Here is a 288,358-nt window from a genome sequence, read left to right on the forward strand (position 1 = left end):
TATCCACTACTTGGCCAACCTTTGTGTCATCTGCAAATTTCCCAATCATGCCCCCCACGTTCACGTCCAAATAGTTAATATATAAACACAAACAGCAAATGTCTCAACACCGAGCCCTGTGGAACACCACTTGAAACAACTTTCCATTTGCAAGGGCATCCATCGACCATTACCCTTTGTTTCCTGTTACAAAGCTAACCTTTTATCCGGTTTGCCACATTACCCTGAATCCCATGGGCTTTTACTTTCCTGACCAATCTGCCATGTGGAACCTTGTCAAATACCTTGTATTCATGTACACAATTCATGTACACAACATCCACTGCACTACCTTCATCAACTCTTGTTACTTCCTCAAAGAATTCAATAAAATTTGTGAGGCAAGACCTTCCTTAAACAAATCCATGCTGACCATCCCTGACTAGTCCATGTCTTTCGACATGACAGTTAATCCTTTCTCTCAGGATTGATTCTACTAATTTGCTCACCACCGGTGTAAGACTAATTGGCCTACAATTGTTTGGCATTTCCTTTGACCCCTTTTTAAACAATAGAACTACGTTTGCATTTCTCCAGCCCTCTGGTACCTCCCCTGTATCAATGAAGATTGGAAAATCATCCTCAGAGCATCTGCTATCTTCTCCCTGACTTCCTTCAGCAGCCTCGGAAATAATCCATCTGGCCCTGGTGACTTATCAACTTTCAAGGATTTCAGCCCTTCGAGTACTTCCTCTCTCTTTATGACTATTCCGTCCAATATCTCACAGTGTTCCTCCTGGACTACATCCTCCCTTTCCTTTGTAAAAATGGAGACAAAATATTCATTCAAAACCCTTCCCACAGCCTCTACACCTACACAGAAGTTTCCATCTTTATCTCTGATAGGTCCCACTTTTTCCTTAACTAACCTTTTAGCATTAATGTATTGGGAAAACATCTTTGGGTTATCTTTAACTTTACTTGCTAATCGTTTTTCATGCCCTCTCTTTGATTTCCTTATTTCCTTTTTTACTTCGTCCCTGCACTTCCTATATTCTAGGCTATCTGCAATGCTTAGTTCTTTGTGCCTATCGTACGCTTTCTTTTTCTGTTTGATCTTCCCCTGTCTTCCTCTAGACAACCAGGGAGGTCTAGATTTGGCAGTACCACTCTTATTTTCATAGGGGACATGACTACTTTGTACAATTAGGATCTCGCTTTTTAGTGCTTCCCACTGGTTTTCCACTGTTTTATCCTCCAGCAGTGCTGTCCAGTCCACCTGAGCCAAGTCCCTTCTCATTTCTGCAAAATTTACCTTCCCCCAGTTTCAGACTTTTACTCCTGCCTTATCTCTGTCCTTTTCCATGGTAATGCTAAATCTAACTGAATTGTGATCACTGTCCCCGATATGGTCACCAACTGTCACTTCAACCACTTGCCCTTCTTTGGTCCCCAAGACTAGGTCTAGAATTGCATCTCCTTTTGTTGGGTTTGTCACTAATTGGTTGAAAAGATTTTCCTGGACACACCGCATGAATTTTTCTCCCTTAGCGCCCCTTATATTGTTTGAATCCCAGTTGATATTAGGATAGTTGAAGTCTCCTTCTATTATTGTCCTCTTGTTCTTACAAGCAGAAATTTACCTACATATTTGTTCTTCTATCTCCCTTTCACTATTTGGGGGTCTGTAGTGTGACTGCCCCTTTTTTATTTCTAAGCTCAGTCCATAAAGCCTCGTTTGTTGACCCATTTAGTATATCATCCCTTCTCACAACTGGAATTGATTCTTTAACCATTAGTGCTACCCCCCCCTCCTTTTTTATCTCCTACATAGAGTAGTGGAGAGCTTTAGGGAAATAATTCCAGAGCTCAGGGCCTAGGCAGCTGAAGACACAGCTGCCAAGTTTAGAGTGATTAAAACTGGGATGTGTAAAAGGCCAGAATTGGAGGACCACTGAGGTCTCAACAACAACAACCAGCATTTAAGCATAGTTCTTAGTATATTTTTTTAAATCATGCAAAGAGCATAAGAAATCAGAGCAGGAATCAGCCATTTAGCTCCTAGAGGCTTCTCTGTCATTCAATATGATCATGGCTGATTTTCTAACTCAATTCCATCACTCCACACAATCCCTTAATCCTCTAATTTCCCAAAAATTGGGATCGGGCCACAGTCAGGAACACCACCTCCTGCAGTTGGCCCAATCGGCATAAGTGGCGAGATGAGCTGGTTGGAATGCCTGCCTCGGTACAGCATCCCAGTTTGGTACGTGGTTGTTAAGCACCCTAGCTCTACCCACCCTCCTACCTATTCCTTTATATCTCCAATGTCCCCTTGTATCACAGAATCACAGAGTGAGGAAGAGGCCCTTCGGCCCATTGAGTCTGCACTGACATGTGAGAAACATCTGACCTACCTACCTAATCCCATTTACCAGCACTTGGCCCAGTGCCTTGAATGTTATGAAAAGCCAAGTGCTCATCCAGGTACTTATAAAACATGTGAGGCAACAGACCTCCACCACCCTGTCAGGTAGTGCATTCCAGACCGTCACTACCCTCTGGGTAAAAATGTTTTTCCTCACATCCCTGCTAAACCTCCTGCCCCTCACCTTGAACTTAGTCCCCTCGTGACTGACCCTCAACTAAGGGGAACAGCTGCTCCTTATCCACCCTGTCCATGCCCCTCATAATCTTCTACACCTTGATCAGGTCGACCCTCAGTCTTCTCTGCTCCAACGAAAACAACCCAAGTCTATCCAACCTCTCTTCATAACTTAAATGTTTCATCCCAGGCAACATCCTGGTGAATCTCCTCTGCACCCGCTCCAGTGCAATCACATCCTTCCTATAATATGGCGACCAGAACTGCACACAGTACTCCAGCTGTGGCCTCAACAAGGTTCTATACAACTCCAACATGACTTCACTACTTTTGTAATCTATGCCTCGATTGATAAGGGCAAGTGTCCCATATGCTTTCTTCACTAACCCACTAACACGCCCCTCCGCCTCAGAGATCTATGGGCACACACGCCAAGGTCCCTTTCTTCCTCAGAACTTCCTAGTGTCATGCCGTTCATTGAATACTTCCTTGTCAAATTACTCCTTCCAAAATGTATCACCTCACACTTTAGGGTTAAGTTCCATCTGCCACTTATCTGCCCATTTGACCATCCCGTCTATATCTTTCTGTAGCCCAAGACACTCAACCTCACTTAACCACCCGGCCAATCTTTGTGTCATCTGCAAACTTACTAATCCTATCCCCCAACATTGTCATCTATGTTGTTTACATAAATGACAAATAATAGGGGACCCAGCATGGATCCCTGTGGTATGCCACTGGACACTGGCTTCCAGTCACTAAAGCATCCTTCTGTCATCACCCTCTGTCTCCTAAAACTAAGCCAATTTTGAATCCACCTTATCAAATTATTCTGTATCCTATGTGCATTTGCCTTCTTTGTAAGCCTCCCATGTGGGACCTTGTCAAATGCTTTGCTGAAATCCATATAAACTATATCCCCTTTGTCCCCTCCATGACCCCTATGTCCACCATACCTCCTCATTTCCCCCATACCCCATCATAACCACTCTGTACCCCCCATTCCCTATGCCCCTTCCATTGCTTCCATGTGTCTTCCATATCCCCATGTATCCTCCATATCCATTTTTCCAGAGTCCATAATGTACAAAACTAATGATTCATGGGCAAGTCTTTGAAATGTCTGAAACCGACACAATAAGCAAAGAGGTTTTGAAGTCTCTGTTGAAAAAACTGCTCATGTTGCAACTTCATAAAAGTGTCAATCAACCATAACCAATCATAGGGCCTGAACTTCCTCAGTGTGGCAATCAGTATCGGATTGCCACTCCGTGCCCAATTACTTAGCTCAATTTTTTTTGATGCTATCTCGCCTGACTTTCTGACTCAGGCCAGGTGAGATCCAGGGGCCAGCGAGGAAGTCCAGGAGAGTCAAAGTAAAGGAGGCTCTGCCCCCTTTTTTACAGCACTAGTTGCTGTAAACCAGGTAAGTTTAAAGGTGCATTGAAATTTAAAGACCAGGGAGCAGGTAAGTGGATAGGATTTGGGAGGTGGAGTGGGGGGGTTTGCGGAAATGGGAGGTGAGCGGGGGGCGGAGGTCAGGGGAGCTAGGGGGCACAATGTTGGGCCTCTGGGTGGGGAGGGGTTCTGGTCTTGGGTTGGGGGTAGGGCCTTGGGTCGGGCTTTGGGAGGGACATGGGGGAGTGGGAATGGTGTTGCGCTTGGGGGCGGCAGTGCTGGGTCTCAGGGTGGCAGGGGCTGGATCTTGGGTTGCCCCTGCCAGGGGGAGGGAAGGAGGAAGGTGTCGGGCCTCGGGTGTCAGACCTCGTGGGGTCTGGGGCTGTTGGGCCTCAAGTGGGTGGTTGGACCTCAGGAGGGGTCAGGTCTCAGGCTGGGTCTCATTGGGCTGGGGGAGAGGAGACCTGCACAGGTGGGGGGAATCCCATGGTGGGGTGGGGCGTGGTGGATGTACACTGGGGTGGGGAGGGGGAGGGGGGGATCGAGGGTTTGGGGGCAGTCCTGTGGGGCGGGTTGTGTACAATAGTTACCCTGAAGTTAGAAGTCATTTTAATCCTTCTAACTTTTTCTGGGGTAACTATTGGTGGAACCCAGTCGGAACCATCCAAAGTTTGCAATTTAAATTGCATTTTTGGATGGTTCTCAGTGCAAGGCAATTTCCCAGGGGAAGTTAGCACTTCTGGGCAATTTCCATACAAACTTTATCTCTGAACTTCCAAAGGGGATTCCCCAGCATATCTTTAGGCTATACCCTCATACAGTGCTGGGGAGCTCAGAGTTATGGCCCACAGTTTCAACAAAGAAAGCTTTAAACCTCTTAACACCTCTTAATTTTTGTCTAAGTAAATAAATAGACATTGAGGATCTACGAAAATAAATGACTTATAGCCTCAAAATGCTCTCACCAAACAAAGCTAACACTCCCTTCAAGCTGTGTGAACAGACCCAGATGAGCTGAGCTCTTTAACTATTCTTGTGTTACAACCCACCCACAGGTGAGGTTCCCCAAAGTTGTTAATACAGGCGAGACCCCTTAGTTTGTCACAGTGTGGCTGAGACACCCCCGGGTGAGGAGGGATGAACTGGCTCCCTGTCTTTATTCAGCGCACCCCCTTCTGCTGGTCGCAACAAGATTTAATCTGAAAAGGACCCCTTTTGCAGATACCTTTTTCTCAAACCCAATCGTTCTGATTTTCTAGGGGCCAATTTGATCAGACTTTCTTGAGGTAAAGTTAAGAATAAGTATTTTAACTACTAAAGGCAAAAAAAGTTAAAACACATACATAAAAGGTCATTCAGGTTATAAGTAAGAATTTAGATTGAAGTAAGTGAATATGTGCATAAAAAAAGCTATATGGAACAGTCCTTGACTTGTGGGGAGTAGGTGATTGAGTGTTGAGGTCTTTGCGATTCGAAATTCCAGCAGAATTGACTCTGGTAGATGAATAGTCAGTTTCGAGGTCCAGTAGTGTTGAATTTGGTAGAGATCGGAATACCTGCAAAATGTCAATTCGCATGGGGACTATGTGCCGCTGTTACTTCTGAGTCAAACTTCCAGCACTTGCTCTCTCTCAGAACACCCACCAACAGACAGACACTGGAGCAGCTTTTCAGCTCGCTTTTAACCCCTCTGTATATTCCAACTGGGGAGCTAATTCACAAATCTGTCTGGGCATTGCTCACAGGATCTCTTATGATACTCATCTCCCATTATGTCCCATTGTCTCTACCGGAGGGAACAATTAATTTCTGGATGTCTTTAGAAGTACCTTGTCTGGCAACAGGGTGGGGTTCCATTACCTCTTAGGGAGTCACCCTGCAGCATTCCAGCCAGTAGTTTGTTTGCATTTTTAAAACTCGGGCCTTATTTTTAAAGTCCAATATTTCTGGATGCAATTCGGTGTTTTTCCTTCATTATCATGACGCTTGGAGCTCAGTCAATAATGAGGTCACCTGCTTAAACAATGTTTGACCACCTGTTCAAACTGCTTCTGTTGACACAGTTGCCAAATGGCCTTATGCTTGGCTGTGCTCCAAGGCTGACTAATGGGTGGCTGTGGGTGATTGATATTTTATGAGGTTGTAACAGCAGCAGTTTTTTGCCAAGCAGATTTTCAAAGCCTGTTTCCTATTCTGTCAGTATTAGGAGAATTTCAAAGACATGCCACTATTAATGAATGGCTTATTGTTTCTGTACATAATGAATACAGGAAGAGTGGGTATGGAGGATTCATAGAAGTGATGGCATGGAAGTGATGGAATCATTATGGAAGGGTCCTGGGGTATAGAGGGGCCATGGGGGGTATGATGGAGCCTAGAGGATATGGGGAACAAGGGAGATATGAGGGGGCATTAGCAATACCTTTAAACTTACCATTCAAAAGGTTCCTGACTCCTCAGTAAGCATCCTCCAATGCTCAGGACTTGACTTACCAAATGATGTTCCTATAGGCTTCCGAATCCCCTGACGTGATAAAAATAGCCTTGGGGATTGCTTCACAATGGCAACCTTGACATCACAGGAGGTGCATGTGGGGTTGCGACCCAACTTGGGAAAAATGGCATATGGCAGGAATAGAGGACCAAGTTTGAAATTCTGGCCCTGTGGGCCTCATTTTACTCATTCCTGACTCAATTCTGAGTAGCTGGAATCCAGTCCTGGACCTCATCTCTTCAAAGAACTCACCCTTGACTCCACTCTGGAATATTGCTATACATTAAACAGGGAGAGATGGACAAAGGAAGACAGGTTCAAGCTGATACAAGGCAAATTTTAGACTGATACTGGCAGGTTTTCTTCACATGAAGGGTGATTAATTGGAATGGACGTCTGCACATAGTGAAGGCAAACATCATTAAATCATTTAACAAAGAATTAGATCCAGCAATCGGGAGAGCGGGGTATGGGATATTTCTGAATGGATAAATTAAAATAAGCAAGTGGTCTTCCTCATTTGTAAATGTTTTGTGATCTTCCATTAAATGCATCTGCCTATTCTTCCTATCAAAATACGTTACGTTTTTGCATTAAATTCCATTTGCCACCTGTTTGCCCATACTGTTAACCCTTCTATATCCTCCTGAAGTCTTTAACAGACCCCTTTTTTTTATCAAACTCTCCAATTTTACATCATCATGAAAGTTCAATGTAATGCAACTATACCAAAGTCCAAATTGATTATATGCATAAAGCATAAAAGTGGATCCCCGGAGAACACCACTTCCAACCCGTCTCCAATTTGAATAACATCTATTGACCAACTTCCTATCTTGTGCTAAATTTTCTTTTATACTACTACATTTTAATAAAGAAGTCTCCTGCGAGAGACCTTATCAAACATTTTCTGATACATTACATGTATCCTTCTCTAAAATATCTATGTGTTTTGGTCATCAAAAAACTAAAGTTCATTAGAAATACAATGACTGTCACTGTATCTGCTTTTATTACATTAACTTATTATTTCCTATTCATCCCAGTGTGACTCCATACAATTTAGGTGTTATCCTTCAGGGGTAAGGAGACATATAATTCCATTAATGTGTGCCAAAATACTACACTACCATTTAATTGGCAGTGAAATATTAGATGATAAACAGTAAGATACTTGCAGACATATCCTTAATGAGCTTAACAGGTGGTTGATGTTAATAAACTGAGAGATTTTCCACCAACCTAATGTGCATGGAAAAGAATCTACAAATAGTATCCTGAAATTTCAATGAGCACCGGTCAGTCACAGCATTATGATAATGTTAAGTTAATTATCATAAAATGCATATTTTGAGCACTGACTCTATTATGTGGGTTGACAAAAATACAGATTCATGTTTAAAATCTTTAAACTTTTATCTTATATCCTAGACAGCAGACAAGTGATTATAGAGCTGGGAAGCTTCACACTAAATTTGTGAGATTAATTGTGTGTCGTGACTTAATCCCATTTTCAACCCAATCTTTCAACTGAGAGATTAAGAATTTGTGTTGCTGTTTTATATTTTGAGAACTTTACCAGTCAAACTGTTGTTTTTATTTTGCAGGCTATAATATAACAAGTTATGACATAAAGCTTTCCACCCAAATATATAATAATGCATAAACCACATTTAATTTAAATCCAAAACAAAAGCAGAATTACCTGGAAAAACTCAGCAGGTCTGGCAGCATCGGCAGAGAAGAAAAGAGTTGATGTTTCGAGTCCTCATAACCCTTCAACAGAACTGAGTGAATATAAGGAGAGGGATGAAAATAAGTTGGTTTAAGGTGGGGGAGGGGGGTGGGGTGGCGGGAGAGAAGTTGCCGGTGGGGGGGGGGGGGCGGTTGGTGTGGTTGTAGGGACAAGCAAGCGGTGATAGGAGCAGATAATCAAAAGATGTCACAGACAAAAGAACAAAAGAACACAGAGGTGTTGAAGGTGGTGATATTATCTAAACAAATTTGCTAATTAAGAATGGATGGTAGGGCACTCAAAGTACAGCTCTAGTGGGGGTGGGGTGGAAAGACAAGCAGGGCATAAAAGATTTACAAATAATGGAAATAGGTGGGAAAAGAAAAATCTATATAAATTATTAGAAAAAAACAAAAGGAAGGGGGAAGAAACAGAAAGGGGGTGGGGATGGAGGAGGGAGTTCAAGATCTAAATTTGTTCAATTCAATATTCAGTCCAGAAGGCTGTAAAGTGCCTAGTCGGAAGATGAGGTGCTGTTCCTCCAGTTTGCGTTGGGCTTCACTGGAACAATGCAGCAAGCCAAGAACAGACATGTGGGCAAGAGAGCAGGGTGGAGTGTTAAAATGGCAAGTGACAGGGAGGTTTGGGTCATTCTTGCGGACAGACCGCGAGTGTTCTGCAAAGCGGTCACCCAATTTACGTTTGGTCTCTCCAATGTAGAGCAGACCGCCTTGGGAGCAACAAATGCAGTAGACTAAGTTGAGGGAAATGCAAGTGAAATGCTGCTTCACTTGAAAGGAGAGTTTGGGCCCTTGGACGGTGAGGAGAGAGGAAGTGAAGGTGCAGGTGTTGCATCTTTTGTGTGGGCATGGGGAGGTGCCATAGGTGGGGGTTGAGGAGTAGTGGGTGATGGAGGAGTGGACCAGGGTGTCCCGGAGGGAATGATCCCTACGGAATGCCGCCGGCGGGGGGGGGGTGAAAGGAAGATGTGTTTGGTGGTGACATCATGCTGGAATTGGCGGAGGATGATCCTTTGAATGCAGAGGCTGGTGGGGTCATAAGTGAGGACAAGGGGGATCCTATCATGTTTCTGGGAGGGAGGAGAAGGCGTGAGGGCAGATGAGTGGGAGATGGGCCGGACACGGTTGAGGGCCCTGTCATCGACCGTGGGTGGAAAACCTTGGTTAAGGAAGAAGGAGGACATGTCAGAGGAACTGTTTTTGAAGGTAGCATCATCAGAACAGATGCGATGGAGGCGAAGGAACTGAGAGAATGGGATGGAGTCCTTACAGGAAGCAAGGTGTGAGGAGCTGTAGTTGAGGTAGCTGTGGGAGTTGGTAGGCTTGTAATGGATATTGGTGGACAGTCTATCACCAGAGATTGAGACAAAGAAGTCAAGGAAGGGAAGGGAAGTGTCAGAGATGGACCATGTGAAAATGATGGAGGGGTGGAGATTGGAAGCAAAATTAATAAATTTTTCCAATTACGGCCAGAGCATGAAGCAGCATCGAAGTAATCATCAATGTACCGGAGAAAGAGTTGTGGAAGGGGGCCGGAGTAGGACTGGAACAAGGAATGTTGCACATGGCATAGCTGGGGTCCATGCGGGTACCCATAGCCACACCTTTTATTTGGAGGAAGTGAGAGGAGTTAAAGGAGAAATTGTTCAGTGTGAGAACAGGTTCAGCCAGACGGAGGAGAGTAGTGGTGGATGGGGATTGTTCGGGCCTCTGTTCAAGGAAGAAGCTAAGAGCCCTCAGACCATCCTGGTGGGAGGTGGAGGTGTAGAGGGATTGGACGTCCATGGTGAAGAGGAAGCGGTTGGGGCCAGGGAACTGGAAATTATTGATGTGACGTGAGGTGTCAGAGGAATCACGGATGTAGGTGGGAAGGGACTGGACAAGGGGAGAGAGAAGGGAATCAAGATAACGAGAAATGAGTTCCATGGGGCAGGAGCAGGCTGACACGATCGGTCTACAGAGAAAATTCTGTTTGTTGGTTTTGGGTAGGAAGTAGAAGCGGGTTGTCCGAGGTTGGGCGATTATCAGGTTGGAAGCTGTGGGAGGAAGATCTCCAGAGGAGATGAGGTCATTGAAAGTCCTGGAAACAATGGCTTGATGTTCAGTGGTGGGGTCATGGTCTAGGGAGAGGTAGGAGGAAGTGTCTGTGAGTTGACGCTCAGCCTCTGCGAGGTAGAGGTCAGTGCGCCAGACAACAACAGCACCATACTTGTCAGTGGGTTTGATGACAATGTTGGGGTTGGACCTGAGAGAATGGAGTGCAGTAAGTTCAGAGAGAGACAGTTTAGAATGGGTGAGAGGAGCTGAGAAATTGAGATGACTAATGTCATGCCGACAGTTCTCAATGAAGAGATCAAGAGAAGGTAAGAATCCAGAGGGAGGGGTCCAGCTGGAGGGAGAATATTGGAGGTGGGTGAAAGGATCCGTTGAATGGGGAGAAGACTCCTGCCCAAAGAAATGAGCACAGAGACGTAGATGGCGGAAGATGAGTTCAGCATCGTGCCGAGTCCAAAATTCATTGAGATGAGGGCGTAAGGGTATGAAACTAAGTCCTTTGCTGAGCACTGAAAGTTCAGCGTCGGAGAGGGGAAGATCAGGGGGTATAGTGAATACACAGCCAGGGCTGGGATTGGAAGATAGGGTGGGGACGGAGGGACAGGCAGGGGTGGAGGGTCCTAGGTGGGTGTTGGTGTCGATGAGTTGTTGGAGCTTGCGGTCCTTAGCACTTGAGAGAAAGAGAAAAAGTTTCTTGTTGAGGCGTCAGATGAGACGAAGAATAAAATGAAACTGAGGGCACGCGCAGCTTTGAAAAAGGGTGTGGCGGTGCTGCTGGAGGGAGAGGTCGAGTGTGTTCATATGGCAGCGCATGGCACTGAGTGTGGATCCCAGAACGTGATGGGAACAGCAGTCCGAGAAACGTTTTATGACCCGGAGATACCTGTAATCCTGGGTGGGTTCGAAACAAGAGGGATGGAATTTCAGTTGAAATCCACGTGGGATAAGCCGGAGATGGAGACAGTCACTGAGAAAGGAGATATGGCCGTGAAAGCGGGTTTTAGTAAATACCTTTTCAAACACCAGGAGAGAAATGGAAAGCAATGAAGGTGAACAAGGCAAAAGAGAGATACGGAAATCTTGTCGCAGAGAGGAGCAAAACTTCTTCAAGGTGGACATTTTTTGAAGAGGAGTGGCAGTCAATTACACACAGAGATAAAACAAAAAATTGCGGATGCTGGAAATCCAAAACAAAAACAGAATTACCTGGAAAAACTCAGCAGGTCTGGCAGCATCAGTGGAGAAGAAAACAGTTGACATCTCGAGACCTCATGACCCTTCAACAGAACTGAGTGAATATAAGGGCTAACTGCAAGAATGACCCAAACCTTCCTGTCGCTTGCCATTTTAACACTCCACCCTGCTCTCTTGCCCACATGTCTGTCCTTGGCTTGCTACATTGTTCCAGTGAAACCCAACGCAAACCGGAGGAACAGCAGCTCATCTTCTGACTAGGCACTTTACAGCCTTCTGGACTGAATATTGAATTGAACAACTTTAGATCTTGAATTCCCTCCTCCATCCCCACCCCCTTTCTGTTTCTTCCCCCTTCCTTTTGTTTTTTCTAATAATAATCTAAAAATATAGATTTTTCTTTTCCCACCTATTTCCATTATTTTTAAATCTTTTATGCCCTGTTTGTCTTTCCACTCCAACCCCACTAGAGCTGTACTTTGAGTGCCCTACCATCCATTCTTAATTAGCACATTCGTTTAGATAATATCACCACCTTCAACACATCTGTGTTCTTTTGTTCTTTTGTCTGTGACATCTTTTCATTATCTGCTCCTATCACTGCTTGCTTGTCCCTACAACCACACCAACCCCCCCCACTTCTCTCCCCCCACACCCCTCCCACCTTAAACCAGCTTATATTTCACTCCTCTCCTTATATTCACTCAGTTCTGTTGAAGGGTCATGAGGACTCGAAACGTCAACTCTTTTCTTCTCCGCTGTGCTGCCAGACCTGCTGATTTTTCCAGGTAATTCTGTTTTTGTTTTGGATTTCCAGCATCCGCAGTTTTTTGTTTTTATCTCTGTGCTTAATTGACTGCCACTCCTCTTCAAGAAATGCCTACCTTGAAGAAGGTTTGATCCTCTCTGCGACAAGATTTCCGTATCTCTCTTTTGCCTTGTTCACCTTCATTGCTTTCCATTTCTCTCCTGGTGTTTGACAAGGTGTTTACTAAAACCAGCTTTCACAGCCATATCTCCTTTTTCAGTGACTGTCCCCATCTCCGACTTACCCCACGTGGATTTCAACTGAAATTCCATCCCTCTTGTTTCGAACCCACCCAGGATTACAGGTATCTCCGGGACATAAAACGTTTCTTGGACTGCTGTTCCTGTCACATTCTGAGATCCACACACAGTGCCATGCGCCGCCATATGAACACACTCGACCTCTCCCTCCAGCAACACCGCTGCACCCTTTTTCAAAGCTGTGTGTGCCCCCAGTTTCATTTTATTCTTCATCTCATCCGACGCCTCAACAAGAAACTTTTTCTCTTTCTCTCAAGTGCTAAGGAACGCAAGCTCCAACAACTCATTGACACCAACACCCATCTAGGACCCTCCACCCCCGTCTGTCCCTCCATCCACACCCCATCTTCCAATCCCAGCCCCGACGGTGTATTCACTATACCCCCTGACCTTCCCCTCTCCGACGCTGAATGTTCAGTGCTCAGCAAAGGACTTAGTTTCATACCCTTACATCCTCACCTCAATGAATTTCGGGCTTGACATGTTGCTGAACATTTCTTCCGCCGTCTTCGTCTCCATGCTCATTTCTTTGGGCAGGAGTCCTCTCCCCGTTCAATGGATCCTTTTACCCACCTCCAATATTCTCCCTCCAGCTAGACCCTGCCCTGTGGATTCTTACCTTCTCTTGATCTCTTCATTGAGAACTGTTGGCGTGACATTAGTCGTCCCAATTTCTCTGCTCCTCTCACCCATTCTAATCTGTCTCTCTCTGAACTTACTGCACTCCATTCTCTCAGGTCCAACCCCAACATTGTCATCAAACCCACTGACAAGTGTGGTGCTGTTGTTGTCTGGCGCACTGAACTCTACCTCACAGAGGCTGAGCGTCAACTCACAGACACTTCCTCCTACCTCTCCCCCTAGACCGTGACCCCACCACTGAACATCAAGCCTTTGTTTCCAGGACTGTCACTGACCTCATCTCCTCTGGAGATCTTCCTCCCACAGCTTCCAAACTGATAGTCGCCCAACCTTGGACAGCCCACTTCTACCTCCCACCCAAAATCCACAAACAGAACTTTCCCTGTAGACTGATCGTGTCAGCCTACTCCTGCCCTACGGAACTCATTTCTCGTTATCTTGATTCCCTTCTCTCTCCCCTTGTCCAGTCCCTTCCTACCTACATCTGTGATTCCTCTGACACCTCACGTCACATCAACAATTTCCAGTTCCCTGGCCCCAACCGCTTCCTCTTCACCATGGACGTCCAATCCTTCTACACCTCCACCCCCCACCATGATGGTCTGAGGGCCCTTATCTTCTTCCTCGAACAGAGGCCCGAACAATCCCCATCCACCACTACTCTCCTTCGTCTGGCTGAACCTGTTCTCACACTGAACAATTTCTTCTTTAACACCTCTCACTTCCTCCAAATAAGAGGTGTGGCTATGGGTACGTGCATGGGCCCCAGCTATGCCTGTCTCTTTATGGGCTATGTGGAACATTCCTTGTTCCAGTCCTACTCCGGCCCCCTTCCACAACTCTTTCTCCAGTACATTGATGATTACTTCGGTGCTGCTTCATGCTCTCGTCGGGAATTGGAAAAATTTATTAATTTTGCTTCCAATCTCCACCTGTCCATCATTTTCACATGGTCCATCTCTGACACTTCCCTTCCCTTCCTTGACCTTTCTGTCTCAATCTCTGGTGATAGACTGTCCACCAATATCCATTACAAGCCTACCGACTCCCACAGTTACCTCGACTACAGCTCCTCACACCCCGCTTCCTGTAAGGACTCCATCCCATTCCCTCAGTTCCTTCGCCTCCATCGCATCTGTTCTGATGAGGCTACCTTCAAAAACAGTTCCTCTGACATGTCCTCCTTCTTCCTTAACCAAGGTTTTCCACCCACGGTCGTTGACAGGGCCCTCAACCGTGTCCGGCCCATCTCCCGTGCATCCGCCCTCACGCCTTCTCCTCCCTCCCAGAAACATGATAGGGTCCCCCTTGTCCTCACCTATGACCCCACCAGCGTCCGCATTCAAAGGATCATCCTCCACCATTTCCGCCAACTCCAGCATGATGTCACCAACAAACACATCTTCCCTTCCCCGCCCCAGCAGCATTCCGTAGGGATCGTTCCCTCTGGGGCATCTTGGTCCATTCCTCCATCACCCCCTACTCCTCAACCCCCACCTATGGCACCACCCCATGCCCACGCAAACGATGTAACACCTGCCCCTTCACTTCCTCTCTCCTCACCGTCCAAGGGCCCAAACACTCCTTTCAAATGAAGCAGCATTTCATTTGCATTTCCCTCAACTTAGTCTACTGCATTTGTTGCTCCCAATGCGGTCTCCTCTACATTGGAGAGACCAAACGTAAATTGGGTGAGCGCCTTGCAGAACACTTGTGGTCTGTTCGGAAGAATGACCCAAACCTTCCTGTCGCTTGCCATTTTAACACTCCACCCTGTTCTCTTGCCCACATGTCTGTCCTTGGCTTGCTGCATTGTTCCAGTGAAGCCCAACGCAAACTGGAGGAACAGCAGCTCATCTTCCGACTAGGCACTTTACAGCCTTCTGGACTGAATATTGAATTGAACAACTTTAGTTCTTGAACTCCCTCCTCCATCCCCACCCCCCTTCTGTTTCTTCCCCCTTCCTTTTGTTTTTTCCAATAGTTCATATAGATTTTTCTTTTCCTACCTATTTCCATTATTTTTAAATCTTTTATGCCCTGCTAGTCTTTCCACCCCACCCCACTATTGCTGTACTTTGAGTGCCCTACCATCTATTCTTAATTAGCACATTCATTTAGATAATATCACCACATTCAACACCTCTGTGTTCTTTTGTCTGTGATATCTTTTCATTATTTGCTCCTATCACTGCTTGCTTGCCTCTACAACCACACCAACCATCCTCCCCACTTCTCTCCCCCCATCCCCCCCCCCACCTTAAACCAGCTTATATTTCACTCCTCTCCTTATATGCACTTAGTTCTTTTGAAGGGTCATGAGGACTCGAAACGTCAACTCTTTTCTTCTCCGCCAATGCTGCCAGACCTGCTGAGTTTTTCCAGGTAATTTTGTTTTTGTTTTTAATTTTAAATGATACTTTGGGCTATTTTAGTGAAACCATCAAAGCATCCCAGACATTAGTGACACTGAACAAAGCTATATTTTTAAGTGTAACTAGATTTAGATCTTTTTTTCCCTTCTGGCTTGTTCCTTTAACAAAACCAGCCTATGGAATTCAAAGAATAAAAAGGAAACAAAAAGTTTAACAACTGCACATCTCATGTTGGCAGTTCTTGATTCAATAGTATCTAACCATAAAAGTATCTAATTCAATTACTTGTTGTCCAACGGTTCTCTGGATCTGTATTACAACCCATTAAGGTCAAAATTCACCTAAGGTGGAGGCACAAAATGGTAGTATTGGTCCCGCCAATATGCAGCACATTATGTTTAATTGCATTGACTGAAATGGAACTGAACAACAGGTGCTGTGTAAACCAGGCAACTGATCAGATACTATGCCTTGTAGCACCACCTGTGGCAAATTTCTACCCGATCTTGTCCCAATACTCAGTGCAAGTTAAAGCAACAGCACCTTATTTTTTCCTTAGGCACTTTGCAGCCCTTTAGTCTTCATTTTCACTTTACTAACTTAAAAACGGAACTCGATTTCTCACTTTCTTTTAGGGATGGTGTTTTGCAGCTTTTCCAGGGGAATGGCTTGGTTCCTTGGATAAGGATTGGAACACTATGCCGTCCCTGCACCCGTGGTATTGATCTGTTTCTTTGTTCTCTCAGTCTCCTGGAGTTTGTAATGCATACTGTTTTTCATTCTTCCATTTTTACTTACCTCAGTTCCTATTTCCTTCAGTTATTGATACATCTGTGACTTGTAAATATCTTTAATTTCTTTAATTCTCTTATTATGCATTGTATTAGAAAAAAAAGAGAATGTTGCATTTATATAGCTCTTCCCACAGCCACCAGACATCTCAAAATGCTTTACAGTCAATGAAGTAATTTTTGAAGTGTAGTCACAGTTGTAATGTAGTAAAGACAGACGTCAATATGCACATATTTGAACCCAAAACATTGTTTATTTCTCTCTCCACCGATGAGTTTCTCCAGCACTTTCTGTCTTTATTCATTTAACATCTAGCTATGCTGCCTGCCTCCTTGTGTAAATCCTCTTTTTGGTCCCTAATTGTCCCTATTCCTCCTCTTACCACCCTTGTACTATTTATATGCCTATAGAAGACTGTGGCATTCCCTTTTATGTTTGCTGCCAGCATCTTTTCATACTCTCTCTTTGCTTCTCTTATCTGCATTTTCACTTCCCTTCTGAACTTTTTATATTCAGCTTGGTCAGCCTGACATCTGTCATAAGCATACTTTATCTGCTTCATCTTTAACTTCTATCTCTTTTGTCATCCAGGGAGCTCTGGATTTGTTTGCCCTACCTTTCCTTTTCGAGGGAATATACCTTGATTGTACCCAAACTATCTCTTCTTCGAAGGTAGCCCATTGTTCAGCCGCTGTTTTTCTTGCCAATCTTTTACTCCAATTTATTTGTCCCAGATCCACTATTATCCCATTAATGTTGGCTTTCCCCTAGTTAATCTTACTCCAGATTGTCTTTGTCCTTTTCCATTGGCAACCCAAACCTTACAATACAATGATCAATGTTCCCTAAATGTTCTCCGACTGACATTTGATCTATTTGGCCTACCGCATTCCTTCCTTTCTCGTTTGACTGGAAACATACTGTAAAAAATTTTCCCGAACATGCTCTTGGAATTCTTGTCCCTGTCTGCCCTTTGCATTACTACTATCCCAGTCTATATTTGGATCCTATTATAACTAATCTATAATTTTGTATCTCTTGTGTAATTTCCTTGCAAGTTTGTTCATCTACATCCTTCCCACTGGTTGGTGGCCTTTAGACTACACTGAGCAATGTAATTGCACCTCTTTTGTTCCTTAGCTCTAGCCAAATAGATACTGTCTTTGACTGCTCTGGGGCATCCTCTCTCTTCAGCGCTGCAATGCTCTCCTTAATCAGTACTGCCACTCCTCCCAATTTTTCTTCCTTTCCTATCTTTCCTGAACACTTTGTATCCAGGAATATTTAACAACTAGTCCTGCCCTTCTTTGAACTGGGTCTCTGTTTTAATCACATCATATTTTCTACATGTCAATCTACGCATGTAACTCACCAATCTTACTTACCACACTCAATGTACTTGCAGATTAACCCTGATTTAAGCTCTATTACTCTCCCTTTTTCTGACACCATCTAATAATTTACTAATCCCTACACTAATGCTATCTATCTCTCCCAGTCTTCTGTGCACCTTGGTATCCATCTCTGATGTTTCCTCCTGGTTCTCTGACCCCTGCCAAGTTAGAATAAACCCTTCCCAATAACACTGGCAAATTGATCCACAAGGCTAATATCACTCCTGCCATTTAACCATTGCTTTTTCCACTCAAGTACTTTACAGGGCACTCTTTCTTTTCTTGTGCACCAGTGGCACTGCCTCCTTTATGTGGGCCCTGTTCTCTGGGATTTGGCTGTCTCTCCCTCTCTCTCCTCCATTAAGTATTTCATTAAAGCTATGTTCTTTAACAAAGCTCCAGGTCACCCATCTAATGATGTTCTCCTTTGGCTTGGCTTCACTATTTTGAAGGCCTCTCTGTAGAGAGCCTTAAAATGTTTTTCCAAATTGAAGATGCATTCCTCCCTAGACCCTCCAGTTCCTTGCGTAACATCTTTCATTTTTAAGAAGGCTACACCTGAAACATAAACTCCTTTGTCCTCACCAGATGCTTTCCCAATTCCTGCTTTTGTTCCTGATTTTTTAAACATCTGCAGTTTTTTTCTGTTGCGCCAGCCATTGCTATGTAAGAAAGATAGTATTTTAGGAGTTTTAAGCACCAATGTAATACATCACCAATTAACAATACATTCCTAGGGTTGCCAACTGTGATTAAATGTATTCTTGGAGATTTCATCACATGACTTGCCTCCATGCCTCAGTCAGTTGTTGGCCAACACAGCCATCATTGTGACACATTGCCTTCCTACGTCATTTAACCGGAAAGCAAAAAGACTCATTACTTAATTAGATGATACTTGACAGTCAGCAAAAAGCCTTTTTTCTCATTTTCAATATTTTTATAACTGATAAAGGGAAATGTTCATAGAAAATTTCAAATAGGCTATCTTTTTAATGTCCCTATTAATTTTCTCCAGAGTTGCATGCAGGTCTGTCCCCACTGAATCATAGAAACTTTATGGCACAGAAAGAGGCCGCTTGTGTGCCGAAGAAAGAGCCACCCAGCTCAATCCCACTTTCCAGCATTTGGTCTGTAACTGTGCAGATTACAGCACTTGAGGTGCATATCCAGACAGGTTTTAAATGACCTGAGGGATTCTGCCTCTACCACCCTTCCAGAAAGTGAGTTCCAGACCCCAGCAAATGCTGGGTGAAAGAAATTTTCCTCACCTCTCCTCTAATCTTTCTACCAATCACCTTAAATCTATGCCCCCTAGTCGCTGACTTCCCTGCTAAAGTAAATCCACTCTATCCAGGCCCCTCACAATTTTGTACATCTCAATCAAATCTCCCCAAGCCTCCTCTGTTCCAAGGAGAACCCCAGCCTATCCAATCGTTCCTGATAGCTGCATTTTTCCAGTCCTGGCAACATCCTCATAAATCTCCTCTGAACCCTCTCTAGTACAATTACATCCCTTCTGTGTCCAGAACTGCACAGTATTCAAGCTGTGGTTTAATCCATAATCTATAGAGTTCCGGCATAACCTCCCTCCTGTTATATTCCATACCTCGGCCAATAAAGACAGGGATTCCATATTCCTTCTTAACCACCATATTGACCTATCTTGCTATCTTGAGGGATCTGTGGACATTATTCCAAGGTCCCTCAATTCCTCTACTGTCTCAGTAATCTCCCATTTATTGTGTTTTCCTTTGCCTTGCTTGACCTCCCCAAATGCATCACCTCACATTTCTCCGGGTTGAATTCCAATGGCCACTTTTCTGCCCACTTGACCAGTCCATTGATATCTTCCTGCAGTCTACAGCAATCTTCCTCGTTGTCAACCACGTGCCAATTTGTGTGTGACCTGCAAACTTCTTGATCATGCCCCCTACGTTTATATTCAAATCGTTAATATATGCCACAAAAAGCAGGGGATCTAGAATTAACCGCTGCAGGATCCCACTGGAAACAGCCTTCCAGTCTCAAAAACATCTGTCAACAATTATCCTTTGTTTCTTGCCACTTGAGCCAATTTTGTATCCAGCTTGCTACATTCCCTTGGATCCTATGGCCTTTTATTATTTTTATTTCCTGGGGATTGATCTTCAATTCCTGAAGATTCCAAGCCTAGCGTGTTAGCAACCCTATGCATTCCTCCTGCACCTATTTCAATCAATGGCCCCTCCTAATTTTCCTTTAGACCTGAGAGAGGGACGCCATCTTCAGCGGGTCAATGACGTCACGGGCGAGTGTGACGTCAGAGCGGCGGTGACGTCGGACGAGTGTGACGCCGGGCGAGAGTGTGTGTGACTCGTGGGGAGGGCAGGCCTGGTGGGCGCGCATGCGCATGGCCTGCGAGAGGGGGAACCGTGCGGTTGAAGCGGACGCCATCGGAACGAGGTAGCGACAATGTTGAAGGGGTAGGCCTCGGCCTCGAGTTACACGTCACAGCGCACCCGTACACAGCAAGCTGAGCGGGGGCCCCTCACCGACAGCCGGCCCGGCGGCACTTCAAAGAGACAAGAGAGAGAAAAGAGAGACCCAGTAAGAGAGAAGCGATGGATGTGGATATGGACTTAGATCAGGACCTGATGCAGAAATTTAGCTGCATGGGAACCACCGACAAGGATGTGCTCATCTCCGAGTTTCAGAGGCTGCTGGGCTTCCAGCTCAACCCGGCCGGCTGTGCGTTCTTCCTGGACATGACCAATTGGTAAGTCCCAGGCCTTCCCAGGCCCTCCCTTCCTTCCTCTCAGTCCCTTTGATAGGCCGAGAGCGCTCACTCCGGGCCTTGTTGTGCGTCTCGCCGCGGATTACATAAGCGGCTTCAGTGGGAGGGGGGACGCTACCATCCGCCTCCCTCCTCCGTTACCGAAGGGGTGATTGCTGGAGATTCGGGGAGGGGCTTCTGTCCCGGCCCTCTGCCACAAATGTACTTTTAACACCGCCGCGCCTTGGTGAACTGGCAGCCCGCTCCTTTTTCTGTCGAGTCATTTTGCAGCGTAGCTGAAAAGTTGTGCGATCTGATGATGCCGTCAACCATCTATTTATTGACTCTGGGCTGGTGTTCAAGCTGACTAACTTGGCTCTGGTTGCACACTTGTGGCTAGTAAAAGTTGATGAGAATTGACTTTTTTATTATCTTAAATAGGATAATATTGAAAAGTAATAAATATACTAATTTCTCAATGGTCTTCTAGAAAGTTCCACGTAGCTTGCAATATTTCTCCAGTTTTGTTTGAACACAGTAATGTCCCAAGAATTTTCCAACTAATTTCGAGTGGATTTTCAATCCTGTAGAATTTTAGAAATCTGTTTATGGAAGATTAGGTTTAAAAGCTGACAAAACTTAACCACATTTTCTTCCCTTTGCCTTCTAAAGATTTTTACAGATGCTAAAGGGAATGTTTACTTGTTTGGTTTACTTGTTATATTCTGTACTGTTTTTGTCAGTTTTTAAAATATTTTGTGGAAGATGTTTTGTACTTAGAAATGCTGAATGTTCAAGCACACTAAATGCAGCTTATAACTTTGAAACATTGGTTTTTGAATTCAGGTTTTGGATTTCCTCAGGGATGAGATGTAACACAGTTGGCTCTTTGTGTTGGGGCCTTTATTTTCTGATGAGCTCCATAAAACACCTTAAATGCATTTATATTTCCATGTTTTGTATGATGTAATCAAATCTCTTCACATCTGTAGCATTTTTATGCAAATTAGAATAATGGTATTAATTTTTCTGTTTAATGCACCTTTGCGGTGCTTTGGGATGTTTTATTACATTAAAGGTGCTACATAAATGCAGTTATTCACTATTTTACAAGACAAAGAACTTGCAATTGACAGTGCCTTTCAGTCTTTTAAGACTTCTCAAAATGCTTCACTGCCAATAAATTACTTTTAGAAGTGTAATTTTTATCGTGTAGGTAAATGCCATGGCCAACTTTTGCACAACAGGATTCCATAAACAACATTGAGATAAATTGGCAGTTGGTTTTTTAATATATGTGATGTTGATTTAGTGATACATTTTGGCCAGAACTGGTAGAGGCAAATTTCCTTGCCCCTCAAATTAAAAGTAGAAATATTTAGAAATTCAGGAATTTACTTAAAGTATAACAAGTTGCCAATTGCTGAGGAACTGCAATAGTTGTGATGAACCAGGAATTAGAATCATAGGCCATTCAGCAAATCATGCCTGAGGCAATATCCTTACCCTGAATCCCACTCGCATCACCTAAAGTACGCTGGATACCACACCAGAAGAAACATCTATATCCTTCAGTCATCTACACATTCCCTGAACAAGAAATTTTAATAAACTGAATCAAGTTACCTTTCTCATTAAATCCTTGAATGGTGTGTACTACAATACAGTATATCATGATGGTATGGTTGCAGTTTCTCACCTTGCATATTAATTTCTAAAAGGTGTAGTCATGACAAGTGAACCAATATGCCACTACAACAACAACTTGCTTTATATAGTGCCTGTAATGTAGTAAAAGGCCCAAGGAGCTTATTAGGAGCATAACCAAACAAAAAGTGAGACTGGCTACTTGAGATAGTAGAACAGATGACCAAAAGCTTGATAAAAGAAGTACCATAGATACTGGCGTTTAAGTTGACCTTTGAAGCCTTGAAAAATCCCACCAAGAGTGGGGGTTGACTTCCATATAAGTGAACCGTCGGTGTGGGAGAATGGCATATTTGTCATCTGCCGCATGGGGTGCTCTGTGTGGCCCTGTCTTAAATATCAACACATCTTCATAATACAGCCCATACTCCTTGCTTGATCCCTTACACCCAGTTGTAAGGCACTGTAAGTAAAAGATTGATTTGTGGGGTGAAAAATTGAAGCTGATTGCTAATGTGAGTATGGCATTTTGTGGCTGAAAAGGGTGGTCAATGTATATGCAAAAACATGATTTTGAGGTCAAAATATGGAGTTGTCTTATAGCTGGGTTGCCTTATATTGCGCGATTAACAGTAGCTATTAAGGAGCATCTTAAAGGAAGAGCGAGAGAGGTAGAGAGCCAATAAGGCTGAAGGATAGAATTCCAGAACTTAGAGTCTGTATTGCCAAATGCACAGCTGCCAATAGCAGAGTGATCAGGGATATGCAAGAGGCCAGAATTGGAGGACTGCAGAGATCTTATATAGCTGAAGGAGATGGTGAGTGGTGAGACCTTGGAGTGATTTGAAAATAAGGATGAGAATTGTAAATTTGAGTCAATGCTGGACTGGAAACCAATATATTTTAGTGAGCAGAGGTGGAAGTAGGAGGTCTTGGTGTTGTCGTGGGTATGTGGTCTGAAGCCCATTTCAAGGTCAGACAGGACTTGAAAGTTGTGAATGGTCTGGTTCAGGAGGGTTGGAATCTGTGGCAGGGACCAAAGGCTTTGATTTCAATATTTGCTTTCCAATATTTAAGCTCACCATTGCCGGATGTTGAACTAGCAATCTTGACAAAAAAGAGAGGTGGTGAGGTCAAGCTGGGTATCATTGTATATGTGGAGCCTGGAGTAGTGGTATGGAAACGGGAAAAGAAGCCATTGCATGTGATTTTGTGGATAGCTGAAGAATTGAGCAAGACGCATGCAGTCGCACCAACTGAACAATGGAGGAGAGGTATCAGAGGGGCGTGGTCAACTGTGTCAAATACTGTAGCTAAGTAGGGAAGGATGAGGGTGAATATTTTACCACAGTGGATGCTATTTGTGACTTTGAACTATTTTATACTTTTGCAAGGGAAAACCTGATTGGAGGAATTCAAACATGTGAGTTGTTGGAAAGGTAGGCATGGATTTTGGCAATGACAACATGTTCAAGAACTTTGGAAGAGAAAGAGAAGTTGGCGATGGGATGGTAGTTTGCAAGGACAGGAATTGAGGGGTTTTGTTGAGGAGATGGTTGATGACGATAGATTTGAAAGGGAGGGGGACGTTACCTGAGGAGTCTGAACTCCTAATTTTCAACTAATTGAAAAGACTGGTGAGCTGAGATTGAACATTGCTTTCCTGGACCTCCCTCATTCGGATAACGTGTCTGCAGGTTCCTTCACAAGGATTGTACTTTAATTCTGTCTTTATTTTGATAATATTCTTTGCAGTGATTACTGGGCTGGGGTCTTTGGCATTATACTTAGCATGACTTGCATTATAAAGTTCCTGAAAGTGAGGGAAGTTTGGGTGTTTTATATAATGATCCTGGTTTCACAGGCAATGGCAAAACAAGGGTCTTCGCTGCTGACTTCGAAGAAAGCTGTACTGAGAAATCTATCAATCTCTGGCGATAACTTTTTGATTGTTAATGGGAATTCCCAGAGTTGAGCTGCATTAATGTCATCAAGCAGCCAATCGCATTCAAGAATTCCCACAGACAGCCAACCAGGGGATGAAAAGCACTAATAATTAAATCACGTTTTAAAAATTTTTAGCGAAATTAAAATTGGGTCATGTACCTGAGGCATGCTCTTGAGGTGAAATCTCATGAACAAACTCTGGAAAAAGATTAATTATCTTAAAAAATAGATTAAAATTTTTTTTGGAAAGTTAAATGATTTAATGGAGACCTTTAACAAAATTCCACAAATACTTTTCAGGGCCAGATCAGTGTTTGACTGTAGTTATTACTCAAATCCCTTTGAAAAAACGTAATAACACCTCATTGAACTAGGCTTAACTTTTTGTGGGATTTTCTAACATGAGATATACCAGCCTAAAAGGGAGGTTCTTATCAGCTCAATCGACTTTGCTGATTGCTGGTTCTGGAGGTGTGGAATTGTCTATAGTGCAGCCTGTGGCAGAACAGTGAATGACAGACTGAGACTTGAGAATTTTGGCATTAACCTGTACTTGTCCTAACTCCTGACTTGGGAGTCAGATTCAGAGGACAGTTCGCTGTGGAAAAACTCTACAAATTGCAGACTATTGTCCCATTCCTCCCAACAATAGAAAACACCCAGATAAAAACAAAAAACTGTGGATGCTGGAAATCCAAAACAAAAACAGAATTACCTGGAAAAACTCAGCAGGTCTGGCAGCATCGGTGGAGAAGAAAAGAGTTGACGTTTTGAGTCCTCATGACCCTTCAACAGAACTGAGTGAATCCTAGGAAAGATTCACTCAGTTCTGTTGAAGGGTCATGAGGACTCGAAACGTCAACTCTTTTCTTCTCCACCGATGCTGCCAGACCTGCTGAGTTTTTCCAGGTAATCCTGTTTTTGTAATAGAAAACACCCACTGTGGAGGTTGGAAATGTGATGTATTAACTTAACCATAGATTAATAATGTGAAGTTAACTCCACTGCTATACCAGCTCTCATTGCCAACATACCAAAGATCAATATGTTTTGCTTTATAGAAGTATCTCACTGCTACATGGCTCTATATCTGTTCTTGACAAGTGATTTCCTTCTCCAGCTGCTTTATGCCAATACAAGTGATTGAAATTGTGGGTGGGAGGAGAACAAAAATCACTTTTTCCTGCTATTGAATCGGAGAAGTAGCCAAGGTCAAGAACAAATCAAGGTAAAATATCTCCTATTGAGAATGGATTTAAAGAATGTTTGTATATGAGCAAATAGGCTATTGTGGTTCACATTTTATAGAGGCTTGAGAATTCAGGCTGACATTTCACCACAGTCCTGAAAGTGAGATGCACTGTTGAAGATGTTATCTTTTGGATGAGACATTAATTTGAGGCCCTATCTGTCCCCTCAAGTGAACATAAAAGATTCCCTTTAAAGAAAGACTTGCATTCATAAGTGCATTTTGTGACCACCAGGTGTCCAAAGCGCTTAAGTCTATGATGTTCTTTTGAAGTACAGTCACTGTTGTAATATAGGAAACTTTGGAGAAAAGCAGAGAGTTCTCAACGATCTGGTCTGTATTTATCCCTTGACTACAGTACTAAAACAGGTTAACTGGTTGTTACCAAATTGCTGCTTGTGGGATATTGTGCACAGATTGGTTGCTGCATTTCATGTATTGACTATCAACATTCCCTTGACCAACTTGTAAGTCATGCAGTGTGCTAATTCCATCAGTATATACTGAATTCTAAGTCAATGACATCTGCACTGGCTCAACCACGTTTATCAGTTGGATGATGGCTGTATACCCGGAGACCTCCTGGACGTCCATACCTTAGCTACAAGGACCCCTGAAAGCAAAATGTGAAGATGGTGGACTTTGACACTTAAAACTAGGAGATAGTTGCTGATGGTCATGTCCTCTGGAGGCTTACTGTTTGGAGGGGGCATTGTGAGAAGTGAGCAGAAATGAATAACTCAACTGGCTGAGAGGAGGGCCGGGAGGAAACGGAGACCAGAGAATCCTGTACCTTCTCAGCCCGTTGCCTTTCTCCCATGCCAGAGTGGTGTTGCTGAGCCAAGAGTTGAGCAAACCATTCTCTCACCAGACAGCTGCCAATGAATGCATGATTACCAACATTCCCCCTCCCCAGCTGCACAGCAGTCCAGAACTTTCCGTGCAGGGGCCAACAAACCATGCATGAGAATTGGTCCCTTTTGGATGTACGTATTTGCGGTTCTGTGGCAGCCTTCAAGGGACCATGCGTGCAAGAAATAGGTCATGCACAGCGAAGGCGTATTAGATGGAACATTGATAACTGCTCATAGAAAGTTGGTTGTAAATTGCTTTGGTTTGTCCTAAAGTCATGATAGGTGCTAAAAATTCTTTGCAACCATGAACGTATGCTACTTTGCAGCCTCAGTCCCTCTCCTTTGCCTGTTTAAGTTTAATGTGGTACTGTAAAAGGAGCAACTGTACCAGGCCATTGCCCTTATCACCCTGTTGTATGGTGCAGAATCCTGTGGTTGCTTTTGGTGCCACATCAAAGCTCTGAAACGTTTCCACCAAAGACACCCTCATGAGAGTTTGTTGGCAGGACAAGTTAACTAACAAAGAGTTCTTTCATTTTGTTGGGCTCAACAACATGGAGACCACCTGCCAGAAAATTCAACTTAGAAGGCTGGCAAGCCTCCTGCATGGATGACCACAGAATCCCCAAGCAACTTTCTGGGGGGACTGTCTCGGGGCAAACATTATCAAAGAGGTCAATTTAAAAGATACAAGGACACCTGAGAAAAGTGCCTTCAAACTTGTACATTGCAGCCCACCTCTCTTGGGAAAACATTGCAGCAGACTGGCCTATGTGGAGGCAAGCACTGAAACTTGGTCTGTCAGTTCTGGCATGTATGAATGCAAGGTTTAGATCCAAAGCATTTTGCATCATAAACATGTATAGTTCAGAAGGAACCCATTGGTCCGTTGCAGGAGCTGAACACTTAATGTCAGTCCCTGACCTTTCCCCTTGTAACTTTTTAAGGTCAGTCAGACAACAATGATAATCTAAAATCTGAAAAAAAAAACAAATTTAGAATTCTAAGAAACACATGGAGGAGAAAATTCAGTGCTCAGAGCCTGCCCAACTTTCACTTGAAAGCACTTGGTGCCCTGGTCTATGGTTAGAAGAGATCAACTCAGCTAATAATGCTGAATTAGCGATGTGTTCTGCAGATAATTGGTGTATGAGCAATGGAGTAAAGTGAGCAGCCTGCTTACATGTGAAAATAAATGTGCCATTTGGTTCTTTGCCCCTCACATGAGATACCTTTTTATTCATTCATTCATAGGATGTGGGTGCCTCTGGCGAGGCCAGCATTTATTACCCATCCCTAATTGCCCTTGAGAAGGTGGTGGTGAGCTGCCTTCTTGACCGCTGCAATCCATGTGGTGTAGGTAAACTGGGCATAAAATGAAATCCAGCATTATAATGTTTAATTTGCAGAACTATGCAATTTCTTGCATTATAAGTGATTACTTAATAAATTGCAATTACTCTTCAATGAATGAGTATAGCTCATTTGCTGGAAAACTCATCAGCCTGAGGAGGGAGGGTGGCAGGTATGCAAGCTGTGAGTAAGAGATCAAAGCCTTTGGTTTTAATAAAAGGCTGTTGTTATATTCCAGTTATCATAGAATGGTAACTGCCTCTTGGGATATGCAGTTTGTATGCCTTTGTTTCCCTTTATTTATTCTTTCTGGGAATGTGTGTCACTGGAAAGACCAGCATTTATTGCCCATTACTAATTGCCTTTGAAAAGATGGTGGCAGCTGCTGCCTTGGATCGCTGCAGTCTGTTGTAAAGGTACTCCCACAGTGCTGTTACGTAGCAAGTTGCAGGATTTTGACCTAGTGTCGGTGAAGGAATGATATATTTTCAAGTTAGAATAGTGTGTGATTTGGAGGGGAACTTTGAGGTGGTATTGTTTTCATTTGCTTGCTGCCCTTGTCCATCTAGGTGCTAGAGATTGCGAATTTGGAAGGTGCTGTTGAAACTTTGTTATGATGTGTTTTGTAGATGGTGCACACTGCAGCCATTTTGCACTGGTGCTGATTAAGGTGGTGGAATGGATGCTAGTCAGACAGGCTGCTTTGCTTGTTACTAATTACTAGCTCATCACTAAGACTGCCTGCAAACACCTTCTTAACATCTCCTAACTTCATCTCTGTCTCAGCTAGTCTACTGCTGAAGCCCTCTTTCATGCCTTTGTTACATGTTGGCTTGACGCAACGCCCTCCTGGCTGGCCTTCCTCTCTAAACATGAGGTCTGTAAATTTGAGGTCATCCAAAACTGCTGCCCGTGTCTTAGCTTGCACCAAATTGCGTTCCCTCATCACCCTTGTACTTGCTGACCTACTTTGGCTAATGGTCAAGCAATATCTTGATTTTAAAATTCTCATCCTTGTTTTCAAATCCATCATGGCCTCTCCCTCCCTCTGTTATCCTCTCAAGCCCCACGACCCTCAGATATTTGTTCTCCTCAAATTTTGGCCTCTTGTGCATCCCCAATTTTAATTGCCCCTCCATTAGCGGTTTTGCTTTGGTTGCCTGGGTCCAAGCTCTGGAATATCCTCCCTCACCTCTCTGCTTTTCTACCCCGTGTGAGGTGACTACGACCTCACACTGTATATTTTTAGAAAATATACGTAGGTATCCTTGTGGCTATTGCTAAAAATTTAAAAAACTGGACAAAAACCTTTTAAAATGGCTGAAGTTATGCTTGTCTGTGACCCTCAAAGAAAAGGAGCTTTCTGGCAGTATCTAGATTGCACCTTGTCATCTTTGACGAGACACTGACGACAGACACCCCTGTGGGCTGCACAGACCAAATTCAAAGAGAACTTTACAAAGCCCAACTGCATTTCCTAACCCAGGTTGGCCAACTGGAGTCTACTCATCTGCTCTGACAAAGGACCCCGCAATCTTCCTTTCAATTCTTAATGGTTGAGACATTTAACCATTCAGACACCCAGCTGAGGAATACACATCCCTTGTCAAAGACAGTGTGGAGAGGTGGGAGTCATGTGACATGAACTTCTAGCTGGTGGAACCAGTTATATTGCCTTGCTGTACTGCAAACTCAGTCTGCCATTTTACCATCTAACTAGCAGCATCACAGAAAAGGGGCTCTGCCCAGATTGAATAGGTGGCCCCACGTCCACTATTTCTACTGGAACGTCTGTACCATTGCCTACAGGACTCTTCATCTTTATGTGCCTGCCTCATTGTGTGAAGTTGATATCACTGGTTTTCAGCCTGCTGACCTCCGTGAAGGAGTACCTCATTGGACTTTGATTCTGGGCTTGGGACCCACGTGAAGCAATATTTCTTTTCTATGTGGTCTCTGCACATTAAATCTCTTTTTTCTCTATGCTTCTACAAAGGAGGCAACGTTGCTACCCTTCCTCCTGCGTTTGAGTGTTTTCAAATAAACTAACCTTTTGAGTTCTTGCTATTTCGAGTTTGTTGTGGGGTTATTAATAGAAAATTGGATCACACCGAAACTGAGGGGTTGGGAAATAAGCCATAAGCTTATAAAGGGGGAAGCAAATCAAAAACACCTTTCTGTTTACAGATGGGTGGTGAGGGGAGAAAACACTACTTCTTACATTTACAGTGTCTCAAATCTGGCTATCTGAAAAATAACACTGCCCGAAGACCATTTTTTTTTTAAAGCTGCCATGCATAAATTTTAATTATCATTAGATGAGTAAAATAACTTACTGGTTTGTTTGGCTAAGTGCTGTGGTGGCGCGCCAACTTGTTATTGGCTTTGTGCCTGTTTTTTCTCGCACTCCGAGCGGCCTGAACAACTCTTGACCCCACCCGACTCAAGCCAAAAAGCGGCATAGACTGGGTTCCATGGTTGCCTGTTTTGAGTCACTGATCCTGTATTGTAATGTCTAAATGCAACAAATTGACAATTTGCTTTTAAATGCAGTTTAATGCTAATGTGCCATGGCAAAAATGTTCTTAAAATCTGGAAGCCATGTTTTGTTTGCTTCCCTGCATTTCTTTTAGTTCTGAATGCTGAGGTCAGTCATAGAGCCCTACTGCCATCTTGACTGAGATGAGATAACTTGGCACAGGCGGGTGATCAAACCTGGGACCTTCTAATTTGTATGGCACAGTTCCACATTGGATAATGTATTTAAGGCTGAGCTACTAAGAGCCTAATATAAATGTTCTTATATATTTTCTGAGGCAGAATTTTCTTTTGTTATGCTATGCCAAGCCTGTTAACACTGTTTAGGGTTTGGTATTACGTGTATCTCTGATTCCTTGTTCCAGATGTAATGTTGTATTTAAATTGGCTCAGATAATTCATTCAGTGGTGCCATGTGAATAGATTTCGAATATAATTTTCCTACCTTTAACGTCTTTATGAAAGATTTGCATTTTCTGCATGACTCTTCTGCTATAAAGATCATTGCCAATAAATATAAAGCAGTGCATAATACCACCAGTACTGTACATTTAGTATTTCAGTCATAGCTGAGGTTCCATGTTGAAAACAGTAGAAAAGGAAAAGCCAGTTAATAGTATTTCCCAAAATTTTCAGACACTGAGAGTTGAATCTGTTCCTTTTTACTCACGTTAGTCTGAAGCTGCACATTTCTCACCTGTACTTCCAACACAGGCTTGCTGAAAAATGTGTAGCACAGCTGCCCCTGGAGCCCTTCAGTGCAGTGCCGGATCTAGGAGGGGAAGCCACACCCCCTTTTTACAGTGCTAGCTCTGCATTCTGCTAAGTTTAAATGACCCAGCCATTTTGATAGGAGAGCAAGTAAGTGTGTAAGGTGGGTGTGTGTGGGTGGGTTGGCTGGTGGATGTGGAACCATCCAAAGTCTCCAACTTTAAATCCGAGTTTGAGGGTTCCAGAAGGAGGGTAATTGCCCCATGGAAGTTGAAACTTGCTGAGCAATTCTTGTGTGGTCCTTGCCTGGGGACTCCTGAGGGGTCCCCTGGCATATCATCTAGGGTACCCATGGGGAACGGAAAATCTGGGCCTCTGTTTTTGGGCAGTAGATTGCCCCAAAATTCTTCTATCCTTGACAGATTTTGCCTTAAATCAGCACTTGCCTCACATCTGCCCGGTTATTTTGCATTTTATTACAAAGCTATCCATTAAAGACAAAAATAAAATTCCTTAAATTTAGGAAAAGTAAGTTGGGCACAAGGCAAATTGGATTAAAGAATTAAAGTAATTTATATAAGCCCTAAAATCCATTGTGGAAGTGGTTGTGTTTAGATGAGGGAAATAAAAAAAATGCTGCCATTAAATCGTGTGCAACCAAGATTAACCTAACAACAATTTATATGGTGCCTTTAACCTAACGAAAAGTCGCAAGGTGCTTCATAGAAGCATTATAAAACAAAGTATGATACCGAGCCACATAAGGCGACATGAGGTCAGATGACCAAAAGCTTGGACAAAGAGGTCGGTTTATTGGAATGTCTTAAAGGAGGGAAGCGAAGAAGAGAAGTGTAGGGCTGGTATTCCAGGGCCAGGGGCCGAGGCAGCAGCAGGCATACCCACCAATGGTGGAGCAATTAAAACTGGGGATACACAAGAAGCCACAATTTGAGGAATAGATATCTCTGATATGGAGGAGATTATGGGATAAGGGGAGGTTGAGGCCAGGGCTGGATTTGAAAACCAGGTTGCGAATTTTAAAATCTAGAAGTTGCTTGACTGAGAGCCAATGTAGGTCAGCAACACAGGTGAGAGAGGCATGGGATTTTGTGCAAGTTAAGACATGGGCAGCAGAATTTTGGATGACTTCAAATTTGCCGATGGTAGAATGTGACCAGCCAGGAGTTCATTGGAATAGTGAAGTCTGGAGGTAGCGAAGGCATGAATGAGCATTTCAGCAGCAAATGAGCTGAGGCAGGGCGAAGACAGGCAATGTTACGGTGGTGGAACTAGGCGGTCTCAGTGATGTAATGAAAATGAGGTTTGAAGCTCATCTTGGGATCAAGTGTGACACCAAGGCTGCAAACAGACCATTGCAAGGAGAGGGGTGGAATCAGTAGGTAGAGAATAGAGTTTGTAGCCATGGCTTTCTGTCCAGCTCCAATTTTCCCCCATATTTAATTGGAGGACAACTTCAGTATTAGATGTCAGATAAGCAATCTGATTGTTTAGCAGCAGCAGTGGAGTCGAGAGAGGTTGTGGTGAGGTGGAGCTAGGTGTTGTCAGCATACATGTGAGAACTAATGCTGTTCCTTCAGATGATGTCGCCGAGGGCCAGCATATAGCTGAGAAATAGGAAGGGGCCAAGGATCGATCCTTGGGGGATCCAAAAGGGAACATACGAATTAGGAGCAGAGTAGGCCACTCAGCCTCTCGAGCCTGCTCCGCCATTCAATAAGATCATGGCTGATCTGAATGTAACCTCAACTGCACATTCCTGCCTACCCCGATAACCTTTCACCCTCTTGTTAATCAAGAATCTATCTAGCTCTGCCTTAAAAATATTCAAAAGACTCTGCTTTCATTGTCTTTTGAGGAAGAGAGTTCCAAAGACAACCCTTAGAAAAGAAATTCCTCCTTATCTCTGTCTTAAATGAGTAACCCCTTATTTTTAAACAGTGGGCCCTAGTTCTGCATTCTCCCAGAAGAGAATCCACCCTGTCAAGACCCCTTAGGATCTTAAAGGTTTCAGTTAAGTCACTTTTTACTCTTTGAAATTACAGTGGACACAAGCCTAACCTGTCCAGCCTTTCCTTATAAGACAGCCCATTCCTGCATTTAGTCTAGTAAACTTTCTCTGAACTGCTTTTAACACATCTTTCTTTAAATAAGGAGACCAGTACTGTACACCATACTCCAGACGTGGAGCTACCAATGCCCTGTACAACTGAAGCATGACCTCCCTACTTTTGTAATCAATTCCCCTCATAATAAATGATAACGTTTTATTAGCTTTCTTAATTTACTTGTTGTACCTGCATACTAACCTTTTGTGATTCATGCACTAGGACACCTAGATCCCTCTGAATCTCAGAGCTCTGCAATTTCTCACCATTTAGATTATGAGCTTTTTTATTCTTCCTGCCAAAATCAATGATTTCACATTTGCCCCCATTATACTCCATTTGCCAGATCTTTGCCCACTCATTTAATCTATCTATGTCACATTGTAGCCTCCTTACATCCTCTTCACAATTTACTTTCCTATCTATCTTTGTGTCGTCAACAAATTTAGCTACTATTCCTTTGGTCCCTTCATCTAAGTCATTTATATAAATTGTAAAAAGTTGAGGCCTCAGCACTGATCCCTGTGGCACACCACTCGTCACATTCTGCCAACCAGAAAAAGACCCATTTATGTCTGCTTCCTATTAGCTAACCAATCTTCTCTCCATGCCAATATGTTACCCCCTTACACCATGAGCTTTAATTTTCTGCAATAACCTTTGATGTGACACTTTATCAAATGCCTTCTGGAAATCTACGTACAGTACATCCACTAGATCCCCTTTATACAGAGCACATGTGACTCCTTCAAACAATTCCAATAAATTGGTTAAACCTGATTTCCCCTTTACAAAACCATGTTGACTCTGCCTAATTGCCTGAATTTTTCTAAGTGCTCTGCTATAACATCTTTAATAATAGCTTCTAACATTTTCCCTATGACTGATGTTAGGCTAACTGGCCTATAGTTTCCTGCTTTCTGTCTCCCTTTTTGAATAAAAATGGAGGCAGGGAGAGAAGCCATTGAAGTGATTTTCTGGCAACAATTAGGTGAGAATAGAACCATGTGAAAACAGTCTCTCCCAGCTGGACAACAGTGGAGAGGCATTGGAGGAGAATGGTGTGGTCAGCCATGTCAAAGGCTGCAGGCAGATTGAGAAAGATGAGGAGGGAAAGTTTACCTTTGTCATCGTCACATAGGATGTCATTTGTCACTTTAAGAGCTTTTTTGGTACTGTGGTAGGGGTGGAAACCTGATTGGAGAGATTCAAACGTGGAGTTTTGGAAAAGGTGGGAACGGATTTGGGAGGTGACAGTGCATTTAATGAGTTGAGAGGCAAGGTCGGTTGGGGATGCGATAGTAGTTTTCAAGGATGTTGGGGTCAAGGGTTTTATGAGGACAGAAGTGATGACGGCACGTTTAAAAGGACAGAGGGACGCCTGAAAAGTGAGGTCTGTTTACAATATCGGCTAATGTGAGGGCCAGTAGGTGAAGTAGGGTGATTTGTTTAGTAGGAATACGTTCAAGGGAACAGGAAGTAAGTCTCATAGATGAGATGAATTCAGATAGAATAACGGGTCTGGAACAACTAGCGAGTTCAGGTCGAGGGTAGTTGGGGGGTCATTAAAGGTAGTTTGGCCAGGTAGGTCAGTGGAATAGTGGAAGGGGGCAACCGATTGGAATCTCTCGATCTTAGTGTCAAAGAAGTCCATTTATTATTTGAGGTGAGGGAAGGGGTAAAAGGGAAGATGGGTTTGATTGTTGGCAGGACAGAAAATAAACTGGGTGTTATCTTTATTTTATTAATGAACAGATGGGAGCAGAATTTCCTAATCTTTGAATTGGTCCAAGTCTGGCAATGGATAACTAAACCTGTTGTCTGCCATATCCTTTTAAGTCTTAACTTGAGAGAATGGAGATGAGGATCATAATAGGAAACGGGAGGTGAGAGAGAGTAATGATTTCACATTGGACTAGGGTGTCAAGGTTGGAGGTGAGGTGTGGTTGAGTAAATCAGTAGCTGTAAAAATGCTGTGATGAAAGGGGGCTAAAGGCTTGACAGTTGGGCTATTGAAAGTGCAGTTGGGGGACAGTTATTTTTCCAAGTACAGAAAGGAAGGAGGCCGGTTTGGAGCATGGAAGGAGAATGTAGGTGGTGAGTGATACATGGAAGTGATCAGAGATGGCTTTGTCTGCAGTTGATATGATGGGACTAGAAAGACCATGTAAGATTGCTAACTTAAAGGGGTGGCAATGAATATGGGTTAGGGAACTTACATGGAGGGCCAGGTTTAGGAAGGAAAGGAGGGGTGTGAACCCGAAGAAAGAGAACATGATGGCTTGAGATGGAGATTGAAACCACTGAGGATGAGAAGTTGTTCAGTACAGAGGCTGAGGGAGAAAAACAGTGAAGACATCTGGTAAAAATTTTTATTGTACTTGGGAGGGCACAAGGATGATTTCCCACTAAATTGCTGATGACCCAACTTTCCCTCCTTGACCCCATGTTAATCAATATTGTAAATGGTTCTTTCTCTTCAGGTGTTGTCCCCTCCTTTAAATCTGCTGTCTTCACGTCTCTCAAGCAACCAGCCCTTGATCCCAACACCTTGCAAACTATTGCTCGATCTCCAACCTCCTTTTCCTTTCCAAAATCCTTGAATGTGTTGTTGCTTCCCAAATCCATTCCCACCTTTGCTGGAACTCCATGTTTGAATCACTCTGAAGGGTAATTTTGAAAGAGAGGTAAGAGGGGTGGAACAAGGTGAGATGCTGAAAGGAAATGCAAGTGCCAGAGGATTAAAGAATCATGTCCAGGTGTGATCTGGTGATGAGCATCACGATGGTCTTGACTTGGCAAGTGGTAGAAGACGTAGACAGGTAGGGAGGCTTCTTTAAGGGGGAAGGTGTCATCACCACTCAACGGGATTTCTGTTAAGGCCATGATGTTGATGCCATCATTCACAATGATTTAATGGATGGCAAGGGCATTGTTCATAAATGAACAAACATTCAGGAGGGAGATGCATAGAGGGGTAGTGAGAGCTGATCAGCTGGCAGAGTCCACGGGGTCAGCAGTGGGATGGATAAGTTGGGCAGGAAATGGATTGGCAAGGTTAGGCCCCAACAGGTGGGAAAGTAGGCAAGAGAATGGGATGAGGCAGTTAGGATTGTTGCTCACAATGAGCTAGAGCTGGGTGCCTTGATGAGCTCTTCGGAGGATGCCTTAGAAAGGCACAGAGGGAAGCTGTAGGCTTAATTAACAGCGACTCAAGCCTGGAATAGTGGAAAAGAGCAGGAAAGTCGGAGTACTGATGGATTGAGTTAGGGAATTGGGAGGGTAGAGTACCTGAGTTTGGAGAAATGAAAGGACGCATGACAATAGAACAGAGTTTAGGCAGGATAAAGAAAGTAGTTTAAAAACAGGGTAAAGGTGGAAGTAGTAATGGCTTTGAGTCCTGAGTGGCAACCAAAATGTGCATGCAAATGGACATGTGAAGAGCTTGTGTTAAATAGGTCGTTACATAAAAGTTAGGGTACATAAGAACATGGTAATAAATAGTGATAAAAATGAACCCAGAGTCCAAGCCGGAGGTCCCGTGGTGCAGTACAGATACTTGGTTAGGGTGGGGTCGGCGTGGAGCATCAATGAGCTGTAATGAGTTTGGAGACAGTGAAGTTCAGAAGCTGTTTGAAGGCAGACTATCAGAGAACGCACTGCTAGGGTATTTTTGTAGGAATAAAGGTGCAGTGGGTGCACAGAGTTTCTTGCAGGACAGAAAGTTGAAGCCACGTTATCTGACTAAAAATGATCACCAAACCATGTAAAATGGGGACTAAGATTTTGGTTAAAGGGGCGGGTGCTAAGGAGCACCTGAAAGGAGGGAGTGGTGGAGAGGCATAAAGGCTTAAGGAGGGAATTGTGGAGCTTCAGACCTCTGAAGGTATGGCGACCTATGGTGTGACAACGTAATCAGGACTATCCAAGAGACTAGACTGGAGAATCAGGGATATTCAATGTGAAGCAGGCTGGGTGCAGTGGTTACAGGACTGAAGGAGTTTATGGGGACTTCAGGTCTAATTTTGCATGTTGTTACGATCCGATTAGGGACCAGTGACTTGTTGTTTGAAATAGACAAAATTACAGGTATTTACTAAGAGAATAAAGCCATATGATTTAAACAAACAAGTTTTTTTTTACCATACAAGAGTCAGCAAAGCAAACAGTCAACACCATCTATCTTGTCATTTCTTCATTTTAAGGAGTAAATGAGGTAAACATGAATTAACAGGCTAACTGTGGCCAAACACTCCACATACTGCATACTAAATGGCAGGCACAACCAAGACAGACCCTACAATTTTCTTAGCAACCCACCCAGACGTCAGCGATCACTGAGTCTCAAAAATCCTTTAAAACTCTGTCTTGCTCATGAAGGATTGCAGCTCATCTCCTTAGTCTTTGAGTTCACTAACAGTAGCTCTAATTCAGCCTGGAGGCCCTCTTGTTTCTTCTGCTTGCAATGAGACTCCAGCTCAGATTCGCCCAGTGCCTGCTCACCTCCCAGCTGCTCAACCACTTTGTCCGAACTGCTTCCTGTTGGGTTGGCCATGTTGCATCCCAGCATGTAACCATCTGTACGATTCTAGCTATCTAGCTGCACAGGCAACCACTGCCCTACTGCCAGCTTCATGGAGCAGACAGCTTCACTGAACTGACAACTGCTTCTGGGCATCTCTGAGCCCCAAATCTCCATGAGCACAGAACTACTACTGCTCAAGGGGTTTTATGGGCCCCAATTTTCCATTGGCTTCTTTGAGCGCCTGCCGCTGGGAGCTAAAAACAGCAGTTCAGCTGCTGCCCTTACGGCCCTGGGCTAATCTCAACACGTGGGCTTGTTTTTATGCTGCTGTGTGCCCCCCCACAGGTCCTGTGGTTGGGTTTAAACGCTGCACACCTGATCACAGGCCAATTTTTTTCGCACCATCTCCCTAGCTGTCAAAGGGAACCCGGAACTGACCATGCATGGTCTGTCCCCCTGCTGTGTTTGCACCAGAGCTCCGGGCATACCGCGAGTTGTAGTCCTTAGCTTCCATCCCGAAAACACTGGAAAAAAAATCCATTAAATTAGATTCCCTCACAATGTACTAAATTGCTGTCTTAAATCCTGACTCACCCCTCAATTCAAAGCTGGAGAGGATAAAACTCTTCTGATTACCAAGAGATGTTCCAACAAACAGGACTGACTAGTTTCTTTTAATGAGAATAATCAACTACACAAATTATACATTTACCTCCTTGAATCCATTTATTATCAAGTTCAATCTCCAACACTTATACTTAAAGCTGCCACTGGTTCCAGTGGTACATTGCAGAGGTAACATGGATGTCTGTAAAAGAATATCAACTTGCCAAGATTCAGCATCTGAAACTGAAGTATTGACATTTCAGAAACTCATGAATTTGAGATCTGCTTTCCATCCCATGTCATGCACAACTCCTCAACTCACGAAGCAGCAGTTGATTTCAACGTAAAGTCTTTTCTAATGCTATTTCTGAGTCAGCTTCCAGTGTACAATTTGGTAGAATATTGGTGTGCAAGTTAGCTTTATTGTACCAACTGTACTGTGACGTTTACGCAGCACCCTGTTTTTGTGATCCAGCCTAGGTCAAGATCTCTGGCATGCAGAAAGAGCAGGCATCATTCAGCCAATCTACACTACCATCAAAAGTGCTGGTGCCGTCAGACTTTTTAAATAGAATAATTTTAGAATATATTTGTTGAAAGCTCTATTTGCACATTCTTTAGCACAAATCTACAATGAATTGTTTCTTTAAATGGTCCAAATTGTTAACCAGTGCAAAATTTAAATCTCTCATAAGCAATACTGTGCAGTGAGTTCGATGCAAATATGTCTCAGTACATTTGTGCAGTTCACATTACAGAAAAACAGTTGTGGCATTGCACTTGTTTTATGGTCCAAATGCCAGTGAATATTTGGCACAGTTTAAGAAGTAACAATTTGGATCTATTGTCATCTTGCTAAAAATGCTTGCGATTGGACACAAGTGTTTTTATCTACTTTTATTGGAAGATGTGTCTTTATTCCAAAGACCTCTAACTCAGTTGTGACTTCTCAATGTTGCGTGGATGCTTGGCATTCCAGCTCAGGTAGTGACAAACCTGTTAAGTAACCAATTAACCGTAAGCTTCAAGTTCCTTCAGGAGTGAGGTTAGTGTACAGGGATAATTTAATGTTTGTATAGTTTATTATTTTTAAGAGTTTGCGTCTTCCTATGTATTGAAAGTTAGCATGGACGTAATAAAATTTTCTTCTCCAGCTTTAAATTGGGGATGTTCAGGGCAGCTGCATTGAACATGAAAAATTACAGGTCAAGTCCTATATGGTAAGATTCAGGATTGGACACTTAATTTGTACAGTAAGCATTAAAGGAGGATGGCTGGTGGAATATTGTTGATTGCCAATCAATGATCTCAGTATAGCGTTGAAAGCAATATGAGCAGGCACAAAAATAGGATTCAGCAGCTTGGGTTCATCCATTCCAACTCCTGGTTCACTGATACTTTGGCAATGTATCTTGATGCATGTTTAATTTTTGAAGGCATTTTCAAAGGTTTGACCTGAGTTTAAAAACTGCAGAATTCTCATGTTTACTTAAAGATGTTAAAGATGCTTTGAATGCCTGATTATGGAAAATATCATTTTAAAGTCTTGAATAAAATGAAACCTAATCATGGTAGGACTTTGTGCCTTTTGCTGGTAAAGTGAATCCATGGAAATTTTGGCTATTTTTTCTCATGTGTGAATTATCCATTGAGCTCGAGTCCTCCTATGAGCATCCTACAAATGAACAAGCACTATTACCAATATTTGGTGCTGGTAAGCTGTGCGGTTTTAGCAGGTTATGTTCCAGTGCACGCTTCAGCAGTCCCTTGGAACTTGGCTTTTATCAATGTTCATATAAATTGTCAGGACTTGGTTGTGGTGTGTTCTGGGTAGAGATAAAAGGAGAGTCATCAAAAAATGACAAGCTGCACAATTTCAATAGATCCAAAGATCACTAAGAAGCTTTGCTGATGGTGATGGATATGTTCAGAGAAACTGAATAAAACAGGCCCTAAATAATCAGATTCCTGGACCCTTATCAGGGCAGTTGATACATAGAGAGGAGCAATGTGATTAAAATGATGACATTAAGACTAATGTTAGAGAATTTGCACACCCTGAGCGATTGTAACTAAATTTTTGAGTGCCATGTAATTAAACTCCCCACCTCAAGCTTGTGTTATTTGAAATTTACTTCATGAAATATACTAAAAATATATCATTTGTGTTTTTTAATTAAAATGTTTAATTACAGCAAGCGGCACCCTGGTCCTGCTATAACAGCAGTCCTGCCGTTTTAAATATGGATGGATTGAGCAGGTGGAAGCTTTCAGGCCATCTGCAGCCCACCTGGTTTCCCAAGTAGGATCTTGCAGGGTGACTGATAAGAGGCTCACTCTCAGATCTTCTTCCAACTGATTTGGGAGATAGTTAGTAGGGTATTAGACCAGCAATAGAAAATTCTCATTTTTATTAGGGAATTTTTAAATTGTTAAATCCAGAGATCAGTTTTGATGTCAAAATACTGTTAAGATGCTAAGAGAATAGATAACATTTCCTTTTGAAATGGCCCTGAAGGGGAAAATGAATTGTCACCTGTAGTGTTGATTCACGATCTTTATATCCTTTGATCCAAAAGTTAGTAGAAATATAATCGAAGGAAGAGAAGTAGTGTTGCTGTCTAACTTTTCAAAGGTTAACTGACATTTATGTTGCTGTTAGGAATCTGAGGTTATGGACAGTGCGCATTCTGTCACTTTGTCTTCATGCTTATATTGTTTGATATTTAACTTTTATTGTCATGCTTGTTGGACCTCAAGAGCCTTTATACAAATGGGACTTTTCAATAAATTGGCACATAGTGTAACTACATTGGAGTGCACAGATTCTAGGAATAATTAGGATGGTCTTGGCTTTCAAAAAATATTTGCTAGCTTCAAACTTTAATGTATGTAACATATAAAGTTGTACTTCATTCTGCATGGAATGATTTCCTGTATGGGTTTTCCATTTCCATACTTTGATCTTCCCAGACATGTTCTGATGTTTCATCTTGTGTCTGCCAGAGGTGGGCCTTTAATGAAAGGCTGCCTATGCTTGGATGCTTCCCTGCCATTAGGGATCTGGAGTGGAGAGTATTATGTGGAGCAGAGGTGTTAAATGTGGTGGTGAGCCAATTGCAGATATCCAGACTGCATGTAATTTCTATAGCTTGGAGGAAACCATGTTTCTTGACTCAGAGGTTGTAGTCTCTATTACTTTTAAGTTGCTGCTGCTCAATTTGTTTTAACGTCAGTCCCAATCTTGGGTCACCTGTTTTGGAGGAGGCAGGCAGCTCAGAGTGCTTACTTGTGGATCTGCTCCGGACCTGGTCCAAGATGAATGCAACCCAACAAGGAGAGTTGCTCTGGTGGACCAACTTTCTTTTGCAGTCTTCTGTGGTGTGCAATGGCATGCTCAAGTCTTTTGGGTAGATGATATTTCAAAGTTTTGTCATTGTGAGATTTGAACTCTTGATACTCTTTTTGAGTAAACCTGTTTCCATCTGTTTCAGATGAAGTTACATTGTTTCATAGTTTGCCATTGTGAGATTTGAACTCTTGATCTTGGGGTTACAAACCCAGTACCATAACCACTTGGCTATTTAGGCCAAGCAAAGCCTACTGCACCTGGTATTCCCAGGCAGTCACCCATCCAAGTAACTAACCAGGCCTGAGTCTGCTTAGCTTCCGAGATCAGACGAGATCGGGTGTTTTCAGACTAGTGTGGCCGGAGGCTCTTTTGGGTGGATACTGCAGGATATTGATTGCATAATTGATTAAATACTGATTTATGATAAGTCTTAATTAGAGATGATGTGCCCTCTTAAATTGGGCAGTTGTGGAACTGATTATTTGTCCATTGACGCTGGTGAATTTGGATCTATCTTTACTGGTGTACTTAAAAAAAACACAATTAGCAGTGTAAATGTTCGGTTTGATTGTGATTTGTTTACACCTAATCAGGGAGCTGTGCATCATTATTTATATACCATGTGTATTCAGTAATTAGTTGAATCCGAGTTGATCCAAATGGTTTATGATTTCATCTCTGGTTTGAGCTGTTTCCTGATCCCAGCAGTGGGATGGCGTCATGGTAGAGGCTATAAAATTAGCTTCCACATCCTGATTTAAGATGGGAGAGACAGGTGGAAAATGATTTTTGCTTCAGATTATTATTCAGTAATATATACTGAACTGGTGAGGACAGGATCAGTCCTGGTTGTGACAGGATAGCAACCTGATGTCTACCGTCAAGCCTCTCACATGTACAATGGCCATTTAGGTGCAACACTGAACAGTGATTTGTGTCTGTGTCAGTTGGTCTCTGGAAGGAATTAACTTTTTGATGAACAATGGGAGGAAAATTGGTGTGAAGAAAACAACTGAAAGTATGAGATTCAGTAAATGGCTTTTTATGTGCTGTTCAGTTTTTCTCCAGACTTCCATATAATCCAAAACAATTTATAGAATAATCAACGTGGCTAACTTAGATATCTTAGAGGACTGATAAGGTGGCTGCAACCAAAGTGCTTGCTGCTTTTGTTATTTGTATGCAAACTTGAATGTTTGCATGAGCAGTATGATGAATCCTTTCCTTAATGGCAAGATTCAGCTTGGTGGCTTCCTCAAAGCATAGTCATATTTGGGAACTCTAGCTGCCACTATATGAACCTTGATTCAATTTGGTTGATCAGACATGTTGAACATTTTACTTTTACTGCTTCTGTTCTTTGATCCATCTCAGGGAGACTGCTCTTGCATCATTCTAATCCTAATCCCAATATAGTTATTACACTTCCAGTTTCTGCATGGTCCCATTCCAAGTTCCCCAAGGATCCATCCCAGGCTCCCTTCAATTCCTCATCTATATATTATCCCTCTCTAACAACTATGCTATCTGTTTTCACAGGATAAGCTCTCCGTTTGCTGAAGGCACTTTCCTTTAAAAACCCATCCCTTCCCTTGACCCCATAACCATGTATGCTTACGCTGTCATGCAATTGTCTGACAGATTGTTCAGGAGACAGAAAGACAGGATAAAGGGAATGTACACTGATTAGCAGAATATAACAAGTCATGTTCCCCAGGGATCTGCACTTAGGACTCAGGGTTTTGCCATCTATGTCACAGACTTAGATATGCACTATTCCTTTATCCAAGTTTGCAGGTAAACTTAAATTAGGAAGCACTAGATGGGAGCAGGAAGTTCAAAAGTACAATGAAGAGCTGAGTGAGTGGTCAAAGCTGTAGCTGATCGAGTTTATTGTGTGTTGGGGGGTGAGAGTTATCCACTTTGAATCCAAGAAGAACTAATTGGAATATTTTCTTCACTGTGAGTGAATAGTGACTATGGAGAAGCAAAGGGATTGGGTGTCCAGACGCACAATAAAAATACTACTTATGCACAAGCACAAAAAGTAATTAAAATGGCTGATGGATTGTTGGCTTTTATCTCAGGGAGGATGGAAACAAAAGGGAAGAACTTATGCTTTGATTCTACAGAACCTAGTCAAATATCACCTGGAGCACTCTGTTCAGTTATGCGAACCGCACCTGAGGAAGGACGTATTAGCTTTGTAGAAGGTACAGTGTAGATTCACCAGGAAGTGATGGCATAGTAGTATTGTCGCTGGACCAGTAATTCTGAGATCAAGGTTCGAATCCCGCCACGGCAGATGGTGGAATTTGAATTCAATAAAAATCTGGAATTAAAAGCCTGATGACCGTGAAACCATTGTCGATGGTGTTTCACTAATGTTAGGCAAGGAAATCTTCTACCTGGCCTGACAGCAATGTGGTTGACTCTTAAATGCCGAGCAAACCACTCAGTTGTAACAAGCCGTTACAAAGTCATAAAAGGGAATGATATTGACCCAGGCACCAGAAACAACAACGGCAATCTCAGCTGCCAAGTCCTCCTTACTAACATCTGGTGGCTAGAGCCAAAATTGGGAGACCTGTCTCACAGACTAGTCAAGCAACAGCTGACATAGTCATCCTCACGGAATCATACCTTACAGATAATGTCCCAGACATACCACCGGCACAGTGGTATACAGTCAGGACGGAGTTTCCCTGGGAGTCCTCTACATTGAATCCGGACCCCATGAAATCATGGCAAGGAAACCTCCAACTGATTACCAAGTACTACCCTTCCTCAGCTGATGAATCCATGCTCCTTCGTGTTGAACACCACTTGGAGGAAGCATTGAAGATGGCATGGCAAGGGCTCAGAATGTACTCTGAGTGATGTCAGTGTCCGTCGCCAAGAGTGGCTCAGTAGCATCAGTACTGACTGAGCTGATCGAGTCCTAAATGACATTGCTGCTAGACTGGGTCTGAGGCAGGTGGTGAGGGAACCAACAAGAAAGGAAAACATACTTGACCTCATCCTCACCAATCTGCCTGCCGCAGATGCATCTGTCCATGATAGTATCAGTAGGAGTGAGTATCAGTAGGAGTGACCGCCGCATAGTCATTGTGGAGATGAAGCCCCACCTTCACATTGAGGATACCCTCCATTGTGTTGTGTGGCATTACCACTGCACTAAATGGGATAGATTTCGAATGGATCGAGCAACTCAAAGACTGGGCATCCATGAGGTGTTGCGGGCAGCAGCTGCAGAATTGTACTTAAACACAATCTGAAATCTCATGGCCTGGCATATTCCTCATTCTACCATTACCATCAAGCCAGGGGATCAACCCTGGTTCAATGGAGAATGCAGGAGGACATGCCAGGAACAGCAAAAGGCATACCTAAAAATGAGGTGACAACCTGATGAAGCTATAACACAGGACTACTTGCATGCCAAACAGCATAAGCACCAAGTGATAGACAGAGCTAAACGACCCCACAACCAACGAATCCGATCTAAACTCTGCAGCCCTGCCACATTCAGTCGTGAATGGTGGTGGACAATTAACTCACTGGAGGAGGAGGCTCCACAAATATCCCCATCCTCAAAGATGGAGTAGCCCAGCACATCAGTGCAAAAGATAAGGCTGAAGCATTTGCTACGATCTTCAGCCAGAAATGCCAAGTGGATGATCCATCTCAGTGTCCTCTGGAGGTCTTCAGCATCACAGATGCTAGTCTTCAGCCGATTTGATTCACTCCACATGACATCAAGAAACGGCTGAAGGCACTGGATACCGCAAAGGCTACGGGTCCTGACAATATCCCGGCATTGGCGTTGAAGACTTGTTCTCAGAACTTGCCGTTCCAGTACATTTACAACACTGGCATTTACCCAGCTATGTGTAAAATTGCTCAAGTATGTCCTGTGCACAAAGGACAAATCCAACCCGGCCAATTACCGCCCCATCAGTCTACTCTTGATCATCAGTAAAGTAATGGAAGTGGCCATCAACAATGCTTTCAAGCAGCTCTTGCTTAGCAATAATCTGCTCACTAATGCCCAGTTTGGGTTCCGCCAGGGTCACTCAGCTCCTGACCTCATTATAGCCTTGGTTCCAACATGGACAAAAGAGCTGAGCTTCCGAGGTGAGGTGAGAGTGACTGCCCTTGACATCAAGGCCATTTGACTGAGTGTGGCATTAAAGAGCCCTAGCAAAACTGGAGTCAGTGGGAATCAGGGGGAAAACTTTCTGCTGGTTGAAGTCATAACTAGCACAAAGGAAGAAGGTTGTGGTTGTTGGAGGTCAATCATCTCAGGCCCAGGACATCACCCCAGGAGTTCCTCAGAGTAGTGCCCTCGGCCCAACCATCTTCAGCTGTTTCATCAATGACCTTCCTTCCATCATAAGGTCAGAGGTGGGGATGTTCGCTGATGATTGCATGATGTTCAGCACCATTCGCAACTCTTCAGATACTGAAGCAGTCCATGTCCAAATGCAGCATGACCTGGACAATTTCCAGGCTTGGGCTGATTAGTGGCAAGTAACATTCGCACCACACGAGTGTCAGGCAATGACCATCCCCAGCAAGAGAGAATCCAACCTCGCCCTTTGATATTCAATGGCATTACCATCACTGAATCCCCCACTACCAACATCCAGGAGGTTACCATTGACCAGAAACTGAACTGGACTAGCCATATAAATACTGTGGCTACAAGATCAGGTCAGAGGCTAGGAATCGTGCAATGAGTAGCCCACTTCCTGACTCCCCAAAGGCTGTCCACCATCTAAAAGGCACAAGTCTTGAGTGTGATGGAATACTCCCCACTTGCCTGGATGAGTGCAGCTCCAACAGCACTCAAGGAGCTTGTCACCATCCAGGGCAAAGCAGCCCGCTTGATTGGCACTGCATCCACAGACATTCACTGCCTCCACCACCGACGCGCAGTTACAGAAGTGTGTACCATCTACAAGATGCATAGCAGGAATTCACCAAGGCTCCTTCGACAGCACCTTCCAAACCCACAGCCACTGCCATCTAGAAAGATAAGGACAGCAGATAGATGGGAACACCACCATCTAGAAGTTCCCTTCCCAAGTCACTCACTATCCTGACTTGGAAATATATCGCAGTTCCTTCACTGCCACTGCGTCAAAATCCTGGAACTTCCTAACAGCACTGGAGTGCACTTAAACCACATGGACTGCAGTGGTTCAAGAAGGCAGCTCATCACCACCTTCTCGAGAGCAATTAGAGATGGGCAATAAGTGCTGGCCAAGCCAGAGAAGCCCACATCCCATGAATGAATAAAAATAAGAATTATATTTGAACATAAAGGCTTAAAGTATGAGGACAGGTTGCATAAACTTGGCTCATATTCCCATGAGTTTAGAAAGTTAAACAGCGATCAGTTAAGGGTATCGGGGAATATGGATCAAAGGTAAATGTAATTGAGGTATAGATTATTAATGATTGAATTAAATGGTGAAATGGGCTTGAGGGGCTGAATGGGCGACTCCTGATCCTATCTTCTTATGTTGTGGATGAGCCAGGATTTCCTACAATTGAAAATCAGGATGTTCGAAGCCATTGACTCCATCTCCTTCCCTGGTTGGTTGTTCATGTTGAACCAGACTGCTCGCATCCATGGCGTCCAGGTAAACCCAAAGTTGAGCTTCAAACTTCATATCCACTACAAAGACTGTTTGCTCACACCTATGCCCCTGTCTTACCTTCACTGCTGCCAAAACCTTTATGCACACCTTTATCATCTTGAGACCCAACTTTCTCCTTGTCGGTGTCCCCATATCTACCCTCAGTAAAAGCTGAATTAAAACACATCTCTTTGACCAACTTTCAGTAATCTATCCTAAACCACTCATAAAGGCTCACTCCTGCTCATTGAAACACCATGGAGCATTTTTCTATGTTAAATGCAATATATAAATGAATTTTCGTCTTTTTTCTGTGTTGTGCTTTGTTTGCTGTGTGTTTGCTATTAGCTCTTTGTTACGAGTAAAATAAATTTCGTGCCCTTGAATGGGCAAACTTTTTTTCCAGTGACACTTGTTGAATTCAATTTTCTGGGGATTTATGTGCAGGTCTGTTACAGCATGTATCCAATATGTTATCTCAAAAAACTTCAAATATTTGATTTCAGATAATTGATCAAGAAACTTTTTATTTTGTTTTTCAGGAATTTGCAGGCTGCCATTGGTGCTTACTATGACTTTGAGAGCCCAAATATAAATGCACCTTCTATGTCATTTGTAGAAGATGTTACAATAGGAGAGGGGGAGTCTGTTCCACCTGACACCCAGTTCACCAAAACATGGAGGATACAGAACACAGGTAATTATCTGCCTTGACTGAGATTTTAAAAGGTTAAATATTACTATAAAGCCAACAAATACATGAGTTTATTGAATCACAGACAAATGGAAGGATGTCTATCTTGGCCAACACATTTAATTGTTATTGCTTCCATGCCATGTGCTGTGATGTTGATCACCTTGGCTTTTTCCTTTTGGGGAAAAGGAGAAGAAACCACAGACAAGATTCCAGGTATCAATAATTGTTGAGCTTAGATTTACATGAAAAAAAACTTCTACAAATTACACCATTGATTCTTTCTTGGGAATCCACAGATCAAGGACACTCTGTGACTTAAGCTGTTGAAGGTAATCTGCAACACCAAGTGAAGGAACAATATATTTATTTTAAAATTCATGATGTAAGTAGCTTATCATTTGACTGACCGTGAGCAATGCCTTTGGAGATTTTTTTTTACTGTAAAGCTGATAAGCATCCCAACATATTCTATATAACTTTCCTATCAAAGGGACAGTGTTTGCAGAAAATAATACAGAAAGGTTTGCGGTTAACTGTATGGTTGTTCCACTGCCCTTCTTTGCCATTTGCTTTAAGATGACTTATGCAACATTCCCTTGGTAGGACACCTGTTGCCAAAGCCAGTATGAATATTGCTTTGTCACTGTTCACTAGGAGGAAGTTTGGGAGTAGGATGAGGTGGGGTAAGATTAACTTGGGCCAGATGTTCATTATTGTTTTTGGGGAGGTCAAACCATTATTATGTGCCACTTTACCCCAAAATCATTTAACTGCGATTGCAGTTCACGAGAGATTAGAGATTTGAATTGGTGTTCTGATTGGGCACTTTGTTGGTTGAGAAATTAATTGTATCACTAGCCTGTGATGTATTGGCATATTTTGCAAGGAGTGAGATCAGTTAGAGATGTGAAGTGGATTTATGGTGTTTTTCTAATTCATATTGGTTTTAGAAGGTGAGGCGGTTAAATTTTAGTGAGTGCTTAGGATTGTGGATTAGGCTGGTTGCACGTTAGCAATTGGTTATAGCCTCATATTTGAAGCAGAAGTAAAATTATTTTTATTTGGGGGGGCACAATTCTAAAAAGATTGGTTTGAGTTGACGTTTTGGCATGCAGCTAGCCATAAAAGCCCAGTTTGAATGAAAGTTGTGAAAAAGGTTTATAAAATGGAATTAATTGACTAATTGTTCACAATGTTATTTGGTGGTCTTGGATGATAAAACCTATATTGTTGATTTGATTTTTGTACCTGGAATCTGAATCTATTCTGAGAATGCTTCTTGGGCTTTATCCTTGTGTCAGAATAGGGAGATATTGGAGATAACTTTGAGTGAATTTCAGATCTCCTTGTACATGTAATGAAGATGCTGAACGGACTCTGTTACAATGATGTGAGTGAAAAGTTTTGCAGACAAGACCTATGTTAACAAATAGATTAAGAGGAGAGGTCATAAATATGGGAATAGGATACAATGGGGCAACTCAGAATTACACAGCACATACCATTTGCCACACAGACTTTTTCAGCCTTTCTGTCAGCAGAATGTATGCATAAACATGTAGTGCTTTGCATGGTTTGCTGATACCATCAAGTTCAACCCTTTGGGTGCTAATTAATAAAAGGCTACAAGTCCCCACATCTTGCCTTTTTTTTCCACTCTTTCCAAAATTCTTTGTAAGGGACATATCCTAAGTTTCCTGAAGATTATTAAGGTTTGGCAGTTAGGAAAGCAACACAAAACTCATTTTAAAAAATGCTTACGTTTATGTAAATAAGAGGCGATCTCATTGAAAATGCAAGAGTCTGCAGTGGCTTGATAGATAGGGTAGATGCTGAGAGATTGTTTCCACTGGTCGAGGAATCTAAGACACAGGCACACTTCCAGGAAGTTATGACCGCAGTCGGCTATTTACTGAGCAAGCCAAATCCCAGAGAGAAACTTGGCTTACTGATCATAACTTTTTTTTTTGTATTTTGAAAACAAGGAGGACAACTATTGATCCCAGAAGCATAGAATCCCAGTAATACTTTGAAGATTTTAAAATTAAAAGATTTATTAACGAAAAGAAAAAAATCTTTAGCGCACAAGATTAAAATTGCACAGTTAAAATAGTCTTACAAAACATTCTCCAAAAAAGCCCACTTGGTCAGAACACACAAGTAAACTACTTGGCAACAGTCCCCTTAAAGACTTTTAACCATAAAAATCCAGTAATATTACCCAAGGCAAAAACTGCTGCCACTTCAGTAAAGGTATACCACACAACATCTCATTCTCTTCCACTCTGTTGTGGTAATCTGAAGGAAGTTGAGAAGAAGACTGCTTTCTGAAAGCAAAGACTTTTCTGGCTTGAAACTGGATGGCTGCTTCAAATTCATAACTTTCCTCAGTACAGAGCAGGTCTCAGGACATCCCCACACAGCCAACACAACTCAACTAAACATCTTTACTTTATCTTTTTTTCCTTTCATTTTAGACTCCATTGCTCTAAGGATGTCTTTGAACTCAACATTTCCAAAATATAAAAATCTTTCATGTTTTTCTATTACTTCCACTTTTTGGTTAAATTAAAATTAATAACCCCATCTCGTTTAGTTATGAAACCTTTTTAAGTTGCATAAGTCCTTTGTCACTTCTATACTACCCATTGAAATTTAACAGCTGAGAAGTCACATCCCTACCTATCACATAATGCAAATTTTAAAATCCAGCCTATTAATTCGTACATTCAACCTCACCATAGCCTCTCATTACAAATGCGTGCACCTAGCACCTTTACCCTTCACCTCTCAGTTCCCACAGATAAGTTATCTTTACTAACCCTCCCCCAGTTTTATTAATCATGGATACACATACATCCTTCTTTACAGATTGCCACCATATTCCCAAAAAGATAGGTGAAGGCAAAGGAGAGATTGCGAAAGATATCATAATCAAAAGGTCAAAGGGTTGTTAATAGTGGTGGTTCTTGCTAAAGGAGGTGCTAATGGTGACATTAAGAGTGGAAAGCAAAATGTGATAATGGTCGAACCAGGGTAAGCACTCTGGAAAGTGACAGATGGCCCTAGTAGGGATGGGGTCGGGGGAGGGGATGGTGATGGGAAAGAAGATTGAAAAGGCAAAAAGCTGGGTATAAAACAATGAATAAAATTTTAAAATAATAATGAAAATAAGTGGGGGAAAAATAAACTAAGTAAATAAATAGAAATTTAAAAATAAAAATTAATAAGAAAAAAGGTGGGGGGATCAGAAAGGGGTGGGGATGGAGGAGAGAGCTCATGGTCTGAAATTGTTGAATTGTTCATGTTAAGTCCGGAAGGCTGTAAATTGGAAGATGAGGTGCTGTTCCTCCAGTTTGCATTGAGCTTCACTGGAACATTGCAGCAGGCCAAGGACGGACATGTGGGCGTGAGAGAAGGATGGTGTGTTGAAATGGCAAGCTACAGGAGGGTCTGGGTTATGCTTGCGGACAGAAGCATTCCTCAAAGCGGTCACCAAGTCTATGTTTGGTGTCTCCAATGTAGAGGAGACCACATTGGGAGCAGTGAATGCAGTAGACCAAATTGAGGGAAGTGCAAGTGAAGTGCTGCTTCACTTGAAAGGAGTATTTGGGCCTGTATCTGCAGTATTTTGCTTTTATCTTAGTAGTTTGGGTAACTGGTTGTTGCTTGATTGAAGAAGAGTATGGAGTGATGTATCCCCAAGCCAATCTTTTGTGTTCTTAGTGTGTCAATGATTCGGACTAGGACATCGGGAGCATAGTCCCAAAATTTGTCAATAATGCATTTGCATGGGGTTTATCAGTGAGATGGACTGTAAATAAACTTTAAGAAGGTATAGAATATCTTCAGTGGAATAGACATGCTGGAAGCAGATAAAATTTAACATGAATCAGTGTAAGTTAATGCATTTTGAGGGGAAAAAGCAAAATGTAGGTATACACTTGATGGAAAAGGGCTGAAGAAGTGGATGAATAAAGATCTGAAAATTCAAATATATAACTTATTGAATGTGCGAGTATAAGTGATGAAGCAATTAAAAAAATAACGCCAGAAGAATTTCCAGTTTCTAAACTGGATCATAGAGACCAGACTAAAGAAGTGAAAATAAGTTTTATAGAACCATACAGCACAAAAATAGGCTATTTGACCCCCATGTGCCTGTGTCAGTGGCTCTCTGAAAAAAAGCTGTCAATTTGTCATACTCCCCTTCGCCCTGTATATTTTTCAATTACCCATTGAATTCCCTTGCACTCCCCTTTCAGGCAATTAATTTCAGATCATCATAACTTGTTTTTTTTAAATTCTCCTCATACCTCCCCCCCCGGATGTTTTGCCAATTATTTAAAATGTGTTCTCTATTAACTGACCCTCCTGCCAGTGCAAGCACAGGAGATCAGGAGAAACTGTCAACACCTATATTGAATGTTACTTTAACCTTCTGTGTTCCAAGAAGAACAATTCTAGTTTCTCTAGTGTTCCTGGACAACTGAAAGCCTTCATCCTTGCTACCATTCTTATGAATGCCCTCTTGATGGCCTTTTTAAAGTATGATGCCCAGAATTGGACTCATTACACCAATTGACGTTTCACCTCGTGATTTATAAAGGTTCAGCATAACTTCCTTGCCTTCGTGCGTGTTTATAAAGTCAAGGATTGCATTTGGCTTTTTTTTTAAAACAGCCTGATCATCTTGTCCTGCCACCTTCAAAGATTTTTGCTCATGTATCACCGGGTATCTCTGTTTTGGTGCCTCCTTTAAAATTGCATCATTTAGATTATATTTTTTCTTGTAATTTTTACTCCCAAAATGCATTGCTTCACACTAAATTTAATCTGCCTATTTCACGAGTCAGAGTTCTGAACGTATCTTCCTCACTTTTTATTACATTTTCAAACTTTGAAATTATTCCCTGTCTCCCCAAATCCAAGTCATTAACATATATATCAAAATATATATGCAGTGGTCCTGATACTGACCCCAGGGAACACTGCTGAATACTTTCCTACTAGTACAAAAAGTTGTTACTCTACTTTTTCAACATGGAAATAAAATTGGCTGAGGCACTGTCCCTTCAATCTCATGGGCTTCAAGTTTACAATTTTTCTGTTGCATTGCACTGCCAACTGCCTTAACTTTATCAATCTTTGCTATTTCATTGAACTTAATCTAGTTAGTCAGACATGATTTGCCTTTAACAAATCCATATTAGCTATTATTTATTTACCCATGCACTTCCAAGTGACAATTTTGCTCCTGATGATGGCCTTTCAAAGTTTCTCCAACACTGATGTTATACTGACTGTCCTGTAGTTGCCTTGTTTATCTCTCACACCTGTTCCAAAAAGGGAAGAAACATTTGCAATGTCCTAGTTCTCTGGCACCACTCCCATATCCAAGAATCATAGAAACCTTACTTTGGTCAAAGTTGAAGCACTGAAGGACTTGAGGTATTGGGGCTATTGGCCACTAGAACAGAGAAGGCTATAATGAGTTTTTAAAAAACTTATGGACTGTTTTGATCAACTGGATAAGGAAAGACTTCAATCTGTTAGTGCAGAATGACCATTAATTTAAAAATAAAAGAACGGGAAGGCGATCCTTTATGCATTGAAAAAAGAAGAAATGCTTTACCACAGGAAATGGTTGACACAGAAACAATTGTACCCTTTAAATAAAAGATGTTGAAAACAGCATTAAATAATGTGCTTAAGGAGGCCTTTAATTGTGGGACATTTTTTTCAGTTACTGTAACAAAATGGTAGCCTCCTTTTTATGCTGTAAACACTTACGGCTGAAGTCCAGACAAAGTTGGCTGCAGTTGCCTTCACAATTACTTGGGAAAATGCAATGGAATGGCTAAGAAGTTAATTGTTTAAAAATCCAAGGCAAGATGTTTAATCACATTGTTGATCCTGTCAGATTCTAACCATTCAGGACTGATAAGTGCAGTTAACCTTTTGTGTTTGGTTGACATAGTAGCCCATTTCTTTTTGAACTACAAAACTAAGGGATTGAAATATTCTCATGGTGAAACCTTGTTTCACTGAGGAGAGACAACTTCAGCATTCCAATCAGCAGCAGGATAGTTCTCTTTTTAAACTGGGACACATTAAAGTTACAGCAAGTAAACTTCTGTTTTTAAAATCTATTAAGATGAAATGATTGGCATCCGTATTATTTCTTACATCCCGGAGAATAATTGTGATTCACATTTTCATTGCATACTGTTCACTTATCAAAATAATCAGCTGTTGGTTTGGAACCTGAGTTTCGCTCTGGCTTAGCCTGCATTCTGAAGAGAGGAGAATCATAAGATAAACTCCAACCAGTGCACAGAGTAAGGGTTCTCTGTGATGATCCCTGGGTCTCCTGATCATTCATACATATGTTGAGTAGGCTTAAAGTGCTCTCTGGGTCATGGGATGTAGGATTCACTAATGGGAATGATCAGTGACATCAAGCACAAGAAGCTTGCAGAAGAACACAAATATTTGATAATTCCTATATGAACCTGAAGAGAACCTGTCGCATCAAATCACCACTATGCAATCTTTGTAGATCAGTGAACTTGTCCTAAGATGTATAGAGGAAAATTAATATATACAATTGCATTAACTTCAGTATACATTTTGACTCCTTTGGATATATTTTTCTCCATGTAATTTTGTCATGCTCCTTTTCCTCACTGAAACGAACTCTGACCTGGAATATTTTAGCTAGTTAGTATCAGACAAATTATCTTTGTGATTTTAAACTGTAGAGTTGGCTGCCTCCTTTTATAAAACTGAAAGTTAGCTTGTGGGTGGTCACTCTGTTCTGCTTGGAGGGAAGGGGCAAGATTTAATTAGTATCTTAGCATAATACCCCAAAAGAAACCAGTCCCAATGATTGTCCTGAATGGATGATGGACTTGTTCCAACTTGTGTGGAGATTCGGCTTCTACTTAAATGAGCAATTGCAGTCATTTTGCAGAAGACCAATATGTGAATCACTGTACCTCTTAAGCAGTGCTTCCCAAACTTTTTCCCATTGGGATCCCATTTTGACTTATCAAAGTTGGTGCACAGTGAGAGCTGTGGGGAGGTGGGGGGAAAGAGTTGAGAGCACGGCAGAACATTTTTGCATGTTTTCAAAAATATTAATATGTAATTCTGGCTGCACTTTCAGTTAAACTCAATGCACTGAGGAGTTAGCTTCCAAAGTTGCAGCAACTGCTATATTTATAAGTTGTATCCTTTCAAAAGAGCTACTTCATTAACAATGGAATAGCATTACTATTTCGGCATGGGTAATTAACTTGCAGCAGCTGTCCTCAACTATGATCTTTCAGTCAATGTGATACTCCCAGAAATTTGATTTGCAGGGAAAAATCAGGGTGGGTTAGAAAGGAAAGGCATAAGAGGGAGAAACTGGGACATACTCATCTAAGCAGACAGATTCTACAATAGAGAGAGTGTAAGGGACAGCAATTTGGTAATGTTCAAGTGCAACCATTTCCACAACTCGAGTTCATGCTCCAGGTCCGTTTTACACAGGAATAGGTCAGCAGGGGTCATGGACATGTCCCCAGTTACAGTCCGCAAACTTGGCGAGTGTTGGAGAGTTTACAAATTGAAATTTTAAAACAGGCTTAAGGGAAACATGAATCAAACTGGAATGAGCACTTTAGCAGTCTGTTCTTCCATGCGTGACCCCAGTCGCTCTTTTGACATGGTTTACAAACCGCTGCTCTTTAAAGTCCATTGGGAGCTTTATGCTTGGGTGGGCAACCATACTGAGGCAGACATTTACCTTTTTGGTTGCAAGAGGCTGCAGTCAAATACAAGTAATCATGGAAAAATAGGCAAAGATTACACAGAATTTGGTGAACTGGGAATTCAACAGTAAAACAGTTAGATAAGCATGCTCAATTTGGATAGAAAATAAGCCAAGTATTGAGGAGTGTACATGTGGGAAAATGTGACTTGTGGAAGGCTAGTAATTGTGCCAGATATCCATACTTCCAGAATACCATGATGGAACTCAAAATATTTGTTCTTTTAATGCTCAGAAATAATCTCAAGCCTTCCACTGATGACTTCTTCGTATATCTCAGTGTTCACGTTATAGACAGGGCATCTGAACTTGTAGTGGTTTGATAGCTCCATCCTCTAACACAACCAAGCCAAAGACCCAGGAGGCCTTCTTTGTACCTGATGTGTCTGCAACTGGGAGAGCAATAGTGGACACAAGCCAGAACACGGGGCAACCTGGATTTGAAAATAGATGGAGTCAGATGGAGTCAGTAACTTAATGTTCAAAAACTTCAAAGAAAATACCACCACAGTATGGTGTGAAATTTATAGCAGTATCATCTTTTCAGTTCTGTAGTACCAATTAAAGACATACTGTGGGGCTATTGTTTAGAGTTTCACTTGTAAGCGGTTTCCACTTACATGTTCATGTTTTGTTGACTAGTTTATTTTGGTAGAGGAAATAAGAATGTGTCTATTAGAACATAAGTGGTTAATTTAGAGTAATTTGCTAGTTTTTACTGGCTATTGGAATACTTGATTTTGACCAGTAATTGAACTTATCTTCTGAGCTTCAACATCTATAACTTCTCAGTAATTTGCTCCAACAAAATTGTATGACTTGCAGAGTTGATGTTGTTCCTCCCCAGAAGTTATCTGAATGCTGAATTAAATGTAGTTGTGTACTATTATACTTTTGAAATGATGCAGGTTACACAGCCGGACTACAGCAACTAATTTATTTGTGAATTGCCTGGTTAGTACAGGAGAGAACAAACAAAAGCAGAAGTATTGGGTTAATTACTGTCTTTGTTAGAATTTGTGTGTGAAGCAGCAAACCTTTGAATTATTTTGTTTGTCTCATTATAGTTGTTAGACAAGTGCTTGATAATCCAATTGGTGGTTAAAAACTTGGGAGGGTTTTTTTCCCTCTGTGCCATCTTTTTAAGCACTTGATTCATGATTCAAGTTGGGCAAAACTTCAGAAATGATTAAAGTTCACAATATAAAAGCTTCAGTTCAAATATGTAGATTTGGGGCTTCACAGAAGTTGCATTAACACAGCAGCTGATTAAACAGTGCTTCTGCATGTTGAACAGCACCTGGAGGAAGCACTGAGGGTTACAAGGTGTGCAGAACGTACTCTGGGTGGGGGACTTCATTGTCCACCACCAAGAGTAGCTTGGTAGCACTAGTACTGACCAGCTGGCTGAGTCCTAAAGGACATGGCTGCTAGACTGCGCCTGCGGCAAGTGGTGAGGGAACCAACAAGAGGGAAAAATCCACTTGATCTCATCATCACCAACCTATCTGCTGCAGATGCATTTGTATTGGTAGGAGTGACCACCATGCAGTCCTTGTGGAGACGTGCCCATCTTCACATTGAAGATACCCTCCATTGTGTTGTGTGGCACTACCGCTGTTCAAAATGGGATAGATTTCGAACAGATCTATCAACTCAAGACTGGGCATCCATGAGGCCCTGTGGGCCATCAGCAGCAGCAGAATTGTACTTGAACACAATCTGTAACCTCATGGCCCAGTATATCCCCAACTCTACCACTGCCATCAAGCCAGGGGATCAACCCTGGTTCAGTGAAGAATGCAGGAGGGCATGCCAGGAGCAGCACCAGGCATACCTAAAAATGAGATGTCACCCTGGTGAAGTTATAACACAGGACTACTTGCATGCCAAACAGCACAAGCAGCAAGTGATAGACAGGGCTAAGCGACCCCACAACCAATGGATCAGACCTAAGCTCTGTAATCCTGCCACATCCAGTCATGAATGGTGGTGGACAATTAAACTACTCACTGGAGGAGGAGGCTCCACAAATATCCCCATCCTCAATGCTGGAGGAGCCCAGTACATCAGTGCAAAAGATGAGGCTAAAGATTTGCGACAATCTTCAGCCAGAAGTGCTGAGTGGATCATTCAACTCTGCTCCCTCCGGAGGTCCCCAGTATCACACATGGCAGTTTTCAGCCAATTCGATTCACTCCAGATGATATCAAGAAACGGCTGAAGGCACTGGACACTGCAAAGGCTGTGGGCCCTGACAATATCCCAGCAATAGTACTGAAGACTTGTTCTCCAGAACTTGCTGCGCCCCTAGCCAAGCTGTTCCAGTATAGCTACAACACTAGCATCTACCCGGCTAAGTGGAAAATTGCCCAGGTCTGTCCTGTACACAAAAAGCAGGACAAATCCAACTTGGTTGATTACCGTCCCATCTGCCTACTCTCGATTATCAGTAAAGTAATGGAAAAGCGGATCAACAGTGCTATCAACTGGCAGTTGCTTAGCAATAACCTGCCCACTGATGCCCAGGGCCACTCAGCTCGTGATCTGATTACAGCCTTGGTTCAAACATGGACAAAAGAGCTGAACTCATGAGGTGAGGTGAAAGTCACTGCTCTTGACATCAAGGCAACATTTGACTGAGTGTGGCATCATGGAGCCCTAGCAAAACTGGAGTCAGTGGGAATCAGGGGTAAACCCTCCACTGGTTGGAATCATACCTAGCACAAAGGAAGATGGTTGTGGTTGTTGGAGGTCAGTCATCTCAGCTACAGGACATCACTACAGGAGTTCCTCAGGGTAGTGTCCTCGGCCCAACCATCTTCAGCTGCTTCATCGGTGACCTTCCTTCCATCATAAGGTCAGAACTGGGGATGTTTGCTGGTGATTGAACAATGTTCAGCACCATTCGCGATTCCTCAGATACTGAAGCAGCCTATGTCCAAATGCAGAAAGACCTGGACAATACCCAGGCTTGGGCTGACAAGTGGCAAGTAACATTCGCATCACACAAGTGGCAGGCAATGACCTTCTCCAACAAGGTAGAATCTAACCTTGTCTCTTGATGTTCAATGGCTTTACTGTCTCTGAATTCTCGACTATCAACATTCTGGGGGGTCCCATTGACCAGAAACTGAACTGGACTAGCCATATAAATACTATGGCTATAAGATCAGGTCAAAAGCTATGAATCATGTGACGAGTAACCCACCCCCTGACTCCCCAAAGCTTCTCCACCATCTACAAGGCATAAGTCAGGAATGTGGTGGAATACTCCCCACTTGCCTGGATGAGTGCAGCTCCCACAACACTCAAGAAGAAGTTTGACACCATCCAAGACAAAGCCGCCTGCTTGATTGGCACCACATCCACAAACACACACTCCCTCCACCATTGATGCACAGTAGCAGCAGTGTGTGCCATCTACAAGATGCACAGCAGGAATTCACCAAGGCTCGTTCGACAGTACCTTCCAAACTCATGACCACTGCCATCTAGAAGGACAAGGGCAACAGATAGATGGGAACACCACCAACTAGATGTTCCCCTCCAAGTCACTCACCATGCTGACTTGGAAATATATTGCGTTCCTTCACTGTCGCTGGGTCAAAATCCTGGAATTCCCTCCCTAACAGCACCTTGGGTATACCTACACCACATGGACTGCAGCGGTTCAAGAAGGCAGCTTGCCACCACCTTCTCAAGAGCAACTAGGGATGGGCAATAAAATGGTGGCCCAGCCAGCGAAACCCGCACCCCATGAGTGAATTAAAAAAAGCATTATATCATGTTTGTTTATGCTGCTCAAATGCAGTTCATTTAGTCTCGATTTCTACTTACTGCATCCTATAAATTAGACCTTCTAGTTGTGCGATCGAAGTCCCTTATTATTTCTTCGCTCAATTGAGTGAAGGGAGCTATTTATCTTTCAGAAAAATCTCCTGTTGTCTTAATCCAATTTAAAACCATTACTCTCTCTCACCCTGGCTGTACCCCCTAATGTGGTCCTCGTCCCATAAATCCAAGGGACTTGAATGGACATGATAGTTAATGCTTTAATCGTAGACCACCAGATTTGACTGGCATGTATAAAACAGTCACGTTCTACTGTTGTCAGTTAGAAATATACACTGTTCCAGGATCATCCTGGAATGCTAAGATAGCAGCTGGCTTTTATGCTCTACTGCATACTGTTGCCTTAAGTACCTCTTCCTGTCTCTCCCACCCTCATTTTCAACAATTGTGAGTAGCTCTTCAACACTAAGAATGGTATTCATCTGATCAGCTGCCCATGCTGCTTTCCCCTCTTCCCTCCAGCCCACTGGGCCAGCACTAAGGTTCCCCCTGCCCGAACCCAAACTTATAACTTGCTAGAGCTCATCCTGTCCATGGGATGGACCTCCTCTCTCAACCCTATTCTCACTGAGCTCCTAACCACCTAACGTTCCTACCTGGCTCCCATATTGTTAATGGTTCGTTCTCTCTCTCTCTCTTTATTTCTCAAGATACTAACTTTGTCTCCTTCAAATCTGGCATCATCAGCCCTCAGAAGAAAATTCATCCTTGTGAATTTCCCATCTCCAGCCTCCCTTGCATGTCACCTACTAAATTTGTGTCCATCTTTCCCTCCAATCAAGTTCCCACTCTGTCACAGGACTGAAATGGTTGTTATCAAGACCACAAATGACATTCTTTGTGTCTGTGCTGAAGGTGAACTATCCCTCCTCATTCTCCTGGACATGGCTGTAATCTTGCTACGGTTGATCACACCATCCTCCTCCATTTCCTCTCCACTGTTGTCCACATCCTGAGTTGCCATTCGCCTAGTCCCATACTTTAGTAATTGCAGCAAGAAAATCATTTGTGATGGCGTCTCTTCCCACTTCCACACTTGCCCTGGTTTTCCTCCAAAAATCTATCCTTGACTCTTTCCTATTTCTCATCTGCATAACTTCATTTGAATATAATGCATCAGTTTCCACAAGTACGTTGACAGCACCCAGCTCTATCTAACCACCTTTCTGTTTCCAAATTGTTAGACTATTAGACATTTGATACTGGATAAGCATAAATTCCCTCCTGCTGGACATTGGAAAGACTGAAGCCGCTCTTCGGTTCCTGCCAAAAATTCTGTTCCCTAGTCACCAACTCCACCATTCTCCCTGCTATTAGTTTGAGGCTGAACCAGATTGCTTGCAACTTAGAATCATATTTGGCCCCGAATTAACTTATACCCGTGCTGTCACTTAAACCCCTTATTTCAGCCTTTAACTGCGTGAGACTCAGCCCTTGCCTCAGTTCATCTGTTGCTGAAATCCTTGTCCATCCCTTTGTTACCCCCAGACTTGTCTATTCTAATGCATTCCTGGCCAGCTTGCCACATTCCATCCTTTGTATAATCGAGGCCATCCAAAACTCTGCTCCCTGTGTCCTAGTTCACACCAAGTCCCATTCACGCATTACATCTGTGCTTGCTGACTGACGCTGGCCCACTATTGAGCAACATCTTGATTTTAAAATTCTCATCCTTGTTTTCAAATTCCTGTATGGCTCACCCCTCTCTTTGATATCTCCTTCAGCCCTGCAATCCTCTTGAGATCTCTGTGTTCCCCTAATTTTGGCCCCTTGAGCATCCCTGATTTCATTCAGTCCACCACTGATGGCGGTATCTTCAGCTGCCCGGTATCTTCAGATGCCTGGACTTTAAGCTCTGTAATCCCTAAATGTCTGCTCCCACCCCTCCCTCTCTTCTCATTCAACATGTTCCTTTTAAACTTAACTTTTTTTTTGCAAGCTTTTGGTCATCTGCCCTAATATTTCCTTATTTGACTTGGTGTCAAGTTTTGTTCATTTTTCTGTGAAGAGTTTTGGAATATTTTGAGGTCCCAAAGTTGAAGGTGTGATTATAAATACAAGTTGCTGTTATTGTGAAAGGCAAACTAAGCCATTTAAAATTTACAACAGACATCAAATTTGTTTCATAATCTGATAGATGTGTATATTAGTTTGTAGTTGATGGAAACCTATGTTATTTCACCTAGGAATAATTTTTCAGTGATTGAGCTGGAATAGTGGTATAGTTTTGAGTGAGCGTTGAGGAGATGGCCGGTGGAGGGGGGAGGCATGTAAAATCGAGTGGAATGATGGGGTTGCCATTCCCATAATCTTCCTGTTTCTGCTAGTATTCCACTAGTGACTCAGGAGATGGTGGACAGTCCACTCACCCTTGGACCAATTAATGTCACTTATGGACCCCTTCCTGCCACCGTCCATATGTTACCAGTGGTGGATAGGCATCTTGTTACCTGGGGAGGCTGCCCAGTAAAACTGAGAGGCCCCCCTGCAGCTTGGGGGTGAGGTGGGGGTTTTCCTGATTGGGTACCATTTGGATGAAGGAGGGCCTCCTGAGTTGCAAGGGCTGCTCTCACTGCAAGACTTCTCCCTCCCCTTCCCCCTTCTTGCCCCTTCATCGGGCTCTGGTGATCTCTGCCGCAATCTTTACCCCCGGCCTCTTCAGTGGTAGCTGGCATGGGGCCTGCTACAGCCCCAGCAGTGATTACTGCTCCTCGTGACACTGCCGGGACTTGAACTGCCAGTCATGTGATTGGCCAGTGTTTCTTGGAGCTGCAACATCCTGCTTCTGAGGGGCTGAAGCCATGACTGCAGGCAACTAATTGCCCGAAGAGCATAAAGTTCAGTCATGGTTCGCAGAATCAACAGGCATGCTTGCCCTCACCTTCCAACTGGTGGGTGGGGCAAGAAATCCTTGTCGATATATGCACTTTGTTGTCTAATGTTGGGGAAGAAGGCTCTGGTGATGGGAGCCTTGGTTTAGTGAAACCTTGTCATGTTTCCACATTAGTCATGGGAACCGTACGATGGTGGCATTGATCAGGGAAGTCACTTTGGTGTATTTAGGAAATTTTTAAGCCCTAAGATCATTTGTTGAATACATTAGGATGAGGCCATAGTTGTGCCTTGTTCTGTAGCTCTCTATTTTATATTCACACTGAAGGATGAAAATTATGATACAATTGCTGGGTGTTATGGAAGTAATTGATATTTGGGTTGTAGTATCCTAAATGATATAATAACTATAAATTGCAAAATTGTGACACAACTTTAAAAATATTTCAGTATTTGAATACAATACAAATATAGTAATAACACTGCAGCATTTAATAATTGAAATAAATCAAATTACATCCAATTTGAGAAGTAATCAATTGCAAAGCAATTGTCAACATGTGGCATAAAACTATTGCTGAAAATCTTACTGGCACTTGCTTTTTTTTCTCTTTCTACCCTTGTGAAAAGTATAGCCGGTAAAGTGCACTTAACCCTCTCCTTTAACAGATGGTCAGAAAGTGGCTTTTTTCCTCCACTCTTCATATTTCCAGAAATACTGGCTGTCGTTTGGCATTTTCTTACAACTATGTGGCTGTGATGGGCACTTGAACCGTCTCAAATTAATAAATTCAATTTATCAGTTTGTTTCATCACCTCAAGTTGTCACTGCCACTGCCGGTACTTGGCCCTTTATAGCTAAAATGCCCTCTTAAGGATTCAGAAGGACAAATCTGTACATTACAAATCTGCAGTGCAAGTCCATGCCTTGTACTCTGTTTCAACATGTTGTGTCTTGAGAATTGCACCATCTCTCAAAAGGTAATACATTCCCATCCATCGAAATGTTCCTCCACCTGTAGCTGGTAATCTCAAATTCAGTTTCTTAAATGCCCATGAGATCTCAATATGGAGTGATGGGCATGTGAAATTTTTGACACTATGTTCCTTTGAACTTTCAAAAAACACATGATTTACAGATTTGCCCTTCTTGGTTTGGGGTGTTTTGGAGAGCATTTTTGGTTGACAAAAATAAGACTCCATGAAAGAGGGTCATGTTTCCATGTTGGTCATGAGCAAAGCACAATGTATTTATTATTTTATATCCTAAACATATCTATCGAATATAATCGGATAAGTTGGATTCAGGTCTCCTTTTGAATCAGGGTGAATTACTGGCAGTAATAGATGTTTGCCGTCGTGGTTTGGAATAAGAGACAATTAAATAAATTAGTACATGGAAGTTTATTGATTTAAGTGCAGTTTAATCGATAATGTAAAATAAGCCCAGTGATATGTCTGAATGAGAATCTTTTCTGACTAACTCCTGTCAGTGATGCTTCTCTTGTTTATTGAGGGACATTTAGGGAAGAAAAAGTATGAATAAATGTTTTTAGTTCATGCTGGAGTTGAAATCCATGTTTTACCTTTTGTGAATCAAATGATTTATTTTGTGTTAATTAAAGCTTATTCTTTACTCTGTACTTATGCATTTTCTATTTTAGTGTTGCATTTCAGAATTAGTTTGTGGAATAAATCAATTAATCATTTTTCCCCCTAATTTGGAGTGTTACATTTACTTCAGTGGACTGAGTTAGTAATTTTTCCACAGAGATAAAAACAAAAAAAAAAACTGCGGATGCTGGAAATCCAAAACAAAAACAGAATTACCTGGAAAAACTCAGCAGGTCTGGCAGCATCGGCGGAGAAGAAAAGAGTTGACGTTTCGAGTCCTCATGACCCTTCGACAGAACTTGAGTTCGAGTCAAAAAAAAGTTGAAATATATTTCAACTCTTTCTTGGACTCGAACTCAGAACTTGAAGTTCGAGTCAAAAAAAAGTTGAAATATATTTCAACTCTTTCTTGAACTCGAACTCAAGTTCTGTCGAAGGGTCATGAGGACTCGAAACGTCAACTCTTTTCTTCTCCGCCGATGCTGCCAGACCTGCTGAGTTTTTCCAGGTAATTCTGTTTTTGTTTAGTAATTTTTCCAGTTTGAAGTATTAACTTTTGACAAATAACAGCAAAATACTGCAGATGCTGGAGATCTGAAATAAAAACAAAGTGCTGGAAAACTCAGCAGTTAGAAACAGAGTTAATACTTTGAGTCTAATATGACTCTTCTTCGGAACCCTGCTCGGAGTTGTATTGGACCCAAAATGTTAACTCTGTTTCTCGGTCCACAGATGCTGCTAGAACTACTGAGTTTTTCCAGTGTTTTTGTTCTTATAATAGTTTTTGACCACTTGAATTGCTATGTTTGAACAGACAATACTGGTCTCTTTGTTTTTCCCTCTCCTTCCTAGGCACAGAACAGTGGCCTCCGGGTGTGTCTTTAAAATACGTGGGAGGTGACCAATTTGGGCATGTTAACATGGTGATGGTCCGGTCACTGGAACCTCAGGAAGTTACCGATGTCAGTGTTCAGATGCGAAGTCCAACTACGCCAGCAATGTACCAGGGACAGTGGCGCATGTGTACAGCTACTGGGCTTTACTTTGGAGGTAATGAGATAAATGAGCCACCTACCCTAGTATTTTCTTATCCAAGTAATAAACAATAATTTGATTATCTCTTCTGTGGGTGAAAATTCCATAAGTCTGAGTGTGTAGAATCAGCTTTTTGGGGATCTGGGCTTTCAAAAAATGGCTATTATTGTACAAGGCCAATGAACCTGTGATAAATGAGCAAGTAATTGCATTGCATTTGTACATACTTTCTGTTGTTAGAGGGTATTCTTGCATTTCTGTGGCTTTAACATCACTGGAACTGGGGTGTCCAAACTATAATCTGTCAGAAATACCTATGAATCCTGATAATCTGGCCCATGAAGCTGAGGTACCTCTTGTTGCAATTCTGATGGTTACACTGTTATGACCTGGCAGATGTGGTGTGCTAGGTAGACCAAATCCACAAGGGAAACTTGGTTGTGCTTTCACAATGGTTTTGCAATTTGTATTTATTACGAGATGTGTGCATTGAATTCCGAAGTAATGCATCCGCTGAGACCTTTAGTGATTTAAAAAAAATTAATTAAAATGTTTATTAACAAAATAAAAGATTTCAAGTACATGTAAATGACTGCAATTACTACTATACCAAATGCTAAAATTCCTAATTGACCTGACTCCCAGATACACCCCCCTTTAAGGCAACAGTCCAAAATAGATTTTAGATTTAAAACAAAACCAGCAAGTTAACACAATACCCACTTGACAGTGGAATTTCTAATGGTTTCCTCAACTTAAGTCACTTTACACAGCAGACTTATGCACAACTGGCTGGAGTCTTGAAGGCTGTTTCTCACACTCCTGTTAGATCTTATGTGCCCTCTCCTCACATAGCCTTTCATTCTCCTTTATATATGTTTCTCACTCTTTTATTGTAAATTCTGTTGTTCCATATGTCTTTGAAACTGTATCTCCCTCATAATATAAAAACTTTCATGTTGCCAAGATTGTCAGTAGCCTTTGGGAAAAATAAATACATTCCTTAGCCTTGCTTATCTGGCTAGTTGTAAACAGACTAACATCCCTTTGAAAAAACAATGGAAATTCCCTTCACACCTTACATGCTAAGCCAGCATCCATGTTCACTCATTAGCATCTCGAGCACATTTCTACACCTAGCTTCTTTTGATGATTTCAAGCTTGCAATCTGCTTGACTCCAAATGTAATTAAATTAACCAGACAGAACCGCCTATGCCTACACCTATAAACCTACTTCACAATAAACCAGAAAAAAATTATGAGAATTATTATACTTTCGTAACAACACAGTTGGTCTTTTTTTTAACTTTGTTTGCCTGGAAGTTTTGCAGAAGGTCTTTCTTGACAATGTTGTCTAATGAGTGGATAGATCCTCAATCAGAACAGTAAGATCTGTTTGTATCTGCAACTTGAGATATAAATACATTAATGGGACATTTATATTTAGCTTTATAGCTAACCCCTAAGGCTCCATAGTATGCACCTATGCTGCCACAAAGAGAAAAAGCTTTGATATGCTTCTAGAAAAATTCTGATCCTTCATCATTCTACAATTTTGCGTCCTTTTGATTTTAATAGGGTAAATATTTCAGCTTTAAAATGTTTGTACACTATTTTAAACTTGGAAGGTTATTCTTCTGTTTTACCTGCCCCTCACCACTCCCCTCTACTACTTAATCCTTTCTCTTCTACTTAATCCTCTTAAATAAAGTCGTCTTTTTTTGTTCATAACATTTTTTGATAAAGATCACCATTTGGTAAGATGATAGCCTGGTAGGAAAGCTTGTATCTTCCCAATGCTTTTGTGTAAGAAACTGTGATGTTCGTGCATTTCAGCTAGGTTCACCCTTGAGTCCTTTCTTTGTTCCTGCTTACTTCTTTCATGCCCTTGCTCCCTCCCCACTTAGCAAGATGTTAAATACACAAAATGTAACAGGTTTAGACAGATTCTTGAATATAGAGGATAGCATGTTTTCTTCTGCATTATGCTCAAAGAGCTTTCACCACTCTTTATTCGGAATTTGTCAAATTGTAGAAAATTACATTTTAACTTTTTGTGAACCAGCATAGAAAGAGAGCACTGCTGCTGTAATTAATGCCAACATTTATTTCAGTTTCCCAGAGAAGCTACTTTGGACTTGAAATGAACGCAAAATTTAAGAGAATAAATCTGGCAAATATCACTATTAGATTGTGTTATTAAGCAACTGATGCAACAGCTTTGTTAATATAGCTGTTCTTGCCCCTTTAGTTCCCAATATAGTCGAGGTGGACAATTTTGCAAATGGCTAAATAAGCATCACTCCAAAAAGAATGTTGGCAGGATGATGAGTTATATCTATGATTTTATAATGAGATAAATTCATTCCCTTAACAGTATTGCTTTTGAAGTAGCACAGAGTGGGCTACGCACTGTAAGGAAACACTGGGATGAGAGTCATCTCTTGACTGTGCTTGTGTGTCTCCTCAGTGATTATAGAATGATATTTGAGACTTGGGAAAAGGTTCCCTTGTGCGTTTTTAGTTGGGCCCCGTGCGTGGCATGGAATGATGAAAAAATCCTTCTCGAGGAAGTCTTTCCTGCTTAATTCCTCAGTGGGTACTAAACAGGAAGGAAACTGGTTTAATCTCAGGTCTGTTGTGGTAAGATGCCATAGTTGATGTAAATCCTTCTGAGTAGAGCAGTGAAGGGGGAGAGGATGTGGCTAAGGCCCTGATTGCAGTTTAATGACTGTGTCCCTCCCTTTGTTGAAAGTAGATGTATCACTATGAAAATAAAAGACTATGTTTGGCTGTGGTGCTCCTTCATAATTAAACAGTGTTGCCATCATTAAAGATAAGCTCCTTGGAAAGGCCACATGTTGTGAGTCGAAGTCTGCTCTTAAGGAAACGGCAGAAAATTGGCAGCAAAGGGAATCATATTGAATTATCCTTCCTCTTAAAGCAATACAATATAAAATTTGGAAATCTAATGTAAAAAACTTGCCATTTCAAGCACTGCCCTTTAGAAACATTTTTCCTTTCTTTACCGATGCTACCTGACTTTGAGCATTTGCACTACTAGCTGTCTTTATTCCTCGTTTTTCCTGTCCCTTTCCAAACAGGCTTTTCCCCAGGGCAACAAATAAGTCAGAGAAGGAAAGATAGTTTGCAATTCTTATGCATACAATATTTATAATCTTAACTGGAAGCTCATCTTTATATATTTTCAAAAAAACGTTTGCATGGGGTGGAAAATATTTAAATGTAAGTTGTACTGAGTTCTGTGGGTTATTAGTGTTTTAAAAAAACAATTTTAACTCAGTCATAATTGCCATGCTTATCATAATTCCATGCTTTTGTGTCACTCTCAGATGTGATTTGGGTGATTCTGAGTGTTGAAATCGGAGGCCTTTTAGGAGTTACGCAGCAGCTTTCTTCATTTGAAACAGAATTTTCTTCACAACCCTGTCGCAAGATTGAAGGCAATTTTAACCCTTTCGCTTCACCACAGAAAAACAGGCAATCTGAAGACAACAATGTGAAGGACCCCGGGGGCCAAAGTACAAATCCCATTAGTAAAAATTCATGGGGTCCAACTGAAGACCAAAATGAACAAGATCAAAATGGACTGTCGCAGAACTCTGTAAATATCTCCCCTAACAGTCACTCTAGCAACTTATCAGTGGTGACTTACAGTCAGGTAAATACAGAATGATTTATTTTGTTTGTCCTTTTTTCTATTTTTTATATGCATGTGTGAGTGAGCTTATGAAGTTGAGGGATGATAGTGTTGGGAGAGAACTGTTTCCCATTTTATACCTTGAAGCACCATTTGAAGATCCTTAGCTCAGGTCATTCTGCAGGCCAGATGTCATAGGAGCTTGACTCTGTTTTTATTCTTGATGCAAGTGAACCTTAACTTCAGAAGCGATTGCTGGATTAGTGAGATTGTGTTAACATTTGAAAGTGGCCTTTCTCATCTTATACTGTAAAATTGGAGCTGAACTACCCAATTTGAAGTACTCTTGCCATTTTATCTTGGATTGTAATGATGCATTGTATTGGTAAGCTTTTTCTCTTATTTTACCCCCTGGATAACAACAAATATCGATGGCTGCATTTTCTGTGACCTGCAATTTGACATAAAATCCCTTTGAGTGCTATTTTCTTGACACGGGAGGTGTACCACATTTTGCATCCTTAGCTTCATAAGAGTATTTGAATGCTTACAGAGGCTGAAGAACACAAATGTATGTTAATAGTGTTCTGTAAATAAAATGAAAAATCTCAACTTTGTTTTATAATTCATTTTAAGTTTCACTGTTTTGATTCTTAACTGTCTTTTTCTAGTTTGGTATTTTACCTGTTTTCTTCCTTAATCTGCCCAGTTCAAACTGCTTTATCTCAGTCACGAGTGTGATACACTGCCTGTAGCTGAATCCTTTGCATCTGATATTCATACTAATCCCGTTTCAGACAATCTTGGTCTTTTCCTTGCCTTAAGCATAGTGCAATGTGTGGTCCAAAATTGGTGCAAGTGAGTTGGCTTGTCTGTTACTTGTGGCCCTTCAGCTGAGGATCCAACTTCCCTTGTTGGCTACACTATAATATACTGAATTTTATTTTTGAAATTTGAAAATCTGCTTCCTTGTGTGAAACCCAGAACTGGTATAATCCTGAAATGCCAGTTTTATAAACTGGGTAAACACATATACTTAGCATGCTCTTTATTAAGTGTGGATAATATTTGGAAACTTCATGTGCATTACCTTTAATTAGGGATATTTTTCCCTTCTCCAAGACTCTTAATGCCTCATCGTTACTTTGGACAGAAGGGAGGCTGTAGGAAACAGTTTTTAAACAGTAGGGAGATCCCAGATTGAAATGCTGGTTTGTGCTGCTCGCCAGGTTTCACCAGGGCAATGATGAGTCAAAAGGAACATTATTATTAGCTGTGTTCTCAGCACAAGGAAGGAAGAAGTTTCTTGGGGTTTATGTCCTTAAGCATGAATTAATAACCCAATCTGGATGTAAAGGGGAAGACTGGAGAAGGATTTGGTCCCCTTCTGCTGATTCTGCCCTCAGATAAACAGGTTTCTACATGGTGTTATTGTCTAGGTACCAAGGTCAGCTGGTGCTCGGGGAGCCATATTCCACTGTAATTCATAGCTAATCAGGGCAGGAGTGTTAAGAAGGGATGTTTAGGAAGAAAGCTCTTCACAAGATTGTTCTTTTTGATTCTAATTTTGAAAAAAAATGCAGAATAAGGTAACAGAAAATCCAGTTTCAGTTCTGCCCCTTTCATCAAAATGATTCAAATAAAAGTCTGAACAGGCAGTGCACTTGATATTTTACAGAGACAACTTGAGTACATTTTTCATTGAAAGAAATACTCCACATGGTGGAAATATGTATTGTATCAGCAGCAGTAAGATGACCTATGAGCTGACTGGCCCCAAACAGGGGAGGACAGGGAAACCTCTGCAGAGCTGCCTGAGTGAAATAAAAACTATCTTCATATGAGGCCCTTCCTGTAAAGATTATCTTTGTCCTTCTTTCAAATAACAGGATCATAATGATATAATGTTCAAGGTAGTACGGTATAGGGATGTGATGGGAATAGCTTAACGCAATATTAGCATGATCAGTGTATACTGCAACTTGAAATATCCTTTGATTTAATTGTGAAAAATTGTAAGGATTGTGCCTTGTTTTTGTATGCTGATCTACCAGTGCTGTCGGCAACTGAAATCACTTTAAATGCTCAGTTGCTAAAAGGTGTTATGTTTCCCAAGTACTACTGTATTGGATGGAGTACTGTAGTTTTTGATTTACTGTAGATGGCATACTGGCATGGGACAGTGAAATGCATACGTTTCCAGTGTGAGTTTTTGATCATATCTATTTGGTGTTAAATGTCTATTTTGAATGTGAAAACTGCCAATGTGAATGCACTGCAAAGAAAGTCTGTGGCCTAGCCAGCGATGTCCACATCCCATGAATTAAAAAAAACCTAAGTGGTTTCCTTTGCTCATGGGCCAAATCATTTTGATGATAACAGTTCTGAGTAAGTTTCTTGATTCGCCCAACTGAATCATTAAATTGACTTCACACCCAATTTTGTTTCTCCATTACAATATATCCCTTCATTTTTTTGCTGTAATGTGGTATTTGGAAGCTAATTGGCAAAGCAACAGCGAAATCTTTTCAAATTTACAAAGTAGCATTTCAATCTCTAGGAGAATGTCTGATGACTAAACCCCCACTTCTCACTCGTAGTGTTTATCAGCTCTAGCTTTGACTTCAGACTAGTTTTCCAGGTCAAGAATATTCCTGATATAACTGTGTTTAAATCTCGCAAATATTTTCCTGATGTTGTCATATGTTGCAGTTATAACTTGGATTGGACGTTGCAAGTGGAATTTTCTTAACAGCTGTAGTGTAAATAATACCATTGGGTGTTTTGACAAACAGTTTTATTTATTTAATAAGGGAGCTTGCATTAGTGTGAATGTGATAAACTTCTACCTCTATAATTGCAGGACCAAATCCTGTCAGAGGCTGGGTTCAACACACCTGAAGTCACAAGTTTGTAAGAATTCATAATTAATTGAACACAATCCTATTGATGATAAACAACCAGCCTTATTAAGGCAAGAAATTCTCCATGAAGGTCTCGTTTTAATCAGCATGAAAGACGTAAGGGATTCTCCAAATGCTTGCAGGGCAGGGGAGAAGAGAAGAAGAATAACATTAGTTTAACAGCTTGGGTTTCAACATTGATGTTGATAGTAGCTACAGTATAACCCTTTAAGGTCATATCTTACTATTTTTCTCTCTGCTCAGAAGGCTTACTTTGTGAGTCTTGGGTCATTTTCACAAACTACAAAGCCAAACAGATAAAAGCCCTTGGTGCTTAGAATGGCTTAATTGTAGATCAGTTAATAAAGAGGTCACTGAAATACAAAAAAAAAGTTGTACGTGAAAACTTGCGAGAATCCACTTATGGCATACATTGCATTTTTAATTCTGAGTTCAACCACAATCTTGATCTGACCTAAGTAATTCTGAGCTGCTAATTGCTTCCCCTCAATACTATATTATGCTACAGGAGGTGATATTGTATATTGTTTTGTGTGCTGTACCATAGTGTAATATATAAGGTTATGCCTGTAATCTTCACTTGCTCAGTTCCCAGTTGGAAATGGAAGTGCATGGGAGAGAAGTTGGTTTGTAGCAAAACATCTGGGATCTTTGGAATAAGCCGTGGTAAATTAGAGAGCAATTGGTTATTTTAAAATTCTACTTAAAAGCTCTTAGTGTGTATTGTGACCAATCCCTTGAGGAATTGATTTGAGACTAGAATCCTTCAAAAGGCAGAAAGGATTGAAGGAATTTACTGGTGTCCCGGGTCTTAGAAAATGATTATTGTGTTATTTTGGTGAATTTTTGATTACTCTGTCCAGTACAAGCTCAATTTGTATTGGGCAGGCTAAAAACTACTGAGGACAGCTTTTTTCCATGGATGACTTAGACTTTTATGAAGTTATGAGCAGCCTCTTTATTTCAGTGCTGTGCAGTTGAATCTGTCCACATGTGAGCATTTTAATTACTCCTCAGGTCTAAGCCCATTGTTCCCTCCCTCATTTATTTCCCCCTTCCTCTTTACACCTCTTTGGTTTACCTTCTCTTGCCTCCCTTCTGTCTCTCATCTAGTCATATCGCCTTTCATTTCTCCCCAGTCTAACAATTTGACCTCGCCCCTCAACTACTACCCTACCTCATGACTATTCCTTCTCACTCTCCTTGCATCCATCCCAGGCTTGAATGCCTCTTGAATAACCCACAGCTTCCCTTTGTCAGGATTCTCCAAAGGTCCCACCGAGGCACTTGTTGCTGCCTCCTTAAAAGTAGCAGTTGCAACTCCTGCATTCTCTTGGGGCCTAATCTCATCAACCTTTCTGTCTCACTCACCCCACCCACCACCAAGCTCTTGTCCTGCACCAGCAGATCAACAATCACCGCCCCTCACTGTATCTTCCTCCAGAATGTTTGTTCATTGGAAACAATATCCTTATCGTCCACAACCTTATTGTGGGTGATTGCATTGAAATCATCTCATTGACAAAAACTCTTACGCTCCTCCTGATTCCACCTTTTTTTTGAGCACTTGCCTTTATCCAACCCTCTTCTTTTTAACAATAAAATCTTGTTCTCCCCACCCACCTAAGTATGTCATCAAGATAGCCCCATTCCTTTCCTCCCATAGACTTCTGCACTGAGTGCCTCCTTATCCTCGGTGATTTTAACCTCCATCTCAACTTGGCCCCTCTCTTGTGTGCGCTGTCTTTTTCTCCTCTGTTAATATTTCCGTCCGTATAAACTCTCTTAACTGTATTCAGTTACGCCACTTTCTCCTTCCCCGAGCTCTGAACCTTGATCTTTCTCTCCTATCTCCCTTGCCTCACTGAGCTCATATTGGCAGTCTCCTGCTCTCTCAACTGTATTGCAACCAAATTGCTGATCACTCGATCATCCTTCCCAGAAACTGTGTTAGCTGACATTGCAAATGTTTCCTTCTCCTTTGGTCCTGTGTCCTCACTTTCAAGACTGCCATCATCATCTCCTTCCTTGACCTCACTGATTTTGCCAACTGTTATTCCATCTTCAATCTTTTATTCCTAGTCACAGTAATTGATCATGGTCATTGCTTTTCAAATACACTCCCAACTTTCCCACAAATCCCTGTTTGAATCTCTCAAGTCAGATTCACACCTTACTACTAGACTGAAATGACCATAATCAAGGTCACAGATGATATCCTTTGTAATTGATTGTGGTGCACCTCATGTCCTTTTGATCATTGTACAGCCTTTGACATGGTTGAACTTGCCTCCCCACCATTGTTCAGTTGAATCAGTTTGCCATCACCCAATTCCATTTTATCTATCCAGTCGTAGCCAGAGAATCCCTGGCAATCGCTTTTTTCCCCATCTCTGCACCATTGCTTCTATGTTTGGTTCCCTCATGTTTTTCATCTATGTGCTACCCTCAGTGACATGATCAGAAACACTGACTTCTGACACTGACTTGAAAGCCTTATTTGCTTGCACATGTGCAGCGAAGGCAGTGAAGTCATCAGACTGGAGTCAGGAGTTAGAAGCTATGCGAAAATCCTTCATCTAAAGATTTGCCCCAATAATTTTTTTGCAACAAATGCTAAAGCAAAAGTGACTTAAGAATGGAAGGGATATGTAAATTTATTTTTTATTCTTTTGAAATCAAGGCATATTTGGAGATTAGGGGGATGTGCAGTGAATCAAATTTATGCTCTGAAGCTCGCAGATGTTTGTTATTTACTTGTTGGATATGCAAAATGTAATTAGCAGGCCTGTTGAATGTCATAAGGGGTGATTTTAGGATCTTGTGCGCTCAGTGGGGAAGGCATGCTCAAAGTGAATGTGAGTATGAGATAAAAGCCTAGATTTTCCACTCAGACAAAACTCTGACAACTATGCCTTGTTATAATTTCAATCACATATTGCCTACCTCTATTGCAGTTTCCAGGGTTAATCAGTGGAGGAAATACTCCCCCTGGTGTTGCAGTGCCAATAGATGGAGCACATCCAAAAATATGTTGTGTCATCAGCTTGAAATTTTCTTCAGTTAAACATTTGGAAGTCAGAACCATTGCTTTCAAGCTTCACCTTGCCCACAGCCCAGCATAAACTTCATTTCCTTGCCATCAATTCCAACCTCTCCACATCCACTATCACAGCTGAGCCAGATTGTTTGCAGATTAGGGCTCAGAACTTTGAACTTCTCCAACTCTGGCCTTTTGTGCAACTTCCACTCCTTCACCCCATTATTGGCAAGGTTGCGATGAGCCATTCAGGTCCTAAGCTCCCAAATTCTCTCCATAAACATCTCCATCACTTCACTGTAATTTCCCCCTTTAAGATGTTGCTTAAAATCCACTTCTTTGACCAAGTTTGTGGTCTGCCTCAGAGTATCTCCTTCTTAATGTCAATTTTTGGCTGATTGTTTCTGTAAAGTATCTTGGGATTTTTTTCTCTGTTAAAGCTGCTATATAAATGCAAGTTGTCACAATTGAGGGTAAGAAAAGCACCAAGCATTCATAATGTTGAATACAGTTTTGATTTTAAATTTAATCTTTGATGTGAAGTACTGTATTAGTTCCAATCTAAATATGCTGGAGAGATTTTATTCAGTACTTATTGGATACTTACCATTGCACAAAAGTTCTCTATATATTAAATATTATCACTCGTTACTGGTGTCTAAGCCCTGAAGTTGACAACAAAGGAGAAGTGTAATAGGAGTGTTCTTAATTTCGAATTAAGGCACACGATCGGTGAAAGTTGGTCACCATTGTTTCTTGTATCTGATATATGCTACACTTGCTCTGGAGTATTTGTTCTGGGCAGTGGGAGCATGGATATGTTCAAGTCCCCAGTACTGACTCTTTGCAAATTAATTGGCCAGATTTTACCAGAGTTGGACACCTCATGTGTTTGTCATTAAACACCCCTGCACCTTACAGCTTGAGAAGAAACTATGATAGTGTTAACAGCGCAGTGAGGGAAATAACATCTGGTAACTGACTGCGTATCTCCTTGACCGATTGGATTGAAGGATTAAGAAATAAACTATGGAAAGACTGAGAAGAATTTTGTCAAATCAAGTACAGAAAGATAAAGTAAGAGGGAATGAAAGGTTGGCGTGGGATAGAAAAAAGTGACACAAAGGAAATTATTTTAATTTTGACATTAAAAAGATCTTGAACAATAATTAAGCAATGAAACTGCACACTTTTTATTGTTAATCTTCCATGCCTGAGAGTTGATTGACAGTAGTTAACAAGTATCACATTGAGAGTGCTTGCTTTTGAAATGACGAGTTAACTTTTTGTGGTGAATTTAGTTTTGTATTTAATGCATGCCAATGGTAGGGCAGACAGCAATGCTTTTTTTTGCAAAACTAATGGCAGAGCGACACAACTCAGACAATTAGTTTTAGACATTGGCATTTAACAATGCATCTGCTTTTCCTCTGAAGTGACTACAACATTTACAGATAAATAACAGTATGCACTGTTAGCCTCTCTGGTATAATTTTGGGATAATGAACCAAAGCTTTTGTGATCTATAAGCTTGTAAAGGGAAGGAAAAAAGTTTATTCATTCATTTTTCTTAGCACTAGTCAGTAACATCTTTCAATAAATGGAAGGCTTTGAGCAGTGATTTTTCACATTACTTTGACCAGCCAGTTGTGCTGAGAGACTGATGTAATTACATCAGTTTCAAAGTTTGAAATGTTTTATTTCCTACAAGAAGATAAAATGGCAAAATGCTTGGTCCTAGTTCACTTTAAAAAAAGTGCAACATTTCTCCTCTTTTGTCCTGAAAATGGTGACACGTGGGTATCTCGTTCAGTGGTGGCTCATAAATGGCAATTTTTGTGTGTAAATATATACTCTAAAGTTTGTTTAGCCTGATGATGTCACTGATAGGGGGAGTGCACCATGGCTGAACAGCAGTCTGTCCTTTATCCATATGGCTATATTTGCCAACAGGGGTAACTGGATAGCAACTGCGAATAGGAACGCAGGGTGATCTATTTCTTCCCTTGCTTCTCTTCTCCCACCCCCTGGCTCCCCACCACCCACCCCAAAACATGTCTTGGAGTGCTGAGACCTACTCCTTGCCTTAGATCAGCTGATCTCAGTAGACCGAAACTACAAAATAGGAATTGAAGCTGGAACTTTTCTGACCTGTGGCTCAGTGGTAAATTACATGCTTACAGAGTGAGCCATTGCCCTTGGGTTCAAAATTTGAATACTAAAGTTCTGTTTCCCAACCTGTAGTTTGAGTTTCATCAAATTCAGGTCCCCACAAAGCTTCATACCTTTGCCAGTTTTGAAATTTATAAAGGGCTTATGCTATAATAAACAGCTTTTCAGTTTTCTGAGCATCATACTGAATTATTTACCAGTTTGTCTTTAATGAAAGAACTTTCACCTTTTTAATGTTTTTAGGATGCCCCAATGGATTGCTTCTGAAATGTGGTTGTTATTATTTGGGCAATTGCAGCAGCCAATTTGTTTGCAGCAAGATCCCAAATATCGCAAATAAGTAAAGTGACCAGTTAGTCAAAATTGGTAGCATTGGTTGAGTTGGTTACAAGGAAACCCCAGCTTTCTTATGACCATAGGACCTTTTATATATATATCTGAATAGCTAGGGCCTCAATCTGACATCTCATTAGGCACTTCTGACAACGTAACATTCCCTTCAATATTGTACTAAAGTATCAGCCTAGATTGGGTGCTGAAGTCATAGAATGGGGCTTCAACTTAATATTTTTTTGAGTCCCTTTTGTCTGCCATCCAATTTTGTCAGAAGGCATTGTACTAAAAATAAGATTTGTAGTGTAAACACAAAAATACACAAACACAATCCTTTTCAACTTGCCAACAATATTGTCTCTTTTGTGTTAGATATGTCTTTGTTCTTCTTGCTCAGAAGCCTGGGTCTTGAGTTCTGCAATATCTTTCAAATCTGCAAGTGAAGTCATTCATGCAAGTAGCAAATTCCCAGCATGCATCATTGTATACATATCCTTTTATTGCCCATAACTTCAAGAATGCACCATGGTCAATGTGCTTGTCACTAATTAATTAGAATTCCTAGATGTGAATTAAAGCTGCAGATTTCTCCTTCTATAATACAATGATAGGGCTTACAAATGGAAAGCATTGCTTACTCTGGAAATGGTCAGTCTTTTTTAATATCTGGTTTGTTAAAGGCATATCTGATTTTCTGATAGGATAAGCAACTTTTTCTCTCTTTTCTCTCTCACACCCTTCTGATAAGAAATCAGATAGAAATAGAATTCTCAGTTCCTGCCAAGTCATCTGAGGAAAGAAGGTAAAGCAAATAGTTTGAGGCTGTTGATTTGACTCCGGCATACCTGTTGATACACCAATACACCTTGCAGGTGCCAGTAAGCCATCACTATTGCCACTATTATTTCAAATGCATCTGTATTGATGAAATTCTGCAATGTCGCAAATGTGATAGCATAAACTTTCAACCCAAAGCCCCATCTGCCTGTTCAGATATAAAAATCCCATGATATATTCTTCCAGGGTCCTGGCCAACATTTCTCTGTTAACCAATGACATCCAGAATAGGTTATCTGATTGTTCATTCACTTGGTATTTGTGGAACATTGCTAAGTGTAAATTAGCTGCTATGTTTGCCCACATAATAGTGACTATACTTCAAAAATAATCCACTGGTTGTGGTATACATTGTGAAATGCAAATATATATATATTGAGTACAAGTAAAATGGTGTATAAATACATTTTTCCTCATCTTAGTACAGTGAGCCTTTTTCATATTTTTATTCAACTTAAAGCCGTAATTCTGTTAATTTCGTACGTAAACTGACATATTTTGTTGGTAGTTTGCCACAGCTGTAATGATATCATTGAAATGTATTCAAGAGCATGAATGAGAGTTGGAACCTTTGAAAATGGAGGAGTAGTATAAATAGGGCACCTGGGTAGAGACCTCTCTTTGAGTTGGTATTAGACTAGTTTGTTGAAATTTATCAGCATGTTATTTGTGTGCTTTAGCTAGGTAGACAATTGAATGTTTACAGCAACTCTGCAGATAACTATAAAAGCATTGAAAATGCATATGCTATTCAATTATTTTCTGAACTTTTGAAGGAAAAGAACCTGTTCCGGTAATGTGGTTCATTTTATAATGACAAATGAAGGTCAGAATTCTGAAAAATTTAAAAATCTGGCCTGTTCTATTGTTGAATTAACTATCTTTTATTATATGCTTAAACCTGGCCCACATGAGCTGGAGTTTTATGACTTAACCTGACTAGAGATGCAATTAAATTTGTACTGGGATGCTGGGAAAATACTTACTCCTTCCCATATTTTATAATTAGTAATTTTTACAATTTAAAAAAAAATTGCCCTGGATCATATCAAGGAAATTTTTCTTCTCCCATATTGGTCAAGTTTTTTGAAAAGTACAAGACATCCTAGGAGTGGCTTCCAACATATTTTGACTGTATCATACGGTTGTCCTATACTTCTGGCATTAACAATCAGTAAACATGACTAGAATAAGACTAATTGCAATCTTGACCTACAATTATCTTTTAAGTAAACACTGAAAACCCACTCCTTTTGTGTTTTAAATTCTCTTCTGGCCTCACTTTCCTCTTCTGCCCTAAGAGGGAAAAAGGGGGAAAGGTTTCCTGCCTAAAAAGGGCATTCTTATAGCCATTAGTCTAGACAGTTCTGGCAGGCATATCTTTAGCATTGGGATTTTTGTGAATTTTGTTGATACTTTCATTTTTTGCCCAGGATTTCTGCCAAATCTTTCCCCCTTCTAAAGGAATTGTCTGCCGTTGAACCACAATTTCATGGGTGATAGTCTTGCTCCTGTACTCCACCCAAGGGGCTATTCCTCATGTGTCAATCCCCTGACCATTATTATTGGCAGCAAGGGCCAAAATAATTTCTTTTTCTCGAGGGCTCCTTTTGAGATTTTCTCCAGGGCTCCTTTTTCATTCTCACTAACTTCATTATTAGGTGTTGCAATCATATTGTAACATTATCGTATGTATTTGTGCTGAATTTTTTCAGGTTTTCCTTCTTTAGATAGACAGCACAAATATCAAGTGGAAATATAGACAACACAAATATCAAACTGAAATACTCTTTAATATATAGCAACTTATCCAATCTCAAGCCAAGGATTAATCAGATCAAAATAGTATGCTAGCCATGTGTCAGTGCTAGATTAAAACCTGTTTTGCAAAGTAACGCCTTTATTTGGTAACACATGGCTTGCGTAATAATGATCCAAACAAAACCAGAACAGGGAAAACATATGGAAAGTGAGTAACAGCAGTTTTAATTGGAATGAAAGTTGTCATTATAACCAAAAATGTTCATTGCCCAAATAAAATTCCCAATTTACAATAATAAACTAGGATCAGATTCTTGTAAAATTCCAACCATTTTCAATGAAGCAAAACAGACAGGCCCAAGCAGTTTAGGTAAGTTAGTAAAAGATCAAACGAAACTGCATAGTTCTAACTTCTCATTTGCCTCCCCAGCCCCACCACCACCTCACGCAAAATTAAAATGTATTGGGCCTTCTCTCCCCTGGCTGCTATCGATACAGGTAGGGGCTCTGGGCCTGCTGCTGGCTTGCTTTCAGGGTTTCCTGGTTGCCTCCATCCTTTTTCTTTTGTTTTTCTCCCCCCTAGAATTTGTCCCGGTCCCGGAGGATGTCGATAGTTTGACTGAAACTGGTCATTTTTTTTGTGTTTTTTTTATGGCTGAAACTGGTCATAGTGGACTTGGAGAATGTGGAATGTTTGAGACGAGTGGGTCATTGTCTAAGATAATTGCTCCGGCTTCTCCATGATTGGCTCCCTACCTCCCAGTGTTGCTGCTCCTCCAATCATAGCTTCTGTCTTTGGAGGAGCAGCAAGGGTGGGAGGGAGGAGCCTGTCATTTGAGGAGCTGGAGCAGCAGCATGGGAGAGACAGAATCTGAGATTGGAGAAGCAGTTCCTCCATAGATTCTGTCTCCCATGTTCGCTCGTTGCTCCTCCAATTAAACTACATGTTGTTATCCTGCTACCTGTACTTGCGCTATTAATTCTTCATACCTAAACAGGAGGAGCCATGATGTACGGAACGAGGGCGACCTTTCTTGAATTTGTTTCCCCAGTCTTTACTACATTGCGGGCAATTGGTGCTGTTTTGATGGCGAACCTGCTTGCCACCCCCATTTATTTTTAACCCTGGTTTGCAGGCTATTGAACTATAGCGACATCATTGCTCAACCAAATCCTGTCCCCACATGTGCAATTTGCAGAAGGAGCCTTTGGGTACTGATAGGAGTTGAACCTTTTGGCTTCCTCCTTTCCAGCTAAGGCCTTCTCTTACCCAGGCTAAAGTTGGCTAATTCTGCACAGACTAGAAATCAAACTCTCCTCTTCTGTCTGGTTTGCATGGCTGAATTGCACACATCTCTATTAACTAATTTATGGGGAACCTTTTCTTTAAAAAAACACCTGATTGAAATATTGATTCTGTGGTAATGTTGTAATCTCTGCTAAGTGACTGGTTATTTGCTGATAACATAAGGAGTTGGACATATTAGTATTTGATCTTCACCTGAATGATACCAAATTTGTGGTTTCATGGTAGGGGGACATGGATCCTGTATCTTGCAAGGTGCAAAGCTCTATTATCATCTGTCGTTGTTGCAGTTATCTATGATGATGTTGACCTAAGAAATGCTGGATTGAGTGAACAATTGCAAGAATTTCTTTTAAGTGCATCCTGTGGACAGTAGGAACTGTGAGACTTTAGAAATAAGGTCATAAAGTTAGAATTATCTGAAATCTATTTTCTATGTGTAACAGATTCAGTTGTCTGCTTTTCCAAGAGCTTGTATTTATTGCTAGAAGCATGGCACTTATTTTATTGAATTGCTTTACAAAGGGGGTCTGAGATAAATATAGAGGGTATAACACTACATATTTTGAGAACACTATTTATTGACTACTTCTCTCTATACTCCTACATAATTGTAAACTGTGAAAGCATACTAACAAAGCTGAGGGAATGGTAAGCTTAATGCTTAGCTTGTTGCACATTGTTGGGCATTGCAGCTCATTATTGTTGCTTTTCCTTCTGTTTTCAGAATATGTGACATGAAGCACATATTCTGTGGTGATGGGAGGCAATAGCATTTTTGAGCTTTTTGTGGCAATGGAGGCCTCCAAAGACACTTAATCTTGGGTAAGATGGGAGTCCGATTATTCTATTTTGAGGACTTTTTTCATTCAGGCAACAAAGATTATAATTTTGTCTCAAATATTTTACTTGTGTTCACTGCTATTCACTTCTTAGGTTATTGACTTTCCCCACACCATGTCTTCTAATTCAGTACAAAATACCAATACCTACAGATGGAAATAGTCGTCATTCATTGTGTTCTACTCAGACATCAGATTCTTTAATGACCTCCGAAAAAACTACCAACCATTTGGTTAAAAATCTTGCAGTTGAGTTTGGTGAAGGATAAATATGGCTGGGTAATTTGCAGTGTTGTTGATGGTTTTAGCTGCAGGATCAATTAATAAATCTAAAATTAGTAAGCATCTGTAAGATTCAGCGATATATGATAAAATATTTTAAACCTGGCTGCTGGGATTTTGAAATTCCTAGTCCAGCACTCATTTCTGTGAATTTTTTAAGGTGACATTGTTAGTAGAATCTTAAGTTTTTCTTTTGTGTCTTTGAATCATCATGTTGTGTATGCTTGACTTTACAGAATGCCACAAAGAAATGCTGATTACACAAATGCCACCACATCCAAATAGGAAGTTGGAATGGCCTCAGTTCTATGGGGTGATGGATGACTGGCAGCAAGATACAAGGCAGAAATCAAATGGAGGGTTTCTAATGTCATAAACCTGAGAGTGAAGCTTCAGAAGTTTTCAGAGTAACTCATAAGTTGCTGCCTTGTATCTCTGCCAGCCATATTTCCTTCATAGTAAATATAAAGCACCTTTTTAATAGATAAATCTTCTTTGAGTTGCTAGTGGTGTGTATTATTTGGCCATTGAGCAGTGAATGTTGTAAAGTGTACTTTAGGATATGTATAGGAATGTGAATTTGGGCCAGAAAAATTCTACATCTTGTGGCTGGTGTAGCATCTTTAGCTTTTTCTGGTCCAGAGTAGATGGTTGAGTTAGGATTATAATTTCCAACTGGAACGTGATGTTAACTATTTTTCCTCTTTCACACCCCTGCGCCCCACCCCTCCCAATCTCCTTAAAGTCTTTTCCATTGCATGGAGGATGGATTGGGGACCTTCTCCCTGGCCTTCGAACCATGCTGTATAGTTGTTTACTGGATGACATGTCAAAGTGGCATAAGTCAATTGACACTGATTTTTGTTTGACTCACTCTGAGGAAATCACAGTGTCTACTTGATGATGATGGCATGGTTGAGAATAGGGCTTCACCTAATGGCAGCATGACTCTGGCTTGCTGTGCTTTGAAGCTCCAACAAGCTTATATCACTGTGCCGCTTACAACCTCCTTTACATTTCTTTTCCTTTCAGCCGGGGAGGCTGTTCTAACTTCCTGTTGTGATGATGGATATAAAGTGGTTGACCTTTATGTCGTTCAAAACCTTATTTGTTTGACTGTATGGGTTAGTAGTACAGAAGGTTGCATGGATAAACAGTAATTGTTCCAGGTTAGAGCAGTAACGAAGCCTTTTAAAACATTTTTGAGCATCATCAGTTTTTGAATTAATGATTAAGAATTTTGAGACTGTTTTATACAATGAATTCATTTCTCTTCTACCCAGATGCTGCTTATTAGGATTTTCAACTCGGCAGACAATGGAAGAATTCTCCATACCACTCAAGTCATGTGACTGAGCCTGCCAAAATTGCCCTAGAAAAAAAATAGATTCAGGTCACTTGAACCTGGGACTTGAACTGAAGCCACCTAGCTAAGATTTCAACATTTTTTCACTTGGTTTCTTCTGTCTTCTGTTCAATTATGAATGGAGGTGGAGGGAGAAAGAGAGAGGTTGAAAGAACAAGAAGGGCAGAAATGGAAGTTGAAATAAGAGCTTGGTAGATTGGTTTAAAAGCAAAATATCAATGTGTAAAATCATATCAGTACTTGAGGCTTCGTTACAGCCCTACTTTAAGTGGAAATAGATACTAACTCACTACTCCCATGAAAGTCTGTTTCTGTTGCTAAGGAAAACATTTTCACTCTTCTTTTTTTTCTTTTCAGGGTTTCCATGGCCCTTATCCTTTTGGTCAGTCTTAAAACGGGTATTGCCATTGTCCAGCAGCCTCTGTGGGTCTTGGTGTCACTCTGCAATTTTGCTATGGCCCCATCCCCCCTTTGACCCAACACTGAAAAATGATGGCTGGTTGTTTCAAAACAATGTATGCATGTGTGAATGCTAAATTAAAGAGTGCTGTAATTGTTTTAAAAAACAATGGATTTTTTAGATGACATTGTCAGAATAATTATGTAGTTAAACACAAAGCCATGTTCAAATTATTTTGCCTACTGAGCGACTGTAGTTTAAGCAAAAGGTAAAAAAAAATATTTTGTATTCGTTTGTTCAAAGCATCTTAATTGTTGGAATTTTTCCTGTGCGAGTGAGAGTTTGTTCTGTAACCTGCGGAGTACCACATGGAGCGCGCATGAGTGGAGTAGGATTGGGTGCAAGATGAGTGTAACTCACTATAGAATGGGAGCAGTCTATGACAGCACAATCAATTGGAGACTTTTCCATACTGTACAAATGAAGTTTATTAAATTAACACTGAAAAGTCTCTAATCAAGCTTGTGTCTAATTTTAGAAGTCACATTCACAATTACAGTTGATGCCAACTGATGGCAAACTTACAATTTGTTGGGAATGTTTTATTCCAGGCTCCAGTTGATTGTAAAAATATTGAGCACTAATGGGTTATGCTGTGTGGATGATCTGTTAAATGGATGATTTCATGTTCACCAAAGCATCCAAAATCACATGTCAACTACTCATTTATATGTGCTGAAACAACTGATGTCTCCTACATCCAAAATTAGTTTGTTAGATATCCAAAACCATCTAATCAACTACATTGTCTAACCTGAATAAGTCTCTCCTGTTCTCAAATCTATTTTTCCAAAAGTTGGCATTTTTTTGCCAGTAGTTCAATGTATTCATAGGAAATGTTCCCTTCCCTACATGAGCAATACTATTTTTAATATTGTCCTAGAACTGCCACCCTTGTGCTGTTTTGGAGCTAATTTGTGTCATTGGTCTGGCTAAGCAGTAATATTCACCTGCAAATGGTACTTTGCCAGTAATTCCATTGATGCTTAGTAAGGAGACAGGATGGTGTGATTTTTTAAAAAATCTGTTGCAGATGCCATGTTCATGATCAGTTAGACGAGCATACTGATTGTACAGTGGTTTTGGTTCAGACATTTTCTGCCTCAAGGAGTAGTGGGACATGTTTGTGCTTGGAATTCCTAACATTGTGTGTTCCTGATCCTATCTGCACCATGAATGGTACAAAGTGAAAGTAAGGGTTCCCCCACAGGGAAAAAAAGGAAAACCAGGTTGTTTCTGTATGCTTGCTACAATTGTTGAGACCTAGGAACAGGCCACCTTTGTAATAATTTTGCGGTGTTTGGGAGAAACCTAGTGAGGTGGAAATTGTAAAATAATCGGACAACACCAAAGTCTGATTGTAGCGAGCTGATATTACACAGTACATTATATTACTTGGGATTTAGAAAACCCTGTGTTTTCCTCCTAAAATTCTCAAGACGTGTGTAACATAGACATTTGATACCATAGTTCTCAAAGTTGAAAGCACAGTACACAATTCCTCATACTTGCAAAATGCATTTCATTTTGAAAGTTTGTTCACCATATTTCTAAGCACTTTTAAATTCTTATACCTTTTGGTGAGATAAAACATTGAAGTTAGAAGAAGGGGAAGTTAGAACAGGAATGGCTGTAGATGTGGAACAAGGACACTGAACTGAGTAGGAAGAGGTAAGAATGTGAACAGAAAGTGGAGCTGAAATGGTTTCTGCAGCCTTAAGGTTAATTACTGTTCCTGAGTTTCTTTTTATTCTGTTTCTATCCAATGCAAATGCTTGTGATTGAGGTCCCATTTCCTACTTTGTAAAGTATTCACCAAAAGCACTGTATTGAGGAACATCAAAGTGGAGGAAGCACTAGTGGTATTTTCCTAATTGGTACTGGAACACTGCATCAAACTGATTTCCACATGGTGTGAATATCTGCAGCTGGAGGATGAGGGCAGCTGTTAATGAAGATGCATGCTGTGGTCAAATACACCTTGAAGACTTCTACGCTAATCTGGTCTGTAAACCTATTAGGAGCAAAGCCATTTGGACTTTCCAAAATACTGAATCAATAAAATTGGTGGTGACTAAATGCTTATTTTTTAAAAATGTGATAGAATACTCGGTGTTAGTTGTGAATGGTGACAAATGGAGGTCTGAGCCTTTGCATATTTGAAGAGACTGTTTTAAATAAAGATCCTGAATTATGCACTTGCAAGTTCTAATGAGTGAAACCATAATGTTTTGCACCAACTTGTCAGATGCTGTGTTTTCCCTTCTCTTCATATGCTGCTCAACTTTCACGCAGTTCTCTTTTTTTTTTGTAGTCTTTTTGTAGTCATGGACTTTTTCATGGCTTAGCATTTAATATTTCTATGAGTTTCCTGAGTAACTTGCACATTTCAGCAGAAAATGGCAAAAACTGCAGATTAGTAAATTGTTTGATGCACTGGCCATTGCACCATTTGCATTTTAATACTTCAATATTGCAGTTCAGTCTACCAAATACAAAGGGCTGTACAGACCCCCAGATGTTATTCTGCAACAGTGTAGGATATGCATGACAAATAAGTTGCAAATTTAGTCTCCCTATCCTACAGTGGTTAACAGTTGAACAAAATTGGACAATACAGTACATACCTGAGAATAGACTCCTAAGTTGTCATTAAAACTGCACAATAACTCAAGTAAATGTTGAAATTGGTTTTAATATTTGTGCACTCTTTAAACTGCTTGATATTCTTGAGTCACCATCAATAAAAGAAATTGTAATTCACTGAAATGTATGTATTGGTGGACTTTTGAAAATGGAAGTATGTATGTACATGGCTAATTGCTGCACTGAACTGATCCAAACTTAAACACTTGGAAATGGTTTAAATTAAAGAAATGACAATTTATTTAACTTGTGTGAATAATTTTACATACAGCTTAAGGTTGTTTACTTGTACGAAATATTTTAGGTATCTTTTTCTCAGTGTTGTAAAGACTAAAGGATTATAAAATGTAATTGAGTGTTTTAAGTAATTTTATAGTCTTATCAAGGTTTAAGTTCAGAGTGGGCCACATGTTTGCAATTGTATTGTAAAGTAAGTGTGTACAGAAACGTTTTTAATGCAAAATCTATTTTTTTGTGATGAAACTGTATCCATGATGGTTGACCTTGAGTCACGTGAATCCATGGGATGTTAGTTCTTTTATTCCCTGCTCATTATTAACTGAATAATCATGAATATTTATCATTGTATGTGTTATTATGCTGCATCATTAACAATGTTGCTGTTACAAGACTCTCCCCATGCTGAACAAAAATGCTATTGACATTTCAAAAGGCTAGTTATTTTGAAGTATTTCATTGACTAAGCCCTGTTAATTTAACTTAATCTTAGAAAAGGGGAATAAAAACAGAATGCTAGAAATGCTCAGGCTTGGTAGCATCTCTGGGGAGAGAAACAGCATTAATATCTCAGGTCAATAATCCTGCATTGGAAATGGGAAAAGTTAGAAATGTAATACGTTTTAAGTAGGTCAAATGCGGAGGGTGGAGAAAGAACTAAAAGGGTAGGTCTGTGATAGAGTGGAAGATGGGAGGCATTAAATGAGATAAGGTATGGTAATGGGTAAGTAAAGTAATAAAAGATGTACCCAGATGTGGCAAAGCATTCCACACTCTGGCAACCCATTGTGTCAAGAAATTTCTCTTGAACTCTCTCCTCATTCTCTGATTTTTTAGCTTTTTAATTGGTAGCACTGCTCCCTGTCGTTTCCCCACATTTGTTAAATCTTCCCTCAGTGGAAATAATCCTATCATCTCCAGCCCACTACTCTTGGGCATTCTATGCAGTATGCTATCAAGACTTTAATGTTTTTTTCCCCATAATTGAGCGCTTAGAACCCCACAAAGTACTCCAGTTGTGACTTAAATCAATGTTCTGTGCAAATATACCATTGCTGTTTTAATATACCATTGCTGTTTTACTCTTGTACTTAACAGCCCTTTTCATGAACTGAAACCTGCATATATTTTGGGCCAAGGAAACCTTTTCTGGATTTACTCCCTGAAGCATTAATAAGTAAATCCAATCTCTGTAAAACCTTAAATCCATTCCCTGAAGTATTGCCAGAATCGAGAGAGGCTGATATAATTTTTGATGTGACAATTTTTAATGTCTCACCTTCACGTGTTTGTGATTAATGTTAGGAACTACTGTTAAGCTTGGCTTAATTGATTGGAGAGTAGTTCCTCCAACAGTGTAAGCATTGTAATAAATAAACTAAAATTTGTCAGTAAAGTCATCTTTAAACCAAAATTTTTGTTTAAAATGTTCAGGACAAAGACAGTTTTCCAGTCCGTGGATTCTCATGATATCAAGCTTATAGCATTTAGAATTTATTGTTTCCAGCTATATCAGAAGCATTAATGTCGCAACCTTAAAAAACCTGACCCTTCAACCTTAGGACTTGGCTATAACCAGTGTTTAGACATATGACCCGAACAGGTTTATTTCAAGAATGATGCTGTTTTTCATTAAGAAAATAATTTGAAATCATAAAATTTATCAAAATTATTAACCGTTGATGCCCACAGGGAAACCTTCTAGTTCATTGAGTTGACATTCACTAATGTCAAGATTTATTTTCATGAAAATGACAACTGGCCGATAAAAGTTGGGAGCCGCAAATGAATGTGAAGAAGCTACATGTGGCTCTGGAGCCACATATTGCCGACCCATGCCCTATATCACATCGTCTACCTGCTACAATAAGCAGAGAACCAGTTTTCACATTTCAGAGCATGCAGACCTTAAAACAATTTTTGGAATAAATGTTTGAGTAAAGCAGGCTGATGAGCCTTCAGATTTGACTCTTTCTCATTAAGGAACTTGACATTCATTTAAAAATCACATCCTCTTTACCTGTGCCAAGGACCTGGGAGGTGGAAAAAAAGTACTGGATTTCACCATTAAATCCATTAAAATCTTCTTATGGTGCGAAATCTACTTTAAAAAAAAATTAGGACTCCTAATTGTGTTTTAAGTGTATTCCAGCAGAGCTTTTATTATCCATGCTCCGATTAACTATTGGATTTCTTGCGAGATGAAACTTTGCATGTGGTCGTTGACTCATTGCACAGCTGCTCACACCAGGATCCACCTGCCTGACATAAATCAAGAAATATTAAATTGAATGTTACTTCAGTCCCATATCTAGGATATTGCACCATCATATGTTGAAGACCAACATTTGGAGACCCTTGGTTATCACACAATTTCCGTCATCTACTGGGAAGGCTGAACAGTTAGGGCTGGGGGGTTGTGGTGATGATGAGGAGGAGCAGACAAAATGTCTACATTATGCTGGATAATAGAGATTCCACTTGAATTTCAATATTTGAAGCTTTTAGTGAAGGTCCATCATACATATAATGGTAAGTGATTGAGAGCAAATACTTCTGACTTTTATAAGTTTTTTTTGCTATAGTTGCTATAACTGCCCAATTTAAGATTTCACTGTCTGACTCGACTACAGCTAGTGTCCGATCACTATAAAAGTGTGTGTGTGTATGGGAAGGGGATAACACAGATCCTCTGTACACTGTTATTCATGAGCCAACAATGGTTCCCCTGATGTTCTCATTTTTATACCACTAACTCCATTTATTTTTTTAACTCTGCCAATCCTTGTCTCCTCCTTTGCCTATCTAATGTTGGATAATTGGAAATTTTTGACTAGAGATATGTATTTCACATTGAGCTGTAGGCGTTTCAACATAACGCTGGCCTTCTTAGCTCCTGGGTGGGACAGCAGATGTTTTCTATGTGATAAAAACAAAAAACTGTGGATGCCGGAAATCCAAAACAAAAACATGTTGAAGGCTCATGAGGACTCAAAACGTCAACTCTTTTTTTCTCCGCCGATGCTGCCAGACCTGCTGAGTTTTTCCAGGTAATTCTGCTTTTGTTTTTGATGTTTTCCATGTCTTCATTTTGGTTTCGTTCTTAAGTATGGTCTTCCATGTAATGTGAAGTGTTTTACTGAACTCCAAAATGGCATTTTGAGGATGACTAAAGCACTGGAGTGTGATATGTTAAACCATGAAAGCTTTTACATGACACATTTCCATTTTCTGGCAATTGATTTTTGGAATTAGGTCTGCAGTTGAAATATTAAAGCAGGCAAGGTGCCTCCTCTAGCTTAGTAGTATTACTAGTTTGTTTCAAGATAATTTGTGGTTGTTAGGGCAGAGGCGATTACAGAGAATTGAAGCACTGGAGGGATTTTCAAGCAAGGATGTAAACTTGAGGCAAAAACAGAAAATGCTGGAAAATCTCAACGGGTCCATCAGCATCTGTGGAGAGAAAAACAGAGTTAACGTTTCGAGTCTGTATGACTTCTTCAGAGCTCTTCAGCTCTGAAGAAGAGTTATACGGATTCAATGTTAACTCGGTTTTTCTCTCCACAGATGCTGTTAGACCTGAGTTTTTACAACATTTTCTGTTTTTGTTTCAGATTTCCAGCATCTGCAGTATTTTACTTTTAAAATTGAGCTGTTGCTTAAAGTGAGCACGTTGGGTGAATTGGGTTTTGGTGCAAGTTAGGACAAAGGCAGCAGATTTTTGAATAAGTTTATTGAGTGTGGAAGATGGGAGGGTGGTGAGAAGTGTATTGGAATAATAAACTTGAGAGGCAACAAAGGCATGGAGGAAGGTTTTAGCATCAGATGATTCCTCAGATGGAGGGGATTGTTCTATGAGAAGAGATTTAGTAGACTGAGTCTATATTTCCTGGAAATTAGAAGAATGAGAGGTGATCTGATTGAAACATAAGATTCTTAAAAGAGCTTGATAAGGTAGATGGAGGGCAGATGTTCCTTCTGGCTCGGGAAATTAGAATGAGAGGTCACAGTCTCAGAATAAAGGGTTGACCATTTCAGAGATGAGGAGAAATTACTTTGCTGATTGGGTTATAGCTTTGGAATTATTTTCTCCAGAGGTTTTTGGATGCTCTGTCATTAAATATGTTCAACACAGATCTTGAATTTTATATACTAGGGGGATAAAGAATGTTGGGATAGTGCAAGAAGGTGGATTTGAGGTACAAGATCAGCTATTAAATGGCAGAGCAGACTCAAATGGCTGAATGGTCTATTTTGTATGTTCTTATGGATTGAGGCAGGAGTGGAGTTGTTGTGTTAGAGGTGGAAATAGGCAACCTTGGTGATGGCGTGGATATGCGGTCAGAAGCTCATCTGTGTAAAATATGACACCAAGGTTGCGAACAGTCTGGTTCAGCCTTGGACCGTTGCCAGAGAGAAGGATGGAGACGGTGACTAGGGAAAGGAGTTTGTCGTGGGGCCTGAAGACAATGCTTAGAAGAAACAATATAAAATATGAAGATTACTTAATGATGTGGTGTTGAAGAAAAAACTTAAAATATTTTCACACTAATGCAAGGAACAAATAGAATGAAGTCTTGAAAGCAGTAAATGGAGTTGCACTTTGGAATTCTTTTTCCAAAAACTTTAATCTTTCTATATCACTCCCTTTTTTCCTCAAACCTATCTCTTGCCATGTCTTTCGTCACATCCAATGATTTTTCAACTCTTGTTTTGTCTTATTCCCTGAGCCCCCTGTCAAGCACCATGGACTGTTTCCCTCGAGTGCAAGTCATTATAATTATCATAACTATGTATTGCTTTTTCTCTTGCACTCACCACAACAATTGCAAGAACACCAATGTCAGGGGAAACAACAACTTTATACTATGTGAGAAGAGAGTGCTGATTGTTTGGTAAGTGGACTCTGATTGATAGAGGCGTTGTCATAGAGAATGCACCAGTTAATATGAGTAACAGTAAACTGCCCAGCATTGTTTGAAATTTTAACCCAGGCAGCTTGACTCTGGTCAAGGCATTACCCTGAGGAGTGAACCAGCAAATGGCTATCACTTATTTTGTTTAGCTGAAACAGATGTACTGCGTGCTGTCAGTCTCCATTAACTGGTGCATTCTCCATGGCAGTGCCTCTACCAATCAGAGTCCACTTGCCAACCAATCAGCACTCTCTTCTCATACAGTATAAAGTTGTTGCTTCTCCTGACGGTCTTCTTGCAATTGTCCTGATGACTGCAAGACGAAAAGCTTCGACAAACTGTCTTTTTTCAGTAACGCTCAAGTTCTGTACTACCATATGCATATTTATCATAACTCTCTAAGCAGAAGTTGAGAAAGTCTGCTAACAGTGTATGGAATGTTTTAGGATTTGTTTAAATTGAACAGAGGAGTGACTTTATTGGTATTGTTTTGAGTTATCTAAAGTAAATCATATGAACCCTATTCCATTTTGAAAATTAGATACATTTGTGCATTAGATAAAAGAAGTTTAGAATGGGATTGGAAGAAGCCAAGCTGTTCAGGACTCTTTAGAATATGTTTTTGGCCTGGTCACCCGTAAGGGACAGATGACATTTGTTGAACTTATGACACCTCATTGTACAAATTAAGATGTGATTAAACCAAGGAAGCTGTTGAGAATTTTAAGAGATTGTTTCTTTTGGATCAAATCCTAACCAAATAACTCATTTGTTGAAGCGCGTTTCATTTCTGTGCAGAGCAGGCCTGATGAAGCCGGGACCAGTAGCTTTTAATTGTATTTTGTTACTGACCAACCAACCAACCTTCAAGCTTAGAAAAAAGCAGCTCCAATTATTGATGAAAAAATTGTATATGTCCCCAAAAGTCATGTCATAAAACAATCAGACATTTTCTTATTGAACTATCCTCACATACAAAGGCCCTTGGAGTTAAAATGTTTAAGGAGCTGGCCAGAGAGAGAATATAATGCTGTTGGCCTCATTCTAACCAGACTGCAAGAAGATGGATCTGTCTTCCATGGAGACTTGATCTTATTTATTCTGTATTTACATGTGATATCTATCAATCTAAAGCACAGCCAAAACCATGACTCGATTTTAAAGAGGTCATTTAGTGGTTTATCTGCTGATTTTCTTTGAAATAGAAATATTGAACTGGGGGACAAACTGACTTAAAAGTACCTGTTTTAGAACTGGTTCCACAACTGCATATTATGCCCATCAACCTGATCTTTAATTATAATTTTATTTGGCTGTTGCAGTTATTCACCTCCAAAAATTTAATGTGTATCTTTTGATTCTGTGATTTCTTGTACGCTTGTATTCTCTGCATTTAATATGGCTACATTTTTGTTTCTCATAGTCCAGAGTTCACTGCCTTGACCTGTGTACCATATTTTTAATATTTGCTTCCAACTCTTAGAATACCATCTTTAAGAAAAGACCACAAAGACCTGATTTCTTCTTCCGACTGCTTATTTGGATCGAATACAGATTCCGCTAGGAGGAATTCTTTGAAGCATCAGCCTATTTCAGCATTGGAGTTCTAAGTTTAGTGATTGAAACTCCTTGATCCAATTACTGTCTAATATATTGTATACATTTGGAACTTGCTATTGTTATCCACTGACATATCTGACCATCAGATAAAAGCTGAGCCCTTATGAACTATGACTACATTATAATCTAATGTCCATATCTCTAGATATTGTCAAAAACTCCCTTCTAATAATCTTGTCTGCAATTATTAGTTCCTCATAGCCACTACCCTGTATTTTGGTATCTTTGGCACATGATGGTTTGTCATTTTGAGCTGGCCCCATCCATAATCAGCAATGTCAACTTTGTGTCTGGGATTTTATTGGCTGAGGAAAAACCTAATTTTCAATTTTTAAACTTTTTTATGAAGAGCTGGTTCAACATTCCAAAGTAGATGGTGCTTGTGAGAAGAGAAAAAAAAACAGGTAAGCAAGTGCTCTTGAATTTTCTTCAAAAGACTGAGAAAAATACAACTATGGTTAAATGGAACAAAAAAATGAAGAATAGTAAAGCAAGAAGAATTGGGATGTTCTTTTTTTAAATCATGTTGTGCTCTTTTATGATTGGTGTAATCAGTTATAAAGACTCTGCATAGTCTTTGGACTTCAACTTTAATTTTCTGATTATATTTTTAGATTTTGATTATGTTTTTGGGATTTTTTTTAACATTGTCTCAACATTCAAAATTAATCCCTTATTACTCCCAATATCTTTCTAGGTGCTACTTTTGTTCCCTTTACAATAAATATATAATACTTTTGTCAATATTGAATTTAATTTACCTGACTAATTGTTGAAGCTGTTTTAAATCTTCCTTCAAATTAACAGCATTTTCTACCCCCATTATAGTTCTCTGTTTGCAAATTTAATAAGATGAACTTTTTTAAAATTCAGTTTACTTATAGGCAGATGAACATGGGACTAAGCACTGACTTCTTGCAGCACTTGATTATTGTACTTTGACCACTCTGACACCACGTTTTTAGTATTTTGTTTCCTCTAGTTTTAATCTAACTTTTTATTTTAATCATGCACCATATTCTGTCCTGGATTTCCCAGGGTTGGAATTTTCCACATGCTTTCTGAAGTCCAAATAAATTGCAAATTTCATTACCACCTTTATTAATCAGGTCCTGAAAGAACTTAAAGTTTGTAATTTATTGGTTTAATGTTTGTTCCAGATACCTGGTTAATTTGCAGAGCTTGGATGTTTAGTTTTGACTGTCTTTTCTTTGTCATATAATCATTGTTGCACTGCAGGGCTGCCTCCATTTAAAAATGTTGATAAATGTGCAGGTACAGTTCTTTTTACGTCATGTTCGGTTAAAGAAGGGTATTGGCTGCAGTGCAAAATGTTTGGAGCAACATTGACCTACTGATTTCTCCTGGTTGAAATGTTTTAAAGATATCATTTAATGTTTGTATGGAAGTTGCAGTTATGTTTAAAGGACAAGGAAGACCAAACAAAGGTAGGTGATGTTCCTTTACAAAAGCTATTAAAATGATGTCAAAATTCATAAGCTAGCTCATTGGGTAGAGGAAAATTGTAGGCAAACCAATACATTGTGTTTTTTTTATTTTACATAAGGGCTACTTTTCTATTTTCCAAGAAACATTTAACATAAAATATCCAATTAGTTTTGGTGTCCTCAGAGAAGTTTGGTTGCTAAAAGAAAATAAATATTGAGTTAAAATTACAGATCTCTTGAAATTACCTGAGTTACATCCCCATTTACTTTTGTCCTTAGACAATTCTTTAACAGCCACTTCATTTTTTTAATGTCACAGACCGTTACTTACCCAAGAGGATAAGTAGCTAACCTTCATAGAATTGCATAGAAATTGAAACACCAAAACTTGCAGTTCAGCCCAACCAATTTGTGTTGCTGCCCGTCCGCCACACGAGCAGCTTAATTCCATCTCCTTCAACCTTCTAACGTATTCCTGAATGCTGACATGGTCTCTACTTCAGTCACTAACTCCAGTAATGCAGTCCACATCATCACAACACTCTTAAATAAGAGTTTCTTTGTCATCTGTCTCAAGTCTCTTAAAATTTACCGTGTATCTATGATCGCTCATTCTTGCCCCTCAACCATTGTAAAATAAACCTCTTTACTGTTTCCTATTATTTAATAATCTTAAACAATTTAATCAAATCACCTGTCACCTTTTCTACCCAAAATAACGCCAATTTTTCAATTTTGTTTCCTCAAACTGAGTCAGCATTGTAGCGAACCTGCACTGTTCCTCCTCCGTTGCTCCAGCATCCTTCCTATTGTGTGGAACACACAATGCTCCAACTGTGATTTTTATATAGGTTTTGCATATATTCAGCACTTTCAACTTTTGCTTCATGCCAGAAAAAAAAGTTTTCATTTAGCTTTTTTATGGCATTGTTCATTTGAGATGCTGCTTTTAAAGCCTTGTGAGCCTGAATATTCCAACACCTGTCATCCTCTGCATCACACAGCCTTTCCCAAAAGTATAATTACTTCTATTTTTTATAAACCTCACATTTACTGATATTGAATTCCATTTACCTAATTTGCAATTTTACCAACCTCCATCCGTCTAGTTAACTAATCATGACAAAGTGTGATGGAGTAACTTGGCCTGATTCGTTAGCTGATTTTTAGCAAGATTTCCCTTGCAGGGGACGCCTGACGTTTGTGACTTGTTACATGGTTTTAGGTGTACAATGTTTCTCAGTACAAAACATTTTATTGAAATGAAATGTACATGCTTTCTCTCATGCAACATTTTTCTTCAAAATTGAAATTCCAAATTAAAGGAGGATTGTCATTTGGTAGTACAGAACTTGAAAATGAAGACTGTTAAATACAAATGTACATTATTGCCAAGAAAATGCAACATTTTGCAAATCATGTTGAAGTTTCATATATTGCAACTTTAACTTTTTTTGCATATTTTGATTTTTCTATGTTAATTGAATTGTATTTCTAAAAATAGCCTTTCTATCTCCTATGAAACGTTTTGTCCTCCAAATTAAGGATAGTTAAAGTGTGCAAATAAGTAAAATGTAAATTTGGCTGGGTGGTTCTAATGTTGTGAAAACTATAACTTTAATTTGTTATTTATTTGCATTTGTAGTGCTGATAAGAGGGAGAGGTATTAGGAAGAGAGACACCTATTGATGCAAAAGCCATTCAAAGGCCATGTACGTGTCATGTGAAACATTTTATGACCAAGATGAGAGTTAAATGAGTGGCACTTAATCTAATATTCCACCAAGTTTCGTTATGTCTTGTTTTTTTATCAAAAGGGTGATTGCAAATAACATTTAACTTACTTCGTCTGGAGTAGTATGACTTCCACCTTGAATTTTTAAAGGTCGCAGTGGTAGTCTTATTTTATATGGAAATTTTTAAAGTTATAAGATTGGAGTTGCTCTATTAATTGTGCAACAATTTTCTCAAATATTCTCTAACTTTATGATATATTAAAATTAATTGTACTGGATTCACAACATCTTACTTCCTCCTGTGTTTTAGGAATTTGGCTTTGAATTAAGACACTATAATATGTTTTTGAAGTATTCAAAGTAGAACAATTGTGTTTAAATATATGGCATCTAATAGAGAACCAAGAGAGAAATGTTTGGTCAAAATCAGGCAAACCCAACACAGCTGGAGCCAAGGAATTTAATACATGACTCATTAATTTTAAACAATTGTACTATTTAAATGCTTTGTGGTTCTTCAGTGAGGTTAAGGGATCTTTCTTCCCACAGACCAAATCATTAGAAGGAGCTGTACTGTGACAGGGTAAGAGAAAGCAAGCTGCTACTTTGCATATTTTGAGTAAACCTGAAAACCTGCTATGTCAGTGTGCAGCTATAGAGCTGTAAAATGCACCACACAATAAAAGATACATAAAATTTGCTTGGATAATAAATATTGGGTGGTTATCTCTGTTTAAGATTCTTCTCCTCAATTTGTCCTTTTTCTGTAGTGGTCTTTCTACTTAATATTTTTCTATTTTAGATTAAAGCAGGCAATTGAAGCTTTTGAAAAGGAAAAAAATTCAAGTGAATATCAAATATTTTTATCCAGCATTTCCAGTGAAGGAAATGTCAGTGAAGTTACACAAAATGCAGCACTTGACAGAATTTCTTGGTCAAGTATATATTATTAATATATATTAGATAAATTAATAGTGATGTGGCCAACAACCGTTGTCTTGGATGGCTGCTGTCACGTTATCACAAATGAAGCCTGGTGTGACTATCATTTGCAACAACCTTGTTTGAGTCACAGAGTTCTCTCCCTCCTCCCCCGCCCTCAAATGAGATGGACCAAATGTTATTTTTCATCGTGCTAAGAGTTATTGGCACTATGTGCAGACATTTGCTTTTTCTTTCTGCAGCAGTTCCAAGAAGGCAGCGCACCACCACCACCACCTCAAGGGCAATTATGGATGGGCAATAAATACCAGCCTAGTCAGCAACACCCTCATCCCATCAATGGATAAAAGGATCGTTCTGACACCTAGTATTGCTAAATTAGGTGCTAGCTAGATGCAGGATTAAGCTCCTGATTTAATTTTATCTCTAAGGACCACCCTATTGCACCAATGTGGTATTGCCATTTGTTACATCATCTGGGTCATTGGGCACTCGGAATTAGATTGCAAATTATTGTAGAATTTTGGGCAGTGGCCTTCCACTGACTGAGCTGGAGTTACAACTGGTTTTTGGGTTTTATCTATAAACAAATATCACATAGATGAAGACACTTTCCCTTCAGTTGACTGGATTTGAAATCCCAGAGGTGAATAAGACTTTCATTGCCTTCCTTGTTACCCAGTTCCTTAATCTGGATGTTTATAGTATTGGGCACGGATGAAAATTTTCAATATCTTTAGTGGTGATGTAAACAGGAGATACATATTCATGGTCTTTAAAATGACTGATTTGACAAAGGCAAACTTTAATTACCACTGTGCTCTTTTTGAAAAAGCTTCCTGTGTGTATGTGGGGGTGTGTGGTATGCAACATTTATTCCAAATGAGCATCTTCTAAGAATGTAATCTTTTTTAAAATTGCAATATTGGAGAAGGTTTGTCAAAAAAGGGCAAGACTGATCACTGCTAATGTCAATAGTGCTGTGTTGATTACTAAGAATGAGATCTCAAAATTGACTTTTTTTTAAACCATCTCTTTTTAAAAAATAAGTTTAATTCAGTGTGCTGATGTGGGGGTCACTGTCAGTACTGATGAAGGAGAGGAGATCCCTCACCATTTCCTCCCACAGATCCATGACATTTGGCAGCAGACTCTTTGCGCAGCTGGTTCTTTTCACAGCAGTCCAACCTGCTGCCATGTTTAAATCTGGTAAGCATAGTACCAGGTCAATGGAGTTTGATGCCTGATTTGTGGGGTAAATGGGCCAAGAATGTTTGACTCAATTCACCTTTTGCTCTTTACTTGGCTGATTGCAGCTTGACAATGGCAGCTATTTATAGAGCCAAGGATGACACGGGCTACTGATCAAACTGCCCACTGCCACTGGGAGCTCATGGTGTCGGGATCAAATCCTGGGCATCCCTCAGAGGAGGTGCGTAACCTATATGTAATCCACCTTAATGTGTGAAAATTAGTCACTTTTTTATCATGAGCTAAGAGCTATTCATTTAAAAGGCTCTGTTGTAGCAAGGGCTCAGAAACAACAAGATTGAGGTCCCCTGACTACACCAGATGGTAGCAGGTTCTACATTCTAAACACACTCTTGAGTTAAAATATTTCCCCTGAATTCCTTAAGATTTATTGGTGACTATCACATACATATGGCTCCTAGTGCACTCCCCACAAGTGCATACATCCCTCTATGCACCCTATCAAACTCCTTCATAATTTACAAGACCTCTGAGATCACCTTTCAGCCTTCTCTTTTCTAGAGAAAAGAACCCCAGGTTGTTCAGTTTTTACTGAGAGCTATAACCTCTCAGTTCTGGTATCATCCTTTTCTGTCTGTTTTGTACCAATGTTTCGATATCCTTGCTGTAGTATGGAGACCAGACTGAGCAAAGCACTCAAAAGTGTGATCTGACCAGTTTAGTTCCTTTTAATAATCCAAATTGCTGGTGGAAGAGGAGTTTTATTGTATTTTTCCTAAGTACTGGATGTCATTGTGTTCACCGGCCAAAACATTGGCTCCATGATGACATTTCCATTTAAGAATTAACAGTTGTGACATTACTTGCAGTGATTGAGTATTAAATATATTACAATTATATGGCTTGATAACTCACCGGGCAAGTGCACTATCATTTGTACTGGATCAAACAGACTAGGAAATAATCTATATGCGTTAGCTGATCTCAGCTGCAGCATTGTATTCTGTCATTCGCATCAGCGGGACCTGGGCTAGGAAAGGAAAGCAGTTAGTTACTGTTCCGATTCTGGATCAGATAGGAAGAGCTTCCAAAGGACTGTTGATTTTTTGCACAATTATGATCCAGAATGGGTTACTGTCTTCAGGACAGTGGAGCAAAATAGAAGAATATATAGGTAGATGTGGTGGAGGATGGGGTGTGGGTGGGCAGATGGCTCTGTTAGAATGGATAATATCATTTTTGCTTCACCTCATGCCTCTGAGTCAGAAGGCTGTGGATTCAAGTTCCACTCCAGAGACTTGAGTGCAAATGGCTGCAGTACTGAGGGAGTGCTGCACTGTTGAAGGTGTCATCTTTTGGATGAGGCATTAAACTTGAGGCCTCATCTGCTTTCTCTGGTCGGCATTAAAGATCCCATGGCACTTTTTTGAAGAGAGCAGGTGTGTTCCTGAGTGTCATGGCCAATATTTATCCTTCGCTCAACATCACAGAAACAGACGATTTGGTCATTATCACTTTGCTGTTGTGGCATCTAGCTGTGTGCAAATTGGCTGTTGTGTTTCCTACATTACAACAGTGACTACACTTCCAAAAGTACATCATTGACTGCAAAGCACTTCGGACATTGAGGGTGTGAAAGGTCGCTCTGTAAATACAAATCATTCTTGTGACTTTGGAGGGAGGAAAATACTTCCTAATGCAGAACTGCAGCATTTAAGAGTGAAGAATCTGCAGCAAGATTTAAAATATATGCAAATGGCTCAAAACGGGTATTTTGATTACAAGATTAGATAATTTTCTCAGATGGGCTTGGCAGTTATGTTTCTGTCTCTAGCGCAGGAAGTGCACAACTGTGAAGTAAAGTATCTAAAGTCTAAGTCACCAGCCTCCAACAAACCATTTTCCATTTTAAAAACTTCACTTAGTTAATACCAAATGCTGTTGTTCATAGTAGAAGCAACTGGCACAACCCTTGGTAAGAGGAAGGAACCTGAAGAAGAAAAGTTAATACATCTGATGTATGTTTAATGGGTGTTTATGTACATTTTGGTAGCTCTGGGGCAGAGCCACCCTTTGTAAACCAGCAGAAGAAAGTCACTCCCTTTTTAAGAGGAACCTGTTGTCATTTGAAAATTTTCCATCATTGGTGGTGAGCTTTAGAGAAATAACACTGTTAAACATTTATTTGTTGTTGATCTTCACATAATGAGAGTCCCATCAAGACAAGTAAGCATGGCATAGCACAGTACTTAGGTGTGTCAGGCTAACAGTATAACACCAAACTAACACAATGCAGTAAGCACATTTCAGTGGTATGTGGGTACTGCAGAGGTGGAGTTAATTGAACCTCCAGTGAAAGTGTATCAGGATCTAGAATCTCATAACTTTCTCAGCAGACTACTCTCTCAACTTCAGATTTGGAATGCACTGCTTGTGTGTGTGGTGGAGGCAGGTTTGATAATGACCTTTAGAAGGGATTTGGATAAGCACATGAGAGCAAGTTTGCAAGGCTGTGGGAAAAGGTTCGGGGAGTGGAGTGAACTGAGTTGCTCTTGTAGAGAGTTGGCATGGACAAACTGGCCGAGTGGCATCCTTCTGTGCTGTAACCATCCTATGAAATATTAACCCTATCTTTCTGTTTCTTTGCCTAGAAAGCACTACAATGTTTTGTGTAATTATTTAATGAAGGCTTCTTGGTAATGGGGGTTATGACTATAAATATCTGAAGTGAATCAATTACACGATATGATAATTGTCAGAGGCTGAACTTCCTAACTTCCATAAATAAAGATGCAGTACAAAGTTTTTAATGCCTAATTGCATTGACAGAGTAGCTCGAAAGATGATCATTTACATACAATCTTTTTTTTACTATACTATGGTAATTTTCAGTAACATTCTGTCATGAGAGCGGAAAGAAAACCTGACTTGGGATTGCAAATATTAAATTGAGAAGCTGAGCAAAAATATAACTCTCACAAGGATGTATTTTTGGGCTGTTTGTTTGAATTCTGCTCCCAAATCAAAGGGAAGGGATATTTGGTCAGGCAACACTTTTTTTCCATGTCAGCGTCAAATATTTCTATCATTGGCTACATGCAGAATAAAGTTTACTCTGTTGCATCAGATAGAAGATGAAATCTGAAGTGCAATAATGTGTATATGATTGTTGTCTACACAATTGAGGTCTTTGAGTAAGATTGTCAATTTAGTAATGTGGGCCTGTATTCATGATGCTGCATGTTAAATTTGCTTAACGCAAGATTCTTACAGTTGAGAAAGTAGATTTCCATCCCATCACACTTGGCTGAATGAGAGTCCTGCTCCCAGAGATTAAGGTCTCTTTCCTAATTACCATTTGCAACATCCAGTTTGTTTTGAACATTTCTGCAGATTGCTTTAACTTTTGAGTTTTTAATATTAGACAAAAATTTTGAATGCATTATATGGTCATTATACATCTAACATAAGAAATAAGAGCAGGAGTAGGACGTTTAGCCCCTCAAACCTTTGCCGTCATTCAGTAAAATCGTGGGCTGATCTGATTGTTGCCTTAATGCTGCTTTCTTGTCTGCCTGCCATAACCCTTCTTGATGAAAACCTGACTAACACAGCCTTGAATATATTCAATTAATACATTCAATACTCCATTTTCTGGAAGAATTCCAAGACCCTCTGAGAGAAGAAATGACTCCTCATCTCCATGTTAAATGGGATACCTCTTATTTTACAACTGCCTCTTAGTTCTAGATTCCCCTATGAGGGAAAACACCCTCTCAGCAACTACCCTGTCAAGACTCCTCAAAATCTTGTGTTTCAATAGGGTCACCTCTTAGTCATCGAAACTCCAATGAGTATAGGCCCAACCTGCTCTGCCTTTCTTCATAAGACAACCTGTTCATCTCAGGAATCAGCTTAGTGAACCACGTTGCTTCCTGTGCAAGTCTGTTTCCCTACATGTGGTGACCAAAACTGTAAACAGTTTTCGAGGTGTGGTCTCGCCAATGCCCTGTATAGTTATAGCAAGACTTCCCCACTTTAATGCTCAATCCCCCTTGCATTTGTGTTTGATCGAATTAAATGTTACCTACAATTACAAAAATATTAACAGTATTTATGAAACGTCAAATTTTGCTAACTTGCTGTCAAAATCCTCATTTTATACCTAGATCAATGCCTTTGTCACCTTGAAACTCCATTATTCCAATGTCCTCCCAGCTGGCCTCCACTCCTCTGCACTTCATAAACTTCAGCTCATCCAAAACACCTGCCTATGTCCTATTTCATTATAAATTCCACTCACCTATTGCTCTTGTGCTTGCTGACCTGAAATGGCTCCCAATCCTCCAATGCCTCAAATGTAATATTCTCCTCATGTTGAAATCTTTTCATGATCACACATCCTTGCCTCCAACCCTATTCCACTAGTTTCCTTTCCCAATCTACAATCCCAAAGAGCTCTGTTCTTCCAGCTCTAGCCACTTGTGCACCCTGGAGTGTGTCTGCCCCATCATTGGCAGCTCTGGAATTTCCTCTTTATACTTGTTCACCTCCTCTACTGTAAAGCCCACCTCTTTAACTGAACGTTTGTCAGCTTTCTCAATATCTCATGCAGCTCAATATTGATTCTAGCCTAATTACACTGCTATGCAATGGCATGGGATGCTAAAGATACTAGGTGAATGCAAATTATTTTAGATGGAAATTAGTCTATTTGTTTTTGTTAAAATAATTTAATTTTGATACTGTTAAATATTCCATGGTTTGGTGCACACAAATCTCAAAAGGCCCCTAGATAATGTGCTTACAAATTTGGGTTTGCTGCAGTTATTTTCTTGCGTTCGGTGGTGACAGCTGCTCTAGTTAGCAGTCTGAGTGATTCAATCTTATCTGCTTTATGATCTGGAGTGAATCTTTCATTTCTGATTGTGTATTTCCCCAATATCAATAAAATTGAGCTGTTAATTTTACATGATCCCAGGTTTAGTTATGAATCATTAAGTGGTTTTATTCCCCATACAGTGAATGCACAGACCAATGTAAGAATAAATTATCATGCAATATAATAAACATGTTGCACAGTTTGGTGAGTCACCTTGCTTAACTTACAGACTGACTCCCCTGTTTACTGCCCTACAACCCAAGGCACACCTTTCTTCCTGCAGCCTCTTGTTAATAATCTTCTTAGTGCATTTAGCTCTATCACTGTTTCTGAGGTCCATGTTCAGTTTTGAAAAGCTTCTCTGCAAGAAGCATGTTCATCAACTCTTCCTAATGCCAAGCCAACAGGAACTAAAGGGTTTTCCAATAGAATACCTAGACAAGCTAGCTAATCATTTATTACTTTATTCCTGGGGAGAAAAGGAACTTCCAATTAGCATATTAAAACATTTTTCATCTTTGAAATTGCATTCTAGCATTGGGCTAACCTGAGAAACTAACCCCTTCAAAGCAAGCTTCTGCTTAAAAATAATTTGAAATAGCTTCTTTCAATGTGAAAGTAGTTAAAAAAAACACTGAAGTGTAATGGTATCATCATGCAGCCCCCCCCACTCCCTGCAATCCCCAATGTCCCATCCTGGTACATCTCAACCATGTCCTTTGTAAGTTAACATGGCCGCTTCAATTTCTTGTATTGGTTCTGATGGGGTACAAACTTGGAGTGTTTTTTTTTGCTGTGACTTTCATCTGCTGGGCCCTGGCTTGGGACTGCTCAAGCTTTATTTCACTTAGTATCCCTACAGCTATCATAGAAAATAACCATGCAGCGATGTCTCATGAAGTAGCTAGAGAGAGATAAATGTGTTTTGCATATCCCTCTTACACCATTATTAAGACCATTGGTGCCTTCATTTTCTTGACACCAGCATATGTCATGAATGCTTGTTTGCTGTATAACAGAAGTAAGATTTGGTTCCAGGTTTTCTGTTTTTTTGAAGAAGTTCAAGAATTTTAATGATGGTTTACTTTGTTTTCTCCAAATATAGATGCAACCAAGCTGCATGGCTGTGGATGGGACCTATTCCCACAGTGCTAATGCTAGTCTGGAGGAGGAACTTGAAAGTGGACCGAGTGCTGTAGATTGCAAATCTTTGAAACGCTAAACATTTAACCCAGCAGCTTGACTGAGTTTGTCTCACACACCAGCTTGGCAAAATGCATTAGCATTAAAACAAACATCAGCCAACCCTGTCTTGCTCATTTCTATATAATAAGCTGCATGAAACCTTCAAGAACTTAAAGCATAGAATAAGCAAATAATGTATGGCTTATCATTTCTGTTCTACATGAAGTTTATATGGTGATCTAAGATAGCGTGGGCTCTATTAAGAAGAGAAACAACAGAGTTCTAAGAATGAGTGAAGAGGAAGCAAAGCAGATGTTGGAAAGGAGAAAAGTTCTGGAAGAGAATGGAGGAAAAAGGGAAGAGTAGAATTTGCAAATTAGAAGGGGGGATTGAAGGGAGTAGTGGGTTCGAGAAGTAGTGGAGGACAGACATTAACAGAATTAAATATGGATAAGAAACTGAAATGAATGAGGCAAATGGCACGATGCAAAAATGACAAGAAATGAAAAATACATTGGATAGTGGATATACCATTTACTTCCTATGCTGAAACAATGCAGAACTGCCCTTAGTTGAGTTACAAAGATCCAGGACACTACTGCATCATGTTGAATATCATTACCCTATCATCACATGAGGTTAACAACTTAGTCTGCTAAACTCAGCGAATACATATAATAAATATATTAAGAATACACTATTACATACACTTACATTTTTTGGGCTTATACAAATATATTTCCTGTGGCAAGATTCTCCGTGTGATTTGAGAATCCACCCTTTCCAACCTAACCTCTGGCCCCAGTGAAAGATTTGGCCACCTTTCCCTTTCTGTACAAGTAAGCCTATAATGATATCATTCTACACCTGTGCTAGGAATACAAGACAATCGTTATTGGGTTAAGCAGATCAAAGCTATGGAATCAATCCTCAATTTTAACCCTAAATATGCTGCAAGTGAGAATAACTTGTTAGGGAACAAGTATGGGTTCTTGCCAGGCATACTTTTTCATTGGTTATCTGTTCCTCTTTGGCATGAGAGATTCAGTCTTCCAACATTTGATAAACAAATAATGTCAGTACTTTAATATTTTATTAGATTTGTTACAGGCATTTAAAATTATTAAATGATAGAATGCAGTAGATATAAACAGACTATTTCCAGTGATTTCAGGGCTCTAGAACGAGGGGACATAAATATAAGATTAAATGCAAAATATTTTGGTTTGAGAGCACAGTTGTTTCTGCAGAGGATTGAGGTGATGTGGAACGTATTAGTGGAATTATAGTGAGTAAAGTAGCGACATTATTTGTTAATCAAATGTTAGAAGACTGAATCTCTCATGCCAAAGAGGAACAGATTACCAATGAAAATGTATGCCTGGCAAGAGCCCATACAAGAAGGGTATTCCCTAACAAGTAACCTCGCAGCGTATTTAGGGTTAAAATGGAGGATTGATTCCATAGCTTTGATCTTTTTAACTCAATAATGATTGCCTATTTTTCCCAGCACAGCTGCAGTATGTTATTATAGGCATAATTGTACAGATGAGGGAAGGGTGGCCAAATCTTGCACGGGGCCAGAGGTTAGGTCAGAAAGGGTGGATTCTCAAATCACATGGAGCATCTTGCAACAGGAAATATATTCATATAAGTCCAGAAAATGTAAGTATGTGATAGTGTATTCTTAATATATTTGTTCTATGTATCTGCTGAGTTTAGCAGACTAAGCTGTTAATCGCATGTGATGATAGGGTAATGATCTTCAATATGAAGATCAGTGTCCTGGCTCTTTGTAGGTCCTCAACTATTTGTCCCCACTTTTCTCTCCGGATCCATGGATATATCTATGCAACGAGGTCTTGGCATCCAGTTCTTTCTCTCTATAATTTCCTTCTTATAACATCAATCTTAACCAATTCATGATATTTCTCTTCCACAATTAATTACTGATGCAACTTTACTTGTCAAATTTCCACTAATGCTCTACTAATTCACTATTTTCCCCTCTTAGGGTCCCACTTTGTATTTACCAATTTTCTTTTACTGATGTGTTTGTGAAATGTGTAATGTTTATTTTTAATACTTTGAGATTCTCTTCTCATACTCTGTCCTTGCTCATCTCTCCCGTAACAACTTTGCTTAGTTTCATTATAGCCATGGATGCCCTTTTTTTGACTTTTGTTTTTCAACCTCTTATCGACAGCATTCTGAAACTTGAAAGTTTCTTTTAATGATGTATGTTTACTCTGCAGTTTTGCAATATCCTAAAAATAAACCTACTGTTCTGTCTGTCAATTACTCTTTGCACCTCACTTTAAAAGAGGGTTGTTTAATAGGTAAGGATGTACTACAAACATTTTTCATCTTTGATCATGAATACTAGTGACTATTTTTGTTACTGCTGCAGATTGGAAGCAACTTTGAGGAAATTCCCTTTCCATGTATTTCTTCCTTGGTCAATACTGACACTCTAATAATGTTATAACCCAATATCTGTCTATTTTCCAGTACTCAGTTAGCAGCTAAGTTTCTGTTAGTTATATTAAACTTTTATCTTCCTGTGACATAATTGTAATTATCGCAGTTTATTTCTTTTAGTTTGCACTTAAAGTGACCCTTTTTCCTTTGATTTTTTTTTGATCAAGCCAACACCTTATGACTTTATCTCATTCTTTTTCCTGCTGCAAACTCAACAATTTTATTTCCTATTTATTTCTTCTAATTACTATTGCTTTTTTTTATTTTTGTGTTTGATTTTTCTATTTCTAGCCTTCCTACTTGCTCTTTCTGATTATTTTTATGAGTCTTCATTGCTCCAATTTCTATGGGGAGGTGGTGGCATAGTGGTATTGTCACTGGACAAGTAATCCAGAGCCCCAGGCTATTGCTCTGGAAGATGCTGAAATTTGAATCCAATAAAAATATGGAATTAAAAGTCTAGTGATAGTCGTAAAAACCCATCTGGAAGTCTGCCATCCTTATCTGGTCTGGCCTAGCAAGCCACTCAGCCTACTCCGCTACGAAGCCTTAAAGGAATGGAACTGGACGGACCACCTGGCATCAGAAATGGCGAACTCAGTTCTGTCTACCCTGCAGGGGGCCAAAATTGGGAGAGCTGTGCCTCAGACTAGTCAAGCAAGAGCTTGACACAGTCATACCTACGTAAACATACCTTACACACAATGCCCCAGACACCACCATCACCATCCCCGCAAATGTCCTGTCCCACTGGCAGGACAGACCCAGCAGAAATGGCGGCACACTGGTATACAATCGGGAAGGAGTTGTCTGGGGAGCTCTCAATATTGGCTCTGAATCTCACGAAGTCTCATGGCATCAGGTCAAACATGGGCAAGGAAATCTGATTACCACTTACCCGCCTCCATGAGGGAAAAAACATATGTGACCTCATCCTCACCAACCTGCCTGCTGCAGATGCATCTGCTCATACTAGTATTGGTCGTTTTGCAAACTAAGTCCTGTCTTCACATTGAGGAATCCTCCATCATGTGTGGCACTACCACTGTGCTAAATGATAGATTTCAAACAGATCTAGCAACTCGAGCCTGGGCACCCATGAGGCGCTGTGGGTCATCAGCAGCAGCAGAATTGTACATGACCATGACCTGTAACGACATGGACTGGCATATCTCCCACTCTACCATTTCACCAAGCCAGAGAATCAACCCTCGTTCAATGAAGAGTGCAGGAGGGCATACCAGGAGCAGCACCAAATAGACCTAAAAATGAAGTGTCAACCTGGTGAAGCTACAACACAGGATTAGCATGCCAAACAGCTTAAGCAGCAAGTGATAAACACAGCTAATTGATTCTGCAACAAATGGATCAGATCTAAGCACTACAGTCCTGCCACACCCAGTCGTGAATAGTGGTGGATAATTAAACAACTCACTGGAGGAGGAGGCTCCACAAATATCCTTATCCTCAATGGGGAGCCCAGCAGATCAGTCCATGCAGTCCTTGTCCAAATGCAGCAAGACTTGGACAATATCCAGGCTTGGGGCTGACGAGTGGAAAGTAACATTCGTGCCACACAACTGCCAGGCAATAACCATCTCCAACAAGAGAAGATCTAACCATCACCCCATGACATTCAATGGCATTACCATTGCTGAATCCCCAACTATCAATATCCATTGACCAGAAACTGAACTGGATTAGCCATATAAATACTGTGGCTACAAGAGCAGGTTAGAGGTTAGGAATCGTGTGGCGAGTACCCCACCTCCTGAATCCCCAAAGCCTATCCACCATCTACAAGGCACAAGTCAGGAATGTGATGGAATACTCTCCACTTGCCTGGATGAGTGCAACTCCAACAACACTCAAGGAGCTCGACACCATCCAGGACAAAGCAGCCCCCTTGATTGGCACCCCATCCATAAACATTCACCCCCTCCACCACCAGTGGTAGCAGTGTGTACCATCTGCAAGATGCGCTGTAGGAACTCATCAAGCCTCCTTAGGCAGCACCTCCCAAACACACAACAGCTACCATTTAGAAGGACAGGGGCAGCAAACACATGGGAATACCACCATCTGGAAGTTCCTCTCCAAGCCTCTCACCATCCTGACCGTTCACTGCTGGGTCAAAATCCTGGAACTCTCCCCGAACAGCACTGTGGGTGAACCTACACCATATGGATTGCAACGGTTCAAGAAAACAGCCCACCACCACCACCACCTCAAGGGCAATTAGGGATAGGCAACAAGTGCTGGCCTTGCCAGCGACAGCCACACCTCATGAACAAATAAAAAAAATGTTCACAGTTCATTAGCTCCCTGTGTGGATGAAGTTCATCCTCGCGGAATAGTTTTCACTTTCTCCAGAATTGATGCCAGTTGCTGAGTGGTACCTCTCTTTCGCAGTCATTATTGATACCAAAAACACAAACTAATATTGAGTAACCTTGATGATTGTACAAAGTGATCATCCATGCGGTTTAAATCATGAGATTCTAATAGATAAAGTTTGAAGGGCCAATGTGTTGCTGTCCTTCACTCTCATCTTGTTGGTTGATTGTCATTATTAGTTTCATATTTTCAGTTTGGTCACCGTTAGAGAGCCAAACAGTGACAGTAGTCATCAGTGATTACACTACACTGGTTAGGTTTTCTCTGTACCTTCCATGTAACAAAATCTAATAAGTCTTCCATGTTGGCATTTTTGGTTTGAACTTTGGGCCATGTTCTATCTATAGATCAGTCTCTTAAGGTTACTTAAGCTTAATCAACTTTCATTTTGAAGCACTCAATGGCTCAATAATTTGATAGTAATTCACATCATATTTTGATATGAAAAGTGTAACGGCTATGCAAATTGTATGTCATTGAAGCCCGTGGTTTACTGATAGCCAATAAAATCTAGCACTAAAGTGCTTGAACTTTATCTAATCTTCACTGAATGTATTTTTAATGGGCAATAAGTGTTGATGTTTACCCAGGCCAATTTCCTCAATTACACCAGCAGCTGCAACTTTAATACTGACGTCAAGTGGAAATGCAGTACCAACACTTATACGTATTGCAAACTATAGCAAACAGTGCTGCTTATTCATAACTTGACTAATTCTATAACATTTATCAGTTCTGTTATCATTATTGTGGGTCTTAGCTACGGTTGTGCTTGGCCGGGATGGCTGGAGACTAGTATGTTGGTAAACTTTAACTTTTATTAAAAATTCCTCTTAACTATATACAATACAAGGCTTCACATAGAACTATCTCTCAGCATGCTCTGTTGTCATGTGATCTTACATCATTGATAATGTAGACTATTTATCTGTTTAAGATTAATCCTTTACACTACTTCTCCCCAAGGCCTCTGACCCTTAAATACATTATTTACATAATCCTACATTAATCATTTGACAAGACAACTGATGTGGTTGGATGCAGAGTTGACGATCTGACCTATGCCTGTAACCTCGGGTTTGACTCTGCAACTGCAATTGATAATAGTGGTTATTATTATTATTGCTTTTTCTTTACTTGCTACTCTCGTTCCTGTTGTTTAGATTGTTTCTGTAAGTGTCCGTCCTTTACTGAGTGATGCACAAGGCAGAGTTTTCCTGGCCCCGGGGTGGTGGCCTTAGAGGCGGTGGGGTCGGGGAACCAATGGGGAGCTGTGTTGGGATGGCTTCCTGGTGCATTTCCGCTTTGGGGGAAGTTTCCCTGAGGATGTGGATTAGCTGCCCACTGAATGGAGCAGATTTTAAAGAGTGCCTTAAAGGAGGAAAAGGGAGATAGAGAGGCAGACAGGTGTAGTGAGGAAATTCCAGAACATGGGGCCTAGGAAACTGAAAGCATGGCCACTAGTGTTGGAGCATTAAGATTGGGACTGCACAAGAGGCCAGATCTGGAGAGTGCTGATATCTCTGAGGGTTCTGATATTGGAGGAGGTTACAGAGATGAGGAGGGACAAGGCCCTGGAAGGACTTTCTGGAAGAGGGCTTCCAGTTCTCTGTGAGTTTCCCAAATGTTGCTGTACACTAAGAGGTCGTCAAGGTACACGGCACAATTGGATAATCCCACCACTACTCGTTCATCAACATTTGAAAAGTGGCTGGGGTATTTCAGAGTCCAAATGGCATGACTTGACACTGGGATAACCCATCCAGAGTTATGAAAGCAGAGATTTCCTTCACACGGGCAGTCAAGGGAACCTGCCAGTATCCTTTGAGTAAATCTAGCTTTGTAATGTAGGCTGCTTTACCTACCCTATCTATGCAGCCTTCATGCCAGAGTATCAGGTAGGAGTCAGCTTAGGCCACTGCTTTAACTTTTTGGTAGTCAATGCAGAAACTTATGGAGCTGCCCGGCATGGGCGCAAGCCCATGGGGAGCTCCAGCCACTGCTGGTAGGCCCTGTCAGTCAGTGCTCCAGCATGTGGTTAATCTCCTCCTGGACCAGGGTCAGCTTCTCTGGGCCTACATGATAGGGATGTTGCCTTATAGGAGAGGCCTCTTCCACATCCAGATCATGTAGAGCTAGTGTGGTGCAGCCTGGCTTGTCTCTGTGTAAGCCTTTAAATGCAGTGAGCAGCCTCATCAAGTCTGCTCGCTGTTCTGCACTTAGGTGGTGAAAAAGTATCTCTGTGTTGGTTATCTGGGTATTAGGGGGTTCAACATGGGCCTCACCCATGACTCCCCTCCAGTTCATCCCCACTGCTATCCTCATCCTCTAGGCCGGTGGCAATGGGACAAGCCGTTTTCTGCTTGTCCCCTTCTTGGCTGTGATATTACTTTATCACGTTGACATGACAAAGCCTTTGTTTTTACTATGATCTGAGGTCTCAATTAGATAGTTTATCTCCCATAGCTTCTTTGCTACTTTTACAGGCACTGAACGGGGCTTTTAAGGGTTCAACTGATATTGATAGGAGCACTAATATGTCATCTCCTGGCTGAAAGGTCCGGGGCCCGGCACATTTGTCCCCCTGTTTCTTCGCAGATGCCTGGGAGATTTTTAACTGTTCTCAGGCCACGTTACAGGCTGTTATGAGTCGCTCCCAGAACACTGTTATATAGTCTAACGTGGAGACTTCATCCTTCTGTTCTAAGAATCTCTCCTTGATTAGTTTCAGAGGCCCTCGCACTTGGTGCCTGTCAACTAATTCAGATGGAGTAAAACCGATGGACACATTGGTTGAGTCCCTGGTAGTGAACAGAAGAAAACCTAGTTCTTTATTCCAGCCATGGTATGCCCTGATCATTGTCTTTAGGGTCTGGTGATACTGTTCTAGAGCCCCCTGCGATTGCAGGTGATACGCTGAAGACTTCAGCTAGGTCATACCCAGGTCACCCATGACTCCCTGAAATATTTTGGACATGAAATTTGAGCCCTGATCCAACCTGATCAGTGGGCAGCCCATACTTGGTAGGATCCCCACACAGTCCACTAACATCTTGCTGAATGGTTCCCCAAAAGCTGGCATAGGAATCATAGGAGTAGGTCTTATTGCAGGCTGGGGTTTTCCCACAACCTGGCAGGTTTTGCAAAATCTTACTACATCCCTGTGGAGGTGTGGCCAGTAAAAGTGCTGACTGATGCAGGCTTGGGTTTTGCGTATACTGACATGCCCAGCCATTGGAATTTCGTGAGCTAGCCATAATATTTCTCTTTGGTACCTCAGCACCACTTCCTGATGGATCACTATCTGCTCCTCATTTGCAGGTCTGTGAAGGGATTTCCATTTCCTCATTAGTACCTCATTTTTAATGTAGTAGCATCCAGGGTCTGCTTCTGCCTCTGCTTCAGTGTGGGCAGTCTGAGCTAATTTTTTTTAAGTGGGGCAGCTTGCTGGACCACTACCAAGCAAGATCTACTTATTACCTCCTTAAGGCCTTATAGGCTCTCAAAAAAGATTCCTGATAACTAGACTGTAGGGTCTTCTGTCTGCAGTGCCACTTCAGCCTTCACTGACAGAGCTTGGCTGGCCATAGACCATGTTACCACACAGTCAGGGAAAATACCAGGCACTTTCTCTCACAGCTGTTCTGTATCCCTGACCTCACTTGTGTTAACGACCCATCCCCAGGTGAGGTTCCTCAAAGTTGTTGATCCAGGCGAAACCCATCAATTTGTCATCGTCTGTTATGCCCTGGGTGAGGAGGGAAGAACTGGCTCCCTGCCTTTATTCAGCACCACTGCCTGCCCCCATTCCCACCGTTGGACGCAACAAGATTTAATCTAAAAAGAGGTTCCAGTAGAGCTAAATTCAGTAGAGAGGGAGAGAGAATGGGATACCTGCAAAATGGCAATTTGCAGGGTGATTTGTGTGACTGTTACCTCTGAGTCAAACTTCCAGCACTTGCTCTCTCTCTCTCTGAACACCCGCCAACAGACTGACCCGCGGCAGCTTTTCAGTTTGCTTTTAACCCCATCTTTTTATATTCCAAGTGGAAAGCAAATTCACAAATCTGTCTGGGCATTGCTCACAGGGTTTATTGTGAGATGATACTCATCTCCCATTATGCCTCATCATCACAACTGAAGGGAGCAATTAATTTCTGGATGTCTTTTGAAGTACCTTGCCTGGGCAGGGAGTCACCCTGCAGCATTCCAGCCAGTGGCTTGTGTGCATTTTTAAAAACTCAGGTCTTAATTTTAAAGTCCAATATTTCAGGACGCAACTCAGTGCTTTTCCTTCATTATTATGACACTTGGCTTCCCTGAGACCACTGGGGATGCTATCAGCTTTGATCTGCCAGGTCATTGCCGAGGAGCAGGTTGACCCCGTCCACAGGCAAATTATGAACGACTCCCATGGCCACTGGCCCTGACACCAGGTCGCATTCCAGATGCACCCAGTCTAAAGGGATGGGCATGTACCCTCCTTCAATCCCCTTTGCCAATACCTTGGCACATACTGCACACCCTGGTGGAAAGATCAAGCCTTTTCCCAGCAGTAGAGTTTGGTTGTCCCCTGTATCCCTCAGTATTACTATCAGCTTATTCGCCTCACCCTGGAGAAATGTGGCCACCCTCCCTTTGATTGAAAAACCCTTATAACACTCAGGGATTTGTTTAACCTCATCTGCACTCTCAGGAGTGTCTTTACAGGAATTCATAGCCACAGTCAGAGCCATAGCCTGGTCTGCTATGCTCTCTGACTGACTCCCATTCTCTGCATGAGGTGTATGTGCCCCAATAAATCCCGCTGGTCTTTCCCATAGCCTGCAGCAATTGGCCCAGACGTGCCCTACCTTTTGGCAGTTAAAACACACGGGCTTCTTGGCCTCACTTTTCATCTCAGCACCACCCTTTCTGTCCTGACGAGGGCTCCCAGCATTTTCCTCACTCCGTTTTCTATCACTCTCTTCACCTCTACCCTTTCCAGTTGGTTGGGGGTGACTAAGGGAGGATCTCTTCTGGGGCAAGAGTTTAGATCAGCTCATAATCATCAGCCAATGTGGCTGCCTGCCTGTTCTTATTGGGAAGGGTATGGAGTTTTTAAACTCAAGGAGAATTATTTCACAGAGGCTTTCGTAAGTGGCCTCTGTTTTAAGTGCCCGAAAAGTGGCCAAAAGCAAGTTGCTTAAGCCTTTCAAATTCCAGGAACACCTAGTCAGGCCATTTCCTGAGGGTATGAAATCTCTGACGGTACCCCCCTGGCACTAACTGATATGCATTTAAAAATAGCCTCATGGTCAGTGGCACTTTCCTTGGGCAAGAAGGAATAAACCTCGTGAGCTTTTCCTGAAAGTTTAGTTTGCAGCAGTAGGAACCAATGTTGGACTGGCTACTTTAACTACTGCGCTAACCGCTCGAAAGAGATAAAGAAGGCTTCCACCTTTGCTTCATCAAACTTGGAGATTAAATGAGCAAACTGGATTGCCTCAGCCCTTAAGTCTGAGCTCGCGGTGTCTCCAGGGGACATAATAGAATTCCTACCCCTCAGCTTCGAGCTGTTTTAGTTTAAACACCCTTTCCCCCTCTCTGTCCTGAAATTCTAATTTCCGCTGCTCCAATTTTAATCTTTCTACCACTATTCTATGCATTTCATTGTTCTCAATTTCCACCTGTAGACTGTTGGCCATCCCTTTTAAAATTTTGGATTTTCTGGCATTCGGGCAAATTCTAAGTGCCTTGCTAGCTCTTTTAACTCTTCGAGGGACAGAACTGTTAACTTTTCATAACTAATGTCTCTTCCATCTGCAAAAACACTGGCATCAAATGTGGACATTTTTGCACTTTAGTTGGGCAGACTCAAGAAAACGATTCTGTGGTTTTTAAAAAATTGGTTTCAAAGGAATAACTTAATTCCCTACTCTAACTCTTTTGCCTGTGGGGGCTATTCTGGTACTGAGCCCCCAATTTGTTACGACCAGTCGCCAAGCGATTTATTAACTTGCTGAATGGGACGCCAATCTTGTTATGCTCCTGGGTGAGGAGGATTAAGCTGGCTCCCCTTTACTCAACCCCCTCGGTTGATCACAACAAGATTAATTTAAAAAGAATCCCTTTTCCCAGTCCAAATGTACTTTTTTTCGAAGGAGCCAAATTTAACCAGGCTTTCTTGAGTCAAAGAGTAAGTTTATTAGTTACTAAAACCCGAGAGAAATAATAAAAATGCAACACACAGATCAGGAGTGAGAAGTTAAGAGTCCAAATAAAAGTAAAACAAATATACCAATCAGTCTTTGGCTTGTCCATGATGCGTAGTTGGTGGTATATTGCAGCCATTAAGTTGGGTGATTCTGATTGAGTCGACTTTGGCAGTTTCGCAATTAGTTTGGAGACATTTGGTTCTGCAGGGCATCTGAAAGGCTGTCCAATTTCCTTTAGATTGTGGCTTCTGCTGAGCTTTGCCTCCAGCAACAGAGGGAAAGAGGGAGATTCTTTTGCCTGCAAGCTGTAAGGGGTGTGACTCTTGTTTTCCTGCTTGCTGTCACACCGTCACACACCAGCACATCAGCTTTTTAACTGATTTTTCCCTTTATATTCTGCAAGGGAAAAAACTATAACTCGTACTCAGAATCTATGTTTTTTCATCCATGACCATTTACACATTCTGAGATATATATTAACAGGAGATGGATTTTGGGTGCCTGCTGAAGATGTGGAATCAGTCTTTTGTCTCCACAACCACAGGAGGTTCAAGTTTAGTCTCACTTTCAAATCTCTGTTTGAAAAAGTCCATGACACCTTTCAGGTGCAACATACCATGTTCTCTCTGGACTAGTCGGCCAACTATAATCCACAATGGATAATTCTAGGGTGTAGTCACTGCACGTTATGTATTTTTTTTTTGAAAAAAACACAGGTCTTCCTTAAAAATTTCAAGTTGCCCATAGGTCATTGGTACTATTAATCCGCTGTCATAACACACCTTAAACTTTGTGAACGGGAAGAAACTTTGACTGCCTTAACTGAATTTTGATTTCTTTTGCTATTCCTAAAAAATCAGCTTGTGTGTTGGGGAGACTGACTGTCTTTGTACAAACAGAGAAGAAGGCTTAGTTTATTATCTTTGTTGTCCCTTGGAATCCTCATATCCTGACATCTTTGGCATCTTTTAGTGGTCCCACAGCTTTCTTTTTTGCTAGCTTGCAGTAAATTTATTTCTCAAAGTTCTTGACATGCTTAACCCCTGCCAATAGCTATCGTAAAGTCTCCTCGAGAGCTTTTTAAGGGATAGCTTGTCTTCAATAGCGCAAATGCCAAGACAGTTTTCATTTTTAAGTGTGATGGATATGTTTTAGAACTCAGTCTTAGCCTACTTAGATGAAAGAGGTTTAGCTGTAAATTTGAAGTTCTGGATGTTCAAGTCCAGTGCCATTATTGTGCTTATTCACAATCAATTGCCTAGTCAAACTCCTCATGCATCCCAACTGAAAGTCTGACCTTAATTTTTTTATTTCAGATTTCTGGTTTGGCTTGTTGCCCTATACATATGTTGTCTTCCGGCTGGATGAGGTTTCACTTACTCTTATGAAAATCAGTATTAAACTTTTCTTGGTGGTATTTATTTGCAACTATTTACATCCAACCCTCATGGTAAGTACATTATTCTCTGGACACAGACTGTGTCTTGCTCCCTTGGAGTCTGTTGGCCATATGATCCTGATGTCATGCTTCCATCATCATTAACATCATTGCCTAATTAACATAACCATTAACCCTTTACAACATCCCCCCACCCCCCATTATAATTTCAAATCTGTGAAATTACTTTGTTAAACTATTTACATTCCCACCAAAGTGTTAAAATGAAAGGTTGAGTCTGTATGTTGCTTTTACGACTCTCCCTGATCTCATCTTGAGAGTGCTGGTCTATGCTTGGTTCCTGGACTCAGGGGTCACTTCTTGAGGTGTTTGCTGTACAGTCTGCCTCATCACCCCATCATGGTAATACTAGGATGATTGGCTTCTTGCAGCCTCTAAGAGTATCAGAGCTCTTCTGTTTCTTTGGAGAACACCAATTGGTGTTTGTACTAGATATGATCATGGTTGCTGAGTTTGCTCTATGACTGTACCTTCCACCTGAAGACCCCTTATCCACATCTTTTGCCCAGGTACCAATGTGGATAATATTTTAGCTCTATGCTGGCGATTATACCAGCTGGATTGTTTCTCTGTGTGTTTGCTCATGACACCTTTCTTGGTTGTGATCTTGTAAGGTGGTATTGGGTCTGAGTTTATGTTGTAATGGTCTTTAGTCTTCTCCCCATCAATAGTTCTGCTGGTGAAAAGCCATTACTTAGTGGCATTGCCCTGTAATTGAGGAAGGCTGACATTTTGATAGTTTTTACATATCTATGCTTCTCCATTTGGTGTGGTGAACTGGTCACATGGTGAAATCCATTTCTACTGCGAATTGTCGGAAATGTTCATTCATAAATGTGGACCGTTGTCCGAGACTACCTTGTACAGAATACCATGTGTAGAGTAAATGTGTTTCAAAGCTTTTACCACAGCTTCTGTGGTTATGGTACGGAGTCTGCTGATTGACTATTACTCTCGCTAGTTGTAAATGACTATGAAGTAGATTTTTCCTCTGAAGTCAAACAGATCCATTCCTAACCTTTGCGAGGTCTGGACTCAAATGTTGATGTTAGTGATGGTTCTGTTGGTTCTTGACTTTTGATGGCACAAGTATGGCACATAGAAATAAGTTCATCTATGGCTTTCAAAACTCGTGGCCACATACTGATGTGCCTGTGCTCTGCATTTAGTAATGCCCAAATGACAACAGTGGAATTTATGGACAAAAGTCTTCCCGCAACACTCTCAGGATTACTAGCCTGTCATTGAAAACTAGATGGTCATCAACAGTCATCAAATGGTTTTGTTGTTCATAGGCCTGACTGCATAGGACATACTCAGACCAACTGTCTTCCCTCTGAGTTTGTTTACAGAGGCTGGTAGGATACTTGTTATTGATGAAGGATATGCTTCCACCTCAGAGATGAGCGTCAAGTCTTATTTTGTAGCCTGGTGAGCTGTTGCACTGTCACTGACAGTGTGCCAGCAGTTGTCTGACTTTTCCCCAGCACATACTCTTGTAGAGTGACAGCACATGAGTCTCAGTTGGAAATGCTATATCTTTGGTGGTTCAGCAGAATGACCAGAGGTTTATGGTCCATCTCAAGCCTGAATTGTAATCCTATTAAGTAGCTAGAAATTTTTTGGCAGGCCCATGTCGCTGCTAGTTCTTCCTTTTCAATCTTTGCATAACACTTTTCAGCCTTGGCCTTGGGATATTTTACTACACTATAAGTGCTATACAATATCAACTTGTTGTTGAGATCTATATGGTTTTCTTTGTTTTGGTACAATGTGGCTGTCATTTTTTGTCATGTTTTCTTAAACATTGCTTTGGGATATGTTAATCAAGCTCCAACAACCATTGTTGGAGTCTTGTCAGGAAGAAGTTGAAGATGCTGTTATCTGGTGTTTACTTAAGAGGGAGAAAAGTAGAATTGAGGCCACAATCAGATCAGCCATCATCTTATCAAATGGCGGAACAGGCTCAAGGGGCTGAATGGCCTACTCCTGCTTCTAATTTGTATTTTTGTCTGTTCATAAGTCTTCATAATTGGCTTTCAGCAAAACCTTAACACATGAGAGATTTTTAAGACCCTCATTAATTTCCTTGAACTCAATTTGACATTGAAACAACCTTTGAAAGCAGTATTAAACAGGGAAAATCAGTCTACTATAGCACTTATATTTATGACAATTTATATTTTACATCAACACTACTGAGTGGGGGAAACAGGGCCCTAAATTCTGCCATGTGACAACACCATTCTACAAAACAGGCCACCCACCTCCAGGTCTCTGCCACTTGGGTCCTGTAAGTGGCAACACAGGAGAGGCAAAGGTTTACTGATAAACCAATTTCATTCTCCAGCAGGGTAAGTATCTCTTGTTGACAACCCAACTAAGATGAAGAGCGTATTTGATAGGTAATCACAACCCCATGTCCCTTGTATCAGGTTTCTGTGTCATTTCTGTACTCATGCCAGAAATTTTTTGTGTCTCTGATGACTTGTGCTTTATTGACAGAAAGCTTCTCTCATTTGCCTAACTTGTAATAAATTTCCATATTTTCATTACAAGCCTGTTGTGGTGATTGGCTAGTATAACTTAGTTAACCTCTGGTTGCCTTTACAAAAAGGCCAGACAGTCACAGAAAAACTATTAGTTGATAGAGGGCAGAATTTTCCGTACCCGCTGGTATTTGGTGTCATGGCGGGCATGAGTGGGCAATATGGCGGGAAGGCCAAAAATTAGTTTCACGATGTAGTAAAACCAGTTTGCAATTGTCTGCTCCGCCCGTCAATGACAGGCCACATTTCCCACTGCCACACATTGGAAACCTCTTTGTAGTACATCTGCATATAATTATAAGCCCAGCTCACCGGAATCATCCTCTCATGCTGGATCATCCAGGCATGTTGGCATGATTGAACACCAAGAGTTTCACAACTGAACATAAGCGATATGCACCTGGCGAGCTATACTTCGCTTGGGACTTTGAGACTTGTTTGCTTGCTTTGCTTTGGGCAGCACTCATAGTCATCAGTGCCAGGCTTCACAGGCAGCACCACATCACTTTTAGGGGGCCTCACAGGTCAGTCTCTGCCTACCAGACCATTCATAAGGTGGGCGTATCTTTTCAACAGCTGCAGGGCAAGGTCTTGCTTACGGAAGGGGAAGAAGTGGTCTTCGGAAAGGAAAGAGACTGCAGGGCGAGGGCATAACTGGGGAAGGGGGATAACCCAGTGTGTGTGTGGGGACACATACTGATTTGTGCAGGTGGCCTCAAGATGGTGAGGGCTGAGGAGGCAGTCTCCTGAGGAAGTGAGTCCAGATGGAGATGTGAAGATGTGTGTGTGAAAGAGTGAGTGATGATGTCCCTTGAGCTGGCCGTGAGAGAGATGCCAGTGAATGTGTGATGGCCTTGTGAGTGCGTGAGTTTAGAGTGATGAGATGATTGCCTCACTCTGGTGGCACGAATTAGATCATTCATCCTCTTTCTGCACTGGATGGCAAACCTCTTCCATGCAGTGTTGGCACTGACCACCACTGCCACTGCTTCCCAAGCCAGAGAGTGATGACACTGATGAGCCTCCTACGGCCAGAACGGGAGCAGAGGACATCGCGGCGAGTTCCAATGATGTCCAGAAGGCGTCCCAGGGATGCGTCACTGAATCTGGGGAAGGGAGTGCGGGGGGGTGGTTGCAGTCTTTCTGCCTTCCATTGCCAAGTCTTCTGTGCAGCAGTCCTGGGCTGGAAGCACTGTGAGGTGTGCGCGCAGTTGCACTTAAATATGGCGCCTGGCATGAGGAAACAGTGAGTTGATGGCGTGGCAGGTGAATCGGAGGCTGCCCACCAGTGAAACAGCGTGTTTCCTGGGGCTGCTTGATTAGGCAAGATTGGGACGATGCAGCGCAAAAACCCACCATTGCGGCCAATGGGTAAAACATCCTTTTCCCCGCCTACTATCGCACTTAGTGCAAATCTGGGACGATTCTGCGCAAAAACTTTGCTATAGGGAAAAACATTGCAATACAGTTAGATAAAGAAGAGTTTTCTGATATTGGGAAAACCCTATCTGTATTACTTAATTATTCAGCCTACCGAAAATTAAACAAAGGACCAGGCTCTCCTAGTATTTTTTTGTTAATATGCTGTGTGTTGCAGTGCAAAGTAAAGGTGAAAAATAGCACATAGTTATATATTTGTTCTGTGAAAAGGATTAACGTAGGTTAATTTATTCTTGGGTGTCTGGATTCTTTGTACTTGGATTGTGAGGAAGCCTTAAAGCGTTTTCACTGATTTTCTTCAGGCCCTCTACAGAAATTGTGACTTAATTTCCAATTTGATACAAGGTTCAGAATTCTTCTCTGTTCTAAGAATTGTCATGAGTGCATTTTTATAATATTTACCTACCTTTTGGTGTTGACATAATGCCATTATGGGATTGATATATTTTTGGCATATGCTGCATTGCTACTGTTGCAGTTACAATTTCAAAACATTTGTGAGTGCCTTGCAGCTGGCGGGGTAAAATATTTCAGGAGATGCATAGTTCAGTAACCCAGAGTGGGAAGAGCAACATGTGGATCAAAATTATTTTGCCTTTAAAGACTTGAGTTCTAATGTAATAAAGGAAGTTGCCTATTGTCAATTTTAAACATTCAGAATTTTATTGCTGGCTAGTCAAAGACTTTTCATATCAAACTTAGTGAGTTGCCAAAAATATGTGCAGCCTGAATACTGTGACTGAGAGTTCAGAATTCCTCTTGTCACATTGTGTAGGTATATTATAGATATGGTGGTGTAGATTTCCTCTGTTTGCTGTTTCTAGTGAAATTAAGACAAGAACATAACTATCTCTTCATGAATGCATTTTTGATGTTGCCTCTCATAGCTACTGGAAGAAACCATTACCTTGTTGAGGCCCATTATGAAGATAGACTCTAACCTAACACCTGGTATTTTACCTATCCATAAGCTTGAGAAATTCTTTGGGGACTAGAGAAACTGAAAGCATCGTTTTTAGCTGTGCATCAAACTCACATTTCACAAAAGAGTATTAAGAACATGGATCTCGCTACCATAGGGAGTGGTTGAAATTAATCAGTGTATTTAACGGGAAGCTAGACAAGCATTTGAGGGAGAAGGGAATCGAGGGTTACGATGATAGATTTTGATGTTAAAAATACAAAGCTTGTAAGGTTATGCTTTGAGACAATCTCTTTAAGTTAATGTAAAATAATGCAGTGAAGGAGATCATGTGATCTGTTATGAATTCCGACAACAAGCCTAGGTGGCTTGGTTGCTATGGGAACAAGGGACTGGGGACATGTTGACTTGCTAAGAAGAAGGTGCAAGATGTTCACACCTGTTAGACAATGGTAAGAGCACTTGCTGATTGTGGGTAGACTGTTAATTTCCAAGTCTCACGGTGAGGTGTTAGGACTGTCAGGTTTGAGAAATGGTTATATTTTAAACTGCCTGTTTAATCACAAGATATAATAGAGGCTGGGAGGTGGTGCTAGAAGATAGCTACTCAGAGTTTCTACATGGATACAAGACCCATGTGATTCACATTTCTATGGAGATGAGGTTTGAGAAGGGAAAAAGTCCATAAAATTCCGTCGTGGTATTGGGTTAGTGTTTTTTGTGATATCCCTGAAACACTCAGACACAAATCAGCCTGCAGCCATCTCAGAGACAGAGAGCAAGAAATGGAAAACACCCGTCCCACACCTGAAGCAGAAAAATGCTGACTCTGTTAGTCACCAAGCAAAATTCAGATGAGACCTATGCTCAGATTGAAGAGACAGAGCTCGCGAAGATTCAAACAAGGCTGGCAGGTTTATCTAGCTTGGGCCAGATGGGAGAAATCTCCAGTGTAACCCTCACAGTGAAAGTCAGTTCTGGGATTTGAAGTTAACAGGGTGGGCAAGGAAAAAGGAAGTAAGCCATTGGGAGCTGAGAATAACTTCGGACTGATTCCTGGAGAATGAAGCATGCACTTGAGGAATAGCGTAAAGCATAACCGGGGCGTTGGATTTTCTGTCATGTTAAAAGCTAAATGGGGAATTTCTTTTCTGTAGTTTGGAGTATAAGGTGCCTACAAAAGTATTATTTAGTCAATGTTACTTTTTTTTTACAGTAAAAGTCTTAAAACTTGAAATTTTGTTTGGTGATATTTTCAATTGGTCACAGGAATTCAAATATCTTTTCAAAAATTATCGGTCTCTGGAGACCATAACAACGAGAAAAGTGAGAGGAGACCTGAGTGGAGCATAAATACTGGTTGGGTGGAATAGTCTATTTCTGTCCCTTATTAATGTATGTAATCCTATGTAATCACTCACTTAGATCTCATTGCAATTCTCATTGTTTAAAGACCAATTTGATAATGCATTAATTTCCCCCTGCCCTGCTCTACTGGCGCTATTCAAGTATATGGCTTGTTCATTGGTCCAAATAAGACTTGGTGGAAACTCAGTGGAAATTGGAGAAGAAAAGAGGAAGTGGTGGGCAGGATGAGAAAGGTGCTGGGCCATTGATTTAATGGTGTTAATAGCTGGTGTCATTAAGGATTTTATCTCCTCAGGTTATGTCCCCCTCTCTTTCAAATATGTCATCATCACCCCTCTCAAAAAAACCTTGAGCCTCTCCATCCTTGCAAACTATCTACTCATCCCCAACCTCCCTTTCCTCTCCAAAGTCCTTGAATGTATAGTCACCTTCTAAATTTGTGCCATCTTTCCCAGAACATTGTGTTTGAATCCTCTAATCAGGCTTCCCCCAAAGTCTCAAATGGCATCCTATGTGACAGTGACAAAGGTAAACTATCTCCCCTTGCCCTTCTTGATCTATCTGCAGTATTTGACATAATTGACCACATTATCCTCCCCCAATGCTTCTCCACTGTCGTCCTGCTGGCTGAGGCTGCTCTCACCTGATTCCATTCTTATCTACCTAATTGTAGCCACAGGATAATCTGCAATAGCTTCCCTTGCCACTCCTCCCAACATGTCAAATACTCTTGAATATTTAAATCCCAGCCTTGGTCACCTTGCAACCATGTCTCTGAAATGACTATCAGGTCATACATATTTGTTTCTACTTGTGCTAACAATTTATCCATTTTGTTACGAATGCTGTGCACGTTCAAATACAGATTCTTGAATTTTATCTCTTTACCAGTCTTACAAACTCTGGGCTTATCTGTTTATGCACTCTTAAGCCTGTTTGCTCTGCTTCTTCCTGCCACACTCTAGTTATTGTTACCCATATCACTACCCTGCTGTATTGCCTTGCCCTTTCTCTTTTAACCGCAACTCCCCTCATGCGTTCCCTCCCTCCCACTATTCAGTTTAAATCCCTCTCTACTGCCCCAGTTATACAACTCACCAGAACACTGGTCCCGGCACGATTCAGGTGAAGACCATCCCAAAGGTACAGCTTCCTGTTGTTGGGGCTACCATTTGTGCTACCACTTTTGACTCTAATCCTTCACTTCTATGCCATACCATTTCCCCAGGACTGGTGCCAGTGTCCCATGAATCTGATTAGTCTCAGGATAAGGAGATTTAGGGCTGACAAAGGAGAAATTTTTTCATTCTGAGGGTTGTGAATCTTTGGAATCCTCTACCCTAGAGGACAATGGTTGCTTAATTCAAGACTGAGACTGATGGACTTTTGGGCTCTAAGGGAATCAAGGATTATAGGGATAAAGCTGGTAAGTTGTATTATGTAGAAGTTTGCCATGATCTTGTTGAATGGTGTAACAGATCAGAGTGGCCATATGATTTACATCTGCTCATATTTATATTCTTGCGTTAACTAGAGTCATTAGCTGCTCCATATATTCCTATCCTTTCTGATCACATGCAGCATCCTTCTTCCACATCATTTAGTTGGTGTTGGATTTTTTTGTTGGAAATACTGAAATCTTGAAATAAAAATAAAAAATGCTGTAAATACACAGGAGGTCCATATGCAGTCAAAGGAGTTAGGATGGACTAATCAAGGACATTCACTTTACTAAGTCCATTGGCACCTTTGTCGTTAGAAGCTCCATCAATGTAATCCCAACCACAACCCCTTGACGATGAAATGGCATGACAAAGAAGTGAAGGATTAGAGTCAAAAGTGGAAAAGGATTTTATGCACAAATGGTAGCCCCAACGACAAAATGTTGAAATAATCTGTGAAGAAACAGATATATTTCTGTCAATTTAGTTTGTTTACAGGGATATGATCTGTTATTCCTGTTATATGTTTGCAACTGTCCTCTCCAAGAAAGAATTGGCTGAATAGATGTGTGAGCAAAACAAGAGACATGAAGGGCTTTACTGTGACATACCAATGGAGGTCATTCTTTTTATTGAAGGACTCAGTGAGGACCTCCTGTCTGATGACATTTGCTATTGGCAGAAGGGTATGGAGCCAGTTCCTTTCTTGTCTGGGCTTTTTTGTTATGAGCAGGTGATACAGTGTCCTGTATCTTCTTTATCATCATTTTCTGTATTTGGGAGGCACAATCCTTTATAATGTTTCAGTTATGGAGGATTTAACAAGTCACAATTATTCAGGAAACTCATGATGGACTATTCTGCAGCACTTTGTGTTCCCTCCCCCTCTCTCTCCCCCAATCTGTCACTTTGTCTTTCTGACTCTCTTCTCACCCCCTCTCTCTTTTCTCTCTCTTCTATCTCTCATTCTTTCTTCCCTCCCTCACTCTCTAGTCTTTCCCATCTACCTCCCTACTCACCACCCCTCCTCTTTCCACCTCCTCCTCTCCTCTCTTCTTTGTGAACTGGTATGAACTTGCACTCACTGCTTTATTTAAATGCAATATGATAGATCAGGGGGTACAGGGAAATTGCTGTGGCAGATTTAGGGGTGGAATTTGAATGGATGGCTTGTCTGCCCTATTTTATTTGTCAGAACACCTAAAGACTGCCTCAAGGTGGGTACCTTTGTAAAGCAAAATCCAGGACAAAGTCAGAACAACCCAGCCCTTAGTTGCAGAATTCCTTGGTGCCTCAGGTTTATATTATAGACTTGTTCCATGTATAACGTGACAGTATATAGAAAAACAAAACTAACTAAAATTGCTTTCTGGATGATGAATTAAGAAAATTATGAAATTGCTAAAAAAAAATATTAATACCACAAATGCAATTAGTAGAAATAAAACAGTTCATAGAATGGCATTGGTGAAACTATAGGTTCATGAAGACTTTGATTTATTTCCTTTTGATGTCAAATCTGTAAAATTGAAGTGTATTCTTCTGGAATAATATTGGATGAGTTCATGGGTTCTCACACACACTTCTCATTTTCTCTCTAAATGACATTTTTTGAACTTGGTATTGTTATAAAACAGCCTTCGAACATGTTTATCATTGGTGAACAATATTTCATATTGTTGAAGATTGGTACTGAAGTGGTTTAGCTCAATATCTTTCTTGGCATTTTGTGTTGCAATATACTGGCCAGTTTTACACGGCTGGAGTGATTACCAAAGGAGAGGTCAGGAGAGGATTTCTGCATTTACACTTCTCCATGTTATACATCAAAATTATTCACATCATCAAATCAAATTGGCAAAGCTATATAGAAAATGAGAAGAATAGTATAATGTTAATTTACAATGATTGGGATATTGCTGACCTTTTTACCATATTAATACATAAGTACACATGCACAAAAATAGACTCAGAAACACAGATGTAAATACACAGAGAAACACATGAATTCACAAACATATTAACAAATGCATGGATACATGGGTACGCAGACACATTCAACTGTACAGATATTTACATTAGAGTAGAAATTAATTTTGTTCATGCTCGTGAATGAATGCTTAAGAACATCTGCACACCCCTCAACAACACCACTCAAAATGATTTTTTGGTCATTTACTTCTGCTGTTTGTGTAACCTTGCTGTGCGTAAATTGTCTCCTGCATTTCCAAATATTTCAACAGTGACTGCACTTCAAAAAGAAGTACCTCATTTGCTTTAGGATGTTCTGGGACTCTGAAGGATGCTATAAAAAATGCAAGATTTTCTTGTCCTCATATTGAGTAGATTATGGATGATTTATATTGGTTTACACTGTATATTAATGTGGAAGTGATTTATTGCCCAAAACTTCATTGAAATCGGTACTTCCATTGCCTCCAAGTTTTTATCAGACATGAAATTAAGTGACACGTTGTAAGTGCCGATATTAACAGCATTTTTTGCAATATTTCACATTGCCACAGATCACTTGACCTACGTGTGGATTTTGCAAGGCGTGAGCTTCACTTGGTGTTTTCTCATCCGTATGTTGCCAACCAGCAGGAACTCATGCTCCAGCAAATGCTATTTTACTTGTCTGCTGCAAGGTAAACTTTTGAACTGGATTTTCCGAGGTGCCTTTGGGAATAACACTCCTCTCCAACTTTTAGTTATGGAATGCTGTTTTTATCACCATAATGTCAAAGTTTTGATTTTATCTTCAGATTCAAGCCTTGTGTGTGCAATTATTAAACAATAGAATAAACCTTGAGCTACCAAACATGCTGCTGTCAATGGTGTTTGAATGATTCACTCTGCAGTTTCATAGCACAAAACAATGGCTGGACTGCTCAGTTCATAGCACTTCTGCCTTTGAATGAGAGGTTGTGGGTTCAAATTCCTCTCCATGGACTTGAGCTCAAAATCCAGGTTGGCACCACAGAGCAGTACTGAGGGAGTTCTACACTGTTGGAAGGGTGCCTTCCACTTGAGATGTTGAAACCAAAGCTCTGTCTGCCCTCAAGTGGACATAAAGTATCCCCAGAGAACTGTTTTGAAGAGCAGGGGGGTTATCCCAGTGTCTAGGACAATATTTATCCCTCAGCCAACATCACTAAAAAAGAGATTGATTATTCATCGTCATCTTGCTAACCATGGGACATTGCTGTGCACAAATTGCCATATTTCCTATGTTACAACAGTGGTTATACTTGCACAGCACTTCATTAGACCATGATAGTTGCTTTTGTTAATGGTACTCTCCTGCATAGAATAGGCCCAACAAAAGAGGATCTAATAATTTAAAATGATCAGATCAGAACAGATAGGAGCAGTAAACATAGGGTAACACCTAGGCATAATAATCATTGCATAATAAAGTTTAAAATAGTGCTCAAGAAAGATATAAATAAGACAAAGATCAAAGTCATAGATTGGAAAAACAGCAAATTTTGAGGGAATGAGAATGGAAGTAGGGATGCTAAACTGAGGAACAAAAGATTGGCAAAGTTAGAATAGCAGTGTTAAATATTTAAAATGTGATCAAAAAGTTCAGGAGAAAAATATTTTGCTAAGAAACACAAACTAGCCAGTAATAAAACACCATGGAGAGCAGCAAATTGAAACAATAGGAAAAGGCAGAAACTTAGCACATAGACAATAAATGATAAAGGGGAATATGAAGAGGTTTGAAAAGTCAAAACAACAATTTGAATAGTAAAGATGAAGCCCAAAATTAAATTATCGAGGAATATAAAAAGAAATTGCAAAGTATTCTACGGGTGTATAAATAACAAAAGAAAGGTCAGGTAGTGATGGGGCCAATAAAAATGCACAAGACAGACTAGCAGATGGTATCAGTGAAATGGCAGAAATATTAATTTGCCTTGGTATTTACCAGGGAGAGTAGTATGGTGGGCATGACATTGGAAGGAGAGATCAAAAAAAGACAAAGACATTGAAGATAGAAAAGAGGAGATAATCAATAAGCTATTTCCTGGTCCTGATGGAAGGGCAATTAGGGTTGGGCAATTAATGCTAGCCAGCGACGCCCACATCCCACAAGCAAATGTAAAAAAAAGTCAAGGACTGGTGGACAGCTAATGCAATTAATTAATTTAAAAAGGGAGAACAGGTCCCTGGAACTATAGAGCAATTAGCTTAACAGCAGTGGTAATGCCAATTTACATCAGTGATTTGGAATCAGGAGTCAAAAGCACAATTTCAAAACTTGTTAACACCAAATGTGGGGGTGGGTGGCGAAACAGTTAATAAAGGAAGAAAGTGAAAAAATGAATGGAGACATTAATAAACTTGCAACATTGGGATATAATTGGCAAATTAATTGTAATACTGATCACAGTGAAGTGGTGCCTTTTCGTCAGAAGAATGAGGTCAAACACTGCATGGATAATGAGAGTCTGGTAGAGGCCCATTGGAATCTTTAAGTGCAGATACAATTTGAGTACAAATCACGAAGAATGATGAGAGATTAATAAAGCTATGAAAAACAAATAGGAGTTTCATTATTAGAAAGATTGAATTAAAAACCAGAGAAGTTGTTTAAATTTGTCTAAAATCTTGGTTAGGAGGCTGGTTAGTTCAGCTGACTAGATGGCTGGCATGTGGTTCAGAATGATAGCAACAGCTCAAGTTCAATTCCTGTTCGGATTGAAGTAGACTTGGGATCTGCCTCCTCGCCCTGCCTCTGAGTGTGGGAGGCAATGGCAAACTGTCAATGAAAGAAAACAACTCAGGATGAAGCATCAGCAGACAATGAGCCAAGGATTTGCATAGCATGAATGAAAACCATATTTTGGAGTACTGTGAATTGTTTTGCTCCCCATAAAATAAAAAAGTATATAGGCACTGTGGAAGGTACAAAAAAAATACACAAGGATGATATCAGAATTCAGAAGATATATTTATCAGGAAGGGCTGAATAGGCCGGGGTCTTTTCTCCAGAAAGGAGGAGGCTGAAGGTTGCTTGATAGATATTAAGATAAAGAAAGGGTTCCATGGGGTAGATGTGGAGAATATGTCTCCACTATGTGGCTAGATAGGACTTAGGGCCTATAAATATAAGCTAGCAGTTAGTAAATCTGATTGGAGATTCAGGAGAAATTTCCTTTGTAAAGATTGATAAGAATGTGTTTTGTTTTGTTCGTTCATGGGATGTGGGCTTCGCTGGCTAGGGCCATCCTTAATTGCCCTTGAGAAGGTGGTGGTGAGCTGCCTTCTTGAGCCACTGCAGTCCATGTGGTGTAGGTACACCCCATTGTTGCTAGGGAGGGAGTTGCAGGATTTTGACTCAGCAACAATGAAGTGATATATTTCCAAGTCAGGATGGTGAGTGGCTTGGAGGGGAGCTTCCATAGTAGTGTTCCCATATGTCTGCTTCCCTTGTCCTTCTAGATGGTAGTGGTTTTGAGTTTGGAAGGTGCTGTCTAAGAAGCCTTGGTGAGTTCCTGCAATGCATCTTTTAGATGGTACACACTGCAGCCATTGTGCTTTGGTGGTGGAAGGTGTGACTGTTTGTGGATGGGGTGCCAATCAAGTGGGCTGCTTTGTCCTGGAGGGTGTCAAGCTTCTTCAGTGTTGATGGAGCTGCATTCAGCCAAGCAAGTGGGGAATATTCCATAACGCTCCTGACATGCGATTATGGTGGACAGGCTTTGGGGAGTCAGGTGAGTTACTCGCTGCAGGATTCCTAGCCTCTGAATTGCTCTTGTAGCCACAGTATTTATATGGCTGGTCTAGTTCAGTTTCTGGTCGATGGTAATCCCAAGGATGTAGATAGAGGGGGATTCAACAATGGTAATGCCATTGAATGTCAAGGGGTGGTAGTTAGATTCTCTCTTGTTAGAAAACAAAAACAGAATTACCTGGAAAAACTCAGCAGGTCTGGCAGCATCGGCGGAGAAGAAAAGAGTTGACGTTTCGAGTCCTCATGCCCCTGTCGAAGGGTCATGAGGACTCGAAACGTCAACTCTTTTCTTCTCCGCCGATGCTGCCAGACCTGCTGAGTTTTTCCAGGTAATTCTGTTTTTGTTTTGGATTTCCAGCGTCCGCAGTTTTTTTGTTTTTATCTCTCTTGTTAGAGATAGTCATTAGCTGGCATTTGTGTGGTGCGAATGCATAAGTGTTGGTATTGCATCCACTTGACATCAGTGTTAAAGTTGCAGCTGCTGGTGTAATTGAGGAAATTGGCCTGGGTAAACACCAACACTTATTGCCCATTAAAAATACATTCAATGAAGATTAGATAATGTTCAAGCACTTTAGTGCTAGATTTTATTGGCTGTCAGTAAACCATGGGCTTCAATGACATACAATTTGTATAGCCGTTACACTTTTCATATCAAAATATGATGTGAATTACTGTCAAATTATTGACCCATCGAGTGCTTCAAAATGAAAGTTGATTAACCTTAAATAACCTTAAGAGACTGATCTATAGATAGAACGTGGCCCAAAGTTCAAACCAAAAATGCCAACATGGAAGACTTATTAGATTTTGTTACATGGAAGGTACAGAGAAAACCTAACCAGTGTAGTTGTAATCATTGATGACTACTGTCACTGTTTGGCTCTCTAACGGTGACCAAACTGAAAATATGAAGCTAGTAATGACAATCAACCAAGATGAGAGTGAGGTACAGCGACACATTGGCCCTTAAAACTTTATCTATTAGAACTTCATGAGTTCTGCATGGATGATCATTTTGTACAATCATCAAGACTTACTCAATATTAGTTTGTGGTTTTGGTATCAGTAATGACTGTTCAAAAAAGAGGTACCACTCAGATACTGGCATCAATTCTGGAGAAGGTAAAAGCTATTCCATGAGCAAGGACTTCATCCAAACAGGGAAGTGTGAAACAAAAACAGAATTACCTGTAAAAACTCAGCAGGTCTGGCAGCATCGGCGGAGAAGAAAAGAGTTGATGTTTTGAGTCCTCATGACCCTTCAACAGAACTAGGAGAATTTTTTTTTTTAAATTCGTTCATGGGATGTGGGTGTCACTGGCGAGGCCAGCACTTGTTGCCCATCCCTAATTGCCTTTTGGTGGTGAGCTGCCTCCTTGAACCACTGCAGTCCATGTTGTGTAGGTACACCCACAGTGCTGTTCAGGAGGGAGTTACAGGATTTTGACCCCCAGCGACAGTGAAGGAAAGATGATATATTTCCAAGTCAGAGGCTTGGAGGGGAACTTTCAGATGGTGGTATTCCCATGTATCTGCTGCCCTTGTCCTTCTAGATGGTAGTGGCTTGGAAGGTGCTGTCTAAGGAGGATTGATGAGTTCCTGCAGTGCATCTTGTAGCTAATACAAACTGCTGCCACTTCATATCAGTGGTGGAGGGGATGAATGTTTATGGATGGGTTGTCAATCAAGGGGGCTGCTTTGTCCTGGATGGTGTCGAGCTCCTTGAGTGTTGTTGGAGCTGCACTCATCCAGGTGAGGGGAGGGTACTCCATCACACTCCTGACTTGTGGCTTGTAGATGGTGGACAGGCTTTGGGGAGTCAGGAGATGAGTTACTCACTGCAGGATTCCTCGCCTCTGACCTGCTCTTATAGCCATAGTATTTATTTGGCTAGTCCAGTTCAGTTTCTGGTCAATGGTAACCCCCAGGATGTTGTTAGTGGGGATTCAACAGTGGTCATGCCATTGAATACCAAGGGACGATGGTTAGATTCTCTCTTTAGAGATGATCATTGCCTGGCATTTGTGTGGCGTGAATGTTACTTGCCACTTATCAGCCCAAGCCTGGATATTGTCCAGGTCTTGTTGCATTTGGATATGGACTGATTCAATATCTGAGGAGTCTCGACTGGTGTTGAACATAGCGCAATCATCAGCAAACATCCCTACTTCTGACCTTATGATGGAAGGAAGTCATTGATGAAGCAGCTGAAGATGATTGGGCCGAGGACACTACCCTGAGGAACTTCTGCAGTGATATCCTGGAGCTGAGATGACTGACCTCCAACAACCACAACCATCTTCCTTTGTGTTACATATGACTCCAACCAGCAGAGAGATTTCCCCTGATTCTCATTGGCAGTAATGAAGTTCTGGTTGAAGATTGTTGCAAATACTTCAGCCTTATTTTTTGCACTGATGTGCTGGGCTCCTCCAAGATTGAGGATGGGGATATTTTTGGAGCCTCCTCCTCCAATGAGTTGTTTAATTGTCCATCACCGTTCATGGCTGGATGTGGCAGGACTGTAGTACTTAGATCTGATCCGTTGGTTGTGGAATCGTTTAGCTCTGACTATCAGTTGCTGCTTATACTGTTTACAATGCAAGTAGTGCTATAGCTTCACCAGGTTGACACCTCATTTTTAGGTATGTCTGGTGCTGCTTCTGGCCTGTCCTCCTGAACTCTTCATTGAACCCGGGTTGATCCACTGGCTTGGTGGTAACGGTAGAGTGGGCTATGAGGTTACTGATTGTGATTGAGTACAGTTTTGCTGCTGCTGATGGTCCACAGCACCTCATAGCTGCTCAGTCTTGAGTTGCTTGGTCTGTTTAGCACAGCGGTAGTGCCACACAACACAATGGATGGTATCCTCAATGTAAAGTGGAGACTTCTTCTCCACAAAGACTGTGCGGTGGTCACTCCTACCGATACTGTCATGGACAGATGCATCTGTGGCAGGCAGGTTGGTGAGGATGAGGTCAAGTATGTTTTTCTCTCTTGGTTCCTTCACCACCTGCAGCAGACCCAGTCTCGCAGCTGTGTCCTTTAGGACTCAGCCTATCGTGGTGCTACCGAGCCACTCTGGGTGATGTACTCTGGGTGGAGGACTTCAATGTCCATTCTGCAGCACCCTCAGTGCTACTTCCAAGTAGTGTTCAACATGGTGGAGTACTGATTCATAAACTGAGGGGGGCAGTAGTTGGTAATTAGAAAGATGTTCCTTGCACATGTTTCACCCGATGTCATGAGACTTCATGGGGTCCAGAGTCGAAGTTGAGGACTCCCAGGGCAACTCCCTCTTGACTGTATACCACTTTGTCACCATCTCTGCTGGGTCTTTCTTCTGGTTGGACAGGGCATACCCATGGATAGTGGTGGTGGTGTCTGAGACATTGTACCGTACGATTCGGTGAATATGACTATGTCAGGCTGTTGCTAGACTGGTCTGTTGAGAGAGCTCTTCCCATTTTGGTACAAGCTCCCAGATGTTAGTAAGGAGGATTTTGCAGGGTCGACGGGGCTGAGTTTGCCATTGTCGTTTCTGGTGTCTAGGTCGATGCTGGCTGTTGTGTCTGGTTTCATTGCTTTTTAGCAGTTTGGTACAACTGAGTGGCTTGTTAGGCTTGGCTGTGGATCTGGAGTCGCATGTAGGCCACACCAGGTAAGGGCATCAGATTTCCTTCCCTAAAGAACATTAGTGAACCAGATGGGTTTTTAATGGTGGGATTCAAACCCAAGTCCCCAGAGCATTACTCTGGGTATCTGGATTACTGGTCCAGTGACAATACCAGTACACCATCATCTCCCTATAAAATGTGAAACATACTGTCACAAGGATTGTGTCGTGATCCCTGTGGGGGAACCATAGACCAAAATAACCAAATTTATCAAACGACCCCAAATGATGAAATTACCAACAAGATTTCACTTTTTTGTAACTCTTACTTCAACACGAAACAGAACCAACATGAATTAAAAAGCAAATGATGCTTCAAATAAAGGGTAAATTTCACTTTAAATAGTCAATACAACAACCATACGTCTTACACAACCAGAAGCATTCCCTTTCATCATGTATGACATTACATAGTTACCCAGTTCTACAAATGCTGCTCTTTATTCACGTAGGGTAGGTCAGGAATCCTATCTGATGATAGTTTTCATCTTTGAGTTTCATGGGTAAAATTATCGTCAGCAAGTCAGACTTCCGTGAACTCCCTAACCCTTGGGTCATGACAGTCCTGATAGTGTAGCTTTTCAGAGTTTCCTTTCAACTGACCAACCATTACCCCGGTTCAAGTTTTAGCCACTTCTGGGAAAACCCCGAGTTTTTAGAATCTACAAACTATTCGTCTGTCTTTCCAGGTTTTCGACCTTTTCAGCCAGCCTGTGTATTGCCCCCAAGAACTCTTGTCTCCTTTTCTGGCAAGAAGAAAAACCGACCTCTTCCTGCGAGTGATTTGGTCTTTGCCTCAAGAATTTGGCTGTCCCTCTTTCTGTCTCTGCTTTTTCTTTGTGTCTGCATCTGTGTTGCTCACCTCACCGTCCTGCTCTCCTGCTTGTAGCTGTCCTTTGTGTCTACCAGCAATATGGCATCTATATCTTCCTATTTGTTTCCAGGTTAAGGACCCCATGAAGTCTCATGACCCCTTTACGATTGATGAAAACTCAAGTCCCTTACAAACATTGTTAAAAACGATTACATTCCACAGACATTTTAAAGAAATTACAAATTTTCTTTACTATACTGCTTCTGCATCAGAGGTTGTCACAATTGATTGAGGCAAACAGTGTAGGTATATTTAGAGGGAAGCTAGATAAGTATATGATGGAGAAAGGATAGAAAAATGTGCTAATTGGGCTAGATGAAGTTTGACGAGGGGTAGGAGGAGGCTAGCCTGGAGCAGAAACGCTGGCATGGACTCATTGGGCCAAATAGCCTGTTTGAGACCTGTACACTTGATGTAACTTAATATATTTTATGCTTTAAGTGAAATTGGATGAAAGAATACATGCTAGTAAGGTTAAAGGCAGGACTTTTTGATATACCAAACATGCCATAATGCCACCAGCCTTATCTGCAAGCTCTGGTACATCTATCTATCAATGTCCATGAGGATACATGTGGCCTGAATTAGCAGATGCAGATGTTCACCTGCTGCAAGGATACCTGCAGCTAACATGCATCATAATGTTGGCACATCCAGTGACATGACCAGTCAACTACAACCTCAAACCTGCTTCTATGGGCGGAATTTTCCACTCCTGCTGATAGTGGGTGTGTTTGGCGGCGTGAGGAGACAGTATGGCGAGGAGGCCAAAAATCGGTTTTATGCCATCTTGAAACCAGTTTGTGATCATCTGCTCCATCCGCCAATGGCGGGCTGCATTTCCTACTGCCGCACATCAGGAACCTAATTTCAATACTTTAGCGTGTCATTATAAGCCCATAATCATCCATCCACACTGGATCATCCGGGCTCTGCGGATGGGTTTCAGAACTGTAAATAAGCGACATGGTGAGCTGCACTTTGCTCAGGACTTTGAGGTTTGTTTGTGTACCTTGCAGCACTTGCTGTCATCAGCACCAGGCTTTACAGACAGCACCACATCACTTTTATGGGGGCTCATGGGCAGGTCTCTACCTACCAGACCAGCTGTAAGGCATGGGTGTCTTTTAAACAACTGCCGGGCTAGGGCTTGCTTGGGGAAGGGGGAGAAGTGGCCTCAGGCAAGGGAAGATGCTGCAGGGCGAGAGCTGTACTGATGAAGGAGCGTATCCCAGGGTGTGTGTGGGGACACGTTGACCTGTGCAAGTGACCTCAAGATGGTGAAGGCTGAGGAGGCAGTCTGCAGAGGAGATGAGGCCAGATGGAGATGTGAGGGTATGTGTTAGTGAGTGGCGATGTCCCTTGAGCTGGCAGTGAGTGAGATGCCAGTGAATGTGTGATGGCCTTGAGTGTGTAAGCTTAGAGTAATGAGATGGTTGCCTTATCCTAGTGGCACGGATGAGATCATTCCACCCTCTTTCGCACTGGATGGCCAACCTTTTCTGTTCAGCATTGGCACTGACCACCACTGCCACTGCCTCCCAAGCTGGAGTGGTGAGATTGCTGGACCTCCTGTGGCCAGAGTGAGGGTGGAGGAACTCATTGCAGACCTCCAAAAGGCATCCTAGTGATGGGTCACTAAACTCTTCCTGGCTTTCAGGGACATTTCTTCACTGGAGCAGTCCTGAGCTGCAAGCATTGAGAACTGTGCGTGTAGCTGCAGTTTAGGTATGGCACCTGGAGTGAGGTAATGGCATGGTGAGTGATTCAGAGGCCGCCTGCCACCGAGACAATGTTTTTCCTGTGGCTGCATAATTAATGAGGTGGGAAGCAGACAATATGGCACAAAAACCCCTCTATTGCGGTCGGCAGGTAAAACGTAGTTTGTCATACCCGCTACTGTTCCTAGTGCAAATCTGGGACAATTCCGCTCAATGTCTTTGCAGAAGAATTATATAGTTGTACTATGAGAAGGGTGGCCTGGGGTGGCAAAGAGCTCCACTCTCCTTGAATCCAACTCGTGCAACACCACTGTCACCTCAGCAAACATCAAATGAGGTCAGATGCTGGACACTTCCCTCAGTTACCCACAAGCTTTTCTTTGATTCCACATTGGACATCCTTCACCAAGCCTGTTTCTTCTTTCCATTCTCCCCTTTCCATTCACCCTTCGAAAGCTTTGTTATGGGCTGAAGTGCCTTTTCAACTTCTCCCTTTAAAAATTCACATCCCTTTAGATTACACCTAAAATACCATTTCCAGAAACACACACCTCCCCCAATTAGGCTATCTTACTTCACAATGCAAAACCTATAAAAGAGAAACAAAGTATTCTACAGGTGTATAAATAATGAAAGAAAAATAATAGAACTGTGAAGAAATGTGCACAATAAACTCTCAAGCAATTACAGTGAAAGGGCAAGAGTATCAAATAATTATTTTGAATTGGTATTTACCATGAGAGATAACAAGTAGGTATGATATTAGAAGAAAATATCCGAAAAGGTATACAGGCATTTAAATTGGGGAGATAATTGATAAACTAACCGAGCTTAGAAAGGATAAATCTTCTGGTCTGGATGAATACATCCTTGCTTATTAAAAGAAGCTAAGGAAGAGATACCAGAGGCACTATTACATGTATGTAAAAAATCATTTAAAAAGTGAATGATGCTAGAGGATTGGTGGACAGCTAATGTGATTCCTAAATTTAAAAAGGGAGATAGAATAAACCCAGGGATCTATAAACCAATTAGCTTAAATATAGTACTGTGAAAGATAACAGAACCCTTACTCAAAGATAGAATAGATTAACATCTGGAAACTGAAAATATAACCTGGAATAGTCAGCGTGGATTTCAAAAGGGAATGCCTTGTTTGACCGGCCTTATTGAATTCTTTGAAGAAGTAACAAAGGATAAACAGAAGTAATGCTGTAGACGTAATATATCTGGATTTTCAAAAGACCCTTGAAAAGTTACTGCATAGTAAACTCATGGCTAAGGTCAGAACACGTGGAATCAGGGAATGTGTAGCAGAATGGATAGCAATTTGTCTACAAAACAGAAAACAAAGATTAGGGGTTAAAGGTCACTGACCGAAGGTGGGATGTGGTGCTCCACAAGGATTGGTGCTGGGACCACTGTTGTTCATCATTTGCATAAGTAATTTGGACTTTAAAATCAGAAGTGCAATTTTAAAATTTATGGATGATACCAAATCTAAATAGTGTGGAATACTTTTACAAAGTACACTAAGACATTAATAAACTTGCAGAATGGGAAACAAACTTCAATATAGTTAAGTGTGAGGTAGTCCATTTTGGTAAGAAGAATAAAGTGGCTTCATGCTTCTTGGAAAATAAGTGACTAAATGGGATAAGGAGCACAGAAATGTATGACTCCAGATGTACAAATCATTAAAACTTCCCCTAACCTAACTTAGGTGGGCTTGCTAGCTCAGTTGGCTAGCTGGTTAATGTGTAGTTTAGAATAATGTCAACATTGTAGAGTTTTACCCCTATTCCATCTGAGTTAGATTTGGGGCTTGACTCCTTGCCCTGCTTTGTGGTAAAATTATGGCATAATCTGGTTTGGTGATCCCTGAATAATTGAGGATGCTACCCTAGAGAAGAACCTCACTGAAGATGAATAAAACCACAGAAAACATAAACCTGACGCTGAGATTAATTTCTAGAGGGATAGAGTTAAAAAGCAGAGACGATATGCTAAATGTGTATAGAACCTTGATTAGCCCACACTTGGAGTATTGTGAACAATCTGGCTTCTGGAGTGCTGCTTTGGGCTGCATTAGAGTGCTTCAGTTGGAGTTTGGTGAGAGAGGGAATTTCAAGGGTTAATTTCTATCTAAAATCTAATCTTTCTTTAATTTAACAACTAACTAACAGTTGCTCTTTGGGTTGGGAGGTGAGTTTTAGTCCAGCTGTAAAACAGGGGTTAGAAACATAGAAACATAGAAAATAGGAGCAGGAGTAGGCCATTTGGCCCTTCGAGCCTGCTCCGCCATTCATTATGATCACAGCTGATCAACCAACTCAATAGTCTGCTCCTGCTTTCTTCCCGTACCCTTTGATCCCTTTCGCCCCAAGAGCTATATCTAACTCCTTGAAAACATACAATGTTTTGGCGTCAATTACTATCTGTGGTTATACAGGCTGTTTGCAGCTGCAGCTAGGAAATTTGTTAACTGGCTTAAACAGGTTTCCAGAAGCTAGATTCAGACAACAAAAAAGCAAGCCATCTACAGTGCTGCTTTGGGCTGCATTAGAGTGCTTCAGTTGGAGTTTGGTGAGAGATAGAATTCACTGAAGTGGGAAGGAGCTGATACTTTCATTTTTTACCTTTCCTCAGTAAGAAAATCAGCCTTGGTAAGTAGGACCTGGTAAGTATTTTTTCTGTCCTTAATATTCTCTAAACTAGAGAAAGTAAAAGTAAGGGGAGTAATTTAAGGATAAGTCATGACAGGGCAGCTCGGCCAAGTGGAATGCTCCTCCTGTGCGATGTGGGAAGTCAGGGACACATTCAATGTCCAGAGCAACCATGTGTACAGGAAGTGTGTCCAGCTGCAGCTACTTGAACTCTGTGTTTCAGAGCTTGGGCTGCACCTGGAATCACTGTGGCGTGTCCGCAAGGATGAGATTTACGTGGATAGCACATACAATGAGGTGGTCATACTGCAGTGAAAGAGTGTGCAGGCAGAAAGGGAATGGGTGACCATCAGACAGAGTAAAAACACTAGGCAGGTAGTTCAGGAGTCCCCTGGATCCATCTCCCTCTCCAACAGATTTTCCGTTTTGGATACTGCTGGGGAAGATGGTTTCTCAGGGGAATGCAGCAAGAGCCAAGTATGTGGCACCCACAAATGGCTCAGATGCACAGAAGGGGTTGGGAGTAAGAGTTGGGAGAGCAACAATGATAGGGGATTCTATCGTACAGGGAACTGTAGCCACAGACGTGACACTAGGATGCTATGTTGCCTCCCTGGTGCCAGGGTCAAGGATGTCATTGAGCAGCTGCAGGGCATTCTGAAGGGGGAGGGTGAACAGCCAAAGATTGTGGTCCATATCGGTACCAACGACATAGGTAAAAAGAGAGATGAAGTCCTGCAAGCAGAATATAGGGAACTAGGAAACAAATTAAAAAGCAGGACCTCAAAGGTAGTAATCTAAGGATTACTCCCAGTGCTATGTGCTAGCGAAATCAGGAATAGGAGAATAGACCAGATGAATGCGTGGCTGGAGAGATGGTGTAGGAGGGAGGGATTTAGATTCCTGTGGCATTGAACCAATTCTGGGGAAGATGGGGCCTGTACAAGCTGGACGGGTTGCACCCCAGAAGGATCGGGACCAATATCTTCGTTGGGGTATTTGCTAATACTATAGGGGAGGGTTTAAATTAGATTGGCAAAGGGATGGGAACCTCAGTGGGGAGAAACAGAGGGAAATAAAGATAGGAATCCAAGACAAAAGTAGAAAGCACAAGTGAAAGGCAGAGGAAACGTGGGCTAGCAGCAAATAAATGCACTATATCTGAATGCACAGAGCAATTGCAATCAGGTAGATGAATTAACAGCGCAAATAGTTGTTAATGGGTATGATATAATTGCGATTATTGAGACAAGGCTGCAGGGTGACCAAGGCAGGGAACTGAATATCCAAGGGTACTCAATATTTAGGATGGACAGGAAAAAAGGTTAAAAAAAAGGTGGCATAGTGTTGTTAGTCATGGGTGAAATCAGTGCGATAGTGAGAGAGGATATTGGCTCAGAAAATCTAGATGGAGAATCAGTCTGGGTGGAGCTAAGGAACAAAAGGGACAGAAAACATTAGTGGGAGCTGCCTGTAGGCCTCCAAACAGTAGTGATAAGGTAGGGGATGCCATTAAACAGGAAATTAGAGATGCACGTAACAAAGGTGCTACAGTAATCATGGATGACTTCAATCTACATTTAGACTGGGCAAACCAAACTGGCAATAATACTGTGGCAGATGAATTCCTGGAGTGTATGAGATGGTTTTTTAGACTAGGGAACAGGCTATCCTAGATTTGGTATTGTGTAATGAGAAGGGGTTAATTAATCTTGTTGTGCGTGGTCCTTTAGGGGACAGTGACTATAACATATAGAATTCTTCATTAGGATTGAAAGTGAATTAGTCTGATCTGAAACTAGGGTCCTAAATCTTAACAAAGGAATCCCTGAAGACAAGAGGTGTGAATTGACTAAGATAGATTGGAGAGCTACATTAAAAGGCATGATATTTAAGGAACGAATGTATGCATTGCACAATTATACATTCCATTCTGGCACAAAAATACAACAGGAAAAGTGGCCCAATCATGGCTAACAAAAGAAATTAAGGATGGTATTAAATCCAAAGAGGAGTCATATAAAGTTGCTAGAAAAAGTAGCAAGCCTGAGGATTGGGAGCAGTTTAGAATTCAGCAAAGGAGGACCATGAGATGGATTTAAGAGGGAGAAAATAGAGTATGAGAATAAACTTGCAAGGAACATAAAAGCAGACTGTAAAAGCTTCTGTAAGTATATAAAAAGAAAATGATTAATGAAGACAAGAGTAGGTCCCTTACAGTCTGAAACAGGAGAATTTATAATAGAGAACAAGGAAATGGCAGAGCAATTAAACAACTACTTTAGTTCTGTCTTCACAGAGGAAGACACGAATAGCTTCCCAGAAATACTAGGAAACCAAGGGTCTAGTGAGGAGGAGGATTTGAAGGTAATTAGTATTGCTAAAACAATAGTGCTGGAGAAATTAATGGGACTGAAAGCCAATAAATCCCCAGGGCCTGATAATTAATTTACATCCGAGGGTACTAAAGGAGGTGGCCATGGAAATAGTGGATGTGTTGGTTGACATCTTCCAAAGTTCTGTGGATTCTGGAACAATCCCAGCAGATTGGAGGGTGGCCAATATAACCCCACTATTTAAAGAAGGAGGAAGGCAGGGAGAAAACAACGAATTACAGATCAGTTAACTTAACATCAGTAATAGGGAAATTCTGGAGTCTATTATAAAGGATGTGATAATAGGACACTTAGAAAATATAAATGGGATTGGACAAAGTCAACATGGATTTATGAAAGGGAAACCGTGTTTGACAAACCTACTGGAGTTTTTTGAAGACGTAACTAGCAGAATAGATAAGGGAGAGCAAGTGGATGTGGTTTATTTGGATTTTCAGAAAGCTTTTGATAAAGTCCCACATAAGAGTCCCATGTAAGAGGTTAATGTGTAAAATTAAAGCACATGGGATTGGGGTAATATATTGGTTTCGATTGAGAATTGGTTAGCAGACAGGAAACAGAGTAGGAATGAATGGGTCCTTTTCGGAGTGGCAAGCGGTGACTAGTGGGGTGCCGCAGGGATCAGTTCTTGGGCCCCAGCTATTCACAATATATATCAATGATTTGGTTGAGGGAACCAACTGTAATATTTCCAAGTTTGCTGATGACGTCAAACTTGGTGGGAATGTGAATGATGAGAAAGGTGTTAAGAGGCTTCAAGGCGATTTACACAGGTTGAATGATTTGGCAAATACAAGGCAGATGCAGCATAGCGTGGATAAGTTTGAAGTTATGCACTTTGGTAGGAAAAACAGAATGGCAGAGTATTATTTAAATTGTGATAGATTGGGAAATATTGATGTACAAAGGGGACCTGGGAATCCTTGTACACCAATCACTGAAAGCAAGCATGCAGGTGCAGCAAGCAGTTAGGAAGGCAAATAGTATGTTAGCCTTCATTGCGAGAGGACTTTAGTGCAGGATGTCTTACTGCAGTTGTACAGGGCCTTGGTGAGACCACACCTGGAGTATTGTGTGCAGTTTTAGTTAAGGATACACTTGCCATAGAGGGAGTGCAGCGAAGGTTCACCAGACTGATTCCTGGTGTGGCAGGATTGTCGTATGAGAAGAGATTGGGCTGACCAGGCCTGCATTCACTGTAGTTCAGAAGAATGAGAGGGGATCTCACTGAAATGTATAAAATATTGACAGGGCTTGACAGGCTGGATGGAGGGATGATATTTCCTCTGGATGGGATGTCTAGAACAAGGGGTCCCAGTCTCATGATACGGGGTAAACCATTTAGGATTGAGATGAGGAGAAACTCCTTCACTCAGAGGGTAGTGAACCTGTGGAATTTTCTACCATAGAGGGCTGTGGAGGCCAAGTCACCAAATATATTTAAGAAGGAAATAGATAGATTCCTGGACTTAAAGGAGTCAAGGGGTATGTGGAGAGAGTGGGAGTATGACGTTGAGATAGAGGAATCAACCATGATCATGTTGAATGGCGAAGAGGGCTCAAAGGGTTGAATGACCTACTCCTGCTCCTATTTTCTATGTTTCAATATCAAAAAAAGGATATTGAAGCACTGGAGAAGGTGAAAAAAATATTTTTTCTAGGATGTTACTGGAAATGAGAGGTTATACCTATCAGGAACAATTGAACAGGCTGGAGCTCTTTAGATGGAGGAGGTGATCTGATAGAAGTCTTTATGATAATGAAAGGGCTTAATAGGGTAGAGAAGAACTTGCAGGTAAGGCTGAAATAAATAAATATAAGACAGTCACTCATAGATCCAATCGGAAGAAACTTCTTTGCACAGAGTGTGGTTAGGATGTAAAACACTCCACAGCAGTGAGTTTTTGAGGCAAGTAGCTTGGATGCATTCAACGGGAAGCAAGATAAACAGATGTTGGAGAAATTACTAAAAGGATATGTTAATTGGTGTTAGATGTGGAAGAGGTTTGTGTGAAGCATAAACATTGAAGTAGACCAGTTGAACCAAACAGCATGTTTCTGTGTTGTAAACACTAGATAATATTATACATACCTGGAGTTATGAACAATTAAACCGACCACAGTAAATTCTGCAATTAATTCATTTTACTTCTGGTTAGATTTGCAGTATTTCCTAGCCATTCCGGGCTGAACTTTGGCAAGCTCAGAAAACCAATCCAGTTTCCCTCAATCTCACATTTGAGTAAAAGGTTTATGGGCTAAAAGTTTCATAAGGCTCATCAATGGATACAGGGATCGCAACTTGTAATTAACCCGTATTGTTAAGCACACAACACTTAAATTTTGTGCAGTCTGCTCATTTCCATGATTGTGATTTTAAATGTACTGCTGGATGGCTGCTGGCTCAGCAGGGGGCTCGCATGCACTTCTTAAAGCCAGTGTGCACCTCTTAAAGGGGAGATACATTCTGGCTGCAGTAAATGTTAAAAGAGGCTAGGAAATACTTAGGAGCAGAAAAAAACAAGGAGCAATGGCACAGCAGGCCAGAGATAGGACTCCTCGGCTCTCAGAAGCAGCATTGGAGATATGAGCAAGGAGGTTGAAGGGACGAGAAAGGTGCTGTATCTGCAGCGGTCCAGGAGGCCCTTAACACAGACAATGCGAAGGTAGTGGGAGCATATAGTTATGGACGCCAGTTCAAGAGTCTGGCCCTGAAGACTTGAATGCGGTGCTGGAAGAAGTTAAATGACCTCACAGGAGTGGTTAAGGTTAGTGAATGCATCTCCAAATTCCAAATCCCAGAAACTGCATTATCAACCTTGCACAGTGCTCAATGCAGCACACACCCATCATTTGCCCACCAACAACCTTTAGCAATGAGGACTCATGCCTAACATTCATACTCTCCACCTCACTCTCTCATACCTACCATTGCTGTAAGCCTCACATCTACATCTCCCAGTTTCCACATACTGCCAGCTATTCAGCTGTGATAGACACATCACCCTAATACATTGCAATGTACTTGTGGACTCTTTTCCTCTCCTGCAGGACAAGGTGCCCCATAAACAGGAGGGAGCGTTAACGAACCAGCAGCGAACAGCACGGCTGCATCTCCTCACACCCTTGGAGGAGATGGTGCTTGGCATTATTGGCGTGGCCATCACTTAGGCTGTGGCAAGTGGCATTGCTGAAACCATCCAGGTCAATGGTATGTTCCCGCCATTTGCACCTTCTAAAGTCCCATTCCACCCTCATTTCACTATCTGTTATGATATACAAGCTGCAGATGGTGTAACCATGCACCTGTTTCTTTCCCCCCCCATCCCCCACTTCCCTTGTTTATTTTCATGGTTTCAGAAACTCGAACTGCCACCTGAAACACTAATGATCCTTGAGGATGAAGACCTAGTGGAAGAGCAGATCTCTGAGGAAGCAGTACCACCATGTATCTGACACTCTCGGCTATCAGCTCAAATACTGTTGCTGTGTATATGTTAGAGGGTCATGAATCAGCACCTGGTGAGTCACTGAGTATGAGAGGGCTGCAGTTACTGCACTCCTCCTGTTTATTCCTGTTTAGAAAGAGGACAATGAAGTCTCCTTCCCTGGTATACAGGGTCTTGCTGACCTCCCTGATACTGTGATGCATGGCAAACTGAGATATGTTGGTGATTTTGACACCTATAGCCTGGAAGGAGCCTGAGGTGTAGAAGTTCAGGGCTCCCGTGACCTTGATGGCCACTGATGATGCCATCCTCATCCTGCTTTGAAGATGGTCCAATTCCTAGAAGTGGCATAATTAAATATGTGACTGTCTCCTGGTGAAATAGTCACCTCATACACTGCCCCCGGCTGAGGGGCAAGTAGGAACTATGCTCACCGAACACCCCAGCTAAGTAAGGCCCCCTGCTGAAAGGCCTCCTCCTCCTCTCTCTACAAAGCTTCCATGCAGCTTCTGTTCCTTCTCCCTCTGATGCTGCTGCCTAAGAGGAACTGCAACTATAGCCACCATGACTGGAGTTCTTTATTGCCAATTCCTCCAACAATGCACTACTTCCATTAACAGCAACGAATAGTCCAAAACAGCTCACCTGAAAATTGAATGATGATGCCTTTAAATAGCACTGGCAAGTTGCAGGGCAGGGCTCCCTCATGCAGCTGAATGCATGTAGAACTGTACATATTTAAGACAGGGCCACAGGACCAATGAAGTAAAAAATGGCAATTTGTGCTTCATGATCTGCTTACTCTGCACACTCCTGTCACATGCACAGGATGACCATCCTGTTGCCCTTCAAAACATGATGATCAATGTACGCCATGCCAGAAATAGTTGGCAGGGTAGATCCCAACTATGTTTTTCGGCAAGCCATCACTTGCCACTATGATGCCAATTTTGCAACCCAAGAGTTCTCATCCACCCCATTTTGCAGGATTTGAGCATGTAGGAGGTGTTTTCCTGCATGTGCTTGCAAACAGTTAATTTACACTCAAGACCACCAAAAACAGAGCAGCTGATTTATTTATCACAATATAGTTTGTGAGACCTTGTTGGTAAATTGGCTATTAGATTTGACAATGCAACAACAATGACTATAGTTGACTAAGTACTTCATTTATGTTTTGAAGGGCCTGAGGATTTGAAAGGTGCTAGATGGTCACACGATGGGCTGAATGGCCTTCATCTGTGCTGCAATAATTCTATGATTCCAAGAATGTAGGTTCCTTCTTTTTTTTACCTTAGTGAGTTCCTGATCTCAACCAAGTCCTGGAGGGAAGGTAATGAGTTGCAGTTGGATTTCGATGGGGGCTGGAGCCTGGGGCAATCAGGTGCACAGTTGGACACAATATGTTGGAAATGAAATTTAGAACCATCACAAATAAAATGAAACCAATGCTCTGGTTGTTCTTTCTCATGAATTTCATGTTGAAAAATTCTGTCTCTTCTGTTAGAAATTACTGGAGCACTACTGCTTCATTAAAAGTCATACTGACCGGTCAGTACGTGCTGTATTTTTTGCTGTCCTGGGTGTGCTTCCATTGTTTGCCTTGGGACAGAATACAGGGGCCTCTTACAAATACAACCATGATGTAATTTTGCTTATATTACTAATGCTTTTATATATACCATCCACTTCACAGAAGTTTATTTGGACCTATTGTGCCAAAATATTTCCCTAATCATTTCTGTTCAGAAAACAATTGTGTAATCCCTTTTAAGTGTAAAGTTTGCATTTGGCATTCCTGCCTTCAACACCACAAATGCAAATGTGTTTGTTCTTCTCCAGCAACATCTAATGTAAATATTGGACTTTGAGCTCTTCACATGACTCACAACTGTCCTACCATTGTACACAAAAAATAATTTTCCCAAATAAAATATATATTGAAATGGTAGTAGGAGCGACCAATTTGGCTTTAGCTCGCATCTTTAAAAATGTGAAAAGTTGAAAGTTATTCAAAAATATATAACTTATTTGCAGAGACCAAACGCAGACTGGGTGACTGCTTTGCGGAACACCTTTGGTCTGTCTGCAAGACCTCCCTGTTGCTTGCCATTTCAACACTCCACCCTGCTCTCGTGCCCACATGTCCATCCTTGGCCTGCTGCATTGTTCCAGTGAAGCTCAACGCAAACTGGAGGAACCGCACCTCATCTTCCGACTAGGCACTTTACAGCCTTCCGGACTGAATATTGAGTTCAACAATTTTAGATCATGAACTCTCTCCTCCATTCCCACCCCCTTTCCGATCCCCCTTTTTTCCAATAATTTATATAGATTTTTCTTTTCCCACCTATTTCCATTATTTTTAAATGTATTTCCATCCATTGTTTTATCTCTGCCTTTTAGTCTATTTCAATCCCTTCCCCCCATCCTACCCCCACTAGGGCTATCTGTACCTTGCTTGTCCTGCTTTCTACCCTTAATGTCACCTATTAGCACATTCCTTAGATAATACCACCACCTTCAACACCTCTTTGTCCTTTTGTCTATGACATCTTTTGGCTATCTCCACCTATCGCTGACCCTCTATCCAGCTCTACCTGTCCCACCCCTCCTTAAACTAGCTTATATTTCACCTCTTTTCTATTTTTCCTTAGTGCTGTTGAAGAGTCATACGGACTCAAAATGCTAACTGTGTTCCTCTCTGCAGATGCTGTCAGACCTGCTGAGTTTTTCCAGGTATTTTTATTTTTGTTTTGGATTTCCAGCATCCGCAGTTTTTTGCTTTTAACTTATTTGCAAGTTATTTACTTTCCTTTTCCCTCCAATTTTCCTCCCCTGCTTGACTGACAGTGCTGACTTACCTTAGTGGACAGTTGCACAGACTGAGAGTCCTTCATTTAAGAGGTAATTATTTGCATGGTATCCGAGACAGCAAGTATCATGAGACCTTAGTGGACGGTTGAACAGATTGGTGCTCTCCAGTTCTTCATTTAAGAGGTAATTATTTGCCTGGGAGCTGAGACAACAAGTATCATGAGACCGTTCAACTGCAGCAGGGAGGGGACCCTGGTCAAGCCAGATTCTGGTCTCATTCAATTTCCACACAATCATTCTTCTTAGTGCAAGTCACTGCATAGCAGTCAGGCACCAGGATGATATTTCCTAACTGGGAGACCCTTAATAAGCTAAGTTAATTCAGCACAAATTGGAATCAATCCTTCACATCAAAGACGTTGCAAGATGATTTAAATAGGCTAAGGGCTGGGCCTGTGTGTGTGTCTGAACTGGACAAGTGCAACGTCATGCATTTTGGGTTGGAAAATTCCAGGCATGTTTATATCCCGCTGTTAAAGTTTAAGAATCCGGGGTCTGGTCTGGAGCTTTTCGTTGACCATTAATTTAAAATATACAAGCAGGGTGAAATGGCTGTAGGAGCAACCAATTTGGTTTTAGCTTGCATCTTTAAAAATGTGAAAAGTTGAAAGTTATTCAAAAAAAATCTGGAATTCTAGCTTCTATAAATAGGACTGTAGTGACAAAAGCAAAAAGGTCTTTCATACTAAATCCAAACAAACCAGCTGCTGTTAAAATATTTGGGCTAATTTTCATGTCCTGCAGGGGACTGGAATAGAGGTCAGCAGAGGACAAAAATACCAGCACTGCCCGGTGTGCCAGTTTGCCGACACCATTTCCAGCACTGGTGATTTTCACCAGGTGGGAGGTGGGGGTGAGTGGGCAAGAGGCCCCCAAGATCCCACCGGACCTACTAACAGCACTAATTAAAATTGTTAAAGAGTTCATTGAGAGTTTGTTAAGGTTCGTGTTCATGCCTCAAGCACCTTCTGAATTTCCACTCCACCTCAGTTCACAGTTCACAGGCTCCATGTGCTGTCTGGGACGGACCAGGTAAACAGAGGTGGGCACACAGCGGGGAACCAGTTATGGTCACCCTATGAAATGGTGGACAGCGCAGAGTGGATCTTGGCCAATAAAGAACAGGTGCCTTCATTTCAGTGCAGGTATAGGGAGAGTGGGCAGTAAGTGCTCAGGCAATGCAGGCCATCACCTTTCAGCCATAGCTGACTTATGTGTGGAGAGGTAAGGCTGCCCATCACAACTGGGAGGTGGAGGCGGGGGCATCTGAGCATGAAGAAGGCAGAAGCTGGCACAGCTCTCAGATTTCAGGTCCAGTGGCCATGAGGAGCAACACCCACTATGAAAGGGCAGAGCCACAGGCAAGACGAGAGCAGAGCAGAGGGGCAAGGGACAGGAAGGACACAGGCCATACCCTCAGCATAACCACTACTGGCAAAGATGGAGTTACTTGAGAACCAGTGCTGCAGGAAACTGGGACTCTCCAGACAGATGGTCACAGAGATCTGTGACCTCATCGCCAAATCTCCCGTGTCTCTTGGCACTGCTCACCATGCTCTGCCAGTGGCTATCAAAGCCTCTGTGGACTTGAACCACTTTGCCTCTGGCTCCTTTCCAAGTATCAGCTGCGGGTTTTAGTTGAATCTTGAAAGCAGCTGCACACCACTGCACTTTGCAGGTCAACTCCAGACACACGTGGCCTGGCAGGGACAGAGGGCAGTGGGTTTTGTTTCCATTGCTGGATTCCACCAGGTACAGGCCATCATCAATTGCACCCATGTGGCCATCAAGGCACCATTGAACAACAGGAAGGGCTTCCACTTCCTCAATCTTCAGGGGGTTTGTAACCACAACAAGAGTTTTCTCTATGTGTGCATTCACTTTCCTGGCAGCTGCCATGACTTGTTCATCCTCCAGCAGTCCAGGATGCCACAGCTCTTCATTCCACCCTCCACAAGAGCCAGAGACAGAGACACAGAAGCAAACCAGCCAAAGATATCTGTTCACCAGGATAACCATTGAGCAGGCCATTGGGTTTCCAAAGATGCATTTTTGGTGTCTGGACCAGTCCGGGAGCACCTGCAATACCCATACTGCAAGGGTCTTGGGCATCGTGGTGATTTGCTGCACTCTCTATAACATGGCCCTCCAGAGGGGTGTGGACCTTGAAGATGGTGATGCCCTGAAGAGAAACAGCTTATTGGAGCAGGCAGAGGAAGAGGAAATAGAGGTGGATGGTGCAGAATACTAACGTGTCTTGGCTGCACACAGATAACCAGGCCCAGCCAGGGGATTGGCCAGGGTTCATCAGGATGCCATCAATGTCAAGGATCACCTGACCCAAGAACATTTTGGCTGAAGCCTCCTAACCCAAGAAGATGGCATGTTCTGGAATTCATTGAATTGCCTGTGAAAACACTACCATTGAAGACGCAGCTTTTAACACGTAAACTCTTACCAATAATGAAGGGGGCACATCTTCCCAGAGGTTTCACCCTTTCCATAGACAAACCCTTGCTCTTCTTCACCACTTCACTTTTTTTCCTGCCCCACCATTAATAAAAAGAGCTTCCACATCTGGCTTTACGTGTCATTATTTTCATGGTGCTCAAAAAGGAAAACAATGTGCAGCTGCAGGTGGACAATCCCCCCAGTGAACCACTCAGTGCTCCACATGATATGGTGACCTCTGTGCTTGGCCACTTCTGCATGATGCTCCCCTTGTGGCCTTGGAACTGGTGGAGGCAGACTGTGTACTTGTCTCAGCTTGTGGTTGAGATGGCATGGCAGTTGTCCTCATGGGAGTGCCCGTGGGTGCATCTCCAGAGGCTGCTGCACCTACGTCATTACAAGCCCAGCCTCCATCACCGGTCCCTGCCACACAGATGCTTCCTCTGTCAGAGGGGTCAAAGAGACTAATGATGATGGTGCCTTCATCACCTTCATCCTCCTTGTTGACTGCCTCAGCCTGATGGCATTCTGGATGGCTGGAGGAGAGCACCAGCTGGTGTGTAACTGGAATCCTCCCCAGGCATCTTCGCACCATTGAACGGCCAAGGCTGCCGGAATCCATCCTGTGAATGTCAGTGTGTAGTTGCCAGAAAAAGTCATAAACCTAAGGATTAGGAAGACTTTGGAATTCAGAAAGGAGGACCAAGAAACTGATAAGGAAAAAGAAAATAGAATTTGAAAGTAAACTAGCACGAAACATAAAAATGGACTGTAAAAGCTTCTATAGGTATGGAAAAAGGGAAAGGTCAGCAAAGACAAATGTGGGTCCATTACAGGTAGAAACAGGAGAATTTGTTATGGGGAATAAGGAAATGACAGAGAAACTAAACAAATACTTTGTGTCTGTCTTCATGGAGGAAGATGGAGAAATCATCCCAGGATTACTAGAAAATCAAGGGACAAGCGAGAATGAGAAACTGAGAGAAATTAGTATGAGTAAAAAAGTAGTAATGAAAGTTAATAAATCCACTGGACCTGATGACCTACATCTGAGTGTTGGAAGAGTTGGCTGTACAGATAGTGGATGCATTAACAGTTATCTTCCAAAATTCCACAGATTCTGGAATTGTTCATGCAGATTGGAAGATAGCAAGTATAACCCTGCTATTTAAGAAAGGAGGAAGAGAGAAAATGGGGAACTACAGATCTGTTAGCCTGATATCAGTAGTAGGGAAAATTATAAAGTATGTGATAAATGGGCACTTAGAAAATAATGGTAGGATTAAGCAGATTAAGGATTAGGATTAAGTTTTTCATGAAACATAAATCGTGTTTGACAAACCTATTAGAGTTTTTGAGCACGAATCCAGCAGAACAGATAAGGGGGAACCAGTGGATATGGTGTTTTTGGATTTTCAAGAAGGCTATTGATACGGTGCCACACAGGAGATTAGAAAGCAAAATTAGAGCATATGGGATTAGGGTAATACACAGGCATGGATTGAGAATTGGTTATTGGACAGAAAACAGAGTAGGAATAAACAAGTCATTCTCAGGATGGGAAGGAGTGACTGGTGAGGGTACCATAAGGATCAGTGCTTGGACCCCAGCTTTTCACAATCTGCATCAATGATCTGGATGTAGGGACCAAATATAATATTTCCAAGTTTGCTGATGACACAAAACTAGGTGGGAATGTGAGTTGTGAGGAGGAAGCAAAGAAACTTCAAAGGGATTTCAACAGTACCAAGAAACGACAATGAAGTAAATCAGCCATAATCTGGTTGAATGGCGGAGCAGCTCGAGGGGCCAAATGGTCAACTCCTACTCCGACATTCTTGCATGCACTCCAAGTGCTAATGCATATGCTTCTGCATGAGGTTGGCCACTTTCTCAATACATTCAAAGCCCTGAGCCATGGTGGCACACAGGAACTGAATGGACTCCTCTGTTCTCAGCTCATGACCCTGCACTACCTCAGCAAACTCGAACATGTGGGAACACATCTGTAACTGCTGGACTAAATAAAGTCCACCTTCCTGTGACTCCCGAGGCCCTGCACCTGTTCCCAGCTGAGCATGGCTGCCTCTGTCCTCTACCCTCTGAGGGTATAGGGCACACATTTCTCTCAGCATGTGGCTTCAGGCTCCTCAGCTGGTGCACCTGCTGGAGGGTGAATATCCACAGGCCTGGCCTGAGAGTTGGGGTTTGTATTGAGGTCATTGAACCTCTTCGTGCAGTGGATCCAATTCCTGTGCACCGCACTTCTGCTGTGTCCGCCAACTATCCCCTTCCAACCCTGCTTGGTTTGGGAGTGTGGCCTCCTCCAGGAAGTGGACCTCCCTCCTCTTGAGGAGGACCCTCTGGGTCTGTATCTGAGAATTAAGCAGCTGCCCTCCCCAGGTTCCAGGTCTTTGCTTCTCCTGTAATAAAAGCAAAAAACTGCAGATGCTGGAGATCTGAAATAAAAAACAATAAGAGAAACAGAGTTAACACTTCATGAGCAATTTTCCGTGCCCGCTGGTGTTTTCAGCGGCGTGAGCAGACAATATGGCGAGAAGGCCAAAAATCAGTTTCACAACTGAAACCAGTTTGCAATTGCCTGCTCTGTCTGTCAATGGCGGGCCACGTTTCCCACCATCGTATATAGGGAACCTCATTGTAATACATCTGCATATTATTATAAGCTTAGCCCGCCAGAATCACCCCCCACAACTGCGCATAAGCGACAGGCACCTGGTGAGCTGCATTTCGCTTGAGGCTTCAAGGCTTTTTTGTCTACCTTCTTTTGGGCAACACTCACAGTCATCAGCTCCAGGCTTTGCAGGCAGCACCACATCACTTTTAGTGGGACTCATGGCAGGCCTGTGCCTGCCAGACCAGCCGTAAAGCGGGGGTGGCTTCTCGATGGCTGCAGGGCTAGGGTTTGCTTGGGGAAGGGGGCGAAGTAGCCTCAGGCGAGGGAACAGGCTGCCGGGTGAGCGCTTTACTAGGAATGGGAGTATCCCAGGGTGTGGGGGGTGGGGGGGCATACATTGATCTGTGCAAATGGCCTCAAGAAGGTGAGGGCTGAGGAAGCAGTCTCCAAAGGAGACGAGGCCAGATAGACATGTGAAGGGGTATGTGTGTGAGAATGGGTGGTGATGTTCTTTGAGCTGGCAGTGGGTGAGATGCCAGTGAATGTGTGATGTGCTTGAATGTGTGAGTTTAGAATGATGAGATGGTTGTCTTACCCTGGCGGCATGGATGAGATCATTTGTCCTCTATCTGCATTAGATGGCCTACCTGTTCTGTGCAACATTGGCACTGACCACACTGCCATCGCCTGCCAAGCCAGCGTGGTATTGCTGCTGCCCCTCCTGTGGCCAGAGTGGGAGTAGGGGACATCACGGTGGACCTCCACGGCACTTAGTGCAAACCTGGGATGATTCTGCCCTTCGAGTCTAATATGACTCTTCTTTGGAACTCTTTCCTTCTCTTGATTCTATGATTCAATGATTCTATGATCTTCAATACTGAAAGTAAAGGAGTGAAATGCCACAGTAAGACTTCCTTGGTCTAAATAAATCAGTCCTGCATTTGAGCAGCCCATTCTCCATTTCTACTCCTGAGGCTGTTAATTGGCTGCCAAACCTATGTCCAGGCTAATTTATAGGCCTCCACCCCCATGAAAATCAGGGCCAATGACTGTTTCCCCAGGGGGGTGCGTTTGAGACCTGGAAATGGCCTCAACTTCCATTTCCCAACTCCAGAAGGAAAATCCAGTCCATTCTTCGGGAAGGTAAGGTACTAGCATGGATAGAAGATTGGCTGTCTGGCAGGAGGCAGAGAGTGGGGATAAGGGGGTCCTTCTCAGGATGGCAGCTGGTGACTATTGGAGTTCTGCAGGGGTCAGTGTTGGGACCACAACTTTTCACTTTATACATTAATGATCCAGATGAAGGAACTGAGGGCATCCTGGCTAAGTTTGCAGATGATACAAAGATAGGTGGAGGGACAGGTAGTATTGAGAAGGCAGGGAGGCTGCAGAAGGATTTAGACAGGTTAGGAGAATGGGCAAAGAAGTGGCAGATGGAATACGACGTGGGGAAGTGTGAGGTCATGCACTTTGGTAGGAAGAATAAAAGCATAGACTATTTTCTAAATGGGGAGAAAATTCAGAAATCTGGAGTGCAAAGGGACTTGGGAGTCCTAATCCAGGATTCTCTTAAGGTTAACTTGCAGGTTGAGTCGGTAGTTAGGAAGGCAAATGCATTTATTTTGAGAGGACTAGAATATAAAAGCAGGGATGTGCTGCTGAGGCTTTATAAGGCTCTGGTCAGATGACATTTAGAATATTGTGAGCAATTTTGGGCCCCGTATCTCAGGAAGGATGTTCTGGCCCTGGAGAGGGTTCAGAGGAGGTTCACGAGAATGATCCCAGGAATGAAAGGCTTAACATATGAGGAATGTTTGAGGACTCTGGGTCTATACTCGATGGAGTTTAGAAGGATGAGGGGGGATCTGATTGAAACTTACAGAATACTGAAAGGTCTGGATAGAATGGATGTGGGGAAGATGTTTCCATTAGTAGGAGAGACTAGGACTCGAGGGCACATCCTCAGAGTAAAGAGAAGACATTTTAGAACAGAGATGAGGAGAAACTTCTTTAGTCAGAGAGTGGTGAATCTATGGAATTCATTGCCACAGAAGGCTATGGAGGCCAGGTCATTGAGTGTATTTAAAACTGAGATAGATATGTTCTTAATTGGTAAGAGGATCAAAGGTTATGGGGAGAAGGGGGAGAATGGGGTTGAGAAACTTATCAGCCATGATTGAATGGCTGAGCTGACACGATGGGCCGAATGGCCTAATTTCTGCCCCTATGTCTTATGGTCTTAGGATGTCAAAGCAGTGCAGAAGAGAGCCGTTAACATGATACCAAGGATGGGAAAGCTTAGAAGTGAGACACTAGAAAAACTGAAGGTCTTTTCATTAGAACAGTGAAGTCTAATATGACATATGATGGAAGTATTCAAATGAGAGGCTTGGATAACGTACATCAGGAAAAACTATTTTCACTGATCAGGTAAGTAACTAAAAGGCAGAAATTTAAGATGATCATCAAAAGATGAGAGAAAAAGATGAAATGATACTATGTGGAAGATTTTTAGACACAGTAGAAGCAGAATTCTTAATAGCTTTGAAAAGAGAAGTGGATAAGGATCCAGGAAATTCATCAAGTGTATTTTATATTGTTCAATTAACTGCCCTACGGAAAAAAACTGCCAGCATAGAATTGGAATCTCACTTTGATGGAGTGTATATTAAGAACTTTCTGAAGGGAGGAGGATCACATGGTGACACACACAGATTTCCACGAAAGAGTAAGAGCTCCCCATTGCAATTCCTTATTCTTGCCATCATTTATCCAAATACTGGACACTCTGGATCATAAGGCACATGACATCTGCTTATGAGACATGCTGCTGCCAAGAAAATGTTGAGCATCAAAGTTCCAAAAAAGTGACATCCGTATCCAAATTATTTATAATTTGAAGATTGAAAAAAAAATGGATCCTAAGTATGCCACTGGGTGTACCTCACCAATCAGAGAAATAAATTTTTACCTCTACGCTGCTTTTTATTTTTCATTCACCTGCTCTCTGTGCTACCATTTCATCTTTAATACCGTAGATCACAAGTTCTGTTGAGCTTAATCTAATTTGTCTAACATAAGCTCTCCACTGCATTCCCTTGATACACATGTTTAGTAGTGTCCTCAAAAATTCAATTGTATTAACAATGTGTGATCTACCCTAGACTGTTGATTAGCTCATACCTTCATTGGTAATGTCAGTACTGATATGTGGTTAATCGGTCTATCACTAACTATTAGAAAATGCTGCAAAACGTTCAATCGTTTAGGTAGCATCTGTGGAGAGAGGAACCGTTAACATGTCCAGTTCTGCTGAAAGGCTATGGACCTGAAACATCAACTTATTCTCTGCACAGATGCTGAGTGTTTTCTAGCATTTTTATTTTTTATTTCAGATTTCTAGCATCTGCAGTATTTTGCTTTAGTATAAGTAAAGAACGATTTCCTCTTTGCTTCTCTGATCAGGGCTCTGACATTAGGTACACTCCACTTCTTCTTTGATACTTAAACTAGAAGTACATGGTGTCTGCCCTGTTCTGATGCTGCAAGTCAGTACTGATATGCTAATAAGTTTCCACCAGGCCCTGTGTTGCCTGAGTGCCGTAATGTTGTGACTCCAAAACATCATATAATTGTTGGCAGGTCCTCAGATGATGTCCAGCATTCTGTATGCGCACATGAGCTGAGTATGGAGCTCTGCAGCATGGGAACTTTCCTACATTATATGGATCACTAGTCTCACCTGGGGCAGGTATCAGAGTCACCACACCTGCCACAATCCCTCGTATTTCATGGCAAAAGAAAATGATTTGCAATTCAATACTGTGTTGTTTGCCAGACTGACATTTATTTAACACCGAAATGTCGCACATTAAGCTTGTAATAACAACTTCTTACATTGTATGTAAATTTACTGACTTGGCAACTTTGAATAGATTGAACAATATGAAAAATAATATTTATTTGTACAGGTAGAAACTGAAAAAATAATTCAAGGGAGGCAAGAATCTCAATTAAAGAGAGAGTAAAGATTGTGTTACTAAATTGGAGTTAGCAATTTGGAATAGAGGGAAAATAGAGGAGAGTATTTGGCATAACAGCAAACTAAGTGCAGCATTCTAACTGCAGATCCTTTGTTTCTGTTACACTTTAAATTTATTTAGCAGCCATTGGTTCAAATACACAATGAAACTGATTGCTATTGTGGTGTGAACTTCAATCACATTCTATCTATTTGAGAAGAGCAAATATTGAATGTTCTCACTGTGTGTAGTTTGTACAATGTTCTCAGATAATGAAAGCAATTTAGATTCTTGTGTGGAAATTACATCTAATTTTCTTCTCATTGCTTTCAGCTATGAGTCACGGATCAGGGCATGCTTTTGAGAGGGTGGGGTAAAAGAGGGTAAAAAGTTGGTTGTGATTTTGGGGTCAGAAAACTTATCATTGGGCAGAGCCAAAGGGTGGGCTAGTCAACAGTGTTTGGAACAATAGACGGGGGACCGTGGGTGGTCCCAGGCTGCTATGAATACTCCTTTAAACCAATTTACTAAAAGGGAACTTCCTTTCAGATTTTATACTTCGTTACGATTGGTGAGGATACGTATCAGGACTCAGCTTTTCTTTTCCACACCTTTTTTGACCTTAACAGTTTTTTTTGTAATTTATAAGGATGAAGGTATTAATTTAGTGTCTGTACTTAACCATTTATGTGCTGATTAAAAAGAACTCAGTCCACAGGCTTGCTTGAGTTTAAATGCAAAGGAGTTAGGTTTTATTGTGCTAAAACCCCATCAAGGTAAAGATGTTTAAAAAGGTAAACGCATATCCTGACCTTTGCAACACACACACTTGCGCACATGCATGCATGCACGCACATGCAAAATTACAAGTTATACAGTAGAGGAGATTAATTTTATGTCAAATTAAGATTCAATGACAAAAAAAATTTTTAAAAAATAGAGAGCTCACTGTTTATAAGTTGTTTGCTGTTATTCATGGCTGAGGCAGCTTTTTTCACGGTGGCCTTGAAAGTCCAGTGGGATTGAGGCCAATGTAAACTGAAATTTCTGGAGACACTCTCTTTTAAATGGTAATCCAGTTTTCCAAAAGCCGATGTTGTACCTGAGGTTCTTTTTAATTGAAATGCTCTGTCTCTGTGATGGATTCCACAATATAACGGAGATAGTGTCTTGAACTTGAGAACAGCAGGGAGAGAGAAATGATGTTACTGTTCATTAGACAAGTTCTTCTAGACTGCCCAAAAGCAACCTGGATGTTGTAATAAAAGGCATTTCAAAGTGGTTATTCTGATCACATGACCTGTCTCCCCATAATGCATTGTGTATTCCACAGGAGGTAATTGATTAGCTCATATCTGGATGGACTTTGCTATTGGGTTATGGTCTAGGTGATTAGTTTCTTTAATGTCCTAGCCATCACTTCTGAATGTACCATTCTTCCCTGTGATGAGCTAGGAAGAACACCTTCCAGATAGCCATTGCCCCAGTAGATTTGCTGGGCAGGATTTTCCTTTCATTGGATGGGTGGGCTTGGGAGCGACTAAAAAAAAGGACTGCTGCTCACAGAAGCTGCAAGGATGATTTCTCAGGGACATGAGCTACCTGCAGAGGCCATGGCTGATGACACCCATGCAGCAGTCTCAGACTGCAGCAGGGTGATGGCATAATGAAGCTCATGCTGCAGCTTATAACTTGGTGGAGCAAACCATCGGGATGCTGAAGATGAGGTTCCAGTGACTGAACTGGTCTGGTGGAGCCCTGCCATACAGTCCACAGAGGGTGTCATGCATCATCGTCACTTGCTGTGCCCTTTCTAACCTGATGCTGCGGCAGGGAGAGGAGCTGGCTGGGGAGGAGATGGAGGAGCTGCATGTCTCCTCCAATGAGGAAGATGCCGAAAGGGATGAGGGTGAGGGGGTCCTCGGAGGTGATGATGACGGGGATGAGGCTCTCACACTGGCTAAACAAGGCAAGTGCACTTGGGAGCCTCTCCTAGCTGCCAGATTTGTGGAGGATGATGACGAAATGTAGTGAGGTGACCCCGTATCCTCACATTGCAACTGTGAACGTTTGACTCCAGTCTAGCTTATGGCAGCGTGAACACCCTCTGTGAGAATGCTTCTGTCATGGAGACGCAGTGAAGGCCCTTATAGTTGCTTGATTGCAGGAGGATGATGATGACATGCACTGAGGACACTCCACAGATCTTCACGTAGCTTCTGAGAATGTCTGACTCCTGTCTTGCCAAGGGCAACTTGCTTGCACTCTGTGATTGGGGCCACATCATAGAGATGCAGCCATGAAACTTTAGATCCTTTGTCCACCTTCAGTGCCTGAGCCCTTCAAGAGCACAGCATCAGTGGTCACAGATGCTGATGAGATGGGGGCCAGACCCTCCTCAAAGTTGCTGAGAGCACACAGAGAGAATGACGGAACTCTGTGACGCCAGCCCACTACATTCTGGCAGCAATGACAAGCTCCATCGAGGTGCAGGAATCAGTAATGTTTCCAGTGAGTGTGAGGCTGGACCATCACTTTGGCCTGAAGGCTGTACAGAGCACGGGAAAGAGGCCTTAGACTGAGACAGCTGCCTTTATCTTGTACAGAAAGATTTCACATCTGAGTGACAAGAACAAAGAGCCCTAGGCAGGGGGACATTCTTGGGAGTTTATTGACAATAGTGAACATCATGTACAAGTGATTAACACCCGTGCCCAGGCTGTGCAACTAATTCTCCTTAACTTTCCTAACCCTGCTGCTACGTCTTGGTGCTCCCTAGATATTCACAGCGGAGGTGGAGGCTGACAGCTGCGCCCTGTCTGTGAGGACCTTGGCGGGCGTTCTCTAGTGGGCCGAGATTTGGAGGTCCCTGGCCTGTTTTCAGGGTCCTGCTGTGTGGCAGTTGTACCTCCCTCGGCCTTGGAAGCTGGAGCTGCTGAGGTTACAGGAAGTGGAGAGTCGGATGGTCCGGACACTCTTGGAGTCACCCAGATTGATGGGCCTGGAGTGTGCACCTGCTGATCCTCCTCCCTCAAGGGGCCTGGGGGCTTGAGGAGCAGGGGTAGCTGGAGTGAGATCAAGCTGCCCGGCACTCCCCTCGCATACACACTGTTGGGGGCCAAATATGGCATGAACCTATGCAGCAGTGCAAGAACAAAGCCGTGGACTGAGGTCTGCATGGTGGCTGCCGTCCTATCAGTGTTGACCTCGGTGTTTTGCAATGCCGATGCTGTCACCTCAGAGTGAAGACAGACAGACTCCTCCATCGTGCCTTGCAATCTGAGGAGTGCAGCGGCCATCCCTTCCTTATGTTCCCGAGCTTGTCTTTGCAGCTCCAGCAACTGTGAGATGACCGAGTCCAGAGTCTCGTCATCTGACTCAGACTCAGCAATGTTCTGGCCTCCAGCAGTCCTTCGAGTGCCAGGGACCTGGGAAGTCCCTGCCTCCACCTGCTGTGGATCAGAAACTGCGATGTGCTTACCAGATTGTGATCCTGAGGCTATTCTAAAGCTAGGTCCCACTGAGGTGTGTGTCGCTGCGCTGATGGAGGATGTGGGTGAGTGCTGTGACGGGACTTCAGGGAGGGTGCCTTCAGATTCCTCTTCAGAGGTTTCTTCAGGTATTTTAAATTTGTACTATGAAGCACTACAAGGATTGGAGGCAAAAAGCAGCCCATTCTCCCTCTGCACCACAATCCCAGCTTTTACACTCTGTGGTACTCTTTGTTCTGTAACCAATCTATGCCGATCACTCAGTAGCGGGTTAGTTAATGTCAGTTGTGATGGCAGAAAAGGGGCTCCAAATGTGACTCAGGGCTTCCTTCCCCCTCCTAATTGCTATTGAACAGCTCCTGCTGTTATGCCTTCTTGTTCCCAGGAGTATGAAATAATCATTTTTAGACTCAATGTGCTGGAGCTTCATTGAGTGTATTTCTTGCTGTTTTCCATGTGGCTGGTGGACTGATATATTGTTGCTCGGCACTTGACTGCAGTGCAGTAGTAAATGTGGTACTCTGGATGTACATCCACATGACAATTAGGCATCGTGAATAATATAGTGACATAACACCGCTAAAAATGTATGTGTGTGAATGTGGATGATGATAGAACTGAGTTCCTCTGTGATGGTTCCATGGATGAATAGTCTGCTGACAGTCACAGTCAAGATTCAGACATAAATAACGTTTGTGAAATATCGCAGGGTGACTGTTCCTCATGAAATCATATAATGGCAGCACCTTCAGAAGGAGAGAAAATTGGTCAAGAATAAACATAGAATTACATATTGGCCTAGATTTCATGGTCAGTAACGAAGCAACAATGCTCATTGCTGACCTTCAAGGAAGCTGCCCACCAAGAATTAGCGATCTATGTGACATGAATTTCTCCTTTCCCAGTGTCAGCTTGTTGCCAAGTCAAAGAGATCGTCAGGTGTCCAGAAAGTGATGCCAACAAGCAGGGTAAGCAGCCAACCATATTGAAGTATTCTCACAGGCAGCAAACCAAGAAATAAAATGTAATTATTATCCTTCACTTTTAATTAAATTTTACAGAACAGAATAACTGATTGGGACATAAAGATAGGATTAAGTTAGAAGCTAAAATATCATCAACAAACCTTTAGAAAACTCGGGCAGAGTTTAACGTTCCATGGGCAGGCGCGCGCCCAACCCAAACAGGCGTAAAATCATGCGAGATGACGTTGGGTGTGTCCAACATCATTGCACACTTGTGTGATTTTTCGCTTGGCAGGCGCACACGCAGTCAGAAGAGTGTTTGCCAACAATTAAGCCCATTAGCGGGGCAATTGTCAGCGATTTTTCATGGCACGTCCAACCTTATGGTTGGCGGATGAGGATGAAACCTCATCCAAGGGCGGGATGAAATATCTGGAGACAGCATTTTTACGAGGTATGCTTTCAGGTGTTTGGACATCTGCATGGACATCTTATGCAGCTTTTTTGTGCTTCATTTTATTTTTTGGAGGTCTGCAGCTCCCTCTCAGTGCTCACCTGCGCTCGCGGTGACCTTGTCACCTATCCTCTTCCCATCCCTGCCCTGGCAGCGCTCAGCCTTTCAACGCGTGTTTCACTATGGCTGACCATCAATTGGTCAGCCAGCATGAAATCACAGTCGGGGTTCTGTTTCCCAGCTACTCCCGCGCCCACTAATTGCGCATGCCCAACGACTGAAAAAGTCAGGCCATAGATTCTGTCTGTGACAGCAGAGGGACTAATAGTGTGAAAGGGAATGTCCCTGTCAGTTCAGTGATTTCTAATTGATTGGTGATTGAGGGTGCAGGGAAAGACTTCGTTTTGTGGGTGCATAGAATCACTGAGTGCAAATTTTGGATCCTGCATTCATTTATCTATGTGTGGATTCCAGAATGCTGTCAGTTTCTGAGCAGTAAGAATGGTGATTGCTGAATGTTGCCCCAACATTAATGCCATAAAATCCGGGCCATAAGCTTCAGCACAGATGAGGAATAGAAGCTCATGGGCAGGCAGTGAATCCAAGTGCTTCATTGCCTGGGGAGTTTTGTCCAGATCTTTCACTACCTCAGAACCACGTTTATAGATTCACCATCACCTCTACCCCCCAGCTCACCACAGACACCTCATATAGAGACTGGTGCCATCCTTGCTGAGCTCCAATGAGAAGTGTGTGCAGCTGTGGGGATCACACATTTTGTTATTCAACTTAATTGCTTGTGTTGGAAAGTAAGGAACTAATGACCAAAACGGGCTGAAAATCTCTCTCATTAGTGACGCTGAACAAACTCAGAGTCACTTTCCTGGTTCAATCAAAAATAGGCAAGTCCCATTTGATTATTACCCCATCTTGACCATTGACATTTCACCCCCCAACCAACATGTTGAATTCAAATTAACCAGACAAGGGAAAGAAATCAGGTCATAATCTGCAGCTGCTGTTTTACAGAGAAATGATCACGCCCTAATTGGTCTCAGGGTGTGCTCATTTATATAAATTTGACCTTATGGTCTTAAAGGAGTAGGTAAATTCCCCCCAAGTGCATCTTAATGTTGGAATAATAAGCTGGGTGCTTTGGGACAAGACTATGCGATAAAAGAGCAGATCCTCTGATTAAATGTTAATCTTTCTCTTGGCAGAAAACCAGCCTGCAAAGGAGCATGTTTGGTTTAAGAGCTTAAAAACTTTTGCATACATATTTAGTCTATGCTTATACTCCTATTTCATTACACATGAAAAGGTCTCGCCTGTACCTCCCTGGGTAGGCTTACTGCATGCAAAACATTTGTGACAGATCAAAAGCTGGTGACAGGATTTCTAAAACGATCTTCTAAAATTCAATGCATTAATACACAATACATTAACATACAATATCATAGGGTTGTACTTTTCTGAGTGTGGAGTATCACATATCAGTGATCTTAGGGAAAATCCAGAAACTATTTTCCAACTTACTTGTTTCTGGGGATCCTTTTGAACAGTACTTTCCATACCTTAGGGGTTTAAACCCTCTTTACGGATGATGGGCAGAATCTTGGGAAGCTCCCAGGCATGGGAAGTGAAGTGGGTGGGGACACTTGTTGACACAAAATGTCAACTTCCCAATGGTGGGATGAAAGTCGGTTATTAAGTTGGTGGCGGCTTGAGGGCAGATTGTCCTTCCCTCAAGGACATTAGTGAACCAGGTGGGTTTTTATGACAATCGATGATAGTTTCATAGTCACCATTATTGAGGTTAGCTTTCAATTCCAGATCTTATTAACTGAATTTAAAATTCCACCAGCTGCTATGGTAGGATTTGAACTCATGAGCCCAGAGCATTAGCCTGGGCCTCTCAATTACTAGCCCAGTGACATTCCCAATATGCCACCATCTCCCTTATGAGTTAGGGTCAAGGATGATGGATGCCAGGTCGAGTGTAAGGGGCGGGGGCAGGTGCGGTTCCAGTGTACCGGGGGCAGCTCTATGGTGAATGATAGTTGGTCAAGGGTGCTGAGGGTGGGTCGAGGGTAACCGAAGGCAGGGCAGTGTTTTTTGCAGCCATGCCAGACAGGCCTGTGGCACCCTCGTTACATCCAGATTCCAGTCAGAATGAAGCCCCAGCAAGATCTCTTCATCTCTTCTCGAAATGTCACTGTGTAAGTGCCAACAAATCTAGGGATTACAAACTCCACACAAACAGCCAGACTGATGCTTTTGGATAGCAAGGAGTGGATGCCTGTCCAGGTGCCAGTCAAACATGGTGCCCGGACCTTCAATACTGTGAGTTAATGGTAGGCTCAGCATCTTACTGCACATTCCCATGCAGGATTGGCTGGGGTTCCTCGCCGCTGCATAGCTAATTGGCAGGTCACGGCGTGATTGCGTGTGGCCTGCTACTCCGTCTCCACCGGTGCCACCGTCAGGACCCTCAACGAAAGAAGATTCTGCCTGATATATGCTGGCTTTTTTATATTTACGTAATTCAATGCCAGCGATTGTTACATATTGCACCCTTGCTTTCTTGATGTTGGCCCCTGTTGGAATGCAGATCCAAGGATTCCAGAGCTCACCATTGGATCTTTTTTCCTAGTGGTCATTTGCACATGTGACCTTGGATTGAGTGTTGACATCTATTTAACTGTTGGAACCATGACAGCCAAGCTGAATGTTGTCCATATTCCACATTCTTAGATATGCCAATGCCACTGGATAGTGAACGGGGAACTGGAGAACTGGCTTTCTCTTCCCCTCCTTAGCCCACGAGCACTGAGACCTGATCGGAGCTCTTTCTTATTTTCAGCTGAGACTAAGGCAGCAGCTTTTTCAACAGATAAAATGATCAGGAGGCAATACTGTATCAAACTGGTGGGTGGAACTTTGAGAACTGGTATGATCTAGAATTCATGCTGGCAATCTGTTGTGCCTCATCAGATGTGAATGAGCTAAGAAATGAATTTGCTAAAGGACTATAAAATACAATGCTGACCTTGTAGCTGTAGAATTTATAGTCTTTAAATACGGAAGGTGCAATTGAGGTACTGCAATGTCTTACAGAAGGTTTTTTAATTCTTCTCATGACAACATGGATTTATTTGGATATCTTGCATGGGGTCAGGAGAGGGGATGGGAGGGTTGCAGTCGCCACCATTCTCCACTCATGTATTTGCTTTTCATCTGTGAACCAACGTTACAAGTTTCAGCAGGCTATTTGTCTGGCAGGAGCATCACTTGGTCGGCTAGCTTGATCCAGCTCTAATCCAAAGTCCATCCACTTGCCCCCTCCTGCAGATACCAGGAGCAGGACCCCTGACTGATGTTCGTCCTCTTGGCGCTGAAGAAATCTGGCCGTTCTAGCAGCCCAATTGTTGCCCCAGCATAGGAAAATTCAAGCAGTAGTAAAGAGCTAGGAAAGATAACTGGAAGCATGGTTGAATATAAAAGTTTCAAGGGGGCTTTTAAAAGCAGGAGAGAGTTAGCAATGGCTTTAGTCATGATATTGCAGAGAGCAGGCCTGAGGAGTTGAAAGGTCTACCACACTAATGGAGGAGTGATGTTAGGGTGAGTGCAAGGGCAGAGTTCAGAGGACCAAAGAAAACAGGCTGCGCTTTAGGGGGAAGGCTACAAGCAGGAGGGAGAGGAATGACCATGGAGGCCTTTGAAAACAGGCTGAATTTGAATTCAGCTCAGAGAATCAGCAGAGGAGTCAGCAAGGACTGGGGTTACCAAACCAAACCAAACCTCAAGTCTCCAGGAATTTAAGATTAATCTCCAGGGCACTGCTGTAAATAGTCCAGAGTGAAGAATCATTAAAAAAAGCTATGTTTTTTTTTAACTTTATTTTCTTTAAACATTCCTGTTTATCAGTTGCAAAAATATTGGAACAAAAACAGATGCTGGACAACTGAAATTAAAACAGAAAATATTGCAAATACTCAGTAGCTCTGGCAGCATCTGTGGAGAGAAATAAAACAGAATTAAAGAGTGGAATCTTCCGGTCCCGCCAGCAGCAGGAAGTGTGGCGGGTGAACTTAATTTGGCGTGAGGCCAAAAATCAGTTTCCTGACCTTGGGATGAACTGTAGGAATTCTGTTCTCGGGACTTTAAAGGCAGGTCGAGCTTCCTGATGAACAATGTCAGGAAGCCCTTTTGTATGCATCAGCATGTCAGGCACGCTCGTTAAAAGGCCACTTCGCCGGAATTAAGTTCCCCTTCAAATTCAGTTCCCCGCCAGCGACAAATTAGAACATTCAGTTTTACGACTGTATATATGTGGCATGCACTCGGCGAGCTTCATTTCTTCAATGACTTTGAGGTCAGTAGACATTGCTTTCACCTTGGGGACTGTTCAGAGCTTCACTCATATCGGCTGCCGGTAACAAAACTTAACGCCAAGACTGGACACGGAAGGCAGGTGAAAAAGGGTGGAGCAAAGACAGGGCAAGGGAGGAAGGACAAGCAGGGAATGGTGGGAGACTGGCCAGGGAAGGAAGACAGTTCATCCCGGGCATGCTTAGAAGGATAAGCATGTCACAGTCCCATTTGTAGGGCGGTCGAAGGCCTCTCTGGGCAGTGAGTGTCATAGAAAGATGTGTCTAAAGGGTGTGGTCCATGAGTTCTTGAATTTGGTGCCAGGGGTTTGATGAAGGATACTGGGACTCAGAGAGCACAGTCACAGTCAGAGCAGGGAGTTGGAACTGGTAGGGTGGAGGTTGAAGGCTCGTCGGGGGCTTGGGTAGTGGATGGCCTCATGGGGGACCTCAGAAGGTCAGGATAATGGGAGAGGTCCGGGTCAGGAGGGACATGGGCACATCGATAGTGAAGGGAACTTGAAGGAGAGCAGGATTGTCAACATAAATGATAATTGGGTCCAGAATAATGGGGGGCAGCGGAATGATTGCAGGAGGAAGAGAAATGGCAAGGTGGTGATTGTGGAGGAGGATGGGGGGGATCTTAGTAGATAACCGGGGGAGGGTAGAAGGTGCTTGACGCACTGGCAGACCTCACACCACCATGTTGAAGCTCTCAAAGTTGTTGCGCAATTTGAAAAGCCTCTAAAGCATTCGATATGGGATTGGTCTCAGAATGGGTGGGAGGAGTTTTTTTGGACTGAATCAAGGGGAATCCTATTAATTTTTAGTCCATTCCGTGGAGAACCAGGCTCAGCTGGGTTCTGCTCTCGAGGTTCCAATGCCCAACAAAGCAGCATTGCTCCATAGCAAATGGGTCACATTCCAGTGAGAATCCATCAAGGTCCGGAGCTGCTGCTCATTCTGTGCAATTTGTCATCTGCTGCTGACAGAGGCAGGGAGGAAGGGAGGCAGATGCCTCCAGGGGGCACAGGGGCAGCAAGCTCCTTGCTCCAAACCTCCACCCTCCCTGGTAAATGGTCATGACTAACAAGGACTCATGTGCTAAGGCTTTCTATGATGCCAAGGGAATGGACTGTCTATAGAGTCTCTAGGGTGATGGAGGCAAACTGAACAGTGTCTATGAGGGAGGGTTCTTACACATGGCCATCATCAACCCGCTCAATGTGCAGTTCTCCATGCACAGCCATGTATGAATGAGAGGAACACCCAGCTCTGGTCCTCCAGGATGTCCTTCACCTGGAAGGGGTGGGGTGGATGCCATGTCTAGATGGAGGCCAGACAAAGGGCTTAGCAATGGCCTGCTGACTTTGAAATGGAGGGAAAGCTGTAAAGGATATGCTCTCTAAATTTATTACTTCAATGCATTCACAGATCCACTGAGGCATCAAAGATGCAGGCTGCAGGCAACTGTACTTTGGTACTGGCTCACATCCAGATGAGGAGAAGGAGGACCTCTTGCCAGTTGGCACAGGGCCTGGAGGAGAAATAGCCTGAGCAGCAAGAAGCAGCAGGGTCTCAAAAAGTTCAAGAAACTGGCAAACAGGGCCAGATAGTGGGGGGAGAGGTCAGGTGGTCAGTGGAGGGTGATCAGAGTGGGGGCATCAGGGAGGATGGTCATGGGGCGGGGGGATCAGGAGGGTAGTCATGTGGAGGGGAGGGTAGACAGGGGGGTCCTGTGGGAGATTGGTAGAGGATAGTCAGAGAGTCCCATGGAGGGTCAGAGGAGTGGGCGCAGCCCTGTGGGGGTGGCAAGGGAGTCGGGGAGTTCATGATCGGACTCTGATGGGGGTCTACATTCCAGACCCTTAAATGCCCATAACCATGGAAGCAATTAACAGCAAGATGGAATCCAGGAGATTTCCAAACAGTGAAAGTGAACATATATTTACAAGTGTCCAAACTATTTCCATTGAGTGAACACCTGTGTCTCCCGTGTGCCTCCTACACTTCTTAATTTTTCTGATCCTACTGCTATGTCTAGGTGCAGGCCTGACATCTGCAGCTGAGATGGAGGCAGCCTGCTGACTGAAATACCCTGTTGACTCTGAGGACTTTTTCGGGCATCTTCTGGTGGCCTGAAATCTAGAGGGCCCCGGCATGCTAAGAGTCACCTGCTCATGCGCAGGTGCACCCTCCTCAGCCTGACCTGCTCAAGGCAACAGGGTCACTGGCAGAGGGGAGGTGGAGACTGGCATGGCACCCTTGGAGGCTCCGGGGATGAAGTCCCCAAGGTGCCTGGTTGGTGCTCTGATGGCACCTCTCTGACTGCTTGAGGAGAAAAGGCACCTGGAAGGAGGTCAAGGTGCCCTATCCCTGCCTCGCCTAGCCACGGCTGCACTTCACCAATGCTTAGAGCAATGGAGTACAGGTCCAAGCGCATATCCTGCAGCCTCTGTGCGTTCTGCTGGACATGGGTCTCCAAGGTGAGTGCCACCCTTTCCATGGAGGCAGCCAAGCGCTTGCATGCTGGAGCCATGACAGCAGACAGAACGTGGATGGACTCCTCCGGCCTTCAGTCCAGTCTGCACCTGGCTTCTGGCAACTTTGCGTGATGTTCCCCTGCCTGTCTCTGCATCTCCCGTAGGTCTCTTGGGGTTGAGTCCAGAGGCTCGTCATCTGCTTGGGGCTCAGCAGGGGCCTGGTCTCCAGCAGTCCTCAATGTCAGAGACCTTGGCTGTCACTGTCTCCACCACCTGTAGACCAGTGTCGGTGATGTGCTCACCAGATGTGACCCTGAGCCTACTCTAGAACCTGGACCTGCTAAGGTGAGTGTATGTGCACCGGAGGAGGGTGCAAGTGAACTCCGTGATGGTGCATCTTCTGAGGCATCTGCCTCAGAGGGGGATTTGGGGCTGGGGTTGGTCTGGGTTACAGTCCTTCATTTCTTGCTGGTAGCTGGAATAAAGAAAGATTTAATGACTGACTAAGCAGGCTCGTTAATTAAAGACCTCTCACAGTCAATGGTGCAGTTGACAACTGCAGACTGGAGACATTCTCACTGGATTCCTAGGGGAATCCTATCTCGCTCTCAGCACAGGCACAGTCCTACTCCTTCCCGGCTATCTCAGCTGCCATATTCTCAAACTGGGTCAGAGCTCTAATAACAGCCCTTCCCGCTCCAGTCTTGGCCCGCTCCCACTTGTGGGTGTTTTTGCCCTGCAGAAACAGAAGGATTGATTGTGATCCCAATGGTTGCATGAACAGTTCAGGAGCGTGCATGCCTATGGCAGCTGCTGAGGTCTCCCCAGTAAATGATTAAGAAACCATTTGTCCTGTAATTGATATGAGATTGAAAACATAAAGTGGCTGGCACACATTCAGTGCAGATGTCCCAACTGATGGTTGTGTGTGACATCCCTGTGCACTTGCACACTTTGACTGCTTGATGCCCTTATGAGAGTGTCAGTTTGCAGTGAGTAGATAGTGCAGAGCGCAGCAGATCATTCATCCTCTTCCTGCACTGCTGGGTGACTCTGTGCTGGACCCAAGGGCGCTAACCTCCGCTACGATCTCCGTCCAAGCCGCTGTGGTCAGACGGGAGGGCCTCTTGCTGCCATTCTGGGGAAACAGTACCCCCTGCCTTTCCTGGGCAGCCTTGAGGCGAATGCCTAGGGAGGCATCGCTGAACCGTGGGGCCACAGGCTGCTGTCTTCTCCTTGACATGTTTGTTCACATAGATCTGGAGCTCCTGGCCTACAGTGAGTGAATGTCAAGTTACCATTTAAATAGTGGCACCATGAGGTAATGGTGGGGATAGTGACTTCCTGCCCAGCCCCGCCATGAGATTTGCTGCGCAAGATCATGCTTCTTCAGCCATGCTGTCCCCCCACCCTCACCCCCAACCCCCTCCCCCAGTGAGAATCACTCCCATTTCCTCGCTTGCCACCAACTTCAGAATGAAAATCACAGAATTACAGTATTGTAATGGTGTAGAAGGAGGCCATTCGGCCCATCATGTCTGCACTGGCTCCCTGAGCATTTTAAGTTTGTGTCAATCTTCTGCCTTTTCCCTGTAACCCTGCACATTGTTCCTATTTAAATAATCATCCAATGTCCTCTGGAATGCTTTGATTGAACCTGCCTCCACCACACTTCCAGGCAGTACATTCTTAACCCTACCTACTCGCTGTGTGAAAAAGTTTTTCTCACCTCCCGTTTGCTTCTTTTGCAAAAAACCTTAAAACTGTGCCCTCTGGTTCTCAATTCGTTTACAAGTGGGAACAGTTTCTCCCTATCTACTCTGCCCAGACCCCTCATGATTTTGAAAACTCCTATCAAGTCTCCTCTCAGCCTTCTCCTCTCCAGGGAAAACAGTCCCGACCTCTCCAATCTTTCCTCAGAACTGAAGTGTCTCATCCCTGGAACCATTCTCCTAAACTCTCTCCAATGCACTCACATCCTTCCTATAGTGTGGTGACCAGAACTATACACAATACTCCAGCTGAGGAATGGAAGATTCTACCTAATGTTTCAGGTATGTATCCTTATATCAGATTATTGGAGATGGGGGAGAAAAAGACATTTGACTGACAGTAAAGAACCATTCAACCGGAGAACAAAGAGTCCTTGATTTTCCAATTGGCACGGGAAGATGGTGCGCCACAAAGATGGATTTGTTGGGTGAGCAATGACTGCAGTGTGAGGGCTATGGTCACTGGGGGCAGAAAGCCATATGATGAAACCTCCAAGGTAACGTCCAGCCAGAGTTGGCAACACTCGCAAGGACAGAGGTGATGGGTGAGTGGGATGCAGGCAACCACAAAATAAGAATGTAACTCATATAGTGTTGCACCTTACACTGTATACATCAGAACATATGGTCATGGAAATCTCTGACTCAACATGACAGCTCAATATAATGGTACTGTATGTAAATTGCTGCATATGTTTGCCAAACTCTTATTTGTTTAGTGGCACTATTTATAAAATAGTGTTTTTTCTGTTCTTAAAGGGGCGGGTTATTAGCTAACCTGCTCCAGGGACACCCCCAGGACCATTCCTGAGCCAGTCACATACAGGTGTTGAAGGACCCAAAGGGAGGTTGATACAAATGGCACCTCGAATGTTCTCCGTCAGTATTACACTGGAGCATCAGCCTAGATTATGTGTTGACGTTTCCATTCAACTTTGTCCCTGTATAATTAAAATTGGGAGGAGCTTGTGTTGGTGAATTATGGGCACAAACCTCACCCTACTCTTTTGTGGTGCCCGCATGTTGTTTATATAATTTATTTAATTGAACTTGTTATTTGTTCGTTTTCACAGAGTCATTTACGACATAGATGGAGACCATTCGGCCCATTCAGGCCATGCCGGCTCCCTGCAGAGCAATACAGTCAGTTACACTCCCCTGCTTGGTCCTGCAAGTTTACTTCCTGCAAGTGTCCATTGAATTTCCGTTTGAAATTATTGATTGTTTCTGCACCCATCAGCCTTGGGTAGCAAGTTCACTCGCTGCTTTAAAAAGTTCTTCCTCACATTTCCTTTGCATCTCTTGTCCAAAACCTTAAATTTGTGTCCCCTAGTCCTTGTACAATCAGCTAATTGGAAGAGTTCTCCCTTGCCTACTTTATCCAAGCCTGATATAAGTTTGTACACCTCTGTCAAATCCCACCTCAATTTTCTCTGTTCCAAGGAGAAAAACCCCAGCCTTTCAAACCCAACCTTGCAACAAACCACCACCACTGACCCCCCCACCCCCCACCCCTTTCACCACTGGAACCATTCTGGTAAATCTCTTCTGCACCCTTTCAAGGACCCTCACATCTTTCCTAAAGTGTGGTGACCAGAACTGGACACAACACTCGAGTTAGGGCCTAACCAAAGTTTTATACGGGTTCAGCATAACTTCCCTGCTTTTCTATTCAATTCCTCTATTTATGAAGCCCAAGATCCCATGTTTTGCTAACCACTATCTCTCAATATATCCTGCTACCTTCAGAGATTTATGCACATGCGGGATCTCCCTACCTGCTCTTCTAAGGCCTTCCTGGAACTTCATGGACACTGATTGCCCACTGATAACTCATTCAAGTGACATTTCTCATAATTTAATCCGGACAGTGAGCATTAGCAGGCCATTCAACTACATGGGGCATCACAGTTCAACCTGTTCCTGACTTTACCTAACTTCCATTCTTGCTCATTAAGGAGTAGGATTGCCAGATGATTAGTTTACAGTTGCCAACTCCTGTTGGATGTATTCCTGGAGGTTTTATCAGATGACCTGCACTCCCAACTGCCCCGGCCAGTCGTACAGTCCTTTTTCCCCACATGTTCCATTCTGCTTATAATTAATAAAGGAAAACTTTCAAAGAAAATAGGAAACAACTCAACATTGTAATGCCCCTATGATTTTTCTTCTCAGCGACTGGCAACAGTGCCCATGAGATCAATCTTTAATTCCTGGAGACTCCAGGACAAACCTGGAGAAATGGCAAACCTAGATGAACCCTCTGTGTAATCCAGTGACTCTGAGGCTGCAGTGCCCTTGCTACCACCATAGCTGAGATTACTTGATTCAGCATAGTCCAGCCATGGGGGAAGGGAGCTGATTATTTGCACGTCAGTCAAATACAATACACCAATTAACTGAAGTTCACGTAAACTGTGGGGAGCACAATCTAGCACACCCTAAAATATATATTTTTTATTGGTACAGCTAAAACAAAATGTTCCCAAGCTATCCATTGGGCTGCTTGACTTAAGTGTGCAGCCATGTGCTTGGGCAGCAGTGCAAATCAGAAACCTACTTTCTAATGATTCCAAAATCTATCCCAATACAGTTATCAAAGAATTTTCAAAGCCAAATAATACACACTGCAGTTAACAATCATACAGGTCACCAGTTTATCCCTGTTACTTTCACCAAATAAGCAGCCTTAAACCTTGTTTCTGCTCAAATATATGCTGGTCTTTTCTGCCAAGACCTTGATTGCCTGCAGCTTGCATTAAAGATCCCACACAATGGGCAGAATTTTATGACAGCGGGATAGCTGAAACTGGGCCGTAAAATTCTGCCCAATATTTCAAAGAAGAGTGGAGTTCTCCCCAGTGGCCTGATCAGTATGTATCCCTCAACCCTTAGCATTAACACAGATTACTTGGTCAATGCTTCATTTACTGGAAAGCAATTTGGGATATCCTGAGTTTGTGAAAGGCACTATATAAATGCAAGTCTTCTTTCTTCTTCTTTCCAAAATAATTGTTAATACAGCACAGAAAACTACCCTTTACATTACAAAGCCACAGGGTGGAATTATCCGGATGTGCACTAAATGCAATAGCGGGCAGGAAAAAGAAAATTTTACCTATTGGCCACAATGGCAGCAGCTTTTCAAGCTGTATCGCCCCAATCCCACCTCATTACTCATGGATTCCTAGGAAACACATCATTTCGATGGCTGGCAGGCTTTCATTTGGTTGCCACGCCGTCACTTCTTCACCTCCTCATGTCTGGGCACCATATTTAAAGTGCAGCCACACGCGCACCTCTCAGTGCTTCCAGCCCAGGACTGCTGCAAAGAAGACATGGCCCTGAAAGGCAAGCCGATTCAATGATGCATCCCTGGAATGCCTTTTGGACGCGGTGGAGGTTCGCCATGATGTCCTCTACCCCTGTCCTGGCCACAGGAGGGGCAGCAAAATCACCAATCCGGCTTGGGAGGCAGTGGCAGCGGTGGTCAGTACCAACACCCTGCAAAACAGGACAGGCACTCTGTGCCAAAAGAAGATGAATGATCTCCGTTCCACTCTTCTCATCACTCTCAACTCACAAACCCATCACATATCCATCAGGATCTCCCTCACTGCCAGCTCAAGGGTCATCACCATTCACTCTCTTGCACACACCTTCATTGTCCTCATCCCATCCAAGGCACCACTCACACCCAGACATGCCAGGCATACTTATCATCTGTCCTGGCAGGCAGCCTGTTTACACTCTCTGTCTTTGCATTCATGCAGGACTAGCTGGCACACAACAAGAGGGGGAGGTTGCAGACTGGTGGAGGAATGCCCGACGTCAAGACTCTGACTTACTTTGAAAATAGAGTCATCCAGCTGGCCAGCGTAGATCTGGACTGGTCCTGTGCTGATGATGAGGTTGGTGCTGCTCGACCAAGTGAGGACGCAGCAGTGCTACGTCCATCAGGCAATCATGCCGTGAGTGATGTGTCTTCTTTCACAGGTCACTGCCATGCACTAATTATCTCTCCTTGCTTTTGCAGGCACTTCTGGGTAACAGCCGAGTGAGTCCATTACCACAGACCTCCAATCAAACCCTGAAGAAACCTCTGAAGAGGAATCTGATGACACCCTCAGTGAAGACCTGTCACAGCGCTCGTCCGCACCCTCCACCAGCGCAGAGACACATATCTCGGGAGGACCTAGCTTTATAGTAGCCTCGGGACCACGATCTGGTGAGCCCTTCACACTGTCTGATCCACAGCAGGTGCAGGCAGGGACTTCCCAGGTTTCTGGCACTCGGAGAATTGCTGGAGGCCAGAAATCTGGTGAATCTGAGTCAGATGATGAGCCTCTGAAGTCGGTCATGTCACAGTTGCTAGAGCTGCAAAGACAATTTCGGGAACATCAGGAAGGGATGTCCATTGCACTCCTCAATTTGCAAGGCACAATGGAAGAGTCAGCCTTCAGCCTGAGGTGATAGCACAGTCATGCCAACGCACTGAGGTCAACACTGCTAGGTTGGCGGCTGCCATGGAGACCTTGGTCTAGGTCATCAGTCCTGCACTGCTGCTCAGGCTCAACTCCATCGCTGATGCCATAGTTGGCCTCCAACGATGTGTGCACAAAAGGTGTGTGGGGCAGCTCAATCTCACTCTAACTTCCCCTTCTCCTCAAGGAGTCAACAAGAGGTCCTCGGGCACCCATAAGAAGGAGGCTCAGCAGGTGTACCCCCCCAACATCCCCCCCCACCCCAAACTCGGGGCCATCCATCCAGCTGACTTCAGGAATGTCCAGCCTATCCAAATCCCCTCTTCCTGTGATCCCAGCAGCTGCAGCTCACAGGCCAAGGATGGGGCCACTGCCACACAGCAGGACCCCAAAAGCAGGCCGGGTCCCTCCGGGTCTTGACCTTCCAGAGGGTGCCCATCAAGGTCATCATAGACAGGGTGTTGCAGTCAGCAGGCTGCCTCCACCTCCGCTGTGGATGTCAGGGAAGCACCAAGATGTAGTGGCAGGGTTAGGAAGCTTAAGAAGATATAGTTACACAGCCTGAGCACGGTGTTAAGCACTTGTACATAATGTTCACTATTGCAAATAAACTCCCAAGAATGTCTCCCTCCCTGTGGCTCCTTGTTCTGATGAGCAGTGTTCTTGTCACTCAGATGTGAAGCCTTTCTGCACAAGATAAAAAACAGGTGTCTCAGTCCAGGGCCTCTTCCCTGTGCTCTGTGCGGCCTTCAGGCCAAAGTGATGGTCCAGCCTCACACTCCCTAGACACATTAGTGATGCCTGCACATCGATGGTGCTGGTCATTGCTGCCAGAATGTTGTGGGCAGGCACCACAGAGTTCTGTCATTCTCTCTGCGTGCTCTGTGCTTTTGAGGTGGGGCTGGCCCCCCCATCTCTTCAGCATCTGTGACCGGTGACCCTGTGCTCCTGAAGGGGACAACTGCTGAAGGCTGACAAAGGATCAGGTTCATTTAAAGTTTCATCGCTGCGTCTCTGAGATGGCCCTCATCATAGAGTGCAAGCGAGCTGCCCTTGACCAGACAGGAGTCAGACGTTCTCAGAGGCTATGTGAAGATCTAGGGAGCATCCTCACTGCATCCTCCTGTCGTCATCATCTTCCTGCGATCAAATGACTATTAGGGCCTCCGCTGTGTCCCCATGACAGGAGCAGTATCACAGAGGGTATGTGCACTGCCATAAGCCAGACTGGAGTCAAACATTCCCAGATGCAATATGAAGATCTATGGTGTCTCCTCATTGCACATCATCATCATCCTCCACGAATCTAGCAGCTATGAGGGCCTTCCGAACCCACCTGCCTCACCTGGCCAGAGCGATGGCCTCATTGCTGACATCGCCGCCTTCGAGGACCTCCTCATCCTCATCGGAGGAGACTTCCAGCTCCTCCATCTCCTCCTCAGCCAGCTCCTCTCCCCGTTGCAGCGCCAGGTTGTGAAGGGCCCAGCAGGTGACGACGATGCGTGGCACCCTCTGCGGACTGTATTGCAGGGCTACACCAGACCAGTCCAGGCACCAGAACCTCATCTTCAGCATCCCGATGTGTAGGGGGTGGTGTCAGTTTCATCTCTGACTTCTGAGCGGTCTGAATTGCTCTCACTCCCTGGGTTCTAGACCTTGGACTTGTTTGGGTGTTGTGACAAAGTGCAACAGACAACTGGTTTTGGTGCAAAAAAAAACTGAGTTTATTGAAATCACAAATGAACTTATAACATTAGGATTACACTGAGATTATACAGACCTACAAAGTACACTTAGTTAAGAATGGGGAACACATGGCATAATGAGGGAATATCACGCTACCAATCCCCTTACCCTTGTCCCACCCCCAAAACCTAACTAAATTGAACTAGGAGAGGTCAGGGATCATGCACACCAACCAGGGTTCCTTGACAGTTCGAAATCCAGCCAGGTAAGCCGGCTGCAGTTTTGGGGTACGCTCTTTGTGTCCTCTGGGGCCTGCCGTCCCCACGTGGTTCTTCAGTTGGGTGGAGGGCGTGGTTGTGGGTGGTTGATCTTTGTGGAGAGCTGCGATTATGGCCTTGTCTTCAGTTGAGCCTGCCACCCCGTGCCCCTCGCCGTGATGTTGCCTGCGGGCCTGCAAACCTCCAGATCTCCTTCCTCTGCTTGGCTCAGCTCCCTCTCCCTGCTCAAACTCTGCAAAACCGCTCCAAAAACTGCTCACCTTCCAGATCCTGCTCACCCTGCTGTGTCCCCTCCCTTTTGTAACTGGTGGCCCAGTTATATTGTTTTTTTCAAATTTCTTATCTGTGGGTGGTTGATCTTTGTGGGGGGCAAAATGCATAAAGTTGTGTGCCTTTGCGAAGATGAATCGTGTGACCTCATGGATGCATTTGTGTGTGGAGGCTTGTGAAAGCCCTGAAGGAGCTACTGGCATAAAAATTGAGGACCATGGTCACTTTCACAGCCAGTGGCAGTGGATGCCCTTCATGTCACCGTGATGCCAAACCCTGCAGCAGGTGGCAGATGTGACCGATCAGTTCCTTAGACATGCGCAGCCTTTGGCGACACTGGTTCTCAGTCATCTGCAGGAATGAAAGGCAATATCTATAGACCCTGGGTCTAGCTAGGCACCGACCAGTGACGGCTCACTGTGGCTGTTTGATGGCGTGTGGGAGCTCCAGCTGCTCCTTCTTCCAGACAGTGCTGCCCCTCCCTCTACCCAGCCAGGTGCCTCTGTTGCTCTCTTCTCCTTTGTCACTGCTCTCTGTATGCCACGAGGTATACAGCTAGATCACCAGCCTCCATGTTCCTGATGTACTCCTCCTGAAGGATGAAAGAGAGAGACGCATAGGTTAGCATGGATCTTCTAAGAACCTCTCTTGGTTAAGTCTGAAGGTCTCTTAATGCATCCCAGAGAGTGCTAGCCACTACTTGGATAGCCAGATATTAGTGTGCTGCATGGCTGCCTCCGCCCCACTCCATCTGACCGATTGGCAGCAGCTTTGCCCATTGGACTGCATGCTGTGCTCTCAGCTGAGTCACAGGCATTCTCCTAACCCGCACTGCCAGGCTGCACTTTTAGCTTGAACTATGGGGGAGACTGTTCCAAACCGGGATGATGACATTGCAAGGGGCTGTGAGCACTTCCAGCAGTGACAGCTCCATGGCCAGCTTTAGCAAGGAGATTGTACAATGTGTCCAACTGTCCTGCAGTCCACTAAAATGCTCATTAGCTTGCAGTTTGTGCTTGAGGGGTGTAAAGCCCTGGAGCATTTGGTGGCACTTTCATGCCTCTGAATTGCTTGAGTGGGCTGATAAGCTAGAGGCCCAACTCCAGTCATATCAATGTGGCTGCGCCTGAATTGTCTCAGCTGTGGCGGAACGGTCACTTTATAGAAGGTTTCTCTAATGCATGGTTGCTTGCCTCCTCCCTAGACACATGCTTATGCTTGATCATCAACCAGAGTCCTGCCCTTGCCCCCCAACAACTCACCTCAACTGGAGTGCTGCCCTTGTGCCCCCCCCCCCCCCCCACGGCACCAACCTGACTCAATAGGAGTGTTGCTCTTCCCCCTCCCCCCTAACCTCAACTGGAGCGCTACCCTTATCCCGGCATCGCACTGTCAGCCAGCCAGGAGAAAGCGAATTGTCTTTTCCCTCGCCTGAATGTGTGGCGTCTCAATGTTGAGGTCCAACAGGCAACCCTCATGAGTGCTGCACCATGCATCTCCAAGTTCCCCTCAAAGCGCAGCTCGCCCGCTGCTCGCTGTTGTGAAACAGGGTGCTCGGATGATCTAGTGTGGGGGGATGATTCACGATGGCGTGAAACTGATTTTTGGCCTTCCTAATTTATTGTCCACTCATGCCCGCCATGACGCCCGCCAGCAGCGGGCACAGACAAATCCGCCCATAGTTACAAGGTAAGTGAGATGTATAATTACAATGTTAGTGATTCCTTCATCAAATGAGCTTTTACAGGGTTTTATACTTTATAAAAATTACATTCCACTGCTTATCAGCAGTATTCTGATGGACAGTGAATTATAGGGAGGCATAGACCACTTATCTTAATGCTTTATCATGTTATCTGAATCCCTCAGTTAGATCACTTTCTTGTGCTATAACAATGATTCTATTCCTGATAGCCAGGAGGTGAAGAATAAAAGTGGAATCTAGGGCTGAATTTTCCCCCCATCGGGGGGGGTTGTGTAGGGATAGGTGGGAGTGAGCGCGAACCTGATTGGTGCCCCCGATCAGGTCCGTGCCTCCATTTCACAAGTGTGGGCAAGGGGGATTCCCTGAGTCGGGGTCTGCGCTCTGCAGAAATCTCTCTGAGGCACAAAGGTGCCTCAGGGAGATCAGTTTAAGTTCTGGAATATTTAATAAAGGTGAAAAAATATTTTAAGGACATGTCCTCTCACGTGAAACTGTCACATGAGCTGGGACATGTTCATTCATTTTTTTCAAAAATTTTAATTTAAATAATAAACCCTTCATGAAACCTCATCCCGGCTATAGATGAGGTTTCTTGAAAAATGCGAAGGCCGCCTGGGCTCTTCGTTTGCCTGCCAACATTAAGGTTGGACAAGCAGCATTCTTAATAACTTTAATAATGGCCTTAATAGGCCTTTGACAATTCGGCGGGCGCCCAGCCAACTCGGCTGCGCACTCACTGAATTGGCAATCTAAATGACGTGTGGTGATGTCAGGGCACCCGCCCGACATCATAGTGTGTCATTTTATGCGTCGGCGAGTGGGCCCCGGCCCCGCTTGCTGACGGGAAAATTCTTCCCCTAATCTTTGCACACTTATAAGCTTTTATTTACTAAGATACATGCATGCACCTCCAAACCCAACAACCACAGTTTCAGTCTGTTCCTACTTAAAGGAGGGCAGGTGAATTCCCCAGTTAATGTCCACTGCACACAATTAAATGCTCAATTAATATACAATTAACAACAGCCCTTCTTTTCTGAGGCAAAACTGTTTTTTTGAAGGTTTTTTTTTTCTCTGCACTGGACTTTTTAAAAAATTCATTTGCAGAATGTGGGCTTCGCTGTAGGCCAGCATTTATTGCCCATCCCTAATTGACCTTGAGAAGGTGGTAGTGAGCTGCCTTCTTGAACCGCTGCAGTCCATGTGGTGTAGGTACACCCACAGTGCTGTTAGGAAGGGAGTTCTAGGATTTTGACCCAGCGACAGTGAAGGAACGGTGACACATTTCCAAGTCAGGATGGTGGGTGATTTAAAGGGTTATAACATTCCCTCCTGGGGGTTTGCTTAGAGCTGGGATTACAGTGGTGACAATTCATTCATATGTGGACTTGGACAGTAAGCATTGGTGGCTATTTGTTGGAGCCAATCCTGTCCTTATCTAGTATCCAGTGCAAATATCCCAGCATGGGATCACTGGATTAGGATCTGGAGGTGACTCCTGATATTTCACCTCTCAAGACAGCGGGGTTGGGGAGAGGTGAAGCCTATTGCAGTCCACTTTTTACTCCTTGCTTGAGATCAGCTGGCACAATGAAGAACTGCTCACTCAGGTACGGCCATTTGGTTCACTTATCCACTGAGCCACTGAGAGAGCTTAGATTAACCCATCCAATTTCCACACTTCTGCTAAATCTATTAGGAATTGCATAAATAAGGAAGTGCTGTAAAATGTCCCATTAACACAATAGGGATGCCAGCCAATAAGTGACAGGTGGCTATCAGTGTTATGGTCATAGAATGGAAGGGCCAAGGGCCCAGTCATTTAAGATATTCAGGTCTATCTCATACATATATTTCACTTTTAATTGTCCTTAATTACGTCTTTCTGTTTGTCTGTAATGTCTAAACTATATTTATTGATACTTAGTTCAGTCCTCCAGCTCGCAACTTCCAAGTTAAGTGGTTGTGTGTTGCTTTTGTATTGGTCAGATCCATTAGTAATTACATAAAGAAGAAAGTGCTGTAAAAACACAACGGAGATGCTAGCCAAAAAATGCCCACTCGGACCCCTCTGACTGACCACGTTGTTGACCTTCAAATCTGGTCAGATCCTTCCTGCTCTCCACAGGCTAAAGGGATAGAGAAAGGAAGGAACGGAAGCAAAAGAGAAAGAGAGTGAAGAGCAGGAGACAAGCACAGAGAGAAAACGCAAAAGGAAAGAAAAAAATTGAAGAGACGAAACAAAAAGGAAGACTGAGACGGAGACAGTGAATGAAAGATCTGAGAGTTAGAAAGAAATGGAAGTCAGTGGTAAAGGTGAGGGAAAAAGGTTAAATGGCTCTGAATGGCCATGGGAAAATCAATAGTTTAAAAAATATATTTAAAAATGCAAAAACATTACATTCTCATGGGTGGCAAGAATTGGTGAAAATCATGAAGACAGAAATGCCCCATTTACTAAGACAGAATTTCTCAGGTTATCTTCCATTAATAAGCCTTATTAATCAAGTTTAAGGAAGCATTAAATTAAGAACAGATTACAGTCTCATTCTCAGGCTTTCATTATAAGAATGTGGATCATTGGTGGATACTTTAGGCAAAGAATAAAATGATGCAAGTTTAATGTGACTCCCTTGGTGCACCAAATCTCTTTAAGCAGCTTTCTTTGATAAGAAAAGCTATATCATCAAATATGAATGACCCAGACTTTGCTGGGAAAGTAATGGTGAATTGAATGTGCGTTTCCTTGCTAGTGTGTAAACAACACGCCGATTTATGGCAAGGAAGAGCTGCACCATGAATTCTGAATCACCACAAATTGTTCGACAATTTTCACCGCTCCACCATTGGCCTGGTGAAAGTGAGAGCTCACCCTTAACCTCTCTGTGAGGTTCAAGAAATTATTGCTTGAGGATGTGATTGCAACCTGTTCTTAAAAGAACACTCCTTTAAACTTCATTAACAATACCTATTGTTGCATTTGTGCTGTTAAAATGTATTAAGCTCTCCGCATAAGTTTAGGGCTGACAGTTATTGACATAAGGAAACATTTAGTAGGATGATTTATGTTCTTGCACTGCTACGGTTTCCAGCCTAGAGGGAACAACTGAAACTATGGAGTCTCATTTCTACCTGTAGCAAATTATACAATTTTAAATAAGAACAAAAAATGTTGGAAAACTCAGCAGGTCTGGCAGCATCTGTAGAGAAACAGAGTTAACGTTTCAAGTCTGTATGACCCTCCTTCAACTTGGAAGAAGAGTCATACGTCCTTGAAATGTTAACTCTGTTTCTTTCTCCAAAGATGCTGCCAGACTAGCTGAGTTTTCCCAACATTTTCTGTTTTTATTTAAGTTTCCAGTATCTGCAGTATTTTGCTTTTATACGTTTAAATTTTTTAAATTATATTTCCTTTCTGTCTCTTGCTTTACTCTCTTAATCCAATCTTTCAATCATTCCATTTATCTTTATTTTAGTATTTAATTTTCAGCCTAGTTCAACTCATTTTCTTCTTGTCAGTCCTCTGTTTTTTTCTCTATTGTTGAATATCATTGTTTAAGGAGATAACATATTCGTCCTGTCATTCACTAAAGTCTCAGATGCCCTAATGACCTTGCCATGCCAGCTCACACTACCTACAACTTGTGCCGCAAACAACTGTCGATTTGCAGAGTGAGAGAAAACACCTAACGTTGCAAGATGCGTCCCTCTAGAATATCCTGGGCCAATACCTCTGAGCATTCATCCTGTGTTTCCTTTATCAGTACTTGTTCCTGGTGGAAGTGTCCAGCCTAGCAAAATGAATTGTTGGTGTTAATGATTAAATTTAATTCCACAGCGTCAAGTAAGAAGGAGAGATCCAAATTTTGGAAATGGAAAGATATTGCACTCTCTGCAGTCACTGAGAACAGCTGGAACTACCGCACTGTAGTAATTGTAGTTTGGGCAAATGTCAGACTGTAGCTTTAAGAATAATCCAGTGTTGTACGGTCACATGATCTGTGTAAACCAATGTGTCAACAGCATGGGGAACCTCTACAGGAGGTCCTTTTTCAATTGTGGAGTTTGATGCACATGTGTATTTGCTGCTGCCGTCTTGTAAATAAAGTTAAATGTTTCCACTAAGACAAGTTGTCCGACGATCAACACTATAACATGTATATATTTCAACCCTTTAGCACTTCACTTTGCTGAATAAATACAAGCTCCATATGGTTAGTGCAGCAACTCTTGTGACGGATGGCATTTTATAACACAGGTCATAAAAAATAAACAGTGCTAGACATTCTGATCCTTGCAGTAAGTGCTCCTGCTGTTTTACCTCTATATTATCTCCAGTTTTTTCTGGTTTCTTCCTCCCCTATTCAGGTAATAGGCAGGCGACCTGCTCATAGTTCCAATGCTCCTTGCTCCCATGACTTCATATTAACGGTTGATGTATAGTCTTATCAATCTTGTTAAAGGTTTGATATGTGTTTTTCTCTGTGAATTTTCCTGCTCCTGGAGAACAGAAACTATCCACTTTGGATTTTCAAGCATTTCCAAATGAGGATTAGTGTGGTGAGTGGCTGAATAAAACACACTACTTTGATCGAATGTTAGAAGAGCACTCCTTACTGTTGATGTTTTCGCTTCTGGGGAAGTGCAAAACTCGGGTTCACAGAGTAGTCACTAATAAATCCGATAAGGAATTCTGGAGAAACTTTACCCAGAGAGTGGTTAGAATGTGGACTGTGCTATCATATGCAGTAGTTAAGGTAAATACTTTAGTTACATTGAAGAAGTACATGAGGACGGAATAGAAGGGTATGTTGATGGTGTTAGGTGGACAAGGGCAAGAGGATCCTCATGTGGAGCATAAATACCAGGGCCAGAATTTTACCAGTCCTTTGGAGACAGGTTGGGAGGTAGGAGAGGTGGTAAAATGGCAGCGCAAGGCATCGAGAAGAAAGCCAGACTTGTTCTCACTGATAGGGGATATTCCCAAAAGCGGGAATGGCCGTTGCTTGGCCACCCAGCAATTGGAGACAGATTTCTAATTAAGGTAATTAATTTGCATATTGATGGCCATTTTACTAGGTCGTTGACATTTTACCAGCTTTGGAATAGCGCTCACCCCTGCATGGGGAGACCGCCAACTGCATCAAGGCATCCTCCCAGTGACTTCCTGTGGGGTTCTTCATTTCCAGAGGCTCCATGTCCAAAGGAAGGGTTCACTGACGTCGGTGGCCAACACGCCTCCCCCCCCCCCCCCCCACCACCCCCCAAACCCCCCATCACTGGAGGGTTTATTCCTCCAGTCGCTGGGATTTGCCTTCCTGGCCCCAGCACATCAATATTTTTCTGCCATACCTTTGAGAGCACTTCAGCATAGAGGTGTCCTCTCTTTTCCCTTGTAGGCCCAGCAACGGCCACTTGTTTCGATGGCACTGATGAGGCTGCACAGCTGTCAGCTCTCCTATAGGGTTGGCATTGCCGGTAAGATCGCACAGATTGTAGTTTGATTATAGTGCTGAATGCACTATATCTGTGCCATTAAAAAGTCTATGGGCTGGATTATGCCCCCCCCACCCCCAACTGGCGGATTTGTAAGTGGAGTTCTAGTAAATCCAACATGTGCCCTGCCCGCCACCTCTCTGCTTGTGCCTGACCTGTCTCTCGTTTTATGATGGAGGCATCGGATGGTCCGCCTGCCCTTGGCCTACTGAGGCCCTTAAGTGGCAAATTAATGGCCTAGCTCATCACAGCAGCAGTTGCTCAGGGCAATACCCTGAGTCCAACCATCTTCAGTTGCTTTGTAATGACTTTCCCTTTATAAGGTCAGAAGTGGGGATTTTGCTGATCCTTGCACAGTGTTCAGTCCTCATGACTCCTCAGATGATGAAGCAATCCCAGATTGCAGCAAAACCTGGACAACACTCTGGCTTAGACTGACAAATGGCCAGTAATATTCGCACTACATAAGTGCCAGACAAAGCCCATTTTCAACAAGTAACAATCTAACCATCACCCCTTGACATTCAATGGCATTACCATCACTGAATCTCCCACTATCAACATCTTGGGGGTTACCATTGACCAGAAACTGAACTGTACTAGCCATATAAATAATGTGGCTATTAGAGCAGATCAGAGGCTGGGAATTCAGCAGAGAGTAACTCACCTCCTGACTCTCCAAAGCCTGTCCGCCATCTACAAGGTATAAATCCTGGCTGTGATGGAATACTTTCCATTTGCCTGGATGAGTGCAGCTCCAACAACACACAAGAAGCTCAATGCCATCCAGGACAAAAGAGCCTGGTCATTTGGCACCCCATCCATCAACTTAAATATTCACTCCCTCCATCAAAGGCATCGAGTGGATGCAGTGTGTACCATCTACAACATACACTGCAGCAACTCACCAAGGCTCCTTCCACAGCACATTCCAACCTGTGACCTCTATCTCCTAGAAGGACAAGGGCAGCAGATGCATGGGAACACAACCACCTGTAAGTAGCTCTCCAAGCCATACACTCTCCTGACTTGGAAATATATCATCATTCCTTCACTGTTGCTGGGTCAAAATCCTGGAATTCCCTCCCTAACAGCAGTGTGTGTGTATCTACACCAGATGGACTGCAGTGGTTCGAGAAGGAGGCTCACAGCCACCTTCTCAAGGGTACTTAGGCAATAATTGCTGCCCTTGCCAGCGATGCCCACTTCTCATGAATGAATAAAGAAAACAAAAAATGTATCAGATGTAGGGTTGCCGACTATGATTAAATGTATTCCCGGAGGCTTCATCACATAACTGGCCTCCACTCTCCAGCCATTGGTCGGCCATCACGTCCACTGCCTTCCTACACCAATTGGAAAGCAAAATAAATCATTATCTAAATGGATGATGCTTGACTGTCAGCCAAACAGCCGTTCCCCACACCGTCAACCCCCCCAACCACCCACTCCCATTTTCAATATTTTTATATTTGGCAAAGAGCAATGTTTAAAGATAATGAAAAGAAATCTTTTTTAATCTCCCAATGATCTTTCTCCAGGGTTGCACACAGCCGTGTCCCGGAGATTGATCTTCAAATCCTGGAGATGTCAGGCCAATCATGGAGAGTTGGCATCCATCGTCAGGTCGAGCCCTGGCTGATTTTTTTCTCGCTTTCCATGGCTGGTGTAGAAACAAGCTCTGGGAGGCTTCTTAGTCAAACAAAACAAATTTAATTTACACAGGAGCTTCCGTGGCTGTTCGTACCCAGCCAGCCCCACATACAGCCATCTTTCCCTAAGGAACCCTTCCCTAGAATTTATTCCAACATGCTAGGCACACAATGGTTGAACAAATCACGTCGCTCCAACTCAGTTGACCTGGTCTTAAAGTGACAGTCATCACAGCTGGGTGCAGCTGGCAGCAGTAGCACCCACGTTGTCACATCGCAACTGATATCAACTAAATCAGCACAGAATTAGCAATTGAACCCAGCACCTTTCCGGTGTTTGACCCAGTTCTATACTGAGTATTATAAAAAAGGAAAAGTAAGACTTGCATTTCCATAGCACCCTTTAATAACCTCACGATATCCTAAAGCACTTAACCAAAGACGTCCCAAAGAAGTACTTTTGAAGTGTAATCAATGTTGTAATGTAGGAAATATGGCAGCCAATTTGTGCACAGCAAACTCCCACAAACAGCACTATGATAATGATGGGTTAATCTGTTTTTCCTAATGTTGGTTGAGGAATAAATATTGACCACGACATGGGGGAATCCTCCGCCCACTCTTCTTTGAAATAGTGCTGTGAGATCTTTTACTTTAACTGAGAGGACGAGAGGGTCTCAGTTTAATGTTTTGTCCAAAAGACAGGACCTCTGACAGTGCAAAACTCCCTCAGCACTGTACTGAAGTGTCAGTCTAGATTATGTGCGCAAGTGTCTGGATTGGGACCCACAGACCCTTTGACTCAGAGGCAAGAGTGCTACCACTGAGCAACAGCTGACATCTTACCATACCACAGGTGGAAGGTGCATTTGCACAGCGAGCAATTGGGGAGCTCCTGATTTATTAGATTCAATTTTCACACCCTCGGGATATAAATTCTGAGATGGTGAAATTATTGATCAGATCCTTAAGAATAAAAAATCTCATATTTAAGCACATGTGAAAGAGAGATAGTTACTGCACTTACAGGTTGCGGGTTACAACCTCTTCCAGTATCACACCTTATTTTCTCTCAATGTTGCAAACACCGAGGGAACTTATCCAAGATATAGCATCTGTTCTCAGCATGTGAGTGCATGTTCAATTACATTACAAAAAACAACAGCTTGCTATAGTACTTTTATTGATAACACTGTAAGCATGGAAAAGCTTTCTGCTATTAATCTTTGATTTGTGGCCGAGGTTTTCCTCTGGATCGCTTGCTCTTCTTGAAAGCCAGATTGACACCCTTCATGGTCATGTGTCAGACCAACCTGCCTGCACCAACATCACTATTGTACAGCAGTAGTGGACACCTACTAGATTTCACATCACAACATGGGGCTGTCATTCTGTCTTGTGTAAAATTTTGTGGGAATGTGGGTTGATATGAAAGTCATCACTGGCCAAAACATACACAGAGCAAAGTTGAACATAATTTCATAAAGGTAAACAATGAGCAACATTCTCCTACAAGGATCATTATCTTCTCTTGGCAGTATACTTTAATTTGACCTGAGCCTTTATTTCAATTTAGTGGGCTATTGCATTTAGAGCAGACCAATTTTGCAAAGGAGGCCCTAACAGCCATTAATTGCATATAAGAATATAAGAAATAGCAATAGGAGGAGCTCCATCATTGAATAACATGAATGTGGCCTTAAGTCCACTTTTCTGCTTGCGGGAGGCAGGGGTGTAGCGCCAAACTTTGAGTTGCAGGAGCTCTAAGAATATGTGTCAGCCATATTTCTAAAATGATTATTACATTATTTTCTTACGTATTAATCATTTGAGTCTCCAAATGTCAGTAAAAGAAACGAAAAAAAAGTACCAAAAGGAATTTTATTTTGAACATGTAGTATTTTGAATCATTAGTCTTTAGCATAGCTGGAATTTCATTATGCAACAGTTTAATTATTTAATTCCAGCCTTTACAAAACATGAATTACAGAAAACTACTTACTTCCGACTGGGGGATGGAATATAGAGGTGCCACTGCTTTTCTTGATTTATTTTAATAACCTAGACCTGGTACAGGCACAATTTCAAAATTTGAAGATAATGCAAGACTTGGAAGTATTGTGAACTGCAAGGAGGATGGTGATAGACTTCAAGAGGATGTAGACAGGCTGGTGGAATGGGCAGACACATGACAGCTGAAATTTAATGTAGAGAAGTGTGAAGTGATATATTTTAGTCAGAAGATCGAGGAAAGGTGACAGAAAATAAAGAGTACAATCCTAAAGCAAATGCAGGAGCAGGGGAACCTGAGTGTATAAGTGTATAAATCATTGAAGGTGACAGGGCAGGTTGGGAAGAAGTTAATAAATTATACTGAATTCTGGGTTTTATAAATAGGGGCACAGAGTACAAAAGCAAGTAAGCTATAAACCTCCATAAAACACTGATTCAGCCTCAACAGGAAGGATGTGAAAGTTTTAGAAATGGTGCAGGAATGGTTCCAAGAATGAGACTTCAGTTACGTGGGAAGATTGGCGAAGCTGGGGCTGTTCTCCTTGTAGAAGCGAAGGTTGAGAAGAGATTTGTTAGACATGTTCAAAATCATGAAGGGTTTGGATAGAATAAACGGGGAGAAACTGTTCCCATTGGCAGAAGTTGAAAATCCTAAGGTGATTAACAAAAGAACCAGAGATGACATGAGGAAAAACTTCTTTGTGCAACAAACGGTTTGCATCTGGAATCCAGTGCCTGAGAATATGGTGGAGACAGATTCAATTGTAGTTTTCAAAAGGTAACTGGATAATTATGGCTACAGGGAAAAGGTGGAAGAGTGGGACTAGCACAATTGCTGTTGCAGAGCACTGACACAGAGACAATGTGCTGAACGGCCTCCTTCTGTGCTGTAACCATTCTAGGCAGTGAGGAATAAAATCCAGTCAGAGAATTAATGGAGTGGATTCTACTGAGATCGGTGGAAAGAAAAATCAAGTGGGATATATAACAAATGGCCAATCAGCAAAGGTGAGCTAACCATCCAGCAGTGGACAACTAAAGTCCAGGTTTTGTCTCAACAATGCCCTGTACAGTTGTAGCAAGACTTCCCTATTTTTATACTTCACTCCTATTGCAACAAAAGGCTAACATTCCATTTGCCTTCCTAGTTACTTGCTCTCCTGAGTGCTAGCATTTTTCAATTCATGTACAAGGGCATTCAAATCCCTCTGTACTGTCTCTCTATTTAAATAATATTTTGAAATTTTCCCACATCCACCAATTTTTTGCCTATTCAATTAAACTATCTATATCCCTTTGCAGACTCTTTGTGTCCTCTTCACAACTTGCTTTCCTACCTATCTTTCTGAAAATTTTGCTATAATACACTCGGTCTTTTCATCCAAGTCATTAATATAGATTGCAAATAGTTTGCCAATGTGTAACTTGCCCATTTTTACCCCAACTCTATGAGCAGAATTTTATCTGTGGCATGCCTTTTCTGATGGTGGAAAAGGAAGTGAGTGCCAGTCTACTCTCTTGATTCTTCCCATTTCCCACGTGATTATAATTAAAATTTAAAGTGCTGGCAGTGTGCACGGGAGACACGTGCGATTCTGCGGTGGGGGAAGCTTCTCAGTGGTGAAGCCCGCCATCGTCTGACAATGCAGCAGGTACGGGTGGACAATACACTAACCTTCTGGACAAACAGGGAGGCTCAGCGTCATGGTCAAAACCTTTCTGCCCAACTCCGTTGCCATTAACATAAGACTTATTCAGAGGGCAAAGAAGGCCTGGGTGTTTTCCAAAATTAAATTTCACTTGTAAATGTTTTACATTACATTAGCTTTACTTTATTCAAGTGTGAATCATTGTTATTTGTTGAGACTAGCTTCAACAGAGAGTTAAATGTACTGGCATGCCTCATGGTTGGCACGTTTTGATAGTTACAGGGCAGTTAGGGGCATTTCTTTATTGTGGAAGAAACAATGTGGTGTGTTTTTTTGTTCACTCTTTATTGAAAGTTCATGTCAATGTCCAGTGTTGCACTCGCCACTCTGTGGGACATGGATGACTTTGCAGGCCGAACTGGCCCTCCCATCTATGCATTGTAAAGGACATTGTCCGAGATCACTCTCAGCGAGGATAAGCGAAACATTGTAGGTAAATTCAAAGTCCTGTGAGGACTCTGCCAGCCAACACTCTGAGATGGACACACATTTGGAAATTCCCTGAACCTGTCCCTTTGGCCCCTCATTTTCTTACTTTGACTGATTGTTCCCATCACCCCATTCCCCCCACCACAACTAGGATGCCAGCCCTTCCCATTTCATTCTTCCATGTCCCTGACTCCACCCTTCTGGATCACTCTTCTACTCCTCCATGCTTCCGACAACACTGCTCACTTACCTTTGCGGGTCCTGAGTCTCCATGCAAGCTTCCATTCTCCTGCTCTCCTCCCTTGTGCCGTAGAGTTAAACACAGAAAACTGCAGGCTTTACATACAACTGCACAAAGCCGACTGTTGCATGCCAGTTTTAAATGAAAGTGAACCAGGTGCCATGAGATTCTCATGCGCTGCTGACTTTATCTTGAAGGTAAAATATAATTTTTAAATGTTTTACATGCATGAGTATCCATAGCATGCAAATCTATTACAAGTGGGATCCCACCACAGGATGGCATGAGGCCCATTATGCCACAAACATGCCACTGACTTAATCCCTGTGCCTCAACCTGCCATCAGGAAATCTAAATGTTGAGTCCCACCCAATTCAATCACCCTGTACGCCACATTTCCTGTTCTTCCAGACCCTTAAATCCACCACTGTTGCCACCACCCCCCCAATCCTCTATCCATGCTAATATATTACTCCAACATCATGAACCATCTTGTGTAGTAACCCTTTATGTGGTACCTAATCAAGTGCCTTTTGGAAATACAAATATATTACGTTACTGGCTCCCCTTTATCCAATCTGCTTGTTACACCCTCAAAGGACTCTAATAAAATTGTCAAATATGATTACCCTTTCACAAACCCCATTTTGACTGCCTGACTGTAATTTTCTAAATGCCCTGCTACTACTTCCTCAATAAATAGACTCTAGCATTTTCCCAATGACAGATGTTAGTCTAACTGGCCCAGAGCTTCCTGCTTTCTGTTTTCTTCCTTTCTTGAATAGTCACTCTGCTGGGACCTTTCCAGAATCTGGATAATTTTGGAAGCCTACAACCAAAGCTTCCAGTATTTCTGCATCCACTTCTTTTGAGACTCTAGGATGCAGGCTGTCAGGTCCAGGTGATTTGTCAGCCTTTAATCCCAATAGTTTTCCTTGAGCTTTTTGTCTAGTGATAACGATTGTTTTAATTTCCTCCCTCCATTATGACACTGGATTTGTTCCTGTGCAAAGCCTAACACTGATTTTGCTCCCTTCACCAGTATGGCGGGTGACACACTCCAGTTCTGAATGAGCATGCACCTGGTACATTGAATGCTTTGGGGAATGTTTTATGCCTCTAAAGCAGCCATGCGCCAACCAATTTCTGACCCAGGATTACTGCGACTCATCCAGTGATCGTTGTGACCTCACTTATCCATGCCTGGCCCAGTTGTGAGGTAATTTTCTGCCCCCTGCGCGTATTAGAAGGTTATATGCAGCATGTCTGCAATTCTCCGAGTGTTGCAGGTACTCCACTGCAGCTGAAACATGGAATATTGATCCTAATATAGGCACTCTGGTACACATAGAGCTCATATTTGGCAAATACAAACCAGAGGAAAGGGGTACATTAAGTAAAATATAACAAAATGACCCCTTAAGGGAAAAGGTTAAATGCAATGATCTATTGCTACACATAGCAATCGTTACATTGGCACCCAGCCATGTAAAATAAGTGTTCACACCAGCTGTTGAATACAAAATTAATTGTAAGTCGAAGTAAATGAATCAACATAAACGATGAGCTATTGTAAATAGGTGGAGCAGCTGTGCTCGCTCAGAAAAAAACACCCACCTGTTTCACTCACACGTACATAGCTATTCCAATAATATTCTTGCAATTCCATAAAATGAATCTGGTTAGAGTTGTTACTGAAAATACCAATGTTGTCTTTGGGTGAGAGTGCAATTTAATTGAAAAATGTGAGGATCCTGTTTGGTGCAGTAGATTTTGATGCTGTATTTTCTCCTGCAGGAGCTGAGTTTGACCCTACACTGACTGAATGGATCCACACTGACTGTTTGTAAAGGTCGAGATTATAAATTTGGATTAGGGTCATGGTAGGACCTTGGTATGCATAAAATTGAAGTCCTATTCCCTTGAGTAGACAGGGAGAAACTGTTCCTATTGTTGGAAGGGTCGAGAACCAGAGGACACCAATTTAGAGCGATCACCGAAAGAGTGAGAGGCAATATGAGGAAAAGCTTTCTTATGCAGCAAGTGGTTAGGATCTAGAATATGCTGTCTGAGAGTGTGGTGCAGTCAGATTCAATCATGGCTTTCAAAAGGAAATTGGATAATTATTTGAAGACAAAAGATTTACAGGGCTAGAGCAAAAAGGCAGGAGGGTGAGACTAGCTGAGTTGCTCTCGCAGAGAGCTGGCATGGATATGATGGCCTTATGGTCTGCTTCTGGGGTGATTCTATGGTTTACCCAGAGCATGATTTCCCTATTCCGGCTCCAAAACTTTCTTCTAAAGCCCCCCAAAAAGTCAATTTTTAATACTATTTGAATACTTTATCACTGTGTCAGTGGTTTTACTTTCATGTCTGAGTCAGAAGGTTATGGGTTCAAGTAACAGAGACTTGAGCACATAACCTAGGCTGACAGTCCATGCAGTACTGAGCGGGTGCTGCACTTTTAGAGATGTCGTCATTCAGATAAGACATTCAACCAAAGCTTTGCCTGCTCCATTGGGTGAATGTAAAAGGTCCCATGACACTATTCAAAGAAGAGCAGGAGATTTTCCTGGTATCCTGGTCAATATTTATCCCTCAGCTACATCAAAAGTTTACCTGGTTGTTATCACATTCCTGATAGTAGGAGTTTTCTGTGCGCAAATTGGCCAATGTGTTTCCTACGTTACAAAAACGGCTACACTTCAAAATATTTAATTGATTGTAATGCACTTTAGCATATCCTAAAGTGCTTTAAATATGCAAGTTATTTTTATTTTTAGTCACAGCATAACCTCAGTATGTGCTGGATTGTTGGCCTGGATATGTCCAAGTTTCTGGAGTGGAATTCAGGCTCAGAGGAGATTGTGCTACCACTGAGCCACAATTGGCAATTATCCAACTCTGCCTTCTACTTCCAACTCTGGGCTTTGTCATCCCAATACACGATGTAACTGCTTTCTGTACTACTGTGGCCCAGGGTGGGGTTGCTTTGTGTCCAGCCACTGCTCTATTCTCTCTGTGGCCTGGGTCTGAAGTCTTCCATGGATTTGGTTACACTCTCACTGTCTATTTTTAAAAAGTTTTTGACAGTAAAGAATCTTCCTCTTAGGCAGTCCTTCAGGATCAAGGATGACTTGCATCCATTCCAATTCAATGGGTTTTGAGATTGTTGATAAGTCCAATGCATGATCTGCAGGCTCTGCCGCAGCGGGTGGTGCTTGAAGGGTTGGGAGCTGAGGTGTTGGAGGTTTCTTTGCTCCCCCTGATGCCTTGAAGCATGAGCTTAGTTTTCAGTGTGCCCGACCTTCTTCCCATTGACGTTCACAGAATGATAGTCCAACTCGTTTTGGAGACTAGCTCCCTAGTTTAAGCGTTGCTTTTACTTGGTTTGAACTTGGAAAATAAAAACTGATGCAGTGAAAAATTGGCTGCCAATTCATTATGGACCTGGTTTGTGCTGCTAGTGTGGACCCAATTTCACCCTCAACAAGTGATGGGTAAATGCGGATGGAATTTTCTGTTCCTGTTGGCGTTGGGCATGTTCAGCGGCATGAGCGGATAATATAGCGAGAAGGCCAAAAACCGGTTTCACGCCATCGTGAAACCAGATTGCGATTGTCCGCTCCACCCGTCAATGGCGGGTGGTGTTTCCCACCACCACATGTCAGGAACGTCATTTTAATACATCTGCATCTAATCAAAAGCCCTGCTCACCGGAGTCATCCCCCCCACATCAAATTAACAGCCCATGTCAGTAGGAAAACGTGCCAGCCCAGAACTTGTATCGACAAGTGTGATATGCAGAAGTTGGGACTTACTGTCAGGGCCTTGCTCACGTTGTGGACATCGAGGAGCAGAAGATGCTGGAGCTCGACAGCAACCAGACCCTGGAGGAACACATGCATCGCATGCTGGGTGGATTTTCATTGACATGACTCCGTCACAAAGCAGCTCACGGAAGGTGGGAGGTCTCTGTTGATGTCTGAGGTCTAGTTCAGCACATTATGTTCTTGGTCATGGGCTGCTATGAATGATCATTGGCGGGGAGGAGAGGAAGGTCCAATTGTGAGTTGGAGATGAAGGTGTACCTGGGGGGGTGGGAGAGGAAGGTCTAGGTTTGACTGGGAGAGTAAGGTGTACAAAGGGGGTGAGGTTGGAAGGGGGAACAAATGTGTTGTTGGGGGGGATGTTGGGAGGGGAGGAATGAAGGTGTCGGGTGTTTGATATTGGGGGGATGGAATATAGGGGAAGGAGGATGTAATGGGGGAGAATGTGGCAACTGGGGTGATAGGTGTAAGGGGGGAAGAAGGTATAAGGGAAGGAGCAAGGAGGGGGAGGAGTTCGGATGCGGCAGGACTTTGTGGGGAGGAAGGGCTTCGAGGGAGGAAGAAGTTTGGAGGAGGGAAGGAATTTGGATGGAGGAAGGAGTCCTGGAGGAGGATGGAGTTTGGAGAGGGGAAGGAGTCCAGGGGGAGTAGAGAGTAAGGGTGGAGGAGGGAGTAAGTGGGGGGAATGTCCAGGTAAACGTGCAAGGGAGGGGTCTTTGGATTTGATGACTGTCTCCTGGGGAGCAAAATAAGGGTGGACATGGTTGAAGGAATGGTGAGAATGAGAGGGGGCAGAGTGAGCCGGAAGAGTGGGAGGGTGAGGGTGCTTCGGTAGCGGTAGAAGGGACAGTGAGGGTGGTTAGTGGGGACTTGAAGGCAGACACGGACCTGGGGGTGAGAAAGAAGAAGTTGGGGAGGTCAATGTGGATGGGGATGGGATCCTTGGGAAGACAGGGAATGTGCATATTCACCTGGACATCCTGAAAAGAAAAGTGTTCTGGTTGGTATGTGAAGGTGGGTGGTGGAAGGTGATGCTGGGGGTGGGGGGTGGGGGGGATCAATAGCAGTGGGGGAAAGGACATGGGTGACTGGGGGTGGTGGGGGGGAAAGGACAGGGGAGCTGAAAACACACCATACTACAACCATGCTTCTGAAATCAAAAGTAAGCGGAGCCTCATGTTGTGTGGGCACAGGTGCTGCTTGGGAGTGTGATCAGTGGGCGGAGATGCAGGTCAGCTCAGATGGACAACTGAAAGAGAACCCCAGCAGGCAGCACTGAAAATACTCAGGCTATTGAGATAAGTACAACAGAGGAAGGCTCCTCGTGGGTGGGAGAGTGGTTGCATGAGGCACCAAAAGGCCCTGCCATGCACACTCTTGTCCCTCTAGAATCACTTGTGGGCTGGTTGCATGCAGCTCAACTGCTAGTGGTTGGGGTGGGGTGGGATGTGGTGCAATGGGAGGATTTGAGAAGATTGTAAATGAAGCTGAAAGACACCATTACATATTATTCAGTGAAAGTGAATATATTTTCAGATTATAGAGTGACAAAATATGCAACCTGCTTGTGATCAGAAATTCTCAACTATTCTAGGCTGACCATTTCTTCTAGGTGCTGCCCTGACATCCACAGCAGGGTTAGAGACAGCCTGTGCAATGGTTGCCCCTGTTGCCTCTGATGACTTCACTGTGGGTCCTCTGGTCAGCCGAGGCCTTGGAGACCCTGGCTTGCTTTGGCAGTCATCCTGTGGGCCAGCTGCTCCCTCTGCAGTGACAGAGGATGAGATTGAGGGGGGGTCACAGGAAAAGGGGACTCTGAGGGAGAGGACAGCTTCTGAGATTCCTGAGTGTCCAGCTGCTGCTCTTCCTCCCTTTGGGTGCCCGAGGGCCCCAGCCTGACTCTTTGAGCTCTTGGGGGGACATTGAGGTTGACCCATTTCCCTCTCATGTTGCTTTTGCAGGAAATTGCCCATGGCTACCGTGATGGAGTGCAGGTCTGTGCGCATCTCTGCGTTCTGATGCCATGTCTCCATGGCATCCGCCATCCTCCCATAGAGACTCCACATGCACACAGGTGGACACCATTTCATCAGAGAGCAGGCATGCGCACTCCTCCGACTCACATGCCATCTGTTGAGGGCTTACAACAGATCTGCATAATGTTCCCCTGCTTTCTGCTCCACGATGAGTTCGAATGCTGAATCCAGAGGTTCGTCATCTGACTCGGACCTCACAGATGCCTCTTCCCCACTAATCCACCAATTGCCAGGGAGCTTGGCTGAACCTGCCTCCTCCTGCTTTAGACACGTGTCCGTTTGGTGATCACCAGATTGTGAACCTGAGCCTGCTCTAGATTTACGTCCCACTGAGATGTGTGTCTGTGCTGGTAGAGGGTGTGGATAGGCACTGTGACGGATCTTCCAGGCTGCTTATTTCCAGCTCTTCAATGGAGGCTGTGGGTGGAGTAGGCCTCATATCAAAAACATGCATAAAGGTCAGGTACACTGGAACAACTAAGACTTCTTCCTCTCGTTAAGGTCCTTTAGGAGAAGCACTGATCCTGTAAATGTTATCACAATGGTCTTTTCTAGGAATTCAACCAAGGAATATATTTGGCTGGAGGTGAGGATGTAGATGGAGCTGAGGGACTGGCTGGCTGAGGGTGTCGGTCGCTTGGCAGAGCTCCCTGTGAATTAAAGTAGAGATAATTAGTGCATGACAACAGAGTCAAAAGCAGGAGAGAGTTGTGTTGAGAGAGGGTTGATGTGGTGCAGGATCGTCACATGGGTGTTCGCTGCTGAACTCAACTGTCGCCACAGGCACAGTCCACATCCTCACCAGTCAGCGCGATGGCATGCTCCTCAAAGTGCATGTGGGGTCTAATATGGGCCTCTCCACCCCCGGTCTGGGACCTCTCCCTTCTGTTGTGAGCCAGCATTTCCTGCATGAAAACAGATGGAGAGAGTGTGAGCAGGGCGCATGGCACTGCATGGAATGTTTGTGTGGTGAATGGAGACATGGACAGGTTGAGGACGCAGGTTCCAGAAGATATGAGCCTGATGGAGATGTGAGGGTGTGTGTGAGAGTTAGTGGTGTTGGCTGTTGAGGTGTGAGATCCCTGTGGATGTGTGATGGGTTTGTGAGTGTGTGAGTTGAGAGTGATGAGAAGAGTGATTTACCCTGGCGGAATGGATGAGACCATTCATCCTCTTCCTGCACTGGATGGCTGTACGCTTTTGCAGGGTATTGGCGCTGACCACCTCTGTCACCGCCTCCCATGATGAATTGGTGACCTTGCTTGCTGGTCTTCGCCCAGAGCGGGGGTAGAAGACATCGAGGCGGGGCATCCACTGCATCCATTAGAAGCTCAAGGGAGGTGTCACTAAATTTTGCGGAGGCAGGTTTCCTCCCTTTGGCAGCCATCAGTTCCCTATGCCTTGAAAAGTGCAGGAGAGGGCTTTAAATATGACGCCTGGTTTACTGAAGTCCTGAGGTGACAGCGGGGCAAGTGACTCAGAAGCCACTCTGCCAGCAACCCAGCCTGTTTGCAGGGAATTCATTATTAATGAGCCTGGACATGCTGGGAATGGGACGATACGGCGTGAAAAGCCACCATTGCAGCCACCATTGCACCAAAAATGTGCTTTTTCCTGCCCACTACAGCACTTAGTGAACATCTGGGACAGTTCCACCCACAGCCTTGAATACAATGGTTACTGGTTTCAGTTTGTGTGTCTATATGAAATATATACCAATAATTACTGCATCTATTAAATCAGCCATGATGGAAACTATTCACAACTAAGCACAAATGTTTGCCACACTAAAAACCTGAATGAAAATTAAATTCACTATTTGTTTGCATCTAGTTTTGAATAGATAAAACAATAAGCATGAGAAGTGGCATTGACTGTTACTGAAATATTCTTTGTGTTTTTCAGGTCAGAAGAAATATCACATTGATACCTTGCCTGCTGCTGATCTTTTAATGGAAGCTAACTAGATATCTAATAGAAATGCTACATGAGGACGTGAAACATGAGCTGTGGAAAGTCAACATTAACCTTACGTTAAGATTGTAGGTCCTCATAGTTCTTACCAGCGTATATGTCACAAAATGGTCATTACTATCTCTGAAATGGTGGCTGCCACTGGACTCTTAATGACTACATTGACTGTGGTTCCAAGAATGTTTACATGTGGTGGTGGAGTTTGGAAAATACTATTGAGATCTTGGTCATTGTTAAAGAGAGGGGTGAAATCAACAGCACAGGTACCTAGGAAATATATTCCTTGGTTGAATTCCTAGAAAAGACCATTGTGATAACATTTACAGGATCAGTGCTTCTCCTAAAGGACCTTAACGAGAGGAAGAAGTCTTAGTTGTTCCAGTGTACCTGACCTTTATGCATGTTTTTGATATGAGGCCTACTCCATTAGGTCTCCCCTAGCTATGTTTACGTATCATTACCATCACAGTCAATTTGAGTCTAGTTACTGCGTTCACCATATTTCTGTGTCTGAAATTGAATTTGAAGTATCTGAGGAGAATAAACGAGCACCCAAAAACGCTGCCCAGAAAGCCTTGAATAAAGTGTCAGCAATGTGCAGAAGGTCCTGGAAGGTGACTTGCTCCTTCTGGGCTGAATGTTATCTATGTCGGGTGGGCTGGGTGGGAGAAGGGGGGTGGGCGCGGAGCTTATCGCCGCCCGTGATTGGCTGTGCGCCACCATTTTACATGGGCAGGTCAATTAAGGCCTGCCCAGTGTAACACAGGGCCTACTACCTGTGCGGGCAGGGGGAGGAGGGAGAGTCAGGGCCTGGGTTCTTTTGCGCATGCATGCGAAAGAGCAGAGCAATCTCCCTGAGGCAGCTCCGTGCCTCAGAGAGATTAAGTTGATAATGAAACTTTTGAATAAATGACCTAAAAAATTATTTAAACATGTCCCCTCATATGATAGTGTCACATGAGCTGGGACATGTTTGTGAGTGTAGCAAAATTTATTAAATTATTTTATAAAAACCTTCAGGAAACCTCATCCCGCCCATGGATGAGGTTTCCTGAAAAACGCAAAGGCTGCTTGGGCTCTTTGTCTGCCCGCCAAACTTAAGGTTGGACAGGCAGCGTTGTTAATAAGGTTAATTACTTTTTTAGTGCACTTAACAGGCCGTTGACAGTTTGGCGGGCGCGCAGCCACCTCCAGTGCGGGCCCACCGAATGAAAGATCGAAATGACGCATGATGACATCGGGACACACACCCAACGTCATCTCGCATCATTTTACGTGTTGGCATGTTGGGCCCGCCCCCCCACACCAACGGCAATATTCTGGCCTCCATTTCTACAAGGTGATGAAGCAGTTTCAACTCGAGCCTGCCATCTCCTCTAGCCCATGAGCATCCTGATCTCCTTTGTGAACTATATTTTTGAGTACATCATGGGTGAGGCCTCCTGCCTGACCCTTAAGAACAAGTGTCATGCTACCAGTTCCTGCTGCTGCCCAGGGAATTGGTGAAGTAGATTGTGTCAGGCTAAGACAGTGGTCTAAGTGCAGCAGCTCCAAGTAAAAATCCATTGAAAAGACACAGTGAGCTAGTAGTCTATGCCTTTGGTGAAACAGCTGCTCCCATAGTCATGGAGTCAGTTGAAGGGGAGCAAGCCATCATTGGCGGCATCGTTTGTGGAGATTATTGGTGAAAAGACTGTAAACAATTTTGCCAATGGCTCAGCCACACAGGTTTGATCCTGATCTGTGTTTGTCCCATAATGTCAACCAAAATAAAGATAGAGATGCCACCATTGGCCTCAATGTTAGGAAAGGGCATGTTCCTGATCATTAGCCAGTGACTTAAGCTGGAAGCATGCATACATGGATGTGAGGTAAAGCCAAATGTGGTTTTGATGCACTCAAGGCTCACGTATATATAAAAACATGACTTGCCCACTGTGGATGCATTCTCCATCAGGGAACCAATGTCTTCAGGAACAGGGAAATAATGAACTGTAAGGATTGGCTATGTCATTCTACGAGCTAAGAGAAAGAAGTCTGTTAAATGCTGGGAACCCTGGCAAAGGGGGTAAATATTACCAAGCTGAAAGACAAGAGATTCACACAGCTGCTCGGCATGAAAATCGGATTTTTGAGTACAGAAAATTGGTTTGCTAGAAGAAGAATGGGTCACTACTGCTGTATTCATTACACAAATGTTTAAGGATATACTAATTTTGTATCAGCACTGTATTTTATATTAAGGATTAAATAAAAACAATATGAAATTCCCTTCCTAAACCTCATAGTCCCTCTCCTACCTTAAGGAACTTCTTAAAATCTACCCCATTAATAAAACTTTTGGTCACCCGAAAAACTTGTGGCTTGGTGTCAACTCTTTTGTGATTCACCTATGTTATAAGTGTTATATAAATGAATGTTATTGTAAGGAGAATAATATGAAAACATCCACAGCTCGCTATTCTCAGTCACGAAAGTGGAATATTAGGTGAAGGTTTTAAGTGTCAGTTGTTTCTGACAGGTATCTATTGGTTTCAATTAGTCACCGCCCCAAACAGAATGAGACTGTGATGATTGTAACCACCGGGCATTATTAACATGTCGCTAGTCAACTTTGGGGGCAGTAAGTGGCAGAAAGTATGAAGAAGTTCAGACAGTCTTTGACCTCCTTTCAGTATTCAGATAAGTGTGGGAATCAGGGTTCTGTAGGAGATATATGGCAATGTTGCATGGAAGGGCAGTGGAAGCCTAAACCTTTCTTCTGGGGCCAGGTGAGCAGCAGTCTTACTCCTCCTAGGTACAGAAAGGAAAGGAAAGTAAAAATAAACTTAATTCGAATGGCCTATCCTGCTTACAATGTTCTCCTCATTGGACTGTAGTCAGTGGGAAAGCTTCAGAGAATTTCCCTCAGGTCAGAGTCAAATCACATTTGGAACCTAATGATGTCATCAGACCTCAATCTGCATATTTAAAGAAAGACCCTTCAGGCAGTTGCCCTTGCTGCCTACTTGGAAGAGCAGGTTAAAACTTAAGATGGCAGGGATGCTATATCAGCAGGCAAGCCAGCTATTCAATTTTTAGAAGCCTCTCCATGCTGGGCTGGTAAGGTTAAAATCGAGCCCTAAGGAGTTGTATGCTGAATGTCACTTTGCAGACTGAAGCTAGAACTTTTCATCACCTAAGAAATTGTTTGCTATTGTTAGATTTCAATTACCTGGGCATTACCAAACCTGTTTAAGAGAAATTTTAATACACAATTGTCCTTTTTGAACACAAGATTCATATAATTATATCAGAACTATGTAGTGGCTGGTTTTCTAAGGGACCCCAGTGTTCCATGCCATGGACAAATAATGGAATTATGCCCAGGGGAGCAAAACTACAGCACGTACTGACCGGTCGATATGACTTTTACCTGAGCAGTAGTGCTCCAGTAGTTTTTAACAGAAGATGTGAGTTCTGATGAAGTTCATGAGAAGGAATATCCTAAGAGCGGGCCAACAAATGTCAATAAGCCCCATGAAATGTTTAAAACTTGAAAAGAAAAAGGTAATTTTAATATGGCTTGTTTTAGGGCTTTCACTGTAAGTCAATTTGTCAGTCTGACCTATGACAAATTGCCTCTTGGAAGATTGAGGGACTGTGCAATTTCTCCATCTTTTCCCACATAGTACCATGGATGAGAACACCACGGAGTGCAACTAGGCTCAGCCATGGAGTGCTATAAAGCAGCGTGACCTGTCTCTATTCTCCATCCTGCTTTTAATCATGACCTCATGATGAGTCGGTGAACAGAGGTTACAAAGAGTTTTTAAGAGTTGGGCTAGTTGTCTTAGGGAAGTTTTGCATTCCTTCATGCAGCTGAATATCGGCTGTCATTGGTGGAGGCCTACAGCAGGTTTCCAGGCTATCCTCTGAGCCATAGAAAATTGCTCAGTATAACGTCTAAACTTTTTTCCTCTCTGATTCTAGGATTCAATTCCTTGACTAACCCAACCCAACACGAGCACAAATCACTCCTTTCCTGCACTTCACATAATTTGCTGCATTGAAAGATCAGGAAAAACTATTTGAATCCTTTCCTTTTTTTCTGTCCATTTTTTCTCCTTCCATCCAACTCTCCCGAAGACACTTACACTGATATTCATAGGAGGGTGAGGGGAGGGAACTGGGGTAGGGGAATTGTGGGGAGGTGGCAAGGTCTGGTGGTCAAAATTAACAGAAGGACCTTAATACCATTTTTTGTCACTCTTTCCTGGTCACAGGGGTTGCATTTCTTGCTGGGTTGAGGTTCAAAGGATGGTAGTTTCCCTCCAAACCAGGAAATCAGGGGTGATATCAGATTCCAACCAGATCTTGTCCTCGCCAGATATTTACTCATTTGCATGATCTAGGAAGGGTGGGGGTGTGGGGACAGGCGGTCACTGAAAGCAATCAGGAGTGAGAAGCCTGATTGATATCACCCTGATTATAGATCCCCCTCTCTTGTTTGGACTGAGGTGCACTGACACAAAATAGACCAGGAATTGTAGCTGGGATTTTCCTAGCCCATATATTTCAATACCACATTAAACAAAATATTTCTTCCTAAGCCATCAGGGATGCCTATTTGAAACTTCATCTGCTTTTTGCTGCTAGTTTCCTCACCTTACCTCCAGGTGGCATTGGCTACTTGCTGGGAATATTCATACGTCCAAGTCATCCTCTGTTACCTCACTGCATTATCATTCTTCCTTTCTGGCCTGATCACTGAGACATTGGTAAGACGCTTACTGTGGAAGAGAAGTTTCAGTCCCATTCCAGCTCTTTGCATTCACAGTCTAAGTTAACAATCCACTGCAATATCTAAGGGATTGCGATGTTATCTGAGCTACTCTTGTACATACGAGTAAAGAAACTAAACCTGTTCTGGATTGTTCAGCAATACAGAAACAATCCCTTGGCACCATCAAGGGAACCTAAGTAAGCATATGAGGGGAAAGAGACTAGAAGGATATGTTGATTTATCAGTGACGTAGAGTGGGAGTAGGCTTGGATGGAGCATAAACATTGCCTTAGACCAGTTGAACCAAATAGCCTGTTTCTGTACTGTAAATAATATGGGCGGAATTTTCCGTGCCTGCTGGCGTCCGCATCATGGCGGGATATGAGCAGACAATATGACGGGAAGGCCAATAATCGGTTTCACAACGTCATAAAACCAGTTTGCAATTGTAATACATCTGCATGTCATTATAAATCCAGCTTGCTGGAATCATCCCCCCACGCTGGATTATCCAAGCATATTTGTGTGCAATGTTTCACAACTGAACATAAGCAAATTGCATTTGGTGACTTGGGACTTTGAGGCTTGTTTGCCTGCCTTGCTTTGGGCAACACTCGCGGTCATCAGCACCAGGCTTCACAGGCAGCACCACATCATTTTTAGGGAGGCTCACGGGCAGGTCTCTACCTACCAGACCAGCCGTGAGGCGGGGATGGCTTTTCAATGGCTGCGGGGCTAAGGCTTCCTTGGGGAAAGGGAGAAGTGGCCTCAGGCAAGGGAAAAGGCTGCAGGACGAGGGCTGCACTGGGAAGGGGGGTTTCCCCGGGTGTGTGTGGGGGCACATGTTGATCTGTGCAAGTGGCCTCAAGAGGATGAGAGCTGAGGAGGCAGTCTCCAGAAGAGATGAGGCCAGTTAGAGATGTGAGGGTTTGTGTGAGAGAGTGAGCGGTGATGTCCCTTGAGCTGGCGGTGAATGAGATCAATATGTGATGGGTTTTTGAGTGTGTGAGTTTAGGGTGATGAGACGTTTGCCATACCCTGGCTGCATGGATGAGATCATTCATCCTCTTTCTGCAATGGATGGCCAGCCTCTTCCGTGCAGCATTGGCACTGATCACAACTGTCACCGCCTCCCGAGCCGGAGTGATGACACTGATGGGTCTCCTATGGCCAGAGTGGGTGTAGAGGACATTGCGATGGGCTCCAACGATCTCTGAAAGTGGTTCGAGGGATGCGCCACTGAATCAGGTGGCTATAGTCTTCTTGTCTTTTGGTGCCATATCTTCTGTGCAGCAGCCCTGGGCTGGAAGCACTGAGAGTTGTGTGCATGGTTGCAGTTTAAATATGGCATCTGGTGTGAGGAAGTGGTGAGGTGACTGCGTGGTGGGCGAATGAGAGCCCTCCCGCCACCAAAATGGCGTGTTTCCCAGGAATGCATGATTAATGAGGTGGGATTGGGACAATATAGTGTGAAAAACATTCCATTTCCCACCCACTACCGCGCCTTGTGCAAATCTGTATTGATTATACCCTATATATGAGTCTCAAGTGCTGTTAAGTTTGGTGAGTGAGGGAGGTTTAACAGTTAACTTCTCTTTAAAGTCTATTTTTTTATATTTAGCAATCAACTAAAAATTACTCTAAGTTAAGAGAAGTTAAATTTATTCCAACCTTAAGCAGGGATATACAAGCTCTCTGAGGGTAGCTGCAGCTAGTTAATTAGGTAGCTAGCTTAAACTGGCTTTCTAAACGTGACATAGTTTTTTTTAAGAAAGTATAAAAACAGGGTTTCTCAGTGTTGCTTAAACCACCCTGAAATCACTGCTTTGAATGCTCAGAGTGTCACTCTGGGAGGTTGGTAAGTGAAAGAGTTCAGTGAAGAGGGGAACTATGAATTAATTAAGAAAAATACATTTATTTCATTAACACAAACAAGATGGCAGGACAGGTGATGTGTCACAGCTGCAGCAGGTGGGGGTTTCTGGATGCCATTGCAATCCATGGCAGCCATATTTGCAGTAAATATCTTCAGATTGAGGAGCTTCAGCTCAGAGTTAATGAGCTGGAGGCTGAGCTGCAGACATTGTGACTCATCAGGGAGGGGGAAATTTACAGTGACACTATGTTACAGAAGGCAGTCACTGATTTGGTCAGTGGTCAGTGACAGGAGGGTATGATTGTGTGACAGGCAGGTAAGGGAATCAAGAAAATGGGAGTGGAGGAGCCTCAGCCCTTGCAACTGAGCAGCAAATTCAAGGTTCTTGCAACTTGTATGGACAAGAGTGAGGGCTGCAGCGTAGATGAGCAGCCTGACCATGGCGCCATGGTACAGGAAGCCAGGGGGAGTTAAAAGGAATGTAGTGGTAGTAGGGGACAGCATAGTCAGGGGGATAGACACTGTTCTCTGCAGCCAAGAGTGAGAGTCCAGAAGGCTCTGTTGTATGCCGGTGCAAGGGTTTGGAATATCTGCTCAGGGCTGGAAAGCAGCTTGCAGTGTTTGGGGATGGGGGAAGGATCCAGTCAGCATGGTCCATGTAGGTACCAATGACATTGGTAGAACTAGGAAAGATGTTCTACATAGAGAATATGAGGAGCTAGGCATTAAATTAAAAAGCGGAACCACAAAGATAATAATCTCTGGATTATTATCTGAGCCACATGCAAACTTTCATAAGATAAATAAAAATAGAGAGGTGGATCTGTTGCTCAAACACTGATGTGGGACAGGTGGGTTCTGGTTTGTGGGGTGCTGGCACCAATACTGGGGAAAGTGGGGCTGTACCATTGGGATGGTCTACACCTGAACCATGTTGGGACCAATGTTCTAGAGAGCTGCATAACTAGGGAAGTAGAGATGATTTTAAACTAAATAGTTGGGGTAAGGGGTTAAATTTGGGAAGTTGTGGTATATCAAAGTGTAGAGACAAGGCAAGAGAGACAGGTTTTAACATGGACAATGATAAACCGGCTGTGACAGGAAGGGACAGTGAATACAAATCTAAGAGTAAATTAGCAATAATGCTAGAGGTTGCAAAAATAATAAAAGGACAAAACTAAGGGCTCTGTACCTGAATGCATGTAGCATTCAAAGCAAAACAGATGAGCTGATAGCACAAAAAGAAATACATAAGTATGACCTGATAGCCATTCCAGAGACATGGCTGCAGGATGACATAGATTGGGACCTGAAGGGTACATGACATTTAGGAAGGACAAGAAGCTAGGAAGAGGTGGAGGGGTGGCTCTGTTAATTAATGATGGTACTGGCACAATAGAGAGGGTTGACCTAAGTCCAGGAAACCAGTATGTAGAAGCAGTTTGGATTGAGATGAGAAATGATAAAGGCAAGAAGGACAGGGTATAAAGAAAGAAATAATGGGAACTTGTCGTAAAGGTATGGTGGTAATCATGAGGGATTTTAATCTACATATAGATTGGAAAAATCAGATGGGTAAATGTAGCCTAGATGAGGAATTCATAGAATGTTTGTGGGATAGTTTCTTAGAATAACACGTTCTGGTGCCAACCGGAGAGCAAGCTACAGTGGATTTGGTATTGTGCAATGGTATAGGATTAATTAATGACCTCATGGTGAAGGCACCCCTAGGTAACAGTGATCATAATATGATTGAATTTTACGTTCAATTTAAGGGAGAAAAAAGTGGGCCTAAGACTAGTATGTTAAACTTAAATAAGGGCAATCATGAGGGCATGAAAGCAGAGCTAACTAAAGTGAACTGGCAAATTAGGTTAAGGGATAGGTCAATAGAGATGAAGTGGTAGATATTTAAATAGATATTTCAGAATACACAGAGTTGATTTATTCCAATCAGAAAGAAAAATTTCAAGGGGAGGACTTACCATCTGTGCTTACTTAAAAAAAAGGTTAGGGATAGTGTCAAACTTCAAGAAAAAGCACATAATTACGCAACAATGGGTGGCAGGTCAGAAGATGGGACAGAATGTAAAAAACAGCAAAGAATGACTAAAAGATTAATAAGGAGGGAAAGATCGAGAGAAAGCTAGCTGGAAATATAAAGACAGATAGTAAGAGTTTCTGTAGATATTTAAAAAAAGAAAAGAGTTAACAAAGTGAGCATTGGTCCTACAGATAGTGAGTCTGGGGAATTAAAAATGGAAAATAAGGAAATAGCAGATGAACTGAACAGGTATTTTGTATCCATCTTCATTATAGAGGATATAAGTAATGTCCCTAAAATAGCTGTAAGTCTGGAAATGGAAGGGAGGGATGAACTCAAGAAAATTATAATCAGCAGGGAAGCGGTGCAGAGCAAATTGTTGGAGCTAGAGGCTGACAAATCCCTGAGTCCTGATGGACTTCATCCTAGACTCTTAAAAGTGGTGGCTAGTGAGATAGTTGATGAGTTAGTTTTAATTTTTCAAAATTCCCTAGATTTGGGAATATTTCATTGGATTGGAAAAGAGCAAATGTAACTTCTTTATTCAAAAGGGGAGGGAGACAGAAAGCAGGAAACAACAGGCCAGTTAGTTTAACATCTGTCATAGGGAAAATGTTACAAGCTATTATTAAAGACATTATAACAGGATGCTTGGAAAAGTCCAAGGTAATCAGGCAAAGTCAACATGGTTTTGTGAAAGGGAAATCATGTTTAACCAATTTATTGGAGATCTTTGAAGAAGTAACATGTGCTGTGGATATAAAGGGGAATTGGTGGACGTATTGTACTTAAGGCTTATTGTAGAAAATGAAAGGTCATGGTGCAGAGGGTAACATATTGGCATGGATAGAAGATTGGCTAGCTAACAGGAAACAGTAGGCATAAATGGGTCATTTTCTGTTTGGCAAGATGTAATGAGTGGTGTGCCACAGGGATCAGTGCTGGGGCCTCAACTTTTTGCAATTTGTATAAATGACTTGGATGAAAGAATCAAAGGTATGGTTGCTAAATATGCTGGTGACACAAAAATAGATAGGAAAGTCAATTGTGAAGAGGAAATAAGGAGGCGACAGAGGATATAGATGGGTTAGGTGAGTGGGCAAAGATCTGGAAAGCAGGGTATAGTGAGGGAAAATGTGAAATTGTCCATATTATCTAAACAGTGAGAGATTGCAGAGCTTTGGGATGCAGAGAGATCTGAGTGTCCTAGTGCATGAATTGCAGTAGGTAGTATGCAGATACAGCAAGTAATTAGGAAAGCTCATAGAAGTTATTTTTTATTCAGAGGCAATTGAATACAAAAGTACGAAGGTTATGCTTCAGTTATGCAGAGCATTGGTAAGACCACATATGGAGCACTCTGTACAGTATTGGTTTCCTTATTTAAGGAAGGATCTAAATGCATTGGAAGCAGTTCAGAGAAGGTATTCTTGACTAATACCTGAAATGGGTGGGTTGTCTTATGAGGAAAGGTTGGATAGACTAGCCTTGTATCCGCTGGTGTTTAGAAGATAAGAGGTGACCTGATTGAAACACATAAGATTCTGAGACGTCTTGACAGGGTGGATGTGGAAAAGATGTTTCCCCTTGTGGGAGAATCTAGAACTAGGGGTCACTATTTAAAAGTAAGGCGTCGCTGATTTAAGACAGATGAGGAGAAAAGTTTCGCTCCGGGGGGTTGTGAGTCTTTGGAACTCTCTTCCTTAAAAGGTTATGGAAGCAGAGTCTTTGAATATTTTAAAGGTAGAGATAGATAGACTCTTGACCAGCAAAGGGGTGAAAGGTTATTGGGGATAGGCAGGAATGTGGAGCTGAGGTTACAATCTGATCAGTCATGGTCTTATTGAATGATGGAGCAGGCTTGAGGGGGTGAGTAGCCTACTGCTGCTCCATGATTTGTTCTGTAATCTATCATGGATCAACAGGTGTTTGATCGCACCTGCATATAGTGCTGGTACCTCACCATGCATTTCAATGACACCTGATCATGAGAATGGAGCGGACCAAGTTAGTATCAATGGGTGGGGCAGAGCAGTACCCTACCCCACTGCCCAATGATGAAGCCAGATGCCAAAATCTCCCCACTCATACATTCTGCATTTAGCTGAAACCTTTCATGTAGCAAAGAATTCATAGAGCCAAAAGTGGACACTCAGCCAGAGCTAGAAGAATTATGGTGGTGCCCAAAGTTGTATTGCATGTTTTTACGAGGTTTTTGAAGGAGAGGAAAGAAGAAACAGGGTGGTGGGGTTTAAGCATAGAGTGACAGAGTATATGGCCATTGCAGCTAGAACAGGGTAGCACAAACAAGTCAGAGGTGGAAGAGTGAATGGTGACCACAGGTATGCTGGGCTGGTGGGGTTGCAGAAATTGGGAAGGTGCAATGCCATTGGAGGACACAAAGTCAGTGGAGACTGGTGGGAACATTCATGGCAGGAGAGTGGAACATAGTATAGGGAAGATGGTGAGAGTTTAGATGAGTTGTATTTCATATTAGGACGCCAAAACGGAGAGCAATTTCCAAAGAGACACGAGATAGCAAAAGCATGGATGAAGGGGTTTCAGTGCAATTGGGATGGGGGTAAGGGCAGAGGGTGTCAGGTTGGGAGGTGGAAACAGGCATTTTCATGTCTCAGAAACATCAAATTATTTGCACAGAATGAATTACATTGTGCAGCTTGTGTTGCTAGCTGTGGAAATTGTATCAGAAGTGTTATGTGCTGCAACAGTAATGTATAACAAGATTATACACAGCAGTTAACTATGAGATAATTATATCAATGGCAAATAAATGGTTTGTTTGCAAGTGTGATTTTTTCTGTAATCCATCATGGATCAATAGGGCGATATCACTTACTCTCTCTTAGATGCCTTTTAGAGTGTCTGTGATCTGGAACCTGGATCAGCTGGGAGGTACAGCTGAACCTTCTCCAAGTACCAGCAACATTGGGCATGATTTTACGCATTGGTGAGCGGAGGGCGGGGCCCACTTGCCGATGCGTAAAATGACGTGCCCCATTTAAATTTTCAAGAAGGCGGGGGTGCAGCCAAATCAGCTGCGCGCCCGCCGACCTGCTAATGGCCAATTGAGGTCATTGACAAAGGCAATTAAGTAATTAAAGGACCTGCCCGTCCAACCTTAAGGAACCCCGGCACAAACTAGACAAATCATGAAACCTCATCCACGGGCGGGATGAGGATTCATGTATGTTTTTGAAAATTTTAATAAAGTTTTTGTGAAAATTATGGACATGTCCCAACTCATGTGACGTTGTCACATGAGGGGACATGTTAGGGAAATTTTATTGTTCTGTTTTTAGGTTTTTACATTTACAGCTGATCTCCCTGAGGCAGCACTTAGCATTCTTGATTTTGGGATTCCCTCTGCTTCTGTGTGGACGTCACACTGGGCGGGCCTTTATTGTCCTGCCCAAGTAAAATGGCACCCTGCCCCCGATTGGGAGCGCTGATCGGAAGCCTACCTGTGCACGCCCGCCATTCAACTTCGCCCCCGGTGGGGGGAAAATTCAGCCCATGAAAACTAATGGTTTTGTGCCAGTATGACACAGTGAACAGAAGTTACATTATCATTTCAGAGTCATTACAGTACAGAAGGAGTCCATTTGGCCCACCAAGTCCATGTTGGCTCTCCGTAGTTTAATATATTAAGCCCATTCCCCTGCTCTATCTCTACAGTCATGCAAATTTATTTCCTACAAATGTCCAAGCAATTTATTTTTGAAATTGATCGTCTCTGTCTCCACCACCCTCCTAGGCAGCGAGTTCCAGGTCATTAGCACTCACTGCATGAAAAGGTCTTCCTCACACCTTCTTGTATCTCTTATCTAAAACCTTAAATCTGTGTCTCCTGGCCCTTACACCATCAGCTAATGGGAACCGCTTTTCTTTGTCTACCTTATCTAAATCTGTCAAATCTCCCCTCAATCTCCTTTGCTCCAAGGAGAATAACCCCAGGTTCTCCAATCTAACCTTGTAATGAAAATTCCTCATCCCTGGAACCATTTTGGTAAATTTCCTCTGCAGCCTCTCATGGACCCTCACATTCTTCCTAAAGTGTGGCGACTGGAACTGGATGTTATACTCTAGCTGCCTCCCGACCATAGCTTTATAAAGGTTCAGTGTAACTTGTCTGCTTTTGTACTCAGTACCTTTATTAGTGAAGCTCACAATATCATATGCTTTGCTAACTACTGTCTCAGTAGTCTGAATTTAACACTCCCCCGCCAACAGGTTTGAAGATTGAGTGGGGAGCACGCGAACTCCAGCGGGTGGCCTACCTGATGCTTACCCACTTGACCCTGCCCTCACTGCAATTATATCAGTGGTAGGGGTGGCATCGGGCAGCCTGCCTGCCAGTGGGTCAATTGACGGCCTTAAGTGGGAAATTAACGGCCACTAAGGGCCTCATCCTGCTGCCACCTGAATTTAACCAGTGGCAGGAGTGGTCCATACCAAGTGGTCAGCCTGGCAGGTTTCCCTGCAGGTGCTGGTGATGGGCAGGGGTGGAATCTCTCCTTAACTAACTTCCTGGGCTCATCAGAGGCCTACCAATTTGAAAGGCCCCATCAGGCTCTCCTCCCCCATGGCCTCTCAAGCCCCGGCACCCAATCCCCTTTGCTGACCCCCAAACTCTTACAAAGTTCCAATCCTTTGCAGCCTGTTTCCTCATTACCCACTTGCAGTACTGGTAATGACCACCGCACCTGCTGGCGCTACTGCTAAATTGAAAGCTGTCTACCATTGGCCAGTAGCTCCCTGAGGTGGGGCTTCCTGTTCCTGAGAGGCAGAGATCCTGCCTCCAAACTATTAATGGCTAATTGCCTATTAAATTACTGTGGGACAGCTGTGGTGGGATTCCCCCTAACTTTTTAGCTGGGGAGGAGATAGGGAGGTGGGGGCGGAGAACACTATGCCCTGTGTAATTCAGCCCAATATGTCCTCCCACCTTCAATGATTTATACATATCAACCTCCAGGTCTCTCTGCCCCGACACATTCTTTAATCCTGGATGCTAATACGTTATCTGCAAGTTAGGACACTAGACTTGAGATGCATTTAAACATTGACAGTTCCCCAAGTTAAGCCAGGTATCCTGTGAGGAAGCCAGCTTTTCTGGTAGTCTGTGGGCTAATTGTGACTAACCATGCTCAGCAGTTATAGTAGATAGTCAGTTGCTTTAAAAGTGCGACCCAGTAGCCTTTTGCCAAGGGTTGAAATCCTAACTAGTGTTAAAGACCAGTCTCCAGAATGCTGCACCTTGGGGCGACAGGTCCCTGGGCTGCACCTAGCTGTCATTCTCACATTTTCCATCCACATTTCTCATCATCTCATTGAGGACAACTGTCAGGTATTGCCCGTCAGGAAGAAATAAAAGGCTATTGACCAATGGTGGCAATGAATAGTTTTATTGCCCCACGGCTTAATAGCATTCCCTGCTTTCTTTCTCTCTGGGGAGCTGGATCAACATCCAGAACACCACAAATGGAGACCCAATAGCTTGTGAACATCAAATATTGGACAACGGGTGAAAAGGTGATGGATCACAAATTGAACCAATGTAATAGTGAGAAGGAACTGTGTACAAAAAGAAAAATCTTTATTAAAATTGGTTTTTGGTGAATACTCAATGTGTTGAAAATGTGTTAACACCCAAAAAGACAAACATAATTAGTAATTCCTGCAGTTTGGAGATGTGGCAGCCAATTTTCATTATCTGTGGCCTGAGGAACACCCATTTTTTGAGAGGAATAGTCAGGAAATCAAACGTAGAAAACCATTGGCCGAAAGACAATCCCTTTTAAGTTGCATTGAGATTTCTGGGACTGCCATTAACAGGGGCAGAACTGGGCTTGAGCATGCAATGGATACATTGATGCAACTAAGGATATGGGATGAATTCCCTTATCCTGGGCAGAGATGGGGTCTTGACTAGCCTCTTAATGGAACTCAAGTCAGTTCACAGCTGCTGAGAGTTCCGTTGGGTCCAATGATGACCTAATGGGTGGAATTCCCAAGGTAGCCCTGGAACACCCAAACATGTGGAAAAATGTTGGATGTGCAAACACACATCAGAATATGGGCTGGAGTTGAAATGGTGTGGAAACCTGGCAGGTCTGTGCTCTGCCCCAGAATCTTGTGTCTCTCCATCCCACTTTGCAACTCAGTTGGGCATTCCACCTGGTTGTAACAGGAATTTCAGTCCCACTGAGTTTAAAAAACAGCTGCATTCAAAATCAGGTCTCCAACCTAACTTCAGACAAGTCTTTGTGAAATCGGAGTATATATAACCCAGAGAAACACAGCAAGTCCGTCAACATCTGAAAAGGGAAAAATCTTTGTCAGAGCTAAATTATTTCAGGTTTTCAGCACCATTCACCTTTATGATCCTAGGCCAGACCTAGGATAAGATCTGGTTAGGGACCAATAATGTTTTGTTTGAAGTAGACAAAGTTTGAGATTCAACACAGTTGCTCAGTGAAGATAGCCACAAGGTTCCATAAACAAACAAAATTAAACTTTACTGTACAAGGTCAGAACGATAAAACAATTTACAATATCTATCCTCTAACATTCAGGGTTAATATGAAGTACACCTGAATTAACAGGGAAACTGTAGTCAAAGACGCACACTGCACAATAAATGTCAAGTGTGATCAAAACAGATTCCAGGGATTTCTCAACAACCCACCCAGGCATCAGTAACACTGAGTCAAACAATCTCATGGAAACTCCATCTCTCTCACGAGTGATTCCTATCTTCACCTTTGAAGCTATGGCCTTGGAATATTTTCCAAACATTGCTACAACTCTGATGGTATTAATAAAGGTCCACCTCGCACTGTTTCAATCTCGTCTCCCGCAATTCCGTTCCCCTGCATTTCTGAGCATGCACTCAAGCACCAACTCAGAAGCGCAACTTCAGCTCTTCAGCCATGCCAAGCAATACACTACTGCTCCAAAGGGCAGTATTGACCCAACGCAGCTTACTCCATACTTCTTCACTTAAATTCTGTTCCCCATGGCCCTTTCCCTGTTTGGAGCTTGTTTCTCTGCTCCTCTCTTAATTGAACTGGGAACTCTTCCTGCCTCTGTCCCTTCTCTTGGGCTCTTCTTTTGGGGCCTCTCCCTGTACCTCTCTCTATCCCCTGCCTGGGACTCTAGTCTTCCATGGCATTCCACTCAGTTTTCGCACCATTTACTTTCTCTGCACCAGCGCGCTGGGCCCATCCTCAGTCCAAAGAACTTATAATGCTGAACTGTGCATGTGCAGCCCATCCCTGGTCTGTGCATGCACGAAAAGGCTGAGGTTTGTCTGGAGTTGAAGTTCTCGACCTCCACTCTCAACGTTAAGGTAAGTTTAACTTTCAAAACACAGCAATTGCAAGATACTTTATTGAAATGCAACACAACTGTAGACTATTGGTGCTGGGTGAGTGTGATGGTATATAACATTTAAATAACAGGGCCTCAATATGATCCACTAACCATGCTCAAGGGGTTTTCAAATCAGGTTGGGGAACCCAAAACCCAGATCATTTCCATCACCTTTGCTCACATGATGTAATCTTCAAATATTAATTCCCTAATTGTGCTGGAGATGAGCTCAATGCTCAAGTAGCGCCAGTGAGCTCTGCGAGGAGTTGGGAGCTGCCAGTTAGAACAGAGCATCAAAGGCAGACAACAGCCATGATAGTATCTGTCACTGCCTTGCACATGAGAGGAGGATGGAATTCAGAGGGCCATAAGCCAGTTCAGAGAACTGGCCAAACATCTAGCCAAATAGTTCTGTGCCTGATCTTGCAGTGAAACCCTTGGTGGCAAAAAATTTCCCGATTTAAAAAAAAATCTTTGCTGCTTCCCGTATTGAGCCCAACAGCTGTGCACTAATGTGCACCAGACTGTTGTGGTTTGGCAATTTTTGAATTGATAATTGCCTTCTGTCCCACCCTAGCTCATCAACGAGCTAAGTGGGTCATTAATTGGAGGCAGGTGGGTTCCCTGTTCCCCCATTCCTGTCTTTCCTTTGTAAATTGCATCATGTTCCAAAGGCATCAGAATCCACTGACGGCCTCTGGGAATTCAACTGTCAATGCACACCCACAGCCCTACTCATGCCCGCCCTTAATGCAATTGAAAATTAACCTCACTATCAGATACCCTGTTAAAAAGCAAATAGTTTCAGTAACTAATATCAACATCATTATCACAGAGACACAGAATCACAGAATCTTTAAAGTGCAAAAGGAGGCCATTCAGCCCATCGAGCCTGCAATAGCTCCCTGAAAAAGCATTCTACCTAGTCCCACTCCCCTGCCTTATCCCTGCAGTCTTGCACATTCTTTATTTTCAGGTAGCAATCCAATTCCCTTTTGAATACCTCAATCAAACAAACAAATTAGGAGCAGGAGTAGGCCATTTGGCCCCTCGAGTTTGCTCCGACATTCAATAAGATCATGGCTGATCTGATTTTCACCACAACTTCACATTCCTACCTACCCCCATAACCTTTCAACCCCTTGATAATCAAGAATCCATCTACCTCTGCCTCAAAGGTATTCAACCACCTTTTGAGGAAGAGAATTCCAAAGTCTCACAACCCCCTGAGAGAATTTTTTTCCTCATCTGTCCTTATTTTGAAACAGTGACCCCGAGTTCTAGATTCTCCCACAAGAGAAACATCCTTTCCACATCCACCCTGCCAAGACTTCTCAGGATCTTATATGCCTCTTACTCTTCTAAGCTCAGCGGATACAAGCCTAGTCCCACCCATTCCAGGTATTAATTTAGTAAACCTTCTCTGAACTGCTTCTAATGTAATTACATCTTTCCTTAAATAAGGAGACCAGTACTATATGCCATGCTCCAGATGTGGTCTCACCAATGTCCTGTATAACTGAAGGTATCCTCCCTAATCTTGTATTCAATTCCCCTTACAATAAACTATAATATTCCATTAGCTTTCCTAATTACTTGCTGTACACACATACAAGCCTTTTGTGATTCAAGCACTAGGACACCCAGATCCCACTGCACCTCAGAGCTCGGAAATCTGTCACTATTTAGATAACATGCTTCTCTTTTATCCTTCCTGCCAAAATGGACAACTTCACATTTTCCCACTTTACACTCCATTATCCAGATCTTTGCTCACTCACTTAGCCTATCAATATCTTTTTGTAGCCTCATTTTGTCCTCTTCACAGCTTACTTTCCTATCTATCTATATGTCATCAGCAAATCTGGCAATCATCCCTTCAATCCCTTCATCCAAGTCATTTATATAAATTGTAAACATTTGAGGTCCCAAAACCGATCCCTGTGGCAGGCCATTCGTTACATCTGCAACATAACACCTTCCTGATACTTATGTATTTAATTTAATTACTTTCTTAATCAACTTATTAATTCCTATGTATACTACAATTTACTGTGCTTAATAAATGCTAGTACCACCTACAACTAAAAGTTATACATCTCTTAATTACACAGGTATGTGTTATAGGTAATTATTTTATTTTTAAAAATTTATTTTATCTGAAAACTTTAGCTCTTTTTATTTATAGATCTAATTTAGCTCTGGTGGCCTAAGCTAGCTACACACTATGCCTTACACCAAGCACTTACTGGCCAGTCAACTTACTAGTTTCCTGTGTCATGAAACTAACATTTTTTAAGCTATGTTATTGAGGTTTATTGTAAAGTAGTGAGTGTGTATTATTCTGTCTGTGTGATTTAATTGAATTAGAGTCAGATAGACTGCAATCTTGAAATTATCGAAAGAAGTTAGGGGTAAAAGGCATTTGAAATGCTGATGAGTAAACATGGGCGAGGGTTTAGAACATCAGGTGTGAATGAAATTTGCATTTTTGATAAGTGAAGAGTTGTGTGGGTTTCAAAGGGATGATAGGATGTTTACAACTAACAAGTTAAGTAAGACCAAGTTGTCTGTTTATTTTCCCGAAGGTACTGACCATATTGGCACCATGAAAGATTTTTATATTATGGGAAAAGTAAATATCCAAAGACATATAGAACAATGGACTTTACAGATTAAAGAGAGAGAAACATATATAAAAAAAATGGAAGGCAATGTAAGATCTAAAAGGAGTGTGTAAAATAGCCTTGGGGAAGCCTCTGGCCAGTTTTGCTGAAGTCTGCTGTGAGCAGTAACCAAGGGTGGAGGAAAGCCTTCAGAATTCCACTGTCCAGTGGGTGCTGTGGTAAACTTGCTGTCTCTTTTTCTTAAACTTAAAATCTATTTTGGACTGTTGCCTTACGAGGTTGTGTAGTTGGAGTCAGGTTAATTAGGAATTTTGGGATTTGTTATAGTATTAAGTAATTGTGATCTTACATAGGTACTTGGAATCTGTTCTTCTGTTAATAAATGTCTTTATTTAGTTTTTAAATTCTCTAAAGGTGTTAGTGAACTCATTACTTCTGAATTCTGAACACAAACCTTCTTGTAATAAATACAAATTGCAAAACCATTGTGATAGCGGGGCCAAGTTTCCCTTATGGGTTTTGTTTGCCTGGCACAAATCACCTGCCACATCATAACACCCGTGATGTCACAGCTGTTTTCTCACTCAGTTTATTCAAGCTGAGCATGTGCTGCTTTATGGACTCTCACTCTCTTTCTCTGAATTCTGTGCTGCTTTATTGGCTCTCTTTCCCTCTCTCTGAACTCTTCAGTGCTTCAAGGGCTCTCTCTCTCCCTCTAAACTCTGTGCTGCTTTATGGGCTCTCTCTCTCTGAACTCTGTGTTGCCTTATGGGCTCACTCACTCTGAGCTCCATGCTGCTTTATGGTCTTTCTCTCTGTCCAAGCTCCACAGTACCTTATGAGCTCTGTTTCTCTCTCCCCCCCAACTCTTTCTGTCTCTCTCCACGCTGCTTTATGGGCTCTTGCCCTCTGAACTCCATGCTGCATTAGGGCTCCCTGTCTCTCCAAACTCTGCGTTGCTTTATGGCCTCTTTTTCCCTGGTTCATACACAGCTGTGTACAGGTAACACATCAACCTAAGTTGGAAACATAGGATGCATAGGGGAATTTTGACAATCTTTGTGGAATTCAAGAGGGTGATTAGTGGTTTATGGTCAGTCTCAATTTGAAAGGTAAACCCATTAAGCAGTCAGAGAATCTCTCTGATGCCCATGACACTGCTGGTGCTTCTTTGTCTATAGCTGCATAGTGATGCTCCATTTCTGTTAACACCTGGCGGCAAACTATACAGACTTTCTGTTGCTATTCTTCTGGACCTGAATGAGTACAGTTCCAAGGCCTGTTGAGGATGCATCAACAGTCATCACTATGGGAAATGTTGAATTGTAATGTGCCAGAATGTCTGAAGAGATGAACTTATCCTTTATAAACCTGAATGCATTTGTTTGCTCAATGCCCCCAAACCACAGTTGCCCCTTTCATAAAAGATCTCTCCAAGATTTGGTAGTGGTAGCTAAATTTGGAATAAATTTGCCAACATGATTGACCATTCTGAGGAACCTCTGGACATCAGTAACACACTTTGGTTGTGGAAAGTCATTGATGGCTTTCGTTTTTTTGAGGGTCTATCATTATGCCCTGTCTTTGAATGATCTGCCCCAAGAATTTGATTGTAGTTTTGGTGAATCCTCATTTCTCGTTTAAGGTGAGACCTGCCTCCTGTAGCGCTTTGGCAACTTCCCAAACTCTGTGATCATGCTCCTGTCTTGTGGCTCCATGGATAAGGACATCATCCATGTGACAAATGACTCCTTTGTTACCTTCCAGAATACTTGACATGGTCCACTGGAATATCTTCAGAGTTGATGATATCCTGAAGGGAATGTGGTTAAAACAGAAGCATCCACATGACATAATAAATATTGTTAACAGCCTAGACTTCTGGTCAAGGGATGTTTGCCGATATCTGCTATGTGTGTCAAGTTTAATGAAGAGGATGCTCTTGGCAAGTTTTGCCAAGTTGTCATCCATTGATGCCATAGGATGGTTCTCCCTCTGAACTGCTTTGCTTAATTGTGTGAGGTCAACGTAAAGCTTGAGCTGACCACTCAGTTTGGGGACCATCGCAAGTCCTGAACACTACCGGTTGGCTCCATTGTGGGTCCGATGACACCTCTATGTACCATTCTGTGGAATTCCTCTTTGCCTTCTGGCAACAGTGGATGTGGTACCCTCCTGGGGGTAAATAGGCACACTGGCGTAGCATCTGGAAGCAATGTAATGTGGAATTCATGTTTGAGCTTACTGAGCTCCTTAAATAGACGATTATATGAATTAGGAGCAAGAGTAGGCCATTCAGCCCCTTCGAGCACCCTCCACCATTTAATAAGATCATGGCTGATCTGATTGTGGCCTGAACTCCACATCGCTGCCTAACCCAATAACCTTTGACTCCCTTGTTAATCAAGAATCTATCTACCTCTGCCTTAAAAATATCCAATGGCCTTACCTCCAATGGTCTCTGGGGAAGAGAGTTCCAAAGACCCACAATCCACTGAGAGAAAAAAAATTCTCCACATCTCAGTTTAAATCGACGGCCCCTTATTTTTAAACAGTGTCCCTTAGTTCTAGGCTCTCCCGCAAGGGAAAAGGTCTTTTCAGCATCCATCCTGTCAAGTCCCCTCAGGATCTTATATGTTTCAATATGATCACCTCTCAAACTTCTAGTGCAACATTTTCCCCCCAAAGTGCTGCCTCAGGGAGATCGGCTCTGATTTAAAACTTTGAATAAAGATTAGAAAAAAATTTCCCCATGTCCCCTCATGTGACACTGTAATGTGAGTTGGGAGATGTCTATAACTTTTATTGTAACATATTCTGCATTTTTTAAATCACTCATGAAACCTTATCCTGCCCATTGATGAGGTTTCATGTTTTTTCAGAAGCCCACCTGGGCTCCCGGCCTGCCCACCAACATTAAGGTTGGATGGGCAGGTCCATTAATGAGTTCAATTGATGTTTTAATAGCCTTAATAGGCCATTGACAGGGTGGCGGGCACGCATCTGACTCGGATGCATGCCCGCTGAACTGACAATTTAAATATGCACCCCCGACGTCACTCCGCGTCATTTTATGCACTGGCAAGTGGCCCCGCCCCGCTCGCCAACCAGAAGATACTGGCCCCAAATTCCAATGGATACAGGCCCAGCCTGTCTAACCTTTCCTTGTAAGATAACCTCCCCATCTCAGGTATCAATGAAGTGAACCTTCTCTGATCTTCCTCTAACACATTTGTATCCTTTCTTAAATAAGGAGACCAAAACTATACAGTTTTCCAGACGTGGCCTCACCAAAATCATACACAACTGTAGCAAAGCACCCCTACTTTTATATTCCATTCCCCTTGCAATAAAGGACAACATTCCATTTGCCTTTGTAATCACTTGTATCTGCACACCAACCTTCTGTGACTCATAGAGCTGTGGGAATGCCTGGCAGAATTCAGTTCTGCTTTGTTGTAGGACCTTGTCCACTTTTTGAAGAATGTCCAGTTACATGCATGCACTTTAGCTGAGTACAGAGATGCTTTGATTGAGCAAGATATAGAGGGTCCTTGTGATCTGTCGGTGAAGAGTGGCAGTGATCTGACTTTTGACTTGCAGATTCCAACTAGGCCTTGAAATTTAATGTCTGATGGCTGGATGGGAATTCTTTTGAGCCATGCCAAATGATGCCAGTATTGTAACATCAGCTCCAGTGTCAAGTTTAAAGTCAGTTTTAAAGCCTTTAGCTTCAAAAGTGATGGACCAAAAGTCTTCTTCATGGTCCATTACTTCTCTAAGGAAATCTGTGATGGCATTTCTTGTACAAAGCAATCCTTGCAATCCTTACAGGTCTTATGTACACCCCCAATTGGCGACACACTCACTAGCACAACTAAACCTAGCAAGACATGTGGAAGATGTGGCCTTCTGCATGCACCAAGGAAATGCCCAGCTTTTCATCAATTCTTCAAGGCATGTGCAGAAAGGGCTATCAGCAGCAGCAGTGCACTAGAGCAAAGGCTATTGCAGCTACAAAGATATATGTACTGATCCAAACAGACTGTATAGAATGGGTACCTTAAAACAATAAGAATGTCCACCAGGTATCCCATCAGCAACATATACATGAGGTAATTGATAAATCAGAAAATGATGATAATGTGCACAACAAGACGAAGAGCAGTAAACACATGTTTCACACCGTCAGTCCCATGGAAATTGTAGATGCCATCTCACCGTCCAAAGTATTTGCCGAGATTTGAATTATCCACTCAAAGAACGTTTGTAACTACTTGTCATTGGCCAAGATTGACACAGGGGCAAGTGCCAACATACTACCCCTGAGAATTCTAAAAGATATGTATCCATAGATTTGGAAGGCCATGACGACACCTGCTGCGGTGAAACGTTCGGGGTACAACAGTTTACTAATTCCATGTGCAATTTCCATAGTCCTGGAGAGCAAGTACAATCAATCCTCCTGGGTGTCACAGGTGTTCTGCATCGTGGAGACTAAAGGCCCAGTGATTGCATGTCGACTGCATGTCGTGACCTCACACTAGTGACAATCCCTGGAATTAGCCAGAGCCATGTAGCAGATCAACTTCAGAAACTACTCCTATCTCCTCAGTTCACAGCCTAACATCAACATTTCCAGAATGTTTCCACAAAATTGGCAGTTTCAAGGGAGCTGCAATGTTATGCTTACGCAATTCCATCAACTGATCTGGTACATTTTGCGCAATGAAAATGCCAGGAGAAATGATGCGATTCTATAGTACAGAAACAGTGGAAAACCATCATTGAAGGCTGGCCTGATTTAATTCAGCATGTTCACGAACATGTGAGACCATTTGGGCCTTATCAGGAGGAGCTGGGCATCTCCTTTGGAATCATTTTTAAAGGCGGGCAGGGGTCATCATACTGAAATATTTGCGCCTTTATATTCTTCAACAACTTCATCACCCATCCCAAAGGCATAGCTTGGACAAGAAGACTTGCAAGAAAGACAGTCTATCGGCCGGCTGTGAACTTGACATTGAAGTCATCATCAAGAAGTGTGAGGCATGTCAAGAGCATATGCCACGTCAGCTCAGAGAACCATTGATTCCAAATTAAGCTCCTACCCATCCTTGGCCCAAAATCACATCTAACCTCTTTCATTTCCATGGCACTGACTTCATCATCATTGACTACTTTACCAAGTACCCCATTATTCGACAGTTGCACACTACATCAAGCACAGCTGTCACACACACTCTAAGTACTATTTTCCATTTATTTGATGTGCCTAGAGGGACCATTATGGATAACAGTTTGTAATTTATTGGAAGGCCATTTCAGGATATGTGTAAGAAGTGCAATATTGATCACACTATTTGTTCTCCTTATCACCCTAGATCTAACAGATTAGCTGATTGAATGATTCAGATGGTGAAATCCGTAATTCTCAAATGTAGACAGACCAAGCAAGATCTACAATTGCAATGCTACAATGTGAGAGTGACACCTTTAAGTGCAACTATTCCATCACTGGCAGAGCTCATGTTTGGCAGACCAATGTGCACCGATTTACCTATCCTTAACCATTTTACTGTATCAGAAACTGGGGAGCAACTTTTTAAACTGAAAGAGGAGATGACTAAGGTGCATGATAAAAATACAAGTACAGAATTGCCAAGTTTACAGTTGGGACAACAAGTTCACATTCAGGATCCCACAGTAGGCAGGTGGCAACCAGCCAAGGTGACAAGGATTTGTTTGGAACAAAGGTCCTACAAAGTGTTTTCACTCAAAGGCGCAATGGTGAGGTGTAACCGAGGATATATCAGATCCATTTCTGCTCCTCAACTACTGTACAGTCCTTTTGCATCTAGGAAAAGACCCCAAATGCAGCCAGGACCAATATCCAAAAATGACAATGCCACAGATCACACTGTAAGCTGTTGAAGAAACCTCCAGACAAGACTACCATTACAAGTACCATCCACTTTAGAGACTCATGAATTCATCTGTTCTATGGGCTTATGTGATTGTAAATAGTTATCACTTCTTTGGAAGAGGGAAGTATCTTTAAAAAGAAAGGGGGATGTTGTAATAGCCTATAAAGGATGGAAGCATGACATCACTAGAAGGAAGTGTGTCATGGGAACCAGTTTTAGTTTCACTTTTACTGTGAGCAGAACACAGCACAACTCTGATGTCTTCAAGCTTTCTACCTTTGTATAAATGTTCTCATATGCCTAGTCTCAATAATGAACCCACAACATGTTTACCCAAACCCTTATGAGTAATTGATGCCTTTATATCATTATAACAACACAACAGTTACAGCCTTGGTCCAAACATGGACAGAAGAGTTAAATTTCAGGGGTGAAGTGTGAGTGAGTGCTCTCAACAACCAGGCAGCATTTGACAGAATGTGGCATTGAGGAGACCTAGTAAAATTGAAATTAATGTGAATCATGGGACTGGCTGGGGTTATACCTAGCACAATGAAAAATTGTTTTAGATGTTGGATGTCAATCATCTCAGCCTCAGGACATTGCTCAAGGCAGTGCCCTAGGTAAAACAATCTTCAACTACTTCTTCAATGACTGCGCCCCCCAACATAAGATCAGAAGTGGGGATGTTGGCTAATGCTTGTATAATGTACAGTATCATTTGCAGCTCCTCAGATAAAGAAGTAGTTCGTACTGTGATGAAATTCAAATACTTATCTTTGGAGGTTGGGAACTCCAGCTCACAGCGAGCTTTGAGCCTTCTGTGCATGCTCTGGCTGGGAAATGGCTGCATATGTGCAGTTCAGGTTTTCTCACGCCTTTAGGCTGGGAACCAGCCCTGGGCCGGCCTAGGCAGAGGAATGCACATGTAGTTTTGCAATTGTAGATCTTGCCTGGTCTGTCTACATTTCAGAATTACAGATTTCACCATCCGAATCATTCGATCAGCTAAGTCATTAGCAGAAGGAAAGAAGTAGAACGGCATGTAAGACAAGTCAGGTGACCTGAAACTAGAGCGCCATTGTGCTGAGTGTGCGCCAGGGAGCAGGACATGGGAGAGGGACCAGAGAGAACTTCCAAGAAGAAAGCCCCAGGCAGGGACAAAGACGGAGCAGAAACAGGTTCCAGAAGTCAAGGTAAAAGAATAGAGCAGAGCAATAGGCTCCAAATTAAAGAGAGAACTGCAAGGAGCAAATTTGATGTGATGTGAGCTTGAGAGAAACCTTGAAGATCCAAGGAGGCAGCTGAAGATTGGTGACTCCTTACTGAGGGCTTTTTGAAGCAGTGGTGTTCTGCCTGGGGTCTGGAATTGTGCTTAGAAGGTAAGGTTTGAGTGTACTTGTGGATCCAAGGGAAAGGAATCTCGGAAGGTAAGATTGAAACTCTTTGTATAAAGTGACCAGTCATCTGCAGCTGAGGCAATTCAGGTGCAGCTTCTGTGCCTGCCCAAGCAACACAGGGCCTCAAAGTGCCACCAAGCGCTCCAGAGCCTTTCAGCCCTCGGGCACAGACTGCAAAGTACTGAGCATTTTAGTTGACTGCAGAACAGTTGAATGACAGGTCACATTGTGCAACTTCCTTGCTAAAGCTGGCCTGTGGAGCAGTCACTGGTGGAGGCACTCACAGCCCATTACAATGTCATCATCTTGGTTTGGACCAGTCTCTCCCATGGTTCAAGCTAACAGTGCAGCCTTGCAGTGCAGTTTAGGAGAATGCCTGCACCTGAGCTGAGAGCACAGCATGCAGTCCAATGGGCAAAACTGCAGCCAATCGGTCAGGTGGAGTGGGGCGGAGGTGGTGGGGTTTCGGGCAGCCATGCAGCGCACTAAACTCTGGCTATCCAAGTTGTGGCCAGCACTCTCCGGGATGCATTAAGAGGCCTTCAGACTTAACCAAGAGAGGTTCTTCGTATACCGATGCTAAACCATGCATCTCACTCTTCCATCCTGCAGGAGGAGTACATCAGGCGCATGGAGCCTGGTGACCTAGCTGTGTGCGTCGTGATTACAGAGAGCAAAGAGGACTGAGAAGAGAGTGACTGAGGTGCCTGGCTGTGCAGGGGGAGGAACAGCAACCTCAGGAAGAAGTGGTGGGGCTCCCACATAAGCCACAGTGAACCATCACTGGTCGGGACCTAGCTAGACCCAGGTCTGGGTAAATCCAATCACTCTTGCATCCTGGCTTTCTTGGTCCCGGGCAAAATGTACAAAGTTGTGTGCCCTCGCAAAGGTGGCATCTGTGATCGCATGGATGCATTTGTGGGTGGAGGCTTGTGAGATCCCACAGAGGTCACATGTGGAGCCCTGAAAGGATCCTCTGGCTAGAAATTGAGCACCATCTATAGACACCACTGTTCATTCCTGCAGATGACCAAGAACCAGTGTTGCTGAAGGCTGTGAATGTCTAGGGAACTGGCAGGTCACACCTGCCAGATGCTGCAGGATTTGGTGCCACGAGGGCATTGAAAGCATCCACTGCCCTTGGCCGTGAAGGTGACCACGGCGCTCAATTTCTAGCCAGGGGTTCCTTTCAGGGTCCACATGTGACCTCTGTGGGATCTCACAAGCCTCCACCCACAAATGCATCCATGAGGTCGCGGATGCCACCTTTGCAAGGGCACACAACTTTGTACATTTCGCCCAGGACCAAGAAAGCCAGGATGCAAGAGCAATTGGATTTACCCAGACCTCAGGTTTCCCATAGGAGCAGGATACCATCAACTGCACTCATGTGGCACTCAGATCTCTGTTGCAACACGTGGTCAACTATATCAACTGCAAGGGCTTCGACTCGCTGAATGTGCAGCTAGTGTGCAACCACCACAGACACATCCTGCAGATCTGCACACGGTTTCCAGGGAGTGTGCACGATTCCTACATTCTCAGTCAGTCACAGATCCCTGAAGTCTTCCAGGGTCTACAGAGGCTGCAGGGTTGTCTCCTTGGGGACAAGAGCTACCCACAGAGGACGTGGCTGATGACGCCCATGTGGTGGCCTCAGACTGCAGCAGAGCGAAAGCGTAATGAGGTTCATGCTGCAACTTGCAACTTGGTGGAGCAAACCATTCGGATGCTGAAAATGAGGTTCCAGTGCCTGGATCGGTCTGGTGGAGCCCTGCAATACAGTCCACAGAGGGAGTCATGCATCATTATCGCCTGCTGCCCCTTTACAATCTGGCGCTGCAATGGGGAGAGGTGTTGGCTGAGGAGGAAATGAAGGAGCTGAAGGGGATGAGGGTGAGGAGGTCCTCAAAGGTGATAATGATGAGGATGAGGCCCTTGTACTGGCTAGGTCAGGCAGGCCCTCATAGCAGCTAGATTTGTGGAGGATGATGATGACATGCAGTGAGGACATGCTGTAGATCTTCACACAGCCTCTGAGAATGTTTGACTTCTGTCTGGCCAAGGGTAGCTTGCTTATGCTCTGCGATCAGGGTCATATCACAGAGATGCAGCCATGAAACTTTAAAAGCATCTGATCCTTTGCCAGCCTTCAGCACCTGAGCCCTTCAGGAGCACAGCGTCACTGGTTACAGATGCTGAAGAGATGGAGGCTAGCCCCACCTTAAAGGTGCTGAGAGCACCCAGAGAGAATGATGGAACTCTGTGACGCCTGCCCATGACATTCTGGCAGCAATGACAAGCACCATCGAGGTGCAGGCATCACTAATATGTCCAGCGAATGTGAAGCCAGACCATTGCTTTGGTCTGAAGGCTGCAAAAAGCACAGGGAAGAGGCCCTGGACAGAGACACTTGCCTTTATAATGTACAGAAAGGTTTCACATCTGTGTGATACGGACACTGCTCATCAGAACAAAGAGCCATAGGCAAGGAGACATTCTTGGGAGTTTATTGACAATAATGAACATTATGTACAAGTGAGTAACACCCATGGCCAGGCTGTGCAACAATACCTTCTTAACCTTCCTAACCCTGCTGCTACGTCTCGGTGCTCATTGACCATCCACAGCGGAGGTGTAGGCAGCCTGCTGACTGCAATGCCCTGCCTGTGATGACCTTGATGGGCATCCTCTGGAGGGACGAGACTTGGAGGGCCCCGGCCTGCTTTCCAGGTCCTGCTGTGTGGCAGTGGCGCCCTCCTCGGCCTGTGGAGCTGGAGCTGCTGAGGTCACAGGAAAAGGAGATTCAGATGGGCCGGACACTCCTGGAGTCACATGGATGGATAGCTCGGTGGGTACACCTGCTGATCCTCCTTCCTATAGGTGGCCAATGTTCCCTGGCTGACTCAGTGAGTGGGAGGGGTAGCTAAAGTGAGATCGAGCTGCCCCGCATCCCTCTCGCATACACATTGTTGGAGGACAACTATGGCATCAGCGATGGAGTTCAGCCTGCGCAGCAGTGCAGGAGTGACGTCCTGGACCAAGGTCTCCATGATGGCTGCCATCTTACCAGTGTTGACCTCGGTGTGTTGCAATGCTGACGCTATCACCTCAGCCTGAATGTGGATGGACTCTTCCATCGTGCCTTGCAATCTGAGGAGTGCAGCGGACATCCCTTCCTGATGATCCCCAGCTTGCCTTTACAGCTCCAGCAACTGTGACATGACCGCGTTCAGAGGTTTGTCATCTGACTCGGGCTCAGCAAATTTCTGGCCTCCAGCAGTCCTCCAAGTGCCAGGGACCTGGGAAGTCCCTGCCGCTACCTGCTCTGGATCAGAAAGTGTGATGTTCTCACCAGATTGTGATCCTGAGGCTACTGCAAAGCAAAGTCTCACCGAGGTGTGTGTCTCTGCGCTGGTGGAGGGTGGAGGTGAGCACTGTGACGGAACTTCAGGGACGGTGCCTCCAGATTCCTCTTCAGAGGTTTCTTCGGAGCTTGACTGGGGGCTCTGGGTCGTGGACTTTGTTGGCTGTTTCCCAGGTGTGCCTGCAGAAGCAAGGAGAGATAATTAGTGCATGACAATGGCCTATGAAATAGGACACATCACTCACAGCACGATTGTCTGATGAATGTTGCATTGCTGAATCCTCACTTGGTAGAGTAGCGCTGACCTCACCATCAGCACAGGAATGGTCCAGATCCTCGCCGGCCAGCTGAATGGCTCTGTTTTCAAAGTCTGTGAGGGCATTGATTTCAGGCAGTCCTCCACTGTTTTGCAACCTCTCCATCTTGGTGTGTGCCAGCTTGTCCCGTATACATAGAGATGGAGAGAGTGTAAGCCAGATGCCTCCCAGGTCAGATGATAAGTGTGCCTGGTTTGTGTGGACAGGATAAGGACAATGGTGAGAGAGAGCGAATGGTGATGTCCCTTGAACCAACAGTGATTGAGGGCCCTGTGGATGTGTGATGGGTTTGTGAATATGTGAGTAGAGAGTGATGAAAAGAGTGATTTACCCTGGCGGAAAGAAAGAGATCATTCATCCTCTTGTGGCACTGGGTAGTTGTTCTCTTTTGAAGGACGTTGATATTGACCACCGCTGCCACTGCCTCCCAAGCCAGCTTAGTGAGTTTGCCGCCCATCCTGCGGCCAGAGTGGGGTTAGAAAACATCACGGCGAGCCTCCACTATGCCCAAAAGATGCTCAAGGGACACGCCATTGAACCTGAAGGCTGCAGTCTTTTTGCCCTTTCAGGGCCATGTCTTCTTTGCAACAGTCGTGAGCTGGAAGCACTGAGATGTGTGCCCGCAGCTGGACTTTAAATATGGTGCCCAGCGTGAGTAAGCAGCTTGGTGATAGTGTGGAGGATGAATGAGAGCCTGCCCACCATGGAAACAGTGTATTTCCCGGGAATGCATAATTAATGCAGTGGGTTTGGGATGATACGATGTGAAAAGCCGCCATCAATATTGTGGCTACAAGGGCAGGTTAGAGGCTGGGAATTCTGCAGTGAGTAACTTACCTCCCAACTCCCGCAATTCTTTGCACTATTAACAAGGTACAAGTCAGGAGTGAGATGGATTACTCCCCACTTGCCTGGATGAGTGCAGCTGCAACACTCAAGAAGCTCAATACCACCCAGGAAAAAGCAGCCCACTTCATTGGCGCCCCATCCACAACCTTAAATGTCTACTCCCTCCACCACTGGCCCACAGAGGTAGCACTGCATACCACCTACAAGGTACCACAACATGCCAAGCCTCCTTTGACAGCACCTTCCAAACCCACAACATTTACCACCTGGAAGGGCAAGAGCAGCAGACTCTTGGGAACACCACCACCTGCAAGTCCCCCCTCCAAGCCACACATCATCCTGACTTGGAACTAAATTGCCGTTCCGTCACTGCCACTGGGTCAAAATCCTGGAACTTCCTCTCTAACAGCACTGTGGGTGTACCTATACCACATGGCCTGCAATGGTTTAAGAAGCTCACCACCATCTTCTCGAGGGCAATTAGCGATGGGTAATAAATGTTGGAGTCACCACTGACGTCCACGTCCATGAACAAATTTTTAAAAAAGCCTGATTTCCTGCTACTTTGGAGTGCTGCTAATAACCTTAAAGGTGGCAGTCAAGGTTTAACAGTATTTAGATTTGGTCAGTGAGTATTGGCTATTTGCCTGTGAGGTCCTATACAGCCCAACTTTTGTAGAACAACATGATGCATATTTAATTACAATTAGGAGTGGAAAGCCTGGCTTTCCTTGTCTTTGCAGTCCAGGAATGCTGAGGCTGATTGTAGTAACAGAACAACTGGTGTTTCTACTGAGATCTGGTGATAAGGTACAGATCAGGCATGGTCTCACTGAATGGCAAAACAAGGGGCTGAATGACCTACTCCTGTTACTATGTTCCTATCAACCAATCAGCAAATATGATTGGGTCCAAGATCTGATTTATCTAGTTTTTGGACTGGTAATCCAGAGGCCCAGGCTAATGCCCTGGGGACACGATTTCAAATCGCCTCAGGGCAGCTGGTGGAATTTAAATTCAATTAATAAATACATCAGGAATCAAAAGTCAGTCTCAGTAATAGTGACCGTGAAACGATCATCAATTGCTGGAAACCTCTGGTTCACTAATGTACTTTAGGGAAGGAAATCTGCTGTCCTTATCTGGTCTGGCCTACCTGTAATGCCAGATCCACAGCAATGTGGCTGACTCTTAAGTACCCACTGAAATGGCCTAACAAGGCAATCAGGGATGGGCACAGATGCTGGTCTTGCCCTGTGATCGGGAGAGCTGGGCGCGGCCTTGTGATCGGGAGGGATGGAGACTGCCTTGTGATCGGGAGGGATGGGGCAGTCATATGATCCAAGAGGTCAGGGAGAGCCTGTGATCAGGAAGGCTTGGGGTGAGACCTACAATTGGGAGGGCTCAGGTGGATGGGAGCAGTTGGCGATCAGGAGGGTTCATGTTGGTGGGTGCGGATCTGCAGTTGAGAGGGCTGGGTAGGCATGTCTGCAGTGAGGAGTAGCGGGAGGCCTGCCATTGACCAGACCCAGGAGGGGGTGTGTGATTGGAAGGACTTGGGGATGAGGTTGGGAAGGCAATAAACAAAGGTTTCCCTGAGGGGCCTGGCCTGCATTAGTGCCTTTGGTGAAGTGCTAAAAGTGCCACATGCCTTGCGGAGCTGATAGTTTTGCCTCAGGAGGTATGGGGATTCACATCATTCGGGCCTTCATCACACTCTTTAGCCATAAAAATGAACTTGCTACATCAGTAATATTCAGTTGCAACTTTGATACGTTACTTGGCCTTTTCTCGGGTCCTCATCTGCAGTCTGATTTCTGGGCTTTAAAAATGAAAGGGAAATGGAATCAATTTGAGGTGGGGTTAGCCAATCCTGATATTTAGCCTTTTTAAATGCAGCATTTCCTCTTCCCCACCACTGACTCAGGGGTGTGAGGGTTGGATGGGGAGGAGTTCACCAAGGTGATCAGAATTTTTATCAGTCAACATGACTGAATCCTGAACATACTGTCACACCCCAGCAAGCTGTTGAGTGAGATGTTTTGACATTTGCTAGGTTGGCAATGCTTAATATAAATATATGAATAGCTTATCAAGACAAAACTGATGAAAGCAGCACAGACCTAAAGAACAAGGCTTTCCCATAGTGGCCTTCACAAAGTGACAGGGATGTATATTGTTTTTATTGCATTTCATATTTGCTGTTCACAGCCTGGGTTAAATATTTGAGGCATTCTCAAAATAGAATCTCATTGGAGTGAGCGCAGTTGGTTCAACGGTTTGTCAGTTCATGTGAGTATCATATCCAAATGCACTAAATACTACAAAGTGTGCACAAGGATGACTTTGAACCTGCTAACATTAACAACGCTCATTATGGACACAGCCAGTTACATCAAAGAGAGAATAAAAATGGTTCCCAGGGTATATGACATATTTAGTGCTGTTACATTAAGCTGATTTATCACCACAGATTAACTTGTGCACCACAGGAATGATTATTAATCACAAAAGAATGATTAAAAGTATGAACATAGCTTTCATGTCTATAATGGCAGTCTTTACTTCTCCATCTTAATTCCACAACTATTGCTGTCTGGCTCCTTGCTCTGAGAAAAAAATTTGGATGAGCCAGAACTTTTCATCGTTCAAGTACAGATAAGACTGAAGTCAACCAATTTGACTTCTGCCTTTGTCACCCTTCAAACCTCAAACTCATCCAGAACTCTGTAGGCCTTATCTTCTTCTGCACAAAGTCCCTCACATCTCCCATGATGCCCATCAGCTCCTCACTGCCCTGTACCATAACTTCAAAATCTTATCCTCATCTTCAAATCCTTCCACCACCACACTCCATCTACCTCTGCAACCATCATCAGCCTTATATCAAACAGGGTCCATTCAGGAGCTGATCCACTTTGCATCCCCTCATGCTGTTGTGTTTTCAGCTGCAGCCTGGAACTGTCTCCCTAAACACATCTCTAACTGGATTTGCACCATTTTTCCAACGTTTCTCCGGCTCTTCTGCCAAAGTTATGCTGGTTGAGCAGATGTACCTCCACTGAGATCCATCCCCAGCAACTTGACTTGTCTTGGTTTACTAGCTTGGTCTATTTTATATTATGCTCAGCATTTCTGGCTTTTCCTTTCCTGTTGTAGAAGATATTACCTTGTATCTCCTTCACTCCACTGCTTTTTCTGCCCTCTCTTTCTAAAAGATGTTCACTCATTCTTTAGGTACAGATAGGCTAGGAATTGCTATGTGCTTTTTTGTGTTCAGATTGTGCACCTGGCCACAGAGAAGGCATCACATTCACACCCCATCATTAATTAAAATTGAAAAGGATGGCTGCCACCTCTTCAATGGGAAGTGCACTGCGATGGAAGCTCACTCTGCTCTTGGTGTCATGCTATTAAAATGATATAAAGATAACAATCATTCATAAGGGATAGGGTAAGCATATTCTGGGTTCAATTATTAAGACCTGGCACATGAGAACAGATATTCATGGATAGAAAGCTCGAAGGCAGCAGCCGCAAAGCTATGTCTGTGTGTGCTACTCAAAAGCACAATGTGAAACAAAAATTGGATCACATGACACACTTCCCTTCTGGTGATGTCATGCTTCTATCCCTTAAAGGCATATAACAACATCTCCCTTTCTTTTTAAAGATACTTTCCCCCTTCCAAAGAAGTATAACTATTTATAGTACATTTCCATGTTTAGTTACCATTACATAGGGATATAGAATTGATGATTCTATGAACCTCTGAAGTGTAGAGGTAATGTGCTGTATGCCCAGATCTTGTAATGGTAACGTTGTCTGGAGATTTCTTTAATTACTCACAGTGATCTGTGGGGTTGTCATTCATGGCTGTTGTTCCAGGTTGCATTTGGGATCTTGTACTAGATGCAATAGGACTGTATGGTGGTTGAGGGGCTGGAATGGGTCTGATTTACCCTTGGTTATGCCTCACCATTGCACCTTTATGTGTAATGACTTCAAAGGACTTTGGTTCTGAGCAAATCCTTGCCACCTTGGCTGGTTGCCATGTACCTCCTGAGGGTTCCAGGGTGGGAACATATAGTCCCAACTGTAAATCTGGCAAATCTGTACCCATGTTTTTACTGTGCATGTTGGTCACCTTCCCTTGCAGTTTGAAAAGTTGCTCTTTAGTTTCTGAGAGAGGAGAATGGGTAAGAGTAAGTAAATTGGTGTCCACAGGTCTGCCAAATACGAGCTCTGCTGGTGATGGAAAAGTTGCGCTTAAAAGTGTTGCTCCTAGGTGTAACATTGAAATTTGTAGATCTTGCCATGAGAATCAATCAATCAGCTAGATCAGCTGTTAGATCTAGAGTAATAAGGAGAAGAAGTAGTGTGATCGATATTCCACTTCTTACAAATATCCTGAAATGGCTTACCAATAAATTGCTGACTGTTATCCATAATGAGCTCTCTAGGCACACCAGATAAACTGAAAATAGAACTTAGAGTGTGTGCTACAGTTGTGCTTGACATGTTGTGCAATTGTCGAATGATGGGATATTTGGTAGAGTAGTTGACGATGATGATAAAGTCAGTACCATGGACATGAAAGAGGTCAGATGCAACTTTGGACCGAGGATGGATAGGAACTTCATGTGGAATCAGAGGTTCTTTATGCTGACTTGGTATATGCTCCTGCCATGCCTCGCACATTTTGACAATGACTTCAATGTCGACAACAACTTCAATGTCATAGTTTATACCGGCCAACAGGCTGTCCCTCTTGCGAGTCTTCTTGTCTAAACTGTGCCCATGTGATGGTGATGACATTGTTAAAGAATATCAGGTCTCAAAGATGATGAGCTGCCTGACCTTTGAAATGACTCTCCGGGAGTTGCCTAGTTCATCCCAATAAGGCTAAAATGGTCTCACCTTTTCATGGACTTGGTGACTTAAATCAGGCCATCCTTTGATGCTGGCTCTCAGCACCTTTAAGGTGGGGCTAGCCCCCATCGCACCAGCATCTGTGACCAGTGATGCTGTGCACCAGCTCCTGAAGGGCTGAGGTTCTGAAGGCGGACACAGCATCAGATATGTCTAAAGTTTCATGGCTGTGTCTCTGAGATGGCCCTGATTATGGAGCGCAAGTGAGCTGCCCTCGGTCAGACAGGAGCCAGACATTCTCAGAGGCTATGTGAAGATCTATGGAATGTCCTCACTGCATGTTGTCATCATCCTCCTGCGATCGAGCAACTATTAGGGCCTCCTCTGTTCTCTATGGCAGGAGCGTTCTCACAGAGGGTATTGGCGCTGCCATAAGCCAGACTGGAGTCAAACATTCACAACTGTGATGTGAGGATCTAAGGGGACACCTCACTGCATGTCATCATCATCCTCCACAAATCTGGCAGCTATAAGAGCCTCCAGAGCGCGCCTGCCTTGACTAGCCAGTGTGAAATCCTCACCGCGTCTTCATCACCACCAAGCACCCCCTCAGCCTCATCCCTGTCAGCGTCCTCCTCATCGGAAATGTGCAGCTCCTCCATCTCCTCCTCAGCCAGCTCTGCACCCCGTTGCAGCGCCAGGTTGTAAAGGGTGCAGCAGACAACAACGATGTGTGACACCCTCTGTGGACTGTATTGCAGGGCTCCAGCAGACTGGTCCAGGCACCGGAACTGTATCTTTAGCATTCCGATGGACTAGCCATTCAGGAATGGAAACTATGTAAGTATAATATGTAAAAGAACACCAGTGACATGTGCTAGGACAGTTCATGAGGGTGATTTGTCAATATGTAGCAGTAAAGTGACCTATTGTGCAATAAAGAATTGAAGTAAAATATTTTATTTTGGCATGGTTGCTGTTTGTCACAATCTGAATCACAATTGGAATAGGAATATCCATGCTTTGTGCTGTTTGAAGGCATTGATATGGTGTGTGAGAAGACTGGGTCAAATGAAAGGAGGGTCTGTTAGGCAGCAGAGGGATTGTTCAGAAGAATACTTCCTTTGCTGCCTAATGGCTTTGGGTACTGGTTATACAGCTGTACTTTCTGCAGTGTCTGACTCCTCATTCCCTTCCTCATCTTCCTGCTCCACTTCTTCCCTCTGACAAAGTTCCAAAACCAGTCCCCTTTAGATGGCAAGATTGAGAAGCATGCAGCAGACAATAACAAATCTGGAGACTTACTCTGCGCTGTACTGAAAGACGCCTCCAGCGTATTCACAGAGGGGAACCGCTGTAGGACAGCAATGGTCTGTTCAATCAGAACCATTGGTGCTGCATAGCTCTGACTATATCAGTGATCTGTGTCTGCCCGGGTTCCTGACAGGATTCATGAGCCAACAGGTGAGGATACAGCAACAGTTAATCTGGTCTAGATGGAGATTGAGAACTGGTGCAGTTGAAAAGCATTCTGACAATTTTCCGGAAGCCAGGCAGAAACCTATATGAGTTGCTGATTGTAGTCACAAACAAGTTCTTCACTTGAGTGAATGGAAGCTCTCCCTGGTGAGAGGCAGAGCTGGCTCCTGATGGTGAGCTCACAGGGCCCTATGGACAGGATTTTTCACTCAGCGCACGGGTGTGCGCCCGGCATGCTTGAGCGTGAAATAACGCGTGATGACATCAGGCAAGCGTCGTCGGAGGGCGCGCGTGAGAGTCAGCAGCGCACCCGCCGACCATTAAGAGGCCTATTAAGGCCATTAACGTATTAATCAACCGTGATTTTTTGCCGCCTGTCCAATGTTATGGTTGGCGGACAGGTGAATTGGTCAGGCGGCCTTTTCCTTTTTGAGGAAACCTCATCCAATGAGATTTCCGATATTAATTTAAAAAAAATTTTTGCGCAGCATTTTCTTCGGGTGTATGTTCCAGTGATTGATTCTGATGTGTGGACATTTATAAAAATCTTTATTTTTGGCATTTAAATTCCTTAGCTCCCTGAGGCAGCTCTCAGCTTTCATTCCATGCTCGCCCACGCCCACACTGACTTCAGTGCTCGCCCTGAGCATCTTTGCGCCTTTCAGTGTGCCTTTCACCCTGGCTGGCTGTTATTTGGACAACCTGTGTGAAATTGTGGTTGGGCTCCAATCGCGGTTGGGTGTCTGCCCTCCAGCCGCTCCCAGGCTCGCCGATCATGGGCACCAGCCAAACTAAAAATTCCGCCCTATGTGTGCAGCCTACGATGCCCTATATCTCCAGGAATCCAGCACCATGAAAAAATCCCTTTGCTCGGCCTTCCTGCTTGTCAGACTTCAAGGGGCAGGTGATGAAATGCTGATGTCTCATGAACAGTTTATCAGTGACCTGCCAGATGGTTCGGTAACTAGCAAACTGACTGATGGGGCAGACGTCATGAGAGACAATTTGGAAAGAGCAAGAGGCATAAACCTTTACAGCTGCAGTGACCTTCACTGACACAGGCCGTATCCTGGTGTTGGGCTCCATTTCTTGCTACAACAGGAGGCACAGTTACCTGACTGTGGCCCTGTTGAATTGCCTTAAACACTGCTCCTTTGTGAGCTTGCAAACATATGAAAAAAAGAATTAGGAGCATGAGTAGGCCATTCAACCCCTCGAGCCTGTTCCGACATTTAATAAAATCATGGTTGACCTGACTGTGGCCTCAACTCCACATTCCCACCTACGTCCGATAATCTTTGACTCTCTTGTTAGTAAAGAATATATCTAGCTTTGCCTTAAGTATATTTAATAACCCTGCCTCCACCACTCTCTGGGGAAGAGAGTTCCAAAGACTTGCAGCCCTCTGAGAGAATTTTTTTTTCCTCACCTCTGCCTTAAATGGGAGACCCCTTATTTTAAACTGTGTTCCCTTGTTCTAGTCCCTCTCACAAGGGCAAATATCTTTTCAGCATCCACCCTGTCAAGCCCCCTCAGGATCTTATATGTTTCAGTAAGATCACCTCTCATTCTTCCAAACACCAATAGGCAGTGAAGTAGTGGTATTGTCACCTGACCAGTAATCCAGAGACCCAGGACTTGAGTTTGAATTCAATAAAAATCTGGAATTAAAAGTCTAATGATGACAATGAAACCACTGGTTCACTAATGCCCTTAAGGGGAAGGAAGTCTGCCGTCCTTACTTGGTTTGACCTATATGTGACTCCAGATCCACTGCCCTCTGAAACAGCCCAGCAAGCCACACAGTTGTGTAAAACCGCTAAAAGGTCTAAAAAGAATGGAAGCGAATGGACCACCTGGCATCGACCTAGGAAACAACAATGGCAAAGTTCTACTTACTAACATTTGGAGAGCTGTCTCACAGACTAGCCAAGCAACAGCCTGACATATTCATCCTCACGGAATCACACCTTACAGATAATGTCCCAGACACCACCATCACCATCCTTGGGTATGTCCTGTCCCACTGGCAGGACAGACCCCACAGAGATGTTGGCACAATGGCATACAGTTGGGAATCAATTGCCCTGGGAGTCCTCAACATCTGCTCCGGACACATGAAGTCTCATGGCTGCTGATTACCATGTACCTCTCCCACCTTCAGCTCTTGAATCAATTCTCCTCCATGTTGAACACCATGGTGGGTGGCAAGGATGCAAAATGTACTCTGGGTGGAGGACTTCAATGTAACACCACTGCAGACCAAGCTGGCTGAGTTCTAAAGGACAATGCTGCTAGATTGGGACTGTGGTAGGTGGTAAGGAAAAGAATAAGAGGGAAAACATACTTGACCTCATCCTCACTAACTTGCCTGCAGCAGATGCACTTGTCCATGACAGTATTGGTAGGAGTGACCATCACATAGTCCTTGTGGAGATGAAGTCCCCTCTTCACGTTGAGATTACCCTCCATCATGTTGTGTGGCAACACAACCATTCTAAAAGGGATAGATTTCGAACAGATCTAGCAACTCAAGGCTAGGCAGCCATGAGGCACTGTGGGCCATCAGCAGCAGCAGAATTGCACTCAACCACAATCTGCATCCTCATGGCCAGGCATACCCCCCACCCTACCATTACCATCAAGCCAGGGGATTAACCTCTGGTTAATGAAAGTGCAGGAGGGCATGCCAGGAGCAGACCTGGCATACCTAAGAATGAGACGTCAACCAGATGAAGTTACAACACAGGATTACTTGCATGCCAAGCAACATGAGTAGCATGTGATAGGTAGAGCTAAGCAATTCCACAAATGATGGACAACCAATGTGGCAGGCCTGCCACATTCATTTGTGAATGGTGGTGACAATTAAATAACTCACAGGGGGAGGAGGCTCCACAAATATCCCCATCTTTAATGATGGGGGTGTCCAGCACATCAATGGAAAAGATAAGATTAAAGCATTTGCTACAACCTTCAGCCAGAAGTGTTGAATGGATGATCCATCTTGGCCTCCTCCTCTGGAGGTCCCCAGTATCACAGATGCCAGTCTTCAGCCAATTTGATTCACTCCACGTGATATCAAGAAACGGCTGAAGGCACTGGATACTTCAAAGGGAATGGGCGCTGACAATATTCTGGCAATAGCATTGAAGACTTGTGCTCCAGAACTTGCCAGGCCTGTCGCCAAGCAGTTCCAATACAGCTACAACACTGGCATCTACCTGGCAATGTGGAAAATTGCCCAGGTATGTCCTGTACACAAAAAGCAGGACAAATTCAACACAGCCAATTACTGCCCCATCAGTATACTTTCTATCATCAGTAAAGTCATGGAAGGGGTCAACACTGCTATGAAGCAGCACATGCTTAGCAATAACCTGTTCACTGTCACCCAGTTTGGATTCCGCCAGAGCTACTCAGCTCCAGACCTCATTAGAACCTTGGTTCAAAAATAAACAGAAGAACTGAACTCCAGAGGTGAGGTGAGAGTGACAGCCCTTGACATCAAGGCAGTATTTGATCGAGTGCGGCATCAAGGAGTCCTAGCAAAACTGGAGTCAATGGGAATCAGGGGGAAAACTCTCCACTGTTTAGAGTCATACCTAGTGGCAGCAGTGTGTACTATCTACAAGAAGCACTGCAGGAACTCACCAAGCCTTCTTAGTCAGCATCTTCCAAATCCACGACCACTACCATCTAGAAGAACAAGGGCAGCAGACACATGGGCACACCACCAGCTGGAAGCTCTCCTCCAAGCCACTCACCACCCCGACTTGGAAATATATCACCGTTCCTTCACTGTTGCTGGGTCAAAATCCTGGAACTCCCTTCCTAATAGCACTGTGGGTGTACCTAATCCACATGGACTGCAGCGATTCAAGAAGGCAGCTCACCACCACCGACCACCTGCTCAAGGTCAATTGAATGCTCGCCTAGCCAGTGATGCTCACACCCCATGAACGTATAAAAAATATACAGGCCCAACCTGTCCAACCTTTCCTCATAAGATAAAGCCCCCAGCACACACCCACACCCTCATCCCTGGATTTAGTCAAGTGAAGCTAAGTAAGGATTGAGTGATATTCTGTTCCTTATCCGTAGCTGTAAGGGCTCCTGCAATCTTGCCTCCTGCAACTTCTTATTGCAGCCTTTGCAGGCCTTTGCTGTTGCTTCTCCTACTGATTTGGGAGACTTGAGGGTAAGCCCAACAACATGTCCATGTTCAATAGTCTAGAACAAGCAAATCCTGCGAACGTCAAACTTTACACTCTTCCTCTCTCTGCAGGTGCTGCCTGACCTGCTGGATGGTTCCAGCATTTTCTGTATTTATTTCACATTTTCAGCATCTGCAGTATTTTGCTTTTGTTAAGAAGATTATGGACCATCAACTGTATCGGATGTGCATTAACTATCACTAGGGTATGAAATACACTGTGGCTAGGCAGAATAGACTGTACCATAGAAAGTATATTATAAAGTATCCTTTTTCATGAATGTAAGTTGATGTATGCATTGATGAGAATTCATTTATTTTTACAGCAGTTCAATACAAACCTTTTGAAAAGTTGAAATAAAAATTACTTAAAGAATTTCGCAAATGGGATGTAGCTTGTTCTGTTCTGCTGGAAGGCTCATGGGTAAAAGTCCCTGAGATTCAGCCCATTGCTTTCAACCCACATAGTGTAAGGCTATATTGAAGGAAAGACTACAATCTCCTTTGACAGGCCCTTTGAAACCAGGCAAGAGTTGTAGATTTGCAGAATTTATTTGCAAAACCTTTACATCAAGACGGCCTGCACCTGGAGTAGGCAGCCAGTCATGTGCTAACATGGTCATGCAGTCACTGGTACAAACAATAGTCTTGTGATGTAAATCATTGCAACATAAACCTGAATTCAACAACTATCATAAAATCCAATATTTTGATCATTGTATTATATTTCAAACAACGTATTTCACTACATTGGATGTGTGTTACACTCCTCCCATCCCCAATTGTAAGGGCCACATTTTATTCAATCCAATTGTGAAGGAAACAATCCGTAGTCTCCTTTTGCTGGTCAATATTTGTATATTTGCCATTCAGCTCTGAAAGTGGGTCTCCGCACTTTCCAATAGTAATTTGCCACTAACAGTAAGTTAAACCGTCCAATTAAAATTTCAACTGAATCGTGCAAATTTAACTGGCTAAAATATAGAAATAAAATATTTGACCATTGTTAATGAGGCTGGGTTATTATACAGTCAGTAACACTAGGTCAATGGTTGGCATACTTAAAATTGCCTTGTAAGCAATGTTTAAGAATAAAAGATCTACATTTATTAGTGAAGGAATTCAGCAGATCCAAAAGGACATGTTCGGAGCCCTTAAAAAAATTGAAAAATTTGGGCACTTTGAGAAGAAACAGTTCATAATGTAACAGGAGCATCCAGGATACTGAAAATTATGTTAGGAAGATGAGAATGGCTGAAAAGGGGTGAGTTATCAAAGGCCACCCATCTACAGAAGTCTTTAAAAAAATTCTAAGAATGTTAATTTTTGAATTTTTACGCAATAGTTGTGAATCACTGTGCAATCTAAATGACATACAATGCATATTCTTGTAGTTATGGAAAGAAATAACACCTTAAACTGCATGTGGCTGGGAGCACATATTCACCAGCTTCCCAATATTGTATCTTTTTTGCACCAGAGAGAAAAGTTGGTTTGGGCCAAAGTCAGTTTTTTGGCTTATAAATCCCTGTCTATATGTTCCATTTCATGTTCATTGGGTGAAAACCTTTTGTAGGTATGGTTGCCAATTTATTAGGAGGCAGATGTGCCTCTATAACATCCAAGAAGCTCAAAATCATCCTTGTTCCCAAAATTACAAGTGCCATCACAGTCTCATCTGCCACCTGTAATCTGCTCACCCCCTGCCTTCCTATTTATACCAAATTCCCTTCACTCTACTGTCTACATTACCCCTTTGTCAAAACATCTACCCTTGAACCCTCTTTTCTTCTGACTTATTACTCCAATGATAGCATAGGAAGACGAGTAGACCATTCAGCCCCTAAGCTTGTTCTGCCATTTAATTAAATCATGGTGGATCTGTACCTTAATTCCATCTACCCACCTTGATTCTGAAACACTTGATACCTTTGCTTATCAATCTCAGTTTTGAAATTTTCATTTGATCTAGGCCCAATAACTTTTTTGATAAGTTCCAGGTTTCCACCATCCTTTATGTGAACAAATGTCTTGACATTATTCCTGAACTATCTCTAATTTTAAGGATATGACCCCTTATTATGAACTTCCACACCAGAAGAAATGGTTTCTTTCTATCTAACCTCCCCTTCCTCTCTATGATCCACAAATGCTTTCCCCAACTTCACAGCCTCTATAAGCAGCTCATAGATACCTGGCTATGAAATTCTGGTTGTCTTTCCCACTCAGCCTCCTGTTTTATTCTCTTGAGTCTGCTTTCCAACCTGCTGTTGGCACTGGCTGCCTCTGATCAAAGTTGTCAGAGATATACTGTGTACTTGTAATCACGGTGTGCTGAACCTTCTCATCTTTCTTTTAGGCTTTGATAGAATTGACCATTCTATCCATTTCCTTTCCTCTTTGACTCACATCTGTGGCCCCAGCCTCTCCTATTTACATTTTCATTTTCTGCAGCTCAATCAGCGCATCTCCTCCACTGGCCTCTCACCACTACATCTTCACAGTCAGCTCTGCCATGCCTCAAGCCATCATGCACAGGTGCCTCCTATTCCTTATATACACATTATGTGACATCCTCAAACAAGGGCCAGTTCCATATTTATAGGAATGACACCCAACCCCACAGTATTTATTTCCATCATTCTCCACTAACTGTCCTACAACAAGTTCTAGATAAGCCAGCAATTTGTTCAGCTCAAAACTAGCAAGACAAAAGTCAATGCCAGGTGCCAGTCTGTATCTTGTTCTCATGCTTTGCTTTTAGAAACCGTTGGCTCTTATCCTGCTATCTGACCTTTGTGCTGCTATTACCACCTGCTTCAGTCTTTAACATTATCATTACCATTCCCTTTGTCTTGAGTCCATGAGCTCTTTGTCAATTAATCTCTCCTGAGCTCCAACCTATCCCTGACCTTCTATTTTACTCCATCTGCTCCAGCCTCCTTTTTTGACAGCTTAAATCCCCTCACATTTTTACCTCTCTTTAGCTCTGAAGAAGGGTCATACATACTTGAAACGGATCTGTTTTTCTTTCTCCACAGATGCTGCCAAATGTTTCTTTTTATTCATTCATAGGATGTGGGCGTTTCTGGCTAGGCCAGCATTTATTGTTCATTCTTAATTGCCCTTTAGAATATGGTGATGAGCTGCCTGCTGAGTTTTTCCAGGACTTTCTGTTTTTGTTTCAGATTGCCAGCATCTGCAGTATTTTGGCTTTCATTATATTAAGACAAAAGTCATTATTTTTAGTTGTCGTCAGAAACTTCATGCTTCATGCCTAAGTTGTATCTCCTTTATTCCTGCTCACTGAGACTGACTTTGTATGTATGCAATCTCAGTACCCTGTTTGACCAATTCAACATCAGATCTGCCATCTGACTTCAGTCTTCTCTCAGCTCCAGCACTGCTGAAATCCATTCATCAAGGACCCATATGAACATACAAACATACAAATTAGGAGCAGGAAAAGGCTACTTAGCCCCTCAAGCCTGCTCCATCATTAAGTAAGATAATGGCTGATCTGATTGTAACCTCAACCCCACATTCCCGTCTACCCCTATAATATTTCACATACTCCTCCTTGTTAATCAAGAAACTATCTGCCTTGAAAATATTCAAAGACTCTGCTTTCACCTGTTGTGACACAGCAGTTGGTAAAGGCTGAGTTGTTTAAATCCCAGAGGGAAACTTGAACAACTGTCATAACCTTTATTTTCAATTGGTATGTTTGAGATGCAGCTCTGAATTCAGGAATAAAACCACCAAGCCTCAAAACATTTTTTATATAAAACTTAATTAAACATTTATCAACTTAACAACAAATTAAACACATACGCATGTCTACAAATTACTACCATAATAACTTTTAAACAAATCCCCAAATTAAGCACTCCCGGTAAATCTTCACCAAGGCGGCAATAACCCATATATTCTAAACAGACACCAAGCAAAGCACATTTGACCTTACAGATTCAAAATAAGGTTCCCTGCAATTTGGTTCCTTTACAGACACAATTGTAGGCTTACAGACTGGTTAGATCTAAAATGCCTCTCACCTACACACACAAACTCCTTTCTGTTTATACTTAGCGCTTCCTTTGTATATAAATTTTCCATTGTATTCCAGGCTTTTAACATCTTCTAACAATAACATTTACGTCCCACTAACTTTATTAGTAATATAAACACTTGGCGTCTCCCAACTCGGTGCAAGATTTTATCCATTCTTTTGAATGGTTTATTTAAAAATGTAAATTGCAATTTATGCTTAACTAATTAACATCTCAAAACTACTATACATCAAAGACTAGCTGACTTTAATCCAATTAAGCCATAGACAGACACACAAATATACAGTCCTTACTACAAGTCCAATTTAATAATAATTTCCAATAACAGCATAGACATTAATATCTCTTCATGACATTCCCCTCTTTATTGAAAAATGAACTGTCATAATTTTAAAAGACAGCTTTTTTTAATAATGCATCTCACATTATCTCCTATACTTATTACATTACAAAATGCATGCATTAACATAACTATATATACATATATATATATATACACAATTCATTGTTATCAACAGAAATAATTCCAGTTCAGTTTTCAGATTTTTTAAAATGTCCAATTTTTGCTTTAAGCTTTAAACTCTTGATATCACATCTGCGAACAGATTTTCTCTACCAGCAACATGTATAATTCATAGGTTATATGGTTGTAGTAATAGACTCCACCTGAAAAGTCTTGCACTTTTGTGTCAAAGTTTATCCAAAAACGTCAAAGGATAGTGGTCTGTAGAAAGAATTGTTTCTGATGAATTGTTTGCCACATAGATTTCAAAATGTTGCAATGCTAACACCAACCCCAAGATCTCTTTTTTTGATCATTGAATATCTTCATAGTACATTCAGCTTCTGTGAAAAATACCCTATTGGTTTTTCAATTCCAGTGTCATCTTCTTATAACAGCACAGCCCTGATACATATATTATTTGTGTCAATGGCCAACTTAAATTGCTTGGCATAATTGGGTACTGCCAAAACTGATGTGGTAGTTAATACAGTTTTCAAACCATCAAATGCTTTCTGACTCCAGTGTCCATTGAAATTTCTTGTTCTTTTTTAATAGTTCAGTCTGTGGAGCAACCACATTGCTTAAGTTTGGTACAAATTTCCAGTAAAACACACTCATGCCCAGAAATCTCAAAACTTCTCGTTTTGTCAAAAGCCTTGACTTTCACATTTCTCGGAGGCACTTTACCATGTCCAATGGTATGGCCTAGATACGTAACTTACGCTTTTGCAAATTCACTTTTAGCTAAGTTCATCACTAAATTAGCTTCTTGTAATCGAGAAATAATTCTCCCAGGTGCTGTAAATGCTCCTCCCACACCTGACTGAAAACAATTAGATCATAAATATAAACCACACACTTGCTTAGACCTGCAATTACTTTGTTTGTCAGTCTTTGAAATGTCACAGGCACATTCTTCATACCAAATGGCATGACTTTAAATTGATATAGTCCATTTGGCATCACAAAAGCTGATATCTCTTTTGCTCTTTGCAGCAACATTACCTGCCATCATCCTTTTAGCAAATCAATCTTTGAGATAAATTTTGGTTGACCCACTTTTTCAATGCAATCTTCCAATCATGGTATAGGATATGAATCCTCTTTTGTCATTACATTCACCTTGCGATAGTCCATACACAGGGTGGAATTTTCCCAGAATTGCACTAAGTGTGGTAGTGGGCTGGTAAAATGGAGTCCTACCCGTGATGAAAATGGCGGGTTTTCACACAATATCTTCTCGAGCCCACCTCCTTACATATTCACTCTCACGAAACTCGCCATGTCCATGGCGGGCAGGCTCTCATTCGCCCGCTTGCCATCACCCTGCTGTTATATCACGCCGGCTGCCATATTTAAAAGGCAGCCGCTAGCAAAGCAATCATTGCCACTGGCTCACCATCACTGCCCAGGAGACATGGCCAGCAAAGGCAAAAAATTTGTGAGCGACTCAGGATGTAGGCATTGTGCACACTCCCTGGAAACCGTGCACATGTCCAGGTGATTGCATTCCACCGACTCGGCCTCCCTGATGCGTGGATTGGTGTTGTCGGTGATCAGCCGCTTCTCTCAGGAATATGTGGCGAGGACTCCGTTCCGGCTGAAGCTCCTGGACTCTTACTTGCTGTAATTGGCACTGAGTGGAATAGCTCAGTTCCTTTACTGCACGCCGGTTGGTATTTTCCCCATTAACTCCTTTCTGTCCGGATTCGTTGCCTGTGTAGGGGCCATCATGCTGACAGTTTGCTTGTGGATACATATCAACCCTCAGAACAAAGCATCTCACCTGAGTGAGCACTTGCAGATTTCTCCTTTGCCAGTACCATCCTTCATCTAGTGGTGGTCAACTTCATAGGTTGAGTGTACACATTGTCATGCAGCAGAAATAATGAGAGGGACTGGAACACGTATTGTGGCTGCAATGGATCTGTTTGAACTTTGATTACACATTTTGTTTTGTTCCGTATATACATACAAAAAAGTACATGCAGGATGTGTTTCTGGTGGTCGCACACCAGCTGCATGTTCAGTGAGTGGAAGCCCTTGTGGTTGATGAAGTCCATCGCGTGTAGCAATGGACACCTGGGCGCCACGAGTGCAGTCAGTCGCACCCTGCATCTGTGGGAATCCCGAGATCAGGGCGAATCCAATGGCCCTTGCATCCTGATTGTCCCGGTCCCGGGCAAAATGCACAAAGTTGTGTGCCATGGAGAAGATGGCATCTGTGACCTCATGGATGCATTTGTGGGTGGCAGATTGTGAAATCCCACAGAGGTCACCCATGGAGCCCTGAAAGAAGCCACTAGCATAGAAATTGAGTGCCACAGTCACTTTCACAGCCACTGGCAGTGGATGCCCTCCATGTCCTGATTTGGTGCCAAGTCCTGTAGTAAGTGGCTGATACGAGCTACCAGGTCCCTAGACATGCACAGTCGTCATTGCCACTGGTTCTCAGTCATCCGCAGGAATGGCAGGCGGTGTCTATAAACCCTGGGTGTCGCTAGGCGCCGACCAGCCACGGCTCACTGTCGCTCCTGGGCAGTGTGTGCAGGAGCCCCTGCTGCCCCTTCTTCCTGAGGTTGCTGCTCCTGCCTTTACACAGCCAGGAGCCTCAGTCACTCTCTCCTCTGTCTTCTATGGTCTCTGTAGGCCATCAGACATACAGCTAGATCACCAGGATCCATAATCCTGACGTGGTCCTCCTGCAGCATGAAAGAGAGAGAGAGACATGGTTATCGTGACTGTACTTAGCACCTTTCCTGGCCCTGTGTGACCGCCCCTTAATGCTTCCCGGAGAGTGCTGGTCACCTGTTGAATGGCCAGAGATGAGCACGCTGCATAGCTGGCCTGTCAATCTGCAACACTGGTCCAAACTGGGATGCTGAGTTTGAAATGGGCTGTGAGAACCTCCAGCAGTGACTGCTACATGGCCAGCATTAGCGAGGAGATCGTACAACGTGTGCAGCCCAACTGCTCTGCGGTCCAATAAAGTGGTGGCGGACTTAAAATCTGTACTGGGTGGGTTTGGTTAAGGGCGGGGGATATGGGAGGGGGGTGGGGGGTTAAGTATGGAGCCCTTGCTGGCCCCTTGGTGCCTCCTTGATGCTTGCATGAGCGAGCAGGCTAGAAGCCTGACCTCAATCATATCACTGTGGTTGCGCATTATCTGCCTTAATTGCAGAGACAGGGTCAGTTTATACAGGTGTCCCTAATGTGTGGCCAGTTCCCTCACTCACCCTGCCTCCCACCTCGATTGTCTGTACACGAGATGTAGCACCAGGGCAGCACTTGACCCCCACCCCTCATCAGTTGCCTCCGAGGCTAGCCAGCACATCCCCCCCAGACACCTCCCTACCCCTCTCAGCAGTCACCTACGAGGCCAGGCATCAGTTTCCCCACCCTCATGGCACCCCCGAGGCCTGTAAACAAGGGTGAGCTGTGGAGAATGCTGATCCTCACTCACCTCACTTCCCCCAAAGTGAAGGCCACCAAGTGTACGCTGACTAATGGTGAGAAAGGTGGTTCGCCGTCAGCAGGCTGAACGAAAGATTGCGACCTGCCTTCACGCTGTCATGAAGTGGGTCCCACCATATTTTCTGCACACACCACCTATCAAGCCCACCACCAGCGGGCTTGGAAATTTGCACCCACAGTCTTTGTGTTCCATCTGGTTTTGGTACCAGCACAATAGGTGAACTCGTTACTACAACTAGACTCAATGGTATCATTTTGAAGCATGAAGTCAATTTCTTTTTGTACTCTTAATAATTTTGCTGGATTTTATCAAGAAGGATGTTGCCTTATTGAAGATGAAACTTATACAGACATCATGTATAGCTAAAAATAACAACAAAAATAAAAACAAAAAACTGCAGATGCTGGAAATCCAAAACAAAAAATAAAAAATACCTGGAAAAACTCAGCAGGTCTGGCAGCATCGGCAGAGAAGAGTACAGTTGATGTTTTGAGTCCTCATGACCCTTCAACAGAACTAAGTAAAAATAGGAGAGGGGTGAAATATAAGATGGTTTAAGGGGGGGGGGGGAGGGCGGGGAGAAAGAAGGCGTGTGGTTGTTGGGACAAGCAAGCAGTGATAGGAGGAGATAACCAAATGATATCACAGACATCTTTTGAACTAGACTATGGTCATGAGGTAAGGGGACCACAGAAATTGATTCATGAGAATTGGTGGGTCAAAATTCAGAAACTGTTCTCCTGGATTACATATCAAATTTCAGGGGTAGATTGAACAGAGCATGTGAGTTGGCTAGAGAATATTCCCTGTCAAAGTATTTTTTAAGCATATTCACATGACACACCCTTTGCTTCTTTCTTCTATCTGGAGTATTTATTAAATAATTTACTTCACTCAGTTTCTTTTCAATCCTGTAAGGCCTTCTAAACCTTGCATTTAATGAATCTCCTAGTGCTGGTAACAAAACTAATACTTTCTAACCAGAAACAAAACTTTGAGCTTTAGTTTTCTTATCTGCCTTCACTTTCATCACTTGCTGTGACATCTTTAAATATTCCCTAGCCAACTCACATGCTCTGTTCGATCTACCCCTGAAATTTGATACGTAATCCAAGAGAACAGTTTCTGAATTTTGACCCACCAATTCTCATGAATCAATTTTTGTGGTCCCCTTACCTCATGACCATAGACTAGTTCAAAAGGGCTAAAATCAGTTGATGCATTAGCAGCATCTCTAATAGCAAATAACAAAAATGAAATTCCTATAACCCAATCCTGTGGATAATCCTGACAGTATGTTCTCATCATGGTTTTTAAAATTTTATGCCATTTTTCCAAAGCTCCTTGTGACTCCAGATGATAAGATGTTGGCTTAAATTGTTTTATCCTCAAACTGCTGATCACTTCCTTAATTAGCTGTGACATGAAGTTTGAACCCTGATCTGATTGTATTTCTTTAGGTAAACCATATCTTGTAAAATATTTGGTTAACTCCTCCAGAAACTTCTTAGTTGTAATACTTCTTACAGGTATCGCTTTAGGAAACCTGGTAGACACATCCATTATTGTCAGTAAGTACTTATTTCCACTTTTAGTCTTAGGGAGGGGTCCTACAAAATCAACCATGACCCTAGTAAAAGGTTCTTCAAATGCTGGCATTGGGATTAAAGGCACTGGCTTAATCACTGCTTGTGGTTTCCCTGTTACCTGACATGTGTGACATGTTCTGCAGAATTTGACTACATCCATATGCAATCTGGATCAAAAAAAACTTCTGTATCTTTTCCTGTGTTTTCCTAATTCCTAAAGAACCACCCCCCCCCCCAACCCCCACTGGAATTTGATGAGCAATTCTCAGAATCTAATTTCTATACCCTAATGTGATAACAATCTGATGCATCTCCCTCCAGATTTCACTTGCTGAGACATGATCCGGCCTCCATCTTCTCATTAAAATATCACCCTTAAGGTAATAACATAATGGAATATGTTTTGCCTCTGTTTCTGAGTAACCTTTCTGATATAACTATTTTAATTACAAATAATTTTTCTGTAGCTCCACAAAAGTCCATGAGTTAAACACTTCAGCTGAATTGTCCTATAGTCTTTCTTCCTGAACAATGTTATCAAACACAGTGCCAGCTAATTGGATTTCAACACCTGCTTCCTGCCTTTGAACTGTTTGTCCTTCACATTTTTCTTGATTCAACCTGTGTGCCTGTGATCTCATTATAACACAATCTGGAAACAGTCAGGATGCCCTCTCTGTAACATCTCTATTGAAAACACTTCTATAGGCTGCTCAACTACTATAGGCATCACCCAAATCTGTGACCTAGCTATATCATTACCCAAAAGAAATTGAACCCCTGCAATGGGCAATTTTTCCACTACCCCAACGATAACTTCACCTGTTTTCCATTTGCTCTTTAAATTTATTTTCCATAGGGGATAGGTTTAGCATCTCCATGAACCGCATTTATTATCACCTGCTCCAGTAATACTCCCTCTGAGCTACTGCCTCTGAACAACAAATATCACTTTCGCACAACATTAAAGATTGGCTAGCCCTTGTGTCTCTTAAGATTTTAGTATCTTTACCTTCCCTGCCCTGTACACATGGAAAGACTTTCCCTTCACACATTTAAACATTTCTGCAACCTGCTTCTCTGAATTCTCTTGGGTAAACTGTGAACACATTCCCACTTCTTAACCTATCACTGATTCTCCCTGTTTTACTTGCGCACAAACTAATGGTTTCTCCTGTGCCTAAACCTCAGAACCCACAGTACCTTTATTTCCAGAGCTTTTCTGCACCTTAACAATTCCAACAGATTTTTGTAGTGATTTCCAACACAAAGACTTTGTGTGTTTAACTTTTTACAATGAAAACACCTCAACTTTCGAATATCACTCTTACCCTCAGCATTTTCCCTTTTATTCTAAGAAAAAAACTTCCTGGAAATTTTCAGCTACTCCTTCTCTTGCTTAACTACACACCTTCCTTTCATCTTCCCAGTTTCTATCCTTCTTGATTTAAAAGGGTGATGATAAAAAGCTTTAGCTCTATGAACTAACTCATAATCATCAGCTATCTCTGCTGCTTGCCTTACAGAATCAGCCCTCTGTTCCTCCACATGAGTTCTCACTGCTGAAGGGATTGAGTCTTTAAATACTTCCAAGAGAATTATTTCCCTAAGAGCTGCATATTTTGTCTCTGGTTTTAACGTCCTCGATCAAGATAATGGTCAAAATTACTTTGTTTTACTCCTTCAAATTCAATATAAGCTTACCCATGCTGTTTTCTCATATTCCTAAATTTCTGCCTGTATGCCTCAGGAACCAACTCATATGAACTCAAAATAGCCTTTTTCACCACATTATTATTCACCGATACCTCTTCAGATAGCGAAGCATATACCTCATGTACTTTACCCACCAACTTAGACTGTAACAATAACATCCAGTTTTCCTGTGGCCATTTCATCTGTTTAGCTATCTCCCCCTCAAATGAAATAAAGAATGCTTCAATATCTTTTTCCTCAAACTTTGGAAGAGCTTGTAGAAATTTAGACATCACCCCGTTGGGCTATACTCTTCTGACAAATCCTTCCTCACCTCCTGGTACCTCTTTTTTCTTTGAACAACATTTTCATTTGAAATTATTTCTCTCTCTCTCATTCTTTTTTTCTCTTTCCTCCTTCTCTATCTTCACAATTTCTAACTCCTTTTGAAATGTTTCTTCTCTTTCCTTTGCTTGTAATTCAAGTCTTTTCAGTTCCTTTGCTTGTTCAAGTTCAAGGGTCTTCTTTTGTAACTGAAGCCACACTATTTCCAGCTGTGACTCACTAGTGTCAGGTATCACTTCCAACTGTAGATATTGCATTATACTCTTAATTATTTGTGATTTCCTTGCCCCCGCAGGTAACCCCAATTGTAATTGATCTGGCAACTCTGTTAACCTACTCTTGGTTACCTTTTGTAACCCAATCAGAGTTGTATCTTCTACTCCCAGACAAGTCTTAGCAATTGCCAAAGCCATCATGCAGTCTCACCACTTATAAAAAACCTCACCAACTCCTGAATTCAAAGTGCTTCTCGTACTCATAACCTTGAGATTCACCAATTCCAAACCAATCAAGGAATTACAAATTTTATACCAGATGAGCACCCAGTTGTTATGACACAGCAGTTGGTAAAGGCTGAGTTGTTTAAATCCCAGAGGGAAACTTGAACAAATGTCATAACCTATATTTTCAATTGGTATGTTTGATATGCAGCTCTGAATTCAGGAATAAAACCACCAAGCCTTAAAACATTTTGTATATAAAACTTAATTAAACATTTATTAATTCAGCACAACAAATCAAACACATACACATGTCTACAAATTATTACCATAATAACCTTTATATCAATCCCCAAATGCATCACTCCCAGGTAAATCTTCATTAAGGCAACAATAACCTTTATTGGTTAAAGCTTTAGACAGGCACCAGGCAAAGCACATTTGAGCTTACAAATTGAAAATTTGGTTCCTTTGCAGACAGTTGTAGGCTTACAGGCTGGTTAGATCTTAAATGCCTCTGATTTATACACACAAACTCATTTCTGTTTCTACCTAGCTCGTCCTTTGAATGTAAATTTCTGTTGTATCCTGGGCTTTTAATGTTACATCTTCTGACAATAGCATTTTCAACTCATTTATTTTATTGGTAATATAAACACATTGCTTGGTGTCTCCCATCTAGGTGCAAGACTTTACCCATTCTTTTGAATGGTTTATTTAAAAAATTAAATTGCACTCTACCTTTTAACTAATTTACATTTATCGAATTTCATCTCAAAACTACTACACATCAAAGCACCCAGACTAATTGGCTTTAATCCTATTAAGCCACACACAAACAAACACACTGTTACAAGTCCAATTTAAAAATAATTTCCAATAACATTATAGACATTAATATCTCTTCATGACACACCACTTTTTGAGAAAGAGAGCTCCAAAGACTCAGAATCCTCTGAGAGAAAAAAGTTCTCCTCATCTCTGTCTTAAATGAGGGACCTTTTTTTAAAACAGTGACCTCTAGTTCTAGATTCTTCCGCAAGAGGAAACATCATCTGCACATCCACCCTCTCAAGACCCCTCAGGATCTTATATGTTTCAATTAAGTCACCTTTTACATTTCTAAATTCCAGTGAATACAAGCCTAACTTTTCCATCCTTTCCTCATAAGACAACCTGCCCATTCCTGGTATTAGTGTGGTAAACCTACTCTGAACTGCTTCTAATGCATTGACATTTTTCCTTAAATAAGGAAACCAATACTGTACACAATACTTCTGATGGGGCGCCACTAGTACCCTGTGCAACTGAAGCATAACCTCCCTACTTTAAAATCAATCCCTCTCACAATAAATGATAACATTCCATTTGCTTTCCTAATTACTTCCTGTACCTGCACACTAGCCTTTTGTGATTCATGCACTAGGACATCCAGATCCCTCTGGATCTCAGACCTCTGCAAACCCATCCAAAGCCTGATTTCTAAAAGAGTTGTCCTAATGACAACAGTCAATTACATTTAGTGTAGTTAAATGTCCCAAAGTACCTCACAGGAGCATCAGCAAACAAGAATTGACACAAAGCTGCATAAAGAATATATTAGGACTGGAGATCAAAAGCTTGGTCAAAGTGGTAGGTGTTAAGGACCGAGTTAGACAGAGAGGTGGAGAGATTTAGGGAAGAAATTCCAGAGTTTAGGGCTGAAAGCACAACAAGCAACAGTGGGGCAATAAATATCAGGATTGTAACATTGCCTGACTCTGCCTCTTTCTCAGCTCATCTGCTGTTGAATTCCTTATTGATGCCTTTGTTCCCTCCAGATTTGCCTATTCTAGCACACTCCTGGCTGACCTCCCACGTTCTACGTTCCATAACATTGAGGCCATTCAGAACTCTCCTGGCCAAGTCACCCTGAGTCCCGTTCATCCATCAGCCCTATGCATGCTGACCGTACACTACCTCCCTGTTAAGTAACAACTCATTTGTAAAATCCTCATCCTTCTTTCAATCCTTCCATGACCTTGTTCCTCCCTATCTCTGTAACCTCCTCCAGTCCTACAAGCCTTAGAGATGTCTGCTCTCCTCTAATTTTGGCATCTTGAGTATCCCCGATTTTATTCATTCCATCACTGGCCATCATGCCTGAAATTTCCTTGGCCCTATAGGCTCTGGAATTCTGCCCCTAAGCTGCTCTGCCTATCAGTCTTTAAGATGATCCTGAAACCTACCTCCTTGACAAAGCTTTTGACCATCTACCCTGGTATCACCTTCTGTGACTTAGGGACAAATTTTTATTGATATTACTCTTGTGCAGCACCTTGGGACATTTTTCTTTGCTAATGGCACTATATGAATGCAAATTATTGTTATTATAACACAAAATTCTGGGTGTTGGCTCTGAGATTCACACACTCATTGCTAACTGAAACTGACCCATGTAGTAATTCTGTAATGAGTACACTGAACCTGAGCTGTTTGTTAAAGTGGTCCCCAGGCAATCAATAATACTGTCTTTTGCAAAGGTCACAGAGTTGTCACTCGAAGCCATCACATCAGAATGGGGCCTGGTCTGTGATCTGTGTTCAGCAGGGTAGTAACAGAATTTCCCTCTGCCATCTGAACAAAAACAGCATACAAGTGTAAGCCTCATAATAACAGTGGAACAAAAGGGGGAATTTTAATATGAGTGTGTGGGCGGGATTGGCTGTGGGTGAAAGGTTAAATGATCAAAGATTGCAAGTGCATTGCAAAGCTGCCTCCAATCTGTTGACTGTCGGGTTTTAAATACCAAGCGATGGGCAGCCACTGGGGGCCTTGGATTTCATTTGCTTCACGGTTTTAATTGATTAAACCTGTGGTTGGTTGGGTTTTTTTGGCCTCGGGGAGCCTGGCAGCTGAGGTGGGGGCGGACAGCCTCGGGGAGTGAGCAGATATCTTCACAGCTCCCCTTGAGGGTCTGGAGGAGGAGTTCTTCCTGTCAGCACCCCAATTTCCCCCACCATTCGCCCAACCCCCATTCCAAACCCTTAGCCTCACCCACCAGGATCGGGGACCCGGCACCTCCCCTAGGATTGGAGCATTTAAGGGTTGGGAATCAGACCTCCTCCTGGATCAGATCATCGCCATCAGATATCAGATTCCACTCTGGGACTGGACCACCCCCCCATCCTCAGGATTGTGGATTAGGCCTACTTGGTCCTGAGGCCACCACTAAAGTGCTCTTTGCTGGGCTGTCAATTAGTGCCTGATTTTCAGCAAGGAACCTCCAGGGCGAGAATTTGCTTGCTGTGGGGTTAAAACTGCGGAGAGTGCAGAGAAATCCAGGCTCCTGGGTTAATGGAAACTTATCCGCACCCCACAACTCTACTGGCCATCAGAAAGTTAAAAACACCCCTCCAAAAGAATCATTCACCAACACTGAAGGCAGGCAATCTTTGAAAATGATAGACATTTCTGATTGGAAATAATGCCTTTGAGTTAATTCATCAATTAACATTTCACACAACCGTTGTGTGTATCATAAAGAAATTCTGAAGGTGAAGTATTTTCTAGAGGGCTTATCTTCACTTAGTGAATGGCTTTCTGCTGAAAAGATGCTCCTTGTGAACCAGGGTTTTAACCCATTAAAGGCTGTTTCTAGTAACATGAAATGTACGTAACAAAATTTAACACAGGCAAAAGTCAATGGCCAGGATTTTATGGCCCCGCCACGGTGTGCCTCCCCCAAGCAGACGCAGTGAGGCATTCAAATCTCCATTCAGTTCAGTGGCAGGTTGTCGCAGGGAGGCTGCTGCCATGAAGTTGGGTGGCTATCTCACGCAGCTGGGTGGTGGGGAGTAACCCTTTAATAGCAAAATGGCAGTGGCCTTGCTTAATAGTCCCTAAATTGGGACTTAATGAAATCGCTGCCTACCTCAGTTGAGCAAGCAGCCGATCTGCCTCACCTTGCCGCCTGTCCACCACTGAGAAACGTCGCCGGCACTGGGGGTAGCAACTGGCAGCTGGATGGAGAGACATCCTGTCACAGCATCCTGCTGCCCAGCAACGCCCCCCCCGCCCCCCGCGCCCCAACTCACCCCACTCCCCCACCCAGGAAGCCGGGAATTTCCCTGCTTGCTGGCGTCGCACAATATGGTGCAATCGGTTTCACAATAATGTGAAACCAGTTTGCGATCATCCAGTCGGTCTGCCATTGTATCGTCAGGAGCCTATTTCACTCGGGACTTTAAGGTTTGTGTGCCTACCTTGTTTCGGTCAGCACTCACAGTCATCAGCGCCAAGCTTCACAGACAGCACCATGTCACTTATAGGAGGGCTCATGGGTAGGTTTCTGCCTACAAGATCAACCTTATGTGGGTGGCTTTTCAATGGCTGCAGGGCTAGGGCTTGTTTAGGGAAGGAGGAGAAGTGGCCTCAGTCAAGGGAAGAGGCTGCAGGATGAGAGCTGTACTGGGGAAGGAGGGTAACGCAAGGTGTGTGTGGGGGCACGTGTTGATCTGTGCAAGTGGCCTCAAGATGGTGAGGGCTGAGGAGGCAGCCTCCAAGGGAGATGAGGCCAGATGGACATGTGAGGGTGTGTGTGAGAATGGGTGGTGATGTCCCTTGAGCTGGCAGTGAGTGAGAGTCCAGTGAATGTGTGATGGGCTTGAGTGTGTAAGTTTAAAGCGATGAGATGGTTGCCATACCCTGACTTCATGGATGAGATCATTCATCCTCTTTCTGCATTGGCTGGCCAACCTTTTCTGTGCAGCATTGGCACTGATCACCACTGCCATTGCCTAACAAGCCAGAGTGGTGATGTTGCTACCCTGCCTGCAGCCAAAGTGGGGGTAGAGGACAACACAGCGGGCCTCCATGGCATCCAAAAGGTGCTCGGGGGCTGCAGTCTTCTTGCCTTTCAAGGCCAGGCCTTCTTTGCTGCAGTCCTGGGCTGGAAGCTTGGCTGTACTTTAAATGTGGTGCCTGGCGTGATGAAGCGGTGAGGTGACTTTGTGGCAGCTGAATTGGAACCCGCCTGCCATTGAAATGGTGTATATCCCAGGAATGTATAATTAATGTGACGGGTTTGGGACGATACGGCGTGAAAAGCCGCCATTGTAGCTGGCAGGTAAAACGTCATTTTTCCCACCCACTACCGCACTTAGTGCAAACCTGGGACGATTCCCCCCACAGTATATAAATGTTTAAAGCTGTGTTTAGAAAAAACTATTGGGTAAAGCAAGATGTTACAACCCGCAGGATAAATAAATGTAGACAATCTATCAGTAACTTTGTGCTTCCTGAGAAAATACCTAATTTCCAAATTGCTGGTTTATTTGATATTCTAAATTGATGTTCTCAACTTGAAGGAGCCATCTTTATGGCTTAACAAAAATAATTGTTTTAAATGCAGTCTAATTCTTTGAGGAAGGGCCTGAGAGACTTTGAAAAATGATGAGTTACAGAAAGACTGCTCATGCCCATGTGGAAGTTAGCCCTAAGGCCCAGTTTTCTCGTGTGAGCTGAACGTGCCTTCCCTGCTCATAATGCAGGTACAAATACATCTACTTATTTTAATTATGAAAGGAATAAATTCATATACAAATCAACATTGGTTCTGTTTCCCAACTTCTTTACTTTCTCAAAACCAATTACATTTCTACTTTCTCTCAGTTGAACCAATGGATCTTAAACATCTGCTACTCTCGCCAGCGATGCTGTCTGTCTTGCTGAGTATTTCCAGAACTTTCTGTTTTTATTTCGGATTTCCAGCATCCATACTATTTTGCTTTTGTGTTCTATGGCTTGTGAGGAAAGCACTATTTATTTACCAGGAGCCAGTCACAAAACACTCCTCTTACTGTTGCTAAGCACACCTCGTAAAATGTAATTTCTAAATCTCTTCAGCAACCATTTGCACTCCTTCCCTGATCCCACACTACAGCAATATAACCTGTTCTGAGTCATCTGATAGAACTGGTGTCAGCTAACCTGGGCCAGAAGGCAGATTGCTATCCATTGACAGAACTGACTTCAGTTCTGATGCCTTCCACAGACATATACCCAGCCAAGTTTTGTAGCCTAAGTTCACTCATGACCATTTGAGAGTGGGATGGAAGAAGGTTTCTTTATTTGGTGAACTCTCCTTTGGTGTGAATCAGCAACTTGAGGAGGGATAAAAAATCCATAAAAATGTAGGAGGCCAAAGAAATAAGTTTAAAACTTCAAACCCAACAACAAAATACCATTGTTTCACAAAAATGAAGGAAATATGACACTTGTTTTCTTTCAACTTCCTTTTGATAGGTAATCTGTTTCAGGTTACTGGAAGTGAAATTAAAATACACACCTTCTTGCTGGCTGAGCCTGCACTATGTTGAAATTGGCAATGCCCTTGAATATCTTTATTATAATGATTTCCTTGGAACCAGTAAAGCTGAATAATTGCTTGTTGAGAGTACCAGGAAACTACAGACCACTTAGGCTTAAATTCTCCCACTGTAATCAGTAATAATTAATGTGTACAGATAATGAAAAAGTTATTCAACTTTGCATGGAAGGTTATTAAAGTTCCTCTCATAATATCCAGCACACTGTTTTAGGAGGACTCTGAAATTTTTCCATACTATGTTTTGCATCTACAATCTACTTACTTTTATTAAGTAACTAATTCTCTGCCTAAACCTCTCCACCTCATGTCCTCTTTCCCTCCTTTTAAGACACTCCTTAAAACCTGCCTTTTTGACCAAGGTTTGGTTCACGTGTCCTAATATCTCCTTATATGGCTCGGTGTCAAATTTTGTTTGATAACTTTTCTGTGAAGCACCTTGGGGGATTCATTATGCTAAAAGCACTTTACAAATGCAAGTTGTTGTTGGGAAGAGAATGTGATCCTAACAATGACAGCTGTGGGCAAACTGCCCTTAGGGTGGTGGCTGTGCCTATAGCAATCTTCTGCTGGAAGGTAAGATCACAAAATGTATGAATTATGAGTTAAGTGGGATGGGGTGAAGAGGTTAACTCAGGTCATTGGTTATCAGGTGCCAACTAGTTGATTTTAATGGGCTGCTGGTATCCCTTGTAGAGGACTCAAATGTAAATGGAAGAAAATGGCGAAAGCAAGCCATACGGTAGACTGACACTATTCCGAGAGCTTAAAGATGTCACTTAAGGACATGCGACAGAGAAAGTAGATCTTTTGGGAGCAGAGAGACACTTTTCAGGCAAGAGTATTGTCAGAGTAACTTGGATGGAATTTGCTGACGGAGTTAATGCTGTGTCCTGTGTTGTGAAATAAAGTAGATAAGGAAGAAATTTGCTGACCATTCAAGTTTGCTCAGGTAAGTGTCTACATGTTTGGCCCTTGGAACAGGTTCCGTCTGGTGGGGTTGATGGAAGCAGCAAACACTTCTTCACTCGCATGCAAATTAGATGGATTTTCTCTTTCAAGAAATATATTTTGAGATACGATACATCTAGGGTAAGACAAATGATAAATATTGTATAAAAGCAAAAAACTGTGGATGCTGGAAATCAAAAACAAAAATAAAAATACCTGGAAAAACTCAGCAGGTCTGGTAGCATCTGCGGAGAGGAACACTGTTAACATTTCAAGTCCGTAAGACTCTTCAACAGAACTAAGTAAAAATAGAAGAGAGGTGAAATATAAGCTGGTTTAAGGGGGTGGGACAAGTAGAGCTGGATAGAGGGCCAGTGAAAGGTGGAGATAGCCAAAAGATGTCACAGACAAAAGGATAAAGAGGTGTTGAAGGTGGTGATATTATCTAAGGAATGTGCTAATTAAGGGTAGAAAGCAGGACAAGCAAGGTACAGATAGTCCTAGTGGGGGTGGGATGGGGTGAAGGAATCGAAAAAGGCTAAAAAGGTAGAGATAAAACAATGGATGGAAAAACATTTAAAAATAATAGAAATAGGTGGGAAAAGAAAAATCTATATAAATTATTGGAAAAAAAAGGGGGGGGATCGGAAAGGGGGTGGGGGTGAAGGAGAGAGTTCATGATCTAAAATTGTTGAACTCAATATTCAGTCCAGAAGGCTGTAAAGTGCCTGATCTGAAGATAAGGTGCTGTTCCTCCAGTTTGCGTTGAGCTTCACTGGAACAATGCAGCAGGCCAAGGACAGACATGTGGGCATGAGAGCAGGATGGAGTGTTGAAATGGCACTGGGTAATGCTTGCGGACAGACCGAAAGTGTTCTGCAAAGCAGTCACCCAGTCTGCGTTTGGTCTCTCCAATGCAGAGGGAGCATTGGGAGCAATGAATGCAGTAGACTAAATTGAGGGAAGTGCAAGTGAAATGCTGCTTCACTTGAAAGGAGTGTTTGGGCTTTTGGACAGTGAGGAGAGGGGAAGTAAAGGGGCAGGCATTGCACCTTCTGTGGTTGTATGGGAAGGTGCCGTGGGAGGGGGTTGAGGTGTAATGGATGATGGAGGTGTGGGCCAGGGTGTCCCGAAGGGAATGATCCCTGTGGAATGCCGCCGGGGGGGTGAAGGGAAGATGTGTTTGGTGGTGGCATCATGCTGGAGTTGGCGGAAATGGCGGAGGATGATCCTTTGAATGCGGAGGCTGGTGGGGTGATAAGTGAGGACAAGGGGGACCCTATCATGTTTCTGGGAGGGAGATGGGCCGGACACGGTTGAGGGCCCTGTCAACCACCGTGGGTGGAAAACCTCAGTTAAGGAAAAGGGAAGACATGTCAGGGGAACTGTTTTTGAAAGTGGCATCATCAGAACAGATGCGATGGAGGTGAAGGAACTGAGAGAATGGGATGGAGCCCTTACAGGAAGCGGGGTGTGAGGAGCTGTAGTCGAGGTAGCTGTGGGAGTTGGTAGGCTTGTAATGGATATTGGTGGACAGTCTATCACCAGAAATTGAGACAGAGAGGTCAAGGTAGGGAAGGGAAGTGTCAGAGATGGACCATGTGAAAATGATGGAGGGGAGGAAATTGGAAGCAAAATTAATAAATTTTCCCAAGTCCAGACAAGAGCATGAAACAGCACCGAAGTAATCATCGATGTATCGGAGAAAGAGTTGTGGGAAGGGGCCGGAGTAGGACTTGAACAAGGAATGTTCCACATACCCCATAAAGAGACCGGCATAGCTGGGGCCCTTGCGGGTACCCATAGCCACACCTTTTATTTGGAGGAAATGTGAGGAGTTTAAGGAGAAATTGTTCAGTGTGAGAACAAGTTCAGCCAGATGGAGGAGAGTAGTGGTGGATGGGGATTGTTCGGGCCTCTATTTGAGGAAGAAGCGGAGAGCCATCAGACCATCCTGGTGGGGGATGGAGGTGTAGAGGGATTGGACGTCCATGGTGAAGAGGAGGCAGTTGGGTCCAGGGAACTGGAAATTGTTGATATGATGTAGGGTGTCAGAGGAATCACGGATGTATGTGGGAAGGGACTGGTCAAGGGGAGATAGAATGGAGCCAAGATAGCAAGAAATTAGTTCTCTAGGGCAGGAACAGGTTGACACGATCGGTCTGCCGGGACAGTCCTGTTTGTGGATTTTGGGTAGGAGGTAGAAGCGGACCGTCCGAGGTTGGGCAACTATCAGGTTGGAAGCTGTGGGAGGGAGATCCCCAGAGGAGGTGAGGTCAGTAACAGTCCTGGAAACAATGGCTTGATGTTCAGTGGTGGGGTCATGGTCCAGGGGAGGTAGGAGGAAGTGTCTGCGAGTTGGCACTCAGCCTCTGCGAGGTAGAAGTCAGTGCACCAGACAACAACAGCACCACCCTTGTCAGCAGGTTTTGATGACAACGTCATGGTTGGACCTGAGAGAACAGAGTGCAGCAAGTTCAGAGAGAGATAGGTTAGAGTGGGTGAGAGGAGCAGAGAAATTGAGACGACTAATGTCGCGCTGACAGTTCTCAATGAAAAGATCAAGAGAAGGTAAGAATCCAGAGGGAGGGGTCGAGGTGGAGGGAGAATATTGGAGGTGGGTAAAAGGATTTTTGAACATGGAGAGGACTCCTGCCCAAAGTGAGCATGGAGACGAAGGAGGCGGAAGAAGAGTTCAGCATCGTGCCTAGCCCGAAATTCATTGAGATGAGGGCGTAAGGGTATGAAACTAATTCCATGCTGAGCACTGAACATTCAGCATTGGAGAGGGGAAGGTCAAGGGGTCAGGCGATAAATATTGTATGTTTGACAGAAACTGGTTACTTTGGACCTATGATTCCCAAAGGTCTTCACCATTGGCAGGTTTTCCTCATATCTAGATCTGTTATAAACTATGGTTGATAGTGAGCCAGCACCCGATTTTACATCTCTTCCAATTTTTATTTCCACTGACTGCAACTGAATTTAATGCATGTTCTGTATGCGAGCTGACTACCCTGCACTGCTGGGTATGGTAGTTGAGAGATTATGTTGTTTGGTGAAGCCTGGAAAACTTACGCCTATCAAGAAAAAAGAGTCAATAACCTTCATCTCTGGTGTCTACAACATATCCTCAACATTACATAGAAAGACGGTCACCAAGGAATCATTCTTTTCTCAGGCAAACTTGTCAAGCAAGCTAACACCAATCAAGAAAAGTTTCAATGCTTTGGGCATTTGCACCATATCGTAGATGGCCACATCCTCAAGCATATGCTATACGGGAAGGTAGCTTGTGCCAAGACACCAGCATGGCACCAAAAGCTCTGATTTAAGGATGCCTTCAAAAGAGGCATGAAAGTCCCCAATGTCAATCATGACAAGTAGGGAACTCTAGCTGATGATCAATGCAAATGGCGACACCAGCTATGGGACACCAGGGTGAGGTCATTTCAGAAGCTCTCAAGCAGACGCCAGCCCTATAACCAAGGCATCAGCAGAGATCATCCTGCACCATTGGCAAAGAACAACTTCATGTGTGGTACTTGTGGTAGACTTTGCCTTAGCAGAATTAATTTGCTCAGCCATCAAAAGAAGTGCAGCAGGTTATCTCATCTGACCTCACTGAAGTTTTGAGGCTGCATTGCCATCATTTCTCACAGATGGAAGGATGCCAATCATTTGGCAAGTAACCTGATGGTAATAAAATCAAATTTAATAAATATGGTCATTCATAGGCTCGTACCAGATAAAGGTGAACATGATTTTTGTAACAACCCAACTGGATCATTAATATCCTTCAATGAATGGACCCAACTACTCTAACCTGTCACACTTCAATAATCCCTGTGAAAAGGAACTCAGCTGTACAAAAAATTACTCCAGAGGGAAGTTCACTACAAATTCCTCAGCGCAAGTAGGAATGGGCAACAAATGTGATCTTGCCAACTTTGCTCGCATCCTGAGACCTAACTGGGGCTGTGGCCTAATTTACATATTCTTCAGGGTCTTAAGAAGCTCAACACAAACATGGGGAAATGCATTCAGTACTAGAAGCATTTCTGAGAAATCTTATGGCATGCAATGAGCACTGGGTGGTGAGATAGTCACTAGGAGTATGTCAATGTTACAGGAATCCTTAGCAGTGAATCAATATTTTGGGATGCATCTTCGAATGTGCCAATAGTTCAGAAAATCTCCCACAAAGAAAGGTTTGAAAGGCATCAGACCAGTGGGTGAGCGCCCCTTGAGACATCTAATCTTCGACTTATGCAATGTCCCAATGTTCATTTTCTAATGTTGGTAACAATGAGGAGAAGGGATCTGAATTTATTCTTCTTTGCCCACCTTAAGGACTCTGAAGACAATTGGAGCACTTGTTGAGCTGAAGGTAGAAAACTAAGAAATAAAATAACGTTAAAATATATATTTAAAAAGATATAAATGACCAGCTTTGTGACTTGAGTAATGTACTGCTCCCAATGTACTTTCAACGCTGAAAATAAGTTTTAAATCCAACCTAGGTGATGAGATTATCATTTTCAATATTTGCTTGCCTTAAGAAAACATATTTTGTGCACCTGCAAACAAGCTTCCATGAGATATCAATCCTTGGCACCAACTATGTATAATATGGCACAAATTAGCAATCTCATTTAGTGAAGCCACAAGGATGGCTGGTGCAGGAAATTGGAAATCTTATGGGGGGAGTTTTAACCTCAAAGAATGGTGGTTGGGAGTGAGTAAGACGTAAAAACTATTGATTTTTAGAGTGCGAGCACAGCTTGGGTCTAACAGGTGGGTTTGGATGCCATCAAGAAAGCTACTTGCCCAATCTGGGGTTTTCCTCATTGGTTTGTTTGGATGCCTATTGCTACAATTCCAGCCATCCTTAGGAGACTTCAGTTAGGTATTTTTAAAATTGTTTTTAAGTGGTTCAAAATTTTACTTGAACAGGATGAATTTCCCAGGGTATGAAAAACTGATATTGGAAACAGATAAAACTGACCAGTAGTTCAGATAGGTATTTAAAATTGTGATTGTGCCATCTGGATAAAGCATCACTTATTGCAGCTGCTGTCTCAGTTCCCTCTGGCAAATGACTGGCAAATAGTATTTGTGTGGATACAACCTTTTGCAACCATGGAGGATTTCAACTTGGCAAATCAGGATGGGAGGCACCTTTGGTGTATATGACTGCACATTAAAGGAGGGAGATCATCCCCATTCACGGCAGTGATCAAGTATTGTGGAGAATGGTCCACACGAATGATTTGTTTAGGTGGAGGATTAAAAAGGGGCTGATCATTTATTTTTGAATGAGGAGAACAAAGGGAAGGAGGAGCATAGGGTTGAAGGTGCAGTAACCATCGCCAGACTGCCCAGTTTGACAGGGATGCCATAATTTCACAATGCTTCACTTAGTGTGAAATGTAACAAATTAAACCCCCTTGTCTATTCTCACCATCAGCACCAACTCTTACCCTGCCCACCACCCAACCCCTTTCCATTAAATAGTCCTTCAATCACTGGACCACCAATTACACATCCACCCAATGGGTCCCGGAATGTTTTAACACATCATAAAACTAGTGACGTGGTGAGTTGGTCCTCATGATACAATAATGGTTAAAATATGGAGAAGGTGCAAATCATTAAATTTTAGGTGGCATCGTAAGCAAAAAGGAAACTTAACAACATAATATTTTGTCAAACATCTTGGTGAATTACAAGTTCTTCAAATTTCGCTCTCTACCACTCCGACATGGAACAACCCCTGTGTCTCCAGTGGAGGCAGAGGCAGTGAGCTCTGATTCCTGCCCTTATTGCTGAGATACTTTAGGGTTACACCCTCAGTATTTTGAAGCCCAACAGCCCCATCATAGGCTGCCCCACCTGCACCTGTGCAGAGGCAGACTCAACTATTGGGAGACAAGGTAGCATAGGTCAGATAAGGACTGAGGCAAAAAATGAGAATTTTTGAGCAGAGTTCCCAATGCCATATTCCCTTAGGCCATCGTCCCAATCATGGACTAGTGCCACATCGCTCCCACCACTCCACTGCAGACGAGATTGATGAAGATCAATGACTTGGTGTAAAGCCATGGATAATGTATCTGTCATCCTGTTTAAGGCAGTAGACGAGTTGATATCCAGAATCTGCATGGTCACACTCTGCATGGGCTCATTTGAGAGTCTTGATTGAGGCTCCATGGAGATGGACTCTCTCTCCATGTTGGACATTCTCACAGTACCCTGCCCTGCCAATCCAGTGTGTTAGGAAATTGAGATAGTTTAAGTAAGTTATGTATATTTGGCTGTGTTAAGAATAAGATGTACCCTTAATGTTTAAGCTTGATTTGTATTTCTGTATTTGTGTGTTAAGAAAAAGGGGAAGTTGAGTTTTAGTTTCACTTTAAAAGATGCCTGCATTTTAATGAAGATTTGATGGCCCTTGAAGTGGAGGTTTGTGTTTTCAAGAGTAGTGGTTTAGGTAAGTCAAAACAAGGGTAAAAGAAAACAGTGCAGTTGCCTAGCAACAGGTGTCCAGAGAGGGAGCCCCCCACCCCCCGCCCCCCCCCCCCCCCCCCACCCCCACCCCCACCCCCACCAAAGCAATATGGGCGTGTGAGAAGCCAGAAGGTCCAAGGAGACAGTTGAAGGTCTGTAAGTCTTCACTACGGGTACGTGAAGCAGTGATGTTCTGTTGTCACGGCTGAGTCAGTGAGACAGAGTGCATGGAAGACAGCTTGAATGCATGTGACAATCCAGGATAGTTTGAAACTCTGGAGGTGGACCCTTGTGGAAGGCGTCTGAGAGAAAGCGTCTGTTTGGGAAAAGGTTCCAAAGCGACTTCTTCGAGAGTTGAGATTGGATACCCTCATGTGAAAGACGGAGTTCAGTGAGACTGGTTGTCCATAGTTGAGGAGAGATTCATAGCATCTGTTTGGGGTGGCATCTGTTGCTTGTTTTTGGAATGTGGTGTATCTGACCACAGGTCACCTATTGGTTTACATGAACTATGTACTTAGTGTGAACATTACTGTATAAATAGCTTTTGTAACTTGTGTTATCCTTACAAATCTGTATATAGCTGTAAAAGCATAGCTGTGGGTGAAGGAGTATTGTAATGTAGTTCATCTTTTCCTGTTTAATAAACGTTTTATTCTTATGTTAAAAGTTAATTAGCTTACTGCTGTGACTGTTCAGTAGCTACTCTCCACATACCTAAACAAAAAAATAAAAGTTAGAATCTATCAAGCAGGGTTCCATCCTGGGATTTGACTTGTCTATTAGTAACATGAGCTGGAATTGTAACAAGTGGTGATCAAATTGGACTCCGCCGTCCTCTCTGTTATTGTGGAAAGTGTGTCCACAATACCTGGCAAACTTGCTAATGCATCTTTAACATTCTCCTTTTCAATGATAGCTGAGCAGAGCTTGGACAGGAATATCCCCCTATCCATTGCAAAGTCTCCACTGCCACCAGTGTCTGATTGTACTCGTGACGTCTGAACCACCAAGTGAAAACCCAACTAACTGCCTAAGTTGATCCACCGAAGTGTGAGTATCTGAGCTGGTGCATGATTGTACGCCCTGTAATGATGCCCCCTCAGAAGGAATGAGGTCCTCTGAGGAATCAGCTTTGTGAATATTTTGTGCCACATGCTGTGTGCGAAAGCCATGGAAGAATAAAGAAAGCAGTATGATTTAGTTGTGGCAAATTCACAATCTTGACAATAGCTACACTCAGCCTCCTCATTGTTCAGCCATTGTTGAAATAAAGTCAGCATAGTTGTATTTCTTTCACCAGTTATCTATGAGCTCCTGTTCTCTCCATCTTTGACAGACGGACGTAAGTGTGTCATTCATTTCCTGGATCTCACCCTTTGCCTCTGTGAACTGAACTATTTATTGGGGCCACCTTCATTCTCGTCCCTCTTCCTTACATTTTGCTCTCCACTAAAAAGTGAGAAAACAGAGCTGTGAAAACAGGCATTTACCTAGTGGATACCATGTCATCAAGTGAGGGTGATTAAAAAACACGTATTATATTACGTAAGGATTGGGGTGAGTGATAATAGTAGGTGGATAAATGGGGAGGTGATGAAGTGCATAGAAAGTGCATAGAACGTGAAGGCTGGTCACTGAGTGGGTGTGAAGAGTGATCTGATGGAGAACAGTTAGTAATTCGGAGTAGAAGGCAGGGTGCACAGGATATAGATCATCAGCAAGTGTATTCATCTTTCCTGACCAGATTAGATCATTAAATGGCTTTATATGCCACATCCATGACCTGGGCACAACACTCTGCTCTACACCCTCCATGCCCCCCACCTGTCCCCTAGCTACTTCTAACCACACCTTCTGGGTGAAAGTCACAGGCTTCTTCCTCCCAATCATGTCCCCTCCTCCTCCTCCTGAGTACACTCAGCAGTAACTCCAGTGAGGCATGACCCGATCTGGGCGTGGGCCTTGTTCTGTGTCTGCCATTCATCCTGAACAACTCCAATTTACGTTTGTGGACCGTCTCTTTAAATATAGCTGAGCTTGCAGTGTGCAGGTGTGTGTCATGCATGGTGTGCAGTTTGGGGATGTGAAACCTGGAAGTCAAAATTAATTGCTTTCAGTTGAGTTGAGATCGCAGGTTCCAACCCCCATAGTTGAATTCCATGTTTCTCCATGCCCACTGCCCCTGCACGGAAGCCATCTTCGGATTAGTTTTTCTTTCAGTTTTCCCCATGTTACATGGGGTCACCACTATGCAGCTTGATCACTCTTCTCCATCTTCATTCGTGTCAACCATCATTTTTGGATTTGGCAGGTGGTTTCACAGCCAGGTGCTCTTATTTTCGCTACGTCTTCAGATGAAGATCTGGGCCTTCTATTCACCAAAACTGGTGCTTCAAAGAAAATGAAATCGTTAGGCTGGTGGTTCGAAGGGTTAATTTTAACCCCCTCTTCCCCAAAATGGGTGGGTTGTGTTTGTATGAGATGTAAAAATTTTAAAAATCTCAAACCTGACCACATTTGCCCCCAACACACCCCATTCTGGGTTCAATGGCGACAGGGCAGGGCAAGCAACCAAACGACTCTCCGGAAGTAGGTTGACTATTTAAATATTATAATGAGGTTGGAAGCCTCACCGTTAACCCTGGCTGGCTGAGTTTTCTGGGCCACAGGGAATCTGGCAGGTCAAGAGAGGTGAAAGCAATTTCAGAGAAAAGATACATGACATTTGAATACTACTTGTTGACCAGGAAAAGCAGTAGTGCTCCCCCGCAGATCTCCAAGCTTACCTTCCACCCCTCCCCATCCAAAGAACCCCCCATCCAGGGATTGGATCTTCCCCATTATCATGGATTGGACTCTCCCGCGATCGGACCCCCTCAGAATTGGACGACTCCCACATGCTCCCATCAGCACAGTAACAAGATCCTTGCCTGCGTTGCAGTAATGTTGTGGCTGAAGTCTGCTCTGGAGTGCTCCCTGTTTGACAAAGAACTAAGCTTGTGAATTAGGCTGACATTCTGGACAGGGATTTTGTACAAAAAAAAGACACGCCCTGGAGTTAAAACTCCTGTCAATATTGGGGGCATTGCTGTTAGTGGTCATTGTGGAAGCCTTAATACTGCATAGCAGCAAAAGGCTATTTTGAGCCGCTAATGAAAATGGGTGAACTAACCAGCGATAACCACGTTTCCAAAGAGATGGGTAAGTAGTGATTTACAGCATGACTAGAATATGAATGCGTTTCAAGTACTTGTTGTGATAGGTGAAGTTCTACTTGTGATCCCACATTAATTTGGGCAAATAAAAAAAAAGCATGGATTTTGTAATTTGGTAAAAAGTTGAAGTGTTGCTTTCATCATTATTAATGTTGGTAAGATTTTGTGGAAGAAAGGTTGTTTTGAAATCTCCATATTAATCACAAGTGATAATCTCTGAGCATACCTGGTGAAAGCTAAGAAAGTAAAGCACCCAGGACTGGTTGCATCTGTATTCAGTGACCTAACTGTATGGGAAAGTGTGTGCCTTGTGAGGATAGGACTAGATTTAGCTGTGATGCTCCTCAAAGGCGAATAGCTTGCCAGATTCCCTGCACAGGTTTCTGCATGACCAATGACTTTTAGGTGAGGTATTGGAGAGCTGTCTGCACCAATGGAATCATACCCAGGCCTAAATTAGCACCCCCAGGATAGGAGGGGAGGAAAAAGCAATCATCTGGTTTTATGCCTTTGACTATTCCTTTTTGGGATTTTATTTCGTTGATGTAATTCTGGAGTTGACATTGTTAATATTTGGTCCCAAATGTTTTCCATATTATTACTGATGTCTTTCAGCACACAGCAGTATTTATGCACTCCATTCTTTTTGTGAAATCTTTTACTCATTTTCTTACTAGAGACCTAGATTGGAACTGAAGAAGCAGGTCGCTATCACATCAAAGGTTTTGACCTACTGTGTTACTCCCCTCATGCTAATCATGGCCATGTCACCTATGTCTGATTCAACATCACTGATACAGATGCCCTGTCCTCAGCCATGTTCTGTGGAACAGTACAAGTCAATGGTTTCCAAATGGCGAAAATGTACAAGCCCACCAGCTGGGAATAGTAAGTTCTTTCAATACTGCCTCATCCATTCAACTATGTGGGAGACTTCAAAAACAGCCACGCTGACTGGGATTATTGTGCATCAGACAGTGATGATGTCCTGACATATGACTCAAGCTTCGAAGAACATTCCATTCAGCCGGATGGGGTCGAAAATACTCACCTGAGCTGTATTGGGCCAGTCGTCTTGATGGTCATCCTCACCCAGCACAGTGCCTAGCCCTGGATCAATTCCCACATAGTCAACACAGGCCATTGGCCATCTTCATTGGCTTTTACCTTCCAGTCATCAACAGTGCATGGGATGGAACATCTGTAAAGCAGATTGGCCAAAATACAGCAAGACCTTGGACCGCATCATTGTAACTATACCCACTCATAACATACCTGTGGAAGAGACACATAACCACCACTTACAAAGCTACTTGCATAGCCATCACTTGTGGCTATCAACCCACCTATGTCCCATGCCTTGATGCAGAGAGTGCAGCATGCCTAAAGAGATATGAATCATCTGGTGACCCTGATATAGCAGATCACTTAATTGAATCTCTCAATGTTGCACATCACACCAAATGAGAGCAAACGATAGCAAGGCTCAATTTCAGCTATCCCAGTCGGAAGTGCTGGAGCCTGATTTGCCACCTTAGGGAAGCTCAAAAATCACCTCTACTAAATCGTCTGTCAGTTGCCAGTCACCTGCACTGTGTAGCGAAAGCACCACAGGAAAAGTAAGTGAAGCACATCACCTATTATGAACTGAAAAGATACTGCCAGCAACATGCAGAACTTAGCAGTCCAGATCCCTTCAAGATCACAGGATTGTGGTAAAGCAGTGGGATAAGACAAAATCACACCAGAATTCTTGAAACAGCTCGGCCCCTGTGCTTGTGCCCTGGCTGATTCAGTTCCACACAAGAATCATCAGCTCAAACTCACTCCCGAATATGTGGCGTATGGCAAAAATCATTCCAAAACCTGGAAAAGGTCTCATATTGGTGACCAACTATTGACTGCTTTCACTACCTTCTGTGTGCCTTAAGATCTTTGAGCATCTTATCCTGTAACACATATCTCCGGAAGTAGGGGCCTTCCTTAATGTCAACAAGCTATTAAAGTCTCCAGAACACAAAATAGGACAGAGTGTTTGGAATGGCTAGGAATCTAACTTCAAGCACATCTGATAAAAGGCCAACAATGAGAAAGGGGATGGGAAATACAGGACTGAAGGTGTTGTATCTAAATGCAAGTAGTATACGAAATAAGGTAAATGAGCTTGTGGCGCAGATTGAAATTGGCAGGTATGATGTGGTGGGCATCATGGAGACATGGCTGCAAGGGGATCAAGACTGGGAGCTAAATATCCAAGGATATACATCCTATCGAAAAGATAGGCAGGTTGGCAGAGGGGGTGGGGTTGCTTTGTTAGTAAGAAATGAAATTAAATCGATAGCAAGAAATGACGCAGGGTTGGATGATGTAGAATCTGTGTGGGTAGAGTTGAGGAACCGCAAAGGTAAAAAAAAAACGTAATGGGAGTTATGTACATGCAGGGGTGTGCTGCTGAGGCTTTATAAGGCTCTGGTCAGACAACGTATAGAATATTGTGAGCACTTTTGAGCCCCATATCTCAAGAAGGATGTTCTGGCCCTGGAGAGGATCCAGAGGAGGTTCACGAGAACGATCCCAGGAATGAAAGGCTTAACATATGAGGAACGTTTGAGGACTCTGGGTCTATACTCGATGGAGTTTAGAAGGATGAAGGGGGGGATCTGATTGAACCTTACAGAATACTGAAAGGCCTGGATAGAGTGGACGTGGGGAAGATGATGTTTCTATTAGTAGGAGAGACTAGGACCCGAGGGCACAACCTCAGAGTAAAGGGGAGAAACTTCTTTAGCCAGAGGGTGGTGAATCTATGGAATTCATTGCCAGGTCATTGAGTGTATTTAAAACCGAGATAGATAGGTTCTTGATTGGTAAGAGGATCAAAGGTTACGGGGAGCAGGTGGGAGAATGGGGTTGAGAAACTTATCAGCCATGATTGAATGGTGGAGCAGACTTGATGGGCCAAATGGCCTAATTTCTGCTCCTACGCCTTATGGTCTTAAAGCTGGTTTCCGTAAGGACTGCACGACATGTGATCAAGTTCTGGCACTCACTACTTACATCAGAAATGGCTTCCACAAAAACCTCAAGGCAGGCATAGTGGACCTCACAGCTGGCTAATGCATAGTGTGGCACACTGACCTGCTCCTAAAGCTGTCCTGAGTGCCTCGAACTTGGGTCAAGGTAGCTGTTGAAATGCTCCTTTGAAACAGATGATTGAGAGTCCACATTGGGCAAGGGAGAACTGCATGGAGAAGACAGGTCAACTGACTACCATAGTGCTCAGTGCTAGCCCCAATCCTCCTCAACACATACAAAATGACCTGTCAACACCCACATCCCCTCAGTTCATCTATGCTGATCACGCCTGCTGTGCCACCCAAACTCCACCCTTCTGCACTCTGGACCAGACCCTTAAATGAAGACAGCACAAAGTTGATGGATTACTGCATCACATGGCGACTTACTAAATTCCTCTCAAACCATATCCAGTGTATTCCACCTCCACAATGCCAGTGGCAAAAAAGAATTGCATATCCACACAGATGGCCAGAGACGAAAGCATGATCCCAACCCAACGTTCTTGAGAGTGACTCTGGGTAGGACTCTGTCCTTTCGGGAACACCTGAAGAAAACAGCAGCAAAGGCCAAAACCAGAAACAACCTGCTAACCAAGCTTGCTGGATCTACGTGTTGTGCTGCTGCCACAACACTCTGGACCTCAGCACTTGCTTTATCATACTCTGCAGCAAAGCACTGTGCATCTGTCTGACAAAGATCATTACGCACACAAACTGTGGTTACTCAATTGAATGCAACAATGTGCGTCATAACTGGAACTCTTAGCTCAACACCACTCCCCCGGCTTCCTGTCCTTGAAAACATCAATCCACCACACGTCTGCCTGACACAAACCCACAAGCTGGTTGAAACCATCTATGCTGCATTGCATTTACCACTCCATAATGACCTGTTCAACCCACCTGTTGCCTGTCTTCTACCTGGGTGCCCCATATGGAACACCCTTCCTGAGCAAGATCCATCAGCAGAGATTCTTTGGAATGGGAAACATGGGAAGTCACTAACAAGCTCCTTATGACAAACCCCATTTATCGTATGGCAGGCTCTGAATTACCATGGCAAGTGCGGATCTTGCTAAACAGATTCAAGACAGGCCAAGGCCCCTAAGTATACTTTATTCATAAAATATCTAAAAGAACATTTCAAAATAGCCATCACAGAAAGTGTAATGATATTCAAATTTTCTACATAGATCATGTTGTAATCTGGGGTGCTTCAATACAATTGTCATGTTTGTTGTGTACATTCAATGTGAGTCATGCAGCCCGAGGGGTTCTATACAATTTCCAGTCCCGTGGTGTACTGTGGCTGAAAGGTCTTAGGCAGCAACCTGTGCAGCCAATCTCTACCGTTAGGGCTTCAGAACAAACCCCTCATGCACTTGTGGAAAGACAGAAACAATGCTGCACCTTACAGAGGAATGTCCCCTCTACAGACAGACTAAATTAGAAAAAAATAGTGCTGAGTAATGAACTTCCTGATAAATGCAATCTTTGGTTATTAAAACAAAGGTTGTGACTTTATGTAAACTCGTTTGGTGGGAATTTGACATGATTGTCTCTGTTTTACATGTTGCCTGACTTCACTTTAGATTGAAGTCTTAACTGATTTTATCAGTTCCATTCAGGCAAGTTAGATTTAAACTACTCCCCAAGTTTTACCTTCTCTTTTTATAACCCTATTCCAGCTCCTTTAAGTCCAATATTGGTGTTGAGGAAGAGTATTGTTGCTTGGACTACCATGTTGGCAGCTCAAAATAAAAGAACATAGTTCACTGTGAAAGAGACTTCAGGAGGACAGTATATTGGGCAGATACCTCAGATGAAATTTTATGTGGAGAAATGTGAAGTGACGCATTTTGAGATGAAGAAAAGGAAGCAAACACATCCACCAGAGGACAAGATAATCAATCTGGCAAAAGTCATATGAAATCTTAGATTTTATAAATAGATGCGTCGGATAGAAAAACAAAGAATTAATGCAAAACATTTACAAATCACTGTTGAGGTTGCAGTTAGAATATTGTGTCAAGTTTGGACATGTTGGAGGAGGTGGTTGAAGCCATGGAGAGGTGCAGAAGAGATTCACTAGGGTGATGTTATGAATGAAAGGCTTTAGGAATTAAAGAAACTGATGCTCCTTTCATTAGAACAAATCAGTTTAAGAGGTGTTCTGATACAAGCATCAAAGATAGCCTATGTATATATGGTTAACTGTCCTTTGTCTTGATGCAGTGATTGCATGTTGCGGCCATTTTGTCCAGTTGTCTTCCAGGATGCAGTTGCATGGAGCAAATTTCCACATTTATTCCTGAAAGATCTGTTTGCAGTAGATTCTTCTTCTCAGGATGGTTACTTTGCAAATCTGGATGCAATACTTTCAAGAGAGGGAGAGAGAAACAGTTTCTTTTTGCAGACTTTCTGTACAGCATTCTGATCTCTATTGATCTCTCTGGCTTGGTAAACCGTTCTGAAAACTCCTGTTGGCTATATATTCCAGAGGAATTTGTTTTGTAGAATACATAATTGCATTTTGATGTCTCATTTCAGAAATTTTTGAAGAGTTTCAAGATAGCGTGAAATCCAACAAGAGATGGGGTCTTTCATGTTCCCTGAGGGTGGGGGTGGGGGGGAGGGGGGTGCTGCGGTTTGGGTGTCTGTTCCCTTTTCATCCCACTTGAGTGGAATGCAAATTGTATATTCTGGCTGGCTGCCAGTCCTCCACTGTCTTAATAAGGTTGCAGTTTATTGGTTTTTAAAATCCAGCCAGAAGGAGTAAAATTGGAAATTGCTTTTTTTTTTAAAAGGCACATCCTCATAACATTTAAGATGCCTATTATGGTACTTTGTTTTATTTATATGGCTGTGGGCACCAGTTATGGTTTGATGGAGGTTAACAATCTATTCAGCAGCTAAACCTGACACAGTGTAAATGGTTTTAATCCCACAAGGAAAGGATCTGTCAGGGCAGGAGTTCAGTATGTGGGCAATGGCTTGACTTGGATGCGCACAGTCACAATTTGAGTTATTTCCTCATTGAAATAGCAAGTGTGGAGCAAGTGACCACATCTGCCCTGGCCTGTTCTCAAGTGGTTAAATGTTGTCCAGGTTTTCCTGGGACTTCACTGCTGGGGTCAGTTACCAGCGTGCGGTTAGTCATCCAGGAGGTGCATCATCGAGAGGCAGGGCTGCAGTCAGTTTGTAGGGTGTGGCGTGTGTTCCGTTAGGAACTACAGGGTTTCAGATGAGTGCGTAGCCTTTAATTTTGAGATCCTGTGTCAATGTCCTGTGTCAGCAGCCTTCACATGGTCCTCCTGTTGAAGTAAGTTTTCCAACTTGAAAACCTGTGAACTAGTGTTGCCAAGAAGGCGACCAAACCCTGGCCACAGACATCTGATCCAAGTGGCAAAAGCCCACTGGAAAATAGTGCTGTTGAAGTTTGATAATTCCTATCATTAAACTAAAATAAGTGAATGTGTCTACTTGGTGAGTGACAGAACGATAGAATGATACAACATCGTGAGTCTATGCTGGCTCTTTCAACAAACAATCCACTCTTTCCCCACAAACCTGACATTTTTCTCCTTCAAGTATTTTCCAAATCTCTTTTGAAAGTTACCTATCACCACTCTACCAGGCAGTGCATTCCAAATCCTAAACATTCATTGCTTAAAAATGTTTTTCCTCATGTATCCTCTGGTTCTTTTTCCAATCACCTTAAATGCATCCTCTGGTTAAAGACCCGTTAGCTATTGGAAACTGTTTCACTTTATTTACTCTGTCTAAACTCCTTATGATTTTAAACTGCTCTATCAAATCTCCCCTGTGCCTTCTCTGCTCAGGAACAACCCCTTTAAGCCAGTATCTTGAAGACAGTTTTGGTATTACAAGCAAAGCAGAAATTCATTAAAGTCAAGGAAAATAATCATAAGAAAGCTAAAGGACATAAATAGTACTCACCTAACCAGAACTGCTTCATCCAATGCAGGGTTGCAGAGCCTTTCCTGACAGATAATGGACACTAGGCAGAGTACACCCAGGATGGGATGCCAGTCTATCACAGGGCAAACACTCACCAGGGGACAACTTACCATAGCCAATCCACCTAGCCAGCATGTCTTTAGATGGTGGGAGGAAACCAGAGCACCCAGTAGAAACCCACACAGACAGGAAGAAAATTCAAACTCCACACAGACAGACACCTGAGGTCAGTATTGAACCTGGGTCCTTGGAGCTGTGAGGTACCAGTATTAACCACTGTGCCACCGTGCCACCCATAAGTAGCATTGTTGATCATAATTAGTTTTATCTGATTATGAAAAATGGTGTTCGTGATATGGATCACATTCCAAGATTGAAAGTATTGGACATTAAGTATTTATCTGCCAATTTGAAAACATTTAACATTTCCAGGACCTCAAAATTAGACAATTCTTTACCGCTTCCAATCTATCATGTAGTGAAAATCTTTTAAAGCTGCTTCAGCTAACAAAGGACCTAACTTCATACAGAGACCTATCACATACATTTGATTCCAAGTGTCTCAAAGTCAGAGATTTAAATCCTTAAATATAAAAAATTATTTGAAAGACCTGATGCATTTGAGAGTGAGCACAATTACTGTCATCATTGTGATGTCCAGCTGACAGCTGTTGCTGCTCCCACTGCAAATACACTACTTAGAATTAAAACTTTATCTTTGTCATAGATAAGGAACTGCTAAAGTAAATATGGGCAATAAAATTAGTTTCTGGGCTAATTATTTATCTAATATTACAAGCAGTGACACAGTTAAATGGATAGAGGTGGCCTTTTAGTGAGTCCTTTCATGCCTCACAAATAACTATATAGCTGACTATTACTTCATAATGAGAACATGTAGTAATACGTGACAGTATGGTGAGAAACAATGAATATACAAGATTGCTTGTCAACCGATAACTTTGCACATCACCAATTAATTGTTTAAAGTTATTAGATTAGAAAGGGCCCTGAAAACATCACCTGTATCACGGACCTCAGTGCACAACCATGCTCTTGCTCACGTCAATGGAGCCACTTTTGAGAACTGTGAGCAACTGCATAAAAATAGAGAACTTATGTTCATTAGTATTAATCTATTACAATATATGCAATGAAAAGAGTAAGAGCTATTCATATAGGGGGAAGGCAATTTACTATGAGTTGGGTGGAGTGTTTAGTGGTGGTAATAATTACCCAATAATACCTGATGCTATTATCATCAGTATCAACAAGAACTTTATGTAACACATTTAACATGAGGGGAGATGAATGAGAAATTAGAGATAGATGCATGTTTGTATTGAGGGCAGGGAGAGGCCCGAGGCAAGCTTTTGTTTACGGCCAATGTTGTAAGGTTGTGTGTTGCCTCATTTTTGTTCATTTGAACCGCTGCAACTCATGTGGTGTAGGTATACACATAGTGCTGTTAGGGAAGGAGTTCCAGGATTTTGACCCAGTGACAGTGAAGGAACGGCGATATATTTCCAAGTCAGGATGGCAGTGGTGGTATTCCCAAGTGTCTGCTGCCCTTGTCCTTCTAAGTGGTAGTGGTCGTGGGCTTGGAAGGTGCTGTCTATGGAGGCTTGGTGAGTTCCTGCAGTGCATCATGTAGATGGTACACACTGCTGCCACTGTGCATTAGTGATGGAGGGACTGAACGTTTGTGGATGGGGTGCCAATAAAGCAGGCTGCTTTATCCTGGATGGTGTCAAGCTTCTTGACTGTTGTTGGAGCTGCACTCATCCAGGCAAGTGGACAGTATTCCATCACACTCCTGACTTGTACCTTGTAGATGGTGGACAGGTTTTGGGGAGTCAAGAGGTGAGTTGCTCACCACAGGATTCCTACCTCTGACCTGCCCTTGTAGCCACAGTATTTATAAGGCTAATCCAGTTCAGCTTCTGGTCAATGGTAACCCCCCAAGATGTTGATAGTGGGGGATTCAGCAATGGCAATGCCATTACATGTCAAGGGGCAATGGTTAGATTCTCTCCTGTTGGAGATGGTCATTGTCTGGTACTTGTGTGGGGTGAATGTTACTTACCACCTGTCAGCCCAAGCCTGGATATTGTTCAGGTTTTGCTGAATTTGGACATGGACTGCTTCAGTATCTGAGGAGTCACAAATGATGCTGAACATTGTGCAATCATCAGCGAACATCCCCACTTTTGGCCTTATGATGGAAGGAAGGTCACAGAATCAGAGTACAGAAGAGGGCCTTCGAGTCTGCACCGACACATGAGCAACACCTGACCTACCTATCTAATCCCATTTACCAGCACATGGCCCATAGCCTTGAATGTTATGATGTGCCAAGTGCTCATCCAGGCACTTTTTAAAGGATGTGAGGCAACCTGCTTCCACCACCCTCCCAGGCAGTGCATTCCAGATGTCACCACCCTCTGGGTAAAAAAGTTTTTCCCCCCTAAACCTCCTGCCCCTCACCTTGAACTTATGCCCCCTTGTCATTAATTATTAATGAAGCAGCTGAAGATGGTTGTGTCATGAAGAGATCTAGAGACTTCTATATTTGAACAATAACTGTTTATTAATAACACAACTATCCACATATACACGGGATACAGTCTTGACTAGGTGTTATCTTCATGCCAACTTCTACCAGATTCACTCCTACACTCTACTATTCCCATGTGACCTTCTGCATCATGATGTGGGTGGTGCTGTTTCCCCAGTCCAACATTAACTCTTACAGTCCCTGAACACCCTGACAATACACCGACCCACCAAGCCTTTACCCAAATGTATTTACAATTATATTTACATGCTAACCTTCTCCCATCATGATGTGGAAGGTCACATGGGAATAGCAGAGTGTAGGAGTGAGTCTGGTAGAAGTTGGCATGAAGATAACACCTAGTCAGGACTGTATCCCGTGTATATGTATATAGCTTTGTATTATTAATAAAGTTATTGTTCAACCATGCAGATGGTCTGGAGGGTTTATGACTCTTCCAGATCTCATTCTTTTCAATAATATAAAAGCAAAATACAGCAGATGCTGGAAATCTGAAACAATAACAGAAAATGCTGGAAAAACTCAGCAGGTCTAGCAGCATCTGTGGAGAGAAAAACAGGGTTAATGTTCTGAGTCTGTATGACCCTTCTTCAGAGCTGAAGAGAAGTGGAAATGTGATTAAATTTATACAGTTTAAGGGGGGTAGAGCATGTGAAGCTGGCTAGAAGGCCAGCGATAGGTGGGGACAAAGGAGAGATCGACAAAGGTGTCATGAACTAAAGGACAAAGTGAGTGTTAATGGTAGTGGTAAGGGCTAAAAAAATGGCGCTGATTGTAGTGTAAAGGTAAGAAATCAGAATGTGATAATAGTAAAACAAGGGTAGCATTGTGTGAAAGAACAACATGGAACAAGTAACAGATGGCCCTTTAGGGGATGGGGTGTTGGGAGGGGGCGGTGATGGGGAAAGTAAAGGATAGAAAATGGGATAGAAGGGGGGGGGGGATAAAAAAGGGGATAAAACCATGGATAAATGAATAAAAATAAAGTGGATAAAAAATAACAATGAATGTAGAAAAAAAAAGGGGATTAAAAAAGGGATGAAGGTAGGAGGAGAGAGTTCATGGTGTGAAGTTGTTGAACTCAATGTTAAGTCCAGAAGTCTGTGAAGTGGCTAATCAGAAGATGAGGTGCTGTTCCTCCAGTTTGCGTCGGGCTTCACTGGAACGATGCAGCAGGCCAAAGACGGACATGTGGGCATTAGAGCAGGATAGTGTGTTGAAATGGCAAGCGACAGGAAGGTCTGGCTCATGCTTGCAGACAGACTGGAGGTGTTCCTCAAAGTGGTCACCCAGTCTGTGTTTGGTCTCCCCAGTGTAGAGGAGACCACATTGGGAGCAACGAATACAGTGGACCAAATTGAAGGAGGTACAAGTGAAGTTCTGCTTCACCTGAAAGTAGTATTTGGGCCTTTGGACAGTGAGGAGGGAGGAGGTAAAGGGGCAGGTGTTGTACCTTCTGCAATTGCATGGGAAGGTAACATTTCGAGTCCATATGACCCTTCTTCAGAGCTGAAGAGAAGTTAAAATTTATCTTGTTTAAGGAAGATGGAGCAGGTGAAGCTGGATAGAAGGCCAGCAATAGACCATTCTTTTCAAGTTTGGAGGAATGGTGTCTGAGCTGCTTTGGGCTGACTTTGTTGGTCTGCAGTTGAAGGTTGTAGCACTTGGTGTTTCAAATACTTGGCTGTCAACATCTGGTTCATTTCTTGACTTCCTTAATATTGCATTTTTCTTTGTCAACAATCTGTCTTCCTTGGTCGGATACCATGGGTTTATCCCTCTTTTGTTTCTTCCCATGCTTGTTGGGACTTGGTGGCTCCCATCGCAGTTACTGAGCCATTTTAAACTTCATCAATTCTACAGAAAATCTCTTGAACAAATCGTTATAGTCAGCTAGCTGTTTTCCTGAGCCTAGAGAATCGAATTGAAGTCAATTTTTTTTACTCTGACTCCTCTTTAAATTGTTTCTTTTCACACGTGGTTGTCACATGTTATGGCACTGACTCGGGATCCAGGTTTCTGTGTTCATCAAGTCGCGCTTGTTAAAACAATCGGCCTAACAGTGCTGCCAAACTTAAAAGCTTATTTTTGCCTTATTTTGAAGTTTGCTCACCCTTTAGCGATCTGGCTAGGTCCTTAGACTTTGCTTTCAATTGGGCCTCAATGGACCTCCACATGCTCCAGTGGAGTCCTTTAATATTACACAGTGGATCTTTCTTCTGCCTTTCAGACTCCACACCTGTAATAGAGCTTCTTAAGCAATCTCCAGTTATGTATCCGAGGTCTTTGAATTTGGCGTATTTCTTGCATTTCAGACTGCAGTTTCTTTACTTCTTCATTCTTAGTGATTTTGGGGTCCTGCTGCCAACATGTAAGGTTGTATATTGTCTCCTGAAGAGGTTTAGATGCTTGTATGGTTGAACAATAAATGTTTATTAATAACACAACAATATACATGATACAGCCCTGTTGAGGTGTTATCTTCATGCTGACTTTTACCAGACTTACTCCTGTACTCTACTACTCCCGTGTGACTGTCTATATCATAATGTGGGTGGTGCTGTTTCCCCAGGTCCCACATTAACCCCTAAAATCCCAAACACCCTAATAGTACAGCCAAGAGTAAAGGAAGCAAACTACAGAGACAGCTAAAGAAATCAAGCCAGTGAAATCTAGTTTTATATTTTCTTCCATCAACAACTACCCTTCACTGGCTGCAGCAGTCATGATTATGTCCTTAGCTCCAGTCTAAACTCGAATGGCTGAGTATGTGTAAGAATAGAGAAAAATCCTGGCAAATTTATCACATAACTGCTGCCCCTAAATGCCAGTAGCTGATGGCACCCGAAGAAACTGCCCCTCACAATTCATAAAGCCAACTTTGTCGGTGTAAATCTGGTGTTCAGTGGGGTGGGAGGGAAGAGGAAACCACCTGGATTGAACTGCAATGGCTTATTGTATAGGAAGACGGCTATAGAAACTTCAAAAGCCTGCAAAAGCTGGAAAGCTTCAGCTGTTGCTTTTTCAGGGTAGTCAGTGGCCATTGAGAGCTAGCTCTAGTTGAGAACACGATGAATGAGCTTCAGGTTCAGTAGTGGACCTGGCACTATGCAAATTGCAGGTCATCTGATTGGATAGAAGAAAGAAATTACTAATCTACTGAGGGAGTTCAGAAGAAACCCATGGCAACTATCTTCAGAGCAGACCACGGAAGCCCCACCCATTCCCAATACAGCTAACAAAACTCATGGTAGCTGATCCAAATGCATTTGGTCAATTGTTCATCTAACCACTTCTAAATCCTCTATGAACCTCTACAATGGCAGTTATCCAGGAAATTAGCTGTAGTTTGACTCATAGCTGCAGAAAGAAAACATTTCAACTGGTATTCTCAAACGAACTAGTAATTCTAAACTGAAGGTAAAAGTACAAAAAGTGCAATGCATCGTACTGGGAAGTTTTCTTTCTGCATGAGTCCCCAACTATGCATTTGTCCTCAATTATACCAAAATTAAGTTTCTTCATTAGTTCTTGTATTAAGGTGAGGGTGACTGCCCTTGACTTGAAGGAGACCTGGTAAAATTAAAGTCAATGGGAATCAGGGAGAGAGCTCTCCACTGGCTGGAGTCATAGCTAGCACAACGGAAGATGGTTGTGCTTGTTGGCTGCCAATCATCTCAGTCCCAGCATATCATATATATAAATATACGTGGAGGCCTGGTCATTAAGTGTATTTAAGACGGAGATAGATAGGTTCTTGATTGGTAAGTGGATCGAAGGTTACAGGGAGGAGGTTGGAGAATGGAGTTGAGAAACTTATCAGCCATGATTGAATGGCTGAGCAGACTCGATGGGCCGAATGGCCTAATTTCTGCTCCTATGTCTTATGGTCTTATCACTGCAGGAGTTCCTCAGGGTAATAGCTGAGGCTCAACCATCTTCAGCTGCTTCATCAATGACCTTCCCTCCATCATTAGGTCAGAAGTGGGGGACTATTTGCTGATGATTGCACAGTGTTCAGCACCATTTGCAACTCCTCAGATACTCAGTCAGTCTGTGCCTGCATGCAGCAAGATCTAGACAACATTCAGGCTTGGGCTGAATAGTGTCAACTAACATTCACAACACACAAGCGATAGGCAATGACCATCTGCAACAAGAGAGAGTGTAATGACCTCTCCTTGATATTCAGTGGGCGTTACCATTGCTGAAACCCCACCATCAACATCCTGCGAGTTACCATTAACTGGGCCAGGCATACATATACTGTGGCTATAAGAGCAGGCCAAGAACTGGGAATTCCCTGGAAAGTAACTCACCTCCTGGATTCCCTAAAACCGGTCCACCATTTACAAGGCACAAGTTAAGAGTGTGTTGAAACACTCTGCACTTGCCTGGATGAGTGTAGCTCCAACAACACTAAAGAAGCTCACGCCATCCAGGACAAAGCAACCCACTTGACTGGCACTTCATCCACCACTTAAAACATTCAGTCCCTCCTCCACTGGTGCACAGTGGTAGCAGTGTGTACTATATACAAGATGCACTGCAGCAACTCACCTCGGCTTCTTTAACAACACCTTACGTGGCCTCTACTGCCTAGAAAGACAAAGGCAGCAGCCGCATGGGAACACGGCCACCTGCATGTTCCCTTTCAAACCATCCTAATGTGGAATAATTTCATGTTCATTCACCGTCGCTGTATCAAAATCCTGGAACTCCCTTCCTAACTGAATAGTGAGTGTACATACACCACATGAATTCCAGAGGTTCAAGAAGGCAGCTCATCACCACCTTCGAGGGCAGTTAGGGATGGGCAACAAATGGTAGCCTTGCCAGCGATGCCCAAAAGAAATAAAAAAAGGACCACGGACCTTTACTCACTTTTTTCTGAGTCAAAGATACTGATCATACATACATCATACATCTTTCTGATTATAGATATTTTATATGTGCATTTAGTGTTGGTTATATTTTGGCATTCTCAAGTACTCATGAATAAAGCAAATCTGAAAGAACACAAATTACAGGATTTAAGCTGTGATAATAGTAAAATCCCACAACTATCAGCATTGGCTTGATCAAATCAACTTAATGCCATTAGACTAATGTACATACTGTTTCATTGCTTGATGCACCATAAATTCATGACATCCTCTGCACTAACGCTTCCTCAGAAATGTTCTCTTGGATGCTTTGGGATGTTGCATGTACCCACACAGACCTATAACCTTCCTAGATAAGAATAAGATAAATGACTGGTTTTTGTGGTGTTGAGACATGATTCTTAGCCAGGAACCTGAAGCAGCTATCTGCTCTCCGGCTTCAAAAAAGTGCCATTGGGTTGTTTACATTGACATGACAATGTGATATGTGCATGTGTGATATTAATTTTTTTAATTTCATTAGCTAGTCATATTGATCTCCTTTCAAAGGACTGGCTCTCACTATTTGCATTTCTATAAAGCTACCTTTCAGGCAGAGACAGAAAGTCTACCAGGACAATGTCTATACAGGTGTAAGATATTCTTCCTAACTCATCACAGGGAAGAATGGTCTATTAAGAAGAGATGGCTAGGATATTAAAAACATTAACTCATGTCTGGACAACCTTAGCTATTATGTTATGGCCTCGGTGATTAATCAATTACCCTCTGTGGAATACTCAACATTGAGAGTGGTCATGTGACCAGAATCACCATTTTGAAATAACTTTTGTTACAACACCCTGGCTACTTATGGATAGTCAGAAGTCATCTGCAAATGGACTTGTAATACCATCTCTCTCTGTGCTCTTCTTTAAGCTCAGAGCCCTATCTCTATTACTTTGTGGAGTCCATCACAGAGATAGAGGAATTGAAAGGAACCTCAGGTACGATAGCATCAACTTTTGGAAAAGATGGATTATGGTTTAAAAGAGACTGTCTCCAGAAATTTACATCAGCCTTAACCCCACTGGAATTTTAAGATTTTCATGGAAAAACTCTGCCTCAGCAATGAGTAACAAGAGCAAAGGACTCAAACAGTGAATTCTCTATTTCTTGCCTTTTATCATTGAGTCTTAATTTGGTCAAAAGTTAACTTCACATATGGCATATCGTGTATGTGTGTGTGAGTGTGTGTGTGTTGCAAAGGTGCATGTGCATTTACCATTTTAAGCATCTTTATATCTTTACCTAGGTGGTTTTTAGCACAATAAAAATTAACCCTTTTTGTCGTTAAACTCAAGAAAGCCTGTTGGTCTTAGTTCTTGGCAATTAGCTCATAAAAGGTTAAGCACAGGCACTAAATTGATGCTTTCCTCCTTATAAATTAGTAATACCCTTTATGATCAATCAAGGGACAGAAAAGGCGAGCCCTGACACGTATCCTCACTTGTTGTAACAGATATCTGGGAGCTAACATTCATGATTGAATTCACAGACAATGGGAGTAATTGGATGTGAGAACAAAATTAATGCCTAGACATAAATTGATAAACTCCAGACCAGGCATTCTTGTATGCAGTGCTAAAGTACCAACAACCTTGTCTTCATTGGAAGCCAATACCTTCCTAAATGTTATGATGTGGCAGATGATGTGTGCCAGGTGGACCAAATCCACATGGGAAACTTGACCACGCTATCACAACAGTTTTGCAATTTGAATTTATTACAAAAAGATTTGTGCACTGAATTCAGAAGCAATGAGTCCACTAATACCTTTAGGGATTTTAAAAACTAAAGTAAAACATTTATTAACAAGAGAAAAGGTTTCAAGCACATACATAAGATTACAGTTACTTAATACTATAACAAATCCCAAAATTCCTAATTAACATGACTCCAACTACACACACCCTTTAAGGCAACAGGCCAAAATAGATTTTAAATTTAAATAGCAAGCCAGCAAGTTTACCACAGGACCCACTTGACAGTGGAATTCCAAAGACTTCCCTCCACCTTTAGTTACTGGACACACCACACTTCTGCAAAAGCGGCTGGAAGTATCCCCAACGCTGTTTAATAGTGTCCTCAGGTCTTACATGGCCCCACAACAGAGCCTTCCATTGTCCTTATGTATGTTTCTCTTTCTTTAATTTGTAAATTCCATTGTTCTATATGTCTTTGGAAATTTACTTTTCCCCCATAATATAAAAATCTTTCATGTTGCCAATATGGCCAGTGCTTTGGAAAAAATAAACACACTAGCTTAGTCTTGCTTACTTCATCAGTTGTAAACATCATATCATCCCTTTGAAACCTAAACAACCCCTTCACATATCTAAAAATGCAGATTTTCTTCCTACGTGCTGCCCTCATCCATGTTTACTCATTAGCATTTCAAATGCTTTTTACCCCTAACTTCTTTTGATAATTTCAAGCTTGCAGTCTGACTAATTTAATTAAATCACAAAGATAGAATCATCTACACTCAAACCTCTTTTACAATAAAATAATGAAAAATGTTAGTTTCATGACACCATCCTTATGGAAAAATGAACCATCATAATTTTAAAAGATGGCTTTGTTTTAACAACCCATCTTCCATTACTTACCATATTTCTCAATATAAACAAACTATTACATTACTAGGTGCATGCATTAACATAACAATATACGAAACCTTTGTATTAATAGAGGTCACTTCAGTACACAGTGTCCACTTTTAAATGTCCAGTCTTCTTTGAGTTTTAAACTTTCATCAATGCATCTGCAATTAGATGTTCTCCTCCAGCCACATGTATAAACCTGTAAATTAAATGATTGCAGTAATAAACCCCATCTGAACAGTCTTGCACTTCTGTCTCAAAATTTGGCCAGAAATTTTAAAGGATTGTGGTTTGTATAAACAATTGTTTCTGATGAATTGCTTGCAACATAAATCTTGAAACGCTGCAATGCTAACACCAGACCCAGGGTCTCCTTTTTGATAGTTGAATATCTTCTCTGATATACATTCAGCTTTCATGAAAAATATCCTGTTTCTTAATTCCAGTTTCACCTTGTAACAATACAGTACCAATACCCACATCACTTCCATCAACTGCCAACTTAAGCTGCTTGGCATAATTAGGTACTGCAAAAACTGGTGTCATAGTCAATACAGATTTTAAACTGTCAAATGCCTTCTGACACACCAGCGTCCATTCTTTTTTAATAATTCAGCCAATGGAGCAATCACACTGCTAAAACTTCTGGTAAAATCCAATCATGCCCAGAAACCTCAAAACTTCTCATTTTATTGTAGGTATTTTATTGATGGCTTTTACTTTCACATCTTGGAACCACCTTACCATGTCCAATGGTATGGTCTAGATAGATAACTTGTGCTTTTGCAAATTCACTCTTAGCCAAGTTCACCACCAAATTAGCTTCTTGCAGTCAATCAAACAGTTCTTTCAAATGTTGTAAATGCTGCTCTCATGTTTGACTGAAAATTATCAAGTTGTCAATATAAACAGCACAATTGCTCAACCCTGCAATTACATTGTTTATCAGTCTTTGAAATGTCACTGGTGCATTTTTCATACCAAAAAGCATAACTTTAAACTGATATAGTCCATCTGACATCATAAAACCCGATATCTCCTTTGCTCTCTCCGATAACAGTACTTGCCAATATCCTCTCAGCAAGTCAATCTTTGTGATAAACTTTGATCGTCCCAATTTTAAATGTAATCCTCCAATTGTGGAATAGGATATAATCCATTTACAGGCTGGGATTTACTGTGTCCGCCGAAGTTGGACATGTTTGGTGGTGTGAGCAGACAATATGATGTGATTGGTTTCACAATGGCGTGAAACCAGTTTATGATCGTCTGCTCCACCTGCCAAAGGCAATGTTTCCCTCCATTGGGCATCAGGAGGCTCATTGTAACACATCCGCATATCATTATTTGGCCAGAGTGCTGGAATTGTCCTCCCCCCTCTGGATCATCCATCCACATCAGCAGGAAAGCATGCTGACATGATTCACAGCAACATATAAAAAACACACACTTGGCGGGCTGCATTTTGAGGGGAACTCAGAGATGATTACACAGTAATGATGTGCAGCACACACCAGGGTCGCCGGTTGGACTTCAAGGTTGAGGTGCATTGGGAGGATTAAGGGCTACCTTGCGGTTGAGGTGATTTGTGGTTTGGGCAGGGGTGGGGGACGGACGGTGGGAGCAGAGGTGCAAGGCAGCCCTACCGTTGAGGTGACTTGTAGGGGGGTGGGGGGCAAGGGTGTTAATCACAATGGTCGGGATTTTCCGGCTCCATCGTGGGTGGGACCGACTGTGGGTGAGGCAGCGCCCCAGCCAGAAGTGGCAGGATTGGAAGATCCCAGTGGCAGGTGGGTGTGGAAAATCCTGCCCCATAAGTGGTTGTAGTAGAAGAATTAATCCAAGCTGGTCTTTTGGTACAAGCTGGATTATTTTCAAGACAGCTCCTCAGTGCTGACTTCCAAGTTGCTTCCACACAAAGTGTTCCAGCTGTATCTTTTGTATTCTGTTTAGATGGGATAAGCAATGCCTATTGCCTGTTTAACTAGCAATTGTATTTAACAAGGTGATTGCCATGGCTTGTGTGATTATTCATACATTGACATATTCCCCTC

General features: G+C 42.8%; 1 protein-coding gene, 2 long non-coding RNA genes, 1 other non-coding gene and 1 pseudogene across 25 annotated transcripts; 4 read left to right on the forward strand and 1 right to left on the reverse strand.

Annotated features, from left to right (window-relative positions):
• The first annotated feature begins 20,097 nt into the window (after nucleotides 1–20,097).
• ilrun (inflammation and lipid regulator with UBA-like and NBR1-like domains) lies at nucleotides 20,098–127,802 on the forward strand. 22 transcript variants are annotated; one of them, XR_005943949.1, is made up of 9 exons: nucleotides 20,100–20,512; nucleotides 47,608–47,762; nucleotides 64,735–64,932; nucleotides 68,272–68,600; nucleotides 93,671–93,725; nucleotides 96,415–96,481; nucleotides 97,055–97,088; nucleotides 98,764–98,879; nucleotides 127,507–127,802. XR_005943949.1 is itself a non-coding variant. In XM_041194859.1 (6 exons), the coding sequence occupies exons 1-5, from the start codon at nucleotides 20,358–20,360 to the stop codon at nucleotides 93,692–93,694; spliced, it is 861 nt and encodes a 286-aa protein (XP_041050793.1). In that variant the 5' UTR covers nucleotides 20,100–20,357; the 3' UTR covers nucleotides 93,695–93,725; nucleotides 127,507–127,802. The 22 variants fall into 22 exon arrangements, 6 of the variants coding, with proteins under 6 accessions (XP_041050788.1, XP_041050789.1, XP_041050793.1 ...); XR_005943942.1 differs by lacking the exon at nucleotides 98,764–98,879 and adding an exon at nucleotides 117,118–117,251; XR_005943938.1 differs by lacking the exon at nucleotides 127,507–127,802 and adding an exon at nucleotides 104,647–104,846.
• LOC121281826 lies at nucleotides 20,681–47,068 on the forward strand. The gene is made up of 3 exons (XR_005943954.1): nucleotides 20,681–20,964; nucleotides 25,165–25,331; nucleotides 46,964–47,068. It is a non-coding gene; the product is annotated as an uncharacterized LOC121281826 (long non-coding RNA).
• On the reverse strand, nucleotides 41,663–41,782 carry LOC121282668. The gene has a single exon (XR_005944105.1). It is a non-coding gene; the product is annotated as a 5S ribosomal RNA (ribosomal RNA).
• A 16,655-nt stretch (nucleotides 127,803–144,457) lies between the features above and the next one.
• LOC121282584 lies at nucleotides 144,458–146,935 on the forward strand. The gene is made up of 3 exons (XR_005944081.1): nucleotides 144,458–145,274; nucleotides 145,424–145,585; nucleotides 146,811–146,935. It is a non-coding gene; the product is annotated as an uncharacterized LOC121282584 (long non-coding RNA).
• Nucleotides 146,936–246,078: 99,143 nt separating this feature from the next.
• Nucleotides 246,079–246,407, forward strand: LOC121282397 (annotated as a pseudogene).
• Nucleotides 246,408–288,358: the final 41,951 nt, after the last annotated feature.

The sequence above is a fragment of the Carcharodon carcharias genome, chromosome 9 (assembly GCF_017639515.1).
Source record: "Carcharodon carcharias isolate sCarCar2 chromosome 9, sCarCar2.pri, whole genome shotgun sequence".
Lineage (NCBI taxonomy): Eukaryota > Metazoa > Chordata > Chondrichthyes > Lamniformes > Lamnidae > Carcharodon > Carcharodon carcharias.

Excerpts from the sequence above, each read along its gene's own strand:
- ilrun (XM_041194854.1), top strand. The coding sequence starts at position 20,358 with ATGGATGTGGATATGGACTTAGATCAGGACCTGATGCAGAAATTTAGC. Across the intron at positions 47,763-64,734 it reads ATGGAGGATACAGAACACAG|GCACAGAACAGTGGCCTCCG; the intron begins GTAATTATCTGC and ends TCTCCTTCCTAG. Across the intron at positions 68,601-104,646 it reads CAGTGGTGACTTACAGTCAG|ATGCAACCAAGCTGCATGGC; the intron begins GTAAATACAGAA and ends CTCCAAATATAG.